This window comes from Parambassis ranga, chromosome 16, assembly GCF_900634625.1.
Source record: "Parambassis ranga chromosome 16, fParRan2.1, whole genome shotgun sequence".
NCBI classification, from domain to species: Eukaryota; Metazoa; Chordata; class Actinopteri; family Ambassidae; genus Parambassis; species Parambassis ranga.
Window position 1 is genome coordinate 21,157,595 of NC_041036.1, and position 236,525 is coordinate 21,394,119.

Genomic DNA, 236,525 nt, shown 5'->3' on the forward strand with positions numbered 1-236,525 from the left:
TATTCCCTATGGTGTCCTGAGTGGACACGGCGAATTTCAGCTCAATCCGTTGAAGTATGCGAGGCGTGAAAAGTTTGGCAGCAGGGTCACACATCGCCAAAAATGGCCACAAACCTTCAAATGGCGGACTTCCTGTTGGGTTTAGAGGGGGGGTCCAAGAGACTTTTTTGTGCGTCTTGAGGTGATACATATGTGTGCCAATTTTCATAATCCTGTGTCAAACCGGCCAGAGGGGCTACGCGTTGGGGGCGCTATAGAGCCATTTTTATATGTGCATTTCAAAAGTCAGCAAATTTCAAAATTTTTTGGGCGAATGAATTTTTCTACCAAGTTTGGTGAGTTTTTGGGCATGTTAAGGCCCCCAAAAATGCGATCTAAGGGGGGGAAAGAAAAAAAAAATTAAAGCTGCAAGCAGCATTGCGGGCCCTCGCGCACCTTGCGATCCGCGGGGTCATCGCAGTCTTCTCTCCTATGCTCTCGTCTCTTATACTCTCCTGTCCTATGCTCTCCTCCTCTCATTTCCACGGATATACAACAAACACATGTTTACAACCAAACTTTCCTGCTACCAGTAGGTGGCGCTATGACCGTATCATCCCATTAGCATATATATTTGTTCAGACTCGGGTCCATAGCAGTACTGTAAGATTTTGTCCACATTGCATGAAGTATATGTGTAGTACTACATAGAATAGAGCGAGTTCCTTTGTAATGGCGAACGGTCAACTTTGAGGCCACTCCCCCGCCACACGGTAATACTTTTGAAAGAGTTTTGGAATGCATCTATTCCCTATGGTGTCCTGAGTAGACACAGTGAATTTCAGCTCAATTGCATGAAGTGTGTGAGGCGTGAAAAGTTTTGAAGCAGGGTCAAAAATAGGCAAACAATTGCCACAAAAGTCAAAATGGCGGACTTCCTGTTGGGTTTGGAGGCGGGGTCCAAGAGACTTTTTTGTGCGTCTTGGGGTGATACACATGTGTGCTAATTTTCATGAACCTGTGTCAAACTGGCCAGCGGGGCTACACATTAGGGCAAAAAATACAGGGACTTCCTTTGTAATGGCGAATGGTCAACTTTGAGGCCACGCCCCCACCACACCGTAAGACTTTTGTAAGAGTTTTGGAATGCGTCTATTCCCTGTGGTGTCCTGAGTGGACACAGTGAATTTCAGCTCAATTGCATGAAGTATGTGAGGCGTGAAAAGTTTTGAAGCAGGGTCACAAATAGGCAAAAAATGGCCACAAAAGTCAAAATGGTGGACTTCCTGTTGGGTTTGGAGGGGGGGTCCAAGAGACTTTTTTGTGCGTCTTGGGGTGATACACATGTGTGCTAATTCTCATGATCCTGTGTCAAACTGGCCAGCGGGGCTACGCCTTAGGGCAATAAATACAGTGAGTTCCTTTGTAATGGCGAATGGTCAACTTTGAGGCCACGCCCCCGCCACACCGTCAGACTTTTGTAAGAGTTTTTGAATGCGTCTATTCCCTATGGTGTCCTGAGTGGACACAGTGAGTTTTAGCTCATTTGGATGAAGTATGCGAGGCGTGAAAAGTTTTGCAGGAGGGTCACAAATCGCCAAAAATTAACAGAAATTTCAAAATGGCGGACTTCCTGTTGGGTTTGGAGGGGGGGTCCAAGAGACTTTTTTGTGCATCTTGGGGTGATACACATGTGTACCAATTTTCATGACCCTACTCAAAACAGGCCAGGGGGGCAGGCAGAAAAACCTATGAAAACACAACATTTTGTGTAGCCAGTAGGTGGCGCTCTGTCAAAGCCTCAATATTGTTGTATAGATGTGTTTAGGGTCAGACTCTGATCATACATGTGACATTTCGTACAGATCGGACAGAAAACGAAGAAGTTATAGAGACTTTCTGTGTCCTCAGAAATGGTCAAACTTTGAGGCCACGCCCCGGCCACACCGTCAGACTTTTGTAAGAGTTTTGGAATGCGTCTATTCCCTATGGTGTCCTGAGTGGACACGGCGAATTTCAGCTCAATCCGTTGAAGTATGCGAGGCGTGAAAAGTTTGGCAGCAGGGTCACACATCGCCAAAAATGGCCACAAACCTTCAAATGGCGGACTTCCTGTTGGGTTTGGAGGGGGGGTCCAAGAGACTTTTTTGTGCGTCTTGAGGTGATACATATGTGTGCCAATTTTCATAATCCTGTGTCAAACCGGCCAGAGGGGCTACGCGTTGGGGGCGCTATAGAGCCATTTTTATATGTGCATTTCAAAAGTCAGCAAATTTCAAAATTTTTCGGGCGAATGAATTTTTCTACCAAGTTTGGTGAGTTTTTGGGCATGTTAAGGCCTCCAAAAATGCGATCTCGGAGGGGGAAAAAAAAAAAAAAAAAAAAATAATAATCCTAAGGGTTTCAATAGGGCTCTTGCACCATTCGGTGCTCGGGCCCTAATTAAAGCTGCAAGCAGCATTGCGGGCCCTCGCGCACCTTGCGATCCGCGGGGTCATCGCAGTCTTCTCTCCTATGCTCTCGTCTCCTATACTCTCCCGTGCTATGCTCTCCTCCTCTCATTTCCACAGATATACAACAAACACATGTTTACAACCAAACTTTCCTGCTACCAGTAGGTGGCGCTATGACCGTATCATCCTATTAGCATATATATCTGTTTAGACTCGGCTCCATGGCAGTACTGTAAGGTTTTGTCCACGTTGCATAAAGTATATGGGTAGTACTGCATAAAACACAGCGAGTTCCTTTGTAATGGCGAACGGTCAACTTTGAGGCCACTCCCCCACCACACGGTAATACTTTTGAAAGAGTTTTGGAATGCGTCTATTCCCTATGGTGTCCTGAGTGGACACAGTGAATTTCAGCTCAATTGCATGAAGTATGCGAGGCATGAAAAGTTTTATAGCAGGGTCAGAAAACGGTAAAAATTACAAAAAAAAATCAAAATGGTGGACTTCCTGTTAGGTTTGGAGGGGGGGTCCAAGAGACTTTTTTGTGCGTCTTGGGGTGATACACATGTGTGCTAATTCTCATGATCCTGTGTCAAACTGGCCAGCGGGGCTACGCGTTAGGGCAATAAATACAGTGAGTTCCTTTGTAATGGCGAGTGGTCAACTTTGAGGCCACGCCCCCGCCACACCGTCAGACTTTTGTAAGAGTTTTGGAATGCGTCTATTCCCTATGGTGTCCTGAGTGGACACAGTGAGTTTTAGGTCATTTGGATGAAGTATGCGAGGCGTGAAAAGTTTTGTAGGAGGGTCACAAATCGCCAAAAATTAACAGAAATTTCAAAATTGCGGACTTCCTGTTGGGTTTGGAGGGGGGGTCCAAGAGACTTTTTTGTGCATCTTGGGGTGATACACATGTGTACCAATTTTCATGACCCTACTCAAAACAGGCCAGGGGGGCAGGCAGAAAAACCTATGAAAACACAACATTTTGTGTAGCCAGTAGGTGGCGCTCTGTCAAAGCCTCAATATTGTTGTATAGATGTGTTTAGGGTCAGACTCTGATCATACATGTGACATTTCGTACAGATCGGACAGAAAACGAAGAAGTTATAGAGACTTTCTGTGTCCTCAGAAATGGTCAAACTTTGAGGCCACGCCCCGGCCACACCGTCAGACTTTTGTAAGAGTTTTGGAATGCGTCTATTCCCTATGGTGTCCTGAGTGGACACGGCGAATTTCAGCTCAATCCGATGACGTATGCGAGGCGTGAAAAGTTTGGCAGCAGGGTCACACATCGCCAAAAATGGCCACAAAAGGTAAAATGGCGGACTTCCTGTTGGGTTTGGAGGGGGGGTCCAAGAGACTTTTTTGTGCGTCTTGAGGTGATACATACGTGTGCTAATTTTCATAATCCTGTGTCAAACTGGCCAGAGGGGCTACGCGTTGGGGGCGCTATAGAGTCATTTTCCTATGTGCGTTTCAAACGTCAGCAAATTTCAAAATTTTTCGGGCGAATGAATTTTTCTACCAAGTTTGGTGAGTTTTTGGGCATGTTAAGGCCCCCAAAAATGCGATCTAAGGGGGGGAAGGAAGAAAAAAAAAAATGAAAAATAATAATCCTAAGGGTTTCAATAGGGCTCTTGCACCATTCGGTGCTCGGGCCCTAATAATAATCCTAAGGGTTTCAATAGGGCTCTTGCACCATTCGGTGCTCGGGCCCTAATAATCCTAAGGGTTTCAATAGGGCTCTTGCACCATTCGGTGCTCGGGCCCTAATAATAATCCTAAGGGTTTCAATAGGGCTCTTGCACCATTCAGTGCTCGGGCCCTAATAATAGTCCTAAGGGTTTCAATAGGGCTCTTGCACCATTCGGTGCTCGGGCCCTAAATAATAATCCTAAGGGTTTCAATAGGGCTCTTGCACCATTCGGTGAGAGTGCAAAAGATGCAATGGTGCAAGTCAGTGCAGTTGGCATAATGTAACAGTCCAGGAATAGTTTGAGTTATAGCAGCTTATATGAGACTGGTGTGACATGACAGGGTAAAAAGTGACTGGTGCACAGAGTTCCTTTGGTAAAGTGGCTGGTACAAAGAGTTCCTATCTTGGGTGGTGGTAGGGGTGAGGGGATGGTGGTAGGGGTAGGGGGTGGGGGGTGGTGTCAGGGAAGGGGGAGAAAGTGGGGCACAGCAGGGAGAGAGTTCAGCTTCCTGACAGCCTGGTGGATGAAGCTGTCCCTCAGTCTGCTGGTCCTGGCCCGGAGGCTGCGCAGTCTCTTTCCTGATGGCAGCAGACTGAAGAAGCGGTGTGAAGGGTGGGTGGGGTCTCCTGTGATGCGGAGGGCCTTTCGGGTGAGACGGCTGTCGTAGAGGTCTTGGAGGGAGGGGAGAGGGACGCCGGTGATCCTCTCAGCTGCTCTCACTATGCGATGAAGCGTCTTCCTGCAGGTGGCGGTGCAGGCTCCGTACCACACAGTGATGCAGCTGGACAGGATGCTCTCAACAGCCCCTCTGTAGAAGGTGCACAGGATGGAGGGAGGGGCTCTGGCTCTTTTGAGCTTGCGGAGGAAGTAGAGGCGCTGCTGTGCCTTCTTGGTCAGGGATGCAGTGTTGTTAGTCCAGGAGAGGTCCTCAGTGATGTGCACACCCAGGAACTTGGTGCTGCTCACCTGCTCCACAGCAGCACCGTCGATGGTCAGAGGGGTGTGCTGACTCTGTGCTCTCCTGTAGTCCACAACCATCTCCTTTGTCTTCTCCACATTCAGGGAGAGGCTGTGATCTCTGCACCACCCGGCCAGAAGGTGCACCTCATTCCTGTAGTATGTTTCATCTCCACCGGAGATGAGACCCACCACAGTTGTGTCGTCCGCAAACTTCACAAAGATGTTGGTGTTGTGTGTTGGCGTGCAGTCATGGGTCAGCAGAGTGAAGAGGAGGGGGCTCAGCACACATCCTTGGGGAGCCCCGGTGTTCATTATGATGGTGCTGGATGTGTTTCTGCCGACCCGCACTGTCTGAGGTCTCCCGGTGAGGAAGTCCAGCAGCCAGTTGCACAGCAAGGAGTTCAGCCCCAGCTGGTCCAGTTTGTTGATGAGCTGCTGTGGGATGATGGTGTTGAATGCTGAGCTGAAGTCTATGAACAGCATTCGAACGTATGAGTCTTTATTTTCCAGGTGGGTGAGAGCTGTGTGGAGTGCTGTGGAAACAGCATCACTGGTTGACCGGTTGGGCCGATATGCAAACTGGAAGGGGTCCAGAGAGGGAGGAAGGGCCGTCTTGATGTGTTTCATGACTAACCGTTCAAAGCACTGTATGATGATGGGTGTGAGTGCTACTGGACGGTAGTCATTGAAGCAGGCGGGGGTGGACTTCTTCGGCACAGGGATGATCGTGGTGGCTTTGAAGCAGGTGGGGACAACAGCCTGGCTCAGTGAGATGTTGAAGATGTCTGTAAACACCTCAGCGAGCTCCTCAGCACAGTCTCTGAGCACACGGCCAGGTATGTTGTCAGGACCGGGAGCTTTGCGTGCGTTGATCTGGCTGAGAGATGTCTTCACGCTGGCTCGGGACAGGGAAAATACCTGGTCAGTGGGAGAGGATGTGATCTTTTGTGCAGGAGTGCTGTTGAGTGCTTCAAAGCGTCCGAAGAAGTCATTCAGCTGGTTCAGCAGAGAGGTGTCGCTGTCACAGGTCTGTGGTGGGGGCTTGTAGTCTGTGATGGTCTGTATCCCCCGCCACAGGCTCCGGGTGTCCCTGCTGTCGCTGAAGTGGTGGGCAACCCTCCTGGAGTACTGTCTCTTCGCCTTCCTGATGCCACGGGACAGGTCGGCTCTGGCTAACTTTAGGCTGGTGTCGTCGCCTCTTCTGAAGGCAGCGTTCCTGGCCCTCAGCAGCCTGTAGACCTCCCCTGTCAGCCATGGTTTCTGACTGGCTCGAATGCTGACAGTCCTGGTTTCAGTTACATCATCAATGCATTTGGTGATGTAAGCAGTGACAGTCTCTGAGTACTCCTGGAGGTCAGTGCAGTTGTTGTGGGTTGCAGCCTGCTTAAACACATCCCAGTCTGTTGTGCTGAAACAGTCCTGTAAAGCTCCTGTGGCTCCCTCCGGCCACACTCTCACTTCTTTTCGGACCGGTTTGGCAACTTTTACCAGTGGTCTGTATGCTGGCATTAGCATAACAGTGATGTGATCAGAAGCTCCGAGGTGGGGGAGGGGGAGGGCTTTGTACGCGCCTCTCTGGGTGGTGTAAACATTGTCCAGTGTGTTGTTGCCACGAGTTGGAAAGTCTATGTGTTTGTGAAGTTTTGGAAACACAGTCTTGGGGTCTGCATGGTTGAAATCACCCGCCAGGATGAGAAAAGCATCCGGGTGGGCTGTCTGCTGCTCACTGACCTGCAGGTAGAGCTCATTCAGTGCGTCGCTCCTGTTGTTGTTGCTGGAGCTCGGCGGGATGTACGCAGCTACAAGCAGTATAGCTGTAAACTCCCGTGGCAGGTAAAACGGCCGGCACTTTATAATCATAAGCTCCGCAAGTGGCGAGCAGTGTTTTGAGACCACAGCAGCGTCCCGACACCAAGAGTCATTGATGTAAACACAGAGCCCGCCGCCGCGGGTCTTACCTCCTTCAACCAAGGCTCTGTCCGCTCTGAAACACGCTAGGCGGTCGAGCTGAATGGCGGAGTCCGGGATGCTGTCGTTCAGCCATGTTTCCGTAAACACAAACACACAACACTCCCTTATAGTCCTCTGTGTGGCGCGAAGTAGCCGGATATAGTCCATTTTGTTGTCCAAAGAGCGTACGTTGGCCAGTACGATGCTAGGGATGGCCGGCTTATGTGGGTTAGCCGCTAGCCTGGTCCGTATCCCTCCGCGCTTGCCCCTCTTCTGCTTCCTTTCACACCGCCTGTGGCGCTTCCACTGCGGGCGAGATGGTGTTGCAGGGGCCGGTAGAGGTGCCGGCAGGCGGAGTAGTCCACAGTCCCGTAGCTCTTCAGCGATTGCAGGGTCTAACTCAACATTTACAGTTCTGCTGATGTTAAAAAGTAGCTCACGGCTGTATGTGCGCTTCCTGACATACAAACACGGCGATGACTTGCTATAAGTCTGCGGCACGTGTAACATAGAACACGAAAACAATGAAGAATCGGGAGAGAGAGAAGCCGCCGCACGTGTCTGCGCCGCCATGTGTTGTTTCTGGCTGAGTTTTGAAAATCTAACTCTAACTCTAATAGTCTAATAACTAGCTTATAGATGGTATAAATCTAATAACTCAGGCCCTTTGTTCAACTGGAAACAAAATAAAATTAATAAATAACCGTTTAATCAGAATCATACCCAGTAATCAGCATTTTGCTGTTTTAATTGCTTTGCAGCAGTCAAACTAATAATGCAAAAGAAAAGTTACTGGTGACAATATCGGAAATTATTGTATGTTAGTAGAAAAGCAGTATACAAAATCATTATTTTGTGAACACAGCAGTGTTGTTGATTTTATTTGTTGATATTATATCAAATATATAATTATAATATAATTATCATTATTATAATATAATTATATAATATATAAAAACCATGTTTGACATTCCTCAGAGGATTTAGACCTTGATTGCATCATTTTTAAAATATCAGTCATCATCCTTGATGACAACAACATGAAATGTACTAATGTGCATGTGTACGTGTGCACGTAATGCACTGTACACTGTGCACTGTAATACACTTTTTTCTTTATATACTGTATTTAAATCTGTATCTTGTATATATAATATATAAATTATATATTATATATTAGTATGTTCTGTGCCTAACAGGTTGTGTTTTGTCCCAAACTGTTAAGTAACACACACCCTTTTCTTTATATACTGTACATAAATCTGTTTTGTCTCAGATGTTAAGTAACAGATATACTGTACAAACACATTTGGTTTGTCAGCTTGTGCAAGAACTTAGTATAATGGTTTTGTAGTTCTGAGTAAGAACCTGGGACCATGCTGAGTTGTTGCACTAGTTGGAGACTCACTCTCCTCAGCACTCTACATAGGACAGAATGTTTTCAATTTTTCCCCAAACAAAGTGCAGATATCCTCCTCTGTTTGGTGGAGAGTCAACCACAGCAGCAGTGCTGCTTGAGTTAGACTCATCCTCAACTTCTTGGCTTGCTGAGGGAGTCGTCACCTTTGCACTGGTGCTGGCTGAGGGAGTCTAATCCTCAACACCTTGGCTTGTTGAGTCAGTCTCGACTTCAACACCTTGGCTTGTTGAGGGAGTCTCGACTTCAACACCTTGGCTTGTTGAGGGAGTCTCGACTTCAACTCCTTGGCTTGTTGAGGGAGTCTCGACTTCAACTCCTTGGCTTGTTGAGGGAGTCTCGTCCTCATCTATTGCTCCAGTTACAGCAGGTGCCAGCCTTCGTTTAACATTGGAAGCAACAGAAACAATCTTCCTCTTGCAACTACTGAAGAAGTCTGTTATAGAAGATCTTCTAAGCACACCTGATCTTATCAACAACCAAGAAAGTGAAGCTGTTGATCCAATGACAACAATGGCTAGCCCCATTCTGGTCAACAGTTGTTTCTTGGTGTTATTTGATAAAAAGTATGTTAGACTGTGTTCATCATCCAGTTGTATTTTAACCATCCCCTGGTCTGGTAGAAATATTTCAAAACTCCCTTCTGGTGAATTGAATCCAAATGTCTGTTTGGCTCTCAGAACAGCGTTTTGTGGGATTCCTTCAATGTATTGATATAGGTTGGGGAACAATAACTTTAGTGGACAGAACCGAGTCATGTTGCTGGTCAATGGAAGTCTGTGAGAATGATATATGCTACATGTATAAAGGTTTTAATGACATCATGACATCAAAAGTGACATCACAGAAGTGCCTTTGATCTGCCCACATAGGCTCCGCCCACTCTCTGCTGTATGACATCAGAATGTCTGTATTTTAAATTAGCAGAGAATCAGCTTGTTCTATATGTCATGTACAGTGTCTGGGCGCCCCTTAGGGAAATCACTGCATCAGTTTGTCACTTGCTGAGCTTTTGAAGCAGCGGCTTCATTTTAACATATGTTATACATTTATATATTCTAGATGATTTTTTAACTCTAAATAATATAATATTTATATATATATATAAATAATATAAAAAATATAAATAAATAAATTTGAACACGATGCGCGCGGACAGTGGAGCGGTGACGTCAGTAGTGTTTCGTGCAGGCGGACAATGCGCTGATCTGAATCAGCAGCTGTGTACACACACACACACACACACACACACACACACACACACACACACACACACACACACAGAGGAACAGCCGCTGTCTGCGCCGATGGGAGGAACGTAACGCGTGTTTTCTTCATGTTGTCGACACACAGAGGTATGTGTACAGTATAGTGCCGTGTTATCTTCATACACACATATTATTAACGTGATATTTGTGTTTTTATGAGGAATTGAGCCGGGTTCCCTACAGTCAAGGCGCGGTGCGGATCTACTGTAACCCTCTTTAATAGAGGCTAATAGTGCGCAGGCTAACTCAGCACATTCATTGACAAACAGGCAGATATATCTTTCTGATTGATTATGACGGCGCTATGAAGGACAGTATACAGCATCATCTCAGTGAAGTAGGTCGTGACGCGCTGAGCTGCACTGTACTCATTACTAATTCATGTCATCACAATGCTAACACACAGCAGGTAAGAAGCGGTGTGAAGGGTGGGTGGGGTCTCCTGTGATGCGGAGGGCCTTTCGGGTGAGACGGCTGTCGTAGAGGTCTTGGAGGGAGGGGAGAGGGACGCCGGTGATCCTCTCAGCTGCTCTCACTATGCGATGAAGCGTCTTCCTGCAGGTGGCGGTGCAGGCTCCGTACCACACAGTGATGCAGCTGGACAGGATGCTCTCAACAGCCCCTCTGTAGAAGGTGCACAGGATGGAGGGAGGGGCTCTGGCTCTTTTGAGCTTGCGGAGGAAGTAGAGGCGCTGCTGTGCCTTCTTGGTCAGGGATGCAGTGTTGTTAGTCCAGGAGAGGTCCTCAGTGATGTGCACACCCAGGAACTTGGTGCTGCTCACCTGCTCCACAGCAGCACCGTCGATGGTCAGAGGGGTGTGCTCACTGTGTGCTCTCCTGTAGTCCACAACCATCTCCTTTGTCTTCTCCACATTCAGGGAGAGGCTGTGATCTCTGCACCACCCGGCCAGAAGGTGCACCTCATTCCTGTAGTATGTTTCATCTCCACCGGAGATGAGACCCACCACAGTTGTGTCGTCCGCAAACTTCACAAAGATGTTGGTGTTGTGTGTTGGCGTGCAGTCATGGGTCAGCAGAGTGAAGAGGAGGGGGCTCAGCACACATCCTTGGGGAGCCCCGGTGTTCATTATGATGGTGCTGGATGTGTTTCTGCCGACCCGCACTGTCTGAGGTCTCCCGGTGAGGAAGTCCAGCAGCCAGTTGCACAGCAAGGAGTTCAGCCCCAGCTGGTCCAGTTTGTTGATGAGCTGCTGTGGGATGATGGTGTTGAATGCTGAGCTGAAGTCTATGAACAGCATTCGAACGTATGAGTCTTTATTTTCCAGGTGGGTGAGAGCTGTGTGGAGTGCTGTGGAAACAGCATCACTGGTTGACCGGTTGGGCCGATATGCAAACTGGAAGGGGTCCAGAGAGGGAGGAAGGGCCGTCTTGATGTGTTTCATGACTAACCGTTCAAAGCACTTCATGATGATGGGTGTGAGTGCTACTGGACGGTAGTCATTGAAGCAGGCGGGGGTGGACTTCTTTGGCACAGGGATGATCGTGGTGGCTTTGAAGCAGGTGGGGACAACAGCCTGGCTCAGTGAGATGTTGAAGATGTCTGTAAACACCTCAGCGAGCTCCTCAGCACAGTCTCTGAGCACACAGCCAGGTATGTTGTCAGGACCGGGAGCTTTGCGTGCGTTGATCTGGCTGAGAGATGTCTTCACGCTGGCTCGGGACAGGGAAAATACCTGGTCAGTGGGAGAGGATGTGATCTTTTGTGCAGGAGTGCTGTTGAGTGCTTCAAAGCGTCCGAAGAAGTCATTCAGCTGGTTCAGCAGAGAGGTGTCGCTGTCACAGGTCTGTGGTGGGGGCTTGTAGTCTGTGATGGTCTGTATCCCCCGCCACAGGCTCCGGGTGTCCCTGCTGTCGCTGAAGTGGTGGGCAACCCTCCTGGAGTACTGTCTCTTCGCCTTCCTGATGCCACGGGACAGGTCGGCTCTGGCTAACTTTAGGCTGGTGTCGTCGCCTCTTCTGAAGGCAGCGTTCCTGGCCCTCAGCAGCCTGTAGACCTCCCCTGTCAGCCATGGTTTCTGACTGGCTCGAATGCTGACAGTCCTGGTTTCAGTTACATCATCAATGCATTTGGTGATGTAAGCAGTGACAGTCTCTGAGTACTCCTGGAGGTCAGTGCAGTTGTTGTGGGTTGCAGCCTGCTTAAACACATCCCAGTCTGTTGTGCTGAAACAGTCCTGTAAAGCTCCTGTGGCTCCCTCCGGCCACACTCTCACTTCTTTTCGGACCGGTTTGGCAACTTTTACCAGTGGTCTGTATGCTGGCATTAGCATAACAGTGATGTGATCAGAAGCTCCGAGGTGGGGGAGGGGGAGGGCTTTGTACGCGCCTCTCTGGGTGGTGTAAACATTGTCCAGTGTGTTGTTGCCACGAGTTGGAAAGTCTATGTGTTTGTGAAGTTTTGGAAACACAGTCTTGGGGTCTGCATGGTTGAAATCACCCGCCAGGATGAGAAAAGGATCCGGGTGGGCTGTCTGCTGCTCACTGACCTGCAGGTAGAGCTCATTCAGTGCGTCACTCCTGTTGTTGTTGCTGGAGCTCGGCGGGATGTACGCAGCTACAAGCAGTATAGCTGTAAACTCCCGTGGCAGGTAAAACGGCCGGCACTTAATAATCATAAGCTCCGCAAGTGGCGAGCAGTGTTTTGAGACCACAGCAGCGTCCCGACACCAAGAGTCATTGATGTAAACACAGAGCCCGCCGCCGCGGGTCTTACCTCCTTCAACCAAGGCTCTGTCCGCTCTGAAACACGCTAGGCGGTCGAGCTGAATGGCGGAGTCCGGGATGCTGTCGTTCAGCCATGTTTCCGTAAACACAAACACACAACACTCCCTTATAGTCCTCTGTGTGGCGCGAAGTAGCCGGATATAGTCCATTTTGTTGTCCAAAGAGCGTACGTTGGCCAGTACGATGCTAGGGATGGCCGGCTTATGTGGGTTAGCCGCTAGCCTGGTCCGTATCCCTCCGCGCTTGCCCCTCTTCTGCTTCCTTTCACACCGCCTGTGGCGCTTCCACTGCGGGCGAGATGGTGTTGCAGGGGCCGGTAGAGGTGCCGGCAGGCGGAGTAGTCCACAGTCCCGTAGCTCTTCAGCGATTGCAGGGTCTAACTCAACATTTACAGTTCTGCTGATGTTAAAAAGTAGCTCACGGCTGTATGTGCGCTTCCTGACATACAAACACGGCGATGACTTGCTATAAGTCTGCGGCACGTGTAACATAGAACACGAAAACAATGAAGAATCGGGAGAGAGAGAAGCCGCCGCACGTGTCTGCGCCGCCATGTGTTGTTTCTGGCTGAGTTTTGAAAATCTAACTCTAACTCTAATAGTCTAATAACTAGCTTATAGATGGTATAAATCTAATAACTCAGGCCCTTTGTTCAACTGGTAACAAAATAAAATTAATAAATAAATAACCGTTTAATCAGAATCATACCCAGTAATCAGCATTTTGCTGTTTTAATTGCTTTGCAGCAGTCAAACTAATAATGCAAAAGAAAAGTTACTGGTGACAATATCGGAAATTATTGTATGTTAGTAGAAAAGCAGTATACAAAATCATTATTTTGTGAACACAGCAGTGTTGTTGATTTTATTTGTTGATATTATATCAAATATATAATTATAATATAATTATCATTATTATAATATAATTATATAATATATAAAAACCATGTTTGACATTCCTCAGAGGATTTAGACCTTGATTGCATCATTTTTAAAATATCAGTCATCATCCTTGATGACAACAACATGAAATGTACTAATGTGCATGTGTACGTGTGCACGTAATGCACTGTACACTGTGCACTGTAATACACTTTTTTCTTTATATACTGTATTTAAATCTGTATCTTGTATATATAATATATAAATTATATATTATATATTAGTATGTTCTGTGCCTAACAGGTTGTGTTTTGTCCCAAACTGTTAAGTAACACACACCCTTTTCTTTATATACTGTACTTAAATCTGTTTTGTCTCAGATGTTAAGTAACAGATATACTGTACAAACACATTTGGTTTGTCAGCTTGTGCAAGAACTTAGTATAATGGTTTTGTAGTTCTGAGTAAGAACCTGGGACCATGCTGAGTTGTTGCACTAGTTGGAGACTCACTCTCCTCAGCACTCTACATAGGACAGAATGTTTTCAATTTTTCCCCAAACAAAGTGCAGATATCCTCCTCTGTTTGGTGGAGAGTCAACCACAGCAGCAGTGCTGCTTGAGTTAGACTCATCCTCAACTTCTTGGCTTGCTGAGGGAGTCGTCACCTTTGCACTGGTGCTGGCTGAGGGAGTCTAATCCTCAACACCTTGGCTTGTTGAGTCAGTCTCGACTTCAACACCTTGGCTTGTTGAGGGAGTCTCGACTTCAACTCCTTGGCTTGTTGAGGGAGTCTCGACTTCAACTCCTTGGCTTGTTGAGGGAGTCTCGACTTCAACTCCTTGGCTTGTTGAGGGAGTCTCGTCCTCATCTATTGCTCCAGTTACAGCAGGTGCCAGCCTTCGTTTAACATTGGAAGCAACAGAAACAATCTTCCTCTTGCAACTACTGAAGAAGTCTGTTATAGAAGATCTTCTAAGCACACCTGATCTTATCAACAACCAAGAAAGTGAAGCTGTTGATCCAATGACAACAATGGCTAGCCCCATTCTGGTCAACAGTTGTTTCTTGGTGTTATTTGATAAAAAGTATGTTAGACTGTGTTCATCATCCAGTTGTATTTTAACCATCCCCTGGTCTGGTAGAAATATTTCAAAACTCCCTTCTGGTGAATTGAATCCAAATGTCTGTTTGGCTCTCAGAACAGCGTTTTGTGGGATTCCTTCAATGGATTGATATAGGTTGGGGAACAATAACTTTAGTGGACAGAACCGAGTCATGTTGCCGGTCAATGGAAGTCTGTGAGAATGATATATGCTACATGTATAAAGGTTTTAATGACATCATGACATCAAAAGTGACATCACAGAAGTGCCTTTGATCTGCCCACATAGGCTCCGCCCACTCTCTGCTGTATGACATCAGAATGTCTGTATTTTAAATTAGCAGAGAATCAGCTTGTTCTATATGTCATGTACAGTGTCTGGGCGCCCCTTAGGGAAATCACTGCATCAGTTTGTCACTTGCTGAGCTTTTGAAGCAGCGGCTTCATTTTAACATATGTTATACATTTATATATTCTAGATGATGTTTTAACTCTAAATAATATAATATTTATATATATATATAAATAATATAAAAAATATAAATAAATAAATTTGAACACGATGCGCGCGGACAGTGGAGCGGTGACGTCAGTAGTGTTTCGTGCAGGCGGACAATGCGCTGATCTGAATCAGCAGCTGTGTACACACACACACACACACACACACACACACACACACACACACACACACACACACACACACACACACACACAGAGGAACAGCCGCTGTCTGCGCCGATGGGAGGAACGTAACGCGTGTTTTCTTCATGTTGTCGACACACAGAGGTATGTGTACAGTATAGTGCCGTGTTATCTTCATACACACATATTATTAACGTGATATTTGTGTTTTTATGAGGAATTGAGCCGGGTTCCCTACAGTCAAGGCGCGGTGCGGATCTACTGTAACCCTCTTTAATAGAGGCTAATAGTGCGCAGGCTAACTCAGCACATTCATTGACAAACAGGCAGATATATCTTTCTGATTGATTATGACGGCGCTATGAAGGACAGTATACAGCATCATCTCAGTGAAGTAGGTCGTGACGCGCTGAGCTGCACTGTACTCATTACTAATTCATGTCATCACAATGCTAACACACAGCAGGTGATGCACTTCCGGTAAACAGCTGGTGGTGAAGTTCTGCTGACGATATGTGCACAAAAGCTGAATTCTGCTCGGGTTAATGATCGGACTAAACTGGGAGGGGTGGTAGAAACAAAGCTCTGTCACACCTTAATATGATGTGGAACGAAGGTCACATTCAGATCCTCCTGACCTCCTGATGAGAGCAGAGTCTGGACCAATGTAGCCATCATGTGCACATTAATTGGTGTGATCACACAGTGAACAGTGTTCAAGTCTGAACAAACTGATTTTTCATAGTTATGACAACTGGTGTGACAGTATATGGTAAGTCTGATTTTGGTGTTTTGACTCTAATCTGGATCCAAACTTTGCATTGACAGGCAAAAGTCACACAGTAATACACACAACTAAGGCAACTGAGACACTGGCAGATCAGCTCTTTGTTTGTTGACTGACCTGCCCGTTCTCCAGACCTGAATCCAACGTCCCAGGTGTGCTCGATTGTCCAGGAGTTGACTGATGCTTTAATCCAGGTCTGGGAGGAGATCCCTCAGAAGAACATCCACCGCCTCATCAGGAGCATGCCCAGTTGTTGTAGGGAGGTCATACAGGCACGTGGAGGCCACACACACTACTGAGCCTCAGTCTGACTTGTCTTGAGGAACTTCCACTCAAGTTGGATCAGCCTGTGATGTGATTTTCCACTTTCATTCTGAGTATGGTTCCAAATCCAGACCTCCATGGGTTAATAATATTGATTTACATTGTTCTCAACGTATTCCACTATGTAATGAATGAAGATTTTCAACTGGAATATTTGATTCATTGAGATCTAGGAGGTGTTATTTTAGTGTTCCTTTATTTTTTTAACAGTGTATTTAGAACCAAGCACCAACCTCTGGGTGTTTATTCTGTGTGAACATGTCACATAAATTCAGAGACTTGCCCTTTAGGATATCTTCCAATGTACTCAACATTGTTGGAATCTAAGCTGCTCTGTTTTCTCTACAGATCATCTCAAAAAATGGAGGGAGGAAATTTGTAAGTATAACTCTGTATTCTTTATGATTCGACATTAATCAGTGGGTTCTTTCAGGATTCTTTGCAGCCACAACATTGTTCCAACCTTCTCTGTCATTGCAGTTACTCCGGGGACTATCTGGACCGCTTCATCCAAAGCCAGGACTCGTCTGTGGTGAACAAGTTCCAGCAGAAGTACTGGAAAACCAAACAGACGCTCATCAAGGTCACTGGGAAGAAGGAGGACGAACATGTGGTGGCATCAGACGCAGATCTGGATGCCAAACTGGAGGTGAGGAGGAACATCAAAACTCTGTGACAGCCTCGGCCACAATAAAGGATACCAGTATCCCACCTCATCCCAACCATTTTGATAAAGGTTATTGCTGGTATAAACTGTTTTAGCCTTTGTTTATTTGCAACAGTTACAATAAAGTGGTTGTGATGACAGTTTGTAGCCTTGAATTGATGGGGTTTGTCAAGCGCGGTGCATTCAGGGGCCATTGAAAAGTTCAAGGTCTGAGCTTTTACAGTTGCTTTCTATGACAGAAGTGTAACTTTGATGAGAGTTCTGATGGTGGTTTGCCTTGTTTGCAGTCATCAGTCTCTTTCTGTTGTCTGACTTTATTCTTATGTGCTGCAGGTATTTCACTCTATCCAGAGAACATGCATGGAGCTGCTGAAGGTCATCGAGCAGTACCAGAAAAGGATCTGCTGTAGGTTTCCCTAAACTGCACAAATACTTTATGGAGATATACGCCAAGTAATGTTAGGCAACACACAGGCATCCCTCCATTTGACCATGTCCAGGTGTAGGCCAGGATTTAAAGACCCTAACACTCCACCCTAAACTCTGTCCTTTATGAATTTATTTGCAGGAATAATGAGGATCCTGAACATAAATATATGTCTGTATGAAATACTAAATGACCGTCTCTCCTGTGCAGTCCTTTCCCAGGAGGAGAGCGAGCTGGGCCGCTTCCTGCGCTCACAGGGCTCACAGGACAAAACAAGGGCTGGGAAGATCATGCAGGCCACAGGGAAGGCACTGTGCTTCTCCTCGCAGCAGAGGTAGGCTGCATGCTCACCGTCTACAGCAGACCACAGGCCTTAATCATTTATATAACTGCACCAGCAATTTGCCTTAAACCACAAAAAGGGAACAGAGAAGAGTGAAGACAGCTGATTGTGTTTTTTTCTCTAAATGACTGCTTGGCTGCCTATGAGGGTTATAGTGTAGTGTGTGTGTGAGGGACTGTTTCCTGGTGTGCAGTGTTTAGCTGCAAACTCTTCAGGTTTCAGGCTACAATACAATTCCTTCACAGCATCTGAGTCCATGCCACAGATGGTGGTTTCTGTTTATTGATTATAGGACAAAGACAATTACTTGTCCAGTTACACTAAAAAGTATCTGCCCACACACTAACAATAATCCCTGCACAGAGGTGGCGATCATGAGCAGCTGGTTGTGATGTGTGTATGACAGACGGGGATTCAGTGACAAGCTGCATCAAAGATTATTTATTCACATACTGCATGTTAACGTTTGTTAATGTTCTATCTCTACAGACTAGCTCTGAGGAACCCTCTGTGCCGTTTGTACCAAGAGGTGGAGACTTTTCGCTATCGAGCCATCTCAGACACGTGGCTGACGGTGAATCGAATGGAGCAGTCCAGGACCGAATACCGCGGAGCACTGCTCTGGATGAAGGACGTGTCTCAGGAGCTCGATCCAGACACACATAAACAGATGGAGAAATTCCGCAAGGTTTGTCCTTAACTGAGTCAGAAGCTGCCTGAGGAGTCCTCAAATTAATTGTTCTTTAGTCAAATGAATGGCTGCCGCCTAGCCTTGGGTCCACTGATGATAAAATGGAGCGTGTTTTCTGCCTGGAGCAACTTAAAAACACTAATATTATCAAGTAAAAAAAAAACATTAGGATTACAATTTATTTCAATTTCCCCATTTTCTGCAGGGCTTATTAATTAATGACAAGAGTCAATTTAATGTTCAGCCCAAAAAACATGTTCATTAACCAGTTCCATGCAGCCTCTTGTCTTTCCTTTTTCAGTCTAAAAACCCAAAGGCTTCTACAACAGCATGTTACAAAAAAAGGCCACTAGAGGGCAAAAGACACCCACAAATGGATGGTGCAAAGAGCAAGTGTATACATATATCCACACATAAATACCAAAGTTTTACATGGTGTGTTTAGGTGTGGGTCTTAGAATTAGGCAAATACAGCAGCTCTACTGGTTAAATCCTGTGAAAGCAGTAAGAGCACATTTAGCTTTGTCCACATGTTTACTTTTTGGCTTCATTTTGTTAATGGCACTGTGAAAAAAGATGTAACATGTTGTTGTGTACACTGTATTGAGGTGCTAAGCTTTATTTGGGACACTTTCAGGTTCAGACCCAGGTGCGCACTACAAAAACAAGCTTTGACAAACTGAAGAATGATGTCTGCCAGAAAGTAGACCTGCTGGGAGCCAGTCGCTGCAACCTCCTGTCTCACGTCTTGACCACATACCAGGTACACAGCACCACAGATCACACTGATCCTAAATGTCTTTGTTTACAAAGGCTTTACTGCAGGTGGCACGGCAGGAAGGAGCATGAAGGAAACAGTGGAGGTTTAACTATCACATACAGAGGGCAGACACACAACGAAGTAAGAGAAACTGTTCATTTACCTTTCAGACGACACTTTTGCACTTCTGGGAGAAAACGTCCCACACTATGGCAGCCATTCACGAAAGCTTCAAGGGATGTCAGCACTACGACTTCTCCTCGCTTAAGGTCACAGAGCTTTTCCATAGATCCAAAAGCCTGACACTGGAGACACAGCTCATAACTAAAAGTAGCGATTTTCTCATTCAGACGTTACAGGACCCCATGGACAAGCTGCCAAAAAAGAAAGGGAAGAAGAAGATTAAGGCAGAGACACAAGATGGGAACAAAGCCGAGACTACAGGCGACCAGTGAGTTTGAATGCATTTCATTTGGAGTGAAGGTGTTTATCCATGCTGTGTATGAACAGATCGTTTCTCCTGTTCCTGTTTATAGACTCATCTCACTACAAACTGAAAACACTAGCGACCGGACCAGAGAAGGTAAAGATCTTCCAGACATCCACAGTACTTGGACCTCTGAGTGGGCAACAGTTAGATGTTTCTCATGTAAACGTATATTTGTTAGTGTTTGTTGCTCTCTAAGGCTGATTCAGAGGCCTTCTTGAGTAACTGAGATAGACATGTGCAGGCAGGAGAGACTGATTGTCATGTGTCTTTTCAGTAAACAGAATGATGCCTTATCCAGCTCTAAGTCCATACCTTATAGAGACCCTGTGCTGCCAGAATTTTAAGCTGTAATACCTCCTTAAGTTACACTGACTACAAGAAGACAAAGTAAAAGCAGCTTGTTCACTTTAATGATACAGTAATGATGGCTCTCCTCTCTGCCTGTCCAGAATCAGAGGGAGAGGAGAAGGACAGCATGGCCTTACTAAATGAGATCCTGGGCGGCTTGTCTGTGGATGAGGGGGATTTTTCTCGCGAGTGGACTGCAGTGTTTGGAGAGACCGAGGACGGAACCAGTTTAGCATCCGGCAGACCGGCAGAGACCCAGCAGGAGGACAGCTCCTTCTTTCTGCCATCACAGCTGCTGGACCAGAGCTTGAATAATCTGCCGTCTTCCACGTCAGGTCAGAGAGAATCTATCTGTGTCATTGCACAGCTGTGCTTTTGTAAAGCAGAAAAATAGGTGATGTGAATGAAGTACTAACCTAAGCAGTCACATAATCTCTGTGATTGAGTCCTATAAAAACACAAAACCTGCTGCGTTTTCTGCCTTGCTCTCAATACTGCCTTTAAAAGTCACATCTGTGAGAGTCATAGATGGAGGCCATTAAAATGTGGTGATTAAATGTGCTTGCTCTGTTCATAACTGCCAACTAGTTTCCATTTCATCCAGGCCGGGGCACTGGCAGCCACCACCTTGTCTGGTTTTGTCGATTTGGTTTTGTCTACTTAGACGGTTCCAATGTAGAACAATTCAGGTCACCATCTAGATTATACACAACATCGTTGTAATAAGCCTGTAATCTACAATAAGCAGATAAGCAAACTGCTCAAGAGTCCTTTCAAGAGTTAGTACCCCCTCTCTAAAATTCTGTATTTTATGTGTAAAAAATATAAGAATCATCTTATTGTTGTGGGTCAAATACAACCTCAGACAAAACCATCTATTGTTTTACTGTGCCACTATTTATGGAGCAGAAATGAAGCCAAAAGGGACAAAAAACAAAACAACAAGTCATCATCCCTCCACCACCGTGCTGACAGTGTGTGTGAGGTGTTTCTGCTGAAATGGTTTCAGCAGACATGGTGGTGATCATTAAGACCAAACAGCTCCTCTCATGTGTCCAGAGGACATTGTTCCACAAGTGTTGTTCTTTGTTCAGATGCAGTTTAGTGAACCTCAGTCCTGCTTCCATGAAGAGTCTTTCTCCTGGTATCCCTTCAAACTGTACTAGTCTTCTTGTAACTGTGCTGTGACATTAATTAATTGATACTTATGTTTTTTAGACAAAAAGCAGAGGGGGGGGGGGGTACTAACTTTTGAACAGGACTATAACATCCAACAATGTTTAAATAAAACATCAGGTGCCTCTTTACCCTCTCTGCTCCACTTACACTGATGTTTAAGAAAATAGTGAGCGATGAGGGAGGAAGGAGACATTTTAAGTTTGGCTGTTGTCAGTCACATCTTGTGGGAAAAACAGAGTACATGTCAGAGAGGTCACGCTTCCAAGAAGCAGCAGCAGCCAAAAGCATCCGGAAAAATCACACAATCCAAATATTCTCCTGAAGTCAGGGTGCAACAATAAAATGTCTAAGCTACCTTTACAAAAAAATCACACTATTAATAGCAGGCCTTACAATAAAGTGTTGGAGCAGAAGCTGCACAACGTAAATAAACATCCACAGCTTGTATCTGCTGTAAGGAATATGAACAGCACATTCCACAGTCTCCATGGTGATGTTGCTGCATACTGTATTTTCTGGATACACACAGGATGAAATTAAAGCAAATATTCCTGAAACAAAACCTCAGAGTTGTACTCACATCCTGTGTTTAATAAACCATCAGACGTGTTTCGTTTGCCGTAAAAAAGTAAATGTTTGTCTAATAGACGAGATCAGTCCACATCAGCACAGACAGAGGACATGATTTATTTGCTGGATGGAGCTTTGGCACATTAACTGTCCCCCAATGATTAGTCCAAATCTGTGTCTCCACTTCAGATTGGGCCGGGACCATTCCACAGCTTGTCACCCAGGCAACCGAGCACTCATCTGGAGCCAATCAGAATACTCAGAAGCCCGCAGTGAAAGGTAGGAGGAGGCCAAATGAGTATAACATGTGAGAGAGAACAGTGGAACCAAAGCCTGTGTTTATGGGTGCTTTCTTAGAACTTGTGGCATGTTTCCATTCATATTTCAAAACTCGGCCAGATGCAGTTTTTACAGCACAAAAGAGGGCTGTTTATGTTGGTGCTGGTAACATTTATCCTTCCTTTCACAGAAACAACAGGGACATCCAAAGACCTCTCAGCATGGTTTAACCTGTTTGCTGACTTGGACCCCCTCTCCAATCCCGATGCCGTCGGCAAAACCGACACGGAGCACGAACTTCATAATGCATAGTTCCATCTGAGATTGGTACAGGATACAGCATGATAACACCGTCACCGTGACAACACACACTTAGTGGGCCTCATAAAAGCGCTAACTAGTGCAATCATTAACATCCTAGTGTGTTCCATGATTTTAGTGGTCCATTCTGACATAGCAACACAACCACAGCGTAGAGAAGTCTTGGCGCTCATGGTGGACCATACAGGTATCATAAAGCTTTTTGGCAACTTTACCAATTTTTTTTAAATTAGAGCTCTGCAAGAAAAGACCAAGTATTTTGTGACTTTTTCCTTGATCTGGGGACTCAAGCAGACATCTCATATACTACATAAGACAAGCGAAATAGACAGACGCTGTAGGCCTATGTGTAATTGTTGAACCAAGGAGAAGCCAGCAATTTATTTAAGATCTTATAGTAAAACAAGGGCTGGAAAATTCTACAGTAACAAGACATTAGCCCAGCTCTCACGGTGGCAGTGTTATGCTGCTGAAAGTCTCCCACAAACAACAAAGCTCTGCTATGAAACAAAGGAAACATTTACAAGCCAGGTCAAACATTTAATGTTCTGCACAGATACCTCAGTGTAAGTGGAACAATGAGCCTTCAACATTCGCTGCCTTGGAAATTGGTAGTCTCTCGTAGCATACATGCTTTATTTACAGCTCTCATTACTCAAGATTGCAAACAGGGAGAGAAAGATCACAGTGCAATAGTTCATGTGTTGACAAAGTTGTGTAACAAGCTAGAGTTTTAATGCATTCACAAAAGATTATTCAGAAATAAACTGGACCATGTTTTTGTCACTGCAGGATATTTAACTCATAATTTATCATCTGAAACAGTGAATTATGAAGAAGGTCGTTTCCTCTTTGAATATAAGTGTGAATCCTCTGTTAATTACTGCATGTTGCATGCTTTGTTTTAAATCATTCAGTAAATGTGATGAAATGAATAGGTTCATCTTAATATGAGATTTTTCAGTATTCTTTAACCAGGGTTCCCACTTTTCTCAATAACGAATTTTTCTCCCATGTTTTTGGACATAAGGCACAACTACACTTTACAGACAACTGTATTTTTTAACTCTGCATACTTGCAGACTTTATTAGCCCAATTGTCAATGTGCAAATGATTAAAGACTAGAACATTTTCCAGGATGGGTGGGGACCCTGTTTAACATTCTGACATGCTTATCTCCAGTTCCTGGCCTTTATGGGCTATATTATGCAGTTTCAGTGCATTATTTTCAAAGCCAAATCCAGGGATTTAGATAATCCTACAATACAGTTTAATACTGACAATGCTGCATAAATTAAATATATATTAGAATTAATGCCTTAATCTGATATGTCAACAATATAGAACCTCATCACAGAAATTAAGATTTAATGTGAATTTGTCATTTTTTTATGTTCAAGCCATGTCAATATATGGTCATAACCAAATACATGAATTGCCTTACTCTGTCTTCTATTTGTACATGTGATGACATGTGTAAGTGTTGATCCTTAGTCAATGTGTCTGTCAAAAAGAATTAGATACAATCTAATTGCCAGAGCTTTTTGATTTATTTATTGAAAAACACACAACATCTACATAAAAAAGTGTAATACACAGGAGAATTGAATCATTGCCCAACATGGCAGCCATTTCTTAACTGGACACCATGTTTAAATCAGAATTATGACTGAAACTCTTGGAGCTTCAAGGAAAACAACAGTGTTTCAGCTCAGTTTGAGAGGAATGCACTGTATGTTGGTGTTTATGTAAGCAAGCTAAAAGACCAAAGTTTTGGAATGAACTGTCTTCTTGTCATCAGTCATTTTCCTAAATGTTTTCATAATTCAGTTTGTGCAGGGGTATTGAGCCAAACTGTGTGACACATTTTTAGTGTAGCGTTACTTCAAACAAAAATTGCACCCTCTTCAGATTGTTAAAACATACACATTGGTCTAAAAAAAGTGATTATCATTTCATTTTAAGTGCTTATGTTTAGCTTGACTGAATGATTAGCGCTTGAAACATACATTGTAAACACAGTGTTTACATGGTGCTTAATTGAAAATGAAACATAACATTGTGCTTCTGGCACAAAATCAGTGCCACCTGTGTCCCAAATACACAACAAACCTTTCAATTTGCTTTGGCTATTATTCAACAAAAGGGCTGAGACAAAATAACTGTCAACTTCTCAATTTGGGAAGGTGTAGCTTATGTAGCTAGTTCTGCTTACACGAGTACTCATGGTTGACCAATGCAACAATCATTTCTGGAATGTGTCATAGCACCCGACACTGTAACCTAAAAAGGTTAACACAAAGAGTCACAATCTATGACAGCTGTCAGCAGTCAGCTGATTCAGTCTGTAATAATCCTCTCTCTCCTTTCTGTAGAAGAAAGTCATCAACATCGGGGAAAGGCAACATAATCCCAGCATGTACATTCCACATGACCTGAGTATTTGATTTGTGTAGTACAGGACACTGAAATGAGGAAATGAAGGAGCAGTGTGCGTTCTGATTGGTCATTTGGTGATTACATAAACAGCTGATATTTGTGTCGTGTATTAGTGATCAAACTAGGAATGCAGGTCAGGGCTTGGCTTGTGGTCCTGCTGGGTGAATTCTGCACTCAAGCTGGTTTCACACACACATGATGTGCTAAAAATACATTCAAATAAACAGGTAAAAAAAGGCCATGGCCTGTACCCATCTGAACCAGGTCAAAGTGGGCCGAAGACCGTAAGACATTCCAATTGTCTAAATTTATTTTAGCTTGCTGAATGCTGGTTAGATAACATGAATACATTGTGTTTTAGTTGTCCGTTTTGGATTTTTCAAACTGCCAAAACTAAGCAACGTGTTAAAAAACAAAACAAAAGCTATGTCTGTAAGGTATGTTGTCTTGGTACAGAGGTGGTGGAAAGAAGGAGGCTAGGTTAGTGATGAGTGAGGAGAGGCTGTGCCCAAGGTCAGCGACAATGCCCAAACCATCAAATATTGTACGAATTCACTGACGGCGGGTTTAACACTGGGATCAAGCAGAAACTCTTGTGCAGCAGGAAGTTGGTACCATTATCCTTCAAGACATTTGTCATTTCTAGACCTTGGGCACTCCCTGCTGGCTAACGTTAGATTCATTGGAGTGCAATTTTTTTTTTTTAACCATCCCACCTGACTAGTTGCAGTTACTTAGCTGTAGGTGGATTGTCATGAATACCTGAGAACTAGCTGGTGAGAATGACTTGTGCTGAGCCATCTTTCCCCATATCTCCGTCTGGGTTCTGGGTGTCTGCTTTTATGCCGCCGCCACCACTAATGTCGGTGCTCCTGGCTGTGGACGCTGAAAAGGTAGCTAGTGGCATAACTGGAGTCACCTGAGGTCCTGGTGAGCTGCTGTTGCCATGGAGACCAGGACTGACAGAGGAGCAGGTGGAAGGAGAGACGGGGGAGAACAGAGAGGAGCAGAGAAGTTTGACAGGGCAGAAGGCCGAGCCCCTGGGAATAAAGTTCACCTTGTTTTTGTCAGGACAAGAGAAGAGAGGGAAGCCTTTTGATCTGCCAGACCTGAAGACAACAGAAAGTGCACTCAAAAAAAAGCAGTAAACATAAACATACTCCCTAATCATTAGTGTAAATGCAATAAAATCGCTGCAATTCATGTGTAAAACACACACATGGACAAAAGGTGTAGTTTTCCCTGGCTCATGTCCACCATTGTTGTATTATATATTACATATAACCACAGCATGCTGGTTAAGTTAATATGGAATGATTTTTCACTACAACTTGATAAATTACTTCAAACTTTACAGTAAAAAAACATTTGTGTGTTAAACTGCTGGCAGCACACAGCGTGAAAAATAAATTAGGAAAACACTACATTTTAAAGTTGTTGCAATTTAAATAAAGTTGAACAATTAAATAATAATAATAAAAAAACAATAAACTAACCCCCCACCCCCTTCTATTCCCCAGTAACATTGCATACATCTGCAACTGAGTGAAAAAATGTAATATTTTTGAAAACAGTATGGGCGATAGAGTCTGGGAACTTATAATAGAAATTATATTTATATTTTTACTCCCTCCATTACCCTCCCCATAATATAATAATAATAATATTATAAAATTTTGCATAAGAAACGATCCTTGACTACAAGCAGTTTATGCTGAACATCTAAAAACAAAAAATACTCACACCAACTCCTCGAACACTTTGACCCTCTCACATCCCTCAGGAGGTTCCCGTTTGAACATGTAGCTGTTGTTGGGTTTGGGAGAAGTGGCAAACTTGGGGAGGGGGGAGCTACACACACCATCTGAAACACAGGAAAGAAAACTTACTATTGAGCCTCATGAGGTGTAATGTTCCCTTGAGATTGCAGTGGCCAATCAAGAAAACATCTGCAAAGCAATGTGCTCAACAACATACTTAAACATTTAAAAGGTGATGGAACTGGTCGGGTTTATTTACACCTTGCAACTTATTAGTGAATTACCGTGCTTCTGCTACTTGTCCATAGTGATGGAAATAGGATTCCTTTAAATCCTGATTTGCATTAATCATTTGTTTTTTGTTTATTATTACCATGCCAGGGCCTTTTCCATTTAATGTCTGTCTTAGAATTCAGTTTTTCAGACTCATGATGGAAAGCTCAAAAAAACTAAAAGTTGACTTTTTCTACAAAAAACCTTTGTTGTGAAATCTGGCAACATTGCCACTTAGCCACCAACAGCTCCAAGCAACACTGACTCATGTGACATTTCAGTCAACTGCAGCCAGAAAGAAACTTTTTATATCAGATATCCGAGTGAATTTCCACCTGTTCACTGAACCCTACAGCGAAGGCACACCTTTGTCAATGTCCTCCGCAGAACAGGGGCTTCCTTCGGGGGACTGGAGGTGGTCGGAGCTGCAGGGGCGGGGCGATGGGCTTGATTCGCCGCTCGAAGGGGCTTGTGTGTCTGTATCGCGCGTGTCCCCACTGTGGCTGTAGCTATGCGAGGGGAAGGGGGCACGGCGCCCATCTACTACATCCATGGCCTGTGAGGTCAAAATGCAGAGGAGGTAGAGGAGAAGTCATGCATTAATGTGCAAGAATCATAAAATGGCAGACAGAACTCAAAAGGTCGCTTTCACTCTTCAATAAGACTGAACATGCTCTTGAACCACACACAAACACCAGCAATCCTGCTATAAGAATGGCTTCATCTGTGGGCTTTGGTGTTTGTGTGTGTGTCTGCTTAAAGGGCAACTGGAGAAGCAAACTCCACACCAAATGGTAGTACTTGAGAGTGGATGAACGGAGTGATGTGCAGAGTGTTCTGCTTTGGCACAGCTGATTCAAAGCAAGGGAGAGGAAAAGAAAGAAAAGAGGTTTGGTGCACAGCAGGCCGTAAATCTGTAGTGATGTGTAGGTTTGTTTGCGTGTTTAAACTGGGCATGTGTGTGACTTTCCAAGAGTGGAAGTTTGCAGTCCTGCCAAGGTTTACCGCCCCACATCAGACAAGATTTATGAGTCTCCTTTGCCTTCGAGCAATTTTAATACAGAGTGAGAATATACTGTATGGTGCACAGTACTAAAAGTGACGTTACAAGCGTGTGCTTGCATGTGTGTAATGACTTTTAAGCATAGCTTTAAAACATATTTTTAAAGATGGAGAGTTTACCTTGAATGAACCAAAACAAAGCAGAGATTTGCATGATCCAAAATAGATTCTGATGTGTTAAATGTCTACTTTCTGAAAATTGAACTATGACAGTATCCAATAATCAGTAACACAGGCGATTCTGAGTCACGACAGTCCCATAAAAGTACAGTGCGAGTGAATGTAGACCAATTCCAGTTAACAGTACGAGTTGTGCTTGTGTTGTTCTGGCTTTGGGTCATCAAGCAGTTGACAGAAAATAAAGGTTTTAGTTACTTAGTTTAGTTACTTTCAGTTACTCGCTTTACTCCAGTTGTCTACAGATTTAACACCGATGTCTCATTGACACTAACAGTACAGATGAATTAATTATTATTTTTAAGGGGATGTCTGGTACTGACAGTCAGTGTACATTTGTGTGAGATTAACCTATGGTTCTTGGTGAATTGTTTTGCACATTAACAATGTCCTGTGCTTATGCAAATAAAGAAAAATGAACATTCCTTGTCCTCCTTACTAGCAGTTTTGAAGCTCTGACTGTCTTGGCAGCCCTTAAGTGTGCCAAACACTTAGTTAATACAAATATGGGCAAAGCAGTGGGGCAAGTGGAGTTGAGGTATAATTTTAAAAAAAGGTAAAAAAAAAAAAAAAAATCAATTAAAATCAATTCTGGAGCCAGCCACAAAAGGCCATGGTAGAAACTGCTGTTTTTGACACTTTCGTATTAGCTTCATTCCGCAGCTCCAGAGGTTGCTGTTAAGGAGTCATTTTTTGACAACGCCAGGAACAAAACCAAAAGCCAAAATGTGCAAAGGCCTAAATCACATTTTTCTATTTTTTGTTTTCTTTATAAATTATAGTGTTAACTTGAGCAAACAATAGAGGTCTGCAGTTCAACAAGCCAATGCTTCACCCACTGTATGTGTGCACAACACATACCTGTATCCCCTGCTCCCAGTCCTCTCTGATAAACACATTCTCCAGCTCATGGCTGATGCCCTCCACACTGCTTGGCACTCTGCATATAAGGGATTTTGTCATAGGGATCATCATCAAGGTTGATGAAGTTCCCTTGTACTGGAATGACAGACAAAATGCAAAAATAAATACAAATTATTATGTACAGTACCTGCACAACATGACACTTGATAGGTTTTTGAATCTTGCAATCAAGAAATGCTATCTGATTTAGCACTATTGTCAACATAGCTTCATTGTGTGGAGCAATTCAGTTTAAAAACATTTTACTGAAGTTGGGAAGCTGGGCATACAGCCAACAATATTGTGGTTTATGTAAATTTCCCTGCAGTGGTTCATGGGTTCCATGGTTGGCATCTGTTAATGAATGAACTGCAAACAAGGGGCATGCCCAGACACATTTCCCCTCTCTCTTCAGTCTACCTTTAATTTTTGACTTTACTGGCCCCACAGGAGACTCATTAACTACATCTCAGTTAAATTCAATCTAGGATACGTCATCACATTCCAAACAACATGATTAAATAAGGCCAGTGTACAAAACTAAACAGATGCACAGACACCAAGTAGAAAGTAACCTCGCTTTATCCTTCTATATTGTTATCTTAATAGCACAGTCTGTTTCATGTGTTTTTCAGCTTTACTGCTAAGTTACATTGTCACATCTTCTGGCAGGGCAAAATCTTGCTTTACCTTACTCAGGATAGTTAATATTTCCACCAGAAAAAAGGGCATGCCAGTGACTCAGATAGGCATAGCATGAATGACAACAAGAGTAGCTCACCTGAGGCTGGCATGCAGCACCTTGCTGTGCCTGCTGTGTCAGCTGCAGTGAGTTCTGCTCCCTGTCTTTGCTCTGCCGGCTGTTCTGTTTGCTGCGCTGCAGCTGCAGTCTCAGTTTAGCAATCTGCTGAAAAAGTAAGATTACTTCAGGTCTCGGTCAATGTAAATTCCACAATCATTTAGAAATGACAGGCTAGAAGCCGTTTGGCTGACAATTTGAATTGAATTTCCTTTTGCAGAAAATTACTGCATGACCACTGTCTGTGGATGAGATTAAAAAAAATGAAAGTACCGTCCTTTTTTTATTTGCTGGCAACATTAACATAGGTAATATAGTTTATTACAGCTCTACACACAACATGTAAGAAAAGACGTGTATGGTACGCACAATCAGTCTTGTCTGTCTGTCCGATGATGCAACAAGTTAGGTCAATGGGTGTTTCTACACTTGGCCCGGTATCAGCCTAACAGGATACCCTGTGTAAGGTGTGGTCTCCAATGCTGATTTTGAAATCCTGGCAACACAGTCAACAAAGAGACTTGCTCTTTTCATAGATGTCCTCCCACACATGTAATCGCAGAAGTAAAGAGAGCTAGAGTGCAGTTCAGTGAGTGACTGCAGCATTCAGTAATGACAAGTACAGGCAATCCTGTTGTAATCTAAGTAGATGGGAGAAAAAAAGAGGTGTCCTGGCTGTCCTATGCTATTGGGTGTGTGGACCAAAAGGGTTTGTCTGTAGAAAGCTGACCACCATTTTTTTCCTAGCAGGCCTTGTTATAGGGCAGACCTAGGTAAAATACAGCCCACATTTTTAAGCAGCTCAGACTAGTTTGGCCCACAAAGGAAAGCAGAATGACCACCCAAAAATCAATAAAAAGTCTTTTGAGTGACTTTCAGACACTTGGGCTTTGGTTCTCAGTTTTGCACTAATAATTTTAGTTTTTTGTATTTCAGTGTCCCGTCTGCACTCTGTGGTGTGCATGTGAAAAGATACTTCTCCAGACAAGATGACAATATAACAAAAGTATGATAACAAAGAAACAAACCTCACTAGTATCAGTAGTAGAAAAGTTACAGTAATTTTTTTATTTTAAAGTGATGGAGGGAAAAAAGAAAACTCTGTGGCTCTAAGTAAACTGATGTGGCCCTTGCAAAAAATGCAATTATCAATCATACTGTGTGCATTTAAACTAATGGACACCCACAGCAGAGCAATGTGTTTCATGTCAGTGGTGTTTTTTGTCTTCTTTTATCTATAACCACTTTAATCCTCTTTGCTATAAAAGCCTGAGCAGTAAAATGAAATGCTTTTTCTAAATAAATGCAAAAACTGGTCAATAAGATGAAAACTGGTCAATAAGATGAACATTACAGTACTGTTATATATATTAGTGCAAACATGCTAAAGGGCCTATTCTCCAGGCTTTTAATCAGCACAGACAAGTTCAAAACAGGCCTGTGTTGTTTTGAACGTGTCTGCCCTGATTAAAAGCTAAAATAGATGATAGAAATAAATGTGATCTTTTTTTGGAACCTGGAATCTTGTAATAAAAACATGTGCACTGTACTGGAACATGTGCAGCCTGAAGAAGGAACAATGCATTACACCCTTGACAGGGGCTCCTGCACTGTCTCTCAAAAACAACAGGCCATAATAAGATGCAAAGGACACTGCTGAGTGAGAGACAGAGGGGAATCGAAGGTTAAATTTAGACTGTGGTCTGGAGAACTGGAGGCCTCTCTGTGGTCAGCTGGACGGCCACCAAGCACGGAAGATAGACAGGAGTGGAAACCAAACTTAAGGAGCATAACATGTAGGCTGACCTCAGACCCTGACAAATAAAACACACTTTCAATAAGTGGAATGAATATCAAAATTAACAAAAAACCTTCTATAAAACATATCTGGCCAAGCTTTGTGTCAAGACATATCTCTGAAACTGCTATGCTGTGATCATCGACTCTAAGGGGTTGTTGTGAGTGGTAGCTAAAAACAGGGTGAACCAAGGTTAAGACAAGATAAATAGGTACCTCTTTGAGGTGGTCTGCGCTGCCCCAGGAAGCTGACCGCTGGTGAGGACTTCCCACTTCTGCTCCATCGTCAACCCAGAGGCCTGGAGTCTGAAACACAGAAATGTACATGCTGACACACAAGCACACACTACACACTAATAATAATAATAACTAATTATTATTTTGCTAGCTAAGTATCATGTACTGTATAAGGGGTAACCCTTATACAGTACATGATACTTACAGTACATGATAACCCAGAGTTTAGAGTTGTTCAATATTTGCTTTGGTTGTTTTGTTAGAAATATACAGCATCAATTGTACACAAATACAAGCGTAACTCCGTCTGAGATCAGACAATCCCGAATTTCCCTGAGGGACCTTCTCAAAGGGATTAATAAAGTATATTCTATTCTATTCTATCTGATCCAACACTCTGTTTTATTAATTATATCCATATTGGATTTATTGTAGCAGTGTCAGTATGAATACACAGTATTCAAGTTGTATTATATATGACTACCAGTTTTGACTTGATTTTTGCCTAGAATGTTTATTATTGTTTAGAATTGTATTGTATTTTATTACTTGCTATTTTACCTTATTTTTTACATTTCTAACATGTTGTTTCTGCGCATGAATGGAGCACCTGGAATGTAAGCAAATTCCCCCTGGGAAGTATTTCTGATTCTGCACTCAGACATGAATGGCTGTAAATCTAAACAACAGCTTGCACAGGAGATGTGGGAGGCTCAAAGCTTTCACAAAGAATTAGTCTAACATGATTGTTATAGACAATTACTGGCTAATGTGACTCCTGATACACTCATTTTGATTCAGGGTGACTAAATAAAAAGTAAAATGTTTAAATAGGCAGTTGAGAAAGATTGTGGGTGAAAGAAATAATGAGCATGTGTGTTCAAAACAAACACTGAAAATCTGGAATCAATAAGAAATGAGGAAACCGTCATGAGACACCATCTCAGAGGAAAGAATAGAAGAAAAGAAACAAGAAAAACAAGTCATTCCATGTTTGATTATTAAGAGCGGGGTAAAAGATATACATTTGTGGCAGGTGCTAAACTGCAGACTTCAACAGTTCCAAAATCCACTGGAAAGCAACCAAATTATCTATGGAGGCATCTCTAACATTTACAAGGACCACCTGGGAGCTTCCCCCTTTCACCATCAGCATAGTCCAGAAATTCTTCTTTTTCTACTTTCAGCACCGATTTATACAGTACAATGGGGGGCTTATACAAGATCAATGAGTCCACAGAGAAATTCTGACTTGTTGGTACACCAGTAAAAAAAACATCTCGTATACAAAGCTCTGCCTACCATGGGGCATAGAGGCAGTTCTGTGTCACTGAGCATGTCTCTGCTGCAGAAACAAGGAAACGGTTAAGCTATGTAAATTAATGCAAAAACAGAAACAGACTGAGGATGTTTCATAGGGTTGTCTGAAACCACATACTTCCTCTTGATTATGCATATCAACAGTGCCTCTGGTCCCCAAACATCTATGGTCAGCACAGTAGTGCCAAGCATCTTAAATGTCAGCATCTTCACACTGCCTTATGTCTGACCTCACACAAACAGAAAAACCTCTATGGCTTTCCAACTAATGTACAAGCCCTGCCCTATGATATGGAATACCACGCAGTTGATGAGGATCACCCGTGAAGCCGTTTGCACTGACTTGCTGGCACTCATATACCCAGAAAAGGACAGCAAATTAAATGGGTGTTTGTGCTCTCATAAAGGGACCACTGTGCTTTGCTACACTGAACATCAGATGTGTAGCTAGCCTTTAGCATTAACATTTTGTGCATGGGCTATGGACTTGCTTGTGCTGTTTGATGCCTCTGCCAAACATTAAGGGACTTGATGCTGCTGTGTAACTCATTCATACAGAACGCGAAAAAGGGCAGACAGGCAGCTTTATGGTGTACAGGCACTGAGGAAAAATGAAGTTCTCACAGATGTTTTGTGACGTCATGAAAGCATGCAAGTTGCTGGTTCTGTTCCTGAGGTATGAAAAGTTTCATTTAGCTGCACAGGTTTATGTTGTTTGTGAAAGAAACATTTTACAACAATGGGCTAGATATTCAAATCAAATTAATTTTGCATAGTAAGGAACCTTCAGTATAAAAGTATCTTTTCAGTATAAAAGAAGTACAAAAATCAGATTGTGGGTTATTTGAGGTTAATCCCACAGGCAATAATTAGAAACCTACCTCCTACCTACCACCCTAGCCATCATTTCTTCTTTAAGAATTTGAATAATGATCCAAATTCTCACCCTATTTTCTACGGTTAAAGACTGTTAAAAATACAACAGGCTATCCATTTTTATTGACTCTGTTCAACCTCAAACTAACGGTGTGTTAACAAGAACTCCCACCTTTATTTACTTCCGGGCCCCTTTTATCAGGCTCTCTCTGAACCTGTAGCCTGATTTGTGTGCTTTGTAGGCCAGCTTGTGGGCCAGGTGTTGTGCCTGATAATGTAATGCTGCATAGATACAACTCTGCAACTGCAGCCTGCAGCTCATTTCCTATTGTGAATCCCACCCAAAGGGTTACATGCAGGCAACATCCTCAAGAATCCAGCTCTGTTCCAAAGCAGGAAACAATGACTGGGCTTCAATAGAATTGCAGTGGAATTTGTGCTGGTTTGTTTAGACTGCATGCCGTGACATGCATGCCACTGCAATCATTTTGTGGGTTTTAGAGGTGAGGAGCTGGACTCCTGTTTGCATGTCTGAGACTTACTGAGCATTGCAGAAAATGGATCATATCTGAGGGTATTTTGTGCATTTATTTATTTAAGACATATGTTATACATGTTTGGGGAATTTTTCAAAGCCACAGATCATTACGAGGCAAAAGTTGAATTACACCGAATGAAAAGAAACATACTAGGTGGTCTGATTACAGTCTGTGTAAAAATGGACATGGTTCTTTACAGTCTGTGCATGATACATGTACATAAAGATGATTATGTTCCCTAGTTCAATGTCTCTTGGTGGTTACAGTGGGCTAGTGCAGTGGAGGAAGTTTTGGGGGGGGGGGTAGTAAAAGGTAGATTAAGTGTTAAGTGACAAATACTATCATATTTTACTACTGAACTGTAATACACAGTGCATTCAAGAACCATCAATGTCAGAGTCGAGCCATTCTGCCTGCAATTATAGTATCAAGCATGCATTTCAAACATATAAGCAGGTGTTGTGGTTCTGGGAGGGTAAAACTGTACAACAGCGGCAGCCCTGATAAGGCAAAATTTGGATGTCTCAATACATATGTCTGCTACTACTACAGCACACCTATTGAAAATGTAATTAGACATGTTGTACTTTTTTTTATATTTGAGGCATTTAATGATGTCATAAAACTGCTAGTTTGTCTTCCTTCTTGTCTGTCTGATACACATATACATATATGTATGTATATGTACATATATATGTACATATACAGACTGCTGATTAGTAATGTCCCCCATGTAGGTGCAGAATGTACACATGTCAGAGGTCAGCTAGACATTAGCTATATCCTTTGTGTCATGTTCACTTAACTAAAAAAAAGACAGCAACACTAACTGTTTGATCAGCCTTGTCTTTGTGCTGGTTCTCCGAGGACGGCTTGGTGTGTCAGGGCCCTAATCTTCATACAGACATTTTCTGTGTTCTGTAACCACAGGGCCTAGGGCACGCAGACCTATCCCAGAACAGTGATTAGCATATGTATGGGCCCTCTGCTCCTCAACTCCCACACAAAAGGCAGGCAGGCTGTGCAGCCACGAGGGCCAGGTGGTAAGCAGTGGGATTTCTCCTCGCCTCAGCTATAGCCTGGGGACAGGTGCAAACAACTTCACCTCCATGCAGGGCTACATTACAGCCTAAAGGAGAAGCCGTCTTGAACTTGTGCAGTGCACAACAAAAGAGGCCTGGGACCTTTTGTCTGCTGCTCCTTTCTGTTGTTTCTGTTGTTGTCTGGGCCATAACTTGTTAACTGGAAGTGGTCACTGAGTATCACTGGGGAGATTTTGTCAAGGATCGTCAAGTGTGTCCAACTCTGCCACATTATTATGACATAGGGCAAGAGTTTTCCATCTTGAATTTCCATAGACTTAACAGAAAAGTGTCTAAACTGGATCAGATTGTTAGAAATAATAATGACTGGAAAACATGAAATGCACATCACTAAGACAGGCCAACATCACAATATGCTGGAGTCTATAATACAGCTGCATTAACATTTTTCAAACCCTGATAATTACTGAATTGATTGTCTAGTCTTTCCAGAGCTGCACAGGAACCCTGTAATTAGAGGTGTTTACTTTGCACAAAGCCACTTCAAGAAATCCTGCAGGGCCCTCTCACCACTTCCTCAGCCTACAAACAAAGAAATGCAAGGATGAGGAGGGGTTAAAAGGATGAAGCCCATGTAAATGAGGCTCGGCGGTGCACATTCAGACACATGAAAGGCTTCTGTTTGTAAAAAGGAGAGCAGCCCTTGTCATGATCATACATATTCAATATTCTTTCATAACACAAACCCAACACAAAACCCTCAGCTGCCAAAAAGCTTTTATACAACTGAAACTGCATTTAACCCTCATCTAGTCACATGGCGAGATTAGTGGGTGATCATGTGTGGGCTGCTCTCCAAGAACACTGTAGTCATGCTTAGTGCAAAATCCACACATATACCTTATGAAGTGTCATATGTATCAAAATGTGGTTGTAAGACTATTTAAACAATCATTTAACAGGCCTGTATTGGCAGCAGTCTCCACCACCAGCCACCAGAAAAATATAACCAAATCTTTAGCCAGTCTCTATGACAAAAAAATACTGCCATCTCTTCCTGCCATCTCTTTACTTTGATTATTATCACTTGTCACTTTCACCAGCCACATTACCCGAAGAGTGGTGTAATATGGCTGATATTATGATGTTTATTCAAACTTTACTGTAAACCATATGGCCTCTGCTCCTCCCATTAATTACTACAAAGTGATTATGCAACGTGATGACCTCTTAATCATTGTCATCAGAATAAGATATGAAGCATCTCATCCCAAAATTAATCTGACAACAAGTAGACAACAGATGTGGCTTTTGTTCTGCAATGTAATGCTTCTTTTGTTTGTATTCTAGGGGGTCATCTGCATGCTACCAGAGTAGCTAAAATTGTTGAACCAGCCATTTTCCTCTTCTATAACGTCTGGGGTCTACCTTCAAAAGCCAGTCAACCCCCGTTTTTCTGCAAGTTTATTGTTTTTTTACAAAACGTACTTACTTTCAATTACATAAAGAATGTAAATGAAAGTAAACAATCCAGGTACTCGAAAATCTACTGCACTTTGCTATACTTGTCAAACAAGTCTAAGTACAGATGAGGTGCTGTCAAGATGGTGAAGGCCTGAGCTTCCAAATTATTTTTTCAAAATGCAAAAAAACATGTAATTAAAACTGTCCAGAAAGTTGTGGACTACAACACCCAGAGTGCATTTAGGCAGAATCTCCCTAAGTTTGTGAAGTGCATGCTAACTTCAGTTGAAAAACTTAGGGCTACAGTGCTAAGAAAAGCAAGATACAGGTGACCAATACTGGCCTACAAGATAAGATTTCCTGAATTGTACACACCTGTGTAGCTTTGTCTTTCATACAGGAAGGGTATGGTCCATGGGAGTCGCGAGGCCACTGGCCAGTAAGGTATGGCCCTGTGATGGCATCCAACGAAGAAGCTCGCCGGATGGCACTGGAACTACGCACCTGTAATTTGGACCTTTCGCCTGTGAATTGAGAAAGAATAAATGAAACAGTATTTCTTCGTTTAGGTATCTTGTACAACAAACTGTACATAATATAAGAAGATAAACTGTTTCGTCATATGTGAGGTTATGAGAACAATCTGCTGTGAGATGGAGCAGTTACGCACACACACCACCCACATAAGGACACACAAACAACCACACCACAATGCACATCAATACTACCTGCATCCACATTCCAAGCTAAACATGTACGGTAAACAGAAATGCTACAAATCAGAAAAATTACCGTACACTTTGTATGATTACGAAATGTCAATTCTTAACAAATCAAATGCAGATAAAGGGATAACATAACAGAGCAGGAAACATTTACTATGCCTTGACTGAGCAGTCTTTATAACATGAACTATCACAACACACAGACTATCAGCATGAGGCACCCCTCTCCTGGTAGAACTACACAGCCATTCACTGTTGTTCTTTGTTCACAGTATACACAGGCCTACCCACCCAAAGGTATTGCCTAAGTAAGCTTACTGGGCTACAGTAAAATTCCCTGAAGCATTGTAGACAAAGGAAGCAGGCTAAATTTCCATCAATATTGATATAGGCCAAGCCACTGCTCTCTGAACTGGGATTGTGGTTATTTTCCATCTCTCCCCATTTACCAGACTAGAATAATCTCCTGATGAGAAAAACGAAACAGTGTGAAAGAAGCCAATACATCAAAGCTGTGATTTCAGGGGTAAAGTGAATGAGTGCATATGATATAAAAAGAACATGTTCAGGTTAAAGTTGAAATAAGGACCTTTCCTTTGCATGACATTCCACAGGGTATTTGGGAAAAAGCCTGTACATATCCAAGCATTAATAAGTGGCTCATTATCTGTATCGCAGGAAGAAAACCTAACAAACATGCAACAAGGCTGCATGACACTGGTTTTAAAGTAAAAACCCCAAAAATTGACATGATCTAAAGATCACAGAAGGAAATCTATGCAGCTTCAGTATCTTTAAAGGAGAGTAAAATTTAGGAGAAATTATGTCCATGCTAAAAAAATTAAATTAAATAAAAAAATGTATTCTAGATATTATGAGAAGATTTATTGTTTTTTTTTTTAATTTAAAATTTTAAATAAAATAACTCCTCATTGATATAATCACTTATACTACGCACCGTATTAAAAAGTCCTAATGCAACTGCAAGTACTATTAAATGCTTGCCAAAAGTAAGTTAATATAGTACATTATACCTCATTAACAATGCACCCTACACAAAATGCATGGTGAACTACATGCTCACAGAAGACTAACTTCACACTAAAGGTTGAACATCCACATGCTTCAAAATGTTACGTGTAATCAGAAAACATGGCACAGTTCCATCAGAGTCAACTGATGTAGACACCACATTCATTTTCACATTTGGTCCTACTCTGCAGTTTGAGTGGTTTGACAATGAAGCACGGCCGTTTCAGCACAGCTGGCACTTTGACAGAGAGTGGGACTTTCATTGTTGGGACAGTGTGGTAAGAGGATGATGTCATTCTGGTGAACCTAAAAGGTCATGATGTGGAATATAATACCCTTGACTCTGTTCTTCATCATTGCTGGGCTAAGATCTTCACTGTAAATGACATTTTCTGACACTTGGCAAGCATTATCTTATGTCTAGCTTGGCTGCTGCAAAAGACGAAATGTGCTTCCTAAAAATATATTCAACTTTGCAATTTTTGACCCAACCTTGATCAAATTCGTCAAAATTTCGTCAAATTCGTCATTTGACTGTGGAAGTCTGCACCGCTACCACTTACATTAGACACTGGTGTGGGTTATAGGTCATCTCTATCAGGGGACTAAGTTATGCGTGCCACGCCACTGGGTTTGGAAATCTACACCAAACAATACAAACATGGGTGAAACTCATCGTGCCTGCCTGGTAAATGTGCCCATTCAGTTGTTATGGAAGACTTCGTTTCCTGTCTTGCATGGTACACTGGTTAGGGTTGGAGGTCATCTCGTTCAAAGAACTGAGGAATGTGAAGCACGTCACAAACATTAAATTCCACACACAGACACACAGCTCCACAATACCCACCACATTGAACTGAGACATGAGGGCAACCATTTGGTTAAAGGTAAGAGGTCCAGCTGAGGCAAAATACTCAGGAAAAAGTATGTATTTACACACTTGTTATTTTGAATTGTGTTTCAAACTTTTCCCAGACAGTGTGTGCTTAGTAGAGAAAACAAGCAGTCCTGTGAAAGGATGAGACTGCTGGAAAAATGTCACCAGTGGCAATATTTGGCAGGACAAGCAGTCACACAGATAAGATTTATGGAACCTGTGGGAGATGCTGCTTTAGATCTGCCTACACTGTGTCCATATTACTTCTGAGGACTAGCTGATCAGCAACATAAGGGTCCGGCTGGTACCCATGGTGAGATTTCACATATGTTCTGAATGTGTACAGTGAGGTCAGAACAGGCAACACCTGACCATTCCCTCAGAGCTGCCTCTGACTGAGAATGACGTGGCCTTGATTACGACTTAAAGCATGTCTTTCTGCTAGCTCTTTCCCACCAAGTCAACATGAAATAATGAGCTGTGGGTGTGGATGACAGGTTAAATGCATCAACATTGTTACGAGCTTACTACATACAATGCCTTAACCCATTTCAACACAATTGCAATATTCATTTAATTGCATAACTAGACTGATAAGTTGTCATAAGACAAAAGCACGTGGTGACATGGAATATTTGCGGTAAAACGGTTTAAAATATGCTTTTCTTTACCTCTGGAAACTGGAGAGTCTGGGGGACAGGACGAATCCTTATTGTCGGGGGAAAGTCTTTGCCTTGCATTTGTGTTTCCTGAAGTGAACGTCGGGCTGGAGGGAGGACTTGAACCCCAGCTGTTCGTGGTTCCTCCACACAGGGTCTGCGGCCGCGTCGGGCTGCTCTGACCTGCGCGCAGGAGCTGGTAGGGCACGGTGGCACGGATGGGGTGCAAGCGGCAGCCACCGCTACTGCTGTTGTTGAAGGAGCCGGGGGAGCCCGCATTGCTGCGTCTCACCCTCGGCTGCTGGAGCGAGTTGCTGGGGGCTGACATCCTCCTGAAAGTGCCTGTTCTTCTTCTTATCGCAGTAAAAACACGCACTGCCAAAGTTGCTGCTGTTTCTCTGGAGGAGGAGATGGTGAGGGAGGAAGGGGGGCGGTAAGATAAACATTAGCTCGTTAGCAAAAAAAACGTTAGCTTCCCTTTTTTACAAAAAATTCAACTCGAGGGGCAAAGGCTCAAATACGGATTATTTAGTGGTAAACTTACCTGTATGACACTAACACGTGCCTCAGTGAACTGCGACCATAGCATGAGTCACTTTAAAAGTTGTTTTTAATACTTCTCTAAACGTTTAATTGGTGTTTTTCCAGCTTCTGCCTTCTACATCCTGTCCACTGACTCTAAATGACAGTTGTTACGGCCAGACTACTGGCTGATGCCCGTGGGCGGGCTACGCGTCTCACTTCCGGCCTTCTGATTGGACAGTAGAGGTGTACAGTTTCGTCCCCTGATTGGTAGAAGTTTGCATGGACCGCAATTTCAGCCAATCGTGTCAACGACAGATTATCAGTATGTGTAAAGTTGGGTGTTATTTTGGGTAAAAAAACACAGGCTGCAAGTTTCCTCGGCTCTGCGCATACCGAAGGAAAAATTAAGAACACGGAAAAGTTCCAAAAGTCTTCACAGGCTTTAAACGCGATCGTCCTGAGCAGATGGTCCACTTTCCTTGTCACAGTGTGTATTTACACGTTACAGCGCCAATAATTACATTATCTCCATATGTCACAGTAGTATTTGTAAGCAACATTGAGTGAAATTCCTTTTATACTTAGTTGGTCTATGAATGTGTTTTATTGTGACAAGAAAATGAAATATCTATTTATACTGCGGTCTGTAGTGCTCTTTATTGAACTGGACATTTTGGTGAGCTGCAGAGATTTAAAGTTATGAGTACTTGATGTTACTCAGCTTGTTGTGCTAACAATGAACTTAAACTATAAGTAGAATATCATTGATGTTTACATTCAGTCACAAGTACAAGGCTTTTGTCTTGTGTAACAATAATGAACCATTTGTATTATTGTCACCTAGTTGGCCAAATACAAACATTGGGTCACATAAATAAACAGTTCTACAGAGATATCCTTTTAGAACTTACAACACAAAAACAGAAACAGAAACAATGACCATTTCCTTTTATGAAAAAAGACCACTGACAAATGGGAACTATTCCATCACAGTTGGTCGACTTACATAAGAAGGGATGATGTCTGTAAAAGCTCCGGAACAGTAACTGGTTTCTCAAGGTTGTTGTTGTGTATTTCTGATGCACAAAATGCAACAGTTTTTCCTGCTACCCATCATCTTGACTGCACTGATGATCTGTGGGAGTTCCCATTGGGAAAATTATATGTAATTCAACTCCTTTATTCACAGATTGAGTACATGCATGACAGAAACCCCACGCCATCTGTGTATATGAAACATGAAACAAACCATGTAAACTCACAGAAGAACAACCCCCATTCAACGGTGCTCCAATTTGTCAGTCAAGACTTTATTTAAAAGGCAAACACAAGAAACACTGAAAAGGATCAAATTCCAGCCACTCTGTTTTTCGGGATGCTACACAGCTCGCCAATTTGTCAGCTCCACTCCAAAACAGTTCACAAAAGGGCATGCAGGCCTGTAAAACCTCCCACACCAGGACAAGATCCTGGTGAAAGCAGCATACAGTAGCTCCTGTGGCCCCAACTCCTCCTCACCTCCTCCTCCTCCCCACTCCATGACTAAGTGATTTAGCCAGCTCTGGAGCAGGCCGCCTCTCACTTACAATGGCTCCCTGGGTTAGTGACTGTACGGGAGGGTGCCAGAGAATAAGAGAGACCCCATTTATAATGTGGTTTACACACGGTATCCCTCACACAGACGGCACCCATCCTTGAATTGATTTGTGGTATGCATAGTTTTGGATGCAATTTGGGCACCGGGGAGAGAAAAAAGAGAGGGATAGTCTGTGTATGTGGAGGGTGGAGGTGGGGGGCGTATGGGGCTCAAGCTGTCTGTTCTCTTGCCCTCTCTTTGAGTCAATAGTGTTCCGGCAGCTGAGGTTCTTTATGAGGGGAACAATCTGGAGGGTCTTGTCACAGTGCCGAGCAGCTGCTGTTTTCTGCGGAGCGTCTTTCATGGACCACAGGCCTGGAGTGGGCTGCTGAATACAGACGTACCCTCCCACTCTCCTCCTCCTCCTCCTTCTCTTCGTCCACCACCCCTACCTTCTCTAATTCCTCATCAACCCCCCCACCCCTCCAAATGCCAGATGAAGAGTGGCACAGAGGAACATGAAGAGAGCAAGAGGCTGCTGTTATTGTCTACACAGGGATCTGTCACCCTGGGTACCGGCCTTCACCCTGAACAATGCTTTCATGAGGTATGTGAAGATCCTTTTATGAGACAAACAGATGTTAAATAGAATATTAAAACACACGCCACAAAATGTAGCTCAGATGTATTGGCACCTGCAATCACATCTTCACAATGTGATGTGTGATTTTGCAAAACAGATCACAAAAAAGAAAAACAGAATCCTGATTTAAGGTTAGATTGATAGAGGCTGATTACATTGGCGCCTCTTTTATTTCTCCTGAGTGGGATTTTCATTAGCATAGCAGTGGGCTTGATTCCGTTAGTCAGATCAGTACTACACACTGCCTCCCTTCTTCATTTAGATCTCCGTTACATTGTTACATTCACTACACTATAACTAAACAGTATTCGACACCATCTAAGCAGCCACTCCTGAGGAGGACGGCGCTGGGGGCTTTTGTCCCTGGCCCAGTTGTCAGTGTGCCACGCGTTCAGCAGCGAACCTGCACATGTTGGCTTCTGGCTGGTGTTGTTGTTGTTTGGCTTCAGTTTTCAGGCCTCTCCTGTTTAGCTGCTGTCTGATGGCACCAGGTTCCCGGTGGTGTCCAGCTGCATGCATTTGCACGTACAAGCTGACACTGGGCACTCTGTGTGGTCTCTGTAACACACATGTGAAAGCCAGTTAAAAAAAGTCATTAAATAAAATCATTACCCATGACACCCTCCCTGGAAGAGAAATTGTGTAATCTTACTAATATTTTCATTTCAGATGAAAAAAGGTATTCATATATCTACACATATATGTTGTATGACAAAGGGACATGTCTCAATTAAAACTGTAAATGAAATTTGGTAAACAGTTAACACTCTAAACTCAAGACTCTGGGGAGCATTTTAGAAAGCAATAACCTAAATTTAAGGCAACTGGACTCAGTTTTTGTACAGGAGAAAACTCCACTCCTTTCCAGATTTTAACTATGACATAAGCCCAGCTGCCTCAATATTAAACTCTTGGATGGAAATAGGAACGAATACTTTAAAAAGGCATTGTAGCCCTAACAGTGCTGGACTTCATCGATCATCAGATCGTTTTACTGTGGTGACCTTACGTTGACCTCTGTTCAGTACATTGTGACTTTGTTTGAAAGAGATGCTAAAAGATTTCCACTCTTTTTAAGAGTTAAGATGGTAGCTATAATCCTGCATGTGCTAATATATTGACACATTGAAATGTAAAACTCACAACCAGCAGATGTGCGACTCATTTCAGCAATTCTTGTGACTTTAACTGCCCTTTTTTGCAAAATTTGTCTTCATCTTAATTGATTAGTGCCTCAAATCTCTGCGTTGCTGGGATTTCTTTACATTTTAATGCCAACACTGTAATCCCTCGTATTTTACCTTGTCCCTTAACATCATTACAGCTGCCAGCAGTCACAGCAATGAACTAAATGATGAATGTTATTATTTTTACCTGAACCAGCTGAGCATGTGGCCTGCATGGCCCCCATGTCGACAATTGTGACACCAGGTGAACCAGTTGTTGAACTGAGCAAGTTTGTTCTCCCTAGTCAAGTCCACTTTCTCGTCCGACTTCCCAGTTCCTGTCAAAAAGGAATTATCGACACTATTAACAATGAAATAAATGAAACCTGACTGTTGCTATGAGCAATTTCACAGCAGTCATGAGATTGGGTTGACCCATTAAACGCACAGGTGTGCTTAATGGGTCAACCCAGTCTGTAAATGTTGACCAAAGTCCACAGCAGTGGCAGTGTTACAGCCATTTGAACTGCTCAACAGTAAATATTGGCTGAGCATCTGTCTACATGGTGTTTACCTGGGCAATTGGAAACAGGTGTGCCCATGTTCATGAGGCAGAGGGCACAGCGTGGTAGAGGTTTCCTACAGCCAGGGCAACTGGTGACTTTTGACTTGGTGGGTGAGCCGCTGACACCATACTGGCTGAAGCCACGGCCCTGGTGAGGCATTGCCGAGCAGCTGTAGGAGATGGACTTCCCACAGAAGTTGCAGCTCACAAACACCTGCCAAGAACAAACACAAAGGTCGGTAGATAAGGGCCAGTGAACATGAGGTAAACCCACAAGCATATGCTTGCCAACTGTCTGCATTTGATTTTTTAGGAAGAGAGAGATAAGTAATGTTAGATTATTCAGCAATAATTCCATCATGCTCAACTGTGAAAGTGGAATGTTAGAGATTAAAAAAATAGGTAAGTTGTAGATAAGAGCACCAGCAGGCTTAGTGTCATACATGGCTTTTAGCATATAGAACATTAAGAAAACACGTGAAGTCTGGAAGAAACCTGTAAAGGAACAGATGAAAGACTATACCACAGGTTTTATTATAAGTATAGCTGTGCTTGGCTAACACACATATCAGATTGCTTGGCACAAACTACCTGTGCTGTAATCAACACCACAAGCATGCTGTTTAGTTTTTAAGGGCATAATGTTTAAGGCAGACAGTTCTGAGTGTGCTGCTGCTGTATCACATCAGAGCGAGGATTTGTTACAAAAAGAGGGAAATGTTATCTAATAAAAGTGTTTATGGCTGCAGCTACTTTCAATGACAACAAAACTAGGACAACAAATAAAATGTCAGAAACAGTGAATAATGACAAGTTCCTTCACACAAATGTTTTTGTTAACACTTTGAAACAAACATTTCTGGGCTCGTCACATTTTTAGTCACGAAGATTCTCAGTCATCCAGGTCATCAAACGTGGAGAAGACTGAAGCAATGCGTCTGGACTTGTAGAGTTTTCTAGTCACTGTAGCCTCATTGAGCACAAAGTGAAAGTATATGAACCATGTAGACTCAAAACAGTAGCTGATTTAGTCGTGTGAAGATGTACTAAATCACAAAACCATTGCTAAAGAGTTTGGACTCTGGACAAATCCACAGTCAGACAAATATGCGGGTAACTTTAAAGTTCAGAGCTTCAAGTAGAAAGTCACTGCTCTCCAAAAACACTGCTGCTTGTCTGCAGTTTAAAAAAGCTAAGCTAAGTCAAAGGGTTGCTGGGAAAATACTTTTTGGGATGAATGACACCAGCATAGATTTATTTATTTATTTGGTTTGCCAGGATGATTTGCCATAATGGATGAAACAGTGAATTCTAAAGGAAAGCGTCAGGGCATATGTCTGTCAGCCGACAAAGAGAAAGTGGGTCATCGACCGAGACAACAATCCCTATCACACAAGTGCTTTTACAAAAGAAGGGGTAAAGTGGAACACGTTTACGTTCTCTAATGGCCAAATTCAAGTTCTGATCTTAATCCCATTAAATGTGAAGAAAGGATCTGAAGCAAGCAGTTCATGTAAGGACGCCCACTGACACTGACGTCAGCGGCTCAATTTTATGCAGAAATACAGAAAATTCTTCACCAATTTTGAGCAACACCTCTATGGAAACAGCATAATCATGGTTAGGAGAGATGCCTCTTACATGTCTTAGTGCAGTGTACCACAGTTAGACTTACAACATAAGAACAATAAACATTTAGATATAAATTAATATGTCATTTCACAAACATGAATTACCTGAGCTAAGGGTTTAGAGCTGGGGTCCAGCTTTCCTCTGTGGATATCAAACTCGGCCCGTTTGTGCCAGAATCTCCATGCATCCAGCAGGTTCCGGTAGTTTTCAATCCAGCACTGGACCCGAGGATCTTTCAACACCTCACCTGGGGAACCCTGTTAGAAGAGAGTGTTGGCTTCTTTACTTTAATGTTATTATATAGACACCAGTGCACAAGCCAGCAGCTCTAGTGAGGCCTGACTTGCATTACAGCAGGTGCCAACAGCTGTTATTTTTTGGAACTAAAAAGGCATGTTATAGCATGCTTGCTAATTTTTTTTGCTAAAGGTCCTGAAGACTGACTGCACATGTGCATCTTTGTTCACCTTCAGCATGCAGAAGCTAGCAGTCTGGACATCTCCGGTTCGATCCACGTAGCTCTCCATCAGATCCACACCATCTTTAGTCAGCCCCGTCAGAAGGATGCCCTCCAGATTCCCTGCCTCCTTCATGTCATTGGTCAGTTTGTCAATGTATCGTGGCAGCTGCAACAGAATACCCCAGAGAGCCCCAGTTTTTTTTAAACACAGACGGGGATGCCGTTGGATGACATAAGTCATGCATAATGTCTGAGGTTACCTGTGCGTCGCTGAGAAACATACTGGCAAAGGCTACTCGGTCTCTCACAGCAACACTGCTCTCATACTAAAACAGAAACAGAAATCTTTGTGTTGCCTTATCTTTTTAAATAAACAGTAGAATCATCATTTGCCAGGAAAAGGTCTAAATCATAAATAATGTCAAGTTAATAATTTATTTGAGCAAACAAAGCTGCTGCTGTTAGGTAAGCAAAGAGTCCTAATAACTTTTTTAAAAAAGCTGTCATGGTATTTAGAAATCCAATACCAGCACGCCATCGTAAGATCCGGGCTCACTGGTGAGAAAGGCAAACATGATGCAGAGGTAGGGGTTCTTCAGCTGCAGCCTCAGAGAGCTGCACATTTCTCTCCACAGGGAGGACTTTTCATCCGTGTAACCCGACAGAGCCATGGCAACCACATTCAGGTTTAGGTCACCTGTGAATAAGAGGAACAAGTCAGGGGAGCTGATTATACTCTTTACTGTACATCAGTATCAGATTTAGAATCAGAAATACTTTATTTATCCCAGGGGGAAATTGCAGCAGCTGAAAATGACAATGATGAAGACAATTGATCAAAACCTTCCACACCACAGCAGCAACAGTACAGAGACTGTGTTATAACTAAATCAAATTCAAAGCAACCTCTTAAATATATTTAAAGATTATTCAGAAGTTGTTAACTGTGATGGAAAAGTTAAGAAATCAATGTATTTATTTTTTTATTTCATATCAGTGTCTTGGTGGACCATCTGAAAATAAGTGATTAAATAGAGAGAGCCCCAAAGATGTGGCCTTAAATCACTGACATACGGCCATTAGTTCAAATAATATAATAAACTGGTGGAGCCCAAGTGCGAAAGCTGAGGTGAACAGCAGCCATGTACAGTGCCAGCTGGCAATTTTAGCCAGCAAACCCTTTGTCACTTATGCTTTCATACTTTCAATTATGCATAACCTCACTGACTTGCTTCTGGAGCCAGCCAAGTCAGTACTCAAGGAACTGCTACTCTTTTATTTTTTGTGTTGCCCTTCTTGTCAGCCTCAAAGTTGTTACTTGTTTTTAGTCTTCAAGGTATAATCCACCTGACTCCATGTAAGTATTGTATTGTCTGCAACTGTAAGGAAAAGGCTCCTTTTGTAGTTATCCATTACCTATTATTAGCTGGTATCTCAGGACTAAGAAAATGTCAAACTAATATAACCACCGTACAGAATGTTCATGCCTTTAACTATGTACAGTGGAATCAGCACAATACACACCTCTAATGAATCAGCCCATCACTCATGTTGAAACACACAACAGAAAAACAATTGACCTACATTGGTGGAATTTTTTCAAGGCATTTGTAAACAACAGTTTTCACTCTTTGTTTTTATTGAACCCTGGTGTGAAAAGCACTGCACTGTGTGAGAAACATGTGCCTCCTGCTGTTACATTTTTGAAATGCCACATTTTTCCAAGACCTTAATTGGGTTTTAAATTCCTTGCATAGTGATCACAACAACAAATGTCAAAATACTGGTTACTGTGTTGGTAAGAAAAACAACACTTTATGTTTATCACTCCAGTAGATTGGAGGATTTTGTGTTTACGAGCCTTTATCTGAACACAGTTTTCATGGAATTCTACAGTATGTGAAGAATTTTACTGTATTTATACCTATTTCAAGACACACATATTTCCATTTATTGCTGCTGTCCCAGTACTCACCCTTTTCTGCAGTGGCTCCCTTGTTCATAATCTGGATTGCCCGACGGATGTCCAGGTTGAACAGAGCAACGGCAGCCGCTCGCTCCCACTCCTGTTCTTGCTCCAATGATCGAAGAAAGGTCTCCACGTCAGTGTCAGGGCCCCTGCTGATCCAGCCACAGAGCCGCAGGGCAAGACAGCGCTCCTCGCTGTGGTACCGCAGTACATCTGTCTGCCGCTCAGAGCCACTCCAGCACCTGCGGCTCTCTGTTGTACCTACATCATGGACCAGCAAGACAAAAAAAAACATTTGCTTCCAACACTGAGATATTAACACAGTATTATCCGGTGTTTTTTGTTTTTACTCTAAATATGTTATTGTTTTACCTGAACTGGTCTTGATGATGTTCTTGATACCAGAATAAACCACAGACTGTTTGTTCCCCTGCAGTTTCAACTCCATATCTTCTGCACACTGCTTCATATGTGATACTTGTATAGGAAACTTACCATGGATTGCAATCTGATTGAAAACCACACTATCAAATTGTTACCTGATTAAATTAGCACAGAATTAGACATCTCAGCATAACTTGATGATCATTCACTCACAGTCATGTCATAAAAATTCACTGAATATTTGGCTTATCTGCGGGTTTTTACCAATTGAGTAGAGAGCAAAGTGGAAGACTGGTTTGGGGAGTTGAAATTATGTAAATAGTTAAATATCTAAAGCATGTGTGGTAGAAAACAATAGTTACTAGTCACTAAAACCTCCACAATGTCCTGTTTGTGCACAAATATGCAAAAAGCATCCCTAACAGATTCTGCAGGTATTTCCACAATATCACTGTAGTAAAGGATATAGAACAGATCATACCATAGTGACTTAAGCTGGGGATCCTTCCCTCCAGCCAGCAGGTGGTTCCTCCACACCTGGACGGTATCATGTCCGTACCTGGACTGAGCCCTTTGCCTCATCTTAGTCGCGATATCTTTCTCAATCATGCTCTCCAGTCCTTCGGGTGAATCCTCTACACAATCGTACAAGTGTCTGCCACATGCCCACATGAGTGAGGTAGTGGAGCTCCAAGCCAGCGAGATGCGCTCAAAAACTGTAAAGTCTGTCATAACACGGTTGGCCGCTGACACAACTACCATGCGGTTCTGAGAAGATGGGTGCCAGGCAAAGCTGCCAATCTGGCTTTCACAGGGCTGCACACTTCGTTCGATGATTGTGGGCTCTGTCTCATCACCAATAGGTGTGGGAGTGTGTTGCATGTCATACAGTCGGATGATGTTGCTGTCTCGTGTCAGTGTGGCCAGCAAGCCTGTACGAGTTGGACACCATGCCACCTGAGAAAAACAAAGCAAAGGGTTGCTTTAATTATTAGAAAAAATATTGTCCATAACATCTACTCTACATTATACAGTAATTTAAAAAAAAAAATAAAAATGTGTCAAGTCAAGACAAGCACAATACCTTAGTGAGCGGTTTGGGCTGCTCAGAGAGTGTAAGCACAGGCTTTTCAAACTTCCTCAGATCCCAGATAGCCACCTGCCCCTCAAAGAAAGAAGCCACACGATCATGGAAGTGTGGGTCAACTGTCACTCCCTGGATGGCCTTGGTGTTGACAAATGTTTTCTGGCTTGTGTTTCTCAGGTCAAATATTGCAAGGTTCCTATGCATGCCTGCCAAGAGCAGCTTTGGGTCACGCAGGAGCCAACATAGGGACAGGCAGGCATCATTCTGGCCCAACTCATACAATGGCTTGGTCACTACTGAGCTTGAGTCAAAATCCACAGATGAAAGACGAATTTTTTCAGCTACTACACTTGTTTCAGGTGCAAACTTACTGCTGATGTCCCATATGAGGACAGAGAAGTCTGCCCTGTGTTTGTCCAACCCAGCAGCTAGCAAGTTGCTGTCTACAGGGTTCCAGGCTAAAGTGTTGCATTGACGAGCGTGTTTGGGCACAAACTCCTTCCCAACCAGCTCTTTACATGCAGAATTGTGGCTCTGGCCTAAGCTGGTGAGCACAACTCTGCCATTAGCTTGGCCCACAGCAAGTAAACACTCAGGCTCGTGCTTTGGGTACCAGGCCACACATTTCATATAAGGGGTGTCAGAGTTAATAGCCAGTAAAGTAGCAGCAGTTTCTTCAGAGAGTGGGAGAGTGCCAGCCTTTGTTTCTGCACTGCCCACAGGTCCAATGCGATACAGTCCCAGTTCAGAGTCACAGATGACATATCGGTCCGGGTGGTGAGGAGACCACAGTATGTCCGGCTTTGAACCACTCATGACTCAAACAGCTGCTAGAGGGGTTTCAATAGAGGCTGCCTTCTGAAACCTACAGATATGACGGTTTATGACAAAAATTAAAACACACAGGAATACAGCACAAAAATATCACACATTACTTCACGCACTACTGCAGTGGACGCAGGGTAAATAACACACAGCACTAACAAACACCAGTACTATATTACATACAATAGTAGGTGTTGATTTCTGAAAAATAGCAACACAGTAGCGAACAAAGTGTTCTATGAGGTAAAATAGTCATGTGTATTAAAATATGTAGATGTTTTACTAAAGGCCAAAGTATCACAGTACTTTAAGTTACAGTCTAAACTTTGTTGACATGCTAACTTAGCTATGCTAATGCTAACGAGTGAAGGGCGAGGAGAAACATGGCCGTTTAGCTTTCGCTAACTTATCTAGCAGTCGAAAACATTCCCCTCCGTTTGACAACATATAACGCTGCAGCCTTACTTCACATATACAGCGGGTTTAAACAAGCGAACGAGTAACGATTTGACGTACACATGTCGAGCTCGGACAACTTGGAACCCCAGAGGATGTTGTGTGTTACACCAAAACATGCTCGTGTGGACAAAAGTGTCAGCTGTGATGTTCCGCTTATTTCCGCTTAGGAGGAAGACTACCAGCAGAGGGCGGCAGAACCACATTGCACCAGATTGCACATGCATCAGAAAATATATATATATATATATATATGAAAAAATATGTACAAGACTAAAAATAAATTAACAGCTGACCGCAGCACCAGACTTACTCCTTCTAATAAGGTCAATATGTTGGTCAATAAGTGAGAATGACTACACCTCTAATGCTTTTTACATTAGTGGGTGAGAGTGGAAAATATATATAGGTCTCATTTAGGACTGTTCTAAACCATCACCTTCTGCAATGACCCCCAAATCAAATATCAACATTATTAAGTAATAATGCTATTCAATGATGTGATGTGTTAGCTATGTTGTTTTTTATTTCCATTCAATATTTATTATTTATACTGACCACAGTTTTAATTCATTCATATTTAGTCAAGCAAATATTCAAATAACATTTTAAGGGAAGCCATGACTCTACCAATAGGATCATTCGGGAAGAATAAGTCTTTTGATTGAGTCATCAGCTGCTGAACTGGACCAGCGCAGAAATGTTGGACTGGCCCCAGAGCCCCAAGTTGCACACACACAGTACAGCACTGGCTCATCTGATGGTCCTCATTTTATCACAGTCTGGTTTGTAGGGAACTGATCCCGCGGCGACATGCCTCCCAAAGAGCCTCAGCTGACCGGATTTCAAGCACTGGCTGCTGCTGAATGAGATCCTAGGTAAAAGATATACTCCCACTAATTTTAAAATTATTTGTCATTTAATTTAATTTTATTTATTCATTTATTTGCCTACTCTTAGTCTATTCACTTAACTGGTTCAGGTGTCATGTTGGCTTTGAGTGGTGATAGATCACAGCTTTTAACACTTTTTACTCTACATGAAACCATGGTAACACTTTATTTTACAGCGTCGCTGTTACAGTGTTTCCACTTAATTAGGTACAGTGGTACAGCCTGTGTAACAATATGTAATGTCATGAACTAGTGTTGTACTTATGTGTGCACACACAACCACACATACACTATGGAAGTACAACCCTAGTACATGATTTTACACATGTTTACACAGGTTGTACCAACCTTATTAGGTAAACATACTGTTACAGCGATACTGTAAAATAAAGTTTTACCAAAACCACTTGTGTGATAATTATGTTTTTTACAGATTGCAGCATTTGAAACTTTTATTAGTCTTTTTTGGTTTTATAAATATTACAGTTTTTAGGGAGATAATAAAAATATTATGATCTATGAGGATTATTCAGCATGAAAGATGGATCTTATGATGAAATGTTTATGTGCATTAGGAATACATTGTTAACACTCTTCACTGTTAGGATGGAAATGCTGAGCAGAGGACTGGGGCTCTGCCTTCTGCTGTTAGCTCTCACATACGAGACAACAGGCCAGAGAAGAAAGTCGGGGCGCAGAAACAACAGGCTGCATAATGATGGAGAAAATGGTAAAAAAATAAATAAATAAATTAGATCTCAAAATGTTGGGGTAGACGTCAGTGGAATGTGTGGGTGTGAAGTATAACCAGACATAAACAAGTGTCACAAAAGTGTTGAGTTACACATTTTGCCTTCTTCTAGCTTTCCCTCCAGGTTTGACATGTTCCCTGGAGGTGGTCTTCATCCTGGACAGCTCTGAAAGTGCAAAGATATTCCTGTTTGAGAAGCAGAAAGCTTTCGTGTTGAGCTTCAGCACCCGGCTCTCCATGCTGCAGATAGCTGGCTGGACGCTGAAGGTACGAATGGCTGCACTTCAGTACAGCAGCTCCGTGTCTATGGAGCACCGGTTCTCAGCATGGAAAGACCTGGACACATTTCATGGTCAAGTCAGCACCATGAATTACATCGGACATGGCACCTACACCACCTATGCCATCACCAATGCCTCACAGCTGCTGGTGCAGGAGACACCCATGGACAGTGTCAGGGTTGCGGTGCTGATGACGGAGGGGGTCGATCATCCCCGTAACCCTGATGTGATATCAGCTGCTGCAGAGGCCAAAGGTCACGGCATAAAGTTCTTCGCCGTGGGGCTATCAAATATCGCACAGCAAAGTCAGAACAATGCCAAGCTCCGGGCCATTGCCAGCACTCCAGCTCAGCAGTTCGTCCAAAGTCTCCTTGACCCTCAGCTGGAGGAGAAGCTGCTCAAAGAGATGGTAAGAAACATCTAACCCACATCCACAAAAAAGTGACATCTAATGTCAGTAACTCTCCAGTAAAGGTGTGAAAATGACTCCTATCAGGACCTGTTGTATCTAAGCATGCCCATTGCTGGTGTTCCACACAGTTCTTCCCTCAAATGTGTTTGTGTTGCCTCGGTCCAGCTCACTGTGACCTCGCAGTGGGTTCAGATATTAAGTCACAGTTTTGTCTGCACATGGTGCTTTCCAGCCTGCTTTGCATTTTCCACACCGCACAGAAATGTCAAACGTCTGTAGGAGGTCAGGCCCTGTCTGAGAGACTGGCATGACTTGTTCTGCTTTCCAAAGATGTGTCATTTTCTTCATTCAATCTGGAAAAGAGAGGAGGCCATATAATGGTAGAAAATAGCTGGACTGTACTCGCCAGTTTTGAGCACTTGATCTGCAAAATACTAATTGTGTCCACATCTGTCGATTAACCGAGTTCAAAATATTTATTGTAAAATAACACAGATTAGTTGCACATAACTAGCATCACAACATGTCTTCAGGTTTCAACACATTTTGAAATCAGATCTTGAAGTTCATGTTAATGTTTGATGAACATGAACTTCAACAGTGCCTCTGGCAATATACAGATATGATACCCAGCATACTGCTTCTTTAAATGATCAATCTCTTGTCAATATGGCTTTTTCTTTGGACTTATCATTTCAACACTAATTGACTGTAAGCAAAACGATTGAACTGTTCAGTATAGTAAGGGCCATAAGAAGCCTCCACCACCTCTGACTGTTTTTGTGCCATGTTTCTGTTTCCAGGGTGCGGTTGCATTTGAAGGGGTAAGTGTTCAAAAGCAGTTTACTTTGTTAATTAAATGGCATAAATATATTAGACTGACGTTCTATATTTGACTATTTGCTAGTGTCCACAGGCTCATCTGTGTTCATGTGAAAGAGGAGAGAGAGGCCCTCCAGGAAGTTCTGTGAGTTTTAAATGCTGTTGTCGTCATAGTGTAGTAGTTCACACAAATATGTTTGAGCTTATATGATGACTTCTGAGCTTCTTCCTCTATAATATTTCTCAGGGTAGAAAAGGAGAGCCAGGCTTAAGAGGGCCACCAGGGCCAAAGGGAGCAAGGGTAAATCTTTACAGAAAGCCTGATTTTTTTGTTGTTGTTGGTTTTTTAATTTATAGCATCTAATCTTATGCAGCTCATTGTAAGTTGCTCTCTTTGTAAAGGGGGAGCCTGGCTTGAATGGCCGACCTGGAAATGATGGTCCAGAGGTAAAAATGTGTGTTTTCTTTCTTGTTTTGGTGTTGGAGCATCCTCCTAATAGCGTTTAACACTCTTACAGGGCCTTCCAGGTTATAAAGGCAGCAAGGTGAGTAACTGGCATCAGCTGTTTGACTCTCATTAATGAAATATATGTCCTGAAAAATAACCAAATCTTGTGTTTGGCCTTTCAGGGGGAGCGAGGAGACTGCGGCACACCTGGGGAAAAGGGTGACACTGTACAGTCATTATTTACATTAATTATACATTTTCAACAATACCCCAGGATTTGCCCTTTGGAATAAGTTACATTTTTATCATGCAGGGATCTGAGGGACCTCCAGGACCACAAGGATCCAAAGGAGAACAGGTAAAGTGGTCAGTGGTCCAAAAGTTAGTCTGTAAAATTTTGGTATTTAAATCATAAACTGTAACTTATGATATATTAGGTCACACATAGGTTTTCAGAAGAGTTAATTTGAAGCTCAGTGTGGGGTGATGTTGACAGTGCCTGAATCCATTGAACTCCTGTTTAACCGACTTGGTTCAATAAACATTCTGCCTACATACAGTTGTCATGATCAAGAAAACAGAGACCAGAGTTTTTTGTACCAGGCTGTAAATGTGTGTATTTCTTCTGTACAGTTGGACATTTTAACAGGGAGGACTCTTGACTCTTTATTATAGCCATCATCAAGTGGATGGAAAGTGTGAATGACAATAGGAAGTGAGTTGTGAGGTATTGAAATGACCATTATTCTCCAGTATCTTTCTGGCATTTGTGTACAGGGTGTATATATATTATGTATATATATATATATATATATATATATATATATATATATATATATATATATATATATATATATATATATATATATAAAATCATGCCAATACAAGACTGAGGAATTTTGTTTAATTATTAAAATATTTGTTTTAACCCAAATCCCAATCTTTTCCTAAACCTAACCAGGTAATGCTTGGTAAACCAGGTAATGAAACAAAAGAAAGCAACCAACACACATTCCTGCCTCCTCAGTGAATGTCTGGAGAAATATAAGAGCCATCTACCTCTCAGCCTTCATTATAACCATGTACAGGAGTCCTACAGACAAGGCCACACTTTAGGTCACAGTTTTTCCTAGGCTTTCTGAGCTTTCTTTCAATGCATGAAACATCATTCCAGAAAATTGCAATAACTTTTGAATTAGAAGAATTTGAATTATTATGAAGGAGGGTTGATTTCTTTTGTTGCTTTCAGGTGCCTTTGCTTTGTTCATGTGTAGCACTGAGCACTTTTTCCTCAAGTCTCTAATTAAAAAAATATTTTTTTATCCTCACTTTCCCCACTGTCTGTCTGTCATATTGCTCCTCAGATAATATGTTGACATCAGACGGTCTGTTGTCTGTCCAATATGAAAAATGGAAGTGGAATTTGTCTTCTATTCATCTCTGCACTAATGGAATGTGAATATTGGATTATGGGTAATCCTGATACTAATGTGGCTATCCAAAGCTGTGAATCCAGGCTTGCAGGATATTATTCTTTTGCAGGAACAGACTTTGTGTGGTGGGATTAGTGCAGGGACCTGGCCGCCCAGCGCCACTCTTCCTCCTCTGTGCTACTGGCACAGCGTCAGTATAACCATGTTATTTTGTGAGCTAGGTCTGAAAATCCAATGGCATGAAAGCCATGAATGTTGATGTTAGTCCCTTTGGGTAGGTTTTTGATGTGGAGATCAGTTTATGACATGGAAGCTTGATTTTTAACTTCTGCACGATTGTATTATTGAAGAACCTACAAGAGGACCAACAAATACTGTAATGTTATAGGAGACATTGATCTAAATATGTAGGGTGCATTGAGTTGTGTCTTTATATTGTATTTTTATTTTTTTCAGGGTGCGATAGGACCACCAGGTGACATAGGTCCTGAGGGTCCGGTAGGAGCTAAAGTAAGTTTTTTTAAAAAAGCTCATGATGCTGCTCTGCTTGCTTCACCTCACAGGGTGATTGATATGTTTTTCAGCAAATTGATTACACATTAAGTTAAACTTTGATGGTATTTCTGTTTTGGTCAGCACAGTCTGAGGACATGGACATTTGTGCAGTCATGTTTTGCTTTAGGCATCCAAACAGATCCATAAGGACATGGTAACATCACTCTGTCTTTCAGCATGGTGAAGAAGTGGGGCTCTTAGAGAGAGGTTGAATTCCTGTGATTTCAACCTTCCAGGACAGTCCTCTGTTAAGATCCATGACATCGATACATTGGCACAGAGTTGAGTATCACCCAGGAACATATCCCTGGAGTTATTCAGAACAAAATCCAAATGACCAAGCTGTCAGCTCACAGGGTCTGAAACACCTTGGAACTGATAGACAACCATTTCAGAGTTGGATCCTGAGAGAATTCTGCAGCAATTTGTCCACCACCACTTCCACCCAGAGACTAAATAACAACCATACAGTGAAAACAACCACAGTCTTCAAATCAGTGAGGTCAAGCCTCTGTTTTCAGTCGGTGGATGACATGAAAAGGGACACACCTACTGATCTGTGAGTAGTGGTGGAGGAAGTACTGAAGCTTGGTACTTAAGTAAAAGTACAAATCAACAGCAAAATATATACTTAAGTAAAAAAAGTGCTACATCAACAATCCTACTTAAGTAAAAGTCTTAAGTACTTTTAAATGTACTTAAAGCATTAAAAGTAAAAGTACTAATGCACTGAATACATATATTTGACTTCCATTGCAAAGGATATATGAAGACGTCAAAATATTTAAAGAAATCATCTTAAATTTAAAATGGACAATGTGTAGTTAATTTACATTTTCAGTACAGAAATCTTTGGTCAGCTATGGACATGTCTGTGTGTCATGAGGCAGGCTGTGGGCATCAAGTAAACAGAGGCTGCTAATAAAAAACAGGCATTCACCATTTTTACTGTGTAAGTATTCCTGCTGAGATTAATGTTATGATTAATGTTAATCAGACATTAAAGGTAGGGTAGGAGATTTCATTCTGATGCAATTTTTGTTAAATTAGTGTAACTTCTCTTTACAATCCGATAGCAACCGATTAGTTCGGCAGTTTCGCATTAAAACGAAGAATATGAAAAACATCAGCCAATCCTCCGGGTGGACCCTGCACAGAGTATTGGCTGGTTGTCACTCTCTTTCTGCTCTGCGTGCACCAGAGAGGTGCATGATGGCCGAAGTCACAGACTCGTCAGGAAATGCACGTCCATGTGATTAGGAGGTGTGGCTTCGGGGTGAGCTCCGAGAGAAAGGGGCGTGTGTTTACTTTCTAAATCTGGCTGACTCACTTTTTTTCTTTGAGTTTTCAAAGTCTCCTACCCTACCTTTAATGGATGGATTTCTGATAGCAGACAGTAGCTAACTAGTTAGCAAACTGTGCCAGTGCACCGGCATCATTATAGAAACACAGCTCACAGCGTGACACCATCTTCATGTCTGACCTCACACCAGTAAGTATAAATACATAAAAAATTACTTAAGTACAGTAACGAAGTACAAATAGTTACATTCCAACACTGTCTGTGAGACAGGAGGGGGAGGAACTCATCAAGATTGTGCTCTTCTACAAGAACAACACTCTTCCCCAAAATGAAGAAAGTGTCCAGTTTGACAGTGATGCTAACATCGTTGCTGCTGTGGACCACTGTCTCCTGGACTGCATTGGAGATAATTTCCTTAAAATCTGCATCTTCTTCTTATGTCTCATGCAGCACCTTAGACACTTTACCTCACAGCATCGGTGTCACACATCACTTTTGGCCCTAAACCTTTATCATGTGACTAAAAGATGCAAATTGCCTCTGTCAACATAGACCAGTCCCACTACTTTTTGACAAAGACCTCGTTATCCAGCTGAAATGTCGTAAACTTTATAGCGCAGTTAGTCATCAGCTTTCAGTGGAGGGAACAGTCTAATAATCTGTATTTCATTGTTTTCTATTTGATATAAGTGACTTTAAGTGTGGGGTCATTTACATCACCTCACTCACAAACCTCTGTCCTCCTGTCACAGGGAGACAGAGGACCCAGCGGTCCATCTGGACCACCAGGAGACATTGGGATTGGATTCCCAGGAGCCAAGGTAACAGATTTGCATCAGCATTAATGTATGAACATTATTTATAAACATGCTTTCAAATAGAACTCATCTATAATGGTACTCTCATAATGGCGCCAATATGCCCTTTTGCAGACTAATTTAAAGTGAATAGATATAATCATTATAAAACGGTCACTTACGGTTTAATTTTCATTGCTTAAAGGGTGAAAAGGGCATTCAGGGAAGACAAGGTCCTGCAGGTCCTGTTGGGATAGGAGAACCAGGACTACCAGTGAGTATAACTGGGAAAGCACTGCCCAATATATACATATATATAAAATCTTACACACTCCCATGCTCTCACATATAGGGACCTCTTGGACCACCTGGAGCACGAGGAAACCCTGGACCTCCCGGGGAGGGGTTTCCGGGTCCAAAGGTGAGCAACTGCCAAAAAAAGCAGCTGTAAATAACATGCTTCTGTCCAAACTGTCAGAATATTGGTCATTATCAACCCTGTTACTCTTTACCTCCTCACTGATACCTCTTCAAAAACAAAACACAGCATTTATTATTATGTGTACCACAAATGTGAAGCAAAACACATCAATTAATAGCAAAGGCACTTCACTTTGTATGAGTAGCCTCAATTTTTAAATTTAAAAATTAAAAAATTTTTTTATGACAGTTGAAATTGTTGGATATCATTTCTATGTTTCAGGGTGATCGTGGATATGACGGTCCCAGAGGAAATCGTGGACTTCCTGGTATTGGAGTCAAAGGTGACAAGGTGAGAGCACAGCAAGTGAGCAAGTGAGTGCTGGGCTAAAGAGCTGAGTTTTTAAAATTTGTAATCATTTTCTCTCAGGGAAACCCTGGGCCACCGGGGATTCCAGGTCCAATTGGTAGTCCTGGTGTAGGACTTCAAGGAGAAAAGGTAAAAACTACATGCATGTATTAATGACTACATGGTTTTGGAAACTTATGGATGATATACATGAATGTACTTGTTTCACCTTGATGGTATTTTTTGCAGGGAGATCAGGGTCCTATTGGAGCTCCAGGACCCAGAGGAGCTCAAGGTGTTGGAATAACAGGACCAAAGGTAGAACAACCTGGCAGAAGGAGACTAAATAGGACTGGCAGTCAGCTGATTGAAGAAAATAGATGGATAGATGCTCCTCTTAGTTCTCAAATGTAGATCTTGTATAAGAAACTGTGTGAATGTTACCTTCAGGGGGACCAAGGCCTCGTAGGTGAACCTGGACTACCAGGAGAGAGAGGCATGGGGGAACCAGGACCCAAAGTAAGTCACTTTTCAGCTTGTGGGAGATGAGAAAATCAAAACCAATCTCTGTGTACTGGTGATTTTATTTTATTTTATTTTATTTTATTTTATTTTATTTAGGAGCTAATCTGAAGTGAATACTTGGGATTGGCTCTTTTTGTCTCTTAGTCCCAGAGTTAACCACCAGTGGACTGGACAAGTGGCATACAAAAAAGGGACAGAGAAATAAAAACATGCTAAAAGTTCTAATCCATTTTATTCTCCTAACATCTGAATCTGAAAGTAGCCTTTGCAAATATGGGCAGCAAAGAATGGACTAATATTGGCAGTGCAATTTTGAGTTAGATATTGTGCTGTAGGACACTGTAAGTAGGACATGAGTATCTTAAATGTTTCCTACATAAACCTCTTTCTGATACATGGGTAATTCTATTGTTCAGCATCCAGTAGCACTTGTTTTCTTCCTCTCCAGGGTGATCTTGGGACTGAAGGGCTACCAGGTATACCAGGTCTGCCAGGAGAGGATGGTGCTCCGGGACAAAAAGTAATGCCACATACACCAGTTTTCTCTCTAAAATTCATTTGACATATATTTTCACCTCATTCCCCTTACTTCAATTTTAAGGGTGACATTGGGTTGCCAGGACCGAGAGGTCCCGATGGCCCTCCTGGTAAAGGTGCTGCTGGAGAGAAAGTAAGAGAATAAAAACTATTCTATATAGTTTAAAGATGTGGTCACTTTCATGTTGGAGGATTATTCAATGGATGGTTTTGTGCTATGTTTGTAGGGTGACAGAGGAGACAGGGGCACCAGAGGCCAGCCAGGTGCAGCTGGCCCTGTGGGGCCAATGGGCCCAAAGGTGTGTCAGGCATAACAAAAGAAACTTAAGCCTAAACTAGCATTTACACAAGACACACCTCTACTGGCGGTTATTTGTCTGTCATAGTTGAGGTGGTAAGTCTGAGTTATTTCTCATCCAGGGGGAACCAGGAAATTCAGGGCCACCAGGACTAACTGGACCTCCAGGAAGGGGCATACCAGGTGCCAAGGTAAACCTTGCATGTCACGCTAACTTAAGTCTTTGCAACTATAAACAGCAGTAGTGTATCTATACCTGTGTTGTTTCTTCAGGGAGAACAGGGTCCACAAGGCCAATCTGGACCAGTTGGAGAGCCAGGAACTGGTTTAACTGGACCTAAGGTGAGTTCAGCTCATGGTTGCTTCTGTCCTCCTGAGTAGTAAGAGAGTAAAAGTGTATTATGTTTTGTAGGGGGACAGAGGACCACCAGGGCCTGCCGGGCCTCTGGGACTGAAAGGTGACGGTTTTCCTGGCCCTCCTGTGAGTATAAAATGTATAAGATGTTACAGCATCCGTTGGCACTTTAGCTCTTGAAAATAACACTCTTTGAAATATGTGTCTCAGGGACTTCCAGGGCCACCAGGCATGATAGGAGAGACTGGAGCAGATGGCATTGGTTTACCAGGACCAAAGGTAAGAATGAATGCCAAGCTGGTGTTCATGTCTGTATTTTACAACATATTGTAGGAGACTACAGGTTTTTCTTAAGTTGTCTCTTGAGTAAACACTAGATATCGATAAGTTGATTGTTTCTTTTTCAGGGAGACCGAGGCTTGCCTGGACCTCCTGGACCTGCTGGGCCACCAGGAATTGGCCTTATTGGTCCAAAGGGTTCAGTTGGTCTAATGGGACCACCGGGTCCACAGGGTTTAGCAGGAGAGGGCATACAAGGACAAAAGGTACCACTGTGTCAATGACTTAAATTAAAATGTGATAATCCTGCTTTGTAGCCTAAGGTAGAAGGAGTCCTCTGGGCTTCAGTGTTGTCCTGGTACAACAGTGCTTCTTTTGCTGTTTCTGTTTCAGAGATCAGTGTAGTATAGTACCAGTGAGCTGTAATACGTCCAGTTTTTAGGTCATCCACTAGATGCTCAGAAAAGATTGAAAGTGGTGGACACTAGCCTCATCCATGGTTACAAACTTCTGTAGAAATATCTCAGGATCTAGTTCAAAAATGGCAGAGTGTCTCTCCGATTCCAAGGAGTTTCAGGATCCAATGGGCTGACAGTTTGTTGTAGACAACAGCATGCATATGTTCCTGGAGATTCCCAGCTCTGCGTCAGTGTACTGTTGTGTTATTTTATCATGTCATGGGTCTTGTCAGTGGTCTTCTGTGTAATGACGGTGACCAACCTAGATGGGCATCATCCTTCAGGTGCTCTCAGCAGCCTACGTCTTAACCATGCTGGAAGACATGCACCCTCCACTAGTCATGTCTACTTGTCCTCATGGACCTCTTTGAGACCAAGGTAGCAAATGACAGCACAAAGGTTGATGTTCTCCACTTTCTCAGACAGTACATACTTGCACTCACTCATTCCACAAAGGTTAATGACTATAGATTTTTCTGTATGATCACTTAAAAATCACTTAAATCACTTAAAAACTGTTCATGCATAATTATGAAGTATGAATTCAGCTCCTTCTGCCTCAGGCCAAACTTATTGACTGCTTCTTTTCAGCAGCCTTTTAGAGTATCTCCATATCTCGTGTTGTATAACTTCACATGACCTCTGCTGAATGTTACCAGGGGGAGCCTGGATTTCAGGGGATTCCTGGCCCTAGAGGTCCTCCAGGGCAAGGTCTTCAGGGAGAAAAGGTGATGACATCAGTAAACTGGTTTGTGGCTCTGATTTTATATATCAGTCCTTGCTTTCACAGCCCCACTTAGTCATAATTTCTTTGGTCCTGCAGGGAGACCGAGGTCTCAGAGGGGAGAAAGGCAAAAAAGGAGAAAGAGGCGAGTCTGGCGAGCCAGGAGCCAGTGGAACTTTGGTACAAATTATTACCTTTTGTTCACTTGGCTGAAGTTTTAATGTAACTGAAAGAGGTTTTCTTAGATCTTCTCGAGGGGAACATAACAATAAATAACAACTTGTTTCAATTGGCAGGGTAGAGCAGGACAGAAAGGAGAACCTGGTCTCACAGTGAGTATCACTCAATAATTAGACTCAGAATCACAACAACATTTTGATAAGACACAACAAATAAGACTAATTTCCTTCACAGAGAGACGAAATCATCAAAATAGTGAAATCCATCTGCAGTAAGTGCCCAGCCAAAAGACCACAAAGCTAAGTTTTTCATTAAAGGTGAATCATTCCCATCCTCTGTGTGTTTTCAGGTTGTGGGGTGGTGTGCCGGAAAACACCGTTAGAGCTAGTTTTTGTGATCGACAGCTCTGAGAGCGTGGGCCCTGACAATTTTGACATCATCAAAGACTTTGTGAATGCCCTGATTGACCGTGCCTCAGTCACCCGGGACACCACGCATGTAGGTGTGGTCCTCTACAGCCATACAAACATAGTGGTGGTCAACCTTGGGCAAGAGGCTACACGTGATGAAATCAAATCAGCAGTGCGCTCCATGACCTATCTGGGTGAGGGTACATTCACAGGGAGTGCCATTCAGCAGGCAAACCAGGTGTTCAAGGCAGCACGGGTGGGAGTAAAGAAGGTGGCCATCATCATCACAGACGGGCAGGCAGACAGAAGGGATTCGGTCAGTCTTGACAGTGCCGTGGCTGAAGCTCAACAGAGCAACATTGAGATGTTTGTGATCGGGGTGGTGAATGAAAGTGACTCGCTGTACAAAGAGTTCAGGAAAGACCTGAACCTGATGGCATCTGATCCAGACGACAACCATGTGTACCTGATAGATGAATTCAAAGCACTTCCAGGTGACAGTATCCCTTTAAGGACCCCTTAAAACCCCATTTTATGTGCAAACTGTATTAAATCTGGACAGGCCACAGGTCCACATCTGCAGCTGTACCTGGAGGCTAATGACATAAATTTGAAGCTGCTGTAAAGTCCAGAAAGACTCACAGTCACTATGTTTTTGTTCTGGTCTTGCAGCCCTAGAGAGAAAACTGCTGAGTCGTATCTGTGAAGATGAAGAAAGACATTTGTTGAGCTCAATTCCAAGACTTTCTCCAGGAATCCCAGATGTCTCCTTTAATGTCCGGGATCCGCCTCACAGGACAGACACATACACACCCACCTACAAGGGAGACTTCAGGAGAGTTAAGATACTGGTGAGGAGACGACTTTATGAGAGGTTTTTACATTTGGAACCTTTAGGGCGGGAGTCTTTTGTCGAACAATTTAGTTTTTGATCAATGTCCTATCAGCCTAAGCCAGAGATCTTTCTGTACCATAATAAATACATAGCTGTTACGACCATGTTGCTGTGTACAACAGTAGCATTAGCTTACCAGCGGTGGCAACTTTGACAATAACTACAAAGCTAAAAAAATGTTACAAATGAGGTCGAGCTAATGTGTTTGTGGAAGTGTACATAATCAAAGGACATTTCTGAGGACCTCAAACAGTTGCTCATCAGACTGGAAAAGAGTTTGGACTACACAAATCCACAGACAAATGGAGGAAATTCAAGTCCATTGTTACCCTCTCCAGTAGTGGTATATCATCAAAGATCACTCCAAAAACAAGTCATGTAGGTCACAAGGTTACAAAGAAACCCAGTGTAAGATCTAAGCAGCTAAAGGCCTCTCCAATAAAAACACTGCTGCCTATCTGCAGTTTGCTAAAGCTCACATGGACAAGCCAGAGCGCTGCAGGGAAAATATTTTGTAAACAGATGAAACCAGAATAGAATTATTAGGCTTACAGTAGAAGGCTAATGTTGGGAGAAAGAAAAACACTGCATTCTAGTACATGAATCCCATCTGTTAAACATGGCAGTGGTAGTAACCTGTTTTGCTGCATCCAAGCCAGGATGACTTATCAGCATTGATGGAACAATGAATTCAGTGAATTTGACAAGGACATGTCAGACATCTGCAAGAGAAAGAACAACTACAGTAATTTTACAAAAGAATGGTTAAAGAAGAACTAAGCTGATGTTCTGAAACGTCAGGTTCCGACTTTATTCTTACTCTAATGCTGCCTACCTGAAATAAGCAGTTTATTAGAGGCAACCTCCAAACATCACATGTTGTAGCTGTTCTGTATAAAAAAATGGGCAAGAACATGTTGTGGATGACTACTCAGAAGTGTATTTATTTCATTTGGACTGAAATGGTTTTCCATAATCCTCTTCCACAGCCTGACGCTGCTGCACCACACCCTGCCTGGGAACCAGTTAGTCCACAGAGACCAAAGCTTGATGATAGGACCAGCTCAGAAACGCAGAGGTTTCCGTTCTTCGACAGGGAGCCCTTCAGGCCTGTAACAGAATTTCTACCACAGTTTGAGATAGACAACCCCACACGCCACATGGTGATGACTGGAGCCGTCGGGCCAGCTGGTCCCACAAGGAAGGCTCCGTCAGAGGAGAAGACAGCACCATCAACTCTACCCACTCCTCCACTGCTGCCCTCTGATGCCTATGTGCCAGGTAACATGATTTGAAACATGGACACATTGGTGAGGTTTTCAGAAATTGCTTGAATGAGAAGATTAAAGGAGCTTGCTCCAAAAGTCAGTCAGTCCTCATAGACCACCATTTTAAATTTCTAACTTAACAACATAAATATGATGATGTCATCCTGGTAGCAACAGTTTAGGTCTCTGCAGATTTCCCAATTATGACAACTAAAGTCATTTTCATATGCTCATGTTATTATATAAGACTTAGCTTTATAGATAATAGATTTGAATGGATGTTGCTGTGACATCTTAACTCGTGTACTATAAATGAATACAGACTCAGACACTGTCTAGATGGCAGCAGCCAGAGTCAAAGAAAACCATAAAAAATGTGTTTGTTCGTACACGCTTATTTACAGTCTTTATATCAGAGACACTTCAGGAACTGGATGGTGCCCAGGAGCCATTTCCATTCTGTTAGATAGGTATAGTCTGGTCCAAACATCAAAGGATAAATGACTTTTCCTCTCCTGTCTTTTCTCTTTCATCATTGCCATGAAACATCACATATATTTGTCTTTTCTTTTTCTCCCTCCAGCAGAGCAATGCAGCCAGAGCCTTGATCCAGGACCGTGTCGGAACTACGTTGTGAAGTGGTACTATGACAGCACAGCTAATTCCTGTGCGCAGTTCTGGTTCGGAGGTTGCCAAGGAAACGCCAACCAGTTTGACACAGAGAAAAGCTGCAGGGAAACCTGTGTCAAGTTCTAGTAATGATGAACATGCATACTAGCTACATACATGTACACATAGTCTGTGTTTCATCTGACTTCTCCATAAAGTTCAGCTTCAGAGTATAGTATTTGTGAGACAAATAAATGTGTAGTAGTCTGGTATGATTTTTAAATGGGTACCAGAATGATTTGTGTTAATAGAAAGAAAGTTCTAAATCTTTTGAGCAGTTCTGTTAAAAACCACTAACTTTTCTATAAAGAAAAATTGTTTTGTATAATGCAATGATGTACTGTATTTTCTACTGTGGATGTTTTAATACCGATTGATATTAAAGAAAAATAATCTAACTTTTTATGATGTAGAGGTATATGATCAGCTAAATAAATATAATGCAGGTAAAAGAGAACAGAGTAAAACATTCGGGCTATTTGGAAATATACCTGGAAAAATATAAAAAGAACAGAAATAATAACACATACACACATCCTACCTAAAATACGAAAAAATATCATGTTTGCAGAAGAAATTTAAAATTAAGGTTATTTTTCCAAACAAATTATAGTCATCTGTGATAAATAAGAAGAAAAGAACGTTCCAGATGTTCTACCTCCTCGACAGAAGTACAGCAGGAAGATGACTCACTGAGAAAAGCAAAAGTTTCAATTGGATATGATTACATGTAATTATGGAAGAGAGGCGGCTCTCCGAACAATGATCTTCAGTGCAAGGACTCACATTAAGAAATCTTATGGAGTGCCTATTTAGCTGTAAGGCTGCTCGTTGACTTGAACGGTAATGTTGAGGAAAATGCAAATGACTAGTTCTAGCAAATGTGATAGGTGATAGTTTGCATCATAGATGGCGTCAGTGCTGCTTTCATTGTTAGTCGTCTTAATGCCAGTGCATGAAAATAAAGAGACCAGGTGAAAATAAACATTTAATCTTTGATTTGATAGTGCATTCAGAGTTACATTCATTTCGATCAACACTGAAAAAGCTTCACTTGTAGAAGATGAGAAAAGAAGACATGATAATGTATCCCGGCTGCTGAGTGGGATTAGGATCCCGCCCATCGAACAGGCCAAAGTAGATGATAGTGTTGGACTCAAACCCACTGATGTTCAGCTAAAAGAGACAAAGAGGTACACACTGTGTCAACTATTTACTGGGTACGCACATCTTTTCACTGTATTACACTGTATTAGTGTTTGAGATTAGACTTCAAACCTTTCTGTTTAACTAAACGTATGTCTGAACCATAGTGTGTAGGCCCAGTAGGCACAGCTGTAGTTGAGGTTGAGTAGGACCAACTAACTTCTAGTCTTCATCATAGCTTTTCTGCTACAGGTGCACAGGGTTTCTATAAAGAACCTTCAGACAAACGATTGTAAAGGATGCTAAACAAATAAGATTAAATTAAATTACTATTAAACATGATACAAGGTTTGTCACAGGTGGTTCAGCCACGGAGAACATGTGAGCGCTGACACAGTTTCTATCAGGAGCCTTCAGGGTCAACAACTCACTTCAGAACAATACTTCACTCAAGTTCATACTTCAGTATGATCCAACAAAGTTCCCGTAATTCTACTACAGAGAAACTCCTGATATGTGTGACTGATAATGACAACTGCCTGCTTCAAATTCAGATGTTTAACCCTGGATTAACAGTGCTGCTGTGACAAAAAAACAACAGAATGTAAGTCATGAACCAACAACACCAACAATACCAAAAAAAATTGATTCTATTTATTCAATAGAAAAGAACGTTGTTATGGATTGTAATGGACGCCGCTGGATCAGGTGATAAATGTGGGGGAAGGACCGACCTGTTTGGTGATGTCGATCCTCCAGGGGTTCACCTGTAGACCGTCACACCAGCCCCCTCGCCCGTACAGCCACGTGCCATGCTCATTCGGCACAGCGCCCTCTTTCACCCGCATCGCACAGCCCAGGGCTGTTCCTATTGGTCACAATGCCACAACATAAACACATGGCAACCAGTGCAGGACATTTAGAAGGGTTAGTTAGAAAATCTTTGGAACTTTTGAGTAAAGCACTGAGAAATGTAACTAAAGGATAAAATAATTAGAGGTGTAATTCTTTATCTTCTTGTGTTGTATAAATGAAGACACAGCATGGAGTCCAGGCTGGGCTGCTGTGTTAGTCAACTCTAAATTAGGTTAAAGGGGTGGGAGATTTCATTCTGATGCACTTTTTGTTAAATTAGTGTAACTTCTCTTTACAATCCAATAACAACCAATTAGTTAAACAGTATGGCATTAAAACGAAGAATATGAATCATCTGTGGAAGCTATAAAACACTAAAAACATCAGCCAATCCTCCGGGTGGACCCTGCACAGAGTATTGGCTGGTTGTCACTCTCTTCCTGCTCTGCGCGCACCAGAGAGGTACGTGCATGATGGCCGAAGTCACAGACTGCGAGTTTTCAAAATCTCCTACCCTACCTTTAAGTAACATTTTACTTTAAAGGTTTGTATAATAATAATAAAACAATAAAAAATGAATACATAAATAATGACAATATAAGATAAAATAGGCAACAGCAGCATGCCTTTTTTTAAAGTGTAAAAACTTGCAGCCATATCCTTACCTGCTGAATCAAATATGCGGGAGTTGTTATAAACAGCGTTGATCAGGAAGTGGTGTGAGGTGATGCAAAATTCTCCACATCCATTCTCATCACTGCCATGTCCTGTGATGACAGCAAACAGCTCCACCTGCACACAGACAATGACAGGGCCACTGACAGGAAGGACTGGGCTACAAATGTCAAGCAACTGTCATCAGATGTCCGGTACCTTCTTGGTTGAAGATGGGATGGGGAATTTGATCGGCTGGTACCTCTTGTTGTAATTTTTGTCAAAGGTTCCTCCGCTGTACAGCGACGTCACTCTGAAGGGACGAAGCTTCTCCACGAGGTTACCTGTGACAGGGAAGAAGATCTGTAAGAGCTAGACAAATAAAAATAATGTGTGCAAGCAAGAGAGAAGCTAAGCCAAAAACATTGGTGGTTATTTTTGATACTTAACTAAGGTCTCACAAATGTATTCCTGGTAACCACGCTATATTACTTGCACAGATCTAGCATAACACAAGAATCTATCCCATCTGTGAAGCATATGGTGGTAGTATCAGTTTTGCTGCAGTTTTTGCAGAGTTTTAAGAAAGAATGGTTAAAGAAGAAAAGTTCAATAGCTGAAAAGTTATGGAAGCACCTGAAGCACCTAAAGCATGCAGTACATGTGAGGAAATCCCCAGCATGTCTTGTGAAACAGTGGATGACTGATCAGTAACAGGAAATCTTTAGTTGCTGTTACTGGTGCAAGGAGGCACAGCTGCTGCTGAAAGCAACTGCTGACATGATGACTTTGACCACTCAGAGATATGTCGGATCATTTTACTGAAAAAACAAATGATAAAGTGAAGTATTTCTGTTTGTGTTTGACTATCTGTCTGTCTACTTTCAGGACTTTTAGAATTTTCTATATTCTACATTTTAGAGTATAGAAAATTCTAATTCAGTGTTCTGCTAACAGCATCGTTTGAGTTGTTAGTTTGAGTTTCTTAGTGTCAAGTGCTCTTGTACAACTGCAAATTCCATAAATAAACTTTAAATAATAAAATGTAAAGCACATGACAGTGTGACTCATGAGGGGAACAGAACACTGAAGCCGAGTCCCAGCATTTCCTGGAACAAAATTTTTTGTCTTTGCCGAGTCTCGTTCATGTCCAGTGATCTTTCAGGAACTATTTACGGTGTGTTCCTTCCTGCAGAGTCTCCCGCTCTAAAAAAATGAACAGAAAGTGACCTTATGACGGTGTTCGCTGACGCTGTTCCCACAGTGAGGGGGCGTTGAGACCTGAACATCAAGTTATTTGTCATTTTTGGAAAAAACCCACAGCTGATATGATTTTAGACAAGAATGTATCTACAAACAGATGACACACAGTTTAGATGCTATATAGACGGTGACTAAGATTAATACAGATTAATAATGTGACCTTACCTGTCCGATTGCTGACACTGAATCTCAGGTTGAGGGAGACGATCCAAGGCATTGCCCAGGGCACAGTCTTCATGCTGAAGGTGCATTTACTGCTGTCCAACAGGGGCATCAGAGGAGAAACATCCGTCAGCCAGCGGCCAATCCCTCTGCCAAAACAACACATTCACAACAGAGACAACTGAAGGGGATATATTTTAACAGCCCACCTAACACAATCAAGAGCACACGTATATTTTAATGTCTCTTTACTTCGCAATCGATTAAGGAACTTATATAGCCTAAATGTTATAGAGCTGATTTGAAACCCGCCAGATCTCATACATTAGCCTCAGAGACCACAGTAGTTGTTGGTACATTGCTGTGTGATGTCATAACACTACAATTCTTGTCTGAGACAACATGTTAACACACCAGCGTCACACAATAACACAAACAAACAAACTGATTGAGGAAGCTGCACACCAGAAACTCTGCATCCTCTGCAGTAACATGACAGTTGTGAGCATGATCACATAACACCTGTCCTCTACTCTGTCCGCTGGCTGCCCGTGAAGTTCAGAATCGATTTTAAACTTCTACCGTTTGTTCTTAATGCTGTGAACGGTCTTGCACCTTCTTATTTATCTGACATTTTAAACATTCACCAACCCAGCAGGGCGTTACGCTCTGCTGAACTCTGGAATAGCCTTCCCTTTGAGCTGCGTATAATCACGGACCTGCCACTGTTTGAAGCCAAACTTAAGACCCACCTGTTCAGGATGGCTTTAATACATCACTGTGACTCTTTTACCCCTTTTTATGTTGTATTGTCTTTGGTATTCTTTTATCTGTTTTTATTATTTATTTCATTATTATTGTGTTTAATCTTTCACTTTGCTTTCATTTCGTTTCATGTGTAAAGCGCTTTGGGCAATCGCTGGTTGATTGTATAAATGGAGTCTGGTGACTCAAACCACCTTGACACACTCAAGATGTGAGTGGAGTGAAGAAAAACCACCTCCAGGACCTTTATCTGTGTGATTAGTCATGGAAAACCGAGGGAACAGAACACACCTGGACATGCAGCTGCTGTCATGTATTTGATTACATAGATGAGCCAATAAGAATGTGTGTCATCATAAAACTGGCTGTCATTCTTGAATGGTTAACGCTAAACCTTTGTCAAAATGAATTAGAGAATCAAATCAGCCGATCATATTTTTTTTTCTTCGTACAACAACTGAGGATCGACAGGTTGGTTTTACAGGGAGTTCCTGGCAGTTTTTTGTATTTGATGACTGTTTCAGGCTGTTCTGCCACATTGCAGCCTTGATAACCCAGTTCAAAAACACATTGTTTGAGAACCTGAAATGTGAGCAACTGAACTGAATATTTTTCATAAACATTCCTTCTTACATGCAGCTATTGTACGTTCCTACCTGCGAAAGGCAGTGATCCATCGGCCCAGCTCCATGTTGCAGTACGGGCTGAGGTGCTCACAGCAGACAAACAGCTGCACCGTGTGATCCCACTGAGCACAGGACGAGTCTCTCCTGCCGGGACACGAAAGGGACGCATCTAACTCCAGTGTGTCAGAGTCCGTCAAGTCTGCAGGCAGGGGGGGGGACAAACATGTTCTTCTCATGCTGCACCATGGCTCACCATTACAGACCTCACACTGATGCTCTAATACACAAACAAAAGTCTCATTTCTGAGTATCTTCACACATTACCTAAAGGCAGATCCACTGTGGCCACAGCTCCATTCTCACCCTGCATTATGACTTTGTCGAAGACAGAAACAACTTTGGCAGGACGACTGAGTTTTGAGTGCAGGTCTGCAGAGAAATCAAACCTGGAGACGGGGACAAGGTGACTGATCAAATCTGTGTCACACTGGTGGCAGGAAGTTGTCTTAAGCAGTTATTGTACTGAGCAATACGTCTGTGTTTTAAATGATTAAAACAAAAAATGTAGAATCATGGTTCTTGAATACACCATGTGTGTTGTGCTGTTGGAAAATACTACCAAATTGAAGCTTATAATTGTCATTAAAAAACAATCACTTCTTCTACCTGATGCCAAAGATGAGCTGTTTTCACTAGCAGGATTCTTTTTTTATTGAAATAAAATCTGCATTCTTCAGCACACTTAGGAAGCCACGATATGTAGCAACTTTATTATTCCAACAATAATAAAAATCATCTGATCATAGAAGGTGTAAGTATTAGACCCTGTTTACACATAGCCGGGTATTTTGAAAAACAAATATTTTCTTCCCTCTGTTTTCCAAGATAACATCGTGCACAAATCATTGTTTTCAAAAAAGTTTCCACATTAACCCACATAAATACGCTCCCAAGAGCCGTCATGACTACGCCAGGCCTGTGGATGGCAGTGTAGGAAGAAGGAGAAAGCCGTGCAAGCCAATCAGAAGCCTCATCGAAGCAGTCTGCCTCTCTGTGTCAGAAGTTGTTCCAAAGTTGCTGAACCTGGAGACCTAACATGTCTCTGCTCCTCTACATAGTAAGAGAAGCTGTATCAAATGCAAACACATAAAAAGTGCTGACACCAACAGAAATGCAAACACTACCTTGAATGCTTCCATTACTAGACTACAGCTGCTCTGGCAGCAGTACTACACGAAAAAGGTCACACGAACTGATGCACAGACTGACGGAAACTCAGTTTTTCTCCATTTTTGTCAGTTCACATTGAAATGATGAAATGCACAAACTAAGGGAAAAGTCTCTTGTTTTTCAAAATACCCGTGTATGTGTAAACGACCTCTGGTTAATACTGCTTCCATAGGATTTAATTGTGTGAGCTGCAGCAGGTGCTGCTGATGATCAGTCCTTGATAAATTGACCATCAGCACGTGTACAGACCTCTGTAAACACAGATTTTCTGGAACATTCAGGTGTGTGTTAACACAATGACAAGAGAGAAAGACATAAACAATGGTGTTAGAGAAGCAGCTGTTGCTGCACATCAATCTGGAAAGACTTCTGAAACCATTTCAAACTGTTTGGAGTTCAACGTTCTACAGTGAGAAAGATAATTCAAGAGGAAAACATTCCAGACAGCTGTCAGTCTTCACAGGAGTGGACGTCCCAGAACATTCACCCAGAGATCAGAGAGATACAAAAAACCCAAGAGCTACATGTCAGAGCTGTAATGAGAATGTTTAAAAACCTCAATGAACTGAATCAATGTTGTGAAGAAGAATGCACCAAAATTCCTGAGACTGAAGTCATACAGAAAACCATTGCTTCAAGTTATTGCCTCTAAAGGTGGATCTACTGATAATAAATAAATAAATAAATAAATCTCTTCATCTGTCCACTTACCACTGGGCTTGCCAGTTGATGAAGCTAAATGAGGGGTAGAGGAACCAGCCCATCTCAGCCAGCGCCCCCTGTTGGTCGATGCTAATGAAGAAGTTTGGGGACGGAGTGGTCTGAAAGGACACGTTCACCAGCTGTCCAAAGCTACAAAACAACATGACAGAAGGTACAAGTTTAAACAAATGACAGGTAAAATCCTACATAAGTGATTTAATATGTTTTGGGACCATGTTCTGAGATTGTGATCAGGGGTCAAAATGGCTGAAAAGAGCAGTTAATCTCTGTCCAAGACAAGGACATGAAGCATCAACATCAGCAGGCTTTCAGTGAGCAGGTCTTACCGGAGAGCCTCAGCAACCGAAGGCTCCTGGTGTACCATGGCAGCCGGGATGCTGAGTGGCGAGTAACATTCATCCCCTACGCAGTTCATATCCTGGATCGGATTACCTGGGAGAGAATACACAAGGACACCGGAGGCGTTGGATTTGGCCATATTCTGAACCTGAAGGAAAAATAAACATCATTTTCACTCGTATTAGGTCAAAAATGTTTTAAAATGTAAGAAATGCAGCCAGAATTTTACCTCATAAAAACTCTTTAAACTGTCAGCAAACACTTATAATCAAGTATATCAATACACATTCACAGCTTAAAAAAAATTGAAAACACATTAGCTCTCAATGGGGAAAAAATGCATGCTGAGTATCTACTAATATGGACTGGTTAAAGTGTGAGGAATGAAAGGATGTCACATCATTTGATGAATTTTGAAATCAAAATGACCAAGATGGCTAAATTCAAAGACACCACAAAAATGTGACAAAAAAATGATGCAGCAGGCTAGTCCATTTTACTGAAGTTACAACCCACAACCGGGTCTGATAATGGGTCCAAGGATTTCATCCCAGTACCTAATGGCAGTCAGGGGGTCTAGTCTGTAGATGTCTGTGCGTCCCTCCATGGATTTGTCTCCCCAGAACATCACTGAACCACTCATGCTGAGCTATGCTACAGGCAGTATAACATTCTCCACAGCTTCTCCAGACCCTTTCACGCCTGTCACATGTGCTCAGGGTGAATCTGCTCTCATCTGTGCATAGGACGCCAGTGGAGGACCTGCCAGTTCTGGTGTTCAATGGCAAATGCCAATCAAGCTCCATGTTGCTGGGCAGTGGGCACAGGGCCCACAAGAGGACATCGGGCCCCCCTTAGGAAGTCTGTTTCTGATTGTTTGGACAGAGCCATTCACACCAGTGGCCTGCTGGAGGTCATTTTGTAGGGTTCTAGCAGTGCTCATCTGATTCTTCCTTGCACAAAGGAGCAGATACCGGCCCTACTGATGGGTTAAGGACCTTCTACGGAGACTGTGCTGGGAGACACAGCAAACCTTCTGGCAATGGCATGTGTTGATGTGCCCTCCTGGACGAGTTGGACTGCCTGTGCAACCGCTGCAGTGTCCAGGTGTCACCTCATGTTACCAATAGTCACCGATATTATCCAAATGCAAAACTAGTGGAGACAGGCCGAAAAGATGATGGGGCAAACGACATCAGTGGGCTCCACCTGTAAAATCCTTCCTGCTTGGGGTCGTCTCATTGTTGCCCCTCTAGTGCACCTGTTGTTCATTTCATTAATATTAGAGCAGCTGACACTGATGAACACCCCCCTCTGCTACTTAACTGTCCAGATCAACAAGTTCCTTGAGTGACTTGATGCTATACTCTGATTAAACAATGTTAAAAAAGTCATTTTTTTGAGCAGTGTATAAAAAACATCAGATCTACTTTTTCTGTATTTCTTCACATTTTTAAACTACATTTTCAAAGATTAACCAAAATAATCAAATCAATGAGCTCCAGACATTTTAAGAACTATCCACATTTAAGTCAGGAGTAAAAACATTAACCAACCTTCGTGAAGAAGGAGCAGCCGCCCTCAGACACCCAGGCCACAGCACTCATCACAGAGGCCGAGGGTCCACACCCGTCTCCTGCATCGATCAGCGAATAGGATGCTGGACCCCAGCGAGCCATGAGCCAGTCATACCTGGCATCCAGTCGCTTAACAACGATGGGCATGTTCCACCCTGCATCGGGGAAAAAATACCTTCAAACCAACAATCAGAGGCAGAATGTAACACCTATGCAGAAAGACTCACCTTTAGAAGTGAAAACTGCCTGAGAAAGGCCACAGTTGTGCCCTGTGCAGCCCCAGTAGTAAAGCACGTTGGGGATCCAGTTGCCCAGAGCAAAGACCGGCACTGGAGAGAAATGCAGCCGAGACAGAACCTCCTTCCTGCAGAAAAGCACAGCAGCAGGAGCAGGACAGGGATGTTAATACTTTGGAAAGACAACTCACTTCCAACTTGTGACTACTTCCTCGTTCTGTCTTTGCTACAGTGTGGCAGACATTTGTTTGTAAGTGATTTACATTGTTATTGCTCCTTAACACTGCCTCCCAGAGGGACGTTTTGCCCCATTGAACTCAGTACGATTTAGAGAATGTATGTTTTGATGCCCAGAGAAGTAAACAGTGTAAATATAAACCTTTGGATTGAAATTACAATAAGTTGGTAAAATAAAATGGTAAAATGCTGCTCACACTGTGATTACATATCAATATAACAGTAGAGTAGGCTTTGTAAGTCAGGTCAGTCAGGGGAGGCCCTGGAGCATTTGGACATTGATGTGTTGGTGCTGTCACTGAATTTAATAACTTCCTTTACAGATATTCCAGGTACCACAGGTACTGATGGTCTGGCTGAGCATCAACCTCATGCACTGGGCAGCTTTTCTTGCCTCAGCAGTTACTCCTCCCCGGTCACCTGTGTATGGCGGCCCGCTGCAGCTGCTCCCGCATCCAGAGCGCGTCACTGACCGCAGAGTCGTCCAGGGACAGGAAGAGGACCTGGGTGCTGTCCGGCAGATCTTCAACCAGACTGGTCAGGGACGACTCCGAGCTCCACAGACACTCCAGAAATCCGGACTTGTTGGTGAAGGCGTGAACGACCAGAGGTCCCCGCAGAGACCCGGGCCGGTAGGAAAACTCACCATCCAGGGTTGGAACTTTAAAGGAGACCGCGAGGTCACCTGGTTCCGGCCCGGCGGCGAGCTCTGGACCCGAGGTGTTCCTGGATCTGAATTGAGTCACGTTAGCATACGAACCCCAGCCCGTTTCATAAGGGGTCAGGTTGGTCCGCCGCCCCGCTGTCCCCGTGGCCTCAGTCACATGAGCTGTCACAATAACCAGGAACCACAACAGCGCGGACTTCAAAGGCAGCAAAGGACCCATGCTGCCGGCTGAGGGACCGAGGACTCACCGCGGACAGCCGAGGCCCATCAATACATATAAAAACAGCAGGCGATGGTTTGAGTGCGGCGGACAGCTTCTTCCTTCTTCCTAATCTTCATATCCACCAAACATTTAATTTGGAGGCGGGCCATGCTGCCGTCTACGGCAGCCCTGTAGGGACAGAAAGGCAAACCGTCATCAGCGGGTCGATACGGTCGATACCTGGAAAACGGGATGCTCCTAAATAAATCTGTTTAATATACATTTTGAATAAATGTCGTCAGAAAATGGCATGACTAAATAAGTTGTTTTAAAAAAAGGCACAAAACTGATGTCATTTTTTACGCCACCTATACACAAGTCTTTTAGTAGTTGCACATTTTAATTTACTATTCAGCAAACGCACTTTTCTCCATCTCGCCAGAGTCGAGGATACGCTCGTTTCCTACATTAACTTAATGTGTTTTAAAATTCGAACTTTTATATACAATCTCCCTAAATTAGATATTTTTGTCTTATGAAAAGTTTAAAATATATATTGTTTTTACTCAAACTATTTTTAAAAACTTATTTTCTGAACAATATTTTTCAGTGTTAATTATTTTTATATTGGATTGCAACATGAAAAAAATAAAGGTCAGTGGTTATTGTTGGTTATAAGTTGCTATAAAAAAGAAAATGTGTAACAATGGAAGAGAGACAGACCACCATGACACTTCCCATCACCTGGACAACAGCTTCAAGCACGGCTCAGTAGTCGTAGTAATGTCTCAGTTTCAATCTTCAACTGAAGAGAAAAATTGAGTTGTTTTGACAGGTGGAATTGCAGCAAAAAATCCACAGAAGCTTGCCTGGACCATGACACCACCAGTGGACTACTGAAGACTGGATGGAATTGTTTCATGTGAAAGAATGACTCCTCATTGTGAGACATCAACTGTCAAACATGGAGGAGGAAGTGTGATGCTCCGGGCTGTTCTGCTGGATGCAGTGAGGCCAGCACAGCTACATTCGACAGCACCATGCAGTACCGCTGGTGTGCTTGCAGTGGGTCAGAGGTTCATCCTACACAGCAAGATAATGACCCAAAACATAAGTCCGAGCTATGACAGAACTCCCTTAGGAAGAAGAAGATGGTCAGCTTGAACACATGGAGTGGCCAGCACAGTCTCTAGGCTTAAACCCCAGCGGTGGTTTGGGATGAACTGAAAGTGTCTCACCTTTATGAAAACTTCTGTAACAAAGTCAGAAAAACTGACTTCTGAAGAACATTTGATTTCCATTGTAGGAAGAATCCCACGATGTTCAGCTGTTATGCATCATTCTACCTAGCACCAACTACATCTTGGTGCAGGCTGCTTGGTTTAATGATGAGTTACCTGCAGATTTCCTCAGCACATTCTGCTGCACTGTGCTTCTAGGTCCTGTGGATCACTGATGAAGCCCCCGCTCCTAATCAGTGGTTCCAACCTGTGGCAAACATCGTTCTATGAAGCGCCTTCTTTAGCATGAAAGGATAAACCTTTTCTATTTGACTGGACTTGGAACTCATTCTTATATAGGCACCACTACAGGATGAGGTTTTCCTAGAAACAGGATGCAGAACCATAGAAGCTAACACGTGGTGTAATGTCATCTGTGGTGTGTGTCAGTGCTGAATATCCTGTCATATTGTTACTGTTATCACTGATGTTGTTGTTGTTTCCCATGCTGTCTCTCTTGTTTCTCTCTGTTTTGCAAGTTTAATTAAACAAGTGTCTTGTTTCTCTGTTGCTAAAGATTAGAAATGACAAAATAAGGAAAATGAAGTCTATTTAAACCAAATACATTTCATAAGTTTATATTACCATAGGCTACATGAACAAAACAGATTGGCTTCAGTTTGCGCTAATTAGTACATCTGATAAAATGAGTTCACAAAGTATATTGTTTAACATGTACCTCATTCTCACCAACAATAAACACTTAGCTCCTTCTCGGTCTGTGTCACTAAGTGGGTTAAAACAAGGATCGATGGAGGAAACGCACATTCTGAATGCGTCAAGACGCACGTCGTGCAGGATAGCTGTCAGCTCTTTCCATCATACAGAGAGCAGAAACTCGGAGTATGCTCCTTGATAGAATTAATTATAAAAGCCTTCATTTCAAAAAGTAAGCTAACTGACTCACCGAATAATTGCCTGAGAGGAACATCTTTACGCACTTCGGCTGTGCGTAAAAGTTGCACGGACCGCTGCGGCGCAATGGCACATCGTCAGCGAGTAGCTGCTGTTCTCTCCGTCGGCATTTGAAATAACCCGGCAGTGAGGTGTGGACACTATTAGGCCATATTTATCAGCAGCTGCACTCCAGGCTGAAGCGACTGGAACTCTTTGGCTGAACTTGAACACGGGGATGGAGATCATAAAAGTTGTTCTGGTACTCGCGCTGGTTTTGTCAAACGTGCTCTGTCAGGGGATGGATGCTGACACCTGCAGGGAATGCGCTGATGAGGTAACACTGATTAAACTCAGCAGCATGTTTAATTTATGAGGGAGAAATTAGACGTTATGAAAAGAAGCAGAGAGGCTCAGAGTCATTGTGATTCAATTCATTTACAACAAAATACATATTAATAATGCCTTTTTATGTCTCAAGAACAAATGGCCAAATTCGGAGGCAATTCAGGATATATTAGTGAGGATGGCCAGAAAACCAGGTCCACGCCAGTACCTGGGACTTATGGGGAAGAAGGACTTCGGTAAGGACTCACCGAGTCATTCAGTAATTTACATTGCTGCGTTGAAATGTGAAGAGTGAGCACTCATTTCTTTTTCCTGAACAGGAAAGACGCAAACAGCACGAAAACGTAGGTGTCTGCACGGTTCACATGTTCAAACGACAAAATGTAACATTCAAACAAATAAGACTTTACTTCATTTGCAGGGCATAAATTCCAAGCCTTTGTTGGTTTGATGGGTAAGAGGAGCTCCGAGTTTGAAGGTATGGTTTGTATAGACGTCATTTCAAATAATGTAAAGCATTTGCCATCTAACAGTCGCTTCTTTCCTGCAGGATCCCAGTGAACTGCACATCACTGAAGAAAACCACATCTCAGTCCATCCGCCTTTTGTGCCATTCAACTAGATACATAAACAGTTTAGTTTTAGTCACTTGATAAAATTTTACTTCGAGTTATGCTCTGTGAGAAAAATAAATAAACAGTGCCATCTAGTGGGAAAAGGTTATTTGAACATAATCTGTGACGGTGGAAGTATTGAATACATTATTATCCATAATAAACCCATCTCACTCCTCAATATCATCACAGGTTTATTAAGTGACTTTGTACATTACAAATGAAAAATAAAATTAAAAATACAGAGATGGAGTACATAGCCAAAGCAAAATGTTGTGTTGACTCTTCATTTCCGCAGAGTGACTGAAATCATGTTTTTGTCGTATTTAAGGTTCCACAAAGTGTTTCTTTGACCAGTGGACACTGCTGAGGCTCTGAGGATTTCTCTCTAAACATACAAAAAGACTTCAGCTGGCTCGGTATATATAAAAATAAACTAAAGTGAAATATAACACTTATTATGACATTATAAATGGTGGTCCAAGGCTAGTGGAAATAGCTAAACACAGGAAAAAGAAAGCGTTACATTTCAGAAAATAGGAAGCTGTTTTTTAAGTCTACAAAAAGGCCCGAGGTGTTTTTTACTGTTTTTCTCGACACCGTTTCATTTTTGCACTGATGGGATGAGGGTTACACTCAAAACAAAACACCAAGGATTAGTCCTTGTCCTCTTCTTACTTTAATATATGATGGAGTATCAGGTTAACGTTAACATACTGTTACTTTAATTTTTCCTGTAAACAAACATAGTTGATTGTACAACAGTCAGACGTGACTCCTGGGTTAATTTTTTTCTTTGCTTTCCATAAATCTGTACACACAGGCCGTTTAAAAGCAAACTTGAGGAAAGAAAAGAGCAGTAGGCAGGGACAGTATTCAGTTATAACAACAACAATAATCATTATAATAACACCAATAATAATAATAATTAAAATAATAATATGGGTTTGGCCTTACTAAAATTGTGTTATTTGTCTTGTTGTTAAGGTAAACACATTCGTTGACACTGATGAATCCCAGGGGAGAGAGGAGGCTTGGGGGTGGCAGTTTTGGCCAACCCCCCTCACTTGCCCACACATGCCTCCCAGTGCACCCTCTAGTGGCTTGGAGCAGGACAACGGCTGTGCTGGCAGAGCAGGTACAGAGGAGGAGGATGAGGGAGAACAGGAAGAGGAGCAGGTGGGGTGATGTCAGTGCCACACACTGGTGTCCTGACTGGCAACGTTGGCAAACAAAAAATATTGAATTGGGGTGGTCCTGCCGACTGTCTTTAAAAGATCTTGCCTTTCTTTTTGTTTTTCTCCAGAGTCCTGAAACAGAAGAAACAAATAATTAGAAATAAAATCTTACAAATCTATTCATGCCTTGCTCCTGTATCAGACAGCATAAAGTGTCAGTCCAGCTTGTTGTACTATGGGTAATCCCTGGTAATTTGTTTCGCCCAAAACTAAAACTTCTCACACTCAAACCTACTGGTTTGTGCAGTCAGACACTAGAAGCAGGAAGAATCCCACCTTAGAAATTCAACAGTCTAAGCTCGTCTGTAATCGTCTCCTTAGCATGTCTATTGTATATGTCTATATTAAAGCTCACAAAAAATAGAGCACTTATAACAAGATTCTGCATCAATAAAATAAAATAAAAGTGTGGGACCACTATTGGTAACACCTGGGGCATGTTTTCAAGAAATCCTAAAAATGTATTTTATTTGTAATAAATGTAATAAATGGTATATCTAACTGATGCAGTTTAATTAAAAATAAACAATGTGAATAACAAATGTACTATAATTTAGACTGTTTTACCCCCTGAGGTGATTACAACAGATTACAGCAGTTTTTAGCACCACAGTGTTGCCAGTTTGCCAGTCGCCAGCTTTCTTGCTAAATCTGGCGACTTTACAGACTCTTTGGCGAAATCTAGCGACGGTTCTTGGAGACTTTCTGGTGTTTTAGAGACTGACATGAAAGCACATGATGCCATTTGGTTCTACATATTTATGTGAAAAGACTTGTTTGGCTCTGACTGACATAAAGAAGAAATACAGATTGTGACTTAATGTGGAGGATGATCTGAGTGGCCGTCAAAATTAAACCCAGAATGGAGCTGCTTTGCGCTCTTTACCACTCTCGTATTACTAAAAAGATAGCATGGTTGTTAGGTTGTGTTTTTTGTTGCCCGTATTATACAGGCTAGAGACTACACAGAGGTTTCAATCCCGCAAACAACAGCACCTGATGTGCCATGACGTAGGCCTCGGAATCTCAGGACCGGCGAGCTGCAGGTCTCTAATATAGACCCTGTACCTGTGTGCAGCATTTCTATGTTAACCTTTCTCAGGGGACACTGACTCACTTAAAACACATTCCTTTTTGCCACAACTCAATTTAATCCAAAGCACCAATCTCCTGTTTGGCCTTATGAGAGCTGAGTTGACTGGAAAGCGTCATAGCGGCAGGATAAAGATACAGATCTTCATAAAGGTCTACAAGTTGTACCTGGAGGCCTCCAGTTTCTGCTGCTCCAGGCGCTGCTGGGCCTCCCAGTTTGCTCTCTCTTCCTCAAACATGCGTCTCTTCTCCTCCAGCTCCTTGTGCTGAGCCTCCAGGTTCTTCTTCATCTGCTCATGACGTCGCTGAAGCTACACAGACATTAGAGGAAAGATGTCAGGACTGTGTTCTGAAAGCAAGCTAGACACAATAGAGTTTAAAGAGCACTGTGAAATGTGACGTACAGAGCTTTTTACACCCTCTGCAGATACAAGCAGTCTTTGAACCAGTTATAATGTAACAATGGAAGCCTTCTAACCGCTGATACACATCAGCACAAGAAAAAGGAAGACCAGCCAGAGATGAGCAACGTCGTTAACAATGTACGTGTGTTTTTACCTCTGCTTCAGAGTCTTTGAGCTTCTGCACCTTCTCCTTGACTTTCATCTCAAACACCTGCTCCATTTCCATCTCCATTTTCTTCATCTTAGCCACGTGCTCTCGCCTCTCCTCCTCCATCTGGGCCAAAGGACTCCTGCAGAGGAAGCAGGTCAACAGGCACACAAACACGCAGTTAGGCCTACACAACAACACATTACCAGCACAGGCCACTCACCAGTATTTTCATATCAAACAGACATATATGCCATAACATCAAGATTTTATCACATTTTTTTCGCCAATTTGTTCTTACAATATGTCAGAATGTCCTTCTTTTGTGATGTTTGTTTGTGCAGATTAGAATAGTTCAACATGGTTCGGATGAGGCTTGAGACAGAATGAACCATATTCTGGATTAAAACATCTGAAAACTAATTCGTCTTCTGTTGTTGATTAAACTGACACATTTCCTCCAGGCAGACAAGCAGCAGATTTCCATATCCGTACAAGTCAAATGACATCATTATTCCAGTTTCCCAAAGAAAAACAACAGGAGGGGAAAAACAGAGCGGAAGACTGAGGAACGACTGGAACCAGCAAGACTGTGAAAGGAAGACCAACCATGGGAACAACAGGATCTAAAGCAAGGTACCTGTGCACACCAACTGTCAGTGAGGTGCTGGGTTAGACATTATTAAAGCTCACCAGGGTAGCATGTTGCAGATTAAGAGAGACCTGCCATGGAGTGTGTGGAGTGATTATAAATAATAATAACAGGGGAGAAGTCTGGTTGATGCCGAATTTTAGTCTTTAGTCTATTTTCCGTGTCTCTGACCTCAAAGTTGGGGCATAGGAATCATGATTCCGAAGCTTAAATATTGGCTCTAGCAATAGGCCCGAGCATTTTTAACGGTTAGACACTGGAAAGATTCATTACCCAATATAGGAAAATAACTGCACAAAAATACATCAATAGCTCAATACTAAATATACTGTAATAACTGCATATATATTTTCAGCATCAATTGATTATTCATCATTTTCAGTTTACTCGTGTGTGTGCGCAAATAACATCTTTCTTTTTTTTTTACTCTCAAGAGCTGTTGGGAAATGCTTCATCAAAAAATACTGTTGGATCACACATGGGTTTTGTTTCTATGACAACAATCTTGTGACAAACACACCAGCAACACCTAGATCCAGCTGATCTGTTTCCACAAATACCGTATACTTCTGACTGTGCTCTGGTCATTTCTCTCTGACAGATCATGACCCTACAGCTGTGACGAAACAGACCCTGGGAGAACAAGCTTCTTCTCCATTTTCATGGTTACCAGGGTGACAAGCTCAGTCTCATGTGACTGGTCAGTTGGCAAGATGGACTCTTGCAACTCTCTATGCAGCAACACAAAAACAGGCAGAGCTCTCTGAATGATACGCAGCCCTCTCTTCTTATTAGTTACAATTGAAAAAAGAGGGAAATAAATGTTAACACAACAAAACGTTTAGGAGCTATAACAAATCATGCATTCCATAAGCTGTGGTAACCACTCCAGACGCCAACATGTGCAGGTCTCTACTGTTAATCCAAGCAGGGTTTACAGCACGGCAGCAATGAACATACAAGTGGAAAGATGTTTGGAAAGTGTCATTATTGTGGCTGGCAAACTATGTGGCAATTCAGTTTTCATCCTGAAATAGTGGACTAAGAGGAGGATTTTAAAGGGAGGAGAGGAGCAGACCAAAGGAGAGGAGAAAATTCCCAACAAGAGGATAGAGGAAGCATACAGAGGTGTGTACAAAACAAAAAGTGAAAAAATGATCACTTACATTCCTTCAACTGTGTCAATTCTAAAAAACAAAAATACATACAACCAAACACACGCGCACACACAGACACACACAGCATGCAGTGATCAGAACATGCACTCTGTGACTAGTTTTTCACTGCACAAAAATAACAATGTCAGCTTCGTGAACAGGGTGTCAAATACATTAGCAGTCATATGTTTAGCTGTGTGTTAGCATCCGCAGTGTGAAGCCTCCATTAGAATTATAATTCAGCTTAGTGAGTTAGCCATTTCTGTCTATATTAATGTGTTCTGGATTTAATTGTATGAAAATCAGTGCGCTAGCTGTATGCAAAGTAGCAGAGTCAGAGGCTATGGTCAGGAAATGATATGCTCCAGCTTTACCTTTCCCTGTTACATGGATCCCAAAGAAGTACTACATTAAATACAAAACACAGTGCTTCCAACATATACTGTAACTTCTGTGGTTATACATTCAGATGTATCAATAGTCTGCTTCTGAGTGAACCCACCATCACTACAATACAACTGCTTTCTAGCATGCTCTCTGTCTAGGACTTACTTGGTGGACAGCTGTCCTTTAGCCCTGTTGTTATCCACTCCATTGTAGGTGACAGCGGCTAGCTTTCTGCTGCGGTAGTTTTCATAATGGACGTTGTTTGTCACGTCCTTCAGGTCCTGCATGTGAGTTCTGAGAATGGGCATTAAGAAAGTACATATTTGAAATATTAAAATGTCTTTGTGATGAGTTATTTGTAAATGACAGGATTCCTTGTTGTACCTGATAAGCATATCCCTGAGGATGGTGAAGTCGCAGTGGTCACTGTTTTCAACTAAAAGACAAAACCAGAAGACAGTCCAACTCAAGCAGCCAGTTCAGAACCAGAATCAAGTATATCCTGATGAATAGCTGTAAAAACAAGCAGCTAACTCTGACACTTCAGTATTCCTTACAACTGTTCTGATTCTACACTGTTTTTAGTTGTTCCTGCTACTGACAAATAAAAAGTGGGGTTTAACTGATAACAGTGCTGGATATGGTCCAGAGTATAAATGTGTATTGCATGTGTTCACACAGTAATGTTACTGTTAATGGTAAACCATGTGACAGAGTGATGGCTCTCACTCTGTGCTGGCTTTGGTGATTTTTCCTGTTTTTTTGGGAATCATGTAGTTTTCTTTCTTTCCATGTGTGGTCCAAAGCTCTCTGTACTGTTGAAATTTGTTCAAAAAGAATCTGGCTGCAGACAGTGACTGAACTTGTCCCTGTTCTGTACTAGGCAGCTCTACACAGCTCACAGGCTGGCAGTACGTGCTTCTCAGCCTTGGCGGCCTCTCCCTCCTACTTATACCTAATTTCTAAGCACCTATAAATAGCTCTGAAAATCCACCATTAAGATATTAACTCCAAAACCAGCCTATGCAAAATGCAAAAGGACAATGTTTAGTTCTAATTCACCAGATGGCGCCAGTTGATATATTTAGTTTTTAAGCCATTTTCATCTAAAGCTGATGCAATATTATCATACAAATGAAAGTCTCTCTGTAACCTACCCAAATATATATATATATATATATATATATATATATATATATATTTTAACTAATTAAACATTCATACCTTCTGCAACACCCCAGGGGTATTGTCTCCCTCTGACCTTCTTGCCATTCACCTCAATGATGGTGTTACTTCCTACAACAGCCAGTGGCAACTTGTCCTGGGAAAACAGAAATCCATGAGCTATGAATAATACACATGTCTGAATCTGGATTTATAGCCCTCCAGCACACTCCTGGCAGACAACATACCTTTATCTTCTTCACCAGTCTGTTCTCTTCTTCATCATCTGTCTCAGGGAACTCATAAATCTTGATTTTGTGCTCTTGGATTTCCCGCATAATCTGTCAGAAAAGAGAAGATCTTTAAGAAATACTGACAGACGTTACTTCAGTAAAACCACAGAAATATCTGACGAGATGCTACATAATTGGTTTTCTTCTGGTTTCTAGTGCATGAACAGACAGAAAACCAAAGAGGGTGTTCTTTATATGGTTTGTTTCAGCATAACAATCATATCAATGACCACAGAAAATAAAACAGATTGCCTCAGATACATTTTCTGCTGTAGTATGAAGCAGCTGTGGAAACCACCGACCTGCTTCTTGAACTGTTGACATTCCTCTGGGGTGAGAGTGTCTGCTTTGGCAATCATTGGGATGACATTGACTTTCTCATGCAACCGTTTCATGAATTCGATGTCCAGCGGCTTCAGTCTGGAGAGGTAAACATGCATGAGTTTAAATGTCATCCAAAGTGATCGCAAACCGGATGGATCACTTACAACACATCAGTGTTGTGGAATGGGATATTATAGCAGCTCTTTGATTTACATTTAAGGAAAACTTCATGGTTAGCTCTTCCTTAGATAAGACCAAGATAAATCTAGGCAAAAACCAAATATAGAAATCTGTGACGCCCGACTGATGCTTGTAATGTCTAAGAAAATGACCTTGTAGTCACGAGAAAACACTGTTATTATCAACGGCTTCTGAGGTGGATAAATTACACTTGACACTGCAGTTATTCAGTTATATCTTTGAATTCCACTTTTTGTTATAAGATATAATCACAAGTTTATATTTTTTTGACTGTACAGTGGAGATATTTCTGAGTGGAAACATTTCCTGATGCTTTTTACTTTTGAGCAGAATGGATGTTTGTCATATTGTGTATTTTCACATCAGCACACAACACAATGCACACTGTAATACTATAAGCAAATCTCAACAGAATGGCCCTACACAACCTTGGTGTGATTCACATGTACATGTGTTGCTTCTGGAACCTTGCAGGGTATACAAGCATTTTTGTCATCAAAATTAAAAAAAAATTCAATTGAGCCAAATAGCTGAGCTGAAATACCAGGTTTGGGTATTCATATGTAACTCATCATCCTTTACTTTAAGGAAAGATGCAAAGATTATTCAAGACGTGAAGATGTCCTCCCTTCAAGCCACCCCCCTCAAACAGCCATCATCATAGTTTTGCTAGGGAGAGTGTCTCGCAATGTTGAAGGTCATTGTGCTGCTGTGTGAGCGTAGTCAGCTGGTGTGATGAGGGGAGTGCTCTGTGAGTGTGTGGGTATGTTTGTGTCAGAGCATACGCTGCTCATCCTCAAGGCTAAAGAAATGCTTGTGTGGGTACAGAGCGCAGGCTTGTCCAAACACAATGTCTCATAGAAAACAGGCAGACTGAGGAAGGAGCAAAGACAACGCAAGGACAGAGGAGGACAAGGTCGCTTATAGTATGTCACAACAAACGGCTGTAAGGATGTGTGAGCAGGATGTGGTGGATATTTGCATATGAACAAATATGGGCATTTTGCTGACTGAATACAGCTTAGAACTTTTTTAGGGCGGGAAAAAAAAAGTTTCTCATTTCACTATTCTGACACTTCATCACACACGACACACGTCCTAAAAGATGTTTATTTCTGAGCTGTCAACAAACCACAATCGATCCGTTAATGAGCCTGTGAATGAATTCCATACAGTCACGTTACACTGATGATCAGTATCATCTGCTTGGCCTCTTGCCAGGTTCCCTATCAGATGAACGCCCCCCCCTCCTTTTTTTTCAAGTGTTAACCTCTTATTTTGCAAGACAAGCTGACTCAGTGTCACATTTTCATTTACAGCAATAGCCTGGGGGAGCACACATTCAGGAGCAGCCAGCACAATCACTGCTTCAAAAACAGATGTACAGTAAGTTTACACACCCTGGCAGCATTTATGATTTGTTGGCCATTTTCAGAGAGTGAATGATAACAAAAACTTTTCTTTCACTCATGGTTCGTGTATGGTTGAAGCCAGTTCAATTATCAAACAACTTTGTTTACTTGTTATAAATCAAAATGACAACAGAAAGTAAATGACCCTGCATTATGTCATTATATACCTCAGTTCTTAATATCCTGTATTGCCCACTTTAACATCAATGACAGCTTGAAGTCTTTTGTGGTTGTGGTGAATGAGGCTGTTTTCCTCTTGCATGAACTGCACATTTGAGATCTCCCCAGAGTGGCTCAATGATATTGAGGTCAGCAGACTGAGATGGCCTCTCCAGAACCTTCACTTTATTCTGCTGTAGCCTACAACAGGACGACTTGGCCTCGTGCTTTGGATCATTGTCACGTTGTGTCTAAGTACATCCTATGTGCAGCATCCTGAGTGTGAAATTTCCTCCATTATTTTTGATAACATACTGCATACACCTTGCCATCAATTTTGACCAAAGTTTCTGTGCCTTTGTAGCTCACACATCCCCAAAACATCAGCAATCCACCTCCGTGCTTCACAGTAGGAATGGCGTACCTCTCATCATTGGCCTCTCCTCTCCAAATGTAGTGTTTATGGCTGTGGCCAAAAAATTCAATTTTGGTCTCATCACTCCAAATGACTTTGTGCCAAAAAGTTTGAGGCTTGTCTCTGTGCTGTTTAGCGTAATGTAAGCGGGGTATTTTTTTGGCATTTGTGTAGTAATGGCTTTCTTACGTATGTAAACTAAATCTGAAGTATGTAAACTTTTGATCAGGTCATTTGGGTAGTTTCTGTTGTCCAAGAGTAAACACAGTTTGCTAATAAATGGCTTCAGCTAAATACTAACCATGAATGAAAAAGTTTTTGTGTCATCTTTCATATTCTCTGAAAAAAATGGCCAAGAAATCATACATTCTGCCAGGGTATGTACACTTATGAGCAATATAAAGGATATCTGATAGATACTTTGGGAAGAAAGCCGTTTCTTGACCCTCCTCTTTATTTGACGACTGCACAATAATCTAATCCATTGCTTCCACTGACAACCGAGTTTGTCTGACCACATTATTTCTTTTCCTCACTTCCTTTTATTGTCCACTCTTGCTCTTAAACCTTCGCTTTTCACCACTCACATGCACTCCATAAATTCATCACTGTTCTTGATTATAAATCATGGAATAAATATACCAGCATAAAATGCAACCCCATTAACTAATTTATCAATCTGTCTTGTAGACTCACCCATGTCCTGAGGGGGCGATGAAGTACAGGCAACAGTGAATTCGGCTGTCTGGCATCTGACGTCTGTTCACCCGTGATTCTGAGTTCAGATAGTCCTCAAACTTGCTGTCTATGTGGTCAATGATCGGCTGCCAGCTGAAAGACACACATTGCAGCTTCTGTCAGGAGTGGTCAGGATCACTTTGACATTTTAGGAATTAAAAGGTAATATTATCTGCAATCCTCACCAGTTGCTGTTGTCAACAGCATCTCCGAACCCTGGGGTGTCAACTATTGTTAGCAGCAACTGGACCCCGCCTTCCTTTATTAAAACTTTGGACTGCTCCACCTGAGACAAAGGGAAGAATGGCAGACACACTGTGTTCAATTCTACCCCCAACTGTACCTTTGTGTAAGAATACAAATGAAAACACAGCATGGAAGTAGTGCATAATCCTTATCACTGTGAGCTATTAAGCCTGACAGAAAACGTTTAGCTGCTAGCAGCATGTAGCAACATGCCATCACACACTATGCTATTAGGTAACTATGCTGAGTAACCAGAAGAGCACACAAGCATTGCTGTCAGTCAGGAGCCAGACAAAGTGGCTCAAGATACAGGACAGGGCATTGTAATTAGGGAATATGATGTTAAAGGCATTTGTGCAAGGAGACTGTGAGAGACTGCTATGCTATGATTGGAAGTAAAGAGAACTCAAACATGTCTTTAGTGTACCACACCTATAAAGCCACAAACGTATGCACCTACAAATAATAAAACGTTGAATTTATTTCAAAATTTAAAGTAAATTAACCATTGGTAACACCTACGTGCCAACATGCCACATGGTAAAGCAGCTATGCTAAATATTCGTATGTTGGTTTTATCTGACAAACATGTTCCTTTCAGGGACCACTGAAAGTTAAACATTCACATTTTGGGGTTCTAACTATATTAAATCCAAGTAAGTCAATTAAATATGTAAATGACATGAGCTAGGAAAGACAGGTTATTCTTACTATTTTAATAAATCTGCTTTTGTGGCTTTATAATAACAGTTACATGACATTTCACAAACTGTATCATCAGCAACAAGCACATTTTATAGAAACACAGCTAAATATATCTATGTTTCTATCAGAATGATATGTCACTGCCACAGGTGTCCTAGGAGCTTAGATTGTATTTGTTGGCTCCATGGCCCCTTTCAGTTGCAACACAGTTACTAACACTATATGCAACATTTCAACTCACAGTTTTTTATTATAATGTACCTGTACAGTCTTTTTGATTCTGTGTGATGGTCCAGGATAGTCTGTTGAATACAGGTCTGTTAGGAACAGAGAGTTGATCAGTGTTGATTTCCCCAGCCCTGATTCACCTGAGGGTAGAGAAAAGAGCAAACGTCAATATTTTGAATGACACAATTTTAACCTCCTTATATCCTAAGTAGATTTTATGGATATGATACAGGGGGTATTATAGCCATAAAATCTACTACCGTCAGCCTATTGCCAACATCCTATGGACAATCAAAGGTCATGTGTTGGTCCGGGGATGTGACTGACATTTGCCCAAGACATTAATCCATCTGGGTTAACAGTTAAAAGGGTAAGAAAACAACAAGCACAATGGCTCTTGTTACGTGCAGCTGACTGGCTGTGTGGTCTGTGAGGCTTCTGAAACTTGGTTGGCCTTTGTGTGCCCAGTTTCCAAGCTCCCAATGAAAAGGATCATTAGTGGAAATGACCACTGGCACCGCCTGCATTGGCTAATGAACACAAGTCAATATTTAACGAGCCACCTATTACACCAGAGCTACAGTCAACGAGTGCTGTGCCATTTGTTTGTCACAGAATTTATGCATGCCATGCAGCACTGTGCTAGGGGTATGTGCATGTGGAATTTGCTTCAATATGAAGCTCCAAAAAGGCTGAGAAATCTCTGCAATGTGTGTGAACAGGTGTATAGAGGTTTGCCAGTTATTGGTGTGATGCCATGCTATCTCTCTCTCTCTCTTTTCCTCATCTCTTCCTCTGGTCTGATTTCACACCACACTGGTGACGCATTGCCTTGCATGTGGGCACTGCAGGGACATGTGGGCTTGCAGTTAATCTGCGCCAAGAAAAGCTGAATATTGTGTGTGTGTGTGCACTGCTATGTTCTAGCAACAGAGCAAAATCTAACTCCCCTGTTAGTATGCCAACGTTGTACAGTAAACCCCTAATAAGAGCACTTAAAAGACAGCCAACTAACATGTTTTCAAATTTATTAGCAGTACTATGAGAAAAGCCTGTAGAGAAAATGTTTATTGTGTGGTCTTAGATGCACACTGCGTACAAATTCTTATTGGTCCCAGCACAGGAAACTGCTGTGACCCTAGAAAAAATTTGGCCCAGTGTCAAACACCACATCCAAGCGTTTTAAAGGAATGTCTGCATTCGCTGAGTGTAGCTCTAGATAAATCCAACCCAAATGTTTCTTTCTGGTGTCAAGGATTTTACATTAAGAACAACTGACAGCAATGCAGTGCCCTCCTTCTATTTGATGCAGCAATTAACGCCACAACGCTGGGGGCCTGTCCCCTGTGTATAAACATGACTGCACACACACACTCTCTAAAAAACAAACCACAGTGGAGGACTTTAAATGCCAACCGCAAGGAATACAATGAAATGATTCAAATAAAACAAGGGCAAACTGAGGGCTGAGCAGCGTGTGTTCTTACCCACGACCATCAGGGTGAACTCAAAGCCCCTCTTCACAGACTTCCTGTACACTTGGTTGGGAAGGCTTGCAAAGCCAACATATCCTTCCAGATTCTTTTGTTGCTGGAAAAGTTTAGCAAGTCAAGTATTAAAACCATAAAAAGTCATCTTTACATCAAAAGAAAGGGCTTGATTAGCCTGTTCTCATTTTGCTTTAAGATGCACTTTCAACAAACATTTACTGTAAATATTAAAAATATTTACTAAAATTATTCTTACATTGAAACTGCAGCTATTCTAAAAAAATAAAACTGCAATATTTTAATATAAAAACATGGACATATTTGAAATATAAAGTCTGTACTTACAGCTATTAGGTGTTGATCAATGTGATGCAGCCGTAGTGTGCAAGGAGAGGCCGAATTTCCAAGGCCATGAAGACATGAAGAGAGCACATAAAACAAAACAGAGATTCAATCTTAGGCAAGCCATCTGACAACCAACCATCCTCGCTCCAGAATTCGCTGTCCAAGTTGTGAAGCCTGAGGCATAATGATTCATGATCTGAGCAACTGTAACAACACAAGACAGTTGGCTAGTGTTGTACACATATTCCACCCGACTTGCTCCTTTAATGTCAGAAATGCCATAAAGCAAGGTCCACTCCGAGCTTCTTTCTGCCTGTGGGAAGGAAAAGCTTTGTGCTTCTTATGTCAGAGCATCTCCTGCCTACAAACATCCGTCTACACGTCTTCTGTGTGATACTAGGTCTTAAAATGCAGATCTGCCTACAGGGTGTGTAGTTGAATCTTAGCAGTACTGTGCTTCGTACGGTAGTGTAATTCTGCAAATCTTTAACTGAACAAACAGCCATTGAACACTGCAGCTGTGCATTTCCTTCCACCAGAGTCTAACAGGTCTGCTGAAGGAAGTGGTGGCAGGTGAAGGAGTAAACTACACTTGGCTTGTGCAGATTTCAGAAGACTCCCCAGCAGAGACCTGGCTGAGATCCGGGGTTTGAGAGAGGAAGCATTATTCTGATTCAGAGGTCACAGCATAGTGAATCCATTGATCTGAAAAGTCAAAACGTGAACCCTGAAGGACTAGATCCACTGTAATCCAGATTAGATGACAGCCTTGCGTTCCTTACACCTAACACATGGTTCAGGTCTAGATTTGACTGCTAAACCTAGATGCTCCAATTACGGTGGTTTAACCAAATTATTGATCTCTCTCTCACACATGCAGTGCTTATCTGTCACTAACCACACAAAGGTTCGTTTTAGGAGTTCACTGTATTATAATGTGGGAAAATTGTATTTCCTCTTAACACAAAACGACCAAAAACAACAAACGCTTGAAGTATAAAAGGCTCATGTTATACCAATTCTTGTGGTTTCCTCTGGTTCAAAGCTAGCATTACCGAGAGCTGTGTAATCAAACATACGACACCAACTTTTAACTATTCAAATTACAAATATCACCATGCAGCCGTTAGCAACGAAAACCTGAGTGTTAATGAACAAATGGATTAGCACGTACAGCACATCGAAACGTTTGCTCTAACACTTTACTAAAGAGCTGGAGACAGGAAATGACACTCCCGTTAGGTTATGCAGCTAGCGACCCGAAGCTAACAACTAGCTAGCTACTCATCCAACTGGAGGCGGACGACTGGGCGTTGGTTGCTCAGACAACTGCACAAGATAAATAGCGCCACAGCCAAACTGTTCAACAGTAAATCTGTTTTAACAGAAATCAGCACAGCTGCAGTTTACAACGAGGCTTTCTAAAGCAGTAGGGACACGGCTGGCTGTAACATTCTCACCCATAACGTTGACGCTCCTGCCGCCTCAAACACCGATCATTCACAAGCCGACATTCCCCTTCTCACTACTTTTGCTTAAGCTACGTACAATGAGGCACGCAGAGTCCCGCAGGCTCAACCAGGCTGCGCCGAAAGACTGACGTAAACTGTACGTGAATTCACTGCGGGAGGAAGCCCGCAATCCCGCGAGACCGTGTACATTCTTTGACTCCAGTGTGTTCTCGCGACAAATACCAGTGAACACGAAAAAAATAAAATAAAAATAAAACAGCCGAATCAAATGTGTTTGTTAAAAACCAATAATTCCACCACCTCCTTCTTCAATAAATACTGATTGAGTCCAGTTTGTCAATGATTTTAGTTTTTAGGCATTACCACGTAGTTTATATTAAACTACATTAAACTACTGATGTGTTACCACGATCCATTATTTGTGCAAGCGACTTTACCAAATATAAGTGTAGTTATCTGTTAATAGAACAGTGACGGAACGCACAGAGCGTCTGTTGTAACTATAGCAACCAAGACGACCTAATATTGCGTGTTTTGATTGGCTAATAAAACTAGTGAAAAGTAGCTTTGGTTTCGCCCATTTGTTCGTGTGGGCTGCAGGGCGTCACCTGCGAGGTCGGTTGGATCCTTGTCTGTGAATATTTGAGGACAGTCCTATATGGATATGTCGCCATCAGCTGTCCAGCGTCTGATGCTAGTTTGCGATGCTGGAAAAAGGGTAAGAGTCAAATGTGTGTTTGAGTCTCTCTGACAGGACCATCCGAACTGCTGCTTTTGGCCGAACGAGATCTTGTGAGCTAGCCCTGTTGTCACTTAAGCTAATTAAATACGTTCCTCTGTTCCTAACTGTAAACATGTAGCAGGCTTCTCATGGAAACTAAGGGGAATGCTGAAAATGTCGAGTCCAGGTAAAAAAGTGAAACCAGGAGAAAAACTGCCTGTGAAACCCACAGGAGCCCAGAGCAGGTAACATGGATGATCTCATCCTGACAGCTATTTGTTTAAGTCATTTTATATGTGTAGCTGTGTAGCCTACTACAATGTGGGGAATCTTTTTCCACAAAAAGTTGTCTGTAACACAGATATGTGAAATCACCTGATAAGCCTGCTTTCTAGGGCGTCCCATGATCTCAGAAAGCTCCAGGCTCTGCTTGCCAAAAGCAGCTCCAGACAAGAGGTGAGAACAACAACAAATGACTCCATGCTGAGACGGTGCGTCTAGACCTTTTGATAACATACAAACCGGCTCACGTTTCTGCAGACTTGTGTGTATTCTGCAGAATGAGACTTGTTATGTTGCAGGTGGCAGCTTTGAGTCACAGTAAAGCTGGCAGCAGCGGAGCCAGCAGACCTCTACATCCTCCCAAAGACAGCAGCAGTGAAGCTTCTGAGCTGGAAAAATTCAGGTTTACTGAACTTAAAACTACACCTACAGTTAGTTCACATGATCACCAGAGCTCTGTTGTTTCTAAAAAGTCTACGTGTTTGTTCATATAGTGAGTTATTCTCTCCCTCCATTATCAAAACTGTGCTTTCACTGTTGTAGCTGACTCTGTCCTCGTGGCTAGAGTTCTTACCCTTTAGCTTTGTAGCTGGGATGTCAGGGCAGGCATGTCACCACGGACACCAGATTTACAGACTGAATGTGACACATTCTCAGTTTTGTAATAAATGTCCTGCAGTATTGTAAATGAACAGAGCTTGTAGTGCCTGTGCTTAATTAGAGACCATCTTCCAGCATAACATACAGAGACCAAAGATGCTTCAGAAACCACCCACTGCACAAACTGTTTTCCGACATCCTTACTTCTCTGGTGAAGAACAGACTCTGCAGGTGAGATATCTTTGAACAGCTCCATTATTAACAAGGCTAATGTTAATCTTAATAATGATGCTTACTCCTTCATCAGTGAGTGGATTGACCATGCACCACCTGAGTCCGCCCTTAGAGTCCTCATCTGTCTGCGATTACTGATCAGAGATCCACACCACCAGGTCAGCTTCCATAAACCCTTTTTTTAATCGTTGTTTCTCTGTCACTGCTTCAAAAATAATGAAAGCGTCTTGTAAATTCTTTCTTTTAGATAATCCTCCATCAGCTCCAAGGCATCCATTTACTAACCAGGGTAAGATTTTACTGTCCAACCTGAACAGACTGTGGTTATCTACCCTCATTCCTCCTGTTTCTCTGTCAGTATATGGAGGCTGTCACTGCCATGTACATATCTTGTGGAGAGCGGGCATTCGCCACACAGAAGCTGGTCACGATGACCTGTGAGTAATCTGGAAAGAAATATCACGGAGCCAGACTGATAATTATGAGCTGTGATCCTTATCTGTGGCGATTGTTTTTACAGACATGTTTCAGAAGCTGTCTGCTGCTGAAAATCAAAGGCTCTGGGTCACTGAGAGCGGCGCTCATAGAGTGAGTGATATGACATGTGATATATCTGTGATTGTCTGCATTCCGGTCGAACTCATGTCTGAGCTCAACTGTGCACCAAAACTCTGCTTTGGTCATTTCTGTTGATTCGTAAGTGTGAGGCAACATTGAGCGTTGTGTAGTTAAACAGAAACTATTAACTGAGCATAATAAAGGAACATTATTATTCATACAATTATTGCTTGTTTTTATAAAGTAAGTCATCTGACTTTAAACCTTTCTCGGGGTGCTAAAATTAGATTTGCTCTGGAAATATGGGTCATCTATGCAAATTTACATGCTCAACCAAACGTTTATTTTGGACCATTTATGAACTGACACAGTTTTAACTTTTTGGATGATGGAGGATTCCACCCGTTCCACCCCTGGAAATTATATTTATTTCAGACTCCTACAGTGGTGTGAAAAAGTGTTTGCCCCCTTTGGTTTTTTGTGTGTCAAGTTTGAGCTGAAATATTTAAGTGTGACAAAAAAATATATATTTTAGACAAAAATTAGACAAGTAAACACAGGACACAGTTTTAAATGAAGATGTTTATTATTAAAGGGGGAAAAATGAAAAATGTTGTCGCTGCACTCTTTTTTTCCCCTTAATAATACACCTCCATTAAAAAACTGCATTTTGTGCTTATTTGTGTTTTTGTCAACAAATATTTATATTTGTTTGATGATCTGAAACATTTAAGTGTGACAAACATACAAAAGAATAAATCTCAACACTTTTTCACAGCACTGTAAGTGAGAGTGTCTTTGCAGCAGAAGTTCAGGTTTTCATGACTGAAACTCACTGAAACTCGAATGACTAAGAGTTGTATGGAAGCTTGAATCAAGCTGTCCCACTGACCCGCTCAGATATCCCTATCCCTGCACAGTATGTCCTTGTACATATGACTGTATGTACAGTAAAGTTCAAATTAGCTCAATGCAACAGCATTAACACACCATCAAAAGTAAAAGATCTAAAATTCCAACTCTTCACTTTTCCAGACCCTGGTGAAGCTCCTCTCAACCACAGATAGCAGTGTGCTCTTAGGAGCCCTGCTGGCCCTCACCACTTTGGCTGAGAGGTAAATTAATATATATGACATAATTACACAAGCTGTTTTTTATTTTAATTTGTTTGTCCTTCTTCCCACATGCAGCCCAGAATGCAAAAAGGAGATTGGGGAGCTGCCCATAGTGGAGAACCTTCTGGTCATCCTGCAGGAGTATGACTTGCTGTCAAAGAGGTGAGAAGTCACTTCCAAATGCTGATATGTTGACACTGATTACACAGAGAATTCAGTATAGATTCAGAAAATGATGGAAAAACTGATAAGACTTTGATGGACATCATATGGAACTTTCACTCACTATATGAAGCTAAAATGTTCAATAAAACCTATGCTGCCTCCAGAATGAGTGCTGAGCTCCTGAGGCTCCTGTGCCCAGTGCAGCGTGTGAGGAGCCAGGTAAGGGAGCTAGAGGGTCTTCCAGTACTGCTGAGCCTGCTGCATGGTCAGCACCTGAAGCTGCTGTGGAGTGTCGCCTGGGTCCTGGTCCAACTCTGCGAGGACCCAGACACCAGGGCAGAGATCCGGAGCTGGGGCGGGGTGCAGCAGCTCCTCTGGCTGCTCAGCAGGTTTGTCAGACTAAGAAAAGTTAAGTGCACTTGGTTGTTGTTTGCATTGTATAAATAGCAACCTGTCCGGGGTGTTCCCCAGCCTCCGCCCATTTACAGCTAGGATAGGCTCCACCCCGGTCCCAATTTCTAAGTAAGCACTAAGAGCACTTATATATATAGTAATAGTTAATACTTATATAAACATTACAACATTAAAAACATTACAAAACTGTGAAGATCTAAATAAAACACACAGTCTTTACTTGTTTACAAATTCAAAAACCTCTTTCAGTGACAGGCAGTATGTCTCCGACCGCTCATCCATCGAAACACTCTCCAGTGCCAATGCTGCCGGTCGCATCCAGAGGGAGCACCTAGGAGAAGAGCTGAGCCCACAAGAGGAAGTAAACAACACTGTGGCCCTGCAGTCAGGTCAGAGAACATACAGTACAGCATAAAATGATGCCTAGATATCAGGGGCCCTAGTCACAAAGATTCTAACCCCTTCAGACAGCCTCTTAGCCTAAACAATCTTAGTAAGGACACGTAGCTTAAAAGTGATTTAAGAACATTCTCAGAGTGACTCTGAGGAAGGAGAGAATATGTTCCTAACAATATAAACAGCATAGAATGGACAGTGAAATCAAGTCTTGTAGTCTCAAATGATGATGTGATCATGAACACAAATGGCTTGTATATAATTCAACCTATAGGATATGAACGTGGGACTTCTTGCTCAGCTGTCATCAACTTCCTGTGATCGCTGTCTGTTAAATTGAGGCGCTGGTTGCTGCAGATTTACCTGCAAACAAAATGAAAACAGCTGAAAGAACATGAAAACCAAACTGGACAGAGGAGCAATGCTCACTGTGCACAGTTAGTGCATTTCCAGCCTCCTAGTTTTGCCCACAAGACAACACAACAACAAAAAACAATCAAAGAACAATAAATATAAGATAAAACTTTCGGAGGAAATTCTTTCGCCAGAGGTTACTGAAGATGTTTAAAGTTCACTTGTGACGATGCTTTAGTCCAAGTTTGTGAGCACAGCTTTACAGTCACAGAGGAGTTATACAGTCTGATGGTGGACAGCAGGAATGGCTTCCTGTACCGTTCCTTACAGCAGCGGGGCAGCAGGAGTAGGGATGTAGTCAGATACAGTCTGTTAGTCCATTTAGGCCATCACCATGTGGTTCATACAGAACTGACCAGTTGGTGGTTTCCAGGGCATCCTGCAGACAGTCCATGGCACCATCAGACCATTTCTTAAAGGTAGGGGAGGAGATTTCCTTCTGATGCACTTTTTGTTAAATTAGTGTAACTTCTTTTTACAATCCGATAGCAACCGATTAGTTCGGCAGTTTCCTTTAAAATCATTTGAGGAAGCTATAAAACACTAAAAACATCAGCCAATCCTACGAGGCGCCCCTGCACGTATAGTGGGCTGGTTGTCACTCTCTTCCTGCTCTGCGCACCAGAGAGGTACGTGCATGATGGTTGGGAGGCGTGGCTTCGGGGTGAGCTCCGAGAGAAAGGGGCGTGTGTTTACTTTCCAAATCTGGCTGACTCTCACTGAGTTTTCTCCTACCCTACCTCTAACAGTCCTCACGGTGAGTTGCTGCTGAGCCACAGGTGTGTGTGATTGGGAGAGCAGGACGAGGTTATGGTCAAACTCAGTGGAGGAAGAGCAGTGGAAGTGTATGCGTTGGTGACATTAGACAAATCCAAATGAGTAACCCAAGCACCGCAAAAGCAGAAAAAAGTATCCAAACCTCTGAATCAATCTAATCCCTGTTCCAGCCTGCTGTACAGTTCTGACTGAGCTGAGCCTGGATGACACATCTGCTCACCACATTGTGCAGGTAAAGGAAACTTATAGAGGAGGGGCTTATATGTCAAACAGTGGTTTAAAACTTAGCTGGGACTGTTTTTTCCTCAGGAAAATGGCATCTATATAACTGCAAAGTTAATTTTACCACGTCGCTCTGAACCAAAAGTCACATCTTTACAGGTACGTTGTGTATGCATGTCTTCTTTTCTACATTCAGCTGTTGTTTGGTAGTAGTAGAAGAAGACAGCACCACAGTGAATCATCTGTGTGCATGTTCTCTTTTAGCACATATAGCCCCTCTTTGTCCTTCATATTTACTTCTTTGCTGGCATCTTTCTACGTATGTAACCACTATCCCTCCTCTGTTTTTCAAACCAACCCAATCTCTCTCTGACTTCCCCACAACAGCCAACTTGAGCTGTCCCTCTGTGTTCTTCCCTGTTCTGATCCATCCTCGTCACTCCTAAAGAGAACCTCAACATCTTCATCTCTGCTGCCTCCAGCTCTGCCTCTGTCTTCTCCTCACTGCTACAGACTCTATAGAATAGCTGCTCTCTTTTCTTTCCATGCGGTTTTATGCATGTATGCAGTTTAATAACAATGTAGACAGACGATGACATATTTGTTAATATGCTGAATTCTCAGTGCTATGCCTTCCGGACTCTTCGATTTCTCTTCAGTGTTGAAAGAAACAGACATCTGTTTAAAAGGTGATCAAACAGCATTGGAAACACACCAGAATAAGAACTTCAAGTTCACGTCAATGCATAAACTATTTAAAGCAGTCTGACAGTCCTCTGCCTTTTTGTAATCTTTTGTCCATGTCAGACTTTTTCCCACAGACCTCTTTGAGTTGTTTATTGATGTTGGACACTACGTGCGGGACCTTGCAGCCTATGAGGGCCTGCAAAGCAAAGTTTCACTCTACACTGTAAGAAAACAGCTTCTTAATTGGTCCATGTATTTGTTCAGCTGGTTGTGGGCTGCGAAATAAAATAAAGTGTTTTGGAATTTTAACCTTTCAAACGGCTGAAGTGCTGTGTGTTTTTTTAATCAGGAAGAGGAACTAGACAGTCTGAGAGAAAGCATTGAGGCTGTGGATCAGAACCGGCCTCCCATCCAAGTGATCAATGGGTACGCCATACTGGACCATCTGGGCACAGGGGCATTTGGAAGTGTCTTTAAGGTACATTACAAATCTGGAAAACCTTTAATCTGCTCTTAGCTGTTGGTTTGGTTGGGTTAAATATTTGAGTGCTTATATATATTCTAGGTCCAAAAACACAGCAGCCAGAACCTCCTTGCTCTGAAGGAGGTGAACCTACGTAACCCTGCATTTGGCAAAGACAAGAAGTCCAGAGACAGCACTGTGGACAAAATTATCTCTGAGCTCACAATCATCAAAGAACAGGCACACAGCTCAACCTCTCAAACACAAATGCAGCTTTTAAAGCTCTTATGCAGAGTTAACATGTCGCCTGTCTTTCCCCCGTCTAGCTGACGCACCCAAACATTGTTAAATATTACAAGACATTTCTGGAAGGTGAGGCTTATTACTTTCCTCTCATGTCTCCTGACACACAGCAGAACCTCCTAAACATGTTGCCATGTTGTTTTAGGTGACAGGTTGTACATTGTGATGGAGCTGATCGAAGGAGTGCCGCTGGCTGAGCATTTTAACTCTCTGAAGGAGAAGCAGCAGCAGTTTACTGAGGACAGAGTTTGGAATATATTCATGCAGGTAACAACTCAGTTTCATCTGTCACTGCCAAATAAGGTAAAGGTATCTTTCTGCCAAAGACAGTAGGTGGCACTAATAAAAAGTAACAAGTTAGTTTCAAAAACACATGTGTAAATACTGTGTGTCACCAGGAGTATCATTAGGTAAAAAAAGGTGACTATGTGTGCACCAGCATTTGGACAAAGGTACTGTAGGTGAACAAGACTGACATCACTAGCGGTAAAAATTCAATATGGTACAAAAATAAAGTTTGAGTTGGCTTTTGAATTATTGCAGAAAATAATAATCACAAACAAAAGTATGCAATATTTCCAGCAGTCTTCACCACTGCCCACTTCACTACTTCTTCTACAGTGCAGATGCTTTTCTAGCATTTGATGCCCCTGGCCGCTGCTGTAGCCATATTTACAAAATACAAAAACATAACCAAAGAAATGTCTCCCCACACCATTACTGACCCACAACCAAACCGGTAATGCTGGAGGATGTTTTTAGGCAGCAGAAGGTTCTCCACAGCGTCACAACTGTCACATGTGCTCAGTGTGAACCTGCTCTTATCCGTGAAGAGCACAGGGCGCCAGTGGTGAATCTGCCGATCTTGGTGTTCTCTGGCAAATGCCAATCACCCTGCACGGTGTTGGGCTGTAAGCACAAGCCCCACTTGTGGAAGTCGGGCCCTCATACCACCCTCATGGAGTCTGGTTCTGACAGTTTGAGCAGAAACATGCATATTAGTGGCCTGCTGCAGGTCATGTTGCAGGGCTCTGGCAGTGCTCCTCCTGTTCCTCCTTGCACAAAGGAGGAGGTAGTGGTCCTGCTGCTTGGTTGTTGCCCTCCTACGGCCCCCTCCACTTCTCCTGGTGTACTGGCCTGTCTCCTGGTATCTCCTCCATGCTCTGGACACTGTGCTGACAGACACAGCAAACCTTCTTTCCACAGCTCTCATGGATGTTCCATCCTGGATGAGCTGCACTACCTGAGCAGCTTGTGTGGGATGTAGACACCGCCTCATGCTACCTCTAGGGGTGAGAGCACTGACAAAATGCAACAGTGATCAAACATCAGGCAGAAAGGATGAGAGCAGAGAAATGGTCTGTGGTCTGCACCTGCAGAACCTCTCCTTTATAGGGCTGTCTTGATCACTGCCTCTCATTTCCACCTGTTGTCTGTTCCATGTGCACAACAGCAGCTGAAACTGATTCACAATCAGTGTTGATCCTAACTGGACAGGCTGATTTCACAGAAGAGTGACTGACTTGGAGTTACATTGTGTTGTTGAAGTGTTCCCTTATTAGTGTATCCCTATTTTTTAAACAGTGTATATAAAAAGATTAATGCAAAAAGTCACACTGTTGAGGAGTGAATTCCAAACTGTACTCCTTCAGATGTGTCTGGCATTGAGGTACCTGCACAAGGAGAAGAGGATAGTCCACCGTGACCTTACACCCAGCAACATCATGCTGGGCGAAAAAGACAAAGTCACCATCAGTGAGTCTGAATTATTTTGGCACTATTCATCTCACACTTCCTGTCTTGTTTTGTTAAAATTGTTAAATCTATGTTTTTCATCTGCATGAAGCTGACTTTGGTTTAGCTAAGCAGAAAGAGGAGAACAGCAAGCTGACGTCAGTTGTCGGCACCATCCTTTACTCCTGGTGAGAACATATTTTCTGTACATAGAGGATATGTCAATCAGATTGAGAGACAGTCAGTCCTCTGTGTTTTATTTTTATGACGCGTGTGTGTGCGTTGGTAGCCCAGAGGTGGTGAAAAATGAGCCGTATGGAGAGAAAGCTGACATCTGGGCTTTGGGCTGCATCCTCTACCACATGGTCACATTACAGCCTCCATTCTACAGCAGCAACATGCTGTCATTGGCCAGCAAGGTAGTGCAGAAGCACAGACGCATACTGCACACACATTCACACACAAGATTCAGATGGGTTTTCTTCCTGCTGCCACTCATCTTTACCTCTTTTCAATCTTAGATTGTTGAGGCTGTCTACGATCCAGTGGAAGAAGGAGCTTTCTCTGAGAGGGTCACAGACATGATTAGATGGTGAGGCTTTTATTTTGAAAAAAAAAATAGAAAAAGATTTTAGTGTTGTCAGTTCTCAATAAAATGTAATTCCATGGTATCTTATGTGTGCTACTGGACAGATAAACAATAAAGTGCATACAGATAATAACAATGTTCTGTAATGGTATGTCCCCAATAGGTGTCTGAGTCCAGATGCAGACCAGCGCCCAGACATCGTCGCCGTTGGCTCCAGGATCTCTGACCTCATGATGCAGCTGATGGATGGACTCTACGCTTCCCAGAATGCACTGGAACGAAGAGCGGAGAGGGACAGGAAACGGGCCCAGAAGTACTTCCTTGAAAGGCACAAAGACAGCAGGATGACCTGCTGTGACCTAAATGTCTTGCAGGTACATTTAACCCAGTTAACCCTTTGAATCCTCAGAACCCCAGAAGTCATCAGTAGGTTTAAATTGCAAACTTTACAAAAAAATAAATGTTCAGGCTCCTAACTCTCCGATAATACCTGATTGAAAGTGTGACAGCTTTGTTTGAAAATAAACTACATCTAAGCATAGTTGTGAAATCAAAGTACCGTAATACATAACTCTTCCCTACCTATTAACACTGACAACCTCCTAATAGACCCATTTGTATCTGTCACATGACAAAAGTTCAATATTTGGCTGACCTGCAGGCTACAGCTGATGGGGCAGAGTGAACATTTATAGTGTGGAGCTTACACGTGCTACATTTTGTATTTTGCAGGAAAGACCAGATACAAAGGCTGGATGTCTGGATCCAGGCGGGTCCACAGCCGGCAGTTCAAAGCAGAAGAGGAGCAGTCAAGGTGACGATGCCTCAGATGAGGAAGTGGAGGAATCCAGTGACAAACTCAATGCACATACAGGTAAGCACCACGGCTGACTGAGTTCAGGTGTTGGTTTTGGTTTGATTTAATTTGAATACCGGGCAGACAGTTGCACATTTTCACATGTGTTTGGGGTTTTAATGTTGTCCTTGCTTTGGTTAAAGGCTTCCAGTCCAAAGCCGGTGTTACACCTGATGATGTCCTTGCTAGGTAACACATTTTAATCTGCCTTCTCTCTGGTCCGTCTTGTGCTCATCATTAACACAGATGGAACGTCTAAATCTGTTTTTCCCATTCTCTGTGTTTCTCAGTGGGGATTTAGCTGCTTCAATGACCAAAGCAAGACCAGGTACCTGTTCAGCCTGATGGCAGTGCTTTTAAATCTGTCTGTCTTATTCATTTATCCTGTGTGTGCGCGTGTGTGCTCTCACCCCAGTATCAGCCGGGATCTGTGTGTCCCAGAGGAAGCTTCGGCAGATTGATGACCCCATCCAGAGGCTCCTCGTGCAGCTGCACAAAATCATCTACATCACTCAAGTACAGTCAGGACATTTTATCAACTTCAACATTACAATGACAGAAACTCGGCAGCACTGTTACAGCCTGCTCGTGTCAGTCATCATTAACTATCATCAGCTCATGTGAGAATGTGTCTTCATTTATCTTCCAGCTGCCTCCAGCTCCGCACCACAGCATCAAACGGCGCCTGGTTGAAAGATTCAAAAAGTCCCTCTTCCACTTTGGCAGCAATCCATACAACCTAAAAGTGGAGCTTAGCAAGGTCTGAACTGCTCACTCACAATTAACATAGTGGACAGGTGGTAGTTTATTGTGGTAAAACAGATCCTTTAAGAAGCCACAGCTCCACCACTGGCTACCCCATCTAAACAAAGCATCATTCACATGCACTATATTCACACCCACACAGGTGAACTGTTACTTCCTCCAACACATTAGAAAAGTGGCACATATATTATTATATTAATGAGATATCTGAACTTCTCTCCAGTCTGACTTGTAGTAAACACACAAACTGAGAATCCTCCTCTTCCTCTTCTCTCCCAGCTCCTTCAGGCTTCTCCAGAACTGATGGAGTTGAGTTTGACCGGTTCAGACTGGTGGCCTCTGGCCCACCACTTCACAGGAGAGCCCTGCACCACTGACAGCACAGGTAAGAGTTCCTCCACCGCAGCTTCACCCTGCATTCACAGTGAATGACTCTCCTGCAAAGAGATGGTGATGCTAACGTTATTCTTTTTAGTTGATGGGAATCTCAAAGATGGAGTTACATACCAGCAGATGCAGGTCAGTTTCTCTGTCAGTTTGTCATATACTATGATAATTTTTGGCCTAGAGATGTTTTGTTGATGATTTCTTTGTTGCCTTTGGAAGTAGTTGTGATAGTGGCATTGTTGATGTCAATTGATGGCCATCATCACGTAATTGTCATCAATCAATTAAGAATAAATTCGGTCCAATACATCAACATGGAGGGAGTGTTTAGCTTCTACTTCATGGTCATGTTTCTGTTTTTAGGGGATAATTGAGGAGCTCTTGGAGGAGAGCAGCTACTATGAAGCAACACACAGCAGGTAGTGAATCCACAGTAACTTTTTACACCCTAAATAGTTTCTGGTTTATGAAGGAAGGCGTTAACATAGAGGACTGTTATAAGTTAAAGACTAAAATGGGACTTTGATTTAAAAAAAAAATGTAATGTACCCTCCGTCAAACACACATTAAAGTGTGATATCATGTGGTCCCGTTTTTTTCTTTTAGGGTCACAGAGAAGGAATGACCAAGAAAAGTGACTGCACACAGACTGCTGTAACGTAATCACTGTATAATACGTGCATTGTTTGCACTTAAACACCACTGTGATTCTCAGGGTTTGCATTTTTTGTGGTTTTTGTTGAATGTTGTTACCAGACTTTCCAGATTAATGTAATATGGATATGATTTATTTATTTATGTGGGCAGCAGTGGCTCAGTGGTAGAGCAGGGTTGTCCAGTAACCGAAAGGTTGGTGGTTCAATCCCAACTCCTCCCTAGTCACTGTTGTGTGTCCTTGGGCAACCCACATAGCCTCCAGTGTACTCACTGGTGTGTGGCGCTCTTTGCTGGGCTGCCTTAAGCAATTTCCCCATTGTGGGACTAATGAAGGTTTCTTAATTTTTAAATTTTAATCCATTATAAGCTCTACAGTGTACAGGCCTGTAATCTGCACACAGACTTTTCCTTTCAGGGAGTGGAATACTACTTCTTTAGGACTAACCTCCGTGGTTTCAATGTCACAGTATTACATAGTGTCACTTGACTGGAAGAGGCTTCCCTTTAATTCAACATATTGTAATGTTTGACTACAGATTTAGATATTTAGATTTAGATTTAGATTTATATATATATATATATATATATATATATATATATATATATATATATATATATATATATATATATATATATATTACACACAGTTTCATGATGATGAGCTGACAGATGAAAATTTTTGTGCCTGTTGGGGGATTTATCAGTATAATCTGTATAACGATGATCAAACTATTTTGAAATGAAATATATGAATACATTCTATTTAACACTGAGACATATCAATAAAAACACTGTCTCTGAAGAAAGTCCACCTTGGTCCACCATGTCAAAACCTCTTTATTGTATTGTAAATACTGTTTAACCAATGCAGAGAGGGCACTTCTCTGCTCTAGTTCATGGTAGGGCTAATTTTAAAAGAGAAAAAAATAATATTTGGTACACAAGCCTTTTCTTTGTTCTACTTTGTGGAATCTTTCTGTTTGTTGTAAAGTTCTTGTGAAATGTTTTAACTGTCGAGGTAAACACAGACACTGTTAGTACCCCTTACATTTGTAAAGAAAAAGAGTTCCTGTTCACTTAAAACCCAGTGGAGGTCCGTTTGCTGGACTGAATGCAGTTTTCTATAGGATCGACAGGGGGCAGTATTAACCTTACAATTGACTAAAGATGACCTGACCTCAAATGATCTCACAGCTGCATAAAAAGAAAGTTAGAAAAAAAAGTACGAAGTGAAAGTATGACACAGTAAATTGGATTTCCAAACGCAAGACTTTAATGGAAAACATGTTGATATGTTTAGTGATACCACACATAATGCAACATGAAAAATGGTCGTATGTACAAACAGTTATCATCCTGTGGTAAACTGAATGGGACAATAAAAATTAATAAAGTCATTTTTGTTGAAATTTTAGGGTGAAATGTTTTAAGAATATGTACAAATGTAAAATATGGAAAATACTGGCACATTTTCAGTAGGCACATGTGACTTCTTACAGTACAGGGGAGGCTTGTTCAGCTGCTTTCCAATGTTATAAGTAAAGTTTATTTAAATGTTTTAAGTACAAATTCCTGTTGATACGCCTCTATCAGTGGTTTTTCCAGGTTACAAAATGTTGCTTTTTCATATCAAATCTCTCCTGATGCAATCTTGCAGCTGTAATAAAGAAAATTATCAAATTTAATTCAATATGAATTTTAGAAATGGACTCGTCTCCTCAGTAATCCTAGTTAGAGCCCAACAGACACACAAGTAGTCGGTGTGAGCAGTAAATCAGATATGGTGTCATTACATAACTGGTCCAGCAGAGAGCACTCTAAATCCGGTGTTTATGAGTCTCTGCACTTGCAGCTCATCAAAGCTGAAGGTTCTAAATCTTTTGTAATATACATTGTATTTTCCCATGTTAAAATATACGCTTGTTGTGTTAGCAAGGTAGCAGACTATAGTTTGTCAGTATGAAGGTATTTCATAATCATATGATGTTATGTCAACATATTTGTTAACCGGCTGAAAGAGTCAGTGTAGAAGCTGCATAAGGATCAATGGTTATGTTGCTCCCCACTGACGGCAAGGCAATTTCAATACTACAAACAAATATCAGTAATCTCAATACTACTTGCTTCTTCCTTGTTAGACTGAGGGCTGACTAGGCCATCTAGTGGTGCAAAGCATGCTAACTTCAGTGGACATCTCTGCAATACAACTTCATGACATCTTAAATCGTATAATCTTAAAATCTTTAAAAGGATCTAAAATCTGTACTGGCGCCCTAAAATAGAGTATCAATTAGGCACTAATGTTAGCAGCGCTGACCTAATGATCAGCATGCTAACACATGACAATATCCTCACACTGACTTTAGCTGCATCTTTGTTTATCATTCAAAAGTACAGATTAGCCTGAAGGGAATGTCTTTTTAAGTGAAACTGCTTTCTGACCCAATAATGGTGTGTTACCTGTTATAAAGTAAAGGAAGCAAATAACTGCCTCAAAACAATGCACCACAGCTGTTCCATGCACATATAACACTGTGTTGTGTACATTTGTTTTTCATCAACGCAGCTCCTTTATTTGTTATTTTATTTTTTATTAAGCCAATTCTGAACATTCAGTCTTTCCTTTTACATTTCCCTTTTATTTATTTATTTATTTTATTTTTTTACAAATACAGCAAATGAACTTAAACAGGAGATTTAGAAAATTGTGTAAAAAGCTCAAAATCCCACCAATTCTATATATTTACTATCTTACTATAACTAATCCTAAAGGATTTATTGAATGAGGTAAGAATTAATCCATGTGATATCTCATGCAAATATAAATATAGTAAAAACCATTAACCAGCAAGTATGAGGTTTAACATGAAAATGGAGATCAGTACTGCATCTTTCTCTTGTTTCGTCCTTTGGAGCAGGATTTCATAGAAGTTAGTCTTTCTGAGAGTTTACCCACAGTAACTGAGGTAAGATACTAACAACTCTGTAAACTGCATCTGTACATTACACCGTTAGTTAAGAAAAGTTCGTTAAGCAGCTTCAGAGCAAGAAACCAGGCAAGTTCATGTGCTGTAAGGAGGCAGAGTGTGTGTGTGCTGGCTGGTTACTGATTTCTGATCTTCCTCCAGGTTCTGCAAGTCCTCCAGCATCTCCTCAATCAGGGGAGGCATGGACCCCGGGATCTCCATCTTCAGCGTCACTACTCGCTCGGCTCCTGTTATACAAAAAAAGAATGAGGATGGGGCCAATGCAGAAGTGTAATAAACTGCATTTCTCCCTGTGACCACTGGGTCACTCACTCTCCATGGTTCGCTGTGTTACTTTACAGCACAAATAAACTTGTTATGACAACTGTACAGGTTGTGAATTTTTATCATCATCTTCAAATAAAATAAGATTTAAATTGTCTAACGTATGTTGACACTTTATTCTGTAAAGTCGTGTATGTATGTTAAACGTTATAGTTAAAGTTAGATGGCATGCTAGGATGCAAATGTTTAGTACAACCAGCTGCATAAGCTAATGACATAAAAACATTCTGAGAGGATAAAAGATATGTATCCAAACCCTGATGCAATTGTCTATGTTGTTGTTAATGACATACAGTAATGCTGCTATGCTAACTGGCAGACTAATAGAAAGCAGAACCAACTGCTGACTGAACCCATAATGCACCTGTACTCAGACTTGCTGACAGTGTGTTAACCAAAGGAAAAGCCTTTCTGACCTTTAGCACTGATGCTGCGCAGGTCAGTGATCTTCATGAGGGCCTTAGGGAACATGAGGGGCATGCTGGGTCGCCGTCTGCGGGAGTAGATCTTCAGTGCCTCCAGCAGTGGCTCCTGCAGCACCTCCACCTTAGATGGCTCCTCCAGGTCTTGTCGGTCTGTAAGAAGAGACGGACAATACATTTCATCGTTTCCAGTAGTAGACCTGCAGCTTCAGCAACGGTGCTGCATTTCACTTCAGGACCTCCAGAGACGAGACAGATGGCGCTAAGGAGCCCACTCTCTGTGTCGTCCATCTCCAGCGGCAGCAGCTGGCCGGCAAAAGTGAACACTTGATCCGTCAGGGGTCCAAATCCTGCATTGTGGATCTGAGTGCGAGTGAGGGTCAACCCGTCAGAGAAGGTCATGGTGTCTTGGTCAGGAGTGTAGCGTGTGCAAATTCTCAGAATCTGGATGACATGAGGAAGAAGAGATCAGGGTAATGAAAGGGTTCATATTTTGTAAAGATGCCTTCCAGCTGTGTGTCTCTTTTTAACATTGTATGTCACATTTTTAATTATTGGGTCTAACCATCATAATGTTGGTTTTGACTGGACAGACCCCATAAGAGGTCACCACTGAGAGAGTGACATCACTGATGGAAAACAGGTTGAATAAAAGAGGGAGGATCAATCTGCATAAAAGCTCTCTCTCTCTCTCTCTCTCTGTCTCTCCCCCTCTCTCTCTCTCTCTCTCTCTGTGTTTCGGTCTGTTTTTCGGCATGAGTTGCTGCCTGGCAGCGTGAGTCATGATACCCAGAATGTGTGAATTGCAGTAGCAGCACATGATTTATGTTTTTTGGCTCATTAAACCTAAAATAGAACAAACCAGTGTAAATAAAACGTTCATTAGAAGAACCTACCAGGATGTCGAGGCAGGCCGCTTTGAGCAGCGTGATCTGATCTGCGATAGTTAGGCCTGTAAAACCTGGGACTCGCTTGGCGAACTCCACCACCTTGATGATGCATTTGGTGGCGAGCTCACTGAACTTGTCCCACAGCCCAAGGTCCAGCTGGATTCTGTGATCTGAGCTGGAGTTCTGAATGGAGAAGAAAACATGCTTAGGTTCATGCTTTATGGATGCTGCTTTAAAAACATGTTTTTGAAATATAAAACACTCTTTTAGTATTTTCTGCTCAGTTTTTCTGAATCAGTTTCAAAGATACTACCCCTTCTGTTGTTTTTAAAATCATCTGTTTGTAGTGGGTCTTATTAGACAAGACAAGTACAATCGAAGACAAAAACATTATTTAGTTGCAAAAATGAAGCCAAAAAGAAAAAAAACATGATCAATGCTGCGTCCCCTCTTACTGCTTCCATAGGATTTAATTGTGTGAGCTGCAGCAGGTGCTGCTGATCATCAGTCCTTGATGAATCGATCATCAGCAGGTGTACAGACCAGCAGGACTGAGGTTCAAACTGCATCTGAACAAAGAACAACACTTGAGGAACAATGTCCTATGGACACATGAGACCAGAGTGGAGCTGTTTGGTCTTAATGTTCAGCACCATGTCTGCTGAAAACCAAACACAACATTTCAGCAGAAACTCCTCATACACACTGTCAGCTCGGTGGTGGAGGGATGATGATTGTTTGTTTGTTTTACAGCCACAGGATCTGGACACCGTGCAGTCATTGAGTGGACCATGAAGTCCTCTGTATCCCAGAGTGTTCTAGAGACAAATGTGAGGACAGCTGTCTGTTAAAGCTTGGTGGAGATTGGTTAAAAAGGGTTAAAGAGGTTAGAAAGGACTTTTATTTTTTTCTGCTGTTAATAAAAGGGAGTGTTCTTTGACAGTAGAACAGTCCGTTTGTTGTCTCCCTTTTTTGGCATCACTCATTTCCAGGCTAAGTAGTCACAAAATGTTTGGAGCAGATGCCAGTACAGATTACGCTGTTCCATTATTATTGTTGTTTACAATTCAGTAATGGGGGAATAGACATGAATAGATGCAGTTTCTTCTTTGTTGTGGAAGTGCGTCAGCTCTTGCAAGAACAACACAGCACAATTTCCCCATTGTGGGCCTAATAAAGGTTTCTTGATCTTGGTTTCTTGAAAAGATTTGTCCTTGTACATAATAAATCTGACTCTGGCAGATATAACCACAGAGACATTTTCAGACCTTCAACGATGACAGTGCTGGCCTGTCACTGAGGTTTGGCAGATATTCATGTAGATTTTCATTCACATTTTGAAGGTAAACAGGAATGCTCTGCAGTGCTTCACCTTGGCACATGTCCTTTAATCAGTAGAAGCCCAAACTAAAGGCAAACTTGGTTCAATGAGAAATTAGACTGGCTCTCCGTGTCCACCTTGAATATGACTAACTGTCATCCCAGGGTTGCTGTTAGGGTCGTAGTATCTTGAGAGAAAAAAAACATTTTCAAAACACTAACTAGCTTGTTACTTGGATTCTTTCATGCTCTGTACTGCACCTTAACATTGGATTATGGAATTGTGTTTTCGTTCTGTACATGAGCCTGTGAGTTCCAGCGTCACTTCCTGTTCTTATTAAACTGTGACCTTTCCTCAGTGGTGTGACTTTTTTTGCCACCATAATCTATGTTTCTGCAGCCTCCTCTGCCTACATGGCGATGGCTGCTCCTACTTTCAGCTTTGGAAAGTGTTTGCTGCCACATGTCTGTGGCGACATGTTCAGAGATATGTACCGGCCACGAGAGCCTAAATCAGCTTTATATGGAGCAATAATCTATAAAATTATTTAATCTGTAAATGAATAACTACATGTAACCCCAGCTGACTAAATGCTAACTACATGAAGTTTATGACATTTGTTTCTCTGTCCTTGTAATTGAATAATTTCTGAGAGAATATCAGAAAATAAGAAATAAATAATGCTTTTAAAAATCTCCCCTATGTTTATAGACATGAGCTCGAACTGTGCAGTCGGCCACTGTGAGCACCATACACTGACCTACAGCACTATTTAAACAAATAGATCAAATGTCTTTAGACATTAAATGCTGAAATGCTGAAAATTAAATGCTGCCTGCAACTACAATCGATAAAATGTCCACAAAGCAACTGTGGGATGATATTTACATTGAGGTATAGCATGGTGACTCACTGTAGTGTATTTGCCCAGCTGGCAGAGGGAGGGGAAGGTCTCTCGATGAGCCCTGCAGATCTTCTCCACGATGAGGCCGAGCTCCGCTGTCAGCTCGTACGTCTCCATTATAGTCATCTTCACCGCTTCCTTTCTCCCTTTCCTCCTGTTTCTGTCGTTTCTCACTGCTGGGGAAAATAAAAGAAAATATATGTGATCAATGCTAAGAAATACTTTATTAATCCCAGGGGGAAACTGCTTGCATTCAGCTGCTCCATGTGTACTCAGAAACAGGTTAGAACTATAAAATGAGGTAAAAAGTAAATGGAATAAAATTCTAAATAAAATTCTAAACTATAAGAAACATTCAAGTTAAATCCAATACAAGTCAAAACTGTAGTCATATATAATACAACCTGAGAACTGTGTGCAGTAAAATGTGACAATGTCTACAATAACTCCAGGATGGATATAAATAACAAGACAGTGTGTTACAGTACATCATGTCTGGTCTCAGAGGGAGGAGTGTTACAGTTCGATGGCCACAGGAGGGAATGACCTTTTGTGGCGCTGATTTAAGAAGTTTTAAAAAATGATGTAAAATTAACACACTTTTTAGGGGGAATTTTTTTAGATTAAAATGTTTTTGATTAAAAAATTTTGCAAAACAGCTTACTTAATCATGTTTCACCTAGAACAGGAGCTGTTAGCTGTTAGCTGTGTGTCAACTGAGAGACCACATTCTTCAAAGGACGCAGACTGATTGTGTCACTTTAGTTGTTCGGAGGGTTTCGGAGGTGACTGAATAGATTGTGGCTGATAGTAGTTTCAGGTAGAAGCATGTGAGCTGTGTGGATCATCTGTTACTTCAGGGAGCATGTGAAGCTGGCTAACAAGGTTAGCCTTTTATAATCTTTGGTAACTGTGTCAACACGTTTTCAGTGCGTCCCACTGACTGAGCCCACAGGCAGCTATGCACATGTCAGGGGAACTCAGGATTACACAACACCTCAGTCTCTGCCTTCCTCACTCCAAAGGCCTCCTCCTCCTCCTCCTCCTTCTCTCTGAATGCCCTACATACAGTCATCATTGTGTAAACACTCTCCAAGAGAGATTATATTACACACTAACTGAAGGCGGCGAGTAGTTACATAGCATCCATCTGCCTGCTACATGTGATGTGTTTATGTAATGCATGTGTGGAAGCATAACAATGAGAACATGTGGCTGGGTGGATCCTTCACTGCTGCCCTATCGCCACACTCTGCCCATTCAGTATATCACACACTATTATCTGGGTCAGTGCTGGGTAACAGTTTGGCATTGTTTCCACTGTATGGTGAGGCGCTAGAGCATTACTGGAGTTCACAGAGAACTGCTCCATCAGTTACTAAAGTATCTGAAAGGTTGTATCACTCAGTCATTAAAAATGATTTCCACATTTTTGTATGAAACAATCAGCTATTGCTAAACATTTAATAACATAGGTAAAAAACCCAGTGAGATCCAGATCTCATTTACAAGGGTGACCTGGCCAAGTGGTCAGCAGCACACGTCAAGATCATTAGAACAACATTTTAAAGTTGGTAAACAAGATGAAGACAGTTATCAGAGCAGTAAAAATAAGTGCAGCAGTAGAAAGATATCTTAAAAACACAGGCACTGATGAATGGATGCTTTTTGCCTAATGTGTAATAAAGAATTAAAAGTTTTAAATGAGATAAGCTCAGAAATGTTTAAATAAGTTTGGAGGGTATTCCAGGCTGAAGGGGCAGAGTAGCTAAAGGCCCGCTTTCCTAGCTCAGTCCGCACATGAGGGACCTGCAGGTGGTAAATGCCACCGGAGCGTAGGGCACAGTGGCTGGTAGTTCGCTGGAGAAGAGTACACAGATAAGGTGGAGCCAAACCAAGGAGGGTCTTATAGACCAATGCCATCCAGTGGGTGTGCCTGCTTGTGCTCAGGGAAGGCCACTGAGCTTTGGCATACAGTTCACAGTGATGGGTGAGGCAGGTACAGCCAGTCACAAACCTCAAGGCACAGTGATAAACAGTGTTCAAGGACTGGAGGCGTTTGGACGATGCAGTCATGTATACAACATCACCATAATCTATCAGTGGTAAAAAGGTTGCCGATACCAGATACAGGCACCTATCTTATTAAAGATAGGTGCCTGTTAAGAGAGTGATTGCATTAAACCTACAGTTATCAGTTGGACTACTCTACCTCTTGAAAAAAATAACATATTTTATTTAAGGTACTACATATTTGAGGGAAGAGGACATATGATGAGTGTAGTACTACATTGCTACTAATATTATTAATAATAACAATAATAATAATAACACATCTTATAGAAATCATAATCAGACAGGAAACATGCATAAAAGTGTATGTGCATGTCTCCCTGAAGAGTGTCAGGCTGCGTTCAGCCCCAGTAACCTCCACTAAAAGAATTTAGCACAGTCTGCCTGAGAGCCAAGGCCGAGGGCAAACAGAAAGCAATAATTAGGCCGCTCTTGGCTTGCTTCTACATTATTAGAGAGCTAGTATGCCAGTGTGTAGTGACAATCAAACAAATCAGGAGATAAGATATCTTTGGATGGATAAATACACACCCTGACCTGGACTAATGGACAGAGTACTCACTCTGTACACACAGCGGTGTCTATAAAGACAGAAATCATAAAAATATTCATTTGCTTTTATGTAATTTTACATGAATGAAAATCTACATAAACTGAAATCAGGAAAATTAGTAAATTTAACCATTTGCAGTTTTACAGCCAATTTATACACTCTGCCCTTAGAGAGTAGAACACCTGCAGATCAGCCTTGCTGGATCTTTGTCATGTGACATCTTCTCACATGCATGAGTAGAGGGAGTACAGCTTTGTTTGATTTTTACAGAATCTTCTTGGGTTGTGGGTTCATTCTTTAATTGAGAGATGTAGAACAAATGAGTCCTTGAAGGTGTAGTGATTCCAGCTACAGATATTCACACTTGTGTAACTACTTACACTCTTTGGACATTCCCACAGCGAAGCACCTCTGCAGCCGGCAGTACTGACAGCGGTTCCTGGTGATCTTGTTGATAATGCAGTTCCTGTCGCGGTGACAGGTATACACCATGTTTTTCTGCACGCTGCGGCGGAAGAAGCCCTGCAGAGACACAAACAGGCAAGAAGACAAAATGATTCATGATTTCAGAGATAATGTAGAAAATGCTGCATGAATAACAGATGATTCATGTATAATGATGCCTGTGCAGCAATATTAAAGAAACTCAAAACTGGAAGAGTAAATAAAAGACAATGTGCCACTGCACCCTGGTCATTTGCACTACTGTCAATATGCTACTGTCAGTCTTTGCACCTTAAATGCTGATGTTTAAACCTTAACAGATAGATAGATTTGACTTATGTTTTATATTTTTACTCTTGTAAAACTTGTTATTTCTACTTTATTTTTTAGAGAAGATTGAAGCAAGGCGTCTGGACTTGTAGAGTTTTCTAGAAGACGTTTCACTGCTCATCCAAGCAGCTTCATCAGTTCTAACTGTTTGGTGGGGAAACATGGTTTATGAAAACTCTAGAAACTCTAGAAAACTCTACAAGTCCAGACGCCTTGCTTCAATCTTCTCTACGTATGATGACGTAGATGACTGAGAATCTTCATCAACATGTCTACTTTATTTTATTATGGATATTCCTATTTATTTGAACTACTTCAATGCATGCTCTATAACGCTAAGGTAAGAGAGAAATTAAGTAATTCCTCTGTATGTCCTACACATCTGGTGGAATTAACAATACAGTCAAATCTTTGAAGTGCATTAATATACAGTTACATTCATTAGATGCTGGTATATTTCACTGGGGAAATTACAGAAAACTATATATAACCAACAATCATGCTCTCAGCATCAGCAGGTGGCAGTATTCATTTCTCAAAAAAGGGAACAGAAAGTGCAAGAAACTGGCCAAGGTCCGAGCAGCATGAACAGGGCAGGACAGGCTACAAAGAGGAGCACAGATGCTCACCAATGGCCTGAAGATGGCTGGTAGCCAAACGCTAGCTTGATGTGCTTACAAAGGTGTGTGGTAATTAATAACAATGATAGAGTGTACTTGGAGCTGCTTTTGGACCATGTCATTGGATAGGTGCTTGTAAATTGTGTTTGTAAAATTGGGACAAAACTACTCAAACAACAACAAAACAGTACTCTCTCCTTATCCTTGTCACATGTGCAGGGGTACACACACACACACACACATGAGTGTGGTTTATCATCGCAACATGTGTTAACTTTGATGTCCCATTTTACTGGAACCTGAGGAGGAGTGCTGAAGCAGCCTGCAGGCCTGGCGTGTTACCTTGCAGCCTTCACAGGCGCTGACTCCGTAGTGGTAGCCTGAAGACTTGTCTTGACACACAAAGCACGGCTTGTAAGTGCGAGGAGGCGGAGGTGGGGAGGCGGGGCTGGTGAACAGGTCGTCTGAGCTAAAGGTGGAGCTGGAGCTTTGGCTTCCCACTGCTGCAAACACACAACATGACATCATACAACGTGACACAGAGACACTCAGAACTTTATATAGTCATCGAGAATTTCTTACACAAGCCACAGTCACAGTCACATCTCAGAGAGAGGCCAAGCCATCACTAAAGATGTTTTTCTCCATTGTTCCCTGCCCTGGACTTCATGTAATCTACACCACGCTTATCAACGTATCTCTCTCTCTCTCTCTCTGTCTCACACACACACACATGTACACACAAACTGATTAGCTTGCACAAAGCAGCCAACATTCTAGTGCCAAAAACTGTGGCACCAAGAACCATAAAACTGAGTCTTTAGTAAGACAAAAGTCAATCTGCTGGCAACACCATGTTGGGTAACTGTTATAGCTACCAAGGTCTACCAAGACCCAAGGTCAGGCCCTGAATATTGTTTTTCGTGTGCACCTAGTAAATTTTACTGTTGCTGCAAAGATAAAACAGCACATGTTGATGTCATTGGTGTGGAGGAAGACCGGACAGAGAGGATGAAGGAGGGAGAGAGGAACAAACATATGACGGCTGATGTTGTCAAGCTGAAGCTACTGTGTTTATATGCAGATGTATATTTCATCAGTATACATAATTATAATTAAAACAAAGATGAGCAGCAGACACTGAGCAGCATTGGAATGATCAGGGGCCGGACTGCAGGTCAGCATGCAGGTCTAGAGGCAGAGAGAGAGAGAGAGAGGCACAAAACTATGAGGAAGACAGTAAACACAGTTACTGACATGAATCACTAGTATGAACCAGACTAATGAGAATAGAGGAGAGGTCAGAGGGTCAGAGGGGATTTGAGGGGACAGGGAACTGCTCAGTGGATCATGTTTGTGTCCCCTGACAGCGTAGGCCTATAGCAGCATAGCTGTGCTAAAAGTTAAGAATGTACAGTGCCTTGCGAAAGTATTTGGCCGCCTTGAACTATGTGACCTTTTGCCACATTTCAGGCTTCAAACATAAAGATATAAAACTGTAATATTTTGTGAAGAATCAACAACAAGTGGGACACAATCATGAAGTGGAACGAAATTTATTGGATATTTCAAACTTTTTTAACAAATAAAAAACAGAAAAGTTGGGCGTGCAAAATTATTCAGCCCCTTTACTTTCAGTGCAGCAAACTCTCTCCAGAAGTTCAGTGAGGATCTCTGAATGATCCAATGTTGACCTAAATGACTAATGATGATAAATGGAATCCACCTGTGTGTAATCAAGTCTCCTTATAAATGCACCTGCACTGTGATAGTCTCAGAGGTCCGTTTAAAGCACAGAGAGCGTCATGAAGAACAAGGAACACACCAGGCAGGTCCGAGATACTGTTGTGGAGAAGTTTAAAGCTGGATTTGGATACAAAAAGCTTTAAAGCTTTAAACATCCCAAGGAGCACTGTGCAAGCGATAATATTGAAATGGAAGGAGTATCAGACCACTGCAAATCTACCAAGACCTGGCCGTCCCACTAAACTTTCAGCTCATACAAGGAGAAGACTGATCAGAGATGCAGCCAAGAGGCCCATGATCACTCTGGATGAACTGCAGAGATCCACAGCTGAGGTGGGAGACTCTGTCCATAGGACAACAATCAGTCGTGTACTGCACAAATCTGGCCTTTATGGAAGAGTGGCAAGAAGAAAGCCATTTCTTAAAGATATCAATAAAAAGTGTCGTTTAAAGTTTGCCACAAGCCACCTGGGAGACACACCAAATATGTGGAAAAAGGTGCTCTGGTCAGATGAAACCAAAATCGAACTTTTTGGCAACAATGCAAAACGTTATGTTTGGCGTAAAAGCAACACAGCTCATCACCCTCAACACACCATCCCCACTGTCAAACATGGCGGTGGCAGCATCATGGTTTGGGCCTGCTTTTCTTCAGCAGGGACAGGGAAGATGGTTAAAATTGATGGGAAGATGGATGGAGCCAAATACAGGACCATTCTGGAAGAAAACCTGATGGAGTCTGCAAAAGACCTGAGACTGGGACAGAGATTTGTCTTCCAACAAGACAATGATCCAAAACATAAAGCAAAATCTACAATGGAATGGTTCACAAATAAACATATCCAGGTGTTAGAATGGCCAAGTCAAAGTCCAGACCTGAATCCAATCGAGAATCTGTGGAAAGATCTGAAAACTGCTGTTCACAAACGCTCTCCATCCAACCTCACTGAGCTCGAGCTGTTTTGCAAGGAGGAATGGGCAAAAATTCCAGTTTCTCGATGTGCAAGACTGATAGAGACATACCCAAAGCGACTTACAGCTGTAATCGCAGCAAAAGGTGGCGCTACAAAGTATTAACTTAAGGGGGCTGAATAATTTTGCACGCCCAATTTTTCTGTTTTTTATTTGTTAAAAAGGTTTGAAATATCCAATAAATTTCGTTCCACTTCATGATTGTGTCCCACTTGTTGTTGATTCTTCACAAAAACTTACAGTTTTATATCTTTATGTTTGAAGCCTGAAATGTGGCAAAAGGTCACAAAGTTCAAGGGGGCCAAATACTTTCGCAAGGCACTGTATCTGCCCTATGACACCTGTTCTACCTGTGGCTGAGGCCATGTCAACAAGTGACTGTATCTAAACCTAACTTCTCTACACACTAGTTTAGACTAGTTACCCACCTTACTAAACACAAAGGGTTTATGTCTGGTCTGGTGGAGGCGGTGTCTGCCTCTCGAACCCAGATTGGTAACTGGTCCCATAGAACTGGTGCCTGATAGCTAAAGCTGACAAAACAGTCCATTTCTGCAGTAGTAATATTTAAGTTGGTACCCCTTCAGTATTTATACATGGGACTGTAGGGAGTATGGTGGGATTACTGTCCTAAACTGTGATACAGCATCTCCAGACAGTCTGCTGTAGTAGACCTTTTCTTCAGAAGGGCCTCTGTATACACTCTGTGTACACCTTTGTATTCCATTAAAAGCAGCCTTTTAGAACAGTCATTTAGCACATTAACAATGTCTAGACTGTAGGTCTGATTACTGTAATGTTATCTTCATTGAAAAAAAATAAAGACTTTTCCAAGTGACCAAACTTTTGAACGGTAGGTTAAGTTTTAAAGCTTCTTCATCACTGTAAGCTGAAATATTTTAGCTTATCTTTTTGTAGCTTAGGTCAGTGTTTCACAACCTTTCTATCAATCAGTGGCCACTTTCCCCTGGGGTTAATAAAGCATGTCGGATTCTGGTGCCTAAACAACCCAAACTGAGGTAGAAAGCAGACTGAGTGTTCTGTGGAGGGAAAGCTGGGCTCACTGCTCCAATATCTACAAAGTGGCCTGTTTTAGTGCAGCTTTTTCCTACATTTCTTCCAGTTGAATGTCTCATTCTCCATCAATCACAACTCACAACCCTCCCTTTCTAAAAGCACTTATTGAGAGGAGACCTGCAGCAGTCTGTGGGCTCGCTCGCCTCCCTGCTGGCTCTCTGACCACCTTCACCGTTCAGGACCTGACAGAAAAAAACCCAAGAAAGCTGTTTTGAAAAGAGGACAAAACTAGAAAAATTGCTCATCTCCATCCCCTTAAACCCGTGGCCTCCAGTTGAACCTGGAACTGGTGGGTCAAATGCGGACACCCCCATCAGGCACATCGTTCCCCAACACGAAACAATGCAGAAGCATGCCACAAGCCCAACTGACTGATGAGAGAGGGAGGACGAGGAAACACAAGAGTGTGTGGCAGAGTGGATTAAGTGGTTTGGTCGGGGGAAGGGCACCAAACCCAGTTTTGGTGGTGTGGGTTGATGTATGCCACAATGCACTGTGAGAGTCAAACATTACATCTACAAAGAATCTTTAGAGCGTCAAAGATTTTGGAAGGAATCCACAAAGTCTGCCGGAGGATAGAAGGATGCATTCAAGTCCCGTTCACTACATGCTGAAGCTGGTTACTTGATTGTTTTTCTGTGTTTTGAAAAATGAAAATAGTTTTTTAATATCAATTTAGGTGCAGTTTTCAGGAGTTTTTTCCACAAACATATGATTCATTTGAGATATAAAAGCAGCACAAATTTGTAGTCCTGGTACTTACAAGAGTAATATTTCCAAAATCAGACTATGAGTTATTTATACTTTAGTAGAAATTAATTAGTTTGGTTTTGTATGTGAAAGAAATAAGAAAAACCTAGAAAAAATATGTTGAATAGCTGCGCTGCAGCTGTGCACGGCTGTCCAAGATATTTACTTTGTTTATATAGAGCTATAATAACATTTGCTAGCCTAACATTTGTCTGTAGTTTAATCACAGAAATAACACAGTATACACATCTTTCTGCACCTGTGTGGTTTTTTAAAGTTCTCCTTCTATCGCTGGCATCGGTCTGGCTCTCCTCTGACCTGCTGAGATGGTGACCGTCCCGTGAACCCGCAGTGACCCCAAACTGACCGGCCCTGCCCGTCCCACACACAGACCACCAGACGGTGCTCACACACAGTCACTCTGCTTTCCTCTCATGTCTCTGTCTGTATAAAACTCTTAAAAGCATCAGAGTGTTAATAAAGACACAAACATACACCTCCTCTCCATTTACAAGCAGCAGGTCATGTGATGGTGTGAAAAAGGCACATGAACGCCTGTATTACTGAAGACCACTTTGATCTGTATTAATAAAGAATATATATGTATTTACAGCCGCAAGGGTCAAACCACATGGACTCATGAGGAGAACTTCATGCTTTGTGTTGCAGGAAATCTGACGTTTGTTTCCACAGGAACAGAAACTAGGAGCAGATTCACAACAACATTATATAATTCCTTATGATTTGATGTGCTAATTTAATAAATGAGACCTATCAAATGTTTTATGTATGCTTATTAAAGTTGTTGCTAATATATTTTATATGTATTCTCTTTGTGCATAAAGGTTATTGTCTCATGTCGCATTGTTTTCACTGTTTACAATGAAAGCTGGTCTTTACCTCACACCATCTACTATATGCAGCATGTCTGTATGAACCCCGCTCTGCCTATTATCAGTGCATCTTTAGAATTTGATCTTTCAGCAAACTACTGATATGTACCAAAGTTGCACAGGACCAGGAGGGTTTGAAGGTGGAGGGAGTCCAGCAGACAGACAGACCTAAATCTGTTTACACAATGTCAATAATCTGATAACTGCACACTAAAACAAATCTTCCATATGTTTCTTCCCCTGCAGAGTAACATCACCAGTTTCCACCTACATTGTGAGCACCGGTGCTCCTGCCAGTCCGACTCGATCAGTTCTGGGAAGAACGCAGCCAGGTCCTGGTCCTGGTCCTGCAGCATGCACGCAGGGCTGGAGGCGCTGTAGAGGTCCGCCATTTCCCCGGGACCGAACACTTGAAACTCCATGTAGTCAAACATGATGAGGAGTTCTTCTGGAGGCTGCTCTCGGTTGTTCTGCTTCAGCAGTAACGCATGGCTTGAGCTGCGCGCATAGGGGCGTGAGCGCGCAGAAAACAAACACAGCCCAGCCCGTGCACGCAGGTCTGCAGGTGTTTTACATAACAAAGTTTGCTGCGGGACTTCTTATCTCCTCAGTATTGACGAATGTCTCAACTCAACCTGCTTCATACTTGTTATGTAGCGAGCGGTGTTACCTAATGTATGCGGCTGAACTCTCCGTGAACCTCCGCCGCTGCCCTTCACATGACCCAGCCGCTGTCTGACATCACCAGCAGCGGCGCACAAGTCCCAAACAGCCTAACTCCAGCGGCACACTGGAGGAATCCAACTAAAACCTATGTTTGTTTGTTTGTTAGTTTGTTAGTTTCCACTGTACAACTTATGATACTACACTGACAGAATGAGAATTGCTAGTTTACAAGAGCCAGTGACGTAGAAACACCACAGTCTGCAGCGTTTTGTTTTACAGCACATCACAACATAAACAACATCACTAAGAGCACCTGAAGACGCCAGAGACCTCACCTTCCCTGTTTTCCTCTGTATCTGTAAATATACTGAAGTGCTGATAATGAATTAAGCTTAATGAGTCTTTGGAAACATAAAGAACTGTAAAATAACAAGGTCCACTAGAACAGGCTGACAGGTGGCAGCTGTGCCCAAATACATCCTGATGACTGCAGATGAGATGTTTTGTATTGATCCTGTGTTGTGTGTTTCATGTGTGAGTGTTTCACAGTTAAATATTTTGATGAGTTAATATTATCCTAAATGTATTCTAAAGACAATACTGCAGTAGCAGTCCACTACTAAAGTGACACTGGGTATAATGAGGTTAGCATTGCTGTTAGTGTTATATAGCCTACATACCCTCCTGCATAAGATGGGCGTCCTACAAGAAGTCAGTCAATCCAACATTATGATGATGTCATACAGCCTCTCTGGACATGGCACTAGTGTTTAGTTGGGACATCTGGAAGTATGCTAATTTAACCCCCTTTCCCCCAAAACCACTACTACAAAAAAACAACTTTCCTCCTGACAGCATCCTGCTGGAGCACATGTAGTTTTTTTTATAGGGACCCTGATTCCTTTGAAATAAAGGACATCAAGGCAAAGCAGGTAAAACTAATGACCCAGCATTAGCATTCCATGATTGAGAGCATGCGGCCATTAACAAAAATCAATACTTCTAAAGGCTCTGTTCATCTTCATCGATGTCCTCTTTAATTCCTGATCCTCGACTTTAAGTGAGAAATATTTGTAGATAGGAGAATCCATAATTAAATACCAGATGATTAAGTAGGTCAGCTGCAAGATGGGTTGGTGCGTGAGTAGCTGGGGGATCTGTTTCCCTACACAGTAATGAAAGAAAGTGGAAATGACACAGAAAAGAATCTACATGTGCATCGTCTGAAAATAATCCCCTTAAAAGACTCAGTGCGCTATGGGCTCATACCACCGAAGAAAAAGCTATTTTGTTTGAAAATATAAATACACTTGATCTCCCTCAATGCCACTGCTAACCCCATTGAGGCGCAGAGGCAGCACAGCTCCAATGTTAAAAGAGGCTAATTACTCCCAGTATCTCTCACTCTCCAGGGAGGCGAGGTCAAACAGAGGACAGGCATGGGAAACATTCCTGCAGCCTGCTGCTGCTGCTGGACCTCCTTCTCAGCTCCGTCTTCCCCTGTCCTCCCTTCTTTCATCCATCCTCAGCTTCCCCCATCCCATTTATTAATATTAATATCATCATATATTAATATTAACCAATCTCAATCACATATCCCAATATTTATTGGTCGTTTGTGTTTTTGGGACTGGAGTGGGTACAGAAAGCACTCAGACCCCCTTACATGTTTCACTCTTTGTTATATTGCAGCCATTTGCTAAAATCATTTAAGTTCTTTTTTCCTCATTAATGTTCACACAGCGCCTCATACTGACAGAAAAACACAGACTTGTTGACATGTGCTCTAACATGCACTGTGAGCTGTAAGGTCTTATATAGACAGGTGTGTGTCCTCATCAAGTCCAATCAGTATCATCAAACACAGCTGGACTCAGATGAAGGTGTAGAACCGTCTGAAGGATGATCAGAAGAAATGGACGCACCTGAGGTAAATATATGAGTCACAGCAAAGGCTCTGATACTGAGGGCCATGTGATGCTTTTTCTTTTTTTAAAAATCTGCAAAAAAAAAAATCCATCTGTCCATGGTAACTGATTATATGATACAAAAACCATCACCTTACAACAGCTTGGACCACATTTACAGTGATTTTTTGAAAAAGTTCCCCTGCAGACCTTCAGTGTATTTTACCACACAATATTACAGCATGGTAGCAGTAACATCTTCCTCTTTTTACCTTATGTTGTTTAATAGTCATTGCCAAAAAGCTTTCAGGCACATTACTCGCCTGCACTTAGAGTTGCATTATTTACTAGGCACTGGGTGAAGGAATATACATGTTTTATATGTGCGTATATGTTTTATGGCAAGATGATACATTCAGAAATCATCTATCATAAGTCTATGAATAAAAAATCAAATTGTGTCACAGTGGTAGGTTTGGGAGGTGTTGGATAAGTCCTAATATGACATTGCACCAAATGGCTAGGTGGGCTCTGACCAGCAGCAGATCCAGAGCCTTCAGCTTCCTTCTTTACAACCAGCTGTAAACTTTCACTTGCAGCTTGCCACCACAGAGGGGTTATTTATTAGCACAATATATCTCTTTTTCCTCACTGTCACATGGGTGACAGGAAGTTGTTTATAGGGGCTCTCTGTAAGTCAGACTCCTCTTTGATGTTGTTGAGTTTCTGAAGGCTTTTAAAATCCACTCCAGTGTGACTTTTTCCCTTCTGGAACATCTTAGGGCGATAAGAGTTATATTCTCTGGCCTGTAACTTGTGCAATGCCCTAATAGTGACATGGGACAAGCTTTGTTTTGAAAAAAGGTTTTGAATTCAATTTAGAGGGATTAAGTCACATATCTAAACCCACATTACGTCTTAGCTTGAAAACGTGTACAACAAGTCAATTATGACTACAAAATATTTTATTCTTCAGAGCGAGTAGCAACCATTTCTCTGAATCATAACATAAACATACAAACATACAAATCTTAGTCAGGGGTAAGTGAGAAGTAGGACCCAAATGCAGGACTGAAAATGCAGCGGAGGGCACTTAATCCAAGTTTAATTGAAAAGGCAAAGGTAACAAAGGAGCAGGCAAAAGAAGAATCCAAAAACACCGGCATGGGTCAAACACGGGGACAACTGTGGCGCAGTGGTATAGCAGGGTTGTCTAGTAACCGGAAGGTTGGTGGTTCGATCCCCATCCCTAGTCACTGTTGTGTGCAAGACACTTCACCCTAGCCTGTGGCGCGCCTTGCTAGTCATGACACAGCCGTATTAATACAGTATCTTAATACAGTATCTAAACACAAGAAGATCCAATAAACTCACTTAAAACTAGAATGCTTGTTGGAACACACAGGGAACAGACAGACTGGCAGGGAGTGAAGGGAAACCCCTTAAGGACACTAGGGAGAGACAGGAAGACACAGGCTAAAATGCATTAGGGCAGAGCAGGAAATCAACAAAGAGGGAAACACAGGAGGAAGTAAAACACTTTCACAATAAAACAGGAACACCAAAAAAGGGCAGAATAAACCAGGAAACATACAAACATACTTAAGTGGCAAAGCAACACAAGGATGATTACTGGAAAAAGGCCACATTTTAATTTGACCCCAAAACCGAAAAAAGGGTGGGATGTGAGAGGTGAAGCCAAATCCTAATGGTTAGGGTTACTGTACATTAACTATGGCAAATGTTCAAATTTTCCAATTGAAGGCAAAGATTAATATTTTGTTAGTAAATAAAATGTTCCTGACTCCAGACAATAATAATGAATAATAATTACTTTAAATTTAATTAATTTGTATTTCTGATCCTAATCATCCCTTTCTATTCATTTTGACTAATAACTTTCAAAATTGTGACTTAGTTTGCATAAGAAATCTTTACTTAAACTAGAAAATTCCTTCTGCAGGGAGCCCTATATATATGTGCAGGTTAACTTGCCCTCCCCTCCTCCCAGCTTGAGGCCTATATACCACATGTTACAATATAAAAAATGCCAGAGTTGCATTGAGGCCTAAAATGAGGCCACTCACAGTTTTAAAACCCAGAGCTCCTTTAAGAGAGTCCCACAACTACCTATTGTTGCAGTGTAGCCTTTGAGATGTAAAATGTTCACATTTAAAAATGCAAAAAGGGGAAAATTTGACAAAGGTCAGATTTACTTTCTCAGAAATAAATGTATGTATTTATTTACACATGTATTTACATTAGTGTTGCTCCAGTTATAATAAGAAATTCCACAGATACTACTATATATAGTATTTGAGGAGTGATTAAGTGAGAAAAGACAGTCAGACCTGGTTACAGTGTGCATGTGTGAGGGCATCGCAGCACCACAATCTGCTTAATTCTCCTGGAGTGTGTCATTGTGTGGATAGCTGCTAACTCGGACTTTGTGTATTTTTGTACATTTCTGTGTGCGTGTGTGTCTGTGTGTGTTTCCCAGGTGCCTTTTTGTCTGGCCCCTATACCTACAAGCAACAACACTCCCCAAAAGCCAATAATCAGTGGCAAGAGGTAAAAATACATCACAAATATGACTCCATATGGAACACATTTACTTTATTAAGTAGACACCACCACCATCTCTCTGCATTAAGTTATGATCTTTCTGTTATCAATGTAAAGAATAGAGACACATCAGAGGAAAAAGCTCAGAATATTGTCCTTTATACCTCAGGTACTGTGTTTAGCCTACATGATCGGTGTGAACTTATACATCAGCAAACACACAACAATAACACAGAAAGAACTATTTACTGAAAAAGGTTACCTGGGGCAAGATGCTTTATGCTATTCAGAAACCACTGGTTCTTGGATTATTATCCTGCATAATGACTGTGTTCTTTCAGGTTGGGCTGCATCTTCCATCCCAGCTTGATGTTAGCTGGTTGAAGTCTTGTTAGTAATGCACCTAGCTGAGGAGGAATAGAAGAAATAAACATGTTTCTGTTGTTACAGTACTTAGATTTTCCTATAATCATAAAGAAAGAATTGTACCTGTTGGAGGATCTGGCTGCTGAGGGCCGAGTCCTTCATGTCAGCATCAGTGTGAACCGTGATTCTCACCACAGTTATGTAGTTTTCTTCAAGATATGGAGAATAAAGTCATAAATAACACAGAGACTGTTAACTAGAACGTAACACAAAAGTAACACAGTGATCAGTTACCTTCCTGATAGCAGATGAAAGCATTTTTATTACTGCAACCTGAGTCATCCCATTTATGTTCATCCACCTCCTTTGCACAGTACTGGGTAAGATCAGCGTTGTTCGGCTCTCCGGGGGCCCAGTTTCTAAATAAGCTGTTGCTGTTGTCAGACCAAGTCCACGGCACTCGGTGCAGTCCAGTCCAAACTGTTTCAGAACCTCGTATGCTGTTAACATTGTTGTTGTCTTCAGAGCTCTCGATTGTAGGCAGGTCTGTGTAGTGCGTTCTGCAGTAGGCTTGGGCGTCACTCCATGTTAGCTCAGTTGAAATGAGCACATACGTCTTTACCTGTGGTTCTGTCTCTGCATTAGACAAAAAAGTGACAAAATTATTTTTGAATTACTATTTTACATAAAGATGTACAGGTGAAATACAATAATATTAATAATATTGTCTTACCATTGTAACATACAAATTTTGTCAGATGTTCACAACTGTAGTCAGTCCATTGTCCATATAAGCTCATTAACCCACAGTATTCCACATACTTGTTATTTGGTTCGCCTAGACTCCACTTTTGATAACCAGTCTTGCTGGTTTGACCAGTCGCTGACCATCTCCAGGAGTTCCCAGCAGAGCCCATTGTTCCCTTCCAGGCTGCTGGGTCATCCTTCAGCCCAATCCATGCACCACCGGTATCCAAAGGAGGTCTGTTCAACGCTCCAATGTGCTCCATGCTGGTGATGATAGCCAGGTCCAAGTATTTCTCTCTGCAGTAACTTTGGGCGTCTTTCCAGGTCATTTTCATGTTAACATAGTGGAATCGGCGGAGCTGGTCAGAAGAAGGGATGCAGAACCCTGGAGGTTGATGATAAAAGAACTATATTTAGTTTGGTGTGGCATACTTAGAATGTTTATGCTAAAGGCAGCCAGACATTAGACTTTTTTTTGAGGATGTGTCACATATTTCATGTTTTCAGATTATGTAAACAGACTTACCAAAGAACAGGACAATCACAGATAGAATTTGATCCATTTCTGGCTTTACGGCAAACAAAGAGAAAATCAGTATGAGAGAGGAAGTTATCTGTCCATGCTGTCGACATACAGCTTGCCATTAATAAAAACAAATATTCATCTTTGTAAAGCAAATATTATATAATAATTATTATAGATTCAATGGTCATACATAATCCAAACCAAAGTTTTAATCTATGAGCCTTTAACTTGTACATCATCACCTGACTCACCTGTTTTTCTGTTAGATAGGAACATAACATATTCAAGACAAGGGAGCAATACAGCTTTCTTCAACTTGTAGGCTGTACAACCACGTAACATTCAGAGAAAAACAGCTACCACTAAATAGGCTGAAAGGGCTTCCTATCAAATTAATAAACTAGATGGCAGATGGTGGATGGTATTTTAGTATTCTGGTTATCTGGAAGTACAAAAGCCATACTCACAGCTTTTAAATCCAACAGCCTAAAGATCTGATCTCTTTGCAGTCAAGCCTCCACTTCATAGATTTGTAGTTCAAGTAGTAGTAGAAGGTCATAGGCGTCTTTGCATATATGAAAAATATGCAAAGACGCCTATGACCTTCATCCTGAGTTTATGTAGTGCTCTAGGCAACACTGTTAAGTGCACAAGTATATAGAACTTCTGTTCTTTAGCTTGTGTTGAAAAATCACATCCTCCACAATAAATTACTGAAGTGGAATATCTTTTAAATTCAACAAACAGGAAAAAGGAACTGCAGATTGATCTGAATTAAATTCCACAGTAAACAATCCTACATGGTTTTATGGTCAGTTGTAGCATATCATGAGGTGCTTGTCATCAGATTTCTTATATCAAGATTTCAGTTCAGTTGAAAACAGCCGGCTAATGACTCATCATAAAGCAGTCATGTGTAGTGCCTTGTGTGCTCCTACCTGAAACACAGAGTAACGCTGTTCTAGTGCAGGCTCTTGTGTTTAATCCCACTCACTTTACTACCAAATCTGGGAGCAAGAACAGGATGTTACTCCCTGATATATTTGTTTTTCACTGCTCCTACACTGCGGCCCAGTTCCTCCACTCTGTTCCCCTGCTCACTTATACACATGCTTGCACCAGATGGGAATACACACTGCTTAGTCTCACAGGCCATCCCACACACTTCCAACACTTCACAGCACCAAGTGGCAAGAGAAATGAAACCTATAAGAAAGTTTCAAAAACTGTAATACCACCCACAGCCTCTTGAGGCTGGCTCCAAATGTGAGTCAATACCCACAGATCTCCATGTTTATATAACAAAACAGTGCTGTAAAAAGCAGCTTTGAGTGTCATGCAGGTGCTGACTCAGCAAGAGCATCCTACTTGTGCGACTGCCTGTGCTCTTACGTAAGTTCCATTCACCCTCCATGTCTTTGCCTGTATTTGGATTGACCAGGAGTTTAAGTGGACTATCTCAGGCACTGTCAACATGGCGATGGGCTGACTCTCCCAGACTGTCCCAGATGATTTTTCAGAAATTCTATATCATCATATTTCTCTGTAAACAACCAGCAAATGTGTCTGAATGTGCAATAACTGCATACGTTATGTGCATACTTAAAACATTGCTCTTTAAACCATTCTGAGTTGCTGAGTACTCTCGCACTGGAGGACGCGCTTCATTCAGGGTGGATAGCATGGCGCTGCTGATTCCCCCCAAAATTTGCATCGTCTCACACAACTGGTTGCATCTCATGCAGTCTAATGACATTGTTTTGAATGACAATGTCAACAGTTGCTGTTGCTGTTGTGATAATTCTGGAGGCCTTCTACTCAAATGAAAAACTGAAATGCTGGTAGACATTATTTCAAACATGACATTGTTTCTACACATACATATCCACTGAAAACACTGTAGTATATATGCCGGGCGGGCTCTGTGAAACTTACAAGACAATAGCTCTAAATGTCTGTTGGTCTGACAGAGTGTGTTTGATGTGTCTAACGACTGGCTAACGACCAACTTAACATAGATGCTTCCTCGACTTCTCTATCTGTCCTCTCTGTCTGAGATGTGAACATTGTTGGGTGTTCTTTCTCTTTGAGGTGAAGGTAGCACAGGAGAGCAACCTCCACAGGACAAGACTCAAAGTAGTAAAGTAAACACAATGTATCATAAAAATATGGCAACATGAAACATCTGCCTGTTTTTAGTTTTTAGTAGAGGTTGGCCAATTGGATAAAATTTGGGTCCAATTGACCTACACCAGCCACAGATCTCGTGGAGTTCCAGGGAATCATTAGTGAGGGTCATCTGTGACACAAGTTGCTAAACTGCTGCAAAAATAGTGAAAGAAATTTTTACTTTACTGTCACAGTGTTGAAGCTCTATTCCTTCTGGTAGATTTGCTGCAGATTTTCCTGGTGGAACATGTAGTCTTTATCTCACCTGTTGCAACAGTGACCCTGATCTACCAACACCCAAAGACTGCCAGAGGTCATGCAGCTGTAACTCAAAAACCCAAACAATTCTAATAAAATATCACAGGATAGGGCCATGGTATCACAACACTTCATCTTCATACCCATCATGGTCTGTATATTGCCACAGTAAGACATTAATAGTATCAAAGATTAAATGCGTACTAACATTGTAGCAAATTGTGTATATTCATTGCGTAGGGATTATTTGATGACATGCTTTTTTCATATAAAGTTAAATGCAAGTGTTATCTTTAATCCAGTCTTGTTGTCCCTGATAATCTATCATCCCTGCATTTAGAAGCTGGAATGGAGTTGTAGTTTTCAAATTATTCATTACTTATCAACTTTGTGTCCAATAAATGTTCTGTTCCACACATATATGTCCCTCTGCACAGCCTATATACAGTAGTTAATCAGTAACATACAACACACAAATAAGCCTTATATCTCTTCATCTGATAGCTAAAGCCAGTGAGACTCAACATAACTGCAATAAATATATAATTTAAAATAAATTACCAAACACACTTTATATGATGATAGTCGTGTTATATACTGTAGTTATGAAAACATGCAGGCTGACTAACACAGCAGAAACGTCCATTACAACTGATCACTTCCTCCCTCTTGTCTCTTTTTGGGCTGAATCTTCCATTGCAGATTGAGGTCAGTCCATCCCTGAGCTCTTAGCATGGCATTGAGCTGAAGGAGGAATAAAACACATTTATTCATAATGATCTCTTTTTAATGTCATGTTCTGTCATTTGATCGTTTTACCTGCTGGAGGAAGAGGCTGCTGGTAGCTGGATCTGTTAGGTCAGCAGCCGTCAGAGTCGTCATCCTCACCGTGGTCCTCCGCTTTGAAACTGAACAGCAAACACACAGTCACAGAGCTCCAGCAACAGCATGGACTAACCTGAAATAGCTGTGTGTGTTGGACAGTCACCTTGATGGCAGATGAAAACATACTTCATAGAACAGTCATCATCATCCCAAACATGTGCAGTACTCTCAGTCATGCAGTACTGGTTGCCCATATAGTTGTTTGGGCTGTTAAGTCTCCAGTTTCTGAAGGTGCTGCTGCTCTTGTCAGACCAGGTCCAGGGCACCCGGTACAGACCTATCCAAGCTTCATCAATGGCTGGCATTACAGCGCTGGCTGCAGTGTTCTCTGCTGTGTTCTCAATCATCGCCAAGTCTGTGAAGTTGGACCTGCAGTATGTTTGAGCTCTGCTCCATGTGGCTGCTGTTTTGATGTACACATATCTTTTTGTGTTTTGTCCTGTAACTGCAACAGAATGAAAAGAAGCTAATGTGAATCTGACAACCAGAAAACCCTTGTTACAGCATTGTTGACATCTGTGGCCTTTTCATAAACTGCACTCCATGTTTGGACAGACTTTTGGACATTTTGTCATCAGTACAGTAGGTTTGTACCACAAGTGAAAATAGCATAGACCTTTCATTACACCATCTAGCTGAATTTTAGAAACAACACACTGACAACACATAACACTAATGGAATGAAATAGTTCAACACTTCCTGTCTCCTCAGGATCTGAATATCATGTTATGTCTGACTTTAGTTGACCGATGTAACATCAGCTGATGATTATATAAAGTAACTAGAACTTTGCAAGGTAGCTATCAACCGACCATGCAGCAGTGTGACTTAGTGATGTTAACTAAAAAGTAATGTGCAATAGAAAAGGAGGCAAATTTACTGCAAAATTAGATGTACTGATTTGGATAAAGCAATGAGAGTATAGCTTTATGTTCAGACCACATTCACAGCAGTGAAAAAGCAATCAGTGGGTAAAGTATAAACACAGATCTTTTTCTTACCCTCATAACACATAAAGAACTTTTCTGTATCACAGTTCAGGTCATACCACTTTCCTTCAGTCATAGCAACACAGGTCTCGTTTCCATCTGTACTGTCTGGATTTGATGGGTGCCAGATGTTGAAAGTAGTTTTACTGGTCTCACCAGTTGTGGACCATCTCCAGGAATTGCTGTTATTTGCCATGATTTTCATCCAGGATTTTGGGTCATCTTCCAGCCCAATCCAGGCCCATGAGTATGTAAAAGTTGAGTTTAGCCTGCTGATGTCGTCCATGCTTTCAAAGGTGGCCAGGTCCGTGTATTTCTCTCTGCAGTACTGCTGAGCGTTGGTCCAGGTCATTTTCAGATTAACATAATAGTACATGCGCATGGGGAACGTGGGGGAGCTGAGGTTCAAACCTGAATATGATAGAGAGAACATTTTATTGTGTAGTAAATTAAAACATTGCTTAATAAGAAGCTAAACACAGCAGCATTAAATCCAAACCTGCTCATGTAACCTCTCCAGGCTTTGTCTCTTTCTCCCCCTTTCTGTTTACCATCATAAAGCAGTTTCTTATCCCTCAACCTTGCAAACCCTCTGTCAGAGCTGCAGAGCAACAGCAAGTTTCACAGTGCCTGACACAACGGATGTCTAACCTACTGCCGCACAGATTTTTTGCCCACGTTCTCTAGTCTACATCTACCACTCCGCCAGGCAGAGTGGAGGGCAAGCTGATCACAACCAACATTTCTTATTGTGCCATTCAATCCTGTCTAGAACTGTGCATGCAAAAATGCACATCTTTCCCTTCTCAACTTCTCTGCCATTTTGCATGATGTCCACAAAGACCAATTTACACAGGGAGTAGGGCTTATACAAATGAAAACCAAAAACACTCTTGTTAAAGTTCTCGATAAAAGCTTAACTTTCTTCACTATGTAAATGGCAGGATTGTTGTAGGAGTAACATACATATCCTGTATTTGCATTTAGTGGAAAAGTCAGATTTGATTTCAGGGCAGATACGCAGTCTTCACCACATGACTACTTGTTTGTTATTATGGTGAGTCTGTGAAACCCATAAATCACATTTCATATGTGAAATTACACAAATGATATCCAGGCCTTACCGAAAAAAATGAGTGTCAGAATCATGTGGCAGTCCATTTTCAGATGTCACTGCAAACAAGAAGAAATGTTCTCATTAGAAAATCAAGTACATCGCTTTTACAAAACAATATATTCCAATGTAAAGTTGGTCAATTAAAATGCAGGAAATGTTGAAAACGTGCCTGATAAAATATGCATATATGTCTACAGCCAGTCCAAAACCCTGATTCATTCCAATAACAACTATTTAAAGGGGAAAAATGTGAAATCACAGAGGCTTGAACCAAAATCAGCATATTTTTTTAGGTGTTGGTTTAAGGTGAGGATCCAGAAGCAGACTGCAGGCAAGGGGAAGGTGAGATTAAATAAAGGTTCACAGCACAAAGTCCAAAACTGGAAATAAACAGGCGTCTAGAGCAGGCTGGTGTGGATGGCTGGCTGCAGCGTTTCCACAGCAGGTGAGTTCCTGGAGAGGAAGACAAAAACTGGGATCCCTCAATTGAACACGAAGGTCAAGCACTAGAGATATGCACAAAAGATTCAATTGATTCATGAGGTTACAGCGGTGAGGGACTTACCAGTGACGGCTAACAATCCAGCGTCGAAGTGGAGTCCTCCAAAAACATTTAAGGAGTGAGGTGAGTTGATGAGACACAGGCGCACCAACCACCAGCCAGCAGGAAACCACACCCAGCCACTGATGGAAGGACATCCTCCCAAAGGAGGAGGGGGAAAAAACAAGCAGCAAGTGCAAAAATAAACAAACAAATAATCCACAAAATCCCCATACATAACAACAAATATCGATTCATTGTTTTCTAATCTAATTCGCTTTGGTGTTTTGTGCTCAATCTGTCTGAATATTAACAAAATCTGAAAACGTATTGAAAACCTGACCTTAAAACTCTATAAAAGACTATTAATGTAGCTGCCCTCTTTCCCCCAGCTTAGGTTAAAACATTTGTTACGTCATTCATCTGCAGTAAAGGTTCAGTCATTTTCCACAAAAATAGCCTGTAAATTGTAAGGGTATACTCACAGTCTGAACGTTGCTTTGTGAATCCTTTAAATCTGAGAGTTAAAACATCCTTTTACCTGCTGGAGGAAGAGGCTGCTGGTAGCTGGATCTGTTAGGTCAGCAGCCGTCAGAGTCGTCATCCTCACCGTGGTCCTCAGCTTTGAAACTGAACAGCAAACACACAAAGTGTCACAAAGCTGCAGCGACAGCACGGACTAACCTGAAATAGCTGTGTGTGTGTTGGACAGTCACCTTGATGGCAGATGAAATCATGCTTCATAGAACAGTCATCATCATCCCAATCATGTGCAGTACTCTCAGTCATGCAGTACTGGTTGCCCATATAGTTGTTTGGGCTGTTAAGTCTCCAGTTTCTGAAGGTGCTGCTGCTCTTGTCAGACCAGGTCCAGGGCACCCGGTACAGACCTATCCAAGCTTCATCAATGGCTGGCATTACAGCGCTGGCTGCAGTGTTCTCTGCTGCGTTCTCAATCATCGCCAAGTCTGTGAAGTGTGACCTGCAGTATGTTTGAGCTCTGCTCCATGTGGCTGCTGTTTTGATGTACACATATCTTTTTGCGTTTTGTCCTGTAACTGCAACAGAATGGAAAGAAGCTAATGTGAATCTGACAACCAGAATTCGTTTTTTTAGGCAATGGCTAATAATTAATATAAAGTCCAATATCTGCTGATAGTGATGACTTGTGCTGTACATCCCTGATGTTTGCATAATATATTTTAATGAAATATTTACACAGCTAGCAGCTGATGTTATAAAAGTGAATTTGCTAGGACATTTGTAAAATTGTCCTAATTAAACTTTCATCATGATTTGTTTGTTTAAAAAATAACACATTTGGTGTTGTCTTGAGACAAATGTGTCCCATATTTGTTAGATGATAACAGGGAAACAGCTCTTTCTGAGATTTGAGATCACATTCATGTTCAATTAAGTGACTTGGTGTAGCTAAATTACAGCTAAGATGTAAAGTTTAGCTTTCTGGCTTTCTAACATTGTCACTATCTATGCACAGTCTAAAAATGAGTATCAGAAATTCATCCACAATCCAAACTTGTTTGGCTTGTCAGTGGCTAATAACATACACAGTTGCTTTATACAGTTACAGTTTTTGCTTTTGGTTGTTGAGTTTAAGAGTTTTTTATGTTCAGACCACATTCACAGTGAAAAAGCAATCAGTGGGTAGAGTGTATAAACACAGATCTTTTTCTTACCCTCATAACAGATAAAGAACTTTTCTGTATCACAGTTCAGGTCAGACCACTTTCCATTAGTCAGAATAACACAGTTCTCTTTTCCATCTCCATTGTTTGGATTTGATGGGTGCCAGATGTTGAAAGTAGTTTTGCTGGTCTCACCAGTTGTGGACCATCTCCAGGAGTTGCTGTTATTTGCCATGATTTTCTTCCAGAATTTTGGGTCATCTTCCAGCCCAATCCAGGCCCATGAGTATGTAAAAGTTGGGTTTAGCCTGTTGATGTCGTCCATGCTTTCAAAGGTGGCCAGGTCCGTGTATTTCTCTCTGCAGTACTGCTGAGCGTTGGTCCAGTTCATTTTCAGATTAACATAATAGTACATGCGCGTGGGGAACATGGTGCAGGAGCTGAGGCTCAAACCTGAATATGATAGTATATGATAGAGTATTAGGATAATAATATAGAACTAAGAGAATATTTTCATATTGCATAAAAATAATATACATTTAAACAACTTGGGCCCTGTTCACACCTGTCATTAACAGTGTTGTGAGGTTACAGACACAGTGTGATTTCCCCAGTGAGAGGTGGTCTGGGGCAGCTTCTCTTTATCGCTGTCTGGCCTCATTCCATTCCATTCATATAACACTGTTTCCAATCTACATTGTTATAGGAGCTTTAAAGTGACAGGTTTACAGCAGACAGTGGCAAGAAAAAAATCCCTTTTAACAGGAAGAAACCTTGAGCAGGACCCGACTCATAAGGAGAACCTTCCTGCTGACATTCGGCCAGGTAGAGGAGGAGAAGAAGAGGGAGACAGGACAGAGAGGATGGAGAGAGAGAGAGAGTTTTTCCTTGCCACTGTTGCTCTTAATGTGGTTTAGGTTCTGGGTATCTGTGAAGCGCTTTGAGACAATTCTGATAAAAATGAATTGAATTGGATCAAAGATAACTGAGGTTCCTCACAGTCGTACTGGAGGCCAAAGTAATTCTGTCCAATCAGATGACCTCAGTTTTGTCTGAGTTTAACAGTAAAAAGTTGGAGGACATCCAGTCCCTTATGTCCTTTAGACACGCCTGTAGTCTGACTAGCGGGTTTGTTTCTTCAGGCTTCATGGATAAATACAACTGGGTATCATCAGCATAACAATGAAAGTTTATGCCGTGCTTCTGGATGATGTTTCCTAGAGGGACCATGTAGAGGGTGAACAAGATAGGTCCTAGCACAGAACCCTGTGGAACACCGTGATTAACCCTTGTATGAATACACAAATCCAATAATTTTGATTTACACTTGCAGTTGGGTTTAGGCATCAAACGTATTTGGTTAGCGTTAAAGTTTGTGGTTTAGGCTTTATGTAGATTATGAAAATGTTTTTCCTTACCAAAGAAGAGGAGAGTCAGAGTCAGGTGACAAACCATTTCAGCTTTCACTGCAAACAAGAAGAAATATTCTAATTTAATTGTGGGTATGACAGCTTTTAAAAACAACAGAACAGAGGAGATATTTTGGTAGTGTGGTTAACAAAAAGGGTGAATATTTTCACTGAACCAAAAATGCATAATCTATCCAGTCTTATCCAGTATAACAGGTGGACAACAACCTGCCTCAACTATAACCTGTCTCTGTACTCCGCATTCTGAGTCCATTTCTCTCTGAGACCCTGACATCACAATCTAACCAGACATTAACTCTGTGAATGCAGATTCAGTGCGCCCCTTGGCAATGCAGGGCCAGCAAATCCGTCAACAGAAGGAGCAGTTGGCATCACTGTGTCAGGGTTTCTGGGAAATGTCAAAGCGTCAGGAACGATGCTTGGACAACTGATGCAGACACTCGACGCCCCAGTCTCCCAGTCCACCTTCTGCTCCAGAGGCCACTATGCCATCGACTTTAGGACCCTTGCCGCGAAAAGCGGCTGGAGGCCCTCATTGATGCCTTCATTAATGGACTCTCGGGAAACCACCATGAGCACAACCGCTTTTTCATCACCTCCCCTCAGAATCCTGTAGGAGCAGGATTTTTTGTTGAAAAGAAGAATAAATCTCTGTTACCATGTATTGATTTCTGTGAGCTAAACAATATGCCACCATCCCAGGGCCACTTCAGTTTGCACAGCCAGAGAGATTCTCAGGCGACTCCGGGGATTGAAGGGCCTTCCTTACACAGTGTGAGCTGTTCTTTGAGATGAACGCGGCCAAATATCACTGTCAAGAATAAATACCCACTAAACCTCATGTCTTTGAGTCATTGCAGGAAGCCTTTGTGTTCATGAAACTAGACCTGCACAATGCTTATCACTTAGTGATGATCAAAGGCTACGTTCAGACTGCAGGTCTTAATACCTAATTCAGATTTTTTGGTGAAATCCAATTTTTTGGTGTGCTTAGTCATATTACAAAATAATATGGAACTGCTACCACTCTCCTGTGTGAAGACATCGTCTTAAACAGCATTGCTCCACTGAAGAAGAAAACTACAAATCAGAAGAGGCTAGCTCCGTTTCATACAGTGTCTTTCCTGGGGTTTATTATTGCGGAGGTGAGACCAACCCAGAGAAGGTTAAAGGTAGGGTAAGAGATTTCATTCTGCTGCACTTTTTGTTAAATTAGTGTAGCTTCTCTTTACAATCCGATAGCAACCAATTAGTTTGGCAGTTTCCTTTAAAATGAAGAATATGAATCATCTGTGGAAGCTATAAAACACTAAAAACATCAGCCAATCCTCCGGGTGGACCCTGCGCGGAGTATTGGCTGGTTGTCACTCTCTTCCTGCTCTGCGCGCACCAGAAAGGTACGTGCATGATGGCCGAAGTCCCAGACCGCAGCTCGCCTTCAGATAATGCGCGTCCATGTGATTGGGAGGCGTGGCTTCGGGGTAAGCTCCGAGAGAAAGGGGTGTGTGTTTACTTTCGAAATGTGACTGACTCTCACTGAGTTTTCAAACTCTCCTACCCTACCTTTAACCTTCTCTGGTCTGGTCTGGCGGTGGATGAATGGCCTACTCCATTTAATTGCAAACAGTCACAAAGGTTTTTGTGGTTCACTAACATCCTGAGACGGTTCATAAGGAACTATAGTCAATAGAGATGGAGTTCAGGGTGGGGACGGTCTTGTCATAGAGGCAAGGTGAGCAAATGTCTGCCCGCCAGAGAGCTACTACCCCTTTCCAGTTCTGAGCCTTCCCTGGTCAAACATCACTCTGAACTTCATCACAGGACTACCCCATCTAAGGGTAGTCTGCTATCTTGACAGTTGTAGACTCCTTCTCTAAAGCTGCACATTTGATTGCTCTTAATAAATTGCCCACTGCGGCTGAGACTATGACAAATCACTTCAATGCTGAATCTGAACCTGTTGTTTTAATCACAAACACCAACCAAGAGTAGAAAACAAGATACAAAGTGTACCAAAATAAAGCCATCAGAACACTTTCAGATGTAATTTACCATTTGGGGTCCTTTTATAGGTCATATTAACAAAGGAAATGGACTATTTAGGCAGGATGTGACCACACTGATGGCTCGGCACTAATCTCAGCCTTGAATGATTTTAGCCTTGGGACTTGCCTCTTATGGAGACTGCTTTCTGGATATTCTGATCCTATGAACTGACGTAACTCTAGTCTAGACAAAAACCTAATAGATTTTTAGGAACCAAACACAGAGTGGTGCGAAGGCCCTTATTGCAATCGTAATGTTTCTCCGAGAATAAAATGACGTCGTTCTCAGGGCACTGGTTCTTGACACATGGTTTGGGCAGAATATTTTTCTCGGTCAGGTCCAAGAACTATTGTATGATTGGTCGGGGTTTCAGAGTGGCCGTGGTCAATGTGGAGGAGCGGAAAAGCTTCTTCATACAAAATCCACACAGGTCAAACAATAAAGTGTCTGCCCGACCAATTGTCCAATCTATTATCATGCTACAAGCACGTACGCACCCACCTCTCTGAACATTATCAGCTTATCATCCCTCATCCACGTAAACATATAACGGTCACCTAGACTGTTTCTGCCATTGTTCAGCAGTGAAATGCGTTCAAAACCCGTGCGCTGCACACGCACGCAACGTGCTGCAGTGGGAGGGCTGTACGAGGAATTCTGTACACACGTATCTCATGAAGTATGAAAGGTGTGAGTAAACGACTGACTGGTACTTTCAGTTCATTTATGTTTCCTTACCTGTTGAAGCCTCATTTTCCGTGTAATCAGCTTAAAAACTTGAGCTACAGTAGAATATCAAGTACATGCTAATGAAAAATACTATTGCTGTAGGGGAAGGCTAATGTCTAATGCTAATATCTCCAATGTCAATGTCTCTAATGTATGAGAATGTGAAATGCTTCCTGTCAGCTAAATATCAAAGCATTGTAGTGACAGATATTAATTAATCTGAAAACATTTCTGGATCATGTCCAATGATCCAGTAATGTTAATCATAAATAAAATAAAATAAAATAAAACCATTTTAGTACAGTACATTTTAAGCCGAGAGCTGCTGGAAAAGTCGTTGTTCTATGCATAACGATAAAGATTCTTGATTCATAATCCTTGAACATATGGTAAAGCTGAAACTCTGCCTCCTTTCTCCATGCTTATACATCTTTGGTTAGCATGCATTCAAAGCTTAGCCTAAGACATTTAGTACCTCGTTCATGTGCAGCGTCATTGTAAAAGTTCAGAGATTTTGCAGCCATCACAACCATAGCCTGTAAATATCAAGGTATACTCACCATTTGAAAACAGAAGCAGTGTGTTTAAGCCTTGCTCTGATCCTTTATGTAAAGGTGGACTTCAGAAAGCGCCACACCATTTTCATATGCAAAGCTTGACTTTGGTAAAGGTCATTCTTCAGGTGCTGGGTATATTTCCAAACAACAAAATAAAACTGAAAGCCTTGTTTTGTGACGTTTTGTTTTGTGAAATCTGTTTGGAATGTTGCAGATTTCTTATTCGAACCACTTAACCCCATTTAAATGGATCTGCACTGTCTCTGCTGCATTTGCATCTGGCTTATGACAAATAAAGCTTCCTGAGCCTTTAGAGTTAAATGATGCTGCTTTGTGTGAGTGAACGGGACTGACTGGTACTTTTGGTTCATTTATATTCGTATACCTGTTAACAAAAAAGTAATTTTGCATATAGCATATAGCATATTTTACAATCAAAATTGTCTTTAGGTGCTTTACAGAGACCCAGAGCCTGAACTTCCAGGCACGCAGCAGTGGCAGGGAAAGGAAGAAACCTTGAACAGGACCCAGCATATTGCCCTTTGCATGTGCAGAAAGCACAGGCTCTCTGCATCAGCTGGATACTGGTAAAATCCCCATCCTCATAAAAAAGAAGAGTGACTTTGTATGATGTTTGTATCAAATGTAAGAAATGTATATTTGATAGTCCAGGTATAAAGGCCTAAAAGTCAGTTTTAAATTAACAGCATGTCAAGATATAACAACTGATACTCACTAAGCTAAACATGCTAACCTGCTAGTTGCACAGCATATAAAATGACACCAACGGGATAGTGTGTTTATGCAGCACAGTATAGAAATAGAAAAACAACTAACCAGAGTTTCTGGATAATCTATGTGACATTGGCTTACTGTGGGGATCACACTCTGCCTCTGTTGTCTCTGATGGAAGAGTTAAGGCGCTGTGGGAGATGCTTCGATCCTGTTGGTTGCATTATGTTCTCCTATTCATTCTGTTAGCACTTCCTTCAGATGCCTACATTTTTCTTCTGTATTTTGATTTTTGTTTAGTTTGCAAAACATTCTCTTCATTTTTAGTATAATTAATCTGCTTTTGAAAGATTTGAAATCAACTGAATTTAAGGTGGCATGAATCTCTTCAAGCTGCTGACAGTGACTTCTGTAGGCATTGTGCTATGTACTGTGTCTTCACTCCCTCTAGTGGTGAGTCACAATCAGTGCTACTCACAGGATTACAGCAGTGCAGCATAAACAAAAGACACACACACCACACGGAATACTCTTCACTTGTTTTTATTCATACTATATATCATATTTATATACTATTTTCATCAGATATTTATATACTTTATATATATATATATTTATATAGCTATTCACACATGGCAGTGTCGCCGGTAGACGAAACTGACATTTCAACAAAATGGATGACAAAAAAAGTCACAATTCAGTGCTATGCTGAAAACACAGTTTGATTTAAAAAAAAACAGGAAGTGGGAAAACAATTGATTCATCTACATGTAGCCTTTACATGATGCTGCAATGGTGGTACATTGTGTTACTTATACGTTTCTGCTCGTGCACTGTGTAGTGTTTTTTTTTCTTTAAAAATCACGAGTGTGTTACAGTGGACGTGAACATGAAATTAAATAAAACTATATTTACACCATGACGATGATCTGATGCTTTCTGAGCCAAGGGGCAGGCGATCCAAGTAATAATTGTTTGCATTAGGTACAGCCATGCATTAGCAGCAGCCATCACACATTCTTCAATACATTTTCCCACAGCTTGCCTTCCTCAGCAAATGCGTAGCAGTCAAAGTGTTGGACCAAACAGACAAGTACAGTTTACATTGTCTCTCACATTCACACGCTCATCAGAGAATACACTTTGGAATTAAATGGCTTTTGGAGGAAACATTAAAACACATCATTGACTAACTGGATTTTCCTCTATCGTTTCATAAAGCCTGTCAAATGCTCTTCTTCCTCCTGCTAGAAAAACATCCAACTGCAAAACTAAAAACCTCAGACACACATGCACAGCGTGTGTCTGTGTGCAACAAGCATTAAGCCATCTCTTCTATAAATACAGTACAATTTATATTGTTCTCTCTGCAGACCTTGCACAGTCTACTTCAGAAAAATAGAATACAAAATAACTCTTTATACATTCCAGAAACAAACACGCAACTGGGTTGGTCGAGTACAGAGGTGGGGGGGGCATAAGAGGCAGGTCCTGGTAGAGGTGTGTGTGGGCAAGGTGGAGTTAGCAGATGTTCCCCATCACCCTTTAGGAAGCTTTCATGGGTGCACCTTAAAAGAGAGCAATTCCTCTGAGTGCATGTTGTTGAGTGAACGTAGCTCAGGAAGCTTGAGCAGCAGCTTGGTAAACGTGGTAGCCGACTCGTCACCGTGGTTCTGCATCACCAGGTTTCGCAGAGCCCGGATCAGTTTGTCCTGCAGAGCCTCCACAGCATTCAGGTCCTGGATCCCAGAGCGATCTGAAAAACCAACAAGAAGAGGAAACGTCAGGTTGTTGTATAAAAATTATAGAAAAGAACTTGAGAATATAAGTGATCAATTTATACAAAATTTATTTTGTCTCGATTCTTACCGGCTGAGACCAGCACCACAGCAGTGAAGAGGCTCATTTCGTCTGCATCGAGCTGCAGAGCGGCCAGCTTCTCGCTGAACTCGCACATGGAGTTCAGAAGCTCACCAGCACCAAGTGACCGCAGTGTGTCCAGGCTGTAGCGCTTGCCACTCAAGAAGGTCACCGTCCGCTCAGCCACGTTGAACAGAGAGGCGAACCGGACCATCAGCACCTGATTTTCAAGAGAGCGAGAAAAACTGTTTAACATAAGATTTGAATTGTGCATAAAGACTCAGTTACATCACAAAACCGTGCACAGTATGTTCAGTTACATAAAAACAGAACCAGAGATGTTCCACAGGCTCTATTAGCCAGTTTGTGCCTCTTTCCTTTTAATTCCAGCTGTTATCAGAACAAATATTTGTCTGCGCACACAGCTTACAGGCTGCTCTGTTTGGGAGAGCCACAGTGGCTCCTGTATTCCTGGTATTTGAAAATAAAGTGAGCACAAACACCAGGTGTTTGTGTTTGCACTCATACCTCAAAAGTCCCAGCTTTCAGCAGGCTGACTTGGTCGTGCTCAGGAAGGTCACGGAAGCCTGGGATTCTCTTGGCGAACTCAACCACCTCCCGCACGGCGGGGGTAAAGCTCATGGAGAACTCCTCCCAGATCTCCTGGCTAGGCTTGCGTGGGTCCACATAAGGTGAGGTGTTCATCGGGCAGACCTGGAAACACACGGACAGAATAAATGAACAGGCGTCCTACTTTGAGCTGTGGATTTCAAGCTTTCAAGAACAGTCATGATTTAAACTGCTGCTCACCAAGTGTGCTCTACTGTTTACACAGCTGGCTGGTCCACTGTAACCACGTGAGGCAGTTTGCGTATTGAAGTCATGCTGTCTTTGGCTGTCTGCTGAGGCTGCACAGATAGGAGCGTTGTTGAGCTGCTGCTGGTGAACGCCTCTCTCCTCTGTATAGGCAGTGTTGGTGATGTGTTGGCCACTACTGTACATGTTGTGCTGGTAACCTCCCATATTGTTATTCCAACAGTTCCAGCTCTCCTGCTGCTCCTCCATGCGGCTGTCACACCCTGTCTCCAGAGCAACTGGCGAGGACGAGGCCTGGCCCTGCCTTGGTGACCTCTGCTGGTCGAAAGCGAAGGCACCTTGGTGCTGCCCGCTCACTGTGACAACAGCCTCGTCCTCCCCACTGTCTGATGCGCAGGAGGAGGCAGAGCTGGAGTTGGTGTCCATGGAAACCACAGACTCTGAGTCTTGTGGGCACTGCGGGGAGGGAGGGTTGGAACACGATGGAGAATCGGAAGCAGAGGACGAGGAGGAAGAGGATGGAGAGGAGCTGGCGTCACTGGACATGGCCTCCATGGGCAGTGGCGGGCTCTGGTGGCCGTGGAGCATGCTGTGCAGCTGGCTGTTGTTGCTCATCATGTTGTTCATGGCATTCTGCATCTCCAGCAGCATCCTCTGCTTTTCCCTCTTTGGAATGCGGCCAAATCTAACAGCTGAAGGAGAGGTATGACCGATGTCATTAGATCAAATTAAAAGCAACAGGAACAAAAGAACAGACCAGACCCAGGGCTCACCGTCTCTGGACATGCCCACAGCCAGACACTTCTTGAAGCGACACTGCTGGCAGCGGTTCCTGTTGATCCTCATGATGGTGCAGTTCTCCATCTTAAGACACTTCTTATACTGAATGTTCTGCTGAATGCTTCTTCTGAAGAATCCCTGTAGAACCACATTAACATCAAGTAAACAAGTGCAGCCAGCAAGAGAAGTGCTAACCTGTTTTATGTCTTATTTGAAACTTCAGCAAAATAAGCACAAACACGACTGTAGAACAAACGCAACAGTCTGTGCTCCTCCCCCGTGTTAGAGCTGCTTCTCACCTTGCAGCCCTCACAGGCATGGACGCCGTAGTGGAAGCCCGAGGCCACGTCGCCACACACCTTGCACAGCAGCACCATCCCGTTGATTTCTGCAGAAACAAAGATCATTGATGCCAGATGCTCAACATGCTTCATCGATAAGACTTTACAAGCACCTTGCATTCTTACTTGTAATGGTGCTCTTGGCCGACGATGAGGAGCGGCTGCCCTTCTCCGTGCTGCGCGGGTGGCCACTCTTGCTTGGCGGAGCGATGTCCACCAGCATGCCCACAGCCCTGCTGGGCAGCGACGGGCGGGGCGCTGGTGGAGATGAGGACAGATAGCTGCCGCTGGGGCTGCTGCTCATGCAGGACTCCGGGCTGGAAGCAGAGCCCGAGGAGATGTAGGCTATGACTCCTCCTGTGGGAGAGGGGAAAATGATACAACATTTTATTTAAGGAAACAACCTCCAGTGACGAGCTAAGGAGTAAACCACAGGAATTACAAATGCCTCTGTGAGTCACATAAACTCTTAGCAGTACAGTGAGCACACAGCCCGACACACCCTCACAGTGTTTGTGTGTGTTTCCTGGTTGGTGTATTCAGTGGTGTGATTGACCTGCTTCATCACCTCCACTGCTGTTGGATAACATGGTTACATAACATGGTCTCTGTGCTGTGTGCTCCTCTGACTTGATGACCAGACAGGGTCACTGAAGGACCAGGACCATGACGAAAGGACCAAATGTACACAAATACGCCCAGATGACAACATAAGACCATCTTGATAGCCAGTGGAGGAAATGAGTGTCCCCCTCCTCTGCTGTGAAAATACTGGAACTAGGGTGGTGCAGTTAAAAATACCAACATACTCTAAAAATATTTACAGCGTCTTTACTGGAATTAACGTGTGAAACCTCCAGTGTGTGTGTGTGTTTGTCTGACGGCAGACGATTACCTAACCCCCACCATGACTGTTCTCTTTCACAGTCCACCCACACGTGGACCTGTCATGAATTTCTGTGAAAGCGAAGCGCGAGTAGAGCGCGAGAGAAGAAATCTAGGTCAGCCGCTCGCGGTCTCTCCTCGGACTCACGTGTACCTTGCAGTCCAGCCTCGCGCCAGCAGCGCTGTGTACTGCTGCGGATTATGCAATGTTCTACGTCACGGGCTGCGCCACGGCCAATCCGCGCAGAGAGTGCGCTCCAAGGGGAACGCCCCTCAACCAATCAGAAGCGTGTACCCGAAAGCGTGTACACACACAGGCACATGGCTAGGCTACGCTGTCCATGTGAGCGGGGACCGGGGAAGTGGAACACTGTTGTTGTGTCAAATGCAAAGGAAGCACTGCTGACCCCCCTTTAACAACACGGGACAGCCACAGGCAGGATTTTAAACTGACGTCAACCTCATTAAAGACACTGTTTAGAATGTCAAGACATTTTGGAACATTCTGACACTGTGACATCAGAAAACTTTCATCCAGCTACATGTCTGCGCTCTGTGAGGACATTCATGTTGCATTCAAGACACACATGTTTTGAAGCGTTTGTAAACTCCTGACACTGCGCTGACTTTCTGCACTGTGCATGCACTTAAACACTACATTTTATTTTCAGTTTCACGGACTTACCAGGCTTGGCTGTCCCGACGTCCTCAGGCATCTCCGGCAAAGAGAAAGAAAAATGTCCAGCTGGTCTTAAAAACTCGGTCACGACTTGTGGGACTAAAATGCGCCGGTAGTTGGTACGAGTTGACCGCCGAGGCTGGAGCTCATACCAGTCTTCTATTGCGAGAACTGCTGTGCACCTCCGACTCGCTGCTGTGGCTCATGAACGGCTGCTCCGACGTTCCGCGCTTTGTGACTGAGCGCAGGTTCCAGAGAAACTCCCCCTCTCGCTGTGTGACTGCGGGTTAGTCAAGAGAACTAAATGTTCTCGATAGTGGGCTCGCCCATGTGACCCATTTGTCGGCCACGCCCCTCCGCCCGGCTGCTCGAGCCACTTTAACCCAGTGACACACTTTCAGGACAGCGGAGGAGGCGGAGCCAGAGCGCGTCTGCGACGTAACAGAGGAGCGGTAACACGGCGGTCACGTTGCACAGCACAACGTGAAGGGTGAAGCCCAGACAGCAGAGTACAGTTGTAGCGCTGCAGTCACTCTGCTGAGTTATTTAAGCGCCCCACACACACACACACACACACATTGCAGGCGTTAGATGATTAATTATTCTTTATTTATTAACGATGTTATTGATGCCATTTAGCTTTGAAACAATGTGTGCATGACCTGTACATTTTACTATTGGGACTTTAATTAACCTGTAATGACTAAACCCCCTGCACTGACATGCATTCAGTATTGCAATATGCAATAAATCAACCTTTTTGGAATGTATGTCTAGAGGACACTGGTCTATAGGCTCTGTCTGTTCTCACTGTTGTTACCACGGTAACAGGCTGGACTGTGATTGACTGTTGGATCCAGCCTGAGTGTTCACTCACCTGCAGGGTTTGAGTGCATTCTTCAGCCCTGGATGTTGCTGATGTTGTATGACACCCTCAGTCCAAACACACACACCACTTAAAGTACATCACAGCTAAGTTAAGTTACAACACACAGTGCTTATTAGCCATGTTAGCTGGATGTGTGGTTGGTTCAGATTAAAATGTAGATATAAAAGTTCTGCTGAATTACAGTGGCTCTTGTTGTAATCCCTGTTCAGCAGCAGAATGTAGCATAAACACTGAGTATTAGCTCCAAGGTTGTTTACATCTAGAATACTATAATTGCATAAATGGCATGTCTATTTTTAGTAAATTTAATCTGAACACTAATAAACATCTTGACGTTTACTTACCATTTTAATGACATGTCATTAAGTTTATTGTGTTTACTCAAATCTACTCTATCATTGCTGTTTTCATTCTCACAGGCTGAACTGCATAGTACATAATTAATGATTGATTTCAATGTAAATGGTTATCATGTATGCTAACCTAAGGGATGTGGTTTGTCTGGTAATGTTTTATTGCCAACAATCTTTGTCAGCATTTAAAAACCATGTGTACATGAGCATCTATGCACTGGATTCAGCTGCCTAGTCCAAGCCTCTGTGAGCAGTTCCCTCTTAGGGAGCTATACATATAACCCAAGTCAGCCAGCAGGAGTATTTTAGGAGCTAAACACCACACATATTTTTAGAGCCACTAGTGCAGAACAAAAGCCTAAATGTTACCGGTGATACACACAGGAGGTATTATTGGATCCTAACATTTGCAGCACCCTAGTAAACAGTTTGGAAAGAACTGGACATGCACTGTATTACATTTAACCTGTTGTATATAATGCATCGATCAATCATTACTCATCCTGCTGGCAAATAAAAGCGGTGTATAAACATGGTGGATAACACACATAAAATCTATATTGCACAAGCTGTTCTTGCAGTGTTTTCTTCTTTATATGCTAATGATTGCTACATTTGGGCACTGCAACTCCTAGTAAGCACGATATGTCCACCTTTAAGACTAGACTTAAAACTTTTCTGTTTAGTAAGTCTTACAGTTAGCCTTAGACCTAGTGTGTAGCACAGCTATGCTGCTCTAGGCCTACGTTGTCGGGGGGCACAAACATGATCCACTGAGCAGTTTCCCTCTCACCCTCTAACCTCTCCTTTTCTCTCCTTAGTCTGGCTCACACTGGTCTCAAGACCTGGATGATGACCTGCAGTCCGGCCCGTGAAGTCTCTCTTGCTCTACGTTGTCGGGGGGCACAAACACGATCCTCTGAACACCCTCTGACCTCTCCTCCACTCTCCTTAGTCTGGATCATACTGGGTAATATCGTCTCATAATCTGTGTTAACTGTCCTCCTTGTAGTTCTGTGCCTCGCTCTCGCTCTCTCTCTTTGCAGGTCTCAAGACCTGCATACTGACCTGCAGTCTCTCCTGTGCTCATCGACTTCACTAGCCCCTGCTGCTCATCTTTACTATCAAATTACTATTCCTACTTATGGACCGACGATATATATAGATATCTATTACAATATAATCACTGTTTCATCTTGCTGTCATGTTTGCTCTGTACTGTATCATGTTTGTATCATGTTTGCTCCTCTCTCTCTTTCTCCTTCATCCTCTCTCTCTCTCTCTCTCTCTCTCTCCCTCATCCTCTCTGACTAGCAGCAGGACTGGTTCCCCCTTAAGTTGACGGGTCCTGCTCAAGGTTTCTTCCTCTTAAAGGGAGTTTTTCCTTGCCACAGTGCTCTTAGGGGGGTTCCTGTGAAGCGCTTTGAGACAATGTCTGATTGTAATATGCGCTATAAAAATAAAACTGAATTGAATTGAATTGAATATGTAAAGCAGAGGGCTCACTAGATTTTCAAATGAGATCTCCCAAGTGTTATTAAAAATGACACATCAACACTTAAAATATACAACCATCAGTCCTCTACTTTTAAACATGTATTTTCCAAGAGTACTAAGCTTCTTGACTGCTGCTAAAGTGTCCGGAGTGTGAATTACAAAGCAGCATTACAATTAAAAAGAAGAGGCAAAGATTTCCTTCCATTGTTTTCCTTTATTATCATATTTGTGGAGATAACTTAATCAGGAAGCAAACAATATACCAGACAATAAAGTACTAAAAATCAGATAGAAATAACCCCTGAACACAAACAACCCAGAGCCCCCCACCCCTCCGCGGCCTGCTGAGGGTTTATGTGGCGTATCGCTTTGTCCACTGTTTGGCTGTTCGGTCATGCTCCGCTCTGTTGGTTGTGTATTGGGTGGCGATGCTTCCTACCAGGGGATCAGCTGGAAAAACAGGGCTCAAGTTAGGCTTGTCTACATGTAGATGATAATAAAACAAGTCAATAAGCAGGTGTCCCACTTTAATACAATTCCATTCTTTCGACCTAGCACCTTAAAAGTCTTCCAAGTATCTGATCATACTGTGTGTCAACAGCCTGTGGGCCTAAGTGGTTGATAACACACAAAAACAAAACAGAATGCACAAACTGACTGGGTTTCCTGTCAGCATGGCCACACTGATGTTTATCATCAAGGCTTGAAGTTCATTTGGGTTTCAGAGAACATTCAAATCACATTTCTGACACTCAGCCTGAACTGTGACTCAAGTGTTTTCCCCTCTTCTTCTGTCATTGTTTGTCATACTTGACTGTTTACAGAGTGAATCAGAGGGTCAGCCCTCACATCAGGCTGCTGCCAGAGAATGTTTATAGCGCTCTGCTGCTGCTCTATAATGTGTCCAATTGAAATGGAGAATACCATAATGTAGCACATGGAGCAGGGTGTAGCTAACAGTCTGAGAAAGTATTTTACAGCAATAGGTAACCAGTAGAAATTCCATAGAGACCACATATGCATATTGTTTTGACCCTTTTTATGCCAGACTTATTTTAACCCTGTGGTTTTACATTTTGGGGCTCTAAAGAACTAAAATGCCTACTCTACGATTCAACTGTTACATTAACACCACACTGAGCCGATTTAAACTCTTCCATGTTGGTATGCTTGTAGTCTTACCTGGGTTACAGTCTGTGAGCAGGGAGCAGATGGACAGCAGCACCTTGGAGATGGTGAGGGCAGGGCTCCAGTTGTCCTTCAGGATGTCCAGACAGATCACCCCCTGGCTGTTGATGTTACAGTGATAAATCCTCGTACGAAAAGTTACCTGCAGGTGCAAACACAATGAACAGTCAGGATGCAACAAATGTGTTGATCTTCAGTTCCAGCTTAAAAGCAATAAATTCAATATTTGCATATGTTTTTTTTATCAAATAACTTTAGGGGTTATGCAGAGAGAACATTAGTCATTATTAGACTACAGAAGCAGGCGCTCACATTTTTTTTCAGTGATTGCCCACTTGTGGCAATAAACAGGTACTACAGCTGCATGGAAAGGCCCTGAAAAGAAAACCTTTTCTGTACAGTGGTCCCTCGCTATAACGTGGTTCGCCTTTCGCAGACTCACTGTTTTACAGATTTTTTTAGTGCCTGTGTCCTGATCAGTGCATTGTGTTTGGCGCCCCAATTGATTGACAATAGTCTGCAGCCAATCTCCTTCGTGCAGTGTGTCCTGTACAGTGCAGTGAAGACCGGGTTTGATCTTTGGTTTCGTTCTATAATACTGGACGAACGTTTGAACTTTGAGAGTGTTTAAACAAGAGAGAAGTGTGAAAATGTTAATGCCTGTCTGAAAAAAGTGTATAAAGTGTGTAGTGAGTTATAGCTTTAAAACATCGATAATTGTAAAAAACAAAGCTGACTACTTCGTGAATTTCACCTATTGCAGGTTATTTTTGGAACGTAACCCCTGCGACAAACGAAGGTCCATTGTATATGACAGTTTTAAATCTAACTTACTCATTTATTTAATTAACATTTAACCATTTCAAATAATGTGTGTGTGTGAGCGTGTGGAATAAATGAAGCTGTGTGCACTGAAGAGTGTACAGACAAAGCATTAATGAGCTGGATATATAGTTGATTACACAGCAGGACAAGCTAACTGACGTGGTGCCACCATCAGTACCTTGGGCGGTTTGAAGGGGTAGTCGGGTGTGAAGGCGATGTCCAGGAAGAAGACCCCACCCTCGTACACAGATCCTGGTGGTCCCAGAATGGTCGACCTCCACTCATAGATGTTATCTCCTTTTGGGCCAGCACTGCAAAAAAGAGATGGGTCACTTGGATTTGCACTTAGAACACTTACTGAAACAAAGACTAGGAGGACACACACTGGCTTCAGAAGACTTTTATGATGATGGGCGTCACACACTTAACAACTGCTCCTTATAAGAGATCACAGACTGCATTATCAAACCAACTGAAGACAACTGAACGCAGCAAACTCTTTGCAAGCAAACATACCAGCTGGTGGCAGCAATGCAGCAATTTGTTATTTGCCAACCACTAAAAAAAACTTAAAGACGAAGGAGGAAGAGGAAGAAAAAAAAGAAACAGTTCAGTCAGTTCACTGCTGCTGCTGCTGTCTGTGCAGCTACCTGCTCAGAAAAAAACTTCAAAATATGAAGCAATTTATGCCTTTTTTCAACATAGTCTATGAGGAAGTGTTCAAAACCACCTTTGACATGCAACTAGTTCCACATGCTTTCAGCTACAGAATCCGTTCAAGCATCATTCTGTTCATCATTCAAGGGCCATTAAACTTGTATTCAGATTTTTGCATTTTTAAATTCTTCACTCTTCTTTTTCTTTTTAACAGGGATTCAGATTGAAAGTAATACATATTCAGGTTTACTGTATTTAATTTTATTCATAAATGGATAATCATAATCGATGCATAATTAATCTTAATAAAATGTACATCATTCATTAAGTCAGAATAAAAGCACTGGTAGATGATAGGTTGGTAGGTTACTGATGGTCTGAATGACCTTCCATGTGTCATTAAAGGGAAACTCCACAAGAATGCATCACTTATCTAAAATGGACACTTAATGCAACATTTCAGCACATTATTTAAATATCTTCCCTTAAAAATAAACACTGGTCAAGTTTGCTTGTCCCTTGTGTATCTTTCAGAAGATGCCTGAGATCAAAGCAAATCTCCAGTGATGTCATGATCTGTAATCTGTATTGATCCTCAAAGCAGCCCATCCTTTATCCCCGTTACATGCAGAACATGTGGGCTTAAACCCCCCAAGGGTCATGAGTACGAGACATAATAGTATTGATCTGAAACTCCTGGGGTAGGGGCAGGGTCCTGTGCTCAGCTGCCTGTTTCTGGCAGACTGTCACTGCCAAGTGTGATGCTGTTTATTGATCTGGTGAGCGAAGTGTGTGCCAATTAACAGGGTGGAACATGACAGATGAAAACATCTAACACAGGAAAGGCAGACTTCAATCAGCACGGGGTGGTGTAAAGTGAGTGGACAAGACAGGCCTATAACCCCCACAAAAAGAACATCATGCACCCCTAGCTATTGAACTGCTCATATTACACTGAGGGACACATTTGATCTAGGTTTCATAACCAGCTGGAAGAAAGCTGTGACACAGCATTATTGCAATTACTCAATTAAGAATTTGCCTAAATGTCACAAACTTGTTCAGAAATTCATCACTGTGGCTGTCGGAACACTCAGCAGCAATGATCCATGCTTAATCTGCCAATTTAACCAAGAACTACATCAAACTTTAGTAAAAGGCACAAGTCTCCTTAATATGTGCTGCTCTGCATTTCCACAGCAGCTTACAGTGAGGTTATAACAGGGCACACCAAAACCTTCTCAGTGATGTGTTGTCTGTTTCTTACCCATCTCATATAGTAAATGGATCCACACATGGTCATAATCATACCCTCGGCTCTCCACTGCAGTGCACGTAGTGCTCACACACACACACAGGTTTTGATGCTGTTTCGCTGCTAATTATCAGCAGAAGCAGCAGTTCAGGTGAACATGTATGAAGCAGGGATATTTGGGAAAACAGGCAAAGCTGTGAAATACCAAACAGTAGCAACATCGCCCTCCTCCTCCTGTCGACATGTTTGTTTACCTAAACTGCTGCTTCTGCTGCTGTTCAGCGAGTCAAAACCTGTTTGTGTGTGTGCGATTTGCTCTGCAGTGGGAGAGCCGTGTGAAGAGTTCACTGTGAACAGACCCTCTTCATTTTACTATTCATAAAACTACCTGACTGCAAGCGACATGTTCGTACTTAAATGTTAAATCAGCCTCCGTTTTGGACGGAGTTAGCTAGCAGCTAACAGCTAACTAGTTCACTCCTTCAAGTGACCGGCATCATGACTGAGGAGCATTAAGCAGGCAGCGCTTCGTCCTCATCCTCAGAGTCTGACCCCCATCAGTCCGGCTGCTCTGTCCTCTATGTTGCCCGCAGCTTTCTGTCCAGTTTGCTGACATGAACCACAAACTTTAGCTTTGATCAAAGTATGCATTGTGCGACTTGTTCCATCCAGCAGTGTGAAAAAACACGTGAAAGTCGTGTAATCCACTGATTTGAACAATGTAACTGTATTCTGATTACCATCTCTTTAGACTGTAACTGTAATGGAATACATTTACCGGTACTCATATTTTGTATTCTAAATATGTAACGTCGGTACATGTAATACGTTAAGCTGGATCCATACTCCGCGAGACAAAGACATTTTTCCCCCCTGCAGACGTTACGCCCACAAAATGACGTCATTTTTTGTCTCTGACCGCCCGCTGATCCGCACTTTTGTGCACAGGGTCCGGGCCGAACTTTGTCTTTCAAGGCTGTGCGGCAACCATGCTGTGATTGGTCGGAATTTATTGTGGGCGTGATGAAAGTGGAGAAGCGCAAGAGCCTCTCCAGGTATATAGGTAGGTGTATAAACAGCACTGATTCAACAGATTTAGATAAGACCATACTGGTTTGCATGATGAGCAATAAAAGAAAGAAAGAAAGGCAAGTCAGGGTGATTTGTCACCAATAACTCCAGACAGCCATTCACACATACCAGATGGTGACTGTTATTACCATTCTATATACTCCTACATACCCGGGCATAATAGGCTCGTTAACAATGTCTGTATATCTTTGCTATTGTTACTTTTAATGTCGCATCTTCAGAGCTCCTCACCGGACAGTTTGAAGTATCGCAGGCACATTGGAACACAGTAGATGTGCAAATGTGGTCATAAAGGCACAAACACTGAATCTTTGCTATTGTTACTTTTAATGTCGCATTTTCACAACTCATCGCCGGACATCTCACGCTGTTGCAGGCACCCTCTCTGTATAATGCCCTCTTGCCATGGCACACGTCCTTGTGGTGTGTTAAAAAACTCAGTAAAGTCTTTCCTTATAGTTTAGTGGGCGGGCCGTATGAGGAGTTCTGCACACACGCGTCTCGCGGAGTATGGTACCTCAGTGCGGAAAAGACCTTTTTTTTTATCTCTTACCACCCGTGGAGCGCGTTCTCCGCTCTTTGTCTCGCGGAGTATGGATCCAGCTTTACTCCCCAACATGGATCTTTTAGTCCCAATCCCATATCGGCTCCTAAAGGCTGTTATACAATGACATTTTATTTATGTCCCGAACCCCTAAAGAGCCCTCCTAAGAAACCTCTTAGCAATCACTACATGTTCTTATTAAGCTACTACAATTACTACTAATGTGTGCTGTATTTTGCACTACAGCACAGAAACACCCTGATACCAGCTTTTGGTCTGGTGCTGCTTTTTCACTTTCAGCTTGAGAAAAAGTCATGAAAATTGGAAGTAGAAACAAAGTGCAGACAGGCTTATTTTAGGTATGTTTGGGAATAAAATCCAATTCATTCATCAGCTCACATAAAGTGTTCATTTTTGGGATGATCTGTCGCCACAGGCGGCCTGTTTGATCTAAGCCTCAACAGGAGAGATTTCCCTTTCTGTTCTTCCTTACTCTGGGCCACAGGTCAGGCTCAGCTGCCTGCAGCAGGCAAAGCTCAGTGATTCACCTAGGGACAGGACTCGAGAGGGGATGCCTTTTGAAGGGGAGCTCGATAAGAAATCACGATCAATGAGATAACAGCAGTGGAGAATAATCCTTCAAAGATAACTCTTATTTCTATTATGAGTGAATGTACCATTTATTTCCCTAAGAAACTGTTTTAGTTATCACATTTAAAAAATAATATGCCGTGTCTCAGTCACAGAATTATATTCATGACCAAAATTCAGCCATTTTTGAATGATTAGCATGGAATATCTTTTGTATGTGGAATTGTTGCAGGCAGGCAAAATGTTGTACATGCTGTGATGCTGATTTTTCTAACATATTTTGTAAAAATCTAAGAAGTGTAATTATTCCTTTCTTTTCATTATGTATGTCTTTCTAACCGTGTTATATTGTACAAAGACAGCTCTCTCACTTGTAGCCATGGTTGTGCCAAAGAGGTGCAGGAGTATTAAACAGTGATACCGACCTGCAGTTTGGCGGAGGGTCCAGTGTAATGTCAGCCAGCTCTTTTTGAATCCTGCAAACAAAGGAATCAAATCAGTCTCTGGACTGGAAGGGTTCTTCCTGTTACAGGGAGCTTTTCCTTAAGGGGGTTCAGGTTCTTGGTCTCTGTGAAGCGCTTTGAGACAAATGTGATTGTAAAATGCACTATATAAATAAAACTGAAGTGAATATAGAAATCCAGTCATGTATCACTTTATCATTTTCAGTATCATTATGCAACTATTGAGTGTTGTATCAGAAGACTCTTCATACCTTCTAATCAGTGATATCATTTAATCATGGGTTCTTGAGTAAAAGAATGTCAAAGTGAACAGACGGCCTGTAGAAGCTACTCTCTAAAAAACAATAAGCCTGTTTTCTTTAAATAATGAATTTCTTCCAATGTTAGTGAATACTGACGCAAATGTTAAGAAGACAGTTTTATCAGTTTTATTTTTTCGTTCATTTTCATAGCTGCACGGCTCGAGGTTCCTTTGGAGGACGATTAACTGTAAAGATGAGTGAAAAGCTGTATTCAGCCAGACGGGAGGAGGACATCGGTTTGATAGACATTACTCTGTGGGTTCTGGCAGGCTAAGGTCTGTTTAAGGTCTGTTTAAGGTCTGGTGCATGTGGACACAATGTCTGCATTCTACAGGTAAATGTCAGGACTGAGCAGGGCTTTAAAGGCACACTATGATCCACGCTTCACCTCTTGGCGCTGGTGGAGAGCAGCTTGGAGGTCTTGCTCATGCTGACTCTGCTCTCCCGTTTCTTCTTGAAAGCAGGGTCCCTCTGTTTGCTTTGGCTGGAGGAAGGTGGCGATGAGGAAGAGCTGGTGCTGGCACGGGAGTCCTCATCCGACATACCGGTTTGGATTAAGGGTAGGGAAGCTGACAGCACAGAGCAAGGCGGCCATGTAAGTGATATTATTGCTTTTAAATCGGGGCTGATGCTAATCTGGACAGCATACACACAGCATACAGGTTTAACAAGCGACTCGCAGAAGACAGGACAGAGATGAGTGATTTAAATCAAAAAAAAAAAATACAAGCAACATCCGATTACGTGTTAACATTGGATGTGCACTTCATTTATATATTTACCCCCCTAACAAATTAAATTGGTCTGAACAAGTGACGGACTCAGCAGGTGTAGTTTTTAAATTAGTGGCCCCTGCGCCAGATTACTAACATTAGCAAAGTTCCGTTAGCCGGAGCTAGCTAGCTCTACGCGCACACTTCGCATCCACATGAACAATTTCACAACTCAAACGACGTCCCTTATGTAGAAATTAACCGCCTACAAATTACGACAATGTGTTTATTCTGGAAGGGACAATCCCTCGTTCCTCCACGAAGCTACTGCTACCTGCTAACGCCCCCTCCGACCCGTCTACCCCAACTCCAGGGTAAGACCGGGGCCCGACGACTTCTCCGATATCAGACTATCCTAAAATATTGTCTGACATTAGTTGTATAGTTTACTACACTTTACATCACTGACTTGTACGTCAAATACGCGTACACATGTGTTAAAGTATGACTTTAGTTAAAGGCGTCAGACAGTAGCCAGGAGCGGCTCCGCTCCAGCACATAGCCGGAGCCGCTTTTCCGAGAGAACGACTAAAACCTGCACATCTCGGTAGTCGTCTCAGCGTGTGTGGGACTAAACTGCACCTGGCAGCACACACACACGCACACAACAGGCAGCGCAGCAATTCATCGGCTACAGGCTGAAATGTAAACCTTCTAATGGAACTTACCCACTGTGTTGTGTCTGGACCTCCGCCGCAGTCAAGGCTGGCTGCTGCCTGTCGCCCTCTGCGGAGCGGAAGTAGCCTACCGCGGCTGCAGTGGGCTGAGCGGCGCCGGTTCTACTCGGGAACAGCCTACAGCATCTATTTTACAGATATATTGTGTGTTCTAAAACTGATGTTTCTTAAAGAAAATAAACAGGACGGTGTTTTGTTTACAGAAATAAATATCCAGCTATGACTGTCCTGTGGCACTGACCACATGTCTGTGAATGACTCCCCAGATGTTGCTTAGGGCCATGGGTGAACATGTTTACCTCGCAGCAGGCTGACAGCACATTTTCACAGCTTCAAGGGATCAATGGGGATCATTGTTACATTTTATATTAAAGGCCATTATGCGTAACTAAAATGTCTGGGTAGTATTTCTAATAGATGACATTGACTGTCCTGCAGCAGCTGATCCTCCAGCATGGACACATGGTCTGTCTGCTAACTTTTCACTGCACTCCTCTGGAAACAGCACCATCATTTCCACGGGTACAGAGAATCCAGTTCTTACTAATTATGCAAACATGTAAATAAAATGGGGAAGAGTACATTCACCAGTTATTCTCTCTCTAAAGTAACTTTTGGTTCTTTAACCTTTTGGCACAAGTGAGTCAGTCATGGCTTCATAGGAGTGCTTGGTTTGTCAGACTCTTCTTAGGGCAAAGACATTTTTGTGAGAATTTTGTTTAGTGTGTGACAGAATATGAAGATAAAATAAGCTTTAAACTTAGCTTTAATTTTACTCATGGACCATCACATTGGGTGCTCTGGGGCTCAAATGGCTTGTGGAGTGGGTTGTTGAACACTGAGTTGTTTGGACAGAGACATCGTTAAAGTCATCAATGAAGAATGCAAATGATGAGACAAAGGGGAATTCAAGTGCTATTATCTTATACACACACACACACACACACACACACACACACACACACACACACACACTATAAAACAACACACATCAACATCTGTCTTGTTATTTCAGCACCAGTTAAGCAGGCACTGAGAATTTGGCAAGTTTGAGGAAGAAGTTCCTAGTTACTGCTTTAATCAGGACATTCCTCAAGATGAACAAAACCTGTAAAAATAAATAAACAATAAACAAACAAAAACAATAAATAATAATTAGCTTTTGTGAAGTTAAGTCTTTGCTGTGTAATCATTTATAATGGTGTTGTGATGAAGTCGGTCTGCAAAGGTTTGTCCAGGAAGTCTGTCTTTTCTGTTTAACACCTTGAATCAAAGCTCTGCAGCTCAGGAACATTCTGTCAAACAAAGGGAGCTTTTCCTAAAACATTTATGCATAAACTTTTACAAAACAGTCACATAAACTATTTTATTATTATTATTACTATTTTATAAAGTGTAACTGTATACATACCCTGCCCCTACAATGGCAAACAGGCTCACAACAATGGCTGCCTCCAGTTTTCCAATAAACTGGACTGGGCTCAACGCCCGAACATATCCATGTACTGTGTTGTTTTTTAGTAGTTTTAATCCTCCGTAAGTTTGACTGTTTGCATGACAGGGGAACCCGGGTGGTGACAAAGTCTGCAGGATTCAGTGGGTGTTTCTCATCTGAGTCCTCTGAAAGACTTGGCTTACTGCTGGGGCTGAATGAGTAATATGATACCAAAGACTCCTGATTAAGCATGTTCATTTTTTGCTTTAAATTTGGACCTGTTAACATGGAAGTCTATGAGAATTGCCTTACTTTTGAAGCTGTCATCAAATGGCCAACAGAGGAACTGTTTTTGGTACTTCAGGGTTGATATGTTGTCTTAACCTGCAAGCTGTCAACTGGAGCCAACCCTCCAAAAACTACTTACAAAACAAGACCTTCCAAAGGGTCTATGAATCTATAACCTTTTATTGCAATCCATTCATGAGGGACACAAAACCCTCAACCTCAATGATGCAGGTAATAAACCTACAAGATATCACACCACACCCTGCTGGGCAGATAGGGACAGTGTGCATGGGCTCACGTTTCTGACTGTAAAGGTTTCTAATCAGGCGTGTGTGTGTGTGTTTTATGTGTGAGACCAAGGACAAAGACTGAGCACTGAGCATTTTCTCACAAGCCAACCACAGTGTGTTTTATTGGGTGCTTCAGTAATACAAGTGCACAACAAACCACTCTGCAACTGCAGAGATGGTGGGTAGCCAGTAAATATACAAGTCCTGCCTCTTTCACAGGCAAACCTATACTTTTGTGGTCTGCCTCAAAAGCCTTTGAAAAAATACATACAGTACAAACAAAATCAGAGGAAGTTAAAAAGCATAAAGATCCACTGATGCAAACCTTCCTGTTCCATGCAGATACCATATTGATGACAAATACAAAAAGAAAGACAAAATGAGGAGAACAAAGTAAAAGCATCTTCTGCATGTTTGTTCCAGGTGCCACTAAGAAAATGAGAATACATACTGTATAGCTGAAGGACAATGTGTATGATAATTATAATATTCTGTGTTTTTTTCTCCAATACAATACTTCCAACATTCAGATATTGGAAAATAAAAATCCCAATCTACTCTTTGTATAAAAAAGAAGCTTTCAAGTCAACAAGGAACAAAAAAGACATTTTTGTTTTTTTTTGTTTGTTTTGTTTTTACACAGAAAAGGTAGATAAAATGGGGGGGGGCAGGAGGAGGAAGAAGAAGAGTAGGAGGACGAGGACAAGAGGAGGAAAGGTAAACTGTTGCACTTAGTGAGTGTGCTTTGACAGACTTAGGGTGAGAGAGGTAGAGAGAGGTTCAGTGAAGGATGAGGGAGGTAAAGGAGGGGGAGCTTCGCTGTCAGGAGTCTATGTGGCGTATCTCTTTGTCCATTGTTTGGCTATTCTGTCATGCTCTGTTCTGTTGGTCAGGTACTGTGTGGCAATGCTTCCCACCAGAGGGTCAGCTGCAAATGTACAGACAAGGGGAGAGAGAAATAAGAAGGGTGTCAATTATAATATAGACTTTACATATAAAATGTAAGTAATAAGTGCAATAATTCACTCGCTCTCAGCTGTGAGAAAGCAATGATTTCCCCCTCCCAGGCAGAGGGAGAAAATACATTTCAAAACAACTGAGCACTTCCTTCGCTCCTTACTGACGGAAACTTACCAATACCACAAGTTCATTTACAGCAAGTCCTGCATTTCAATAGTTCTACTTGACGTGATACTTTGTAGCTGAAAAGACCATATAATGATGCTACAGGAGCAGAGACAACAGGTTGTGGTATACCACACTTCAAAACCCAGAATGCACTGGGTTGGTTGCTGCTACAAACATCAGAAAGAATGCTGTTATCTACTTAACTCAGACGTTTCCTGATAAGAAAAGGCATAAAGATCTTCTTACCTGGGTTACAGTCTGTGAGCAGGGAGCAGATGGACAGCAGCACCTTGGAGATGGTGAGGGCAGGGCTCCAGTTGTCCTTCAGGATGTCCAGACAGATCACCCCCTGGCTGTTGATGTTACAGTGATAAATCCTCGTACGAAAAGTTACCTGCAGGTGCAAGCACAGTGCTGTTAGGGAAAGAATGATCATTTGCTGTGCAACTTCTTGATAGTGATAACATGTGATGCACAAGACAACTAAAAGCACCTGCAGCGTTTCACCTCTTTTCTCCTTCATTCACATTAACACTGGTGCATAATGGCTTACATTGTTCGATACGGGTACAGGATGACCCAGATACAGAGTGTATCTAAATAAAAATGATTTTACTTGTATGTTTTTACACCATGTATCATCGTGTCCAGACTTTCCATGATTTTTTTACTACTTAGTCCTGACCAACAGAGGGCAGCATAGTGTAAAACCACACAACAATAACAGCTCTGTTGTTGTCTTAAACACTGATCTCTGCACCCCAAATGTAAATCAGTTCCTTTAACTGTCTGAGTAAGCCTCCCCCTACAACACCTTCCAACACTGAGCCCTAACATGCAGTGCAACACACTTCTCTTGTAAAATCCGCTCAACAAGGTAACGACCTCCAACCATGTCTGCTGTCTGGCCTCAGATGTGAGCTTGACATATTTTGGTTCCTGACACCTGCCCTGCTGCTCTAATCACAAACATCTGGCCCTATTGACCCTGACCCTCCAGAAGAAACTACTAATGAGCACTGGCAAAAAAAAGAAAAATCACACAGAGGGCAGGACATTCTAAATAACCAACCCTCCCCACCTCACAGCTACCTCAGCAGACAGGGCACTCCTCGGCTGGCACTGGTTCAGAAACACACACATCCGTCTGGCAAAGCTGTCAGCCCAAGTGAGAGGACTCCAGTTTCAAGCATTTTGAGCCGGTTCAGGCATTCAGAGCTTCTCAGGACCATTTCTATGGTGAGGGAGTGTATGGCAGCTACAGGCCGAAGTGTTTGGTTTGTGTGTGTGGTTAGGGGGGTTGTTGGCTGCAGATCACAAAGTGTTGGAAGGGTAGGAGGTATTGAAGGGGGCGGAAACACTCAAGCCCCTCTGGCTAGAGAAAGCTGGGCCGCGAGCCTGTGGATTTGTTTTGAGTCTGCTGTCAAACAGAGCTGGTGGTTACACAGCACACAGAGTGAGAAAGATGGGGGGGCGAGCAAGCATGGGGAGGAGTGTGCATAACTAAAAGAGGGAGAGAAAATGAAGGGTAATTGGGTGCACTGCACTACAGAAGAGATTGTCCCACAACATCCAGTCAACATCACCAGAACTCAGCAGACAACACAGCATTAAACAGGAAAGATGATCCACAGGTCAACGTGATCCACAATGTCAGCAGCACTTCATCCATACAAATTCTGTGCAGAGTGCAAAGCAAGCTTTGGGTCACATTGATCATCTTAAGTGATTTTCTATTCTATTTTCTACCTGCTAAATCCTGCTTCACAGTGTCAATATAAAAACATATCATCATTAACTTGATACTCCAGATGTTTTTTCTCCACAGAACCATCTGGGAGGTCCCTAAGGAAAGGCTTTGGAAATTACAGGCACTTTTACACTAATAATTGGCAGGTAACTTAATGGACAATGTCTAACTCCTAACTTCAACACCTGCAAGATGGTTTTGTGTAAGATTCTACTGTAGCAAGTCGTACAGGAACACTTATACAACAATTATAATCTGAACCATCATTATAATCCGTCTCTTGGAGCACGTTGAATGATGCTAGCTTGCAATGGGTGTTTCAGCTACTGTTTGCTCAGAGGTGCCACAGAATTTCCTACTGTTCTACCCCTGTTCCATTTCATACAGAGAGACAACATTCCCTTCTTAAATAAAATAATAATCAAATAAAATAATCTGCTGACAGTCTTCGGCTGCTGTCATCAGAAAGCGATAAGCGCTTTACATCTGGAAATATTAATGGATGGATATATGAGGTATTACAATCAAAAGTGTTTTCTGTGTCGCCTGTGGGTAGTCCATATATTTAAAAGACCTGCACTAAAATATAACGCAACTGTGAGTGAATGATGAAAGCATATGTGGCCACTTCAAACTTAGGTTCAGTTTAAGATTGAAAATGAGTCAAACATCTAGACATTTATGTTTGCAGGCTGCTGACCTTGGGGGGTTTGAAGGGGTAGTCTGGGGTGAAGGCGATGTCCAGGAAGAAGACCCCTCCCTCATACACAGAGCCTGGGGGCCCCAGGATGGTCGACCTCCACTCGTAGATGTTGTCTCCTTTCGGGCCAGCACTGAAAAAATTAAAACAAAAGACGTGTTATTATGTTAATCAGGGAAGGGTTAGGAACCAACATCCTGAAGATTTGTAAAACACTGAAGCTAAGACTACTAGATTTCCTGGAAACTAAGTATTTCTGACACACACTACTGATCCTGCATGTACCAGAGTTCAGCACAGCCAAAAGTCTTTAACATCATAATAAAAGAGCTACTAGGCATGAATAATTGTTTTGAGATTTTTTGTTGTTCATGAGATGAGTATTCTGTGAGTGAAGGCTGAAGGTCACATCTGCTGTATAGGCTCTGTAATTAATGCTATTTCCATATTAAGCGTTCCCTCCCCCACTGTTATTTGTGGTAAGAACCTGATCTGGCAGAGAGCCAGGCAGGGACCAGAACAATGTCCAGATCACAAAGCCCGGGACAATGAACAATCCCGCCGATTCCATATAGTTACCAGGGACGGTGTTAACGCCCCTTCTTAGGTTCTGGCTGATGTGTGTGTGAACTGCAGACACACAGAGGTTTTGCTTTTACTTACACCTTTACTTAATCTGAGACCACTGTTTCCTTTGTAATAGCGTCAAACAGCAAATTGTTAAAAGCAGCATGTGGTTTTAAGCACCCCCCCCCCCATGACAGATCACTGTCTATAAATAGAAATGTGAAATTTCCTTCCTCCTTTAGTGTCAACACAAGCAAAACTCCACTAATCTACTTTGCCACTGTTCCACGCTGTCCCCCCTCTCATAAGCCCTCGTTAATTAGCTCATTATGATTACTTCTTCACCGGGGAATTAGATCTGAATACTCTGCTGATAAGAAATTCTTCCTTCTGTGTGTTTTTCCCTGCAACAAGACAATAAAATCAATAGATAAATCTCTCTCTCGCTCTCTCCCTCTCTGTCTTTATATGTACGGATAACTAAATCAATAGATGTGCATGAATCATGCTGGTTAATGTCAAGACATACATTCTGTTGCCTGTTCAGCATCCCAAATTACTGATACCAAACCACAACATTTCATCACAATTTACTTACTTACTTTTTCTTAACTGAAAAAACAGAATCAACACAAAAAACTCAATTAAAGCACTAACAAGATTCTGTAAAGACAAATCTGGGACTCCAGTACAACTAGGAAGTTGTGATTGACACCTGTCACCAGTCAAATACGCAAATAAGTGAATTCTATTATTTTGTTTTACTTTTTATGCTTTTTATAGCTGTTATACTGCTAAACTGCTGTACCAGCAGCCATTAGGCTGTTCCATAGCAGGGCAGGTCATTATATTCGTGCAAACACACCACAGTGACTAAAAGTGACAGGTCTGAAGGTCAGTGACTGAAAATGTCTCATTTTCAGTCACTGACCTCTGGTCTTAAACGCTCTAAAGGTCCTTCAAATTCTTCCGAAACACACCAAATCAGCCCCAAGCTGCAAGTTCTATTTCTCTTCCAAACACCTTTGTTCGGACACAGCAACAAGTAAAGGAAATGACCTCAAATAGAAAGATTTATAGTCTGACAGAGACAGATGTTGACAGCTGATATCCAGCAGTATTGACCTGTTATAACAATGTGAGGTCAGAGCACATGACAAACTGCTACTCATCATGTTCAGCTGTCCCTGCACACCTTTGTTGTGTTATTTTGTTACAGCAGAAGAATTCAGTGTTTCCATCATGATTTAATGCAAACTGAGTGGGCGTCCAGGCGAGACATCATGTTTCCATAGATCAGCCCAGTCAATGACCTACTTGATGGTCTGTGCTTGACTAAAGACGTCCTCTGCACAGGACTTCTCTGACAGCAGCTGCAGATGCGGTCATGCACACAGGTCTCATGGATGTTGCGCTCATTTAAAGGCCAAAGCATAATAGACATATTTTGCATCTCAGTGCAAGTTACCAAATTTGCAAAAACAATTCCCATGAAAAACAACAAAAGCAGAAGCAGATGTTACACCCTTTGTACACTAACCTAGTGCATATATGCATATCTTCCATGTGGAAACCTACTAAAAAGTTCTTTCCCACTGCCAGCAGACTGGTCTGTGTTACAGCCAAAATTCATAGAATCTGCAGTACACAAACACTGTCATTTAAAGAATACACACTTAAAAAAAACACTTTTCAAATCTTTTACTGTCTATATTTATAGACAGGTAATATTTGAGGCTGAGAAGGCAAAGAGTTGCTGTATTTACAGATGGAGGGGCTAAAATTAGCATGTCCACCTGTCGTTTACCACCGCCAATCTGAGCTGGAGTCATTACATGTCATGACTACTCCCAACAAATGGGAGCAAAAACCGATTAGAGTTGGATACCAATATCAAACTTTTAATTTTTGTTGTTTGAAGAAGACAGGCTGGAACACATGGACACAAAAGGAAAAGAATTTAGGAAGATCTATCAGAATTGAAATCTTCATTCATATCTTTAGTTTGATTATTGTAATCATTTGTAGCTGAATCCTTACAAATATCAAATATTTTCGGGAAGATGATAATAAAAGAGACTTGATTAGTTTTTTTTTACATCATACACTGGGTAATTTAAATCTTAACACCCTGTGCCCAGACTGATGAGACTGATTTTAACTGTTATCAAACCACATAGATGCAGTCAGATGACCAGGTCATTGTATCCATCCTAACTCAGTCTGTGGTTTTTGATTGCAGGTCCTTTCGTTGGCTGTAATTACACTGTGTTAATCTGATTGATTGATAAATATTGCAGGTCTTTTCAAACACAGCTGATGACAGAGCTTCACTGCTCTATACAGTGTTTTGTTTCCAGCTGTTACTATAACTCATAAGCTGGAGCATTTTCCTTGCTCAGGAAAATCTTTCCCTCTGTGAAACCGAAGCTTTTATTTCTGTGCTACAGACACACACACTTGAAGATAACACTTCCATTACAGCGTCACTGTTCTTAAGCTTCCTTGACACCATGGTGAAAGAAACAGCCGACAAGGAGCCTCACAGGGGCAGATAGTTACTTCTTTTGAGGCTGATGAGACTGTAGCATGATAATAAGAAGATGATGGGAGATAGAGATGAGTGGGCATGGCAGAGGTCCTCACTCATGAGCGAGATAGCTGTAGGGGATCTGACAACTGCACAAGGGCTGTGGCTAAAGGCTAAGTCAATAGATGAATGTGCATGCCACTGCTGGCCGTTGCTTAGAGACCTCCTCCCCCTGTCGGCTTGGGTGTTCCTGCGGCGCTTTGTTCAGCTGGTTTACGGCCAGCTCATTCAGAATCTGTCCTCAGTCAACTACTAGTTTTGGAAGAGGTACGCCTTGTGGCCATTGCAAGAAGCTCAAACTGAGACATCTGCAGATTGGAGTATTTGCACCAAATTCCATTAAGTAAACTGTAATTAATGTGTGGTAATGTCAGGAATTAAGAGGCTTATGATTCCCTGACCCTGGTTCATAGCTGTGCTAAATGTTATGTTCTCTAGCTGACACATTCAATTTACAGTAATTGGTAGGTAATTATGGCATACATTTCAGCTATGAAAGTGCAACTTTAAACCAATGTGCTCATATTTTTATAAGGTTCTCCTGTCTAATAACATATGCCCTACTCATAAAGCTTACAGTACATAACCAATGCCTGAGGTTCTCTTTATAACTTCAAATATCCTTCAGTCAACTCCAAATAAAGAACAAATAAGGCCTGCTTGAATGTAGACTGCTGGAGTCTGTGGCCAAGATGACAATCAGTTGTTGTATTTACTTACAGGGAGACATCAAAGGGAACAAAATCACTGAGTTCATTGGAGCGGGAACAGATAAATGCCACGTCTGTATATAAACAATGGTCATTTGATAGAGGATTAGGATTCAGTCTCAACATTTGTCCGAAGGCATATGTCTGAATATACATCCAGAAAAGCTTACTGTTATTTTTATTGCAAATCATTTGTTTTAAATTGCAATTCCCTTTGAAGCTGCTAGAGAAATGAAATGCTGCATTCGTGTATAAAAACCATCTGTTTATTATAGTGACTTAGTTTGGGCCTGTTTTGCAGCATCTAGGCCAGCATAGCATCATTGATGGAACAATACATTCTGAATATACCATTGACTTTTTCAGGAAAATGTCAATGTCATGTCACCTAAAGACAAAGTAGCAAATCTATTCATAAATCAAATTGAATAACTGCACTTATCAGGAAAATGTAAACGTACTATACCATACACTCGTACCTGTACTAACATAGATGTGGTACTGCGGTTTCAGTTCAGTCTGGTGATTGGAACTGATCAATACCCATGTCCAACCACTTAATCTAACTCGGCATCAAGTGCAGATTAGAGCCGGATGCTACACTTATAATCACACCGACCAAATTATGCCAGCTACCCATTAAAAATGACCAAATGCCAAAGTTTAGTAGCCAAGAGCACATCTGGGTGAAAATACTTCAGAGAGGAAAAAGTGCAAGATCAGTCCTTGGTGCTGCCTGCTTAGCTTAGTCAAACCATTTGTGTTTATTAGGATTTAGTCTTCCATCCATGAATCAAGCATGAACAAACCAACATAATAATCAAACATCTACCTCTGAAACAGAGTGCGACAGATAAACAGCACCTCCTGCTTATTTCTTCCAGCATAAAGATCTGTTCTGCACAAATACATGATGATAACCACTGTAATAGAGCTGTTTCAGGACGTTGCTCTAGGCTGAAATAACAATAGTTGTAGTGTAAAAAAAAACAGTACATCTGCAGTGCATTGTCAGCCAAATGCCTTGATTCAGTGAGTATTTGGGTCATTTGTTTCAGGGGCCTGGGATACATTAATGCGCGGGTGTCTGTGAGAATCTTGCTGCTGCCCTGTCCTCTGAGATTACAGTCATGTAGGAGCCCACTCTGACAGCTGGGCTGCTTCCTCCACAACAGTGCACCGAAATAGTGTTTAACTATAGATCGACTTTCGACTTTCATAATATGACACAACTAGTCACTCATACACAGATGTATTCACTATATGCACAGAGTGAAAGCACAGAGTGAAGAAGGAGTAATTGCATCTCACACTGATCTTGTTCCATGATTCAGCTCAACAAAAACCTCATCGGTGTGCACAAGGCTGAGAGGGCCTGACATACAGTTTTCTGTGCAAGAACATTAGAATTCTACGCTCTGTGGTGTATGAAGAGGGCACTGCAGCACAGGTTCACATTTAATTCTTAGTTGCTGAGAACTTATCAGCACTATACCACATAACCACACACAGCAGTAATCATTTCCATACTGAATGACCTTTTTTGTTCCCATGACACAACCTGGTATGCGAGTGCCATTTAATCACCCATACAACCTTGTTCCATAGATGGAGCAGTCTGCAGATTGGTGCCATTACCAAAAGATAATCTTTATCTTGCAGTGTGAGAACTGAGCTAATGATAAAAAAAAAATCACTACCCCACCTCATGGTTATTGTCACCCAAAGTAAATTCCCACAGACAACAGGGATCAGGTTTAGCTGATGAAAAATGATGGAAGCCATGACAGGCTTTTGACTTCATGAGGTAAGAACATGTCATTTCAGGTTGGAAAATTAAAGATTTTCCATTTTTCAGATATCCAAAATAAAAATGAGACCACAATAAGCCGACAACCAAGACAACCAAACACAACTGCTATTTAAGAATAGTTTTGCTGCAACCAAACAGCAGAGCAAAGTGTATGTGCGTGCTTGGAGGTGAGTCAAAACAATAAACAAAATAAAAAAAACAAATCAATCTATGGGAGTCTGTCTAATAACTATGTAAACTGTAAAAACATAAGCTTCTGTGATATCACCATCTTGGTAGCCCCAGATTCTACTATAATCCAAAAAGGGCAAAATGAGAATTGTGCAAGTGGAGCTCAGCTGGGTGAGTGTTCACAAGCACACAGGGACTTTTCTTAATTTTGCATTTACTGTTTGGAGTCAGCCCAATGTGAGATGCACAAAGAGCTGCACTTTGTTTTGGCACTTTCTAGAAGTCCAGAAACACAAGCTGAGCCGTCACACATTACGCAGTATTTTACTTCCTCACATGAAAAAAGCTGTCACTCCTACAGTGCGCTCAAATAGACAAAAGAAATGAGCTAAGCTGAGAAGGTTAGCTAATGATACGAGTTTTTACAAGATCAAACAGCTCTGCTGTGTGTCAGCAACTAAACTGAGCTGGTATACTGTATATTTTCATAGTAAGTCAGGCCTTTGCTGATAGCCGACACACACCCACACACAAAAATGAAACATGAAACTCTGAAGTGAAAAGTTCTGATGTTGGGTAATCTGTGAAATTTCAGTCTTTGTGAGGAAACCAAATCTTTGTTTACTTCCACGTCTAGAAACATTTACACAATTTTCCATTTTCTCCAAACGTGGTCAGAAGCAATTTCCCCTGAGATTAATAAACTATTTCTGATGCTGATGACAGAAAGATGCCTAGAGGATTTTAGCTCCTATGAGAAGTACTTTACATTTCCTATAACCACACATGTTCACTGAAACAAAAACTACACAGCCACCTTTCCTATCTACAAATTGAAGTGAACTATTTGCAATGTTACTTTTATAAACCACAACAAGTAAGTTCAAGAAAACATGCAACCATAACATCACACATTTTTTGTCACAGAAAGAGCCGTAGACAGGCTACAGGCTGTCTGCACCAAAAACTGCACTAAGAGCTGATGATTAAACAGTCAGTAACCCAGCCAATGAATGTGAATCAGTGTGTTTTGAAACTTGTATACTGCAAAGCACAAATAAAGCCATTATCTCCATTTTTCACCATTCCAGCACATTCCCAGCAGGCACTTTATTCTTAACAGCACCGTCATTCACTTAGGATCTGCTTTTCTATCTTCAGTGTGGCTGCTGCGGTTATCAGAAGAGAGACTTTAATGAAGCAATTTTCTTTCCCTCCAGCCGTGAAAGAGCACAAGACCAATTACTGTGCTGCTCAGCAGCCGAGGTGACACCTCCTTCCTCTGTTCCCTTGTCTTTATTGTCTCAAATGACATGGTTTGTTTTTTAATCAAGCCCTTTATTGTTAATCTTCACAATGAATACTGCAATTACTGACCAGAAGGTTTTTCCAGAAACAAGGGAATGGTTGAGTAGGTGGATTCATACTATCTAAGTGGAAAGGAATAATACAATTTTATTTCCACGGGGAGAAATCCTCACATGCTAAGCTTAATCTATCTAAACAGCAGTCAACATCGAGCTTGGGAAGTATACCTCGAAAGAGAGACTTAGAGAACTGGCCTTTCACTCAGGAAGTCTGCCCTGGCTGGGGTTTAAAGTCATGCTAACAGAGCTGTAAATAAAGCAGGGGATCTGTGTAGTATCCTCAGATTTGCTTTCCAATTTTGCAAGATGCTTCTGAGGAACACAGATTTCGGTAGGGTAAGCACTTCTCTCTCCTCTGTGCTGAGGAAGCCAGCATCTGATGTGGTGCAAATGTTGGCCCCTGTATAAAAATTAATAATGCACAGCACATATCATTACCCTAATACACAGGGTTTGCATAAAAGGAAACAATAACGCTTGTACCTAGCAAAGACGACACAATGTCAGCTATTAATAAAAGGATTTAGTTCCTGAAATAAGGACTGTGTGACCCACAAAATGCACAATTTGAAAAACAAAACATTATTAAAAATATTTTTAATTTCAGAGCAATCTTGCTAAAATCTCTTTAGCCGTAACTACAGAAGGTCACTACAGCCTTCCTCCTTAGAAGCACTCTGGTCAGCCATTTGGTCTTGTGGCAGAGAATGGACTGATCACAAGGTCAGTGAACAGAAGAAACTGAGCTGAAAGGTCTGCGACAGCCCGACAGCCATGATGGTCTATCCCCTCAGGTCTGTATGTAGAAAACCTCTCAGTTTAACAAATCAGCAGACAGAAAAGGCCCAGCATTTAGGACATTATTAACCGCTTATTATTTTTCTTACAACCATCAGGAATGTTATCCCTCAAACTGCAAATAGCTCATTAAGACACTTAAACCTTGGCAGGAGCTAAAAGTTGTGACCTCAGAGGGAAATCCATTATGTTCTGACATCCCAGTCACAGGGGTAATAGGATCTCAGAGTGATTGTTTACTTGTGAGTTACCGTAGTTGCTTACCTGCCAAAAGATTCTTCATGCCATGTCACTCTCAGTGACCTAAAGTGCTTCTGTGAAACTGGTGCTGTAATGGCAGCACTGCAACAAAATGTCCACATGCCATGCTTCATGTTCTACAAACCCATTAAAACACTGTGGACAAATGTTTGCCACAAAACTACCTCACAAATGAGGACATTAAAAATTCAATGACACACATGAATCAAGGCTGGCTGTCTTGGCTGTCAAATAAGTGCCACAGTAGAAAACATTAGGGATAAATTAAACCGCAGCCTGTGTCAGACTGAGAGCATATGTTACCTTTGTTCTGTGAGGAGTCTTATTTCTTGTCCATTCACAACTTCTGCAACATCTGCTCAAAATCATTTTCAGCAGATGCATAGGTGTACTTAGAGAATGGTGACCACAACAAAGCAGAGCCCAGCCTGGCACTATATATATTTGTACACTATAACAGCCTTCTGCTCTTCAAGCTGGCATCTAAGTGTTACTTTACAGAACATTTCAATTAATTTAAAAACATACTACGGTTTACATTAAGCAAAAACAGGCTGCAAACATTTTCTGAACTTTGTGGCTTTAAGAAAACTCCTAAACATTCAGATGTTTCTTCTCTTATATTTTGTTTTCTGTATCTGCTGTTGCAAAAATGCAATTTCCCTATTGTGGGACAAACAAAGGTTTTCTTAATCTTAATCTTAATTAATCTTAATATTTAGAGATCTGATATGGCACAGTGTGAAAAAATAGTTTCCTTTTCTAAGCACTATCCCTATATTCCACCTGTGTTGCCCTTTTTAATTTTAATGTAAGCTTGTCAAACTAAAACAGACATCAACAGAAAGAATAGCTTTTCTGCTTTTTTTCCTCGTTTGATTCTGAACTAATCTCTCACATTGTGAATGATCTCCATCAGATGAAGTGTCTCTGTGTCAGCGTGGCAGACACATTGAAGAAATGCATAACAAGGTCACTGGATGGGGCAGGGGATCATTTTTCTATTGACAGTGACAAGGTGTGTTTACTTGAACATTGTCATCACGCCCCAAAATCCTGCCCATCGTAATTCATCACTGCTCCTACGGTGCTACCCAGGAGGTATTGAACCTCTCATGCTCCTCCAGCCCCAGTCCCTCTGCCTTCCTTCTCTTCATGAATATGGAAAAGCCCTCCCTGCTGAGCTTAATGGTAAGGCTGTGAAAAATGATGCTGGCTGTGTCCCTCACATATTCCCCCAGGAGGCACAGCACAAAACTAATACGCTGCCAGTGCAAGATATGAAGATGATGCCATCAGCGAGGAGAGAATTAGAGGACAGGACCTACAATAAAGAGAGCCTTGTTTGTGTGTGATGATGATGGAGATGTGTCAAGTCAGCAAAGCATGTAATACTGCACAAAAGGGAAACTTTTCCTACAACTTGCATGACATCATAATCAGGCAGTGACAGCTCTGTTTTAGGCAACGTACGGACGAAAGAAGAGTATTTGTTCCAAAGTCAGTCTTGCAATACAGCTATTCCACATCAGTGCAAAAGGAGTGACATTTGAGGTGGTCAGTAATTTAGATTAACAAGAAAAAACATTCATATATAAGACCTTCATGTCTGTGGCTCACAAAGGGTTTCTTTGGTTTATCATAGATTATCTTTATGCCCTAACATTAAAAGGTGCTCCAACCAATCAAGTGCCAAATATTTGCTCTAAAGTGACAAGGACAAGGACAAGGGTTCAGAAAATGGATGGATGGATGGATGACTAGCAGCAATATAACACAAGCAGCTTATTGTTACTCCAAGTGCATCAACTACATTTCATTTCATCTTTCTGAGCTGAGGAGAAATAGATATCTCCTCAGCAACAGGTTAATCTGCTGCTGAACATTACTCAACAATAAAAGCTGCTTTGAAAAAATGTTTCTTTAAGTCTGGACTGACACAAAAACATTTACTATTACGTCTTACACAGCTAAACATTGTTTGGCTCTCACTCCACTGGATCATCAAAGTATATTTCTGTTCATCTGTGAGAACTACAGCTTTTTGAACACTTATTTTCAGAGGGAGCTGACTGCATATCAACCAGCCGAGGAACAAACAGTGACAACTCACTGCAACAACAAATGCAGCCAACAATTGGAGGGGTTCAATGCAAATGATGACGATACAAGTGATAAGAAGCAGAAAGGAGCATTTTGTATGACAAAAAGCCTTTGGAATGAGCAGAGGAGGAAGATGTGGGAGAGATGAGATGTGATTCAGCAGATGAAGCAGAATGAATCAACGTTGGTGATATCGTCTTAGAGAGACATAAAGTTTTAGCTTTCACACAAGATAAAACTCCATAAAAATTTAGCTCCAGCTCCAAATGGTAGTGATACTTTCTGGCACACTTTCATAACATCAGCACACCTTGAAGCTGGGCTTAATACTTACACAGTGTTCATTCAGTGTCATTATCACTTTGATTCACAACAAAGTGATAATGACAATAACATTCATCTCACACAGGGCTAAGAAGATTCAACTCACTTCACCCTCTGAACTGTATTGTTTCACTTATGTTGTGTTAAGTCACTGAGCTCATAATTTAGGCCAATATAAGGTCTTGCACCTCTTAGGGATGGGCGGCAATGGGCATGAGTCCAAAGAAAGTTAAATATTCATTGGTTTCACACCAATGTGTTTATACAAACACATGTGAGTTGGTGATTTTTACACACTGCGATTACACCAAAAACTGCAATGATCAAGAAAAAAAGAACTAAGTTAATAAAGAAAAACACCCAGGTGTCAGCAACCTTTGTACAGTCTGTGGAAAGGCTCAACACTTAGTATGTTTAATTAAAACATGCCTTTGGAACACTAGTTCCAGTGTTCCAAAGTAGCAGTCTTCCAGTAACACTAATAGACCTGTTTATCTGTTAGCATATCTGAGGTTTATTGCCAATTAGATCACTGTAATATTTGTACATCCTCCTGGAAAGAAAGCCTCATTTTTGCCGCTTCATGTGCTTCAATGGGTGTAAAAAGCACAAGCTGCTTGAACAATATACTTGAAGTGTGTGTGACAGTGAGAATAATTGCCATGTCAAATCCTCTTGGGCTCCACCATGTTCCTGTTCATTTGATGCATGACAACTGCCAAGGTGACAAACAGACTGTCACAAAGTCGAGAGTGAGATAAAGCTTGGAGACAAATTTAAATACATGCTGCTGACATCATAGTTAAAGTCTGACAGAACTATTCACGCATAGAAATAATAATTCTTTAAACAACTTAAGCATTAATACGCTTAATATTTGTGGGAGTTTGATTTATCAGCACAGACAGAGAGACCGAGTATTAAAAGCAGCTGAGGGTCATCAGTAACCATAAATGGATTTTTATTTTTATTTATTTTTATTTTAGATACTGTATTAATCCCAGAGGGAAATTCGTTACGGCTGCTGCACAAGCAGTGTCATACAATGACTAGCAAGGCGCGCCACAGGCTAGGGTGAAGTGTCTTGCCCAAGAACACACAACAGTGACTAGGGAGGAGTTGGGATTGAACCACCAACCTTCCGGTTATTGGACAACCCTGCTATCCCACTGCGCCACTGCGCCCATTAAATGCTTGAAGATGCTTGAAGAAAAGGTGTGGGTGTTTTATTACACTTATCAAGTGTGCACCTCCTGACACAGATGTTTCACCAAATTAGATCCTCAGCAGTTCCACTGTGTTAAATGATAAATTCAGACTCTTGGCAGAGAAACGCTGTGTGATCACTTTCAGTGCCACGACGGCTTACGGATCGAAAGTGATACGAAGGAGACTGCAGATTTTGTAAGTACAGCATAGAAAGGGGCCAATTCTCTCTGGACAGGACAAAGAGGAGAGAGACAGATGAGACGACATACAGCAACTGCCCTGAACACACATTTGTCAAAAGCACCCAGAGTGAATCTCTTAAACACAACTCTGAGCTTGGCTCCTGAAGGAGGGCCGACAGTGTGTGACTCCATTTGTAGCGGGGAATGAAATGAATAACCTTTCAGGCTAACCTGGCCAGGAGCGAGGAGTGTGTGGCATACAAATGAGGAGGCTGGCACTGCGGCGCGCGCTCTTTCATGCAAGAATGTAAATGGTGCCATGATCACATGCATGTGAAATGTAGCTTTTGATGCGTCTGACCCTCCGCATTGTTAACAGAGGGCTAATCTATTTGATCACAGAAAAAGACATTATAAGGTTTCGGCATCATTTGGAAGCACAGCAAGAGGACACACACAGAAAAGGATTATCCCGAAGAAGCTTAATTGTTTCCCAGGCAACTACTTCCCCCACTAAGACAATGACTGTGAAATTTCCGCTAGCAATTATTTTACTTTTAAATGACTTACTCGTGTCCTAAAGCTAAATCCTCCATGTGAGCCAACCTAGTTTTTTGGGGAGGGGGATTTAAAATAGATTAAGAGTCCTCGAGGAAAACAACATCTCTTTCAGCCTCCAGTACAATAACAAAGCTGGGCTGTGAGCTGAAATGAAAAGGTTAGCTCAATGTTTATCATTAATAATGGTGGGGTTCTGATTAGACCCAGCAGGGGTGATTAATTCACACAGTAAACAAGGCTGTCTAGGGTGTAGTAATTTCAAATGGCCAGATGAGTCATACGAAGCGGTTTGCCTTAATCATTTTAAGCAGGTGTCTATGAGCGAATATAGCCAATCCAAAATGGCCAGAAAACATCTCCCACAAGTGTCCTCAACGAACACTGGATTCCATTTTCCTTCATAATTTGCAGTGGAGTGCTGATTCACAGAGTAATGACTGTGGTGTAATAAACAGCTATTATCAGTGACGCTGTCAGTTCGTATTATTTAGGTTAATAATAGCTGGCTCCCAAACCACGTCCCAAAGGAATGTCTTTTGTAGTGTCCACAGAGACTGAAACGCATGTGGCTTGCCACTCGCTCGCGACATATATCTCTTCCTCAAAGGCAAAGGGCTCAGAGCCGCAGCAGTTGCACACAATAACCATTGTCTGTGGTAAATCCCCAGCACAGTGAGGGAGGGGGGGGCGACCACACAGGGATCGACGCAGGTTTTAAAGTCATGCTGCCACTCATTTTCCACCATTTCATAACACAGTCATCCGTTAGGCTGCTACAGTGGCTGCAGTGTGCATCATGCGGCAGCAGAATTGACCACAAGAACTCTAATACACCCGAGATTACTCTCAAACGAAAACACAAACAACAATGTGGAACAGGGAACCTCCACATAAGGAGCACATTTGGGTCTAATGGGTCATTACAACAGCTCTGACTGTAACATATCCTTACCTGCAGTTTGGAGGTGGGTCTAGTGTTATTTCTGCAAGCTCCTTCTGAATCCTGGAAAAGAAACATGTTACCGTTAAAATGTGAATGACATTGGTCTCATTATTTTATTTAGTGTTTCAGAGCATATGTTTCAGTTGCAAACTGGTTATGGATGCACAGTTGAACTCAAAGTGTCTGACTGCTGAATGATACTTGTGCACCTTTTTCCACATATATCCAGGAAACATACATAGACCCTCCTCTAGTGGACTACACATACGAAGATGGGTAACTTCATTTGTAGTGTTATGATCTGGCTTCCTTGGCAAGTAGCAACTCTCCTATCAGTTTAAACATCTTCCACACACCTAAGTGCCTGTTCCTCTTGCATGTGAGTGTTGGACTGAGTCAACTTATCTACCTGTCAATTATCCTTCGAGGTGACACTTCTGTCACATGTTTAATAAGTGCAGGCTTACTGTCCTGAACTATAGAGTCTATGAAAACAGCACAATAAGGGCTAGACACACAGAGAATATACACACAGAGCTTTTTCAGATTATGTCTGTGATTAACTGTGTTGTCTTGGCAACTTTAGATTTTAAAAAGTTAAAAGGCATTTCTCTCCAGCTGGGTTCATTAATGTGTCTTGTGTTTTTGTTGTTTACATGAGAGGTAAAATAAAGATTGCAGCTTAAATACAACATCTGTGTAAGTGTGTGGAGTAGGTGATCTGTTTGCACACAAATACAATTCAAGCAAGAGGATAAATACAACACTTTTGATCATATTCAGCAAGTTCATATAAAAGTGACTCAGTGACCGTGAAGTGTACCTGAGTCCAAACGCTGCCACCGAAGTATAAACAGGGTGCTCAAGCTAGCGGTGCCCAGCTCGTGCTGGGCTGAAGGCCCCTCGTTGAGGGGGTGCTCTCAGACTACACAAAAGGGAGATGCTCATAGCATGGGTCACTGATATAAAAAAAGACTCCGGTAGCATCAGCCAACTCTTTGCTCAACCAGTTGCATAATGCGCTCATCGCCTGTCTTTTTTGGAAGACTGGTGGAGGTGAGCGCTGGTGCTGCAGAGCATGAGGCGGATCCATTCAGACTCACTGGCTGGAATGGGAATATCTCTTTCAAATGACAGCGGTGACACTTCAGTGCTGAGCTGTGTGAATTTCTGTGGGTTTAGCGTCACAGTGAATAGCGTGGATGTTTGAAATGACAATGCCTCTGGGTCTGTAGCCTTTTTATATAACTTCACACTCCCCTCCTGGCACAAGAGGCCTTCAGATGAACAGCCCCACAGTGTCCCCTGTTTTCCTTCTTACCTCTTGGCACTAGTTGAAAGTTTAGCAGCGGTTTTGCTTGAGATCTTGGTCTCCTTCTTTTTGGGCTGTGCTTGCTCTCGCTCCTGTTCAGGCGGTACTGATTCCCTTTGTTCGATGTCTGAGCTGCCCCCACTTGTGCTGGGGCTGTCATCCGGTCTCTGCACTTCGCTGGACATCGTGGGCCCTGAGGGCAAAACATTCAATCAGGCCATAGCTAAACATGTACACAGGTCTCAGATTCCCTTTGATTTGGAATTCATCCCCAAAGTGTTAATCTAAGGGGAGCTGGGTGCATAACCATCACCATGGTTAGGCAGAGAACAATAACCTAATGAAGCACTTACATAAACATAACATACAGCAGGGCTCTTTAACACTGATGTTTGCGTTTTCTTTTCAACCAATACTAGATAATAAGGAGCGAATCAACAGAAACTCTGTGTCAACAAGTAACACAAACAGCATCCATGACAGGTCAGACAGGACCCCTGAACATTAGACAACAAGCATTCTGTTCACCGTTAATAGCGCTTAAATGTCTGTAATGTCATAACAACACCAACAGCTATGTGTTAGCTGAGGGGCCGGCGGGCGGGGGGTGTCTCACGGCGATGATAAGGACATCCGACCCGGTCCAAACCCGGTCGGGTCGATGTCTGCCCATTTATTCCTCCCAAAATAACAGCACATGCAAGTTAACGCTTTGTGTGTCATCCTAGTCAAACCAGGGAGGTCAACATTTGAGAGGTTGAAACACACAATAGGGGTCGACAGGGGGGGGGGGCTGAAACCGAGCCGCCGTAAACCGGAGCTAGCTAACGTCTGAAGGCCGGGGAGGCGGACGGTACCGCCGAGGGTGTTTAAAAAGAGGGGACACACTGAGCAGGCCTCCGTGTTTGGAACTAAATGGAAATACGCATAGAGGAAGGCGTTTCTGCCGGACTCGTCCGGAACAGCCAACGGCTCGGCGGAGAGGGGAAGGGGGTCTGATGGAGGACGGTCAGCAGCAGGGCCAGCGCAGCGGCGCGGGGGGAATGTGCGGATCCTCGCCGAGTGTCCACATTGTGCGTTGAAGAGCGGTGACCCTGCTTCGGCACAAAGGGAGGCTCGTCCCACACACATCCACCTCCCCCTCCTCCGCCTTCCTCTCCTGTCCTCCTCCTCCTCCTCCTCCTTCTTCTCCGCTGGAAAACGCCACTTTTCACGGGACATTTACTTACTTTGCGCAGATCTGGACGCGGGTACAGTCTTACCTGGCGGCTGGACCGTCGATGCTGCAGTTCCGCGTTGTAATCCCAAAATACCGAAAAAGTATATCCTCACACGGCCGCCCGCTCGCTCCCGCGTCCTTGCTATTTAACTGGAGGTAGCAGCAGCAGAAAAGATATTACAGAAAAGCGAGCAGCCCGGACCGCCTCCGTGCGCGCTCACGCTCTGCGCGCACTGCTCGCGCACGTGGGCTGCATTGGCAGATGTAGCCTTCACGCGCGGGGCCAAGGAGATAAAGGCCTTATGTCTTAGAAATGGAAATCAATGACGACAATCCTGTAGAAAGTAAGCTATTGTCTGTATGTCATGAAAGGACCCCCCTCCTATATTGATACACACTTTAGGACTAGGAGATCTAAAAGAGAAGAACTGCATGCCAACCAAACTTCAGTCCTTAATGATCAGTGGTTGTTGACATGACCCAAACAGCCAGCCTGTAAATATATTTCTGCTGTAATGCTTTATCAGATGTGAGAGGAACTGAACACCCCAGCCCTGAGGGTACCACCTGTGTGTTATCAAACCCTCTGCAGAACAAACAACAGTATCCTACATTTCTGGTCACTCCACATTTTTTGGCTCGCCACAAAGTGGCATCAGACTGCTAAGGCAGGTAGACACACATCTGCAATGTTCCATGTAGTATAAATGGCTTTTTTGTGCAAGTGTCCCTGTTCCATGACCCTGAATGTTAATGATTTCTAAATTGAGCTGTAAATTAGGCTGAGAGAATCAAATGTAACTTGATAAATGTGACAATTCAAATTTTATTTGAGGCAACATCACCAATCGTAAAAGTCATGCTTTTAATCTGAGTTACCCAGTGATTTCTAGATACAGTGTTATGTCCCATGTTGACATTAGAGTCATGCCTATGTCCATTCATTCAAACAGAAGCCTCGACTTAGCACAAAATACCCTCTGTTTCAATACAGCGTTTATTATATAGGCCTGTTTCCATTACATCTACATTCAAGACCTTATTTTCAAACTGGCATGATGCTTTTTAGTTGTTTTTCTTTAGTAAGTGTCTCCTCAGATGAATCAGCTGTTTTTGTGTGGCAGCACAGGATGAGAAGTCCAGTCCTTAAAGTTTTCAGGTGTCCGTCCTTGTAAAAGAATGATCAGGTTTTCTGGCATTCGGCAGATGTTTTAATAATTGTCATCATTACAATTTAAAGTTCCAAAGGTGTCAATCCGTGCATGTAGTTCCTTCATCATGACTGTCATTAAGCGGCATTTCAGTCAGAATGTGTCATGACAGTGTGGGTGAGTGGGGTCGTTGGCTGAAAGCTGCACTCAAGAGCCCGGTCCCAGTGTCCCCCCTTTTTTTATGCACTCACTGACTTTGACAAATGCACGTCTGTGAGGGGATGGAGCTGCTCCACTGTGAAACCACCATGTGCTGCAGGGCTCTTTGCTTAGTTTTTGATCCCTTTATGCACACTTTCCATTAAGTACGCAAGTCTGTGGACACTGCTCAAGGGAATAACACACAGTGTGCAGCACTGTGGTGTCGCAGTAGTGATGACAGTGTAATTCCATGCACATCATAAAAATACAGGGATGAAGTTTTAATGTTAACACATGTCACTAATCTGAGGATGTTGGCTTCTAAATTTGCTGATTTTCGGAACTGAGAGGTGCTTCATGAAGGTAGCTGGGAAAAGCCAAAGACTTTTCACAGCACAGGATTAATCTTGTTCCAAGAAACAGCTTAGAGTAAGTCTACTGTTTTTTCCATTTACATGACTTTGAAAGATGCTGAACACTTAATGCAACACGAATCACATTAACTCACTGCAGAAACAAGTAGCATATTTTTAAAGTATAATTTGGAGAGTAAACTGCTTAGCACACTCTGACTGAGAGGCTGACTGTACATCACCTTAAAGTACTGCAGAACTCCCATTGGATCCCATGGGTTCCAATAACATCAATAACGTAAAGGAAACACTGAGTACAAACTGTCAAACAACGACTTGATAGGTGATAGATGAACTACCTGTCAGTCACCAAACTTACATCTGCACTCTCTCTCTCGATAGACAGATAGATCGACAGATAGATAGATAGACAGATAGACAGATAGATAGATAGATAGATAGATAGATAGATAGACAGATAGATAGATAGATAGATAGATAGATAGATAGATAGATAGATAGATAGATAGATAGATAGATAGATAGATAGATAGATAGATAGATAGAAAAGTCAGTGCATGTGTTAAATACTTTGTTCATTGATCGTATGAGTTCAAACAACTCTGTGCTACTGCAGCACTTTCAAGGCATATTTAAAGTGACTGTAGTCTCATCCACTAAGCTCAGCACCCACAAAGCACTAAAACATTTTTCTATCTCCAAGTCACACTTTGCTTCAGGTTAAATATGCTTAAATAGAACCTAAAATCCAGTTCCATTACTTTTTATCTACTGAAGGCTTACTTTTGTCTCAACATTTTGCTTCCACATATAAATGTACTGATGAATTTTAGTCATATTTATTATAGTTAAAAACATCTGAGCTTTTCATGGTACCTGATAAGATTAACTGTCTCAGAACCATACATAAACCCTACTTTACTCTGCATGAAAGGGGAAAACGTAGACTGGGAGTTTGAGTGTTATCAAACCTTTTTATAGCTGTGTTCGGGCACTCTCACACTTGCTGAAGGTCAGAGGAAGATTTTTGATTCTTTATTGAAAAATGACTAGAAAGGTAGGACGTTAACATTTTACTTTATTAACATCTAACCAGAGGTGCATTTATTTCCAGCACATTAATACGATTTGAGAGTTACATAGAAAGAAATAACCTCACTTTGAAGCATATCCTCACTCACTTTTAAGCTTAAAAGTACTTGATTGGCTTCTAGAAAATATTATAGTTTATTGTGAATAGACTCATTAACATTAAACATTAGAGGCAATTTCACTCCTTACCCTTCATTAATCAGAGCTATTGCCTTATTCTTCATTGTTGTTGTCTTGCGTTGAGCTCTACAGGCTTAGACACTGTTGAAATGACAAGCAATGACAAAAGCAAATATCACCTGATTTCAAGCAGTACATTTGTTTTAACTTTTTACATCAAACCTGAGCATTAAAAATCAATCATTATGGATATTTTCTATTTACTACTATCACCGATTGGACATATACACAAGTATGTATCTTGGACTACATGAGCTGGTGATGCTTCCCCTGTCAGGGTTTCAGCCTGAGCAGGGCTTTTATTGTGTAGTTTTGTTGTGCTGCCTTAGTTCTTGGTTGATTTTCTGGTTTTGTATTATTTTCTGTTTTATTTTGAAGTCACTGACCTCCCTCTCGTTTCAGGTGTCTTGTCTTCCCCTTCCTTGTGTGCTCCCTCCTCCTCCTGGTGATTACCTGCTCCTCCCTAATGTGTCTCATCTGTGCCTCATTGTCTCTCCCCCTGCATATCATGTGTGTCTTGCCCTCACTCGGTGCCAGTTCGTCATGTGACTTGCTCCAAGCCTTACAAGCCTTTTACAGCTCTAGCTTTTGGAGTCCTTGTTTGACCATAGCGTGTTTTTGATACTCTCTTGCCAACCTTGTGAATTCTTGGTAGCTCCTGTATCGACCTTGGACCGTTGGACCAACCTTTTTCTCAACCCTTTGTACTTTTGCTCACCTGTCGGACTTTGTCTGAACAAGGACTGTGTTTTTTGCCTACAACTCTGCTTGCTATCTTGCACCTGTGTCTGCCATCCACCCGAGTAATACCAGTAATATCATTAGCAAACTAGCTAAGCTTAGTTTCCTATAAACTTCTACACAGATATTGTGTTTTTTATTTCATAAACAATATAATAATTAGCAAACAGCAAGCTAGGCAACTTAGTTTGCCTAATCTGGATGAAAACGGTGGTTATGCAAACATGTGATGTTGCAGACTGAGATAAAGCACTCTGCAGCAAGCAGAAATCTCACTTCGTTTGGATCTAGGATATAGAAAACCAAAAAAATTGGTGAGATAGCATGAAGGAAAAAGCTACTTCTTCATTCTGTAGGTAGAGGATGGGAATCCCTCATCACTGTTTAATACAATATATAGCTGCCCCTCACTGTTACTCACTGCCATTCAGTAAAATACCAAATCAGTTTCCTGTGTAATTGTTGTAACTCTCTTTCAGATGTCAGATAAAAGCCCACACAGTAAATGTAAAACATGGGTTGCTGAGGGCTAAAGCCTTTATTGTCTGGATTAATAACCCCATAGTCAGAGGTAATGGCTTACTGGAAGCACTGTTCTTTTCTTCTGCCTTCACAAAAGCCAATCCACTGAGATCTGTAGGAATGCCTGAGGGCAAGGTCGGTTGTAAACTATGAGGAATAAATTGTCCATTAACTGGCTACAAACCAGTGCTTGATGTGAAATTAAGTCCATCTTAATAAAATGGCAGTTAATTATAGTCATGCATATTGTTGGGAGAATTTCTTCAAATAAAGAAAAGAAGGATAAAACATGGTTATCCAGTTTGCTCCACGGTCTCAGTGTCCTGTGGCATGCATCGTAGAAGAATCAATAAAAAACACATCAGGGCTCAGGCTGTTTGTTTATATAGACATGTATTGAATAGAGCATGTTTATTTTCACTGTGAGATTTATAGCTCAAAACTTTGCCACATGGCCTGAAGGTGTGTGGCAGCATAACAGGTTCACATTAGCATATGTGTGGTGGTAGTGTGTGTATTCCACATAAAGTTATATTTTGGTTCATATTTGAACAGACTGATTTTACTCTGCTTACCTTTCACTTTTTTCAGAGCAATTGACAGTCACAGTGAGTATAAAGTGATTTCTGCTCATACAATACAGATTTGTTGTTTTCCGTCTCACAATGAGAGTAACTTGATCAATATGAAAGGGAGAAGCAAAATCCACCACTCTACTTTCTTTTGTTGCTGTACGACAGTGTGTTATATCAGCATGTCACCAGGCCACCCGGCAAAAACTTTGCGACCATCTGTCATTTCTATTGGTAATTATTGACTAAATGTAGCATTCATTTTTGTTGATATTTAGTGCACTGGGTTACATCCACTTATACTCATGACTGCGGGAGGAGAGTGCCAGTCATTTATATCACCTTAATAATGTGATTATTATTCTTTTTTCTGTTCAGGACTAACTCAGGCAATTATATATTTGCCATTTTGTATTTTTTATAAGAATTCCCATATTAAAGTCAAAATGGATGAATTAACATGTTATAAAAAAAAATCTGCTCCTGCTGCATTTTAAGGTTCACCAACTTGGCAGGTATGGGACCCGGCGTCAGCTCAGATCAGACTCAGTGCGTAACACACCAGTCTTATTCTAATGAAGGTCTTTTGGATTACCCTCCACAGTCATTAGATCAGCATAATAAAAGGCCTCTGGCCAGTGTAAGAGGAGGAGGAGGTGTGGCGAGGGTCGGGTACTTGGCGTGATAGACAGCGACCTATTAGGCCCTACACGTGAATAGGAGACGCTTCAGTGAATTCACTTCCTCAGTTTGTCCCTGGCAGGCCCCAAGGTCACGTCTGTTCACTACTGAGGAAGCTTTTGTGATGGAAATCCTGTGGATAAAGTTTAACCCCTAGAACAATCAAAAAACTGGTCCACCATGTTTGCTAGTCACCCCCTAGTCACCTCTGCTCCAATCCAGCGGTAATAGGCTGTCCCATGGCAGAGCTGTGCTATTGGACCTGCCTGCAGATCGGACGGATAAGTGTTAAGTGTGCTTAAGTGGGTTTTCATTGTGCTCTTTAGATTTGACACAGATGTTGCAGTGAGAGAACAGGGGGCAGGAGTGGAGAAGCAGAGAGAATGAAATCCATCTGCAATAGTCTGCATGAAAGATCAGTTCATGGGCTGAAATTAAACCAAACCAAACAACAAGCATGTCATTAATGAGAAGATGCCAAGATCATTTCACAGCAACCTTTGTGTGCTGTAGGGTGTGGAAAACCATCCACTCCACTTGCTGTACACTGGCTGACTGTAATGTTTTTCATGCAAGAGAAGGATTCATCTGTTCTGCTGATTCATCATGATCTCATTCTGCACAGCAGCGTTACATTGGCATGTTTACAAACTGCTTCAGAATCTGAAGCCCTTTGAGCGTACAGCTGCTAAACTACAGTATTAGTGACTTATTCTATTGGGTAACATGGGTAACTAAGGTCATTAAAGACAACTCACAGAGCGGGCAGAAAGAAGGAGGTGCGAGCTACACAGAGGGACCTGAGAACAAAAATCAGGGAGGTCAAGGAGGAGTACAGGAGGAAGCTGGAGTAGAAACATGAGCAAAACAACATGGAAGAGGTGTGGAGTGGCACGAGGACTATCACTGGTTACAGGCCAAACAGCAGTGGAGGAGATGATGGCAGTGTGGAAAGGGCCACCGACCACTTCACTCCCCCTCTCTCCCCCCACAGCTCATCTGGATGGTTTTGCTCACCCCTCGTCCCCAGACCCCTCAGCTGACCACTATCACCTGGGAATTACTGGTGCTCTCTGGTGAAGAGAAATCTGCAGAGACTCCATGGAGGCAAAGCTGCAGGCCCTGATGGTGTGAGCCCCAGGGTCCTGTAAGCCTGGAGCCAGCCAACCAAGTGGAGTATTCACTGTCTTCAACCTGAGCCTGAGTCTTCAGAGAGTCCCTGTGGAAGACATCATGCTTTCCAGCAGCCTGAAGGACTACCGGCCTATGGCTCTGACGTCACACATTATGAAGACCCTGGAAAGACTCATCCTGGAACAGATCCGGCCCATATAGTCCAATCACTTCTGGATCCTCTCCAGTTTACCTAGCAGCTCCACGGAGGACGCCATCATCTTTCTGCTCAACAGAGACTACACCCACCTGAACAAGCCGGCAAGCACAGTGAGAATAATGTTTTTTGATTTTTAAAGTGCATTTGACACCATTGAATGCCTCTGTTGGCTGAGAAGCTGACAGCGATGCAGGTGGATGCCCCACTGGGCTCCTGGATGGTGGACTATCTGACTGTCAGACCACAGTATGTACGCCTACAGAGCTGTATGTCAGACAGATTGATCAGCAACACCGGGGCTCCACAGGGATCTTCTCTCCCTTCCTCTTTACTCTCTACACCACAGACTTCAACTACTGCACAGAGACCTGCCACCTCCAGAAATATTCTGATGACTCTGCAGTGGTTGGATGTATCACTGGTGGTGATGAGGAAGTACAGGATCTGAGGAGGACAAAAGCTATAGTGATCCCTACCAGCATCAAAGGGGTCAGTATGGAGGTGGTGGAGGAGTACAAGTACTCCAGGTGTACTTGGACCACAAACTGGACTGGTGCAAGGATGTGGACACTGTGTACAGGAAGGGCCAGAGTGGCCTCTACTTTCTGAGGCAGCTGAGGTCCTTTAACATCTGCAGGATGATGCTGAGGATGTTCTATGAGTCTGTGGTGGCCAGTGCCATCATGTATGCTGGTGTCTGCTGGGGCAGCAGTCTGAGGGTGAGGGACATCAACAGACTCAACAGAATCATCAAAGTGTCTGAAAGGAGGATGTTGTCGAAAATAAAGACTATACTGGACTTCCACTCTCACCCTTTCACAATGTGTTGACCAGCTACAGGAGGACATTCAGCAAAAGACTCTGACTCCCATGCATACCCCATAGAAGACACAGGAAGTCATTCCTGCTTGTCAGAATTAAACTACTGAACTGTAAACATAGACATATAGACGGGTAATACATACTGTACTTGTTCTTGTATATTCTTGTATATCATGCTATTTACCACATAAAGGTGTAAACATGTTTCCTAAGATAGACAAAACGGAATGTTATCAGGTTAAGGTTTTTATGGCAAAAAGAATGATCACCTCTTTTACCTTTTTTATCACACTAGAATAGAATAGAATAGAATATACTTTATTAATCCCTTTGAGAAGGTCCCTCAGGGAAATTCAGGTACCAGCAGCAATACAACACCGACAGTCAGAGCAAGAGTTAAATAGAATAAAGTAAAATATAGTACAGTAAAAATAGTACAGTAAAAATAAAGATAAGAGGTTATATATAAGAGTTATTGCACATATAAATTATTGCATGTGTGTTGTATCAGGTGGGCTGTACTCCTCCCTTATTTCAACAAGATTCATTTGGTCTTCACCTTTTTATAACATTAAAAGTATTCTTTTTTTATCAGACCAGTGTTTGTGTTTGTGTTTTACCTTGACATAAGATAAGATAAGATAAGATAAGATAAGATAAAACTTATCTTATCTTATGTCAAGGTAAAAACGACTACTTCCTGTATTCTTCTTCAGAAGTCACATGATATACTCCTTCCTTCTTCTCCTTTATTCTCCCCCTCCTGCCAAAAGCAGAGTTGTAGAGTTTGATGGATCGGGGAACAAAGGAGTCTCTGAGTCTGTGGGTCCTGCTCTTGGGGAGGAGCAGCCTGTGACTGTTCAGGCTCCTCTGAGCGCTGATGACAGTGTGCAGAGGATGACTGGCATCATCCACAATGGCCAGAAGTTTTCTTAGTGTTCTCCTCTCTGCCACTGTCACCAGAGAGTCCAGCTTCATGCCAACTACAGAGCTGGCCCGCCTGATAAGTCTGTCCAGCCTGTTAGTACACCTTTTGTTCATGTGCCTGGGATTCTGCTTTTATGGTGGTGTTTAGCTTCAATCTTTTTTCATAATTCTATAGTGAAAGGATTTAGCTGTGTGTTTGTGTGTCTGTTTACGCTGTATGTAAGTTTACTTCCTGCCTTTGGACACAAGGTGGGGCTGTGAGACTTGTGCTAATCACCAGGTCTCCGTATTACTCATATTTTTCATCTATTTTAGGTGGCTTCATTCTAATGTCATGGTGTTGATGTCAGGTCACTAGGATGGTAGATCGTCTGTGTGTGTGTGTGTGTAGGAATATGCTGAGCTATGATATCAATTTTGTAAGAGCTATGGGAACCTGCAGATCAGTTATGTAATCTTTGTGTGGAACAGCTTGCTGCTTTTCAGTATTCAGTTTGGAGCAGTCTTAAACTGCATCTTAAACTGTGCTTGAGCAGGACACTCACCCTACTGTTATATTTTACCATGACTCACATTCATATTCCTCATATGAGACATCCTCCAATGCAAGACGTAACATGTAAGATTGCTCTGTAAACCCTCAGGATGAAGGCAGGTACAGCCAGTTTCTTGACCTTGATGCTGCTGTGAGCAGGCACAGTGCATCAATACTATGTGCAAAAATGTAAGTGTTTTTGTGTTGTGTGCAGAGACATGGGATGTAGTCTGACAGTACATAGAATAATAAGCAATAACTAATTAGCCTATGATCGAGGACGGTTTCCAGAGTCTGATGTGCCTCTAAAAGTAGACAACGGGGATAAAGACCAGAGCAGCCCCAAGCTTACAGCACTCACATATGATGAAGGTCACATGCAGACATATCTACCAAACTTTGAAGTGTTTAAAGAAAAAACATCAGTTGTAAAAGTAATCTGCATCAGGATGGATGATATTGACTGCACTACGATAATAAAAAATAAATTCATTGAGCAAAAATATATAAAAACATTCCATTTAATTATAATCAATCTTTATTTATTTGTCAAAAAACCAGGCTTTGTTTGAAACAATAATATTTACCCTGACATCACCTCCTTTTTCGTGGCGCTGCTACCGCCGCATGTTTGTGGCCATGGCAATAAGAAAAGGTTGTTTTTTTCTGTAGTTTAATTCAAAAGTGAAAGTGAAACTCCGATATATAGATTCAATACACACAGAGTGAAATATTTAAATTAAATACAAAAAAAATTAAATTATGACTTACAATTAAAATTGAAAACAATATTAAGTAGAATAATCACTCAAAACACCTGCAAAGGGCTCCTGAGCCTTCAAATGGCCTCTTAGTCTGGTTCGGTAGGAGACACAATCATTGACTGGACAGATGTCCAGAGGACAGATCAGAGGACAGATGTCCAGAGGACAGTCGCTGACAGCCTCCACCAGCAGAGGAAACCACAAATGGTTACTGATAGAGGCTGGCTGTTCACAGAGTGCTGTATCCAAACATATTCATAGAATGCAGAGTGGAAGGGGAAGGTGGTAGAAAAAGCTGCACAAGCAGCAGGGATGATGTGTGGGGTGCCATGTCATCTGCTGGTGTTAGTCCACTGTGTTTTCTGAAGTCACAGTCAACCCAGCTGTTTACCAGGAAGTGTTAGAGCATTTCACTTCCCTGTGCTGACCAGCTGTAAGGAGATGCTGATTTCATTGTCCTGCAGGACTCGGCACCTCCTCATACTGCCAAAAGTACTAAAAGCTCCTTCAATCATCATGATATAACTGCAGACCGGAAGAGATGAGAGGCACCAGACCCAAAAAGATGAGCTGAAGGCTGCTATCAAACCAACCTGGGCTTCCATGACCCCCCAGCAGTGCCTCAGGCTGCTTGCTTCCATCCCACACTGCAATGTAGTAATTCATGCAAAAAGTACCTCAACCAAATATTGAGTACATATACATGACTTTACCTCCCAGAAGGCCAATGTCTGTATGAAAAACATTTTTATTGGTCTTACATAAAAAGTTTTAGATACTGATTTTTTAAATTTTCACTTTCACTTTTTAAATGGAGCTATAGAAATAAATGAACTCTTCCAGAATATTAAAATGTATTGACATGCACCTGTATGTGACCATATGTCACTAGTTCCCCACTGCTTGGCAGATCCCATTTAATGTTCCTCAGTCTGCTTCAGCTCCTCCAGTCCTCAGAAAAAGCTGCAGATAAACCCACACCATTGTCTGACCAAGTTGTTAGACTTTGGCAGTCCCCATCAGATGCACGACCACTGCCATCTGCATCAATTGGAGTTGAATAGTTCCTCCCCATGTCTGAGATCTGCCAAAAAGAGGCCCTGCTTCCCACTAACAGCCTCATACTCAGCCATCTGATCTGGTCAGTTGACCTTGTTCATGGCCTCCTTCAGCTGCTGCTGCCTGTGCTCAAAACATCCTGACTCTTCAGCTCCACTATTTTATCTCAAAACTTCTTCAAGCTCATTCTAAACGCCACCGAATTGTTTTTGTCTGCTGACAGCAGAAGCTTGGAACTACTACATATGGTACGTTGAGCCAACTGAGGTAAAGAAAGGTTTAAATTGATTTAGCAATGAAACTACAGCAAATTATTTTCTCTTTAAAAAGTAGAGATAAGAAAGGGCATGATATAATTTGCAGCTGAAACTATGGTGATACCCATCTACAATTGAAGTCAATCATAGGGGTGATGATGGATAATTCAGACACACCCCCAACAGCAAGTCTATTTCTACCACACACCAGGGTGTCAAGCTGCATTGACAGTGTCTTTTTGCAGAAGTTGTTTTTCTTTAAATTGCAGCTAGCCCATCAGTATCCCAGGCTCTCTAAAAGCTTTGTCTCAGTCACCGTCTGGGTATGAACTGGTAAGAATTTGTCAGAAGTACTCAAGATATGAGTGAAGAGAAGATTTTCTGCTTTAATCCCTTTCCTTGGATGGCAGCATGATGTCTGGAGTTTCAGGATCCTTTGGTCTACTCCACTTTGCCAGGCAGGTCCTATTAATTGAGAACATGACAACATATTGAGAGTGATGTCTTGATTGAGAACAGGTGTGGCTAGAGAAATTGAACTCAGCTCTCCAAAGATGTGATACAGCACAGTTCATTTGTCTTTGAACAGGAGGACAGCACTGTAAATCAGTTGTAACTTTGTGGGTTTCTGATGTGTGTATGTGTGGATTCCTGGCGTTCTTGTCCCTTTCTGGTTTAGCCATGGCAGCACTTTATTTTGGATGGGATGATGAGACGAGTCACAGCACATCAAGGTCACTGAAAGCTGTCTTCTCTCAAGAGTCAAAGCTACAGCAGAGCATGGGCCAGGGTTTTTCCTTTAGTCCCTTTAGCGTGGAAAAAATTACGGTAAATTCTGTCGGAGAATCATTTGATACTCAATGATCCTTCAAGGTTTTAGATTGTTTTACCAGGTGTAATAACCCTCCAGCCAGAAAAAGACATTTGCTCCAAATTGATTTTTATAGCTTTTCTTTGATAGTAGTAAGTCCTTAAAATCACCTATAAGTTGGTATGAAAGTGGATTTTGGCTGGGAGAGCTGGAGGAAAGGTTTTTAGGTAGGAGCTCGCCTTATGTATCAGCAGAAAGAATCTACACACACAGCTAGAGAATAACTCAAGTCTAGTATGAGCTCCTGTCCTCAGAATGCACATAAATAAATTGTCCCTTCAAAATAAAATATTAATTTTTAAAATAACACCAAAACAGATTCAGGTCTTCATGGCTGTCTTTGTCTATTTGAGGGTCAGTCATGTGCAACTGACTTTTCAAGTGGAGCTGGCTGCATTCCAGCTGCTGAGACGTGTGTTTCTTCACCTTTATGCTTCTAGTAAAGCGCTTTATGGAGCCTGCATGATGTTTGTTCAGGAATGCAGCTGTGTACATGCTGAAATGGGAGTGTTCTAGCATTTGTGACCTCTCTCTCCTGAGAGCAGCTGCATGTTGGATTCAGAACCAGTGACCCTGCCCTTGATGTCTCGGTCCAGCAAAAACATCTGTTGAGTCACGTCATAGTGGCTTAGCCCGATTTTCAGCCATCTAAATACATTTTTGTTCAGGTTTGAAAGTTCATCCAGAAAGAATACTTTTCATACTCACAGTCTTAACATGCTTTTGAATATTTCCTGTGCTGTCAAGTCTTGAGATTGAGGATCAGTGGTGTTCCCACTGCACAAAACCATCTGATTTAGCCATTATTCTGTTGCTCACAGTCTGTAAAGCTGTTCTTTACTGCTTTCAGCTGTCATTTCATTGCTTTCCTAACACACTTCACTTCTGTGCCATTTTTTCCTCATGTGACTTAGTTCTGTCCAGCCAGCTTCTCAGGAATCTCTGCAATGTATTTACAAAGAGCTCCATCCATCCATCTTCTTACCTGCTTCATCATGAACAGGGCTGCAGCGGGAGCCTGTCCCAGCAACCAATAGGTAAGAGGTGGGGTGTCAACAAGTCTCTCGTAAGACTGACTAAACAAGCAAACCAGTTATACTTGCACTCCTGTTTGGAGTCCCCAAATAAGCTAACATTCATGTCTTGAGGATAAAGCTAGCACTCTAAAAGCTGACAGTACTATTGTATTTCTCGACTGTCTCATTCAATAAAATAAATAAATAAATAAATAAATAAATAAATAAATAAATATACATTTAAAGTTTTTATTTTAAAAAAGTTTACTGTAAATGATAATTTAATTTTAACCCCTCATGCTAGGTCAGGTAAATCCTTGCAATTCACACACACTCCTGGAGTTTTGCATGGTAAAACGATGCAACATCTTCCCAAACAGTGAATTGTTGTGTAGTCCCATGTGTTTTACTTCCCCCTGTGTTATGATGACCTCCTCCACCCTAGCTGTATTCACCTGTGTTTTGGTTTGGTTTTTGTTTTATTTATTAGGACTCTTGGGTTTTGTTATTTGATGTTACTGGACTTTGTGACTTGAATAAAAGCTCACTTTAAGTTGAATGTTTGCTTTGCCCACTTTAACACACACAACAAATGATATGAATAATATTTTTCCATTGCAGTTGTCTAGGAAAATGCAAGTTTACTTGACCTTTCATTGACATGAAAATAGTAAGGTTGATTAGATTAGGTTTTATGAGAAGGTTCTCTCTGTATGCAAACTGGTGGAGGTCAGGGCTACGGGGCAGGGCTGCTGTGATGTGTCTACAGACCAGTTTCTCAAAGCACTTCATCCACACTGGGGCCAGTGGTCTGTAGTCATTGAGGCTGGATATGTGGGGCTTTTTGGGCTAGGGGACTATGGTGGAGGACTTTAGGCAGGCAGTGGACTGGGCAAATGATTGGTTGAAGATCTTTGTAGAGATTTGTGAATTCCAGCCAGCTGGTCAGCACATTCTTTTGGCACTCGTCCCGGTACTCCATCAGGGCCTGCCGCCTTCCTCGGGTTGACAGCCCACAGTGTGTGACCTCATGCTCCTCAAGAGTGAGGATCATGCTGCTGTGGCCCTGGTGGGGCTGTGCTGTGTGATGTTCAGCTCCTCTGCCATCGCGAGGTCACCTTCGGTGGCTCTGATGTTGGTCCTGTAGTTTGTGAGGTGCTGGATTGCCTGCCAAACATGCCGGCTGTTGTTGCTGCCTAGATGGTCCTAAATCCTCCTTCTGTAGTCTGCTTTGGCCTCTCTGATGGCTGTCTTTAGCCATCTCTGAGGCACCCTACTGCCAGGTTGCAACAGTCTTTGTGATGGTAGGTGCGGTCTTCTTGAGTGGGGCATATGCTGGAATTAAAAGCATGGACAGATGGTCGGACCGGGTAGTGATTCAGCCGTGTAACTCAGTTTGAGTTAGAATTTAGGGAGTGCTGCCTTTAATTCTACACGATTAAAATCCCCTGCTATGACCTGCACAGCGTCAGGGTGCAAGCTTTGCAAGTTGTTGATTGTAGCATGTAACAGTCCAATAGCAGAGTTAGCAGTCACATGTGGTGGTTTGTAGACGGCCGTTATGAAGACACATGTGTTTGCCCTCAGTCATGTTAGAGAATGTGTTAATGTTTTGTCTTCCAGATCACTGAGGTAGTCCACACATTTCCTTCAGTTGCCATCTTTGGTTCAAGCTTGTTTAGTTTGGTTCCTTATTTTTTAATTTTTTATAAAAATCTAATGTATATAAAAAAAACAAATGGCCCTCCACTTCTTTAAGTTGTGAAGAATTATGTCCATCACAGTGTGGATTTACCTTTGCGTTAAATAGTTTACCCATTTGTCATTATTAAATCCTTGATACATTTCCAACATCCAGTGTGTTGAAAGTCAGTGTGTTTTTTGTACTTATGGGACACAGTGTGTACCAGGCGGGCTACAATCAATCAGTGACTATTCAAACACAATCAGCCATGTTGTGCTATGGAGACCCCCACCGTACACACACAACTCCTCTCCAATTACCAACACAGTCACCACTGATTGCCCATTATGTGTGTATTGGTCAGTTTCCAGAAGGTTCCTGGAAATGTGGGAGCTGGATTTGTACGCTATGACTCAGAGAGAGAGATGCTATGTCTGATGTAGTCAGGCAAAGTAGCACGCATATTCATGGCGTCACATTGTATAGATGGTAGGGTTCTTCATGCTAGCACATGTTGCTCTGCTATATGCTTTGGCAGCTCAGGTGCTTTCACAGGTCAGCAATAATGGCTGTGACCATAGCTGAGTGTGAGAGAGACAAAGTGCTGCTACTACTCCTAGTTATTTATTCATACTCCAAACAAACACACAGTCCTCCTTTAAACCAGCCAGACACTGACTCCAGACATCCCTTTTGCTCTCCACAGTAAAATATTCATACACTCTTTTGTTTGCTGTTCCCTTTTAAAGAATACACACACAGTGCACATCATCCTCACTGATTTAAGAGCATAGTCTAAATGAGCAGGAGAGAGTGTTTAGGAAAGCATTTGCAGTGTTGGGTTGTTCTTCTGCTCGGCAGGAGGAGATTAATGGTTTGTTTGCATTCCCTGCACGCTTACTTATCGTCATGCTGTCCAGTAACACGCTGATGTATACATGCAGGACATATAATGAAAGATAAATGAGGCAGGCGGGGGTGGATGCTTCCTGCGAGATATGAATCAGTGTAATTTACTGTTAACATAGAAAGTTCATGTTCATGTTGCAGATCTTTTTCTTGTGGTGGGTTTACCTTCTGACCCCTCCGGACAGCAGTGGAGACGCACTAAACAGTTCTGTTGTTATGAGCCGGTGATGGAGATGAGGATGCTAATGATGCGTTTCAGAAATCAGAGCTCAGATAGGATCCCATAAACATTTTCAGATTAGGTACAAAGCCAATTGTGAATGTTTACAGATTTTACACAAATACAAATACAATACAAAGATCAGACACATGGAGGCAATGTATTGGGAATTAAACCAGTTAGTTTTCTGTAGTTTTCTGGTCAGATAAGTTGTCCCCAGTTTGTTAGGGGGGAAACCTTTGCCCCACAATGTATAGAGGAAGAGTCATCCAGGTCATTTTCTTTCAGAAGGCTGAAGCAAGGCAACTGGACTCCTATCTCTGTGTGTGTTTGGCTGCTCATTCCCAGATTTGTACAACTCTAGGCTGTAGTTAGTATCCAGCATGTCACCAAAGATGATAAACATTCTTGTTAGGCTGAGGAACATCAACATATATCCACAAATGAGGGTGGAGTGATGGATGAAGGTTCTGACATCGCTCCAGACTTTTGGCTATGAGGCTTGGGTGTGTATCCCTTATGAGACTACACTGAGCGGGGTACTGCAGTTTGTATTTATTTTTATTTATGCCCTTCAGGTTCATAATTGGAACTATTAGACTACTTTTTGGCAATTTACCAACTGTGCAAGTGTTGCTGTAAACAGACCTGACCATCGAACTTGAGTTCACAGCAGTTTGTACATGCCGTTGATCAGTTTGGTTCTCAAAGCTCTTTTAGTCTGTTGTTTCAGCATCTTTTAAAAATGACGTTACTTTTTCTGCCAAAGAAGAAGTGGCAGGAGAAGACGTGAAGAAACAGTTTGTCACTGAAAGCTGGCCTTGATGTCAACTCCATCATAACAGACTTTTGAACTTGCACATAATTGGTATCAGTTGTTGAAACAAGATGATCAATGAACAAAGAACAAAAAATCTAGTGCAGAGAAACATGTCAGCTTGGCTTTGGATGTTATTTATTCAGCTTATCTGTGTAATGAAATGACAGATCGGTGTTTGAAAGAACTGTTTCATCATCAAAACATCGTTTAATTGGAATTCTAAAGATCATCATCACAATGTGTTTCATATTTAGGCAGAAGAGAATGTTTAATTTAAGAGAATGTTTCGAAAAGTTTGGGAAGGCAATCTGTTGAGGCGCCTGGCTGATCTTTGCAGTCATTGTCAGTGTTTCTGTCAGGATGCCGAAATCACATTTCATCAGCAGCTGCTGTCAGATCCAGTCAGGTACAGATATTAAAATGTTGGAGCAGCTGGAAGTGAGAAGATAACTCTCCCTGGGATCCAGCTGGACTTTTTGCAATTTTTATTAATTTATTTTGATCAGTCCAAATGTTCATATGTCTTAATTTCAACTCACATCTGCTGCATTTTACATCATTACAGAAGCTGTCCTTCTTCAGCAGCTTGAATTTTTGCTGAGTTGTCATTAAAAGCCCACTGGATGTTTTTTGAGGAGAAAAAAATCCATGCAAACATAATGCATAACAGAGGAGAGGCTGTTTGCTCTACTTCAGCACTGTCTATTTTTAATGATGTTGACTTTCTGCCAAAGAGAGAAAACAAACGGAACACTGTAAGGGTGACGTGCAGTGCTGCATTTGCCCTGTAGGTGACAGCAGTAGCATATTTAAAATGCAAACACACAGAATGAGGGAAAGGCAAATCCTAATTGTTGTGACATCCAGTCTTTCCATGTCCTCTAAAGATTTGATTTGTTTGACTTTCTTTCAACATGCAGCTCCAATGGTTGTCAGAACTGACATCATAAAAAAAACAAAAACATACCAGCACTTTCCCCCTTGCAATATATATATATATATATATATATATATATATATATATATATATATATATATATATATATATATATATATATATATATATATATATATATATATAAACAAATCAATCATTTCTTCTCTTTTGAGATTTGAACTGCTGAGGACAGCAGCTCACCTCCTGCCTGCCGCTGCTCTCACTCAGATTCCAGCGGTGTTTTGTCTAGAACAAGAAAAGTGGTGAAATTGCTGACCGTATTGGTTTAAAACTGCATGTCCTCTCAGTGTGCACACACAGAGAGTTTATTGGGTCAAGCAGAAGTAAAATCACATCTGAGGTTTGCATTGAGTTAACTAGGATGCCATGGTAACCGCTTCGAGGCAGCTTCCTGAGATTTGAGACAGATTATTTGATATAATTGGTATAAAACCTTCAGTAGAGATCGGGGCTCCTTCGTGACTTTGCTCTGGGAAGCTGTGAGGTTTTATTAAATCACCCGGCCAAGACTTTTGCTGAGCGTGCATGGAAGCCGCCCAGCTCCACCTCTGGAGCAGCTGGCTGTTATTTGCCTCTTTCTGTCTTCAGGAACAGCAGTTGCACAAGGAATCCTGACTCGGGATCACTTACAGCAGGTCAATTTTCAGCTAAGAGCTGCCGACAGTCTTTTCAAAGGCCAAAGGACACATACATTACCCACCATATGGCTTTTTCTAGGCTGTCATGGAAGTAGAAATCTCTTAAAGAGCCTAAAGAGGTCAAGACAAAAAGATGAGTTCTAAGATTTGGCAAAAATTCTTAGCTGCCTTTTAAACACATCCCACCGAGAGAACTATTTGCCTTTGGCTGTGCAAAAAATGTTAATTATCATCTAAGCACATGCATGTTTTAGATTTACCCTCATGCAAAATCCTCTGTGTATACACTCCCTGGCGCTAAAGATCACAGCGTGTGTGCGTTTGTCTGCTAACCTTTAGTAAGGGTCTTCTCCATCCTTGAGGCCAGAGGTGGAGTCTAGAGTGAAGTAATGTTAAATGATCATGAGAGTTAATTGCATGCTACAGTATGTAGAGAGGAGCAGCTGGCAGAGGGACCTGTTTGTTTTCCTCCTTTGGCAGATAAGATGTGAGGGTCCACACATATTCTCTGTCAGTGGGTTTGTTCTAAGACGAGCAGTAATAGTCAGATCACAGCAATTTCATACTGCAGAGATTCTCATTTCTCTCTGTGTGTTCCACTTTCAGATAGCTGCAGAAAGGCCACACAGAGCGCCCCTGCGGTGCACACACAGCCTTATCGCTAGTCGTGCTACAATAATGTGACTGTTGTCAGTTACGCTGCTCTGCATTTATTTGCAATGCTTTGTAATCCCCAGAGGAAGATAAGTAGTAGAGGCGTTTAGGTGAAGCATTTTGTGACAGAGCATGCAGCGATGCTGAGATTTTCCAGCCCACGCAACAACAACCCAGATGCAGCACTGATGGTGAACACACACATAAACATTTGAGACACTCAGGGGTATACACATGCTTGCATACATATTCAGACACTTGCATAATTTACGCATCTCTGCCATCAGAGGGGAAACAAGGAGCTGAGAAAGCTGCTGTTTTCACATTCTTCCCCCTGGTCAGACTCTAATGCAAAATCTGGAAGGACCTGTAAGATAAAAAGAGGAGCTCCATCAGTTTTACATGCCACTTTATTGGGATGTATTATGTTCATAGCTTTCTGTCTGATAGATGTATTAAATGTGAAGGGCTGTGTTCACCAGGTTGGGCACAAAACACATGCATTGAATGAGAAGTCATCTGTAATACTTAATAACTGTAGGACCGCTTATAAATCAGATATCATGCCAGCGGTGGAGACTATGAATCCTTCCATTTTGTTTAAATCCAAACATGACCAGCACAAAACCTAGCCACAAAGATTGATGTTTAAACCTGCTTTGCTTCACATACAGTGTAGAGACTTTGCAGTTTTTTTCTGTTCATAGTACACATAACACAATTCTACACAATTAGAAAATATTATAGTCAGGCAGTAGTCCAACATTATATAATAACAGTTGAAATCAAAGCTTTTTGATATACAAAATAAGTGTATAGTTATATGTATATTACATACAGTTCAATATCAAAAATAAAGTCATCCATTTGCAGTCCAATGCCTGTATATTTATACAACAAACACATAAAAAGCAGGCAATTCAAACATGCAGACAAATAAGTGAGAAATAAAATAAATAAGATACAAATAAAAATTAAATAAAAAAAACACACACAAAAAAGGGGGTGGGGGGTTGATCATTTTTTCATCGTATCTATAAAGGGACGGCAAATTTGATTACATTTATGTTCCTGGCTTTTTAGTGTGAACCTGATTTTTTTCAAGCTGTGCATATTTCCAAACATCGTTGATGAGATGTGAGTGGCACGGAGCTGCCTTCTGCTTCCAGTTGAGCAGGATCAGCCTACGGGCTAAGAGACAGATAAGGACTTCTCTGCTGTGCGCCCTATCTTCGTAGAGTCTGTAACTCCCAAAACGGCAGTCTGTGGTTCCAGTTGTATTGGTTTCTTCAAAACTACTGGAAATATTGCTCCAATAGCTTGATAGTCTAGGGAAATATGTCCCAATGACGCAGGCACTTTGCAGTTTTAATGCAAATCTGTAAAGTTTCAAGGCAAAATAACGTCCACACAATCATGCTAACTCACCTTTTACAGAGGCACTTCCTCTCTCTGTCTGCTGCCATTCAATTGGATTTGTTTTGAGGGGTTTGTTCATTTGAGGAGATAAAGTGCATGATAATGGACAACCACACTGCCTCCTTCCCTCCCTCCAGCTTAAATTGCAGCGTAAAGCAAGAGTGGAATTGTAAAACACATTTATCTGCCTCTGACAACTGTCTCCCCTCTGAATAATTAATGCTCCAGGCTTTATGCGTCTTGCCTGTTTGTCCTTGGGGCCCGTTGACTTGGGGCAGTAAGAGACCAGGCTGGTGCTGCATTGACTTTATGATGCAAACAGTTGAATTTCAGACCTCCAGAAGTGCTTTACATTCAGGAGACATTGCCTGAGCCAAACATTTCTTCAGTAATGGAATAAATAAGTGCATTAAAGGCTGCTGCAGTGACTGTAAGTAACTGTGAAGCGATGCAGGAAGGAAGTAATGACTGTGACAGTAAATAAATGTTCTCGTAGCTGTAATAACATACAGTAACTGTACATGCTAAACTGGTTAGAGGACACTGTGTTGCATACACCGAGTTAATAAAACAATGGTGCTGAGTAACATTACACTGATATCATATTGAAAAGCAGAGGTCTTCATGCTGAAGAGACAAATCATTGTGCAACTTTTGTCGTTCATAAAGTTGGAATCAAATATTTTTACCTCATGAAATGATTGTGACAAGTGATTTATTCTTGATAGATAAAGTGTATAACTTCTCAAAACTTTATTGATAAAATAGTTATAAAAAGAGGATGTGTCAAAATCACTCCAACTTTATGGAAATATGAATACATTAGATAAGAAATTATAATAATAATTATATATTTGTATAAATGCATTATCTTTTTTCTCTGAATACCAGCTTTTATTCTGAGCTAGGTGTGTGTGTGTGTGTGTAAATTTGTAGACAAATGACAAATTAGAACTAATTAGAAAAAACATTCTTTCTACATAGTGGCTGAAGTCACATACATATTTTTAATTTTTTTATGGTGCAATATAACCACCTACTGTGATGAACAAAAAGCATTTAGTCAGCACTTTCTCCAACACGTGTACTTTTAATACAACATTAATATTTAATTTGCAAAGATCACTGTTATTATCCGTGCAAGTACTGTGGGCTGCAATGTTCTTTTCACATGCAGATTTCCTAAATTCCTTTAATATAATATTAATATGTGCAACTGGTCATGTTCTCTTAGACTAACATGTAATTTTAACATAGCGACTAATATAAAAGCACACACGCTGAAAGCAAGTCATAAAAAGTGGATTTTTCATTGACTACTGGCAGATTACAAATGACCTACTTTCAGTCAAAGATATCAACATTTACAAGTTACATTCCACATTCATTACAGCAAGACATTCACACTATGCTGATAAGTAGAAAAGCTGTATTGTGTTTGGGTCCCACAAGCTCTAATTACAGTGATCTTCCTCTGAAATGGCAATCCTCCCTGGCGCAACATTTCATAAAGCAGAGATATGTTTAATTCCTTTCAGATTGGCACACAGCTGACAAAGACCAGGATTCTGAGGGTGTCTTTTCCCTATAAGGTCAAGTGTGTGCAGGAACAGGAGGAACACCACGTCTGAGTGCCTTATACAACACGGCCGGCTGAGATAATCCTGCAGACGAGGAAACGCCACTCTCCTGCTTCTTATTTCCGTACGGCGAGTGGAATACAATGAACCTTAATCCTCTGCTCAGTCGCCTGCAGCTACAGCTCTCAATTTCCCTCCTTCACATTTTGCCATCTTCAAACTTGGACAGAAAAAAATACATCAGCAGCGCTGATTACTGGTAATGTGGATGTAAAGGACTTAAACAGAATTAAAACATTGAGAGCCTTCTCCCTGAATATTTGAATGCCTGGTAGTTTGTTTGGTTTATTCAATGTTCTCTACTGACACGTCAGCTAATCATCTTCATACCCAGACTTCAGTTCATCTGCACTGTAACAATATTTTGTATCAGAGAATCGTACATGTCTATTGACCTAGAATTAAAGGTAAATCATTAGCATTTACATAATAGATAGTGTTTAAACAAAGCAGGAAATGGCAAAAGTGTTCTTCTGCTTAATAATTCAAGGTAACTCCAGCTGACAGCCAGGAGAGTTAATTATTGTGCTGCGTTCTGTGGAGTAATCTGTGCTCAGGGGCTTCCTGAAGATAATTGACCTGCTGGAATTGGAGGATTTTATTCTCTTTTAAAATGTGCAGGATGACAACAGCCAGGCCAGATAACACCAGAACATTGGCCTTCATGCAGTTATTCACTACTTCAGACTCAAGTGCAAGTGGAGGTAGCTGCAAGGTGACCACTCTCCTGAAATTGTGGGCTCATCGCCGCACAGGACACCACTGAAAAGATCCATGACTTGATCTCTAAACAACAATTATATTTTCATATATGTCAGTTTCATGACCCCATACAATGATAAAGACATTTGTATTTCAGATAATATAAAGTATTCATTCACAGTCTGCATCAGGGTGTTTTACACAGTATAAAAATCTGCACTGTTCTTTGTCCTTCAGTACTTAACAGCAGGTCAGTCCATCTGCAGTATGCTCCCTCATTTGACCGCAGTGTTTACTGAGCCAGAAGGGTTTAAGAGCTCTACTCAAGGACAGTTACACTAACTTCTTGGGGGAAAGCATTAATGCAACAATGATCTACCTGCCAAAATAACCAGGCTGCTCTGTGCTTCGCATCTTGGTAAATGCTCTGCATCTCTGCCCACTGAGCACTGATTAAAGCCTTAATGGTGTTTTTGTTACAGGTCCAAGCTCTCAGCTGCCACAACCTTTCTTCTCAGCTGGTGTATTGATGTAACGTTCACCTATGAGACATTATGTAGCCTACCAAATAAATATAAAACTAAGTGCTTGATGTTCATCTTATTAAAGTGTTGTGGCGCCACTTAAGAGACAAAACTTTCATGTCCTTTCCAATTGATGGCCCTGGAAACCTTGGAAGTCAGCTGATTGAACTTTTTTTGCATAAAAGTCTCATAGTTTCACACAATGATAACATTTGAGTGTGTTGTCTTGGGAAAACTGACACAGATGTAAGCAGGTTCGGACTGACCCTCAGCATCCTGGGTAAAAGTCTGGAGTGAGTTCATTAAGTTTTTAAAACACTGCTGATTGGATAGACTATCTATCAGTAACTGTGTCACATGCTATCTCCATCGAATCAGCAACAAGCTTTTAATAATGCATTGGTCTTATATAGAGCTCTTTTGCTGGGCACTCAAAGCGCTTTACATTGAGGTGCATTATCCATTCACGCCACCTTTACACAGTGGCGGTGGTAAACTACATATGTAGCCACAGCTCCCCAGGGGGAGACTGACGGAGCCATGGCATGTGCGCCTACAGTCTCTCCGACCATCACCGATTCATTCATATACCAGTGAGTGTGCTGGAGGCAATGTGGGTAAAGTGCCTTGCCCAAGGACACATGTAAACGACTAGGGATTGCAGGGTTACCAATGTTCCGGTTATTGGATGACCCACTCTACCACTGAGCCACTATAGTGGTGTGTATTAGCACTCAGCATTTGGCTTGCTGCCTTTGTAAGGAAAGTAAACAACTAATACCAAGACAACTATTAGCAAATAATAAAAAAAAACATGCCCACAAATTCCAGCACATCTTATTTAGGATTATTTTTAGTTTCATCACACAGGTACACACATATTATCGCCCAGGTGATAATTGGCTTCAACTACACTGAAAACACTTGTGAGGTGAAAATGTGAGGTGGAAATGATTCCAATATTAATAGACTTAATATAAAGTGTGTGTAAGGCTTTATTTGGATGCAGTGTTTCTAAAACCACTGCTGCTGCTGTTTTATCCCTCCTGCCAGGTAGTTAATGGAAATAAATTGCATTCACTTTGCATCCTGAGAGTGAAATAGCCTCTGATTAAACAGCTAAAATGAAATCCAGCAGTGATGACCTGGCCAGGGGAGCAGCTGCTTTCAGAGCGACAGCATCGTGGCTTGGTGGCTGTAATGCCAATATAAAGACTTCCAGTATGAGGTTCATCTTCCTTCATGCTCAGCCAGACAGCCAGTATAATTAGATATTGATAGAAGGGCAGTAATTAATGATTAGTCTGCCAGCAACATTATCTGCCCTGCAATTTCATCCACACGTCCTGTGCTGATTGGGCCTGAGGGTCACTGAGACACAGCAAATCATTTGTCAAGTTCCCTGACCTGAATCCGTTGTAATGGGACAGCAGTGATGGAAACCAACAAAAGCCCCTGCAAGCTGCAGGCTTCTACAGGAGGGATTATCTTATTATTATTATTATTATTATTATTGTTGTTGTTGTTGTTGTTTTTTATTGCATGTTGTTGTTTTTTTATTACATGTGTATGTTTTTAAATTGATGTGGTTTTAAAATATATCATTTATTGGTCTTGCTTTGTTTGTGTTTGAAGACTTTACTATGTGTAAAACCACAAGAGTCACTCTGTAAAACCTATGAGGGACATTTAGCGAGCGTTCACTGGTTTTTACAAGTGTCTAAAAGCAACAGAGTGAGTTAATTGCACTTTAAAAGGCTTGTATTTGGTAGGAACATGAGTCAGCATTTGACCTGATACTTACTGAAGTTTTGAGTGGAAGGGTGAGATGAAAGCAAAATGGGAGGAACTGTATTCATGTTTGTCTGTGAGGTGTGTGAGGGGCAGGTTTGTTCTCTCTGCCTGCAGAAATGTGTGGCAGGTGTGGGTGAGTGATGGCTGTGTGTCTGAGCTGAGGTGCACTGGTGCATGTAATGAACGCCACCCTCAGTCCCCCAACACCCCTCAGAGCCTGCCACACTGCATCCTGTACAACACCATACCATCCCCCTTCTCCTCCCTACACACACACACACACACGTGCGATCACAACCAGACTATCAGTTCCGGTTTCTCAGCTGCCTTTGCTGGGTTTGAACCCACAGGAAGAGCGTGTGCTCTGCCGTGCTCATTTGAATAATGGCTGGAGGCTGCTCACAGAAACGCATAATAATGATAAATTGGATTTTAAGGACCTATCAGACTATCCAAGGACAGTGTATTGTGGAGGAAGGGACAGGAGCAGATGTGGAGAAATGTGAGCAGGAATATGGGACTCATATCAGGCTGTGAAATCAGAGACACTTTTAGGTGCTGGAAATTATGCTGAGAGGAGAGATGGCCTCAGTGGAGGAGGTCAGCCTGCTGATGGAGATCAGGAGAAATACATATTTTTTTTATCTTTGTCTCTGTTTCCAGTGTGATGGGATTTCTAATAGCTGACTTATCTCCTTGAGAGAAGACGGGAGTGTAGAGATGTTTCTCAAATTAGTGGCAAAATGTACACACACTGTTGACAATTTATTGTGAATAAACTGAAACTACAATTACACCACTGGTTGGTTGTAGTTGGCTGGTTGGTGACAAAATGTTTTAGTGTTTCAGAACATTAGTGACCTTAAACTTGAATTTGACTCTGAATGGAAAAAACTGGGCACAATCTGAGGAAATTTGATGGCCACGACCTTTGACCCCTGGCACCAATCGTGCTAGAAGTGATTTCATCATTTTATGAAGTTGGTTTATTCTCTATCTCCAATAGAGTTCGATAAGTGGGCAAAGACCTCAGTGCATGCATTGTCTTGGTCTGGCAGCACCGGAGCTATCTTAGCTTAGTATAGACAATAGAATCCTGAGTATCACACTAGCATGTGGTGAGTGAAAAAAAAAGAAGAGGTAACCTGATAATTTCCCAAGCCATGTGTAGCTTTCCTTATGACAGCTTTGCACACACGATACCTGCTTCTGTCACCTGGAACATTTTCCTGTCAGCAGGTGAACCCTGGCAGGTGTTGCCTGGTGGAACTTCTCCCTTTTTCATCAATTACACTGTGCAGACTTACAGGAAACCGCTAGATTTCAAGATTAAAAGGATTCAGCAGCACAGCTGTTGGGTAGAAGGTGGACAGTCACTGAAGCTGACCCCTCTGTTCCAGGTGAGAGAGATTTCATGCTGCACACCTGCACAATGTGGCAGCAGACGTTCTCTAAATGAACCATTAGTTTTTGTATGTCCAGTGGACGCCAGCCACGTGCTTGGCTAGATCATTTGAATAATTGATTGGATACATCTCGGACTACTGTTGGGCTGGAGAGATGAGTTGGTAAAATGTCAACACATTTCCACTGAATTAGCTCATTCTGCAGCGCATGAACTCCTCTGAAGTGTTATAGTGCTGCAAGGGTGTGACGTAGAAAGCAGAGTGGTTCCACAGGAGCATCACAGCAGGATGAATCTGATTTTATATGCAGTGAGTGTAAACCAAAACAAACTCACTGTGTCAATATTATCTTTACTGTTTAGTCTCTCAGGGAGAAGTACAAGCAGTCCAAAAGCTTAGCTCAACATGCATCACATGTTCCAGAAAAGGGATCATCTGATGGATTCCCATAAACCAGTTGGTGCTACATCAAAGCCTTTGTTCAACTGAAGCATGACAACCTGGCCATGGCCAACATAAACCTATTAGCTGGCCATGCATATGGATTCCATATGGGTGAGTCTCCAGGTTCTAACTAGCTGAGGTGATGGAAAGCACCAGCACTTCTAAACCCTGTCTCCTCTGCCAGGCTGAAACCCAGGGCCAAACCACCAGTAATGCTCAATCTATGGGTCAGCTCTAATTGTTCAGGTTGAGTAAATCTGGCGTAGTGTTTCTCACTTGGAACAACACAAAGGGAAACAGCTCCAAGATTGATTTTTACAGCCTCAGGGCAGAACCTGGGAGAGTGAGCAGACTGACTGCAGGATGTTTTGTTCTTTTTATCATTAGTGAATTCTTGGCAAATGCAAAACAGTTAATGCACCTGAGCAGTTGGAGATAATTAGCACATTTATTTATTTTATTTTTGTTTTTATGTTCATTTTATCAATTTCTTTACTTTTTTAGGAAAGTTGACTAGTGGAATCATCGCATTGCCATTACTGAATTCTTTTATAAGGTATTTACAATGGATTTAGTGGCTCACCTTTATATGAAACACTGGTTAGCTTGCAGGCTACCATATGAAACACAGGAAAATAATGTATTAAGTAAGCTGTGGCTGCTTTACTGTCTAGCTTGCTGTTTGGAAATTGCGATGTTAGCTACTAGCACATGCTCATAGAAAGAGGGAACTAACTAAGCTCAGCTTGCTGGTTCATCATCCCTCACAATCCACACATGGTGGCAAAATTCTAAGAGGCAGGTTAGTCAGCTAGCTCTGGGATTGCAAAGAATCTGATATTTTAGAGTTTTTTTGGACTAGTGCTTTTCCCCGATCTTTGCCCTGACGGGACCCGACGGGGCAAATTTCTATCATTTTACATGGGTAAAATGTCATCCTCCTACCATCCTAAAATGTCCTATATAAATTTAATTTTGAATTGAATTAACCCAGCCTTTGTCCTGCAGTTCAGGGTCACAGGGGGCTGGAGCCTATCCCAGCTATCTATAGGTAAGAGGCGGGGTACACCCTGGACAGGTCACCAATCTATCATAGGGAAACATACACAAAGAACTGCTGACCCTCACACTCACACCCCTAAAGACTTGCACGTCTTTAGAATGCAGGAGAACGCCAGAGTTCCCAGAGAAAACCCACGCAGGCCCAGGAAGAACGTGCTGTGAGGCGACAATGCTAACCACTGCACCACCGTGGCGCCCCCTATGTTAGTCATGAATAAATTATGTTAAAACATGTATAAATGACTCATTCTTGACAAAAGGCAAAAGAGCTGTGTGCGTGTGCACATTTGAATTATGTCGGACTGTAAATGGGTTTGGGCTTTTAACGAGCTGTCAATCCAAATGTACTTGTCAAGCTCGGGCCCTGTCATGCCTAACTTTTAAGGCCCGATTACAGCTCTAAATTGGACTTTCTTTTATTTCATTTTTTTTAACTGGTAAATTATGGGATGCCAAACATGCAGCTCTCATGGATTCCACTTGCACTCTGATGCCACTGCAGGCACTAAAGGTTCCCTCCATTCATCAGGAGGTGCATGCCATCCCACAAAGTGCTGCATATGGAGGAAAATCTGCAAGCGAAGCAAATCAAGGGTGGAGGAGGAGGTGGAGGAAGCTGGTACTGGAGCTGCAAACATGTTATGTGATGTACAATCAGTAGTGCTGTCAGAAATCTGATGATCAAAACAGATAGTTCAGTGCTTTCCAACCAGCAGCCTTGGAAACATTCATCTGTGGATGGTGAGGGATGATGGGAAGCATTTTCCTCTGGGAAGTTCCTCTGCCTCCATTAGTTTTTTTACCTCCATCATTCAAATTTGCTCTTCACTTTCATGTTTCATGCTCAGATCTTAATTCTGAGATACACAATGTTGATGTTTATTTTCCTACAAGGGAAAAACATCTTGTTTTGATGTTGAATACGCACCATGGAATTCCCCAGCAGACTTTCCCAGGAAACGTTTTGAACTTTCTTTTTTTTCCTAAATGATTTCTAAAAGCTGATTGTAAATAAAAGCTCAACACTCAAATCACTGACAACAGACTGATCCTGTTCTCATCAGAAATGATTGAACATTGTTTCAAATTTGAACTCTTGTGATATCATATCATATCATATCATATCATATCATATCATATCATATCATATCATATCATATCATATCATATCATATCATATCATATCATATCATATCATATATATATATATATATGCTCAATCAATCATCACACATATTTGTCATGTCAATCATGGTTATTTTTATGTTTTTATGATTAAAACAAATATGTGTGATGATTGATTGAGCATGCTGTAAATCTTGAGACATGAAAACCTGTCAGAAAAGAGATTTCAAGGAAAAGTCAAAGGCTAACCTAAACCCCTTGTTGTTGCAACAAAGAGCAGTTGTAAGCTGGACATTAAGCAAGCTAACAACTGAAACCTTAAAGTCTGTGGCTGGCTTTTCTGCACTGCAACCAAGGACAAACAGATTGATTCCCTTTCCCATAGTATCAGTTATTGTAGATGATTCATGTATGAATATGTATCGGCTAATGACACTTTTCTGCTTCATCAGACAGTGAACATTGGACAGCAGGACATGATGCAAACGCTCTGAGCTGGATTTGAACTCTGGATAAGCCTTTGATGTCTGAATTAAAAGTCTTTTCTGAATTGAAGAAAACAAAAACAAAACAAAACTACAAGTTTAAGGTGATGTTTAAGGACAGGAAAGAAGAAAAGAAGCATGGAAGCGAAACAAAAACATCTGTTGTAGTCGTTGTGCGACTTTCCACAGCTTTTCCACTTCATCCTGATTGTTGCCATTATTGTCAGTTAGCTCGACATATGGCTCATGGAACATGACTAATGATGGCACATTATGTAATCCTTATAAAGAACAGATCGTTGTTAGAGATTAGTCATAAGTCTTGAGATGGAATCACTGCCTCCCTGTCTCTGTGTCTCGGGGCTTTGCCAGTATCAGAGAGCCGAATCTACTGAATATAATGGATGCCAGCTCCAGCTTCTGGGAAGTCTGTGAGCTTTTGATTGTTTCTGTCCTCGTAAATGCCCGTTCAAAATTAAATTATCATGTGATGAGTCATGTCATGCGTTTGGGGCGAGTTACTATTGCCTGATTGCTATCGTCTCCATTGGACAAAAGAGTTATTTATTACAGCTGTAGTTTAATTAAATGTGTTTACATATTATTTTTATTCGTGATTTAATCTTGTCAGGATGAAAGTAGTTTTCATCTCGTAGGAAAACACGTTTGCAGACAATGAAGGCTGTGAAGAGGTAATATATTCGATTTTGTTCTCGATTGTGTGTACTCATGCATTCGCAGCAGCAGCATAATGATTTGTTTATGTGTGTGTTGGGGCTTGCAATATGCTGACAGCTCGGGAATGTGCTGTCTTTTATGAGACACAGGCATTGCTCTTTCTTGTCAACATTCTTCCTGAACAGGGCGAAAGGTAGAGCGAGTACTTTCTTGTCTTGTCATACTGAAGAATGGCTCTCATTTTTGGTTGATAATGTGCCTTCAAAATCTTTATAAATCACCACGTTTTCACCTTTCACTGGAGTCAAGTGCTCTACATTATGTGGAACTGAGTACCGTCATCATTGAGCTGATACTTCCATAAATATGACATTCAGCCTTTTCTCAAGTAGCTTTATGCACATAGAGATAACATTAGACCAATTGAGGCAATTGTCAAACACTTAAGATAATTATGTAAATATTTCCTGATTGTCGTGAAGTCATCTTGATTAAAGAGGTCACTGTGTGTGTGAGTAACATCATGGTGGTTTTAAAGAAAGAGTTCACCACAAAATTAATATCATGACCCAGTTACTCCACAGACCTTGTGTGAGCATTTTTAGGAATTTATAATTACACATAATGAATATTTATAGGAACTGTTTTTTACACCAGAGAGCCGTACCACTGCATACACTGCATCCATCCATGATAAATATGACCTGGTTCTGATCATATCCCAGATACTGTGTTTTGTGGTTATTCATCCATCCATCCATCCATCCATCCATTTTCAATTGCTTATTCGGGGCCGAGTTGCGGGGGCAGCAGTCTAAGCAGAGATGCCCAGACTTCCCCTTCACCAGACACTTCTTCTAGCACTTCCGAGGGTATCCCGAGGCGCCTCCAGGCCAGCTGAGAGACATAGTCTCTCCACTGTGTCCTGAGTCTTCCCTGGGGAGGTGTTCTAGGCATGTCCCACCTGGAGGAGACCCCAGGGTGTCCAGGGGCATCTGAAACAGATGTCTGAACCACCTCAGCAGTTCCACTTCCAGTCTTAAAGGTAGAGTAGAAGATTTCATTCTGATGCACTTTTTGTTAAATTAGTGTAACTTCTCTTTACAATCCAATAGCAACCAATTAGTTCGGCAGTTTCACATTAAAACAAAGAATATTAACTATCTGTGGAAGCTATAAAACCCTAAAAACATCAGCCAATCCTCTGGGTGGACCCTGCACCACAGGAAGAGAGTGACACTCTCTTCCTGCTCTGCGCACACCAGAGAGGTACATGCATGATGGCCGAAGTCACAGACTGCAGCTCGTCTTCAGGTCACATCGCTCGTCTTCAGGTAATGTACGTCCATGTGATTGGAGGCGTGCTCGGAGAGAAAGAGGCGTGTGTTTACTTCCGAAATCTGGCTGACTCTCACTGAGTGTTCAAAATCTCCTACCCTACCTTTAACAGATTTTGAAAAGAATAAGAGAACACACTAACACACTGGCTTCAGAAGGTTTTTATGATGATGAGGGATCACAGACAGCATGATTTATCAAACCAACTAAAGACAACTGAACACACACACTCTTGTTGATGGCGAAACTTTATAAGCAAACATACCAGCTGATGGCAGTAATGCAGCAATTTGTTGATGACAGTCTGCTCCTGTCTGTGCAGCTATCTGCTCGTTTGAGACACTTTGGGAAGGAAAAACAAGTTTGGAGGAGTGGAGGAGTCTATAGTTGTTTTGATCCCCACTACTTCCTGCCATTTTCATTGGCTGTTGACAGCACGTGTTTACAGTATGTATCCAGTATGCGTCCAGACTTCGCCTAATGAATGACTGCCGCTGAGGTCGGCTCGGGTCGGTTCCCCTCACATCAGATTTTAGTGCCGACTACACATGTCCCCAAACATTAGGAAACATTAATCTGAAACTGCTTTCTTTACTACACAACAATAAATCATTCAATACGCACATATAAAGGAGAAGTTGATATGTAGCTGCTTTATCTCATTACAAGAAAGCAGTGTCATCCTACTGTTGTCCTAAACTGTAGTGTTATTCACCTTAAAACATTTAGGAACAACAACAAAGAGCATCAATTGAAATCCTGCCACCACCCATCGACTCTGCCATTACTCAACCTTCAGATAAGGATCGCTGGTCAGGATAAGCTCAGATAAAGACAGAGAACGACCTTATTCAACCGTGTGAATAATTGAAGAAGCTGCAGTCAATTTCCGGAAGAGAAGAGGGCGACTGTGGTGGTGACTGTCCTTATCGGCGGCAGTGGCGGCATAGGCCTCCACCCCCTGACACAGACATTTGCCTCATTGCTGGGTGAGAGGACATTTGGGGGTCCATCATCCATGCAGAAAGGACAGAGAAACCTTTAAGTCAGCAGGATCCATTGTTCAATGAAGGTCAGTAGTAAGGTAGAAATGAAATAGGGCGACACCGGGGAGAGTGATAATAGCACTTCACGGTGGAGGCTTCTGATTTGCTGCCACATACTTCATCATGATCTTTCAACGAGCACTACGCCTGTACTTAAGACAAGGTCACACTGTTCAGATCTGGCATCATACAGTCTTTGAAATATAATCTAAAGGTTATGGGGGTAGACTCAAAGCAACAGCAGCAAAGCCATTAACACAATATGTAATATGATAAATTACCTGTTAAAGAAGAAATGAACATTTTGGGGCTAAAGGCATTGAAACAACCATTGTTTACATATGCACACAGCCCCCATCCACATCCCCCACCTGTAAAATCTAATAGGTTAGGCCCCATCACTACAGTAGCCAGAGAAAATGGAAGAGTTTGTTGTAGATCACATGACTGCATGCAGCTCAGACTTGTGTTAGGGTATACTGGACCTGTCTAGTCAGCATGGCCATGATAACATTGTGCAGAGTCAGACTGAAAAATAAAGGGCCTGTATGGAGGACGCAGTGAATATTTGCCACCTTACATTTGTCCTGTTTTTGTGTGTAACTCCATTCTCATAGCACTGCTAATCATCAAGAAGATTTCCCTTCTTTGTTTATGCATCCTTTATAATGATGTTCAAGAACCCTAACAGGCCTGAGCTATTTGATTTGAAAAGTCTGCTGCGGGGTGCTCTGTGATTGTGGAGCTGCTGACATTTGTTTTTGTGCTGCGATGCGTTCAGTGCTCTGCAAACCTCTGATCTCTTGTCACCGATCATCAGCAGCAGACCTTCTTTTAGAATGGAGGTCCAAATTCATGTGATCCCTTTCTAGTTTTTTCTTTTCTTCTGGGCTCCATTTTTTTTATCAGATGTTGTAAATCTAATGCTGTTCGGGGGGCAACACTTTCTCTGGCCAACATATATGTTTTGAATATGAAACCCTGCAGGTTTGTAAGGCAGTAAACAGCAAAGACCTTCAGTGTAATTTACTGTGGAGAGTAGTGGTTTTCAGCTTTCAGAGTTTATTGTATTTTATTGTAATTGCACAGTGACTAATATTCTTCAGTCCATCTACATGTTAAATGTGTTCCAAATAATTGTTTATGCCTGCTTCTAACAAAATAGCCACTTTTTATTTTAGCTAGCAAATACGAGTAATGTCTTATTGCTTTTTTTGTTTGTTTTTTACAGTGCATAGGAGGTTTGCCCATAAAATGCTAGCATATGATGTCATGAACATTTACTTTTCTACATTTATTTAGTAAACCCTTCTATGCTATCACAAAATGAGGGTTAAATCAGAATTTAGGTAACAATAATTACAAATACCACAAGACTACAAGGAGACAGTTGTATAAAGAGAAGGGGGTTTGGTGAGGGTGCATGTTAGTGTGTTAGGTTGTTAAATCTGTTAGAACAGGAGGTATTCCTGGAGTCTTCACAAGCGTCTTGAAGCTATAGAGGACTCTTGTACTTTAAAACTCCGTTCACACTGGGGAAATGAATCCGGTTAGAGCGGGATTCGGGCCATATCTGGATATATCCGGATGGTTTTTTTCTATGCGAATCCGGATATTTCCGGATTGATTTCCATCCACCTCTCGGAGGTGGATCTAGCCGGATTGGCTTACATCTGGCTCAGGTCTGAACGCAAATGCAGCTAGCGAATCCCACTAGAGATGCGATACTTCCGGTTCACAGGGACAGTGTCCAGGTTGTGTACAAAAGCCGTATGTAAGCAACCGTCGAACTATAAAAAAAATAAAATGAAAGAACTCTGGCAAAAGAAATTTCTCTGGGATTAATAAAGGTCTTATCTTATCTTATCTTATATTAAGATGTTCTTTGGAGGAACAGTCAAGGGATAACATAATCCTTTGTGGAAGTTTAAGTAAGTGGAAGCAATCCAGCAACTAGTTCCCTTTAATATTGTTTATTCATATGTTTGTATTATTTATCTATTGTTTCTCATCTACATTAAAAAGATGATGAATATACAATTGTTTTATAGCTCCATGACTTGACAATTCTGGGCTCCACAGGACATTTATTCTAGGCCAGAGCGTTCCTCTTCTACAAAGAAGACATTCAGTGCTCAGTCTACAATGTTGACACTGATTGGGAAGCACTGATATATTTGAAATAATACAATAGAAATAATGGCAGCACTTTTAGCTGACTAGCTCCCGCCACCTGGTCCAGACCATTTATTGTTGCAGACATTTTGACATGTTCTAGCAGGAAACGTCAGAGGCTGTAATTACAGTAACAATAGCTGTGTTCCATTCAGGGGGGCTAGAGTTAGGTTAGATTTTTGGCTCACTGGAACATTAAACAGAAGACAGTCAAGACAAGTGTTACTGTAATAAATTGCACCTGTGCTGAATTCCTGCTATGATAAGTTTGCCTTGACAAATTTCTATTGTGAGTGCTAGCTGACTGATGAGGATTTTTCATGGAGCAGAGCCATCATTTGGATCACCTGTGGGTTTCCTGCTAACACAGGCAACACACTCTGCACCTCATCTCTGCTGAATTCAAAACTGAAGATTATTAAGATGTATTTAAGGTGAGCAGTAAATATGGCTATTGTTGCACCATGCTGTGATCCAGTTTTCTCTTTCAACCCCCAACTTTAGGTCCACATGACTTTTTCATTGTAGACTTTCACTTCACATTCACTTCACACCCTTCATGGTCTCCAGTGTCCATCCATCCATTTACAGCGTGAGTTTACAGTCACACAGCCACAGAAGGAGAACAGTTTAATAAAGACCTTCATCAGCAGATAGTGATTAACTCAAGTATACTACAGTTAAGCTGCAATTTTCCTTTTAAAAAAACATGGTAAGACTCTTGGACACAACCTAACACCACATGCAGTGCACAGAACTCGAGTCCTGTTTACACGAGCTGGCCTGCGTCCCAGATGGAACACTCAGCACTTGCAGCTGATGTTTACTTGCTCCTGGTGTTCTTTGAGCTCCGTTTCTTTTCAGATTAATGCCCCTTTCTTGATTAAACAGTGTTTGTGATTAATAAGCAGAGGAGATAAGTGAACAATAACGGAGTATTTATCCCTGCAGGATGCAATATTCTTTTGAATTTTCCAGCTAAGCAAATGCTTGATCCCGGATAATAATTAGTTTCATATTTTTGGATGAAGAAACTATCAAAGGTCTCCTGTTTCCTATCAAGACCAATTATTTTAATAGGAAATGACATCATCTGAGGTCCAAGGTGGGCCAGTAAAGCTGCAGAACAATCCTCCCCCTGAACACTGGCACAAACAGCCACTCTGCTCCCCTCCTCATTCCCTCTCACATTTAAGTGTATTTCCCTGCTATAGTCTGCACGGCCAAAAAATGATTATTATGGGACTTGTGCAGACACAGCTGGATGGCTGTGAGGGGAAAAAAACAAAAAACAAACGAGTAGAATTCCCCCAGAAAGAAGCCTGTTATTAATTACAAAAGGGTGACGGGGATGGCTCCAACTGCCTGAGCCGCAGAAAGCTGTGGGATCAAAGAAGAAATGAGGGATGACAAATAACCTGCGGCTAAAGTCTGTTGGAATTCATGTAGTGAGATGATATGACCTCTGAGGGGGAGGCAGGGAAATATATATAACATACATTAGATAGATAAATGTGCAGAGAGATTTCTACTGGCGGATTTGAGGCACATTTATACTGATTTTATTCTTTTTTCTCAGTGTCTCTGCACCCTGATGTTAAGAAATGTGAACCTTATGTTTAACTGAACTGTACTGTGCCGATTTAGATCAGGTTATAGCACTCTGCCGCTGCAACATCAACTCAAGTAATTGCTCACAAGTCTTTCAGCCTTTCAGTTTTCCTCTGAATTTTAATGGCATCGCTGACAAAGGACAACTGGGGCAGCCTATTTTTCAGTTTGAGTCTCTGTTATTATTCGCCCTGGTTCAATGTGTCACCACTGTGCTGTCAATGGAGCTGTCACTTTGACAAGCTCGGGGCTTTGGTGAATGGGGTGCTGGTTAGGAACACAGGAAATAGAGTGTCTCATACCCAGCCACCCACCACCGCCACCACCTTCATTTTGTACATGTGAGCTCCGCTGGCTTTGGAAAGCTTCCCAGCTCTAAACACAGCATGATGCCCAACCAACATTTACACACTTTCAACCACAAGCAGTCAGTGAGAAAGGTTTTTATTATTGGTTTTATGTAAAAAGGGGAAGAAAACCAGCCATAATATCCATCAATTTCACAGCTTTATGGTGGCAACTAATTCCAACTGTGGCTCAGGTGGGACTCTGAAACTCAGAATGTCAGGAAGCTTGTTGCAGATGGAGAGGTTTCCCCCTGCTTTGTGTGATTATGATGTACACACATGCAGTGTGTGTAAATGAGTAGATACGTGTTGCCCATAAGTAGGCACAAGAGGAATATGCTGGCAGTCAAGAGTCCAAGATTACAATGTGTTTATTATTTGGTGCTGTTTTGTTTAACTCGAATGATGTGCCAGCATCACCAAACACGGCCTTCCATCATGGAATTATAAAGCACAAAAGTCCACATAGGGAGAGAACCTGGGGATGGTGGTGGCTGCAGGCTTATACCCAGGAGACACTGCTAACTTTTGTTTACACTCACTGTTAGGTGCTATTTTTTGCTCAAAGATAAGTTTCACTTTCACAAAGTTTAATTTTCATGGAGTCAGGCCTTAATAAGGTTAGGTATACAGGGTCAGGGGTTACATAAAAATCAGACATCAAACACATACATACATAATATGAAGAAAATCTGGACACACACATTTGGCTAATTGACCATATGTGCATTTATATGTTACCTTTGAGTTACAGCTGAGCAGAATACAGACTGAAAACCAAAGATGCTTAAAACTGAGAGTTACGTCCAGAGCTTGATGTGTGATGGATAATGTCACTCTCCATCCTGCAGGTCGCTGTGTCTTTTGAAGCTAGAACTAATTCTAAAGCTTCATTCTCACCTGCTCGTCCCACTTATTTAAAGGAGAACACAAAATGTCTCATTCAAACAGGATATTTGTCTTCCAGAGCACCTTTAAGCACGCAGGAATCTCCACTGCTAGATTGGAGTCATGCTGCTTTCATGAAGCTGACAGGAAATTGTATTCATCTATCACTTTTGTTCCTTCTGAGATGTCATGAGGTTCCAGCACAAGTGACTCAAACACCTCTAATGTCAGGGAGAAGATAACTGTGTCGATAATGATAATGACGAGCTGCAACACATTCTAACAAAATAAATATAATTAACAAATACTGAATAATACAAACAGCACATTTCTCTGACCCTGGAGGTGATAATTGCATGAATTAGACTTTTCCTCTGTTTATGATGTGTTTATTGGCTAACACCTAATTTTAGGCTCTGAAAATAACAGTAGCTAGAGTAAAGTGTTGAAGCTACTGACACACTGTGGTACGAGGAGTTCTAACACTTGACATGAAAGGTGCTGGAGCCAACACTTGAGTCTGTGGGTTTGAGCTTCTTTTGTTAAGTGCTGGTTTATTTCTGGGAGTGTGGGGATGTTTTCAGTTGGTCACGTCCACATCATTGAATATTACGTTCAAAAAGTTTTCTCGCCACTTTTTATTACAAAAAGTGGGATGCTCATGCTCATTTTTGGCTTGGCAACAACCTAAATCATTTGTTTTGGAAGCTCAGAGAAGCTTTAAACATGAAAAAAAGCCAACACTAGAAACTTTTTTTTCAGGAATAAGAAACCTCCATGCCTCTGCAACAGAGTAATCCCTGGTGGGAATCCTGCTGGAATATTTCAGGCAGCGTGTTCTTTTGTTATGCTCCAAATCTGTAAGTTCTTCCAGCAGCTTCATGTTGTTCTAACCTTCAAGAGTCTGCAGCAGCTGGAGGAAGCATGCAGCTGTGTTACTACAACTTACTGAAGCAGAAACAACAGTGGTCAATTATAAGCCCCAAAACAACAAAACAACCAATGTGAATGAAGACAGAAGGTACGGAGCAGAGTGAATGTTGGTGTTAAAATTGTGGCATTAAATAGCATGTTATGTTATTTATGCCATAAAATTAACAAAATGCTTCAATACAAATGTATACAGAATCCTGGATATCATGCATGTACAAAAAGACACTTCTGACAGAGAGGAACATGCAGATGCAGATTCAGTGTGCATGTCTGGAACTGCATCATCATCAGGGAAATGCTCACTTGCTCAAAGTGATTACATTTTCTTTTATAGAGTGATGCATTTAAATTAGCGTTCTTGCATTTGTGGGTGGATTACGCCACTGTTCCAGACCCTTCCAGACCTTCGTCGTGCAGATGTCATCATCTCTCTGCAAATGTCTTCACCTTTGAAATGTGAAGACGTACTCTGGGCCCCAAATCCCAGAGTGTTTAAATTAAAAATCCATGAACACATGGCTTTTGACAACACACAGTGCGCCTTTGCACAATTTGTAACTACTTTCCTCCTGATAATACTTACTGGGGCACAATTCAATAAAAACACACATAATTCATTTGGTTTTAATTTGAATCACACCCTTCAGTCATTCCTAGGGGGAAGCCATCTGTTCCTGGATTCAGCTTTTTTTTCCTGTTTTCTCTGTGTAACTGAACAAAAGACTTGCATCTCTTCTTTTTCTGTTCAGTGTGCTAACACACAAAAAAATGCAGCATTGTGTCAGTCTACAAAAAAATGCTTATTGAGGATAAAACACATCAGCTGTGCCAGAGGTCACACGTCCTGATGTTGCAGGTCTGCGTACTTTTAGGGGATACTTCACTCTTGTTGAGTTATGTCCAATAAATTTAAGTCACAGAAATTATTGTGTGTGTGTGTGTACCCTCTTTGCTTTCAGTAACTCTCAGAGAATTAGGCAGCCTGTGCCAAATTGTTTCCATCTCCAGGAACACAGTGTATTGGGTTTCCCAAGGCTCCACTGTATCTGAAGAAAATGTAATTCTAGAGACCTTGTAATGGATTGGCCTGTCTACTTTTTTTGTATTGTCTTTTCAGAAAGCATCTCGGCAGGCTGTACAGCATGTGTATAGCGTGTGCCAGTGCTGAAGCGATGCTGGGGAATGAGCCTGTTGTTGCCTCCCTTTGTCCTTTCTAAAGGCTGAGCCAAGTCTCAGCATGCTCCAGCTGAATAAAACCAGCAACTCTACTTAAGTCTAAACTTTAACACTGTAGTTCATTTATAATTATAACATCATCATTTGGTATCAGATTCATTTCCAAATTACAAGATTACAGATTTGATTTGTGGAGTGAACAGTTGCAGAGGTCATGGACATGTCTTGTATCTGTGTAGTGCATCTCAAACCTGTTGTTGGGGCAGGATTTAACAAGATGAAAATGGGCAGACATTGATGTCAGGCCAACTTTAGCTAGGAGAATATAGAAAGATATGATATGTAATAATATAAGATATGTCTAGGGCTCTGAAACAACCTGTGGTCATATCTATAGAAGTCATGTCAGATGTGTTGTCACTATGGTAACCAAATTGGTAGCAAGAGATGAGAATACTTTGCCTGGAGCTTTTGGTTTTGATACTGCCCACCTGTGGCAAAAATAGCTATAACAGGAAGACATACAACCATGCTGGAGCTTTTCAATACAGTATATTAGAGGTGGAGGTCAGTGCTCTCCAAGGAGAGGATTCTGCACAAGGAAGGTCAGTGAGCTCAAAATATTTTCAATCATTTGCAATCCAGTGCAGGCTGTCTACAGAGATTTGAGATCAGACTTGTGATTGGACAGTCACCAGTTCCCAGACCAACAGGGAAAATGCGGTTAGGGAAAAATAAATTAATCATGCTTCCCGCTCCTTCAACAAGCAGCACCCTCATAGAAGCAGCAGACTGCTGTCTGTGCTGGGAATGCTGTGCCGTGCTGACATACTCAGGGATAAATAAACATCCAAACCCAGGTGTTCTCTGAGATTATATTACACCTATCGGGAAGATGTGATACAGCTCCTACAGAACAAAAGACGTCAAAACCAGCTGTCGATTTGTTCAAAAACTGATCAAAAAATCTGTCACATTGTTTTTTAAAGAGATATTTAGGAGCTGAGGTTACTCACATCTACCCCCTGTGATGTAAAAAGCATCACATTGACTGTACCACTAAGTTTTAATTTAAAATGATCACAGATGTAGCTGTGAGGTGGGTTTCCCATAAGGCTTTGCAATCTGCATGCAGAAATGATACCACAGTTTGCTCCCTTGGCTGATAAATGAAGAAGCTCCTCTGATGTCAGCTGATATTTGTGGAGATCAGCCTCCTGTATGCACACATGGGACAGTTTTACCTTTGTGCGATTCATCTATCAGCTCTTTGATGACATGTTCATTTGATCAAACTAGAAGAAAAAACCCCAAACACGGCGGCAGTCTTTGAACACATTGCCCTGTGTGTGATGATATTCAGGCCTACGAGTCACTGTCACATTTCTCTGGTTTACAGATATTGAAGCGTAGCGGCGTGCTGCGTGTTACCGTGCTGCCGCTGATAAGGCTTCAGGGAAACGCTGTGTTCACCACTTTACAGGAGGCTGAAATAAGATGGTGTCTCACTGTCGCCCTGCAGGCACATCTCAGAGGAAAAAAGGAAAGTGCTGCAACGTCCTGCCTCCTGTTCAGGCTTCACATCTCCTTTTCCCTCCTTGTTCCTTTGTGCCCTTATTCTGATTATTTGATAGCGTGAAGCAGCAGCACTCTCTACCCAGCCGGACTGATGATACTTGATGATGTGCAGATAAAATGAGCATTGCAGCCTCCCTGTGTTGCCTTTTTACATACAGTGCTCCTTCTGGTTTTTTGTGTAGAGAGCATTGTATTTTTCTTGTTCTCATTTATGTTACTGTTGGACTGTGGGCCACAGCTTTACCCACACAAAGAATGTTTTCATGTTTTTTTAGGTGAAAGAAATCTTCTGAAAAAATATCTGGCTGCAGCAAAGACGTTTTTCACTTGCAAATCATGACAACTCTGTTCACAGGGAACCTGTTGAAAGTGTCACCATGGGAGCGCATATGTAATGAAAAGATAAACGCACACAAAACACTCCGAGCACTGCAGGAAACAGCTGTTGAAGGACCCGTTCTTTTTTCTGTTCTCAGTTTAGTTATTGTTGTTTGAATATTATATTTTTTTACAATAAATGTTTCCAGTAGAGCTGCATAATAATTTGTGCTGCCACTTGCTCCATCTAAAATATGCCCATTTTATTCTTCTGTCAGACAGTGTCACAGCTATATTACACTATCTGTACATCACTTACATATGAAAAAAATCACTGGAATGCTAAAATCAATCGGAACAGTTTTGCAACTTTTGCACTGTAAAAATTAAAACAGAAAATTGTGTAATTTCTGGTGACTCAGTTTGTAGCTCAGACATGAGGCACTGAGCTGTAATTTCCTGTCACATGGATTTCTCCACAACACCGCCTCTAAGCAGAGTGGTGGTGGGTCGTGTGTCTGTTGATTGCAAACTGAAACGTGAAGCATCATTTCCTGACTGAAATGAATTGAGAGAAGTGAGTGGAAACGGCAAATCATTCTTAAACATCCTACCTAACTCAGTTTGGTAATGTTAAACATGGCTGTTGGCTGCATGCAATTTCAGCCAAAGAATATTAAGTAGCACTATATAAACTATGAACTGAAGTTTGATTGACTCTTCAGAGCTAGAGTTGGTGATGACATCATCAAGCCCTGTAAAGATCTATTCCTGATTCATATAAAGGGCTACAAATTTTCAGTATTATAATAATGTGAATAGTTAAATGTGACCCATCGTTTTCTAACTGCTGCTGAGCTGCCAAAGATGTACAAGAGAAACAGTAACACTGTTATAGGGGGAATCTGTTTTAGTGTTCACTTCTATCAGCACTTTATTTTGTAGAACTTTGTCAGTCCTTGTACAGACAGTGGAGATGTCCTGAGAATGGAGCCTCTCAATGTAAAACACAAATCAAAGAACAAAATGATGGGCAGTAAAACACACACACACATGGAGGATACACAGGCTGATTAAAGATCAAAGATGCATTGAAAGGTCAGAGAACAGCTTCACATCAGTCACTTCCAAAAGGCCTGCTTTGATATTTTTATATAATTCACTGAAATAATAAAATAAGACAGAAGTCTTTTTAACTGTTGGGAAATAAAATATCCGTGTCTGACTCCATCTCTGGAGGTCAGTGTGTTCGGAGTTGTGACCTCACAGCCTGGCAGAAAATCACTGTGGCTGCACTGGTTGATTGACACATGAACATAAACAGAGACACACTGTATTTAACTTTAGTTAGTTTAGTAAGCCCCACACAAACTGTAAGGTCCACAGAACAACAGAAAGTTTTAGTGAACTTGCTGTTAATTTGTTTTTGCCTTCATTAAGTTGAAGTGTTTTTAACTCCACTGTGATTTTTCCGTTGTGCTGAGCCGGCCTTGGCAGGTTGGATGACTTTCCCTCAGTGCGGCCAGTGGTGGAAGCTTTGTAACGCTCGTATTAATTAACAGGCAGCTCTCATTTTGTTGGGAGAAATAATAAAACGTGTCATCATTATTTTTTATTATTAATTTTAAATAAATTGTGTCATTATCCAGGTTCTCCAACCTCATCTCTCAGTAGTAAACCTCATCGGTTTACTACTCAGAGATTAAAATCTCCGCATGCTAAATGCACAAGGTCAGTTTTATTTGTTAACCAAGATCCATATGGAATCAATTTTGTGTAATATTTTAGTTGTTAGCTCTGGTTTTGCAGTCGTATAAGGCCCCAAATTACACATTGCACATCCCACATAACAAGTAATAAAACTAACTCACACAAAAACATTGTCTTTTATGTGTGTATTATTTTCAGCTGTATTTATTTTTTGCTCTTTGCTGTAATAATGACAACACATGGACGTTTGATAGGGGATGAAATCACTGTAGCAAGATGACACATGCAGCTGTGCTGCTTTCAAAACTTGAAACTGCCTTCAACATACCACATGGATGCTTTCCTTTGTGATGAGGATGCATATTATTATAAGTATTACATCAGTTATTTTTAGATATTTTTTGTTGCTTTGGAGCTTAACTTTATTTGTATTTTTATCAATAACATGGCTAATGTGTAGCAACCATGAACATTCATTTACCAAAAAATGTTCCAACACTTCAGGCTACATTCTGTCTAAATCTGCCAGATGAGTAGTAGGAAAATAGGGATACAGCCGCTGTGTGGACGCTCTCACATCACAATCTTAGCTGCATCTAAGTTTACCCAAATAAGGGCAAAGATGAGCTGACCCATCACACCAGGAAGCTTGTTCCTTGAGATCAAATATTAGAGCTATAAACAAATTCCATCTGCATTTCTACAGATACTAAAATGGACCGGACATGCTGTACAGATCACCTGTACAAGAAGGGCCAGCTCTGTGGTTGTCATGAAGCTGGACTCCCTGGTGACAGTGGCAGAGAGGAGAACACTAAGAAAACTCCTGGCCATTGTGGACGATGCCAGTCATCCTCTGCACACTGTCATCAGAGCTCAGAGGAGCCTGAACAGTCACAGGCTGCTCCTCCCCAAGAGCAGGACCCACAGACTCAGAGACTCCTTTGTCCCCCGATCCATCAAACTCTACAACTCTGCTTTTGGCAGGAGGGGGAGAATAAAGGAGAAGAAGGGAGGAGTACAGCCCGCCTGATACAACACATGTGCAATAATTTATATGTGCAATAACTCATCTGTACCATCTATGCTGCTGTGCAATGTTTGTACATAATTCCTCTCATCTTTTATCTTCATCTTACTATATTCTATTTTATTCTCTATTTTATTTTATTCTCCTCTCAAAGGGATTAATAAAGTATATTCTATTCTATTCTATTCTATTCTATTCTATTCTATTCTATTCTATTCTATTCTAAATGTGTTTTTGTTATCGTACCGGGTTGTAAACATGCAAAGTTGGTCATTTTAATATAGAGGTCTAAGAGGCTGACTGCTCGAGCCAATAGTGACCATTTGGGCAGCTGCATGTTTTAGCATTTGTTGGCTTCGTCTTGTTGCTTGGTCTAAGGTATCTGATCAAATAAATGCAAGTCTATATGTTAGGCACACCTGGCCAATGGCTTGTTATATTTTCAATAGGGTGACAAGTATTCCACTGATATTTTGATTCATATGACATGATAGCATCACACATTTCCTGTACATGTGCCTCCTGCTCCACAACATGCTACGTCTTCTGCTGTAGGCCATCTGCTGTGTGTTCAGAGGTTCCTCTGCAGACCTTGGTTGGAACCAGGGCCTGTTTGAGTTCCTGTTGCTTTTCAGTCTGATTTTTTACCCTCTGACCTCCTAAATCTCACAAATCCTTCTGCTGCCTCTTTTCCTGTTTCTAGACATCATCTCTGAGGAAAAAAATGTTCACTTGTTGCCTAATTTATCCCTCCCACTGACAGGTGCCATGGTAACCAGCTAATCAGTGTGATTCACGTCACCTAGTCCGAATGTAATGGTTGATTTGTGTGTGTCCATGATTTGTTCTTTTTTTCCTTTATTATTCATGTAGCACGTTTTACAATCAGAATTGTCTCTAGGTGCTTCACAGAGACCCAGAGCCTGAACCACCTTAGGAACAACAGTGGCAAGAAAAAAACTCCCTTTTAACAGGAAGAAACCTTGAACAGGACCCGACTCATAAGGAGAACCTTCCTGACAGTCGGCCGGGTAGAGGAGGAAGAGAAGACGTAGACAGGACAGAGAGGATGAAGGAGAGAGAGAGAGGGGAACAAACATGCAGCAAACATGATACATGATTGTGCACATAATAAAATATCTTGTATATATATATATATATATATATATATATATATATATATATATATATATATATATATATATATATATATATATATATATATATATATATATTCAAATATATATATATATTCAATTCAATTCAGTTTTATTTATATGGTGCAGTTTACAATCAGAAATGGTCTCAAAGCGCTTGATTTATATATCTTATATATGAGAAACTGTTAGTATGTAAACTTTTTGTGCTCATGTTGCAAATATTTCTTTATGTTGAATTTCATATTGGTCACATCCTACTGAGGGACAGTATTGCAGTAATCAGCTCTCTAAGCAATCACCATAGTTGATAAATTTGTATCGTCCCAGCAACCTTCCTTATGTAAATGTCAGTGTCTCTCCTTCCATTTTACTTTTAGCTTTCTCAGGATCTGAAGGATCTCTCAGGATCAAAACGGTTCTGTTGACTTTTCCTGCTGAGGTTTAACCAATAGGATTATTTCTGCTCCCATTGCAGCTGTGTTTGTACAACTAAAACTCCAATCTGTGGCTGCAATATTGTGCGTGACAAGGGGATGAAAAATAAATGAATGAGAGGAAGACAGCTGATTTATTGTTAGCCAATCCAATTTTAAATATTTAGTTTACATTCAAATGAGCCAGAGGAAAGAGCGATTTAATGAGCAGGAAGGTTTGGACACATCTTAGAATGAACATTTGACAGCAGAGGAAACCAGGAGATGTGAAAATGATTTTTATATTACGATTACTGGCAGTTAACCTCTGGCATGATATTAATTAAAGGGAAACCAGAATAAATAAACGCTTCTTCTTCTGTGAGTTCCCGAGACATAAGGCTTTGAGCAGCTTAAGGCATGACATCTTCAACTCCATCTTCAACTCCAGGACTCAGGGCTGTGATGATGGAAAATAAAGAGTGCTGATCCCACACAAAGTGCATCGCTCTGGGTAACCTTGGACCAGAGGGTGGGGGTTGCAGGTTGTTCGGGTGGAGAGGGTTTCCATTTATCTCATGGTGCAATGGCGGCAGTGGGATTTATTAGGCTTTGGGTGTCATCCAGTGACAAGGTGCACATTCTTTCCGTGCATTATAGGCCCACATGATACTAGTTGGAGGCTCCCTGTAAATAACCTCGAGGTTATGTGTTTTATTGAGTTATACAGTGTGGTAAATTTATGATTGAGGCCCTATGGAAGACAATATAAAAGAATACAAGTAGAATTCCCAGTGAAGCTTGAGCAGAGGTGGAAGAAATGCATTCAGCTGGCTTTATGGGTTTGTGATGCCACTGCAAGTGTTAGACACAAACAAATGCAGGGAAATAGAAGGAAGCCACTTTTGTTCTTTGTTCTCAGAGGAAACCAGCTTTCCATCATTACAATAATGCTGAATCACCTCTTTCACCTATTATTGGCTGTTGGAGTTCTGGAAGAGGCAACTATAGCTGAAAAGTTGGGCACTGCCAGTCGGCCAAGAGTGTGCTGCAGAGCTCCTGGTACTGGGCAGGGACAGCTGGTGGAGTCACTGTGTGCAGCAACCTGTTTCTGAACGACCAACCTTTTTAATGTTACTGTAAGACTCTTAGACTCTGAACAGTGCAAGGGAGTGCTGGACACATACTTTATGATTCCCAAAAGACATTCTGCACGTGTACATTACAGCAGTCTCTGAAATCACTTAGTTACACACTATTCATTACACCGCAGAACTGGCCTGTGTCCAAATTGCAACAGTGCTGCACTGGTATATGGTTTATTCATTCTAATTTCCATAACAACATGTAGCACTACCTTAACACTGTTAAAGCAATCACAAGTTGTCTAATCATGTAAAAATTCATTAAATGTGCTGGAACATCAATCTACTGTAAGTGTCTGAGGTCTATGCTTACCTTTGGTCATTCTCAACAAAGCCTTTAAAGTCATGCTAAATGTTTAGGTTTCCTAAAAACCTGCCAGTCCCTATAGACCTCCATATGTTTGTTTACAGCTGAAATAAACATGTTTTCATCCTGGCATATTAGACAAATTAGTCTATCATGTCTGCTTTAATACATGAGCTCTATCTCACACTGTAAGCTGCCTGTTTACACAACTACTCCTCCAACTAAGCTCTACTCATACTCCACCTCTTTGCCCATGTTGGAGTTAGTCATGTGCTGCCAAAATGGTGACAGTTGGAGCCTCCCACTCAGAACTTCAAAACCACTCTTTAAAATATCACATCCACCCATTGGTTGCCTTGGGTTACTGAAAAGATAGTGTGGCTGTAGTGCTGTAGTGATACAATAATGGAACACAAACCATAGAACATTCGCCTTAAGTACATGACAGCACAGACAAGTGGGCAACCTCAACTTTCATGCGGATGTCAACAATGATTTTAGACACAATTTGCTTCTCCCAAAGTGTGAACAAACCAACCCATTGTTTTTTTGTGGGCACATTTGCTTCAATAGCAACTTACCAAAGTCTTTTTGATGCCTAAATGCAACCACACACAAAACTGGGACAGTTTATGATAAGCTCTTGACTTTTTATGCTGCATTGCAGGATAGTTTTAGTTCCACACCTTAGAAATGCAGCTGCTTTGACATGCTGTCATAAACCTGAGACAATTCAGATGTAAAAGGTGCTATATAAATAAAGTTGGATTGAATAGACTTGAGATTGATTTTGTCAGGGATTTAAATGAGCCATTCATTTGATCACTAATTTATGTACAAGTTACTGATTTGTGAACATAAATAATCAAAGCATTTCTCTTGACACATTATGGGAGCAGATATCACACAGCCTCTTTGCATGCTAATGAGCCTGCCCAATGAACGTGGGCACAATACACACTCACACTTGTTGTCAATAAAATAACAGTCCTGACAATGAGATCTGCAGCCACTCTGATGGAGTAAAGAGATCTGTTGTCGGGGAATAAATGACTCATTAAGCACAGGTCTCATTGATGCATTAGCTGAGCGCGGCAGCTCTGACCTCCTGTATTAATTTCCTGCAGCTCCTCTTCCCTCCTCTCTGCTCACTAATCCACTGAATCTGGAAAATACAGCAAACATTTTCTCAGATGGTTTACAAAGGCAGCTTTTGTTGACCAGCCAAGAAAATTTTGGATGGGCTCACAAATGCATTTTAAGCACGGCAAGTGGATGTATGACATACTTGTATAGGCTGTGAAGTGCTTACTTAGGCCTGTGCATTCCTGATGTCAAGTAAATTCTCTTCATGAAAATAACTAATGAGGGGACAGGTTCAACAGGAAAATTGATCTTTTTAAATCCCTGGATCTGCACAACTTGTGGGGAAAATATCCGCTGGCCTTTGTTCCACAATGAGATTTCCACAGTTTGAAAAATGTGACTCTCACGCTGAGAAAATAAGTCTCTGTCCAATGCTAATTTATAGACAACCTAAGACCCTTTACTCACTTATTATTGATTGGCTAGACAATGTTCTCACTGTGTTTGTGGTGCTACCACTAATTAGATTCTAATGCCACTCAGTTTAATAATAATTAGCACCTGTCTCCTTCAACATACAGTGATTATTTTTTCTTTAAAGGAGCAATTTATAAAACTGTTCATTTCAATAGAAATAGCAATGATGTCATGACTAAAGGGCACAGCATACAGTGGGGCTCCATAGAGCTCTTCTGACATGGGCCTTCCTGTCTTTTTGTCTATTTTAACTTTTCACCATCTTTGTACATTTCTCAGTTGTCCCCACTCAGCAGCTGCAGCTACTGCATGGGTTCTTATAGGTCTTCAGTCTGTATCTATGTATATCTGCTGAGCAGGCACACAAACCAGCTACCTGCAGACTTTACCTTGTGTCATACCATTAGGTGGGCTAATGGGTCTGGTAATGTTTAGTCTGCCCTCACTCCAATATGAAATGAAGAAGAGGTAGCACAGTCTGGATATAAAGAACATTCTAATTCACATTTACCATTGAAGCAACTTATCTGTAGTTGTTCAACAGATTCTACATCTTTTTTACAAAAATAAAAAAAAGAAAAATATGAAATTACAGTGATCAATGTCTACACAACAATGAAGACTAATAGAGTTCACTTGGTTTTTTGGAGTAACTTTTTTCAAAGACAATTCGAATGTTAGAACACCCTCTAAATACACCGAGAAACAACCAAGCAAACACACAAGTTGAAGATATTTGGCTGATACTATAGGCGGTCTTTGATTCAGATGGAAACACAATCAAACAGTAAGTGCAGTAAGTCTTGCTTTGTCTCAGTCTCCATAGTGACCTCAGTATGCAGTCAGCAGACACACAGAGCATGGATCTGAAGGTGTCAGGGGGGAAACTTCTAACTGAGTTTTCTAAGATGTTGATGCAAATCAGATCCGCATTGACCTGAGATTCTGAAGCACTGGTTGCGCTCCATGGTCTGCAATCGATACCCCCTGCACCCGATTGGCTTCAGTGCCACAGGTCTGCGTTTTCCTCTCTGATTTATCCCCAGTGAAATGCCCTGGTCTTGGCAGGTTTATTATAGTCTCTGAGAACCAACAACAACCAGGGAAGAGTTTCAATAGAGCAGGATGCAGGGCATAGTTCTTGTAAGTTTGAGTCATCAGGCTTTGCTTGACAGGGCCCAACGACCATGACACACTTTGACTGTGTGCAAAGCGGTCTCTGATGTGCAGCTAATGGCATTCCACTGCTAATACCTCCTCAGCTTTCAAGTTAACAAGAGTCAGATGATTGGCTATGCAGCCTTGCAGTAATATTTCATCATGTACAGTCACAGCACAGAACTCACCTACTTTCTTACACCTCTTCTCACTTTGTGTCCCTGTTTGTATCTCCAGCAGTTACAAACAATGTAGTAACCACAATTTACTCTCTCTGTTTCTTGTAAAAACACATGTTTAAATCTTTGCCATCTCCTGCGCAGGTTGATGATTTAGTACTGACTGCATGAAGGAGGAGGTCGTCAGGAAGTCAGAATCACATCAGTATCCAATTAGACACTGTTAAAACTGGGAACATTGCGTGTAGAGTTTGGCAGAGCTGGCGGTTCCACCGTTTTCTTTCCTGCACTCATGTCAAAAGAGGAGTGGAGGGTTGAATAATCCCCACTGCTGTGTAGGGAGTGACGGGCGCTGGCGGCCCAAGTGCAAGACGAACAAAATGAATTTTGGACGGCTGTTATCTTCAATCACATCATCCCACCCGACTTCCCATGTTTTCACAGAAACCGTGTTTTGACTTTTCTTTTCCGACACAAGTGATGTCATTGCACTGAGCCGGCTTCATTACAGCCTCACATCTTGTGTCTAAATACATAAGATCAGAGGAAAAGGCAGAGCGGGAGGTCACACGGAGCTCTTATCCTTTACTGATGCCTCTTTTTGTCTAAGCACTTTGGTTAATCTTGTCTGTCCAGTCAGATCTCTTTGAGTGCTGTAAACATTTATCTGAAGCTGAACATTTATCTTTTAGTTGAGTAATGAGCTTTTGACATCAATTTGTGTTCGTTAGACTGCAGCAATTCTCCCTCCCCCAGAGATCAATACCTCAGCTCGTCTTCTAGCTGTTCAGGCTTTACAAGCTGTAAAGACAGATAAAGTGAAAAGAAAGAGGGGAGAGCCGTGATTGAAGAGAGGGAGAGGGAAGTGGAGGTGGAGGGATTCACAACAGCCAGGCTGCAGAGTAAATCTGGAATTGGTTTATTGCTGGAGCATGACTTCCCCGGTGTTTTCTGCTTGGACTGTGTGATGCTTTCAGATCAAGTTTGCCGGACTTTCCACAAAATAAATAAAATGTTCCTGGGAGATGTCACACTACTTTCTGAAGCTGAATACATGCCCCACACAAGTGTAAATCCTGAAACATGCCTGAGACTCTAGCTTAATACAAATCCCATGTTTTTCAAAAGATTTGTTTTATAAGGGATCTTATAGAGAACAGATTAAGCCTTTAATGACAGACGGTGTAATTAAGGTATGATAAAGGTGAAACAGAATATAATTTATATTTATAGGTTTCCACCTTCTTCTTTCTCTCACAACTATTTTACCTCATCCTCTTTCATTAGTGCTTCATTCTTCCTGATATAACTGAAGAAATAAATGAACACATTAAATGTATGCAGAAAATGAGATTTCATTAGAGTTACAGGGTGGAACCTCCACTGTACCACAGGTCAATGACATGACCAGCTGATGACAGGCTGAAAACAGAACATTAAACACACAGAGCAGCCAGAAGAAGACTCTCAAATTAAAATGTGATGGAAACACTAGTTAAATTACTGAAAAATTGGCTTAAAAAATAAATAAAGCTGTTTCTCATAAATGCTTGTGAGACAGAACATGCTTGAACACTTTACTGTGAAAAATGAAACTCAAATGTACTTGTTTGCGTTGATTCTACATAAACTACACAATCCGAGAATTAATCCTTCAGTTTTGCATTTAATATCAAATTGCTCATTTAATGGACTCAACACTATGAAAGTGTTCTCGATTCAATTTTTTAGCAGTGCAGTATCCATGTTCATCCTCAGTGTACATTCTTTACATGATATTTTCTCTGGAAGGCAGATTATTAGCAGGCCCAACAGTAAAAAAACAAAATGACCTATAGTTTAATTCCAATTCATTTAATGTCATTACAATTGTTGTGGTGTGTATAGTGAAGAAGCCACAGCAGATGGAATGCAGTAGAAGAAATCAACAGTTAGTGATGTAAACAAACATGAGTCAGGAAAGAAAGAAGTTTTTGTTTGTGTTTGTTTTTAGAATCACATCAAAATTTAAGGGCAAAGACATGTGGTGTGTTTTTGCTTTATTTCCATGCAGTGGCTTGATGTTTGTGACTGTCAACCTGTCCTCTCACTGCAGTGCAATATGCTGTAACACCCTGCAACATCTATTACAGCCAGACCACAAAGACATGAAATGTCATGACAACAGAGAGCTGAAAAAAGAAGAATAATTAATAAGGCTGGAGTGTTTCATGTGCCTGGGATTAAGGAGTGATTATGAGTCATTCACAAAGGGAGAGATAATGTAACTGCACATGTGGAAACTCAACACCAGGAGAAAAAACTCCAGCCCACATTGACTTGACCAAGGCCTGTAGAACTGAGCATTACACTGATGACTGTGGACTGTGATGGAGGGTTTATGAACTGCGTGCTACATTAAAACAGCACTATATTAAATATGGCTTGTGTGTAACCCACCTACATGTGCGCTGACGGCACTGTGGCCTACGTCCCTCCCACTAAGCCTTCTGGGATTGAGTCTGGTTTCCCACCATTTCCCCTCCATGTGTTTTACATCACAGTGAACAGGCACAGGCAGTGAGATAACTGCTCATACCTGCAGGGCAACGTGGCCCAAACAAAGGACTTGGACAGGCTTTTATTCTGAAATTTGATATACACCCTCTAAAACAAGTGGCAGTTCTTTGAAAAGAACCTGGCATGAGAGTAAAGCACATAACTGTTTCCAGTTACAGCGATGAGTCATAGAAAATTCTCTTTGTTGGGAACAGTATTTTTCAGGATATCATCAATGTAATATGAGATATTGACAAAAAGGTATAAGCCTTTTTCTGTGGTAAAGGCAAGAGTGCACGCCTGCCTGCAGCAGTTAAGAAATAAAATGACACCATAGCAGGAACACTTTCAGTTGCTGTTAGATTGAAAATGGAATAGGAATAGGGTTCCAGGTAATCAGCCTGAAAACGCTGTGGCTGCATACTCTGCAATGCTCGACCGCTCACCAAATTGTTGATCTGTCTTCCGTCGTGTATTTATTTATTTATTTATTTAGTCTTTGAGTTTCTCTCTTCAGAGAGGATCAAAGCTGTCTCGTAGCGCTTTTCAACATCCACCACCGACCCCCTGCTCTTACCCAGTGTAGTAATTGAAAACAGATAGTGAAGTTACAGAGGGCTGGATGGAGACTGTGATTGTTAGCAAGTAGCATTCAGAGAAATACACAAAACCAGAAGAACAAAGGCTGTGAAGCATTTCTAAAGGAGTTCCACTGCTGAATACCTGAACATACTAGGTGTTTGGTTTAAGGGTGGTACAACTGTGTACATTTTGGGAATTTTGCACATTTCAGGGCAAATCATGTGAAAATCATCAGGCTTTATCCATCTTTACTTATAATCAGTAGCAGGCGTTTGCTTCTTAGTCCAAGGTTTCACCCAGTTTCCAGTGGTAGAGGTTCTTCTTACCTCATCTCATCTCACCTATCCTCCAGTCTGCACTCAAGGAGGCAGACCTGTAGATGAGCATTTAGCAAAGCAAGCACTCCTCCCAGTTTTTCACGTCTGTTCTGTCAGCATCACCTACAAGAATAATTGTTAGAAAAAAAGATCATAGGTTGCTTCTAGAACTTTGTCTGACTTGTGACTTTTTTTCCCAGCATCAACAGGCACATTCCCAGCACAGACTTTTACAGATTCTGAATCTTGAGAGGCTTCTTTTATTTTACCATCCACCTCACTTTTGGTTGCAAAAGTGGCTCCAAAATAGTCAATTCCATCTGGAGCTCTCATCGGGATCCTGGTTACCATCACTCCTCTAGCTCCACCTCCTTCAGACGGTCTCCCCACACTCACAAACGTCTTCCACCAGTTTGACATTCCCCTTTGACCCTCTCATCCCATCAACTCGATTGGATGAGATGTGATGGCATTTCTCTCTCCTGCTTGTTTGACAGGCAGCTCCAAAGAAGTGAGGGTGAGAGATTCCAGCCAGATAATGATGTTTGATGCAAACATACAATCAAAAAAGCTGCAAGGCCAAATATTCTATAGGGTCGCTGTTTTTTTTTTTTTACACCGCCCATGTCGACCCCCCTCAAAGCTTTCCAGACAGACAGTAGTCCTGGTCAGATTCTCAGTTCTCTCCTCTTTGTCTCCTACAAACAGCTTCTCTTCTCCCTCTCTCATCTCTCTGGTGCTGGTGGCTTTGAAAAGTCGAGAGTGTGCCTGTTGATCAGATAGCCCTATAACTAATGAAAAGCGTCACAGAAGTGACAGCAAGATTAATGAAGTATCCTGGGCTGCACTCACACGCAGCACACTGGGGCTTTTCCTGCAGAGCTGCTGCTGCTGCTTAACCGCTATTTATGGTGACAAATAATGCCCCATTCTGCCACCGACACCTGCGAGTCAAGGTTAAAAAACACATTCCCCACAGCCAGCATGCAGCTGAGGCTGACATGATGGGGGGACGTGGATGAAGGCCTGAAAGATGGAAGAGCAGGGACACAGAGAAAGAGCCTAGAGAAAGGGAGAGCTGCAATTTCATATACAGAATACAGAAAGAGAATAAACTTATTTTGTGAAAGTGGGCTCAGTGGTTGGACGAGGCAGTGGTGGTGGTGGTGGTGGGGGGGTGGACAGGGAGAATGGGAATTCAGGATTAATTGAAAACATCTGTGCTGCACAAAACGGCCGCAGCAGAGCAGTCTGACAGGGATGATAGCAGAGAGGAATGTCACACAGCTCTTGAGAACATTTATTATATTTGACTTTGCATTTATTTCTTTAGCTG

General features: G+C 41.9%; 14 protein-coding genes across 18 annotated transcripts; 4 read left to right on the top strand and 10 right to left on the bottom strand.

Annotated features, from left to right (window-relative positions):
• Positions 1 to 15,169: 15,169 nt before the first annotated feature.
• ica1 (islet cell autoantigen 1) lies at positions 15,170 to 22,967 on the top strand. Its single transcript, XM_028425807.1, has 13 exons — positions 15,170 to 15,243; positions 16,559 to 16,588; positions 16,691 to 16,859; positions 17,211 to 17,283; positions 17,515 to 17,638; positions 18,137 to 18,335; positions 18,976 to 19,101; positions 19,269 to 19,367; positions 19,449 to 19,549; positions 19,635 to 19,681; positions 20,038 to 20,271; positions 21,875 to 21,964; positions 22,155 to 22,967. Exons 2-13 carry the CDS (start codon positions 16,572 to 16,574, stop codon positions 22,274 to 22,276), a joined length of 1,401 nt encoding a protein of 466 aa, XP_028281608.1. The 5' UTR covers positions 15,170 to 15,243; positions 16,559 to 16,571; the 3' UTR covers positions 22,277 to 22,967.
• Positions 22,968 to 23,814: 847 nt separating this feature from the next.
• On the bottom strand, positions 23,815 to 40,951 carry glcci1b (glucocorticoid induced 1b). Of its 2 annotated transcripts, none has more exons than XM_028426021.1 (9): positions 40,813 to 40,951; positions 40,281 to 40,666; positions 37,351 to 37,499; positions 31,713 to 31,802; positions 29,682 to 29,804; positions 28,859 to 28,996; positions 27,125 to 27,314; positions 26,469 to 26,589; positions 23,815 to 25,834 (listed from the first exon to the last, which is right to left on the bottom strand). In XM_028426021.1, the coding sequence occupies exons 2-9, from the start codon at positions 40,594 to 40,596 to the stop codon at positions 25,495 to 25,497; spliced, it is 1,467 nt and encodes a 488-aa protein (XP_028281822.1). In that variant the 5' UTR covers positions 40,597 to 40,666; positions 40,813 to 40,951; the 3' UTR covers positions 23,815 to 25,494. The 2 variants fall into 2 exon arrangements, with proteins under 2 accessions (XP_028281822.1, XP_028281820.1); XM_028426019.1 differs by having other exon boundaries at positions 29,682 to 29,807.
• A 1,006-nt stretch (positions 40,952 to 41,957) lies between these two features.
• mios (missing oocyte, meiosis regulator, homolog (Drosophila)) lies at positions 41,958 to 51,733 on the bottom strand. The gene is made up of 12 exons (XM_028426189.1): positions 51,617 to 51,733; positions 50,273 to 51,140; positions 49,656 to 50,145; positions 49,177 to 49,275; positions 48,811 to 49,065; positions 47,363 to 47,532; positions 47,096 to 47,161; positions 46,843 to 47,001; positions 46,480 to 46,632; positions 44,753 to 44,957; positions 44,387 to 44,516; positions 41,958 to 43,570 (listed from the first exon to the last, which is right to left on the bottom strand). The coding sequence occupies exons 2-12, from the start codon at positions 51,089 to 51,091 to the stop codon at positions 43,480 to 43,482; spliced, it is 2,637 nt and encodes an 878-aa protein (XP_028281990.1). The 5' UTR covers positions 51,092 to 51,140; positions 51,617 to 51,733; the 3' UTR covers positions 41,958 to 43,479.
• A 614-nt stretch (positions 51,734 to 52,347) lies between these two features.
• Positions 52,348 to 66,705, top strand: col28a1b (collagen, type XXVIII, alpha 1b). Its single transcript, XM_028426042.1, has 34 exons — positions 52,348 to 52,434; positions 53,055 to 53,179; positions 53,313 to 53,890; positions 54,697 to 54,717; positions 54,801 to 54,860; positions 54,963 to 55,016; positions 55,118 to 55,162; positions 55,234 to 55,260; positions 55,346 to 55,390; positions 55,477 to 55,521; positions 57,053 to 57,106; positions 59,207 to 59,275; positions 59,457 to 59,525; positions 59,604 to 59,672; positions 59,955 to 60,023; positions 60,102 to 60,170; positions 60,270 to 60,338; positions 60,471 to 60,539; positions 60,994 to 61,065; positions 61,147 to 61,215; positions 61,310 to 61,381; positions 61,503 to 61,571; positions 61,654 to 61,722; positions 61,793 to 61,861; positions 61,946 to 62,014; positions 62,143 to 62,280; positions 63,132 to 63,200; positions 63,296 to 63,376; positions 63,493 to 63,528; positions 63,611 to 63,647; positions 63,726 to 64,280; positions 64,459 to 64,637; positions 65,671 to 65,962; positions 66,536 to 66,705. The coding sequence occupies exons 2-34, from the start codon at positions 53,056 to 53,058 to the stop codon at positions 66,703 to 66,705; spliced, it is 3,582 nt and encodes a 1,193-aa protein (XP_028281843.1). The 5' UTR covers positions 52,348 to 52,434; position 53,055.
• Positions 66,706 to 67,593: 888 nt separating this feature from the next.
• On the bottom strand, positions 67,594 to 77,489 carry LOC114448838 (uncharacterized). The gene is made up of 12 exons (XM_028426040.1): positions 76,852 to 77,489; positions 76,186 to 76,322; positions 75,938 to 76,113; positions 74,369 to 74,529; positions 74,031 to 74,171; positions 72,414 to 72,535; positions 72,120 to 72,288; positions 70,702 to 70,847; positions 69,493 to 69,617; positions 69,285 to 69,411; positions 68,499 to 68,632; positions 67,594 to 67,794 (listed from the first exon to the last, which is right to left on the bottom strand). Exons 1-12 carry the CDS (start codon positions 77,316 to 77,318, stop codon positions 67,669 to 67,671), a joined length of 2,031 nt encoding a protein of 676 aa, XP_028281841.1. The 5' UTR covers positions 77,319 to 77,489; the 3' UTR covers positions 67,594 to 67,668.
• A 2,182-nt stretch (positions 77,490 to 79,671) lies between these two features.
• LOC114447990 (protachykinin) lies at positions 79,672 to 80,562 on the top strand. Its single transcript, XM_028424567.1, has 5 exons — positions 79,672 to 79,811; positions 79,956 to 80,058; positions 80,143 to 80,166; positions 80,244 to 80,300; positions 80,373 to 80,562. The coding sequence occupies exons 1-5, from the start codon at positions 79,713 to 79,715 to the stop codon at positions 80,381 to 80,383; spliced, it is 294 nt and encodes a 97-aa protein (XP_028280368.1). The 5' UTR covers positions 79,672 to 79,712; the 3' UTR covers positions 80,384 to 80,562.
• A 51-nt stretch (positions 80,563 to 80,613) lies between these two features.
• Positions 80,614 to 94,818, bottom strand: septin7b (septin 7b). Of its 4 annotated transcripts, none has more exons than XM_028424566.1 (15): positions 94,695 to 94,818; positions 94,632 to 94,633; positions 92,887 to 92,989; positions 91,433 to 91,539; positions 90,406 to 90,506; positions 90,179 to 90,313; positions 87,274 to 87,391; positions 86,927 to 87,019; positions 86,739 to 86,835; positions 85,899 to 85,950; positions 85,680 to 85,808; positions 85,137 to 85,157; positions 83,325 to 83,460; positions 82,935 to 83,077; positions 80,614 to 81,746 (listed from the first exon to the last, which is right to left on the bottom strand). In XM_028424566.1, the coding sequence occupies exons 1-15, from the start codon at positions 94,696 to 94,698 to the stop codon at positions 81,707 to 81,709; spliced, it is 1,281 nt and encodes a 426-aa protein (XP_028280367.1). In that variant the 5' UTR covers positions 94,699 to 94,818; the 3' UTR covers positions 80,614 to 81,706. The 4 variants fall into 4 exon arrangements, with proteins under 4 accessions (XP_028280367.1, XP_028280365.1, XP_028280363.1 ...); XM_028424564.1 differs by lacking the exons at positions 94,632 to 94,633; positions 94,695 to 94,818 and adding exons at positions 93,235 to 93,236; positions 94,409 to 94,430; XM_028424562.1 differs by lacking the exons at positions 94,632 to 94,633; positions 94,695 to 94,818 and adding exons at positions 93,235 to 93,236; positions 94,251 to 94,326.
• A 515-nt stretch (positions 94,819 to 95,333) lies between these two features.
• Positions 95,334 to 106,811, top strand: nek10 (NIMA-related kinase 10). The gene is made up of 34 exons (XM_028424568.1): positions 95,334 to 95,424; positions 95,567 to 95,672; positions 95,823 to 95,883; positions 96,009 to 96,112; positions 96,445 to 96,540; positions 96,617 to 96,701; positions 96,791 to 96,832; positions 96,902 to 96,980; positions 97,064 to 97,131; positions 98,137 to 98,216; positions 98,292 to 98,378; positions 98,546 to 98,770; positions 99,045 to 99,184; positions 100,553 to 100,614; positions 100,692 to 100,763; positions 101,229 to 101,293; positions 101,412 to 101,514; positions 101,641 to 101,769; positions 101,857 to 101,994; positions 102,081 to 102,126; positions 102,203 to 102,324; positions 103,710 to 103,812; positions 103,904 to 103,979; positions 104,081 to 104,210; positions 104,313 to 104,383; positions 104,544 to 104,754; positions 105,113 to 105,254; positions 105,380 to 105,425; positions 105,527 to 105,564; positions 105,652 to 105,752; positions 105,886 to 105,996; positions 106,281 to 106,386; positions 106,477 to 106,520; positions 106,752 to 106,811. The coding sequence occupies exons 2-34, from the start codon at positions 95,593 to 95,595 to the stop codon at positions 106,809 to 106,811; spliced, it is 3,123 nt and encodes a 1,040-aa protein (XP_028280369.1). The 5' UTR covers positions 95,334 to 95,424; positions 95,567 to 95,592.
• Positions 106,812 to 109,682: 2,871 nt separating this feature from the next.
• Positions 109,683 to 123,820, bottom strand: LOC114448128 (retinoic acid receptor beta-like). The gene is made up of 8 exons (XM_028424873.1): positions 123,623 to 123,820; positions 118,256 to 118,416; positions 116,900 to 117,041; positions 113,903 to 114,069; positions 111,675 to 111,851; positions 111,018 to 111,222; positions 110,773 to 110,931; positions 109,683 to 110,259 (listed from the first exon to the last, which is right to left on the bottom strand). Exons 1-8 carry the CDS (start codon positions 123,783 to 123,785, stop codon positions 110,108 to 110,110), a joined length of 1,326 nt encoding a protein of 441 aa, XP_028280674.1. The 5' UTR covers positions 123,786 to 123,820; the 3' UTR covers positions 109,683 to 110,107.
• A 4,980-nt stretch (positions 123,821 to 128,800) lies between these two features.
• LOC114448433 (macrophage mannose receptor 1-like) lies at positions 128,801 to 134,812 on the bottom strand. Its single transcript, XM_028425357.1, has 10 exons — positions 134,443 to 134,812; positions 133,607 to 133,885; positions 133,375 to 133,463; positions 133,215 to 133,299; positions 131,067 to 131,117; positions 130,129 to 130,167; positions 129,589 to 129,987; positions 129,150 to 129,491; positions 128,979 to 129,064; positions 128,801 to 128,896 (listed from the first exon to the last, which is right to left on the bottom strand). The coding sequence occupies exons 1-10, from the start codon at positions 134,810 to 134,812 to the stop codon at positions 128,801 to 128,803; spliced, it is 1,836 nt and encodes a 611-aa protein (XP_028281158.1).
• Positions 134,813 to 135,848: 1,036 nt separating this feature from the next.
• On the bottom strand, positions 135,849 to 138,164 carry LOC114448434 (putative C-type lectin domain family 20 member A). The gene is made up of 4 exons (XM_028425358.1): positions 137,786 to 138,164; positions 136,805 to 137,146; positions 136,630 to 136,718; positions 135,849 to 135,872 (listed from the first exon to the last, which is right to left on the bottom strand). The coding sequence occupies exons 1-4, from the start codon at positions 138,162 to 138,164 to the stop codon at positions 135,849 to 135,851; spliced, it is 834 nt and encodes a 277-aa protein (XP_028281159.1).
• A 5,798-nt stretch (positions 138,165 to 143,962) lies between these two features.
• nr1d2a (nuclear receptor subfamily 1, group D, member 2a) lies at positions 143,963 to 148,906 on the bottom strand. Its single transcript, XM_028426005.1, has 8 exons — positions 148,596 to 148,906; positions 147,152 to 147,382; positions 146,984 to 147,072; positions 146,678 to 146,822; positions 145,899 to 146,596; positions 145,617 to 145,802; positions 145,098 to 145,308; positions 143,963 to 144,984 (listed from the first exon to the last, which is right to left on the bottom strand). Exons 1-8 carry the CDS (start codon positions 148,624 to 148,626, stop codon positions 144,785 to 144,787), a joined length of 1,791 nt encoding a protein of 596 aa, XP_028281806.1. The 5' UTR covers positions 148,627 to 148,906; the 3' UTR covers positions 143,963 to 144,784.
• A 2,616-nt stretch (positions 148,907 to 151,522) lies between these two features.
• LOC114448043 (ubiquitin-conjugating enzyme E2 E1-like) lies at positions 151,523 to 159,919 on the bottom strand. The gene is made up of 6 exons (XM_028424675.1): positions 159,688 to 159,919; positions 158,635 to 158,815; positions 157,906 to 157,956; positions 153,520 to 153,652; positions 152,511 to 152,658; positions 151,523 to 151,778 (listed from the first exon to the last, which is right to left on the bottom strand). The coding sequence occupies exons 2-6, from the start codon at positions 158,787 to 158,789 to the stop codon at positions 151,681 to 151,683; spliced, it is 585 nt and encodes a 194-aa protein (XP_028280476.1). The 5' UTR covers positions 158,790 to 158,815; positions 159,688 to 159,919; the 3' UTR covers positions 151,523 to 151,680.
• Positions 159,920 to 161,801: 1,882 nt separating this feature from the next.
• ube2e2 (ubiquitin-conjugating enzyme E2E 2) lies at positions 161,802 to 181,651 on the bottom strand. The gene is made up of 6 exons (XM_028424674.1): positions 181,461 to 181,651; positions 180,208 to 180,391; positions 178,896 to 178,946; positions 165,288 to 165,420; positions 163,084 to 163,231; positions 161,802 to 162,637 (listed from the first exon to the last, which is right to left on the bottom strand). Exons 2-6 carry the CDS (start codon positions 180,381 to 180,383, stop codon positions 162,540 to 162,542), a joined length of 606 nt encoding a protein of 201 aa, XP_028280475.1. The 5' UTR covers positions 180,384 to 180,391; positions 181,461 to 181,651; the 3' UTR covers positions 161,802 to 162,539.
• Positions 181,652 to 236,525: the final 54,874 nt, after the last annotated feature.

Excerpts from the sequence above, each read along its gene's own strand:
- LOC114448128 (XM_028424873.1), bottom strand. The coding sequence starts at position 123,785 with ATGTTTGACTACATGGAGTTTCAAGTGTTCGGTCCCGGGGAAATGGCG. Across the intron at positions 117,042-118,255 it reads GCGCCTGTGAAGGCTGCAAG|GGCTTCTTCCGCCGCAGCGT; the intron begins GTAACACGCCAG and ends GTGTCTCTGCAG. Across the intron at positions 111,852-113,902 it reads AGCTGGGCAAATACACTACA|AACTCCAGCTCAGATCACAG; the intron begins GTGAGTCACCAT and ends TTCTCCATTCAG.
- mios (XM_028426189.1), bottom strand. The coding sequence starts at position 51,091 with ATGAGTGGTTCAAAGCCGGACATACTGTGGTCTCCTCACCACCCGGAC. Across the intron at positions 49,276-49,655 it reads ACTATGGTATGATCTGTTCT|ATATGAAGCAGTGTGCAGAA; the intron begins ATATCCTTTACT and ends TACAAGTATCAC. Across the intron at positions 44,958-46,479 it reads GCTCTAAACCCTTAGCTCAG|GTGTTTGTGAGCTGCAACTT; the intron begins GTAATTCATGTT and ends TGTTCTTGGCAG.
- LOC114448434 (XM_028425358.1), bottom strand. The coding sequence starts at position 138,164 with ATGTTCCCCACGCGCATGTACTATTATGTTAATCTGAAAATGAACTGG. Across the intron at positions 137,147-137,785 it reads GTTCTTTATCTGTTATGAGG|TTACAGGACAAAACGCAAAA; the intron begins GTAAGAAAAAGA and ends ATTCTGTTGCAG. Across the intron at positions 135,873-136,629 it reads GCAGCCTCTTCCTCCAGCAG|TCTGCTTCTGGATCCTCACC; the intron begins GTAAAAGGATGT and ends CCTTGCCTGCAG.
- ube2e2 (XM_028424674.1), bottom strand. The coding sequence starts at position 180,383 with ATGTCCAGCGAAGTGCAGAGACCGGATGACAGCCCCAGCACAAGTGGG. Across the intron at positions 178,947-180,207 it reads CTTTCAACTAGTGCCAAGAG|GATTCAGAAGGAGCTTGCAG; the intron begins GTAAGAAGGAAA and ends TTTCTTTTCCAG. Across the intron at positions 165,421-178,895 it reads GACCCACCTCCAAACTGCAG|TGCTGGCCCGAAAGGAGACA; the intron begins GTAAGGATATGT and ends TAATTTTTTCAG.
- LOC114448433 (XM_028425357.1), bottom strand. The coding sequence starts at position 134,812 with ATGCGCATGTACTATTATGTTAATCTGAAAATGACCTGGACCAACGCT. Across the intron at positions 133,300-133,374 it reads GCAGCCTCTTCCTCCAGCAG|CTCAATGCCATGCTAAGAGC; the intron begins GTAAAACGATCA and ends TTCCTCCTTCAG. Across the intron at positions 128,897-128,978 it reads GCAGCCAGATCCTCCAACAG|CTAGGTGCATTACTAACAAG; the intron begins GTACAATTCTTT and ends ATTCCTCCTCAG.
- LOC114448043 (XM_028424675.1), bottom strand. The coding sequence starts at position 158,789 with ATGTCGGATGAGGACTCCCGTGCCAGCACCAGCTCTTCCTCATCGCCA. Across the intron at positions 157,957-158,634 it reads CTCTCCACCAGCGCCAAGAG|GATTCAAAAAGAGCTGGCTG; the intron begins GTGAAGCGTGGA and ends CTTTGTTTGCAG. Across the intron at positions 153,653-157,905 it reads GACCCTCCGCCAAACTGCAG|TGCTGGCCCAAAAGGAGATA; the intron begins GTCGGTATCACT and ends TCTTTTTTGCAG.
- LOC114447990 (XM_028424567.1), top strand. The coding sequence starts at position 79,713 with ATGGAGATCATAAAAGTTGTTCTGGTACTCGCGCTGGTTTTGTCAAAC. Across the intron at positions 79,812-79,955 it reads GCAGGGAATGCGCTGATGAG|AACAAATGGCCAAATTCGGA; the intron begins GTAACACTGATT and ends TTATGTCTCAAG. Across the intron at positions 80,167-80,243 it reads GACGCAAACAGCACGAAAAC|GGCATAAATTCCAAGCCTTT; the intron begins GTAGGTGTCTGC and ends CTTCATTTGCAG.
- col28a1b (XM_028426042.1), top strand. The coding sequence starts at position 53,056 with ATGGAAATGCTGAGCAGAGGACTGGGGCTCTGCCTTCTGCTGTTAGCT. Across the intron at positions 59,673-59,954 it reads AGGGGTTTCCGGGTCCAAAG|GGTGATCGTGGATATGACGG; the intron begins GTGAGCAACTGC and ends TCTATGTTTCAG. Across the intron at positions 63,529-63,610 it reads AAGGAGAACCTGGTCTCACA|AGAGACGAAATCATCAAAAT; the intron begins GTGAGTATCACT and ends TTTCCTTCACAG.
- LOC114448838 (XM_028426040.1), bottom strand. The coding sequence starts at position 77,318 with ATGGGTCCTTTGCTGCCTTTGAAGTCCGCGCTGTTGTGGTTCCTGGTT. Across the intron at positions 72,536-74,030 it reads ATCAACTGGCAAGCCCAGTG|GTTTGATTTCTCTGCAGACC; the intron begins GTAAGTGGACAG and ends CCCCGTCTCCAG. Across the intron at positions 68,633-69,284 it reads CCGCATATTTGATTCAGCAG|GAACAGCCCTGGGCTGTGCG; the intron begins GTAAGGATATGG and ends TGTGACCAATAG.
- ica1 (XM_028425807.1), top strand. Across the intron at positions 19,682-20,037 it reads TAGCGACCGGACCAGAGAAG|AATCAGAGGGAGAGGAGAAG; the intron begins GTAAAGATCTTC and ends CTGCCTGTCCAG. Across the intron at positions 20,272-21,874 it reads TCTGCCGTCTTCCACGTCAG|ATTGGGCCGGGACCATTCCA; the intron begins GTCAGAGAGAAT and ends TCTCCACTTCAG.
- nek10 (XM_028424568.1), top strand. The coding sequence starts at position 95,593 with ATGCTGAAAATGTCGAGTCCAGGTAAAAAAGTGAAACCAGGAGAAAAA. Across the intron at positions 95,673-95,822 it reads CCCACAGGAGCCCAGAGCAG|GGCGTCCCATGATCTCAGAA; the intron begins GTAACATGGATG and ends CCTGCTTTCTAG. Across the intron at positions 102,325-103,709 it reads TTTGGAATATATTCATGCAG|ATGTGTCTGGCATTGAGGTA; the intron begins GTAACAACTCAG and ends GTACTCCTTCAG.
- glcci1b (XM_028426019.1), bottom strand. The coding sequence starts at position 40,596 with ATGTCAGCCCCCAGCAACTCGCTCCAGCAGCCGAGGGTGAGACGCAGC. Across the intron at positions 37,500-40,280 it reads AGACTCTCCAGTTTCCAGAG|GCGAAAGGTCCAAATTACAG; the intron begins GTAAAGAAAAGC and ends CTCAATTCACAG. Across the intron at positions 26,590-27,124 it reads TGCGGAGGACATTGACAAAG|ATGGTGTGTGTAGCTCCCCC; the intron begins GTGTGCCTTCGC and ends CCTGTGTTTCAG.
- septin7b (XM_028424562.1), bottom strand. The coding sequence starts at position 94,311 with ATGTTTGATTACACAGCTCTCGGTAATGCTAGCTTTGAACCAGAGGAA. Across the intron at positions 85,951-86,738 it reads CCCCTGGGGTGTTGCAGAAG|TTGAAAACAGTGACCACTGC; the intron begins GTATGAATGTTT and ends TTTGTCTTTTAG. Across the intron at positions 81,747-82,934 it reads CAGAAACTGGAGGCCTCCAG|GACTCTGGAGAAAAACAAAA; the intron begins GTACAACTTGTA and ends CTTCTGTTTCAG.
- nr1d2a (XM_028426005.1), bottom strand. The coding sequence starts at position 148,626 with ATGCCTGAGGACGTCGGGACAGCCAAGCCTG. Across the intron at positions 145,803-145,898 it reads TAAACAGTAGAGCACACTTG|GTCTGCCCGATGAACACCTC; the intron begins GTGAGCAGCAGT and ends GTGTGTTTCCAG. Across the intron at positions 144,985-145,097 it reads TGTGGTGCTGGTCTCAGCCG|ATCGCTCTGGGATCCAGGAC; the intron begins GTAAGAATCGAG and ends TTGGTTTTTCAG.